The 276,194-nt window shown below is 48.0% G+C and overlaps 13 protein-coding genes across 58 annotated transcripts; 8 read left to right on the forward strand and 5 right to left on the reverse strand.

The window, feature by feature from the left end:
• The first annotated feature begins 9,134 nt into the window (after positions 1 to 9,134).
• On the forward strand, positions 9,135 to 29,475 carry LOC308183137 (omega-hydroxyceramide transacylase-like). 4 transcript variants are annotated; one of them, XM_080568768.1, is made up of 7 exons: positions 9,135 to 20,652; positions 21,226 to 25,001; positions 25,696 to 25,919; positions 27,313 to 27,378; positions 27,864 to 28,073; positions 28,156 to 28,216; positions 28,709 to 29,475. In XM_080568768.1, the coding sequence occupies exons 2-7, from the start codon at positions 24,806 to 24,808 to the stop codon at positions 28,933 to 28,935; spliced, it is 984 nt and encodes a 327-aa protein (XP_080424894.1). In that variant the 5' UTR covers positions 9,135 to 20,652; positions 21,226 to 24,805; the 3' UTR covers positions 28,936 to 29,475. The 4 variants fall into 4 exon arrangements, 3 of the variants coding, with proteins under 3 accessions (XP_080424894.1, XP_080424893.1, XP_080424892.1); XM_080568767.1 differs by having other exon boundaries at positions 9,135 to 12,031; positions 12,149 to 25,001; XM_080568766.1 differs by having other exon boundaries at positions 9,135 to 25,001.
• A 172-nt stretch (positions 29,476 to 29,647) lies between these two features.
• Positions 29,648 to 41,919, reverse strand: PNPLA1 (patatin like domain 1, omega-hydroxyceramide transacylase). The gene is made up of 9 exons (XM_080568765.1): positions 41,228 to 41,919; positions 38,251 to 38,483; positions 37,124 to 37,189; positions 35,581 to 35,793; positions 35,129 to 35,189; positions 34,879 to 35,019; positions 34,476 to 34,581; positions 33,897 to 34,007; positions 29,648 to 33,325 (listed from the first exon to the last, which is right to left on the reverse strand). The coding sequence occupies exons 1-9, from the start codon at positions 41,427 to 41,429 to the stop codon at positions 33,322 to 33,324; spliced, it is 1,137 nt and encodes a 378-aa protein (XP_080424891.1). The 5' UTR covers positions 41,430 to 41,919; the 3' UTR covers positions 29,648 to 33,321.
• Positions 41,920 to 45,419: 3,500 nt separating this feature from the next.
• ETV7 (ETS variant transcription factor 7) lies at positions 45,420 to 62,668 on the reverse strand. Of its 5 annotated transcripts, none has more exons than XM_080569616.1 (13): positions 62,007 to 62,116; positions 61,593 to 61,628; positions 59,947 to 60,058; positions 59,528 to 59,692; positions 59,152 to 59,259; positions 58,286 to 58,477; positions 57,284 to 57,426; positions 56,830 to 56,930; positions 48,721 to 49,442; positions 47,853 to 47,987; positions 47,402 to 47,463; positions 46,874 to 47,137; positions 45,420 to 46,000 (listed from the first exon to the last, which is right to left on the reverse strand). In XM_080569616.1, exons 1-13 carry the CDS (start codon positions 62,010 to 62,012, stop codon positions 45,953 to 45,955), a joined length of 2,094 nt encoding a protein of 697 aa, XP_080425742.1. In that variant the 5' UTR covers positions 62,013 to 62,116; the 3' UTR covers positions 45,420 to 45,952. The 5 variants fall into 5 exon arrangements, with proteins under 5 accessions (XP_080425742.1, XP_080425744.1, XP_080425740.1 ...); XM_080569618.1 differs by lacking the exon at positions 62,007 to 62,116 and adding an exon at positions 62,538 to 62,668 and having other exon boundaries at positions 45,422 to 46,000; positions 47,853 to 47,990; XM_080569614.1 differs by having other exon boundaries at positions 45,422 to 46,000; positions 47,853 to 47,990.
• KCTD20 (potassium channel tetramerization domain containing 20) lies at positions 62,663 to 86,839 on the forward strand. 9 transcript variants are annotated; one of them, XM_080569607.1, is made up of 9 exons: positions 62,761 to 62,787; positions 63,376 to 63,470; positions 80,246 to 80,445; positions 80,869 to 81,148; positions 82,055 to 82,157; positions 82,693 to 82,813; positions 83,783 to 83,980; positions 84,493 to 84,603; positions 85,871 to 86,839. In XM_080569607.1, the coding sequence occupies exons 2-9, from the start codon at positions 63,442 to 63,444 to the stop codon at positions 86,161 to 86,163; spliced, it is 1,335 nt and encodes a 444-aa protein (XP_080425733.1). In that variant the 5' UTR covers positions 62,761 to 62,787; positions 63,376 to 63,441; the 3' UTR covers positions 86,164 to 86,839. The 9 variants fall into 9 exon arrangements, with proteins under 9 accessions (XP_080425731.1, XP_080425733.1, XP_080425735.1 ...); XM_080569605.1 differs by lacking the exon at positions 63,376 to 63,470 and having other exon boundaries at positions 62,663 to 62,787; XM_080569609.1 differs by lacking the exons at positions 62,761 to 62,787; positions 63,376 to 63,470 and adding an exon at positions 62,884 to 63,296.
• Positions 86,840 to 91,721: 4,882 nt separating this feature from the next.
• Positions 91,722 to 107,886, reverse strand: STK38 (serine/threonine kinase 38). Of its 2 annotated transcripts, none has more exons than XM_080569619.1 (14): positions 107,642 to 107,886; positions 106,051 to 106,183; positions 103,770 to 103,821; positions 103,510 to 103,632; positions 102,854 to 102,937; positions 100,842 to 100,965; positions 99,788 to 99,942; positions 98,583 to 98,685; positions 97,830 to 97,891; positions 97,123 to 97,240; positions 96,801 to 96,924; positions 95,987 to 96,082; positions 95,660 to 95,754; positions 91,722 to 95,028 (listed from the first exon to the last, which is right to left on the reverse strand). In XM_080569619.1, the coding sequence occupies exons 1-14, from the start codon at positions 107,859 to 107,861 to the stop codon at positions 94,898 to 94,900; spliced, it is 1,620 nt and encodes a 539-aa protein (XP_080425745.1). In that variant the 5' UTR covers positions 107,862 to 107,886; the 3' UTR covers positions 91,722 to 94,897. The 2 variants fall into 2 exon arrangements, with proteins under 2 accessions (XP_080425745.1, XP_080425746.1); XM_080569620.1 differs by lacking the exon at positions 107,642 to 107,886 and adding an exon at positions 107,017 to 107,415.
• A 147-nt stretch (positions 107,887 to 108,033) lies between these two features.
• On the reverse strand, positions 108,034 to 119,434 carry LOC308183476 (parathyroid hormone 4-like). Its single transcript, XM_080569627.1, has 4 exons — positions 113,837 to 119,434; positions 112,984 to 113,100; positions 111,495 to 111,667; positions 108,034 to 110,366 (listed from the first exon to the last, which is right to left on the reverse strand). Exons 3-4 carry the CDS (start codon positions 111,581 to 111,583, stop codon positions 109,964 to 109,966), a joined length of 492 nt encoding a protein of 163 aa, XP_080425753.1. The 5' UTR covers positions 111,584 to 111,667; positions 112,984 to 113,100; positions 113,837 to 119,434; the 3' UTR covers positions 108,034 to 109,963.
• Positions 119,435 to 119,593: 159 nt separating this feature from the next.
• On the forward strand, positions 119,594 to 125,531 carry SRSF3 (serine and arginine rich splicing factor 3). The gene is made up of 6 exons (XM_080569626.1): positions 119,594 to 119,735; positions 120,542 to 120,749; positions 121,293 to 121,427; positions 123,573 to 123,611; positions 124,350 to 124,436; positions 124,691 to 125,531. Exons 2-6 carry the CDS (start codon positions 120,544 to 120,546, stop codon positions 124,716 to 124,718), a joined length of 495 nt encoding a protein of 164 aa, XP_080425752.1. The 5' UTR covers positions 119,594 to 119,735; positions 120,542 to 120,543; the 3' UTR covers positions 124,719 to 125,531.
• An 11,265-nt stretch (positions 125,532 to 136,796) lies between these two features.
• On the forward strand, positions 136,797 to 141,282 carry CDKN1A (cyclin dependent kinase inhibitor 1A). Of its 5 annotated transcripts, none has more exons than XM_080569622.1 (3): positions 136,797 to 136,948; positions 138,998 to 139,408; positions 139,898 to 141,282. In XM_080569622.1, exons 2-3 carry the CDS (start codon positions 139,006 to 139,008, stop codon positions 139,945 to 139,947), a joined length of 453 nt encoding a protein of 150 aa, XP_080425748.1. In that variant the 5' UTR covers positions 136,797 to 136,948; positions 138,998 to 139,005; the 3' UTR covers positions 139,948 to 141,282. The 5 variants fall into 5 exon arrangements, with proteins under 5 accessions (XP_080425748.1, XP_080425749.1, XP_080425750.1 ...); XM_080569623.1 differs by having other exon boundaries at positions 136,934 to 137,170; XM_080569624.1 differs by lacking the exon at positions 136,797 to 136,948 and adding an exon at positions 137,051 to 137,071.
• Positions 141,283 to 141,420: 138 nt separating this feature from the next.
• On the forward strand, positions 141,421 to 155,141 carry RAB44 (RAB44, member RAS oncogene family). Of its 10 annotated transcripts, XM_080569596.1 has the most exons (17): positions 141,421 to 143,381; positions 144,585 to 144,786; positions 144,853 to 144,967; positions 145,208 to 145,376; positions 145,649 to 145,792; positions 146,131 to 146,221; positions 146,302 to 146,424; positions 146,770 to 146,957; positions 147,383 to 147,431; positions 147,685 to 147,779; positions 148,228 to 148,610; positions 150,852 to 151,442; positions 151,915 to 151,996; positions 152,333 to 152,447; positions 153,213 to 153,314; positions 154,042 to 154,118; positions 154,574 to 155,141. In XM_080569596.1, exons 2-17 carry the CDS (start codon positions 144,601 to 144,603, stop codon positions 154,659 to 154,661), a joined length of 2,598 nt encoding a protein of 865 aa, XP_080425722.1. In that variant the 5' UTR covers positions 141,421 to 143,381; positions 144,585 to 144,600; the 3' UTR covers positions 154,662 to 155,141. The 10 variants fall into 10 exon arrangements, with proteins under 10 accessions (XP_080425722.1, XP_080425721.1, XP_080425723.1 ...); XM_080569595.1 differs by having other exon boundaries at positions 148,228 to 151,442; XM_080569597.1 differs by having other exon boundaries at positions 146,302 to 146,418; positions 148,228 to 151,442.
• Positions 155,142 to 160,671: 5,530 nt separating this feature from the next.
• On the forward strand, positions 160,672 to 181,850 carry LOC308183490 (bombesin receptor-activated protein C6orf89 homolog). 6 transcript variants are annotated; one of them, XM_080569678.1, is made up of 9 exons: positions 160,672 to 160,817; positions 164,490 to 164,697; positions 165,984 to 166,149; positions 168,972 to 169,091; positions 177,425 to 177,579; positions 177,921 to 178,060; positions 179,433 to 179,559; positions 180,206 to 180,329; positions 180,763 to 181,850. In XM_080569678.1, the coding sequence occupies exons 2-9, from the start codon at positions 164,509 to 164,511 to the stop codon at positions 180,846 to 180,848; spliced, it is 1,107 nt and encodes a 368-aa protein (XP_080425804.1). In that variant the 5' UTR covers positions 160,672 to 160,817; positions 164,490 to 164,508; the 3' UTR covers positions 180,849 to 181,850. The 6 variants fall into 6 exon arrangements, with proteins under 6 accessions (XP_080425804.1, XP_080425806.1, XP_080425801.1 ...); XM_080569675.1 differs by lacking the exon at positions 160,672 to 160,817 and adding an exon at positions 160,836 to 161,427; XM_080569676.1 differs by lacking the exon at positions 160,672 to 160,817 and adding an exon at positions 161,450 to 162,112.
• Positions 181,851 to 185,564: 3,714 nt separating this feature from the next.
• Positions 185,565 to 196,745, forward strand: PI16 (peptidase inhibitor 16). Of its 2 annotated transcripts, none has more exons than XM_080569664.1 (6): positions 185,565 to 187,951; positions 190,429 to 190,647; positions 191,293 to 191,402; positions 192,210 to 192,298; positions 193,073 to 194,944; positions 195,331 to 196,745. In XM_080569664.1, the coding sequence occupies exons 1-6, from the start codon at positions 187,796 to 187,798 to the stop codon at positions 195,468 to 195,470; spliced, it is 2,586 nt and encodes an 861-aa protein (XP_080425790.1). In that variant the 5' UTR covers positions 185,565 to 187,795; the 3' UTR covers positions 195,471 to 196,745. The 2 variants fall into 2 exon arrangements, with proteins under 2 accessions (XP_080425790.1, XP_080425791.1); XM_080569665.1 differs by having other exon boundaries at positions 195,334 to 196,745.
• Positions 196,746 to 222,760: 26,015 nt separating this feature from the next.
• MTCH1 (mitochondrial carrier 1) lies at positions 222,761 to 235,544 on the reverse strand. Of its 3 annotated transcripts, none has more exons than XM_080569684.1 (12): positions 235,227 to 235,544; positions 234,051 to 234,135; positions 232,671 to 232,777; positions 232,148 to 232,225; positions 231,776 to 231,833; positions 231,262 to 231,313; positions 230,373 to 230,432; positions 227,067 to 227,160; positions 226,655 to 226,702; positions 226,392 to 226,459; positions 224,761 to 224,836; positions 222,761 to 224,328 (listed from the first exon to the last, which is right to left on the reverse strand). In XM_080569684.1, the coding sequence occupies exons 1-12, from the start codon at positions 235,527 to 235,529 to the stop codon at positions 224,254 to 224,256; spliced, it is 1,104 nt and encodes a 367-aa protein (XP_080425810.1). In that variant the 5' UTR covers positions 235,530 to 235,544; the 3' UTR covers positions 222,761 to 224,253. The 3 variants fall into 3 exon arrangements, with proteins under 3 accessions (XP_080425810.1, XP_080425809.1, XP_080425808.1); XM_080569683.1 differs by lacking the exon at positions 231,262 to 231,313 and adding an exon at positions 227,656 to 227,710 and having other exon boundaries at positions 235,227 to 235,446; XM_080569682.1 differs by having other exon boundaries at positions 231,262 to 231,334; positions 235,227 to 235,445.
• A 96-nt stretch (positions 235,545 to 235,640) lies between these two features.
• Positions 235,641 to 249,640, forward strand: FGD2 (FYVE, RhoGEF and PH domain containing 2). 9 transcript variants are annotated; one of them, XM_080569667.1, is made up of 17 exons: positions 235,641 to 236,269; positions 239,211 to 239,526; positions 240,167 to 240,247; positions 242,791 to 242,939; positions 243,337 to 243,493; positions 243,616 to 243,754; positions 244,272 to 244,330; positions 244,734 to 244,880; positions 245,264 to 245,356; positions 245,693 to 245,772; positions 245,851 to 245,881; positions 246,017 to 246,109; positions 246,346 to 246,471; positions 246,665 to 246,811; positions 246,956 to 247,099; positions 247,184 to 247,379; positions 247,716 to 249,624. In XM_080569667.1, exons 1-17 carry the CDS (start codon positions 236,205 to 236,207, stop codon positions 247,790 to 247,792), a joined length of 2,100 nt encoding a protein of 699 aa, XP_080425793.1. In that variant the 5' UTR covers positions 235,641 to 236,204; the 3' UTR covers positions 247,793 to 249,624. The 9 variants fall into 9 exon arrangements, with proteins under 9 accessions (XP_080425793.1, XP_080425799.1, XP_080425796.1 ...); XM_080569673.1 differs by having other exon boundaries at positions 235,642 to 235,984; XM_080569670.1 differs by lacking the exon at positions 235,641 to 236,269 and having other exon boundaries at positions 238,020 to 239,526; positions 242,890 to 242,939; positions 247,716 to 249,632.
• Positions 249,641 to 276,194: the final 26,554 nt, after the last annotated feature.

The raw sequence follows: 276,194 nt of genomic DNA on the forward strand, positions 1-276,194 counted from the left end.
TTTAGCAAAATTAAGGTTCTTGTTTGCCATTAGGGCAGTTGGATCCATAGGGATCTTTACATCAAATATCCAAATCCAAGTAAGCATCTCCTCATTTGTCCCAAACTATTCCTTTCTTGCTGAAAATTCTCAGGTTTTTTTTTTTTCTTTTTTGGCTAAAGGCAACTTTTCCCCCCTTCTTCTGAAATCTGATACAACTCAAATAAAGGTCTCGAAGATGAGAGACGTTCACTCCAAAAAAATGCATTCATAATAACATTATATAATGTTCATGGGAGTCAAAACCAGAAGGAAACATTCTGATTTCATTAAAGTTTGCACACCCTTATAAATTGATGTGAAAAACCACATTTCACAGGAAATCCCCCCAAAATCTCTAGGAAGACTAGGGAGTTTCAATGGAAAAATGTGAGCTGTTATCCGAGTCAGAGAGGGAGGGAGGTGCGTGTGCATGCACGCATGTTCCCCAAGCAAGATTTCCTCCCCAGGTAACTGGGGCAAGAGGAAGTGTGCACAGTAATTAATTGCTCCGCTGACAGTTCTTTGTTAGCATTTTGTTGTTTCCTGGGGATCTGCCTTCCCCAGCACCGGGGAGCCGGGGCCCTGCGGACATGCACAGCTGATTTCGGGACAGCGATGCCAGCTGGAGGCCGAGGCTGGGCTCTGAGGACGGGTGCCTCTCCCGAGCGCCGCCACATCCCCTCCGGCCAGGCTGTGCCTACGTAGGACGTGTGGCCTCCAGGGAGGCTCCATTGCTGATGCAGCATTCCTCATGGCTGAGGTTTGCAACATGTTTATGGGCAGATGGATTATCTGGGCCAAATCCTGCACACGGGGCTACCCAGCACGTCTCTTGCTGACTTCATTAAGCCTCCTGATCTTGCCGAGTGGCACAAGGTCTGTGTCCCCAGCCAGCTGTCCCTGCACATGATCGTGGAGCACGGCAAGGGGACACAGGGGCAGGGGGACACCGCCACACATAGGGGATATCCCTTTCAGCATGACAAGGAGCATGTGCTCCCCCAGGCAACCAGGAGAGGCGGGAGGGAAAGAAGGACTGCAGGAGCACACATCAGCTCCCCAAAATATAGGGGTTTTGTCTGTTTGTTTGGTTTTTAGTCAAAGAATGAACTGGTCAAGACAAATTTCATCTCCTGCATTTACCTTGAATTGTCCCCAGATCCCAAATCTTGAGAGAAGCCAGGCCCCGGCTGCATAAGCTCAGCCTGTAAGTGCAATGATTACAGACTTTACTGAGGAGAATCTACCTTTCCACCCCCACCACGGCACAGTCGATGTGATCTATCTTGCTGACCTGGTTTCCAGCTGTCACCCCTCTGGAGCAGTGCAGGGAGGTGACACAGTTTGGAGACCCAGCTGTGGCATGCAGTGTATGAGCCAGTAGCCTGGGCATCCTGCAAAAGTCATACTGAAATCTAGGAGGGGTGAAAATTTCAGCACCCATCACTGCAGTGATCGCTTCTAAAAAGCTGACTTGTTATTAAAGCACCCAAAAAGAGCTTCACACTACCAAAACTTCCTGTTCCTGGTCAACAATTGCTCAAAAATACCAATAGCTTAAGTCTGGCTATTTTGGGGAAACTTCCCCCAAGTTGTGTCTCCAAAGCACAGAATAAATCCATTTTTATTTGACAAAGAACTTAAGAACATGATCTGGGCTTCCCCACATCTGCTTTGATGTTAGGACAAAACACAGACTTAAAGGGCAGCAGGAAGGCTTCTCCTTGTGTCTCCCTGATCAACACAGAACCAATTTTTTGCCCTGTAATTCCCAAATCAAGCCTGATTTGCGGAGAAGAGCATTACACCTCATCTCAGTGCAAAACTTCCTGCATGTTTTCCATTCCCTCTTTATTCCACAGCTGAGCTTATTTAGCTACACGCTGCAGGCACTCCCTCAAGGAGGTCCCTAACAACAGCAGAGGACAGTCCCTGAATTGCAGATTTTAAGGCTGCAGCTCAGAATATCATGGAAATGGGCCATCATTTTAAAGTAAAAGAGATGAGGAGGAGTCTCTCTCTGCCAAGTGTTTTAGCACTTGAAGCTAACATATAAAGTGCTGGGCACACAGTTTAGCCCAGCCCTGTACTGATTCTTTTTGAAATGCAGATTTTGAATGAAAGATGCAATTTTGCTTAGGAAGAAGGTTTTATCTCCTCAAGCCAGCCATGGCCCTTGGCATTGCCTTGGAGCCAACGTGGCCCTCAACCACAGCAGTCTGAGGTCGAGTTTGTTTCTTGTCTGTTTTTTTACACCAGCTGGGCCCAGGTGATGGAAAGACAGAACTAATGTAGCTGATCAATGCCATCGATTTAATTTCTTTTTGTCTCCTTCACTTTGGTTTGATGCTGGACCTATTGTTTTGAAACATCCCATGAAGACACTGCAAAGCTGCTGTCAGGAAGTGCTCCTGTGCGTTTTCAAAGCAGAGCAAGCTCAGCAGTGGCTAAATCCTCTCTGGTTCTTGTGTTAATCCCCACTCTCCATTTTCCCTAATAATCTCTGTATTGCTCCATTTATCCTACTCGGCTGACCTCCCGCTGTACAGGCGCTCCTATACTCCCTGTCTAGGAAAGCCAGGGATTAGGTTTGTGAGTTCTTCATCCACGCAGTCAAAGACCAAGTGACGTGCTAAAAATCCTGGCTTCACACTCACAATCTCATATGCCCCCTTTTCTTTTTCCTTGTTTTCACAGGTACCAAGAGTTTGGGGGACGTCCTCGGACACATCCCCACCTGCACCAGGACTTGCTCCCAGCCCTGTCCGCAAGGTGGGCACCCAGGGGTGACAATGGGGACAAAGACCTGAACATCCCCAGGGTTGCCCTCTTATCTCAGATGGACCCAACCATATATGTAGAGAAAATAAGAGGAAAAATGGCTATTTCTAGTAATCACTGCATGGATGGGAAGGTTCACTTTTAGGAAGCATAAAATAGCCAAGCATAATGAGCCCATGCAGAAAGCCTTCTGCCCTGGGTTATTAGCTCTGCTGGAACACAAATGCTGCAGGACACAGCTCTGCTGAGAGTCAGGCAGTCTGCCCCTGGGGGGGCTGTGAAGATACCCAGACACCAGCTTAGTCTCAGAGCCGCGCAGTCAGACACCTCCTGGTGCACACACGCCAGCCCCGTCCCCTTCCCACGGTGGCATGCAGAGCCCGTAATGACTCCAGGTTTCTGCTCATGTGCCTGTCTATGACAAGCATGGAGATGTTTTGCAGAGGGCAGAAAAGATCACTGATTTCACCCAGTCTTCCCCCAGCCACCTCTAGCTCCCAAACAGGACCTTCTAGAGTCATACACGTTAAAATCAGATGCAAATCTCCCTGCCACAAAAATATTCAACTGATACAAGCCTTTGTTCCTTCCTAGGCATAAATGTAATTTGAGGAATGCTCTTCTCTGTGAGAAATGCCCATTTAACCTCTGTGCTATCTAGAGGTGGTTGAACCCCACGTGTCCATCTGCAGAAGCTGATAGTGAAACACTGAAGGAAGCAGATATGATCTTTCATTTCTCGTCGGTAACCCCACAGCCAGCCTGCTGCCAGCCTACTCATTTTGTATTGTGCAAGTCACCAGCTGCATCCTTCCAGGTCCCAACAGCCCCCTTTAATATCCATTCAGAGCCTGTCAATTCTACCAACATCATTAATGAGAAGATTTGGGACAAAATGTTTTTTGCACCTTGGTTTTTGTTCATTTTTTGAGTCACAGCTGGGAGAAGGCAGCTTGTTTGTCACTTTGTAAAGGAAGCTGCTGGAGAATGACGAGTCTTTGTTCTTCCTGGGATGCTCAGAGAATAGGCACCTCCAGCATTCAAGTCCTTAGGAGGCCATTCAAACACAAGGCTGTTAGAAAATGGACTACAGAACCCATTCAGCAAGTCAAGATGAAGCAAAGCTGGCACTGTTGATAGCCAGCCCCGCTGCTCTCCAGCTCCCTAAACCTGAGACACCTAGGCACTGGCTTGGAGAGAAAACCTTTCTGCAAAGTTCAGCAACTCGGCTGGAGAGCCCCAACACAGAGACCCCAAACCAAACCTTAGGTCTGTTCCCAGCGTCTATGATATATCTTTTATTGGGCTTCCTGACTGTGGCAGAGCCTCCACCCAAGCCCATTTACCTCTTTCCAGATTAACAAACCTTCTTGCCAATCCTCTAGCAAGAGATGGATGATGAAGGGCAGCAGACAAGCAAGCCCACCGCCATGTCCTCAGCAGCAAGTCTGTCACTGGGACGAAGACAGAGCATTGAATGGCACAAACTGGCTGCAGTGGCTGCCCCAAGCTCCTGCCAAGGACCCCACCCCAAGGAGAGGCTCTCCCTCCTCCCCATGGGTCCCGTCTGGCCACGAGACATGCCCATAACTCCTGGAGAGCCTTCCACAGTGCAGCATGCTTGGAAAGCACCGCATCACCAGCAGTACTTAACATTGCACCCATCACCATCATGGTAAGGAGGCATCTCTTTACCTTTCAGCAGCCCTGCATGCAATGGGGTGATGTCTTCTCCTGCAGGCTGCTGCTGGTAACCCCCACCACAGTAAGAGCGGAGTGTATCTGTTCTTACTCCATACCTAAAAGTCCTCTGCCAGACTCTGCTGCCCACTGTGTGAGGTCTTGCCCACGGACCTACTGAAATACCATTTTCATTCAAAAAAGTTACAGTTAAAAGTGTTAACCCTATTTAGAGATAGGAAATTGAGGCATAAGGTTTCCTCCATCAGCTTCATCTCAGAAATGAGCAGCAGATCTGACCTCAACATCCCTGCCACCGAACCACAGGCACCTCCCAGCCCAGAGAGGCACACACCTACAGCAGCAGCTGTTGGAGCTGAACAGCAGCTCACTTTGGTTGCCTTTGCCCAAGGATGACTGAATCTCCCCCATTTCCATCACTGGGGCTGCAGCAGGATCTATTTCCAATCCAAGAGCCTGGCCAGCGTCATCTCCCCAGGTGAGATGTGATGGGGGATGTGTGACACACCAGCATGCCTCTATTTTAAGGTGCTGCTGTGCGACTGTTGGAGAGGTGTTTTTCTTTTTCCAAACCTTCAGTGCTGTGAACACGGCAGCAGGGAGAAGGTGGAGACAGCCACCTCATCAGAGCACAGCCAGGTGTTCAGCTGCATCTTTAACCCCTTCTGTCCAGGGGAGCACCATCTTCAACCCCTTCCATCATGGAGACCAGCATCTTCAACCCCTCTTATCCTGAGGATCATCATCTTGAAACCCTTTTTATCCCAGAGACCACCATCTGAAGACCCTTCTGTCCTGGGGATCACCAACCCAAACCTGCAGGAGCAGATCTCAGTGCCTAGCTCAAAGGTGCCCATCCCTATTCCATCACCTCTGTTTGTCTTTCTGCCACCCCAATTCACACCCAGCCCAGGGCTGAGCTCACTCTGGGCAGGTGGTGTCCCCTCAGCCCTGCCATGAGAAGGTACATTGTGCTGAGTTCCCTCCTGTCAGGCAGTTATTTGTCTGCAGGCACTTGGGAAGGTTATAAATGCAGAAGCAAAAATAAGCAGACAATAACCCCACAGTGCTAGAGCTGCAGCACATGTTCTTTCAGGAAACTTAAAAATCCTTCTTCAAAACCATCCTGGGACTACAGCCCAGTCATGGTTAAGCTGGATCTGTTAAACATGGTTGTGTTTATTTTTAATATTAATTCTTCTATTAAACTTGCACTGACTGGTGTTTGGGAAGGCAGGAAAGTAAAAAAGGGGACATTGAGCCTTGGAGACAGGCTCCACTGCTTTCCTTATCCTGATCAAAATAATCCTAAAAACAAGGCAAAGCTTGTCTCCCCAGCATCCCACCCTTTCATTTGCAGTGGGATGCACAAACCCTCTGGCAGACCCAGTACAGCTAAGGAGAACGCCCTATACGCCGTGTCTGATAATGAAGTAAAAGCACATTTATGGGATTAGCTGAGCTAATCTCTGGTAAACGCAGTTTTATTGAACCATGCTTGGAGTCAGAAAACAATCAACCATAAAAAAAACACACAAAAAGTGGAGGTGCGGGTATTCAGATCCAGACAGGGAGAGGCTGGGAGAACAGGCGATGATAAACACTAAAAACTAGCAATCAACCAAAAACTGAGCCTGGAGGAGAATTTGTGGTAGATGGAAGCAACTGAGAGAAGGTTTCAGGGTCTCTTAGGGCCTGGTTGTGCATTCAGTGCTCAACTACGTGGTTCTCATAGAACAAGAAAATTGGGTCATAGGGATTCATTTTGGCTTGGATTGGACTTGAAGCCCACTGGAAATATGTTCAGGTGGGGCCGCACCACAGGTGCGAACAATGAGATGCTTCCCCAGATCTTCACGGCACACTTCAGCGGGGAACGCCAGCAGTGCTCAGTAGCCCTGTGGCAGCACTGCGGCTACTGAGCGGGAAGGCAGGTACCCGGCCCACAGACCAGGCACCAAGGCTGGCCCTGGCTCCCCACAACACCCTGATCTCTGCTGTACCCCAACCTGCGCTCTCCCCTAAGGAAAGCTGCAGCGAGGGATGCTCCTTCCCCATCCCAACGCTGAGGCTCTGGAAGTGAAACAAGGGCGACACTGTCCAGTGCAACCGCGGCTAGACCATGAACACAAACCTCCGCTGCAAGCACTGCTGGATGCATTTCAAGCCCCAGACAGCGCTTTCGTTTCAAGCCTCCAGGAACCTATTCTCTTGCTTTAACATGACTTGACATGATTTTTCCCAGGTACACCGTCTGTCTGCTCCTCTCTCTTTCTGGTTCCTTGAGCGCTGCCAAGCTGTCTGCCTAATCCTGCGCTGCAGCAGGGGCTGACCCAGCTGTTTGGAGAGGGCAGCGATGTACAGGGGCACATGGGGGCTGTAGGAAGAAGACCTATGAGATGATGCTTTCTTCCCTTTAATTGCAAGTAGTGGGTCAGACCATGCTTCCATCCTTCCCTTCATGTGTTGACACAGCACCTTGCAGAGAGATGCCATGAATCGCAGCTAGCTCTCCCCAAAATCCAGTCCTTACTTACTTCAATGCAAAATAGGGTGATGAACAGCAAGAAGAGATCCTACGATACTCTGGTTTTGGCAAAGGGCTGCAGCACGCATGGTGCAGGGCTGCACTGAACAACTCGAAGTGCATGGAGAGCTTGAGACAGATGTTGAAGCCAAATGCCTCTCCCAGTTCCCAGCTCCCATGCCCTTTGCCATGTCCCCTCTCAGCGGCAACAGCCCAGCAAGCCCAGGCTCAGTATGCCAGATGGAGGGCCTCCAGGCAAGCAAGATCTAATGCACTAAGCAATCCCACAGAAATCCCAGGCCCAGATCCTCCATCTGCTCTAGTAGCCCCCCAGTGCCTGCGGTCAGCCTCCATGGGGTTCCCTGCATGCTTGGAATCCCAGCACAACACCAATACCCCAGGTGGCAAGGGAAAACAGGGCTCGGGTGGGGAAATACAGCTCTTCCCAGAAGAGTACCTTGGGGACATACTACGGTAGCCTTGCAGCTGATTTCAGGGAGGCCACCAGCCAGCGCCAAGGCCATAACACAGGGCTAGGCTGCTCTCCCCTGGCAGTGGCTGTGTGTCGGCTGGGACGCAGGTGACACAGCTGGATAGGGATGTCACAGCACCATGCAAGCTACAGACCCCAAACCACACCTGCATGAGATGCCACTGAAGCCTGCACTTTCATGCTCCATGTATACGTTTTCTAGTCCACTGCAGCAGGGCAGAGAAGTCCCAGGCAAGCCAGGTCTGGCATCCTTCCAGCTCGCTAGGAGCCGTCACAGAGGGAGAGCAATGGAGTTCTTGTGGATGCCGAGTGTGGCAGGATCCTTGATGCAAGCCCCAGCATGCTATCTTTAGAAGGAGCACATGCTATGCTCAATTTCTTCTGCTCTATTTCCTCTGTGAAACCCTTCCCTGTGCACGCTCGCAGGGGCACAGACAGATGAGGGGGCTCTCTGTGTCCCACAGCCAGTGCTAACAAGACCAGTCAGTGACTACCAAGCAGGTTGATGTGTGAGCTACGATACCACAATGCATCTCCTCCCACTGAGGACTTTGTCGTTGCTGTACACAAGCCATGGGGACACACCACTCTGGTGGGGCACGGAGCAGAGCCACCCTCTGCACGGCTGCTCTGTGGCCAGCAGCAGGCTGGTGTAAACCCTGGTGCAAAGATTACATAGGATCCATCCCCAAACTCACATCCAGCATACGGACACATCTGTAGTCTGGGAGCTGGTGGCTTCCATCCCTTTATACACTCACAGATGTCAACCTTTTAGTAACAACCATACAAGCATGCTCTATGGAAGTCTACAGTGCCAGTAGGTCTTTGAATGAAAGAACCACCCAGGAAATCACATCATCTCATTTGCCTGTGTGCCGTTACATAGGGTAAGCTTCTCCATCCTCGGCAGAGATGAATTTCAATGCCCTTGGCTGGGGAAAAGTCCTGGAGTCCTACCCCTGCTTCCTGGCATAGGGTTTTCACTGCCAGACTGCTATAAATGGGACCAAAGTGTATTGCCTGTCTTGCAGGCTCTGCCAGAAAAGTGCTGATGGTTTCTGTGGGATATGAGTGTGATCTCAGCCTTCCAGCTCACGGTCCTCCTGAGATTTAGTCATACAGTGACCCAGTTTGCAAACCCCAAAGAGGTCAATGCACTGGAGACGCTCTGAGCTCAGAACAGCTTCTCCATATTCCCTGGATTTTAGAGAATACCAGGCTTTATGGAAATCTGCCCCCAAAACCAATGTCAGGAGTAAATGGCAAGTATTTTCACCACTCAGAAAGGGCTCAGGAGAAGGAAATTAAACGCAAGTGCAAACACAAAGGAATGAAGAGACACACAGAACATCCCTGCACACTCCCACCTCTTAAAGTGTTCCCAGTCTTCCCTCACCTCTGGGGGTTATGATCCAGCCAAACCAGGTGAAGTAGAAAGGAGATGTTTGGAAAGGAGTTGGAGGCTGCTCTTCTGTGGTGGCAAATCCCATCAGAGGTGCCAATGGCCAAAGCAGGGCTCTGCCAGCCCGGTGCAGGTCGCACATGGCCACCCACTGTCCGTAGACCCAAAACAAGACCATTTTCTCTATTGGGAAAAAAATAAAAAAATAAATAGCGAAATGGCTCATCTATTGCCTTCAGTGAATTTAAAGCACGATCAATACCACACTGGTGCATGATTTATTAGGGGGTGACAAGGCTGTCACCTGTACTAACCTTGCTTGTTGTGTGTGACAGTGACCCAAAGCAAGCGTGCAGCCCCATGTAGGCAGGTGACAGCTCCGGCAGCTTCTGAGCTGCCGTGTCGGCAGAGGGACGTGATCACAGGAGCTCGTTGCCGTGAGAGCCATTCAGCAGAGTTTAAATTCCTCTTTTGCAAGATGTTGCTCGCTGCAAGGTGTCAGCTCCTGATTGTTTGCAGAGGTTAAGAGAGGGGGAAAGTGGGAATCCTGCAAAGGGATCCAAACTGCCCCAGATCTGGGGAGGGAGAAGAATCCATCCTTAGCCCTGGCAAAGCGGAAGTTTGCCTCCTGTCCTCCCTGAAGCAGTGCATACAGAAGGGGTGCAAATGGCTCAGCAGTTTGCATTACAGCATCCAGAGCGCAAGTCTGACAGACGCTGTATCTCACTGACCCCAGGAGGGATGGGGAAGAACACAAGGCGCCTTGCAGACATTTATTCCTCCTTTTTAAGAGGAATAGGAACAAAAAAAGCCCCTGCAGTCTTCTACAGAAAGCCGCACAGCAGACCCGCCAGCCAGGCAAGCAATTAACACATTGTCAAGGAAGCAGGAGAACAGGCCTAATGACAGCCTCTAATTTCTTCCTTTTTGTTTGGGAGCCAAAGGGAAACAGAAGATGCTCACCCCGTAGGCCACAGGTCCAACTCGAGGTGGTGGCATCAACACAAAGCAGCCTGGTGTGCCCCAAATCCCAAGCAGAAATGGTGCAGGTGGCTGTGGCCAGGCAGTCAGTGCCGCTGTGACAAGTTTCCTCTGCCTCTGCTAGGGCCCGTACATTAGAAAGGCCACTTTGTTATTCCAAGATGTACAGCTGTGCCTCCAGCCAGCTGGGGCTGCCCTGACTTTTCTTGCAGCTTCCTCCAGGAGCTCCAGAAGCACCGCCAGAACTCCAAAGGAATAGAAACAAAGTCTGGAGGTAGGAGGAGAGGAGTCATTTCTCTAGGCGTTTCTGCTGAAAGTGTCTGAGGGAATTCTGGTTTCAGATCTCCTCCGGCACCAAGGAGGCAGCCAGCAGACCTGTTCTGGGGGACGCACAATGACAGCTGAAACTTCTTACAGAAAGCCACCCCGACCCACCCTGTTACTGGCTTTAATGTCAACATCCTGCTCCATCTGCTACACGGGCTGTGAACAGGACTTCAAACTCATTTTCCATCTCTACAGTGGTAAAGAAACTCGGACAGCCTCACGGGGCATGAGCAGTGTTTGCAAACAGCGCAGCTGCTGCCGGGGAGCAGGACGGGCAGTGCTCACCCCAGGGTACTCTGATCCTTCACGCACCCGCAATAAAAACCAGAAGAATGATGGAGCCACAGAGGAGAATGTTAAACTCCTGAGAGAAGGAAGATCACAACCCAGGGCTGGGTTTTGGGATGACACAGCAATGCTTTTGGCTCCTTCTGCCCAGGAATGCTCTTGAACATGGCTGAAACAAGGAGAAATTAAACTGGGGGAAGAGGGCTGTTTCATTAAATATTCATACAAAAAAAGCACTACTCTCCTTAATAAATAACAGAAGTGTATTCCTCCTCAATTAATATGCATCACTACTTACTTCTCTAAGGAAGCCAAGCTCTATCCCAGGGACTGAACACTAATGCTTTCTGTCAGCAACCCATAGCAGCACTTTGAGATTATTTTTCAGTCTTTTTTTCCACTTGTCCTCACAAGGTGATAGTTCTCAGCCTGATTTTTTTCTGAACAGCACAAGCTAAAGACTCATAGGTACAATATTTAAGAAAGAGCATCATGCTAGGAATACAGAAGCAATTTTGCTGCACCAGGTAGTGCTACCCATCCCTGGTGGGCTGTTTGTTTTTGTGTTTTTTGTTTTTGTTTTTGTTTTCTTATCTGGAAGTATAAGCAATACCTCTTGCTGATCTATATTTGGACTGAGATGTTTAAAACCTTGAAAAGAAGAAGACACAGAAACCCCCCTGTAGAAGGAGGTAGGTATCACAAAAGATGAAGACTGGGGGGAAGCAACACAATTTGTATGCCATATTGCCAGTTTGACAGTTCCCAGGGGATGCTGAGCAGGTGATGATGCTGAGGTCCAAGCCCAGGAGCACTGTAACCTACCCCAAGGCAGAGCCCACACCCAGCTCTCCAGACCCTCACAGATGGGGTCTCAGGATGTTCCTGGGGAAGTCACAGCGGTACCTGAATACGATCGATGATGTGGGTTATGGTTCAGCTGAGACTCGGCTGCACATCTCCCCACAGGTCCTTCAGAAAAGGTCTTTGACCGGTTGCTTGCTTGAGCTTTTTACTTTGTGTCTCCTAGATAAGCTACGCTGGCTCTCTCCAAATCCTCTCTGATTGCCTGGATGTGCCCTTTCACAAAAGGCCAGCATGCTGCTGCCCGCAGCAGCTCTCTGCCCTGACACACATCTGGCAGCTCCGTCTCTCACCTCCCCAGCTGCTGTATGGCACTGCCCAACCTCAGTCACTGCTGTTCACAGCTTATGCTAACGGGGCAGGCTGTAAAATGAAGCAGGGGGTGCAGGCACACGAGCACTAAGCTGGCTCTGCTGTGTGGACAGTCACCCTCAGGCAGCCAGAGAGGTAACTCCTTCCACAGCACCAGCAAGGTTCAGAGTCTTCATGTGCTGGAAATCAGAGCTGCTTCACATTCGCTGATTTCTCCTTAAACCATGCCAAAAGCTCTATGAGTGCAACTTGTAGTGCAGCATCGTTCCTGCTGGTCACAAATCCCCATCGCTTTGGTCGCAGAGAGTTGATTCTGACAAACATCAAGCTGGTAAGCCATGTCCAGCAGCACAGGACCATCACAACAAGGTCATTTGCTTGGAACATTAGGAACAAGGGAACATTACAAATAAACAAAACCAAAATGACTTAAAACCTTCTTGAACAGGTCCTGCTCAGGAGTACCTGGAATTGATGGATCCCAAATTTTCACTTCACTGAGCTGCCAAAACCTTGCATCTACTTGAGAGTCTGCAATATTACAAAGTCAGAGAACCAAGAGCAATTCTTCTAATCCTGCATTAACAAACATGACTCACCCATTTATTTTCACCGGTATGTTCATGGTTATTTTAAGCTTTGTCTAAAGAATGCCAGCTACTATATAATAACTGGAATAAAAGATGGCAGTGTTTTTATTTTGCTTTACAACTAAAGACTTATTTTTTTCCCTATTTAAAAAAAAAAAAAAAGTGAAACTGGCCTGTAAATTATTGTAAATGCTCTGGCACTGATTTGGTAAAGTAGAACCACATGAGGAAGTGCCGCCCCCATGCCAGAGCCACTGATGGGAAAATTGGTGGCCCAGCTGCCACCAGCTCTAAATCTGCCTTTGCACTTCCCCGGGAGTCAGCCTGGCTACTGGAATACCCCAAGCAAATCCCATCTCACAAATGAGGGCTTCCGAGAGAAGGCTTCGGCTTGCAGGATATTTAGTTCACACCCAGCCCCAAACAGCCCTGATGAGCTTCCCCAACCTCACCCTGGCAGGCCACCTGCACAATGCAGAACCTGCTGGTTACACAAATACAGCATCAATTTCAGGGAGGCTTCTGAGTTTAAATATCATATGAGGAATTATCACAGAATCACAGAATGTTAGGGATTGGAAGGGACCTTGAAAGATCATCTAGTCCGATCCCCCTTCCAAAGCAGGAACACCTAGATCAGGTCACCCAGGAACGCGCCCAGCTGGGTTTTGAATGTCTGCAGAGAAGGAGACCCCACAACCCCCCTGGGCAGCCTGTTCTGGTGTTCCGTCACCTTCACTGTGAAAAAGTTTGTCTCATATTTAAGCAGAACCGCCTAGGTTCCAGCTTGCACCCATTGCCCCTTGTCCTATCATTGGGTGTCACCGAGAAGAGCCTGGCTCCGTCCTCCTGACACTCACCCTTTCCATATTTATAAACATTAATGAGGTCACCCCTCAGTCTCCTCCAAGCCAAAGAGACCCAGCTCCGTCAGCCTTTCCTCCTAAGGGAGGTGCTCCACTCCCTTAATCATCCTCGTGGCTCTGCGCTGGGCTCTCTCAAGCAGTTCCCTGTCCTTAATTATACACAGTATCCTTGTCTCTTACAGTATCATTCTGGAGAAAATGACCACAATACCATTAGGTAAAAGCGTAAGATGGGTGAACAATTGGTTGACAGGTTGGACCCAAAGGGTTCTTGTAAATGGGCTTACATCAGGCTGGTGACCTGTCACTAGTGGGGTTCCCCAGGGCTCCATTTTAGGACAAGTCCTCTTCAATATTTTCATAAACGATTTGGATGTAGGACTTGAAGGTTTTCTGAGCAAGTTTGTGGACAATACCAAATTGAGTGGAGCTGTTGAGTCCATCGAGGGTGGTGAGGCCTTGCAGAGAGATCTAGACAAATCAGAGAGCTGGACAATCACCAAAAGTATGTAGTTTAATAAGAGCAAGTGCCAGATTCTGCACCTGGGAAGGGGCAACCCTGGTTATATGTACAGACTGAGGGACAAGATGCTGGGGAGCGGCCCTGCAGAGGGGGATCTGGGTGGGGGTTTTAGTAGATAGCAAGCTGAGTATGAGACAGCTGTGTGCCCTGGCAGCCAGGAGGGCCAACCGTATCCTGGGGTGCATCAAGCACAGCTTGGCTAGTCGGGCGAGGGAAGTGATTGTCCCGCACTGCTCTGCGCTGGTGTGGCCTCACCTCGAGTACCGCACGTGGTTTTGGGCACCACACTATAAGAAAGATATAAACTGTCAGAGTGTCAAAAGGAGGGCAACAAAAATGGTGAAGAGTCTGGAGGGGAAGATGTAGGAGGAGTGGCTGAAGCCACTTGGTTTGTTCAGGCTGGAGAAGAGGAGACTGAGGGGAGACCTCATCGTGGTCTACAGCTTCCTCACGAGGGGACAGGAGGGGCAGGCGCTGATCTCTTCTCTCTGGCAACCAGCGACAGGACCCGAGGGAACAGCCTGAAGCTGCGACAGGGATGGTTCAGGATGGATATCAGGAAAAGGTTCTTCACCAAGAGGGTGGTCGGGCACAGAACAGGCTCCCCAGGGCAGTGGTCAGGGCACAGAGCCTGCCAGAGTTCAAAAAGTGTTTGGACAATGCTCTCAGACACATGGCCTGATTTTTTAGGCTGTTCTTTGGGGACCCAGGATTTGGATTCGATGATCCTCATGGGTTCCTTCCAACTCAGGATATGCTGTGATTCTATGAACAGCATGTGCAGGCTATCTGGGTCCCCATTTCTGTCTGTTCCTAAAAAGAACACAGTGCTGCTCCGCCCTGGGCCACACCAAGCTGCAAAACCCCTTTTGGTACAACGCCTCCTGCTGCAGCACCGCCGCTGATGCTGTCCCCAGGTCCAGCTGATGCCGGTCTCACCAGGCTCCAGGGGGGTAAGATGAATCCTTGGTGCACTGGATCCATCCCTGCTCAGCTTTCCATTGTGCCAGCTTGTGACCTGGAGCTGATACTTTGCACTGGGCTCGTGTCTGGCCCTGCACTTCCCCATCCCCTCCCATGGTGAGTGAGAGGGTGCAACCCGGGGGTACAACAAAATGGGAAGCTCCTCGGGACGCTCTGCCATGTACCCCTGCTGATCAGTGGTGGTTTGAGTGTCCCAGGACTGCAAGGCAGGATATAGCTCTGCTCCCTCTGTCACAGCATTTTCCAGGACAGTGCACTGGTGTGAACCACGGTCCCTGCTTGGGAGCTGCTGGAAGCAGGAGAAGCAGCACGTTCAGGACAAGAGGGGCTGCACTGCAGGCAAGAAAGGGAACAGCTAGCCACACTACTGCGCCCACCCATCACTTCTCCACCATCCCGCAAACCTGAGCAAACATCCTCACATCTTCCACAGCTTTGAGACAGAGAAGATAAAGGATGTTGATTCCTAGGTCTTAGCTAGCACAATTGTATGTTAACGATCCGAAGATAAGGGAGTAAAAGGCTGTATGCATAGATAATGGAACCAGCAAGAACTGGCTTGACTGCTGGAGTCTGTCAAAGACAGGAAAGGTCAGAAGATAAGCAGCGAAGAAGACTTCTGGCTTTCAACAAAAGACCACCAGAGTATCCCGGAGGACCGCCCAAGGACTCCAGTACACATACGAATAGAGGTGGAACCTACTTTAATGATTCTTCGGAGACCTGGTGAATATGCAAGAAACTTACGGGAAATGAAATGAATAGGTGTCTGTCCCACTAATAGAAGCATACTGACAGTAACACTTGGTGCGCAAGTTAGGTGGAGCTATCCCCCTTGCGCCCGGCGTGTGTGCGCAGCGCTGAAAAAACATACCTGCTTTATAACTATTCCGAGGTTATAAAGTCTGATTTCTGCAAATCAGCTTCATTTCTCCTTCCCCTTCTCCCCCTACTTGTGTCTAGACCAAATCCCCTCTTGTGAGTGGGGATGGACCTCGGTGTCCTCCCCAGGAGACGGGGATGAGGGCAGCTGTTCCTCTGCTCACACAAAATGCACTTTTCATACCGGGCTGCTCACAGCGGGGCTGCTTCAGTTGTTTTGTCTTTCTGCTACATGTTTATGCCAACTCTTCTGGTGAATCCACAATACACTTCTGCCTCAGAGCAGACCAGAAGGTCCCCAAGAATTTTCCATCAAAGTCGCTGTCAGGCTCCCAGAGCCACATGCGTTCCTCAGCCATTTTCTGCCCTCTTGTGAAGGTCTGCAGAAATCCAGGGCTACAGCAGCACTTGCAGCTCTTGCAAACCCACGCTCCCACGCTAGCTTGTTTCCAGGGCAGAGAGCTGAAGAGGCTGTGTCAGTTGCTAACTCACATCACTAGAGATTTCCTGAGCATGAATGAAGGGTTTCAAGGACCACTATCTCTCCTAAACAAAGAGCCTGGATACCAGTTCTGCAACAGCCTGCACTGTGCTCAACTCTATTTTATTCCATAATTGATCACTTTTTAAAGCCCTGAGCCAGGAGATTCATTCCCCCTTGCACAGCTGGCCTCGTCTGGCACAGAGCTCTCGCTCTCTCCATCCAGCCTAGCCCAGGGCTTCCCAGATACCCTGTGGGAGGAAAGGCTGATCCACCTATTGGCTATAAAGAGTCCAAATGTAGCCATGTGCTCTTCCTACCAACAGCTCCCTGGGCTCACTGGCCAGCACATTGCAGGGTTCATCCCTCCCACCTCTTTTCATGACCTTATTTTGTGTACTGCCTCCACAAGACCCCGGGATTTGGTGGTTTAACCCCAGGTTTAACCTGGAGATGTGGTCGGGAAAGAACAGGGGTGTAGTAAGCAACCTGGTCTCTGCATGTTCCTGCTTACTGAAGATAAAACACTTTGTCCAGAAGGAGCAGGAAACTTTGGCTCTAATACACGTTTTGTGCCAGGCTGGGCCACACCAGCATGGCCCAAGTTTCCATTTCAATCCCATATCTCTCACCTTGGCTTAGTGTAGGAACAAAATGGATGTGACTCATCCAGGAACCAGACAGACCACGGAGAGAAAGGGAGGTCTGGTGCCCTGCTGCACACCCCCCCCTCCATCTACCTGAAACCTCGCTGCTCCACCATCTGATCTACAAGTGATTTTCTTGTTCAGAGAAAATGCTTTCTTGCACCAACCCTCTGTAAACCTGTATCTGCAACTCCTCCTGCACCTACAGCAGCACTGCCTCTACTTTACAACAGAGGAAACTGAGGCACAGAGAGGGCTGTGACTGGAAAATACCAATCCCCATTAGAGACTACTGCATTAATCCACATGCGCCAGCTACAAAAGCCACCCTGAGGCAAACTCCGCACAGCAACTGGTATTCTCCTTCCCAAATGTGTCAGTGACAGATGCCAACAGCTCCCCAGGGCCCCCTTCATCTTCCCTGATACATTTAATGCTCTCATAGATTGTTACCAGTCCCATCAATTACTCAGCTTTGGCACGATGACGCAATATGAGACACAGCACAACCCATTGGCTTTTAAATGCCACAGACATAAGGAGAACAAACTGTTTGGTCTTCTCCAGTTATTTGTCACAGCCATAGCAATACTGTTGCTTCAAATGAAAGGCTTTATTCTGGACTGCATGATCGTATGCAATGACAATGACAACACCATGCAAAAGACTTTTTCCTTCCAAGAGCCAATTTTATCACTTTTTTTTTTTTTTTTTTATCAGAGCCTTAGGCTCTGAACCACAGGTGCTGCCAAAGAGCTGCTTGTATCAACAGTGGCACCATCCCAAAAGATGACAATCAGCACGATTCAGTGTGACCAGAGCCATGAGCCAGATGGCACGGCCACCCCACTCCGCTCCCCGATGAACACTCATCACCTCACCGCCCAGCCAGCTCTGACAAGCATGGCAGGAGGAAGGTCAGACCATCTGCTTGTTCAGAGCTCAGTGCCATATTTTAGTGCGAAACATTTAGAGACTGGAAAGCGGATCTTAGACTTCCTCATTATGTAATTGCTTTAGTCTTGCTTCTACCCAAATTTCCATGAGCTTACAATCACTTTGAGTGATAAAGCTGAACAGCCAAAACAGGAACAGGAAAGCACCCAACACTCATGAGAAGCAGCAGGGCAGTTGTCCCTCCTGGGCTGATGCTTCCTCGGTAAAACATTACGCTACAAGACAAAGCCAGAACTGACTGTATGCCTGGCACAAGAAAAGTACCTGTTTTTCATTATTTAAGGTTCTGAAACCTCTATTGCTAAAATATTTTGAATTCTTCCTACTGTTGCCATCCCCTCCCAATGCAAAGCAGCTGGTGCCTTTCCTTACAAGCAGCTGTATTTCATAAGACTGCAATTACTGCCAGGGTTTGGGGGAACCCTGAGACACACGGGCCCATCTACTCATGTTTATTAATTCCTCCTGCAAAGCAGGCTTCTTTTTGAAGCCAGCTGTCCCACAGACCTAAGGCTCAGCTTGAGCACGTTATAAATGACTGAGTCCCAAATAGGATTGCAATCAAAGTTTACAATTTATTAAACGAATAGAGGCAAGCAAGCAGCGCTGGGTGCGCCGGGAGTCTCTGCTCCCCCAGGACGCACGCCTGTTACGTAAGGCGGCTGGTTTTTATGCTCCTAGGCTAATACATATTCATTACTACTTCTAGAAGAGGCAGGGTTATTATAATTGGTTTCCCGAATCCAAAGTCCTCCCAGGTGCGCCTGCTTATCAGCCTCTGTTAGTCTCTCGGGGGCCGCTCGGACAGGGAGGCTCATATTCTTCCTCCTTATCTGGTGGTCTCTTGGCCGGCTGTCAGAAGTTACTGCACGTCGGTGCAGAGTCAGTAGTTTTTCTCTGAAGAAATCCCTTTGTTCTCTTCTCACCTAAACCCAGGCCTCAATGTTAACCCTTCACACCCCTTAGTGGCACGAATTGCTGGACCATCCCTTACAAGCACTTGACCTGATCCCATGGCTGATGCTGCTTAGAGCAGCACAACGGGACATGACCTTCCAAGCTCTCCCTCATTCTGAGCTTTCCTGCTGCCTAAGAAGATTGTCATGGCTGAACACGGAACTAGCGATAGGACTACAGGGAGGCCTCGAGTTGTGCCAGGGGAGGTTCAGGTGGGAAATGAGGAGACATTTCTGCTCGGAAAGAGCGGTCAGGCGTTGGGACGGGTTGCCCAGGGAGGTGGGGGAGTCACCGTCCCTGGGGGTGCTCAAGGAGAGGTTGGACGTGGTGCTTGGGGACAGGGTTTAGTGGGTGACACTGGCGGGGGGGGAGGGATGGCTGGAGCAGATGATCTTGGAGGGCTTTTCCAACCTTAACGGTTCTGTGATTAGGTACGATTAACCCTGAGAATCGATCTCAGGCCTGCAAATCTGCTTGTTCCTTTGCCTTCAAGGCAAGCCACTACAAAATCCAGGAAGCATCTACGTGAGAGGCGGCTCCGTTCGCTGCCCAGGCCCCGCAAGCCCCTTGGTGCAGCTGGGAGCCCCCAGGGCCCCGCTAACCCCGAGCCTGCAGCAGGGCACGTCACTGCCTCCGTTTCCACGGCAACGCGCGCACCCGGCGCTGCTCCGGAGCGAGACCCGGCGCGCGGCGCCGAGCGCGTACACGAGGCCCCGCCCCCAGCACAAGCCCCGCCCCCTCCCCGTGACCCCGCAGGTCGCGTCGCTCCCTGACGTTCTTTCGGACGCGCCCGAAGGGGCGGGGCCTTGAGCGCTTCCTTTTGCCCTTTTCCAATATGGCGGGCACGGGCAAAATCCGCCGCACGCATGCGCAGCTCAGGCGTTTTTAAACGCGCGCCGAGCTTCGTCACGGGCGTGCTGCCGGCGGCGGGGCCGGGCCGGGCCGTGGCGTTCCCCCGCCGCCCGCTGTGGCACCGCGGCCCTGCGGGGCCCCGCTGCTTGGTTAAGCTGCCTTGTTTAAAGGTGCTCGGATCCTCCCCCAGGACCTGCAGGCTTCTGCACCTTTGCGCTGGCAGTGCTCTGGAAATTTTAATCGGCGACGTCTGACTTCTGGCTGGGCTTTTCTCTTTCCAGAATACGCTCCGTGGCTGCGTGCCCGCTGCCCCGGCGGCAAGAGCTGTCCCTGCGGCCGTGCAGCGGGCACCTGCGCCAGAGAGGCTGGCTGCCCCCTTTGTGCGACGGGGCCGGGGCTCTGCCCAGGTGTCCGCTCCTGCCCCGGGAAGGGGGGTGATGTAGCTTGACCCTGGCGCTGTGCCGCGCGTAGTGCTAAGCTGGCTCGGTTTTGTAGCAGGGTGGTCTGACAGCCCTGGTAAAGCTAAAGAGTCTCTGCTAGCCTGAAGTGGAGTAGTGTTTGCCCTAGTTCCCCTTAGACTGCAGGTAGCGATCTGCTACAGATATACCTGGGCGCTCTCCTTGAAGTCTTCGGTGAACAGCTGTGAGCAGGAAAGCGTCTACAGCAGAGAAGGCTCCGTATCACCCACGGCAGCGGGCTGTTTTGGCTGCACGCATCACGGCCAGTGCCTGTAGCTGTAGGACATCTGTGGAGTCGGTGGTTTTCATCACGATCAGCACGGTTCATCCGTGCCAGCAGCCCTGGCTGCTGTGGGCAGTGACATCATATCGTGCCTGGATGAGGTGCATGAGCATGAGCAAGGGAAGGGTTTCTGCAGCTGATGCTAAATATAGTATAGGCTGGAGTTTTGTATATGACGTTCCTGTTACAAGAAAAAAAAAAGTATGATGTGGCACCTTCTGGGAGCTGCCAGAGTCACAGAAATAACTGCGGTTTGCAGAGGAATGATTGATCTTTTTTCCTTATAATATAGATTGTCAGTGAACTCTGGCAAAAACGTTGATCAAGTCAACTCAAGTAAAATTATGTTTTTGGAAGGAAGATGAGCAGATTGGAGCGTAGTTTCTGGGGCTGGTGTTGGCCTTTTCTGGTGATTAGGTGGTGTTTCCAGGTCGCCACTGTGTGCTGATACAACACCTGAGCTGGCTGAGAGGTAGGCAAGGTGTATGGGGTGAGCACAGCACACACCAGTGAACTGGGAGAAACAGTATTTCCCCTCCATTGGCTGGTCCAGACCACTGTGAGAGCCATGTCATTCTATCAAGCTCCTGTCGAGTGTGCTTAGCGAGGGAGGTGCCAAGGAAACTCCTTGATTAATCATTTTTACAGACTTTAGACAAAAAAAAAAAAAAAAGAGAAAGAAAAAAGCCTTCCAGAAAGACTGTCAATTGACTTTTGTCCAGATTTATTTGGCTTTTACATGAGAAGATTTCAACCCAAAATAAAGATATTATCTTGAATTTCTACAGTGATTCCACCCCTACCCCCTTTGCTTTTATCTCCCTTGTATCTGTTGGGAATGTCCAGTTTTCATGTTCTGGATTCGGCAGCACCACAGATTGCTTCTGGTCATTCACAGAAGCAGCAGGGCAATGAGGTTAGGCTTGTTGCATGTGGGAAAGCAGGGCATAGACCACAGGCAAGACTAATGAATCCTTTGGTGTTGGGACAGTCTCGCTAATGTAAATGGGAATACAAAGCAAGAATTTGTACCCTTTTTTTCCAGGAACCCTGACCAGAGGATACAGCCTAAACAAATCCCTGCTGACCCCGAGAGAGGAAACATGCTCCAGACAGCAAGGAGCAGTCTGTCTCTGCTCTGGAGATCTCAGAGTAGCTTTGCTTTTCTGGAAAGCCACGTGCCCTCTGCAGCTCAACATCTTGCAGTCTGAGTTCTTTTTTTCAAGTGCCTTTTGCATCAGCAGCTTCAGGGTTCAAAATGCTCCCAGATCCTGCACACTGTTTGTCCCTTCCAGGGGTCTTCCAACTGTCATGGGGGTTTTTAGATCAGTGATGGGCACTGCTGCAAGTATAGGTTGGTTAGGAAATTTTGGGAGGCGATTTGACACAGCTTGTCTGAGCTCAGCCCTTCCTAACCTTTGCCTTTTGCCCTGAACATCCTGACCAGCTAAAAGCTTCATTGTCCAGGATGATGAATTTAAAGTAGCTGGACACTGCTGTCTAAGGAGAGTGAATGTGTCATATATGGCCTACTGAAAAAACACTCAGGATACGGCTTTTCTGTTTTTTCTCAGTGGCAGTCAATGTTTCGGGACATCCAGTGGTCTGTGTGGGAAGCAATGCACCTACAGCTCACAGCTAGTTAAATCCTGCAAGGTACAGCAGTACAGGCTCATCTGCTGTGCATTTAATGTATTTGACAAATCATGTGCTAATGCTTAAAGTCTGACAAACCACACATCCGATGCAAGTGCTTCGCTGGCCCTCAGAAATGTACAGAAATTACTTCCTCAAAATCTCCTTCCTGAAATGACTTGCACATCGGAAACCATGTATGGGTTAGGAACACCACTGGATTCCCAGAACAGTGCAGCCACAAAGTCAGAAGTTTTCATTACAGAAGATCCGTGAAAGAAACATTTTGCTCTGGCTTCAGTTCCGAAACATGCCATCTTTGGGAGCCAAGATAACATCTTGGCAGCCGTCAGCCTGTTCCCTGCTGTGTCCTGACTATAGGTAGGGTGTTGGGTGGGCTTGTAATTAGTTTTAACACCATAGGAAAAAATCGTACTTTGTGTATTGCCACTGTCATTCCTGTCATGAATGCACGTTTATGTCTTCTCCATTTGTCTACCTGAAGAGGAGCTTCAAACTGGCACACCCTGGATGGCTGCTTTGCTCAATGCCAAGCTTGGCTTTGTCCCCAGAGCTGGGATGAAAAGGCAAAGGAGCAAGTTTCCTCTGCTAGGAGCTGTTTCTCACCCCATGCTGAAGACGTGGCATGTGCCAAGCAGCATGAGGGCGTTTGGCCTGGTAAAATACAATGGGCCTAAAACTCAGGAAATCACACAGAGATGTACACAGTCTGCACCCTGTCCTGTTGCCGGGCAAAGAGTGGCCATGAAGTACCTTCTGCAGTTCCACAGCAGGACTTCTCAATTGCCATCAGTCATGTAACAGTAATTCTATCTGGGTCGCAGCTATTTATAGGTTACCTGGATTTCGCCTACATTGACAGCCCCGCTGATGAGGTCTGGGTACCTTGCACTCTGACACCCAGGGCTGCGTAAACAGTCTCGATTTTTATTTTTTTTTTTACTAATTCTTGCTCTTTTCAAAAGCCACCAATGACAGTCTGAGGTTCTGAAAGACAAGGAGAGGTGGCGGTACCTGCTATTGATGGAGTAAAAAGGTGGAGACTTGACTTTCCTCTACTTTTCCATTGTAAACACTGTTTACTTTGTTCTACAAGACTGGATAAGAAGTTAAAACAAATGGATCTACAAGATTTCTCAATAATGCAGAAATGCAATTGAGTAAAATGTGGTCTGTGTGGCCTGATTTGTGCATTTGGCTTGTGATTTGAGCAATATACTTGTCTAGCTGTGTTTGTAAAGTAGTGTGATAATCTGTCACATTTCTAGCTCCCTATCCATGCTGCTGACTTAGGGGAGGAGGGCTTGTACCCAGGTCTGGAAGCAATGGCAATGTTAGTGCTTTTGCAAGGCTGGAGCTATTCCCCCACCCTCCACCCTGTCCTAAAGTTGTAAGTCACTTTTTCTTAATCTCAGAAGCTTTCTTCACATGGCTCACCAGTGGATTTCAAACTCCAAATCCCTCTTGCATGTGATAAACAGCACCGTCTGGAACTGACTCTTCTCGTAGAGGTTACACTAAAGGGTAGACAGACAATTATTTCCCATACTTTTGTTTCTCTTTGACGAGGCGTAGAATATATTCCTGTCATCCTGAATTTTCCATTTTTCTTCTCTCTTTCCCCTTTGCAGTTCAACACTGGGATCTGCAATGCTCATAAAGGTGTGTACAAGGAGCTTAGTGGCTTGGCTGCTGGGTGGAGCTGGGTGGTGACACACACAGCTCCCATGTGGAATTGAGGCTGGATTAACGCTGTGTCAATGGTGCTCAGACAGGAGTTAAGGGTTTAGTGGCGACAACAGCCCTGTTAGCACCAGCATGACCAGCACAGCTGCTATGCTGACACGAGGGTTGCTTTGCAGTCCCCTTACATAGATCAGGTTTGCACCCAGACACAAAACTAAAAGTACTACATCAACACACAGCAAAAGGAAAATAAACCTCTCCTAGGTGGTTTTGGAAGCTTTTGCACAAAGACATTGGATAGATCTTCATGCATCTTGCGGAGAAACATGTCCAAATTTTGTTATTTGTTGGACAGCTGCCTCTGCTCTTGCCCAGCTTTCGGTGCTGCTTTTCCACACGGTAGTTTCCCAACATGTCACCAAGCTGCAAGACTAAGAAGGCCTTGGTGGATTATTCCTGGGTGGATAATCAATAGATCACCATGTTTGTTGGACTTTTTCACCCTTTTTACTTTCTTATTGACTTACTGCTCTACTGAAACCTCAGCCATTTAGGAGGCAGATTAAGCCAGGACTTGTTACGTGTACTCTGAATTTTTACCATTTGTGAGCAAACTCAAACCCTAAAATTGTGGAACTAGGAAAACAACTTGAATTGTAATTTATTTCATAATCCAATCACCTTCTGCAAGTTCTCTACTCCATAGGACAGGGTTTGGTAACCTGTGACAAATGGGACGAGACAGTTTTGAGTAGCATCTTGCAAGACACTTGTATACCAGGGAATATTTGCTGCTTCCTACCTACCAATAGTCTGGAAACTTAGGCCAGGACCCCATGGTACCACTCACGCCATTCACCATTTTAGGGAGTCAGCTTTTCTCTCTGGAGAGCTCAGAAATGAGCCCCTGTTGACCCCCAGGCTGCTTCGCTGGAGACATGTGGCCCTCCACACTGCCTGGGGCTTTTACCCAGCAGCTCAGTGCACACCTTTCTTAGAAACATATTGCAACACAGTTCATTTATTTTAATGAGTGGCCTTAGGTATTAAAAGACACCATCACGTCACACGTTTCTGCCCACTTTTGTTGTTTCAATAGACATTTGTCTGTGAGATCTCTGTCATATAGAGAGATAAAAAGACACCAAGAGTGTGGCCAGAAACAGCCAGAAACGGCAGCAGGCTGGGACCAGCCAAGCATTGTCTGGCTTTAGGAGAGACTTGTGAGCCTATCCTGTGCAGCTGCTCTCTTGTGACTTGAGCATTTTGTGTCAGAAGAGGTAATGAAGATAAAGAGAAACGAGAGAAGATCTTTCTCTTTACTGCTGAGAGGCTGCAGTTTCATGCAAGTGTATGAAGCTGGAGTGTTAAAGGCTTTGCAGGAATTGTCACCTGAGATACTGAAATCTGCATCCAAGATCTATGGGGCATCTTCAGGATCGATTTTAGCTGCATTGGTATTGTGCGAGTGTGATATGGGTAAGGGCTATGCACTTCTATTTATTCTCTGTGTAGAGAGATCAAATGTCTAGATAAGCTGGAGCTGCAAAAGATCTTTTTAAATTGTTATCCTTAATCATCAATTAATTCCTCAGACTTTTACAGTAGTTAATTCCTCAGAATTTTACTTTGTTTACATCTTTAAGATTGAAAGACATGGAAAAATTAACCAGCACAGAGAAAATAAGCAAGGTATAGTTATCAAATAAGTCGTTGAGTCTTATTAATTTGAATTAATGATAAGTCTACCTAATATAAGAAATAAAAATGCCCTGCGTAATGTTTGGGGGTTTTGGTAGATTCATAAAACAGAAGGGAAAGAAAATATTGAATGTGGAGAGGATCAGTATTACTGTCCCATGAATTAAAAAGAAATTTATAGTCACATAGCTCAGAAATACACTAAGACATAGAGCAAACAAGATTTTCTTCCATATCTCCAAATTTTATTTTAAGATGGAGGAAATAGAGAGATGGGGTTAGAAAACAAAATACTTCTGCTTTTTGCAATGTTGAAGTTATTGGAAAATCTGGGTCCACACATGAGAGCTTCAGCCCTACTGAAGACAATGGCTCTTTATCAGTATTTAACAGCATGGTGAAATGCCCTTTTTCCAGGTGGAAATACATCTGAGAAAGTACATAACTAATAATTGCTTTGTCTTGGCTTTAGATGAGTTGCAGAAGCAGTTCATCAGTGGTGATAAATACCGTTTCAAAGGGCTTTTATCCAGACCAGGGAAAATCCTTCACATCCTAAAGGATACCTTAAATAAACTTCTGCCTGTGAATGCCCACCAGCTGGTATCTGGGAAACTGCATGTTATCCTCACCCGCGTACACGACTGGAGAAGCGTGACGGTTTCGGAGTTTGCCACAAAGGAGGACCTCATTCAGGTGAGAGCCTCCCAGGTCCCCCAGGGGAGAGAGGAGGCTGAGTGCGATTTATCTTTGCCCCACGGGCATCCACGAGGGAAGCCTGGCTCCTTGCTGTGATTTGTCCTCACTGGCCTCTGAAGCTGTGGTGATTTTGCTCAGCTGGGCAGCTGAGCTCCACCACAACCGCTGTCTCATTTCCCCTCCTCAAAGAGAAAGGGGGAGAAAATGCAACGAAAAGGGCTCAAGGATTGAGATAAGGACAGGGAGATGACTCAGCAATTATCATTATGGGCAAAACAGACTCATCATAGGGAGATTAATGTAATTTATTACCTACTACTAACAAGCTAGAGCAGTGATAAACTAAAAACAAACTAAAAACACCTTCCCCCCATCCACTGTCTTTTATATGCTCCCCCTGAGCAGCATAGGGGAACGGGGAATGGGGCTGCGGTCAGTCCCTAGCACTTCGTCTCTGCCTCTCCTTCTTGGCCCCCCTGCTCCCCGTGGGGTCCCTCCCACGGGATGCCATCCTTCCTGAACTGAGCCTGCGGGGGCTGCCCTCAGACAGCAACTCTTCAAGAACTGCTCCCATATGGGTCCGTATCATGGGGTCCATCCCCCAGGAGCAAACTGCTCCAGCACGGGTCCAGCATAGGTGGCCGCTCCCTCCACGGGCTGCAGCGTGGAGATCTGCTCCGTGTGGGACCCGTGGGTGCAGGGGGACAGCCTGCTCCACCAGGGGCCTCTCCCCAGGCCGCAGGGGAACTGCTGCTGTGAGCCTGGAGCACCTCCTGCCTCCTGCTGCACTGACCTGGGGGCTGCGGGGCTGCTTCTCGCTCCTCTTTCTCCCAGCTGCTGCGGTGCGGCAGGTTGGTTTTTTGTTTGGTTGGTTTTGTTTTTGTGTGTGTGGTTTTTTTTCCCCTTCCTTAAATCTGCTCTCACAAAGGCACAAACAACATCGCTTATTGGCCTGGCTCTGGCCTGCGGCAGGTCCCTTTGGAGCTGGCTGGAGCAGGCCCTTATCTAACATGAGACAACTTCTGGATTCTTCTCACAGAGGCCACCCCTGCAGCCCCCCCACTACCAAAACCTTGCCGCATAAACCCAATACAGAAACCAGACAGGGCGGCAAGCTGAAAAAAATCAAAAATGATCCCTTTTGATTCCTGGCTGAATTATCTACAGGCCTGCGTACATGGGGAGCATAATAAGGTGTTTCACAGGTTACCTTCCTCCTTCTCTGCCCCTGGCTGTGGCTATCCTCTGTGGTCTGGTTTGCAACAGTCAGTGGTGCCCAGTGACCAAGCAATGGGTCCCATTTCAGTATACACAGATGAGCCACTGTCTCCAAAGGCAAGACATTTTCATGGCTCTTTGCACACCAATGCACTTGTTTTCTCTCCCGTAGGCCCTGTTATGCAGCTGCTTCGTCCCTTTGTGTTTTGGCTTTCTCCCTCCTCTGTACCATGGGGTGGTGAGTACTCCAGTGGTCCTGAGATCATGTCCTAGGTCAGGCCAAGGGCCCATCTCGCCTGTGTCCTTCCTCCTTTGGTGGCATTAGGTGTGTTTGTACCCGTGTTTGCCACCAAAGTTGCTGAGTGCTGTGCAGAGGGAAGAGCTGAACCCAGATGCCCCACTGCCTGACTACAGTACAGACCCAAGTGACCTCCTCACGAAAGCAGCTACCCTTAGTCTTTGGGGTTTGTGGTGTCTTTCTGCTACATTTTCCCACTAATCTGTTAAAGAATAAATGTTCAACAGGGAGACAGGATGTGGTGGTTGTAGACCTGGAGCACGTGAAAAGGACAGTGCTCAGGGCTGCTCCCTGGGAGACCTCCACAGCCCCCATCCCTCAGGCCTATTTGTGACTGGGTGGGGAAGAAATGCAATATGCACGTATGTGACACAGCTCTCCCCTCTTGGAGAAGGTGGCTCAGGGTTCCTTCTTTTCTCTCCTAGCGTTACGTTGATGGGGAACTCGGCATGTGGAAGGCCAACTTCAGATCCCAGACCATGATCACCGTGTCTGCTTTCGCTGGCGAATATGACATCTGTCCCAAAGATTGCCCAGCTGCCTTCTTCAATTTCCAAATCTCTGATTGTATTTTACAGATATCAAAAAAAAACATCTACCGTTTCCTGTGTATTTTCCAGTGTCCCACAAAGCAAGTGAGCTACTTCTACAGGTACCCAGAGCCATGAGGTCCCTATAGCTAGCTCATCTGTCCTGACTGCTACCTCCCTCCTACAGGTTTGTGACCAGTTTTATGACGACGGCTACCGGGACGCAGTGAGCTTCTTAAAAAACCTGAGTAAGTGGTTGGGAATGAGGAGCAGGTAGGTCAGGTGATTCTCTTACAGTGCTGGTTTTCTGACAGAGGGTAAGGGATATGCTGCTGGCACATATAAAGTGACCGGAGGAGAGACTCCGGCATCTCTGACATTGACAGGATTACCTGAGTCTCATCCTTCTTGTGTCCAATGCTGAAGCTCCCTGTTTACTCCTTCCCCTCTGAACGTGTTAGGTCACCTCTCTTCTTATGCCATGCTGGGAATGGTAGTTTTCCAGGGAACAGACATGAGAAGCATGGGCTCTGGTGCCTTGTGTGATGTTAGACTTATCATCCACTGATGCACAAAGCTGATGCAAACAAAAATGTTTGGTGGTCCCTAACCCAGAAACCCAACTCAGATTAGCTATGCACTGTGGTCACCAGTCCTCTTGTTTTCCAGTTGCCTGTGGTCATGCCTCGCATTGCTGAAGTTGACCCATAACCTGTGAGAACTGTCTTCTCTTCCTCCAGGTTTATTTGGTATAAATTATCTTACTGAGGACTTTACGCTTCCATTGGACAAGGAATTGTGTCAGAAAGGTGAAGGGACCCTGCACAGGAAGCCAGAAGCAAGAATACTTCACTCCAGGGCCACAGACCCTGAGGACATCACCAAAGAGAACATACTAAGCATCCAGACAGCACATGAAGTGGAGGAGGAAGACCCACACCACCCTTTGCAACCATCAGGAAGGTAGAGGACCAACCCTTTTTTTATCCCATCAATTTTCATTAGCTATGTGACACTTGCCCTGGCCTGAAAGGTTATTTGGGTTTTTACAGGCTCCACGAGCTGAAAACATCTGGAAGGGGAGAGATTCCCCTCAGTGGTTATTAGTGAAGCCTTGTGCTGAGCTTGTTTTGGGTGAAGTTTGAGGGCAGGTACATTTCCCCTGCTTCTCCCTGGCAGACTTCTGACAAATAGCACCTGAACTCCCAGCTGCCCACATTATCATTTCCCCCACAGATGAAGTACAGATCTTAGTCCGTGGCTAGCTCAGAAAGACCCTTTTGGAGGAGTAGCTCTTTCTTATCAGAAGGTGACTTACACTGTGAGGTAATAACTGGTTCTGCCTACACATCATTTAATTAAGGGTAAGGGAAGGAGCAGTATGTCTCAATAGTTAGGGCTGGCTTTGCTATGCCAGTCAAACCAAAATTTCTACTTAGTTATTCCAGCGTGCGACCATATGCAAGAAAAGATTTTTAGAGCTGCAGATAAACCTCTGCCTGAGTAGGTTTTAAGCAAAATAAGCCAAGTTTAAACCCAGAACTTCTAGTTTTCTGAAATCCTGTGCAAAAATAATGCTCAATCCCACTTCAGTTTTGACAGGGAAAACTGTTGAACTCTAAACATCTGAAATTCCAGTTTGTATTTTTGTTACTAGCAGAATACAATGAACTACATGCTAGGGTGCATCATTGCTTTTCCCTTTATTATTTCTTTTGTTTTTCAGAGTCTTCCAGCATTTCCAAGTTTGTCAGTTTAGGGGAAATTACACAGCTTTTCCAACATGGTGATGATTTAAAATGTTACCACATACATTGAAGAAAAAAATGAAAAAATATACAAATATAGTGGCTTCTACACCTAGGAGGACCATACCAGATGAGAAATAGAGAAGGGGGAAACAGGACCCTCACCATTCCATATCTAAAAATAAAACCTTGGAAAATGAATGCAAAACCTTAAATGAAAGCAAAAAAGACATTTCATTTGAAAACCAGTGTAAAGTACTGACAACTCAACCTGTGGAAAGAGACCTACTGTGAAAATGCATAATAGTTTGCATGCTTGCTTGTTTATCTCAATCAGTCTGATCTACATGTAGCTTTTGAAAGCAGCAGAGTAGGAAACAGGCTTATTTGGATGTTGGACAGGGTCTGGACAATCAGGGGTTCCTTTGTCTCTAGTTTTGAGGGTAGGAATTAAAATGAGCTTTCCCTAAGCCAGCAGCTGGGCTGTAACAGTTTTCACTAACCTAAGATCACCTGTGGTAGGAATCAAGACTTATTTGTTAGGCCAGATAACAACCAAGACATTAGTAAGGGCTCAGTCTCCTGGGGAGAAGTGCCTCAGATTTTTCATGGCTGGGAAGGAAAAGCCCTGATTTAGGTCAGAAAAAGGCTATTTCATTGTCTACGTGTACAACGCTGTAAGGTCATTGGTGTAACTAAATAAGCAAGGGTATAAACCTGCACACAGCTCTCAACTGTGCTCCTGAATAAGCCAGAATAGCTCCAAAACGACTATTGTTTGTGTAAGGCTTGCACAGGAGCAAAGTTCAGGCTAGGTTAGTGAGTTAATGACAAACATTTGCCTCTTTATCCATCTGCCCAGCAGGACATTTTGCAAGCCCTTAGTATCTAACATAGAAACAGAGTCAGTCCAGCATAAAACATCTGCAGCAAAAACCCTGAGACACAGGATAGGACACATTTGTTTTGTTTTCGCTCAGTTGCATGGATCAGGCCCCAAGACTCCCCTCCCACTGGATCTAGGGTGGGATCTAGCCTCAGGGAAAGTACCTACTGCTTGGATTGCGTCCAAACCTTCATCACAGCTACCTTGGGCTTCATATCTCTACGGGATTCAGTGTAGACTAATCCAAGCAGCAGAACAGGAATATGGGGACATGATTTTAAGGATTTCAAAACATGCTTATCCTATTACATTGGAGATAACAGGAGGGAGGGAAGCAGCCCTATCAGGTATTTGAATCCAGTTTGTCACAGAAGGGTCAGAAGAGTCAGTCAAATTGACCAATGTTGTTTTACTCCCTTTAGGGCTTTGCCAGCTACAGAAGATTGTTCCTAATGCATCTGCTGCCTTTGACCCCAGTTTATGTTTTAAAGAGAAGCGCGCAACTTGCAACCCAGCCTGCTGACACACACCACGATGCATCGAAGAGCACACTGGCAACGATGTCACCAGCACAGGCTGGGCCACAGCACTCCTCCTATCCCCCCGGGCCTCATTACCCTACCCTAACAGAGCTGTGTGAGGAGAAATACAGAATCTACTGCATGGTTTGAAGGGGGTGCATCTGGCTTTCCCAGCTTGTATTGCCAGGGGTGAAACAAGCTCCTGCATGAGATGATTCAAAGAAATGTCAAACTTTGCCTCTGCCCCTTGCAAAGACTCCTTTGTGCCATTAGCCCCAAGCTTGTGCAGAGCAGACAGCACCAGATGTGCTTGCTTGAAAAGATGAAGGCTTAATAAAGCATAAAGCAGCTGATATGTATGATGAGTCACTAAATACCTAGGTCCTAACACACCTCTGCAGGCTTGTGGTATGGGAGTTCTGTTTTAGGTGTTCCCTGTAGGCTGTTTTTTGTTAAAATTCCTGAAGTTTTGCTAGCTTTGATCAAGCATCATACCACGTAACTGGGGCAGGTGAGATGCACTTGGTAGTTCAAGCTATGCTCCTGTTTTGTGGCTGAGATTTGCAGACAAACTTAGTGGATTTGGATATCCAGTTCTTATATGACAGCTTTCTTTGGGGGATTTTAATTCCCATTTGAGTGAGAGATACTGTAACTGTCTGAGGCTGACTGAAATGGCCCTATCCTGCTAAAGGGTGGTACTTGCTAGAGAGACCAGGAGCCTGGTAGAAAGGCTGTTGCACAGTGGGGCTGTCTGCCTGGAAGGGAAGGCAGAAGTGCAGTATAAGGTAAAGCAGATGACAGGCTGACCAGCTCTGCTCCTGCCTGGGAGTGGTGGGTGTCTCTGTCCCACCTCCACTTTGACCTGTGGCGGGGTAGATGGTCATAGTTCACGAGCTGGTTTTGAGCATCCCAGCTTTAGCTGAGGGGCTTGAGTTATATAAATCTGTCCAGTATGGAAGGGAGGTAGGAACAGGTTTTGATGGATCCAACGAAAACAAGCACCCAGGTTTCTTTTAGCAAGCTCAAAGGTGCACATTGCAGAGATAGTATTTCCAGGTCATTGATTTCAAGCAGAGATAGCAGAATGTAATTATATTGATCTTTGACTGCGCAGTCATAGTTAGCTTTGAATCTGTTTATATCAGTGCAGCTTTCAGCTATCCCACACTCAAGCCTGCAGTCCCCAGAGCTATTTGTATGAAACTTCCATCTGTACTATTTCCCTTTGTGCAATTAAACAAGCTGTTTATTCAAATAAACAGCTTGTGCTGTTGTGCTGTTTACTGCCCATCGGGAACCAACAAATGCGGGAGACTTGGTTGGGGATACAGCCAGTCCGTCAGCATCTGATGAGCAAAAGCTGTTTGGAATAAGAGTGCTGCCATTTTTTTCTACTTACAGATCAGCAACAAGAGGTGTGTTTGCCTAGATTGTACACTGCTTGTATCAGCAAATGACAGAACGATAGAAAGAACTAATGTATTTGTGAAATGTCAGCTCTCCCTGTGTAATAGATACAGTCTCCAGGACTGCAATGCTTTGAAGAAGGAGAAGGGTTAATCTTTAGGCTTCTCCATCCTTCCTTCTTAATCGATGCAAATTCAGTGTGGTCCAAAGGTGACCCTACATCCACAGGCACGAAAAGCAGGCCTCCAAGTGCATTTGGAGCTAAAGAATAGGTAGTTGGTAAAATAATTTCAGGAAGCTAGATAAAAATGAATTCATGCCCAGTGCTATGCTCCCTAATGCCTTCCCATCTGTGTTTCACTTTGAAAGTTTTTGACACATTTAAAATGTAACATTTCCTGGCAAATGCCTGTCCTGCAATCTGGATTAAAGAAGGGAGAGGGATGCTTCTGGTGGTCAGTGGCTAGGTAAAACTGGCTGGGTCATACATGCATGCAAGTAAAGATGCTGGATCCCTCCTGTGCAGCCTGTGGTTTGGCTGCAGGTGCAGCACTGCAGTGCTTTTCCTTGGCCATCATGTTAAAGCTGGTCAGGCCTGGATGGGGAGACTGCAGCAATAACTCTAGAAACAAAATCAGCCCATTTCCCCAAGTGAAAAAGCCATCCCTGTAAAACTCCACAAAGACAGCAGCCACACAGCCATGTGAAATGATCTCTGGTGTCACCCACTGCTTCCTGGGATGGAAAACTACTTGGCGTTGGAGAACCCCAGGGCCCATCCGGGATGGTTACCTATGGGAACAAGTGGGTGGTTAATTGAGCCAGGGTCAGTTAACCAGTATGGACAAAAAAAATAAAATAAAAAAATAAAAAACAGGGATATCTGACCCTGAAGGACTGTTTCTTGGATGAGGAATTGCACAGCGATAGCTGCCTGCAGGATAAAATCTTTCTGTGTCAGTCCCTTTCCAGCTGCCTGCAGAGTAACTTGAAAGCAGACTTTAGGTAGGCACGGCTAAAAAGTCTTTGGCAAGTTAACTGCCTTGAATACTTGAGAGTTCAGTACCAAAATGCCACTTGGGATTTTGGTGGACATGCCTCACGTGTCCTCCTAGGACAGAGCCCAGCATGTAAATGTTCTGGAATACGTTGTCATAGGGAAGTGGCGCTAGGCTGTTTTGTAGCTTTTTTCAGATGTTACTGAATAAATAGCACAACATCCCAGGGTAAAAAATAGTTACTTTAAAGATGAAGTACCCCAGATTGGAATTTTTAGCCAAACTCAGCTTCAGTGACCCATGGGTGAGCTCCCCTGGGGTTTCCCTGCTCTGCACCCTGCCCTCCCTCTGCCCAGGCATCTCACCCCCTGGCCATGGCTCTCTTAGGCAAGCCAGGCACCACAGTTTGGAGGAGCTTCTGGAACCGTTTTGCCAGGGAGACGATGTCTTCCAGCAGCTTCCACAGCTGCTTCAGCCTGCAAAAGCAAAATAAGCAGGTGGAGTTTAAGGTCTGGTAAGAGTCAACAGCAAATGCACGTGGTGATGCTCTTTTCCATACCCAAGTAATCCTATGCTTGCTGCACCCACTCTCTCAGGGCTTGGCGTCAGAGAATACCAAATCTTCCTGCAGAGGAAGGAGCTGCTGCTAAGTTTACCTTGCAAAGGCAGTGGGTGTGCATCAGCTTGCCCTGGTTCATAGTAAAACAGGGACTTACTGCCAGCGTGCACTGCCCCAGAGGCTGCTCTTGGTGTTTCCTGTAGAGCTGCCACCTGAAGGATACTACAGCCTGTTACACACCCCAGCACCAGGCTTGCAGGGGTGCCTGTCTGCCCAGAGCTAACCTGGCACTATGTCCCTTCAGCCTCTCTTGCCACTGCTGAAGGCACAACCAGTTGTTTCTCTATCAGTCTCAGCTTTGATGCCTTTTTCAAGATGGTCTTACCCCTTCTTGACAAAAGCCGGCAGCTTGTACGGCTGCAACAGGACCTTTGACAGTGGATCCTGCAGTCTGAACATCTCCTGCTTCTTCCACTGAGCCAGGCCTGCTCCTATGGGTGACAACACCGAAGTAAATAAAGACCAGTCATTAGAAATAACCCAATAAAGGCAACAACTCCTCCTGTCCAGCCACTCTTGCTGCAGCTCAGCCCATATGTACCGAGCCCATGCCAGGATCCAGCTTGAGCCACTCTTACAAAGCCTCTTTGCAATGGCTACTGCAGCTATAGACATATTTACCCTAATAAAAATCTCAGTAATGCCTTAAATATAATATTGAACCCCTTAAAGCATTTAGTGGCCTCAGCTACCCCCAAAACCCAAGGTCAGCACCCTGAATGCTCTACCTGGAAGGGAGTGTGGCACCAGGTACTGTGGCACCCATTTGCCCAGGCTGTTCAACATCCCACTGGGCTGCGGAAAGTCGCTCTTCCCACACATGCTGGCAAAGCGGAAATTGCCGTCAAAGTAGTTAAAGCCAAAGGCATCTGTGAACCATGAAAAGAAAGGGCTGATGTTTGGCCAGCCGCATTGGCTATGCGCTGCTGAGCAGGTCGTGCTTCTAGGCTGCGCTTCGGGTCCTGGGGTAATACTTACTGTTCCTGCACAGGAAAAGGGCCGTGTCCTGGTACCCTTGGGAAAAAATGTCGTTCAAGATCTGCAAAGAGAAACACAAGAGGTCACTAAAGAGCTCTCCATTCCGGAGAGAGAGGCAGAATGTATGCAAAGCTCTTTTGCTGTGGAGGGTTGGGAGTGACAATTTGGGACAGAATTTGGGTGGTTTCCAGCCACCAACACACTGGTCCTCTGCAGGCTGTCAAACAAGGCGGGACCCTGTCCCAGGCTGGTCACCCACCAGCAGCGTCCACTAAAAATACACTGCAAAAGGAGTGGGGACTGCCCCAAGGCAGTCAGGGTCCGACTCCTTCCCATGAAATCCAATTAATTAATGATGGAGACTGATGTGAACCCTAAAGCTTGGGAAGGTAGATCCAGCACTAATTTGTTTTAACCAAATCAAAGGTAGGACGAGGGCCTGGTGTGCTTACCATGGTGCTAGGTGGAAAGAGGGCATAGCTGATCCTGCACAGGTTTTCTACCGAGATCTGAATGCTGCCATTAAAGATCTGGAAACAGTAGAAGATGGCGGGACAGTCCCGTGGACAGATATCGAGCTCTCCCGTGAATGGCGACACAGTGATCACGGCTTCCTCCAAGCTGGAGACAGGCTGCAGACCTGTGAATCCTCCATCAACGTATCGCTGAAGGGGAAGAGCAGAGGCAGGATTTGCTCCAAGGGTTGCTACAAAGCACGTGTGAGGGCAGCGTCACCTCGCCTAGATGCCAGCATCTGCCGGCTCCTTCTGCTGGGTGCCCTGCCCGCAGCACCCAGATGGCTCCCCAGCCAGGTGCTGTATAATCCACAGCACTTCTTAAAATGGAAAAATTATTATTTTAGTTCATAAAGCTTTATAAAGTTGCTAAGAAGTCATACAGGGTCATATAAATTTAAAGTCTTGAATCTCAGGTTTGGTCTTTTTCTGTCGTTACTGTGAGCCCAATCAGTAGGGTGCCCACATTTAATAAGTGTCTGCAAATCCCTGGAGAATTACTCGCTGGGCAAGGAAAATGTTATTCACTGTATTCCAACAGGAACTGGAATTTAATGCTCAGCTTGGTGGGATTTGAGGTTACAAGGACTGCAGCATATCAGATTACAGGCTAGTGAAATACCAGTTCAGAGGAGTCTCATGGAATCATAGAAACACAAGGTTGGAAAGGACCTACAAGATCATCTAGTCCAACCGCCAAGTAGCAGCATCACCAGGCTCTGGGCTCTGCACACACTGTACGCTTTGTGTAAAAGCTCTGCAGCCTGCGTCAGCTCTGGAGGCCTGGCCACAGGCAGCCATGGACACCCGCGGACTGAGCAGGGCCCAGCAGTGCAGATCGACAAGAGCTGAGGAAAGGCCCTGGCTTAAAACCAACTGCAAACCAAGTATCATGGCTTCGTGGGCTTTGACACACAAATGGGTCGTGATGCATTAACTGCTCTGTGGTCCGCTGCCACGCTGCGTGGAGAACGCGCGGTGCTGTGCTCCTCCTTCACTGAGGCTTAGCAGGAAGTCAGACCAAATCTGTTGACTTCACTGCAGCGTTTCATAGCAAATGAGTGCGCACATGGTTGAGGGAGGATCCTCCCACAAACATCTGATGTTTCATCCATGCAAGTCTGCACTTGAGTGAATGGAGACATCTGTGCTGCAGACAGATCCTGCCTGGGGTGACCGGATTGCGTGTCAACGTCCCGAGTGTGGGCGTCCTCTCATCCCACTCTGGAGACCTGTGAGGCAAGATGTAGTTATCCAGGCTCTGTCCGTAGGCAAAGCATCAGGGGGCTCTCCAGATGGCCATTCACCCTAGCTAATCATGGGACGGTACAAAGAGCATGCTAAAAGGCTTTATCATCTTCCATTAACAAAGGAAGATGCCTGGACAGGTACTAGACAGCCTCCCTGCTGAAGGGAACACGCGGTTTAAACCCAGGAACATACTGCTCCAAGCATATGTTTTCTTGAAAATATCACTCACCACACCTCGGTAGGATGGAGGGATGAACCCACAGTAGATAGGAAGAAAGCAGCTGCAGATGAGAGCCTGGGGGAGGAGATGAATTGCAGAAGTAAATTTCTTATCTAAGTTGCCCTGAACAAAGGCTGCTCAGCTGGGTGCCTGCAAATTCAGGCTTGACAAATCATCTGGAGCCGGGCTGTCAGCACCACCTGGGCTTTGCATGTGACTGTGCCCAGAAGAAATGTTTCAAGAAGGCCAAAACATCTAATTTCAACACAGCTTCTCCGGATAAGGGCATACCACTTCACTTCTTATTTTGTAGCTGCCAGCAACATTAAAGTTGTATATCCATATATCACTGTCCAAATGCTGCTACTAGCAGTGGCAAGGCGAAACTTTGGGGTCATTTTTCAGACTTGAGGTTTTTGGACAAAACCAAAACATCCTCACAATGCATTTTCATTCTGCTGGGTGTATAACCATTTTTTACCAATCTCATCAGCTGGGAATGAGTATCTCAGGCTCCTGGGTTCCTCTGGGACATGCACCACAGGGTGAACACCAGCAGTTCTGCTGTCCTCTACTGGGACAAGCAAGTCCATGATCTCATGGTCAGCTTCATTAAGGTTTTACCCTGGGATTCTTTCCCTGGCAGCCAATTTGCTAGCTAATTAGCTATTTGTGGTTCGGCAACAGAGGCACTTTGTCCAGATATTTCCTCCCAGGAAAGTGCTGAGGAAGTTAGAAAAATTACTGCCAACAGGACTTGGCCAAGAAGAGACCTGTTCAGGAAGCCGAGAGGTCTTGTTAGCATTAACAGCACTCTTTGCAAAAGGTCATTAGCACTTAAAGCTGGCCAACATGCCAGCATCAGTTTTTTGAGGCTGGAAATAAACCTTCTTCTCTATAAGAGCATGATTTATTCCTGGCTGGCTTTGGACCTAACAGCATCCTTCTCCCTCCCCTCCCTCCCTCCAAGCCTGTAGGAGCTGATGGTGATGGGACCATGGCTTTGGCAGAGCTTCCTGACACTCTTCCTATCTTGGGTAGAAAATAGTGCAGTTAACAGCACCGATGTTTAGGTACTTCCACCCTAAGAGGTGGGTAGAAGTCTTCCTATGGGCATCAGAGGAGGGTCCCGTTACCTGAATGAGCTCCTCCTTGGAGCTGAACTCAGAGACCATGACGTTTTGGCCGTCCACTACCCGCGTGAGTGAGATGTGCAGCCGCCCCGAAGCCACCTGGTAGGAGTCCTCTGGCAGCCTCCGCTGCAAAACAGCCCTGATATTTGCCAGCAAGCTGCACTTGGGAGAGAGGGGGCCCAGGATGGTTTTCCTGGCTTCCTTGGCAGTTGCAAAGAAAAATTCCTTTAGGTCATCTGATACGGGGCGTGGGGGGCGGAGGAGAGAAAGACAGAGAAACAGTCAATATTGCCTCTGCCCCTAGAGTTATATTTTCAATCCTATTTTTAACACTGCACACAGTTAAAGTATTTTATGGATCTGAGCACTATACCCTGGGATGACACTGCTGCTCTAACTGGGGACACGGTGATGAGGTGGAAAGAGGAACTTCACCCCATGGTGTCCTCAAAGGACAACATGCTACTGAGCACAACCCCATTGCTGACTTCCTCATGAGTGCTGAAGAGTGCCTGTCACGGGCTAGGGACAGGATCCAAAGTGCCCCAGAAGGGGGGAGGCAGTGCAGATGTGGGGTTGTCAGTGCCAGTGTGACTTGCACAACATACCCCTGCTCTGTGCAGGGCTTTCCTGCAAGCTGGGCATCCTGTCTGCAGTGTGCTGGGCCTCCCCACCCACCTGAGCCCTGGCGACATCCCAGCTGGTGTTAAAAGCCGTTGCAGACATTTGCACATACCAGAAGCTGGATTAAAGGAGGAGAACTGCAGAGCCCCAGATGAGGGGGCAGCAGCCAGAGGTTTTGGAAGTAGTGGGAGGAAGAGAGTTTCAGTAAACCCCGTGGTCAGCACTGCTGGACTGATCCTTGGTCTGTTTGATGAAATGGAGAGGTTACCTGGCGGAATACCCCACCTCAGGCAGCTAAGTTGTGGCCTTGTAAAGCTTTTCCAGCTCCACAATCCTGCGAAGAATGAGCCTTATGCCTGGGCAGGCTCACCAGGACTCTGCACGAGCTTTTGTAGGGGCAGAGGTGCTGTCTTGTGAGATCGCTTTAAAAGCACAGACAGACAGACGGTGTCCTGAAGGCAACTGGAGCAACACAGGTATTAAGAGGTGTTATAACTGTTTGAGCGGATGTTTAGGCCATGTGGTGCAATGATTAACTCTCAGTGGGTTCATGTAGGGTCCTCAGGGACAATGAAAGAGCTGGAGACACCCCAGGCATTGCCTGGCTGCTCTGCTCCCTGGCAACGGGGAAAACCTGAACAACCAACCTGTGAGCTGCTGGGCAGGCAGTGATAGCTGGCTGCAGCTCCGGAGGCTCTGGCCAAGGGCATGAGGTTGCTTGGGCTGACCCCTGATGCAGTGCCATCGCTGTCCTGCTGCATCAGCTTGCTGGTGATAGCCACGTGTCCAAGAGGTGAGTGGTGGGATGGCAGGGGACAGCCTGGCTTGGGGAGCGCTGAGCTCCTCACCCAGCCCAGGCATGCAACTGCATCCACCCCATGAGACACCCCTCCAGGGGCTGAGCACGCCCTTAACCCTCATTCTGCACCTCTTCTTGGCTAGAAACTTGGCTAGGTTTGGGCCTCATTGCATTTCCCTTATTAGAAACCCAACCGGATACATCACTACTCAAAAGATCTTTTCTTCTCCTGGAGAAGGTGCTTCGGATACAAGATCATCTGAGCATCTCCACTAAGGGGCCAGTGCCCAGCCAGCCCAGTGCCGCAGCCCCCTGTTCCAATGCTGATGCCACTGGTGAGAGCAGCTGGACCGACCTGCACTTGTGGGAGCCCCAGCTCCATCCCATTGCACCAGAGAGGAGAGCACTAGGGCCCTTGCTGATTTGTAGGGAAGTTCATCCCCACATGGGCAGAAAGGTTTCTGACAGAACATAGCCCGTTGTTTTGTCTAAATTTATTTGCCAAGTTCTGAATTATTTTTAGCTCCAGCTGAGTGACTCTAGTGCCCATCAGAGGTTATAAGTGTTTTACATTTCCTCCTTGCTTTCTCTTTTATTATTTTGACCCTAAGAAGAGTGCCTGGACCCTGATCCTCCTGAACATCCATATCGCTTGATGCAGAGGCTGGATCAGCATTCAAAGGCACGTCTTGCATACGCTAGTTTACATACAGACTGCAATTAGAAACATGGTAGGATGTGATTATTTAAGTGGATTAACTGCTCTGAATTAATTCTACATGCAGATTTATTGCTAAGGGGGCCTATTTCCACATTGTCTAAAGTGGTTCAGAGTAAAAACCTCTTCTGCAGCAATAAGAGCTCCAGCCAGGAGTGGGGACCGCCGTTCCCCTGGCACATCCTGTCCCACAGATGAGCCCTGGTGCTTCTGCCAGCAGGAAAGTTTCTCTGCTATCTAGAAACAAGCATTGAGCGACATCTTCCCTTGTGCTGGATCAGTTGGTTGGGCTGACCCAAGCAGCACGCAAGTGGGGCTGTTAACCCTATAGACACCCATGTGGCTGCCACTCGCATCCCTAAGGACGCTAAGGGGTCTGACCCATAGGGCAAAGTGGGGGTATTATGTGGGCATAAGCACATTATATGTGCATATTATAATATGGCATAAGCTCAGCTGAACTTGCCTTGGGACACTTCTCGGCACTCCCTGGAACTGGCAGCAGAAGGGAAGGAGTTCTGCTCCTTCAGCAGAAGCAGGTGGATGAGCCAATGCAATATACAGGTATGTCCAGATTTGCCCATGTGGTATCTACCCAACCACCTGAGACAACATTCAGACAGCACTAACTGGCTTTTTCAGCTGACACCACCCAAAATTGCTTCAGGGTGACTGCCAAAAGTGACATCGCCTGAGGATTTCTTTTATGCCTTATAAGTGATATGAGTTGCACCAGTAACACATCCCGCCTCCCAGCAGTGCTTAAGACATTATCACCTCCCGTTCCATTCTGAAATAAAAATTCTGTAGCAAAGAAACCCAGGCGGTCATTGCCTTACCGAGGCTGATGCCACACACCACGGCGGCAGCGATGAGTGAGCCGGCGGATGAGCCATAGACCTTGCAGGCGGATTTGAGCAGCTCGGGAGCCAGCTCCAGGAGGGACTGCACCACCCCAACCTGGTACAGGGCAAGAAAGCCACTGCCTGAAAAGGATAGCGAGAAAGGGGTGCCCGAAGCCCGCAGATCCTCCACAGTCATCTTGAGGTCAAATTTCTAGTTCAGTGTCACAAGCCGTCCTTCACCATGTAAACGTCAAGCTCTTATCTCCTCTGCTTTCCTCAGGCTCCTCTCTGGCTGCAGCGGAGTTCAGAAAATGGATTTTTTGCCTTTTTTAATGATCCCAAGGTGTTTACATTCACAAGCTACTTCAGTTGCCTCCTGTGCTAAAACCAGATTTCCCCTGGTCTAAACAGCTCCTGCAATCCTCAAGGACGGCCAACTCCACTGCTCAGGGCTGAGTCAAGACTTCCCCTTTATAACGAGTGATCCTACGGCCCGTCAGCGGCCACCTGGAGACGGTCCCCACACTGCTGTGCCACCACGCCTCAGAGCAGCCACGCAAATTTTCCTCTTTGCTTCATGCTTTGTTCATCAAGGGTGTTTTTCTAAATTGGATTCACCTTCAATCCTGGCTTAGGCACAGCTCAGTACTGAGTGAGTAAGGGCTTGTATAAGACACTTAAAGCCAGAGGGTGTTACACAAGGAGTGGATGTGGGGTGTTACACAGAGTGCTGTGATAGGTTTGGAAATAGCTCTTGTAATTGCTCCGTTGGAAACTGTTTGTCTTTGCCTGACTTCTGGATGTTCTTTGGCAAGAAACCCAAGGAGCTGGATTTTCTTTCCTCTTCCCCCTGGCTCTGTGCTTTGTAAGGCCCCAGGAGGATCCCTGCAGCAGCGCTGTGCTCCCCAGAGCCTGGGATACCGACCCAAAGTGCAACTGCCTTCAGGCTGCCTCCATTAAAAATTAAAAACAGGGAAAAAATTAATAGATTTCTAGTGCCTTTTTTTGCCTTAATAACCTAATGCTGCTGTCAACATGCAGAATAAAAATTGTCATTTTAAATAGATTTATTAAATATTACTAAATAATGCGTCACTTATGTTGTCGAAACACATATGCATAGTGTTTAACGAATAGTACATACGTTACCTTCAAGGTTGTGTGTCTATTATACCCATATGCATAATATGGACACGTACATAACAGGCATGCTTCAGGAGAGACTTCTCATTCCCTGGGCTGGTGTGAAAGCCTGGCCAAAACACTGCAAGGAAACAGGACTGTCCCAGCACCCAGAGGAAACCTTCGCAATGCTGTTCCCCCCTGAATCTCAAGAACTTTCCTTGTCCTCTCCAGCCACGGCTGAGTCCCCTCTGTCCCGCTGGGGGCTGTATGCTGTGTGGTGGGAGCAGAAGCTCTGACCTCAATGTGTAAAATACTTCTGGATTGGAGTTTTGTTGGTAGCTGCCATCAGCAGATGAGCATCAATTGCAAGTACCCCTGGATCAGTGTCACTGCACGGCCAGGGATGCCCTGGGCCACAGGACGAGAAGCAGCAAGCCGCCAGCTCATAAACCCATTGCAACATGATCTGGCCTGTCCCAGCAGTGAACAACTGCTTTGCAAGAGGGTGTTTGCACGTGACCACTTCCTACTGCAGATATACAGTCTTACCGGATTCAGTCTTCTACATCCATTCATTGTCTTTTCTGTGCTTGATTTTTAGCTCCTCGACAAGTGAGTGTCCCACCCGCATGCCCCGTCCCATCCTTCCTGCCAGCTCATTCAGCCGTACCATGGCTTTGATCTGTGTGATTCATGCCTCCGGATCTTGGGAAAGGCAATTTGTTCACTAAAAGGCACTGGCAAATATCTGCCAATAGAAGAAAGGTAAAAAGCATCAGCTCTCACTGCAACTGATCTGAGCACACAAGTGCATCAGAAGTACATAAGCGTTTGCACACTGAAAGAAATTGTTTCCGTATGCTCTGTGAATTAAATCAGCAGTGAGTGTGAGAAGGTCCCCAGCAAAGAAAAGGAGTACAGCCCCACACCGAGCCAGGGCCAGTCCAGGAGAGGGGCAGAGGACATGGGGCAGGATGGAAAAGAGGATGAGGGTCCGCGCACAGGGAGGACAGGAGACACCCAGCCTGGCAGGGCAAAGGCAGCCCTTGAAAGCTGATGGCTCAGCCCTGCAAGGACTTCATGCCCAAATGCCCTGGGCTCCCTTTGGCTCAGGAGGAGACAGGCTTTGGGGGCGCACCTTGGGGTCTGCAGCCAAGGGGTGCACAGCCACATCCCAGCATTTCCCACCCTCCCCCAAGCCTGCAATGAATTGTAAGGAAGATCCTCAGGGGGATGGGGGGGAGGCAGGGAGGCATGCAAAATCTGCCCTTACCCATTGCAAATGCTGCGGCCCCAGAAAGCATCCTGGTGGACAGAAGCCTACTTGGCTGGCTGCCATGCTCCCGTGAGATGAAGCCTTGTCATCATCCTCTTAGTGACAGCGAATTTTGTATTAATTGCCTCCTTAAGTGCTAGGCTGATTTTCTAAACCACCCTCCCCCTCCCGGCACCTGGCAAAGCAGGATTAGCAGGGCCTAACTACTTGGGACAGCGGGGTTCGGGCGTGCTTTCAGGAGAACCCTGTGTGCGTGGAGCACCAAAGCCAGCATTTGCCTGGGCAGGATCAGTGCCCAGATGGCCAATGCCCATGATCCCAGGGATTTTCAGGAGAAGCGAATGCCTTAGCTTTTTGAGACCATAGCAGGGAGTTTAGGGTAGGATGAACGTAATACCCAGAGCTGGAAACTGTTCAAAACTCCAGGGGTAATAACTTGTCCTGCTCTAATACCTTCTTTAATATCTTCAGTGGCCACAGGCAAGCAGCGTCCGTAATTTTTAACCAAGAGATTAAGCAAAGATGCCGAAGTCACTTGGGAGAAGAGACATGGGCTACACAAGCCACTCCTGTCTTCATTCTGCCTTGTCCTTGATTGGGATTTGGTTATTTGGGACCACAAGCCTGTTGTGCTTGGGGCTGAGAAGGTTTCACTCCTTGTTTCCCTGGCACCACAGCCCCAGCAATTCCAGGAGGAGGAGATTTGGTTCATCTGACATCAGGAAAAGCACAGGAAAAGTGAACGGGAGAGGGAATTCATTTTTCTTGACGGCATTTTGCCTGCTGGGCACACCCCACATGCTGAGGTGATGTCGTCTGGGAAGCCAGAGTGGATACGAAACCCACTCCTGCTCCACGCAAATACAAACCACGCCCGGCCGCGGGTGCAAAGCAAACAGGGGCACTGCGGCTCCTCCCGCCAGCCCCGCTGCGTCCCTGGTACCAGCTCACCCCAGGCACAGCCTCGGCACCGCCCCAGGCGCTGGGTGCCAGGCAGGTGACAGTCTGCAAACAGGCGAGAGCAGTTTCGGTTTCTCCGGCAGTAAATGTCACCCCAGGCTGGTTCCTGGCCAAAAGGAAACACGGCGCTGGCAACACTGGGCAGCGGGATTTGGCTGTTCTTTGAAATGTTTCCTTCGAGGCTTTGCAAGCAGGGGAATGGGACACGCAAGGCGGAGGGCTGCTTCCCTCTTGCAAGGACTCTGCTTCCCCAGATAGTTCTAGCTGGGGTTTTACAAGGACGGAGAAGAGCAGCTACCCCAGGAGAGGAGGGTAAGTGGGGGGTGCTGGTGGGAGCCCATGCAGGACCATCCCCCAGCATGGCACTGACCCCAACCACGGCTACCACCTTCAACCCACCAGTGTCCCACCGCTTGCACACTGCCAGCCCCCGGATTTTGTCCCCTTCACCCCAGGATGGGTCTGAGCCTAGCATGGAGATGCTGCTGCCATTCCCACCACCCAGAGCACCAGCACTCCCGGCTCCAAGCCAAGTGCACTGCCTTAATCCAGGTCCCTGCTTAGGGGTCTGGGCAAAGATTAACTGGGAACATTCCCCCTGATTAGGGTTTAATCTCTTAGACATTTCACATCTTCTTAGACATCATAGGTGAGACCCCAGCAGCTGTAAATCCCTTAGTCCTCAAGGGAGCTACAACAAGTGCAGTTTCTGGGCCACTTGGAACAAGCTTTACCCAGGTCCTGGTGTCAGATCAATCTGCTTTTGTAATTAAATCTCCTTTTTCTGGAAAGGGAATGGCCATAAATAGACAAAAGGGGAGGAGCGCACCATGTATCTGCTGTAAAACTCGAATTATGTCACTCTGAGTGGCTTGAAAGAAGCAGCTCACAACAGCTATAGCAAAGCAAACTTTATTTCATGTATAGCACATCTCCCACAGCCTTTAGACAAGCCTGGCCGTCACATGGGGACCAAATTATTTGCATTTTATGTTTTTGTTTTCTGAACAGGACCCATGGCAGAAACTATAGAAATTATATTGTACATTCACAGATAAGTATAGAAAAGTAGGTAAATAAATACACATACACACACATGAACAAACCCTGAGGTTCAACACGTGAATTTATGAGGGCCAAAATGGAAATATAGGGCAATCTCAGACATTTGGGCTTGACAGACTAGGTTGCCCTCAGATCTGCTGGTTTAATCACTTCATGCTACGGTGGCAATTGCTGTGGTTTTCCTTCGCAGATTTTAATTTCATGGCCCATGAAATCATACCACATCCAGGCCACCCACAGGGACTGCCCCCCGTCGTTACTGTGCACCCTTCAGTTCACAGGCACAGCCGGTGTCAGTCCGGGCTCTCACAATTGTCTGTGCTGAACTTCGTTCTGTCCTGCTGAGACAGAAGGAAACATCTGTGAGGTCCCATCCCAAACCAAGCCCATGCTACTGTTCTCCTCTGTGGGTCAAGGAGGAATTTTCCCTGCACAGTCAAGGAGGAAAGTTGTGGTTATACCAGATCACAGCAATGTGGTGCGCTATAGGCACCCCCTGGCTGCAGAGGTGCAGCAGGCAGAGAGCAAATCGCAGCCTCATAGACCAGCCCAGGTTGGAAGGGACCTCAAAAGATCACTGGATCCAACCTTCTGTGGGGAAAGGAAGCCTCGATGAGATTATCCAGCACCCTGTCCAACAGCACCTTGAAACCCGCCAATGACGAGGCCTCCGCTACGTCCCTGTGGAGGCTGTGCCGCTGACTGGTTGTTCTCACTGAAAAATTACTTTCGTATAAAAATACAAAACTTCTCCCACTGCAACTTATACTCATCACCCCTTGTCTTCTCCATGTGACTCCTTGTCAAAAGAGAGCCATCCTACAAAGGTAGCTACATTTCAAGTATTGGCATACAGGGATGAGCCCCCCTCACGAGCCTTCTCTTCTCTGGGGTGAAAAGACCCAACTCCTTCATGCCTTCCTCTCAGGGCAGGTTCTCCAGCCCTTTGATCCTCTCCATGGGCCACATTGAAGAAGGACTGTCCTGCAGGACTTCCAGCCTCCAGGAGCCTGTCCCAAAGCCCCTCCACCCCTGCGTGGGGCACACGCTGTCCCCACACCCACACTAGCAGCACAGGGCAAAAACCAGCACCCTGTCACCCCCAGCAAAATCCATTTTGCCTGCCACCCACTTGCTTTGTCCATCACATTCAAATCCCAGCCCTTGCCCTAACTTGTTGCTGGCAGTTCAACCCCAGCCTCGCTTCTCCTTACCTGGAGGATCTTGCTGTAGGACAGGGGTGCAAATGAGTCTTCCAGATAGCGGGTGCCAAAGCCCATGATCCTGTTCACTGCCTGGTTACAGATGCCGGCCACCTTGGCGGTGAGGTGTACTGCAAAGGCAAACTGGATTTCTTGGGGGTTGACGTTGGGCCTGGTGGCTGTCATCTCCTTGCGGACGTAGGCATCAGCCAGGTTCTTGAAGGAGCTGTAGGACATGTCTCTGAAGAACATCTGCAGCCGTGCATCTTCCTTTACCTGTTTAAGAAGCAAACAAATGCACACATTAAGAACAAATAACCTGGTGTGTCATTAGGTTGATGCCTTCACATCTCACTAAGACTGCAGATGAGAGAGGACAGACGGGCAGACATGATCACACCCAGTCGGGGAATTAAGAGGTGCCATTTCCTTGATTTTGCTGAGCATTTCCCTGCACCAGGGAAACGTTGCACCATTTTAGAGCAGTGATCAGCCCAAATTCTCCCAGCTCTATCCAGCTGACTGCAGTTCCCTTCTCACCTTTCTGTCCAGCTCATCTCCGGCACTCTGGAGCAGGGCCACGATTTTCCTGATGGCTTCATCTGTAGAGAGAACACAGTCACTCCCTTGTTACCTCCAGCCCTGTGGCTGATCACCACGCCTGGATGTTCTCAGGGCAGTGCAGCTTTTTAGCCCGTCTGAAAAAACTTCCCAAGCAAAGCGTATCATCCTCCAGCCCTGGAAAACCCATTTCAGCCTACAGCTGAATGCCTTGCTTTCCTCAGTCAGGAAAAACACCCCTCTGCCTTTGAATCTTTCCCTCCCCAGATCAAGCCCTGCTGCTGACAATCCCCACAGTGGGTTCATACGACTCTTTGGGTTGTATTAACTGCTGAGGCGAGACTGAAGCGGGGCTTGGGTCCCATTCAGGCTCCTCACGGGGACAAATCCCATGTTAGTGTTTTCTGTACATGCAAGGGGCAGCACTCACCAACCCCGTCGGCACTGCCCGACCTCGGCAGCTGCTCGCCCCCGCACTCCCTGCTGCTCTGGCTCTCGCTGCCTTGCACAATCAGCCCAATCTCCTCTGAGACGCGCGTGTAGTAACCATCCGGCTGCTCTGCCTCTGCTGGAAGAAGAACACATGTTCAGAATCACGGATTTTTCTTGGCCAAGTCACTAACTGATGGAAAGGGGAACACAGACGCTGCTGGCGCGGTGCCTGTGTCCACGCCAGGTCAGCACACGCTACTGTGAACCACGCGCTGTGTTCCCTGAACCGTAGCCGAGCTTCTGCAACGGCCCCAAACCAACCAGGCTTTCACAAAGATCCCCTGGCCAGCTTTTTGGGAAGGGCTCAGCATGGGGATGAGGGTGTCACTGCCACAGCAGCTCCCACCCTTCCCTGCAGCAAAGCAAAAGCAACAGGTGATAGCCCTTAGGTGATTTCAGGTTCGATCTCTGGTTTCAAATGCAGATTTAAACTAAATCACGATATCCCTCATTCGCTACAGGGGGAAAACCTGCGCACAGATAAAAACTGTGTATGGATAAAACCTGCATACAGATAATCACTATGGAGCAGGTTGCAGTAGCTGGCTGCACTCATGAGTCCCAGTAATGATGCAAGCTGGTGCACCTCACCCAGGGTCATCTTCAACATGGGCAAATTTGACCTGTTCCTGAGGCAGCACGTCAAGAGTGGAGCCCTGCAAATCCAGCCCCAATGCCCCATAAAGCAACATGTGGGCAATGCTTAGTAAGGATTAGGAACTAGCACTCCACACTCACTGTTGCTTTCCCCCCCCCAAAAGAAACAGCTGAGGTCCCATTGGTGAGGGCAAGGGTGGGGGTCCCACCTGGGGGGGCTGGTCCCTGGACATGCCGCAGGGGCAGGCAGCTGGGGCGCTTGGCCCTCGCCCCTGCTTCGCCCCGCTCCTCCTCTGCGTGCTTCTTGAAGGAGAAAACCCTCTTGAGGCTGGGTCTCCTCCTGGGGGCTTTGCCCAGTGGTGGGGACATGCTTGAGTCGGCTCTGGGTCTCCTGGCTCCTTCTGTTTTACTGCTGTAAGGAGTTTTGGCATCTTTTTCCTTTGCTTTCTGTCCTGCATTTTCCTTCTGGTCCTCAGGGCTCTTCTTAAAGAGGAAATTTAAGAAGCTTTTGAACCAGGTGCGCTGGGTTTTGCCCTGGGAGGAGATTTTTGTGCTTTTCTTCTTGGTCTCCAGTTCCTCCTTAGAAGCCTCCCCAGGTGCTGACGCTTCGCTCTCCTCAAACAGAGCCTGTTCCAGCTCCAGCACCTTGGGTGCCTCTTCCTGGCCCTTCTTCAGGCTGAGCTTGGCACATGAATACTTGCAGAAGTCGCTCTCTGACCTTTGCAGCCCGACTGCCTTCCTCCCTCGCCCTCTGGCTCCCTCTTGAAGCCTTTCCTTTGCCGCCTGTGAGTTCTCGCAGCAGCTCAACGAGCGCCTGACATAAATCTCCAGCACCTTCTTGGCCCCTTGCCTGTCCAGTGAGAGGATGGTCCTTGACGGCTGTCGCCCTGCGTCCCATGGCTGCTGCTCTGCAGCCAGAGCCTGCACCTTGCTGTGAAGGAAAACAACATTTTCAGCCTGGTTTTGCGGTCAGGTTGAACATGATGGAAATCATCACTGTTTTGGCTACGACTGCAATCCAAGAATGCTTTGGGTGTCCAAGGGTTCTTCTGTTCCAGCTAAATGATCAACCCCTTTTACAGTTGTTATCTAAGTGCTGTTTATGTAGACTGCACACTTGAGGTTTTATGATGGGCTTATAGACACTGCTAATCAAGGAAGTGAAACTGCATGGAAGGAAGGATAAGCTTAGCAGGTCCCAGAGGGGCTGCCAGGTTTGCACGGGTGTAATCCAGATACCATGCTGCTGCATCTTCCCATTGCAACATATCACCATACTATAACAAAAAAATTAAACAACCTCTAAGCCCAGATCTTTGAGCATCTCCCTTTGAAGCAAGGGCTGCTAAAAAAATAAAACAGGACCAGCCACTCCTGTGCTTTGCGCTGGTTCTGCACCCTTCAGAGAACCAGACTCAAACCAGACTTTCCCCTGCTGAGTGGCACACAGAAATCCCACATGCACAGCCCTACAAACCACCCAGAGCTGCTCAGTGCAGATGAGCACACGTAATTCACAAGCACACCTGCCCACCGCAGGTTGGCCATTTTTTTGGATCAAGAAGACAATTTTCATTAATCCAAGGCAACACCAGAGCCAACCAACCACCCAAGCTAGCACCAGTAATAAATCATTCGAATAGATTTAATCACAGCAGAGCAACAACCCTGTTCTGCTTCGACTGATTCCAGCCCCTTGGCCACATCATTCTTTACTTGCTCTTTTGGTATTTACCTTTCCATCAGTATTTCTGTCCTTCTAGACATATGTCAAGACAAGCTCCGCAGCAGTGGGCACTAAGGGTGTTCAGGCTCCCTCGGGAGCTGCCTGTTTTATAGCCAGGCTGGTGACCGGCTGACTCAACCCTATTTTTAGCAGCCACTCAGGAGTGCGGCCGGCACTTCCAGGTGCGTGAGTTTCACCGGAGAGGAAAACAATTTCCTTCTGATAACCAGCAGCAAAACAGCATAAAACATTCATGTCACCTGGCATAAGCACTGGCCTTTGAAACCAGCTATCTGAGCCAGCCGTTTGCTGGATTTCACTTGTTTATTGCTTTTATTTTTCTTGTGTGTGATGGCCTATAAGGGCTTTTCCAGGTTGTTTCTGTAAGGAGAAGCCACGACTTTTTCAGGGAAATGGAGGCTTAATACAGCAACCAGATCTCCCCACTCACACCCCAGGGAAGCGGACGTCACGGGCTCATGCATGAGTGCAGACACACTGGAGCACAATGCTAACAGGATGTCTCCAAATGCCAACCACGACCAGGCTGCAGTGTCCTTGAAACCCACCCTGGGGTTCTTCAGACAGCCTGCTTGCCTACCCTAAAAAATGAAACAGGACCTGCTTTGTGATCCAAACACTTCACACCCACCTCACTCCCTGTCAGCCTTGTCCAGGGACAGAGCATCTCCCGGAGTGAAGCTGCAAGGCACAGCTCTGCACCGCCAGTATCCACCAGCCCCCAGGACAAAAAAAATCTTCAGTCTTGGTTGCACCAGATCCGCCTGTGCCCGTTGCTCCCTCCTGCAGGCTGCTGCCTGCCATCCTCACTGCTGTTTTGCCATCTGATGGCAATATTTCGCACTGCAGCTTACAGCAATGGTGCCGCACGTGGATGCATTTGCTGGGAGGTGGCAGTGACCTGCGTGACTGCTAGCACTTTGACTTTGGAAAATCCCACGGCGAGATTTCCGTGTGAGCAATGCTTTGTTTTCTCCAACTTTCAGCTAGAGTAATATGCTGTCCTGGTCTGACAGTCTCAATGGTCTTTTTGATAACTGATTCAGCTTGAAATTCAGTGGGTCCAGGATTATTCTCCTTGGTTTTCTTTCTACAAACTTTCTGGGCCATAATTTCTTATTGCTTGAAGAGACGCAGCCACTTCCCTCCTTTTCTCCTTAGCCTACACTGATGATTCAGCCTGGCATTCATTAGGAAATACCCAGCTCTGTTTTTCAGCATCAACATCTACTGCTGATAAATAATTAATCAGCCCACCAGGAACCCCATGGCGTATGACCACAATGGCTGAGAAGGACTTTCACAACCAATTTAGTTTGCTTTTTCTGCAACATCCCCATAACAAACAGCCACATCTACTCTGGCAATGGAGCACAGTTTGGCCATCTTCTTTTTGGAGCTGCCGGAGATCACCCTAGGCTGAATCTAAATGCTGGCCCCACCAGAAGTCCTGGTCAGGACTTCTCCTGACTAAATGGGGAATCATCACTGACTTACGACCTCTTACAAGCTTTTCGTCTTTGTACCTGCATTCCTGAACACATCCTGGAGATGGGCCACCCAAAGCAACTTTAGGGAAAATATGGACCTGAACTGTGATTCAGGAACCAGACCTTTATGCAAGTTCAGGCCCCTTCTGAGACTTAGGACATGCTCAAAACAAATGGGACGGAGGCATATGAAAGAGATGTTTGCAAGAAATGTGAGACAAATCAAAAGCCCATTCCCAGAATTGACAGGAAAAATCTTAATGTCTGGATCCAAATTTGTCCACTTTTCTCACCAAAACCAGGAGAGAATTATGAATGGTCACATCATGGAGGGAGTGTGCAATGCTGGGGTTGGTATGGAGATACAGCAGGAAGGAAACTGGATCATTTACTAGAATAGAATAGAATAGAATAGAATAGAATAGAATAGAATAGAATAGAATAAAACAGAACAGAACAGAACAGAACAGAACAGAACAGAACAGAACAGAACAGAACAGTATAGTTCAGCTGGAAGGGACCTACGAAGATCATCTGGTCCAACTGCCTGACCTCTTCAGGGCTAACCAAAAGTTAAAGCATGTTATTAAGGGCATTACCAAAATGCCTCTCAAACACTGTCTGGCATGGGGCATCAACTGCCTTGCCAAGAAGCCTGCTCCAGTGTTCGACTGCCCTCACGGTAAAGAAATTTCTCCCAATGTCCAGTTTGAACCTCTCCCGGCGCAGCTCTGTGCTGTTCCCCTGCATCCCGCCAGCGCCGACCAGGGAGCAGGGACCAGCGCCTCGCTGTGCGCCTCCCCTCCCCAGGGAGAGGCAGAGAGCACTGAGACCGCCTCTTGGCCTCCTTTTCTCCAGACCAGACAACCCGAACGCCCCCAGCCTCTCCTCACAGCACATGCCTTCCAGCCCTTGTACCAGCCTCATTGCTCTCCCCTGGACACTTTCAAGGACCTTAACATCCTTTTTACACTGTGCACCTCAAAACTGCACCCAATATTCAAGGTGAGGCTGAACCAACATTAAAACGAAGGAAACGTATTCCTGAGGTGAAACTGCAGGGTGCTGAGGGTTACAATGTGCTCAGGAAATAAACCCCCCGAATTTCTTGGCAACAAGACAAACAGAGGCCACAGCTGGGGAGGCTGAGGCTGGACATCAGAAAGAGCCTCCTCTGCAAGAGCTGTCCCACCTTCACACGGGTACCCCTGAGGCGTGGGGGATCACCGACCTTGGAGGTCTTCAACATTTGGATAGACAAAAGCATGGGTGACCCAACCAGGTGTTGGTGGCAGCTGTGTTTTAAGCGTGAGGACGGCCCATAGACCACAAAGGGCCCTCTGAGCCACAACTAACCGCCTGGGCACAGAGACATCTGCAGCTTCGGACCTGAACCAAGAAGTGAGTGCTGAAGGCAGCCACCTCTCCCCACACAGGCCATAGCTGGAAAAAGGACACAGCCAGCGCGTGGCACCCTCGTGGCCTCAGTGGAAGCCTCTCAGCCCAGTTGTGCAGTGCCTCTAGCCCAAGAGGTTGGTGGGCACCAAAGCTGGTGTGGGACACCCACCTGTGTGTCACCACCCCTGAACTACAGCCACAGCTGAAGTCTCCGACTCGTGCACTCTCCCTCCCCACACGCCCACATCGAACAGCCCCAGCACAAGCAGCAGTTACAGGGCTGTTAACCAAAAGGGATGGGTCCTGTTCCAGGAAAGCAGTGTGCTTACAGTCATCCCACCTCTGCTTACCGCAGGAAGAAGAGCAGCGGCCACATGCTCTAGGATGGACGGACACAAGCAATTCCTGGAAGCTGAGAAGGAGCTTGTCATTGCAAAAGTGCCCTTTGCTTTTTGCTTTCCAAGATCACTCCAGCATGTTGTGTGCATTTGGCAGCTTCCCAGGTTTTAGAGGAAATCCCCGTCCAAGTCCAACACGATCCTTAGTCATCACTGGAGGAACAGGTGAAAAGCAGCAACACGCATGCTCCCTGTGAGCACAGCACAAGCACTGGGGTCACCACCAGTTCCACCAAAGCCACCCACACAAGCTTGAGAAGCAATGGGCTGCTCGGGAGTCGTCAGGTCTGTTTTCATAGCAAGAAAGTGGGTGGGATGTCATGTCAGGAGAAAAATCAGGAAAAATGCACCCAGGAGTGACACATAGCTAGGATGGGACGGTTTCCAGGGAACGAAGTCTGCTCTCCTACAAAAGCTGTCCCTCATAGGTGGGCAGACCTTACACTGACTCTCTGCTGGGTTTTACGCCAAGACCTGGTTTTAGGCTTCACTGAGACAAAACACCGCCTCTGTGCAAGGATGTGTGAGCTTCGGGTGCTTCACTACACCTTCCTGGGGTGGCGCACCCCCAGGCAGCAGCTTGGCTGGTGCTGGATGATCTCCAGCCCTTGCTCCTAGCAGAGATTTTGGCATCACTTCCTAGCTAGCACCTCCCAAAGGCAGTGAGGCTAACACTTCTTTACCCCAACAGAGCTCCTCATTTCCTCCTCTGCCATTGTTTGACTTGTGTTTTGCTGACAAGACACTGAATTTTCCGGAAGTGAAACTTTGCAGGCAGTGTATCTGGAGGTGTGTTGTGCTGGAGCAGGGATGTTTTGCCAACCAGCCGCTGCATGTCCCACCACCGTCTCCTGCTGGATGCAACCCACCAGCATCTTCAGGTTTCAGTTAATGGAGATACTTAGGAGGAGTACCACCAATTTACAGCAAAAAGGGCTGTGGTTTCAGGATGGCAACAAATACCTTTGGTGGAAAACTCAGTCACAAAGCTGCTAGTTCCCAGACCCACTGACAAGCACTCCTGCCCCAAAAATGGTACCAATGCAGCTCCGAGACGGCAGCCTAGACGTGGCAGCCAGAGGAATGATGCAAGGCAGCAGGATTATTTCTGCACTGGTGCAAGACAGGTGTTGGAAGGAACTCACCTTTTCCTAGCATTGTGTTCTGTGGCTGATACTTCACAGTGTGTCTCTGTGCTTGTCCACACAGCTATAAAACACCATGTGTTGGTGCAGTGTTCACCCAAGAGCTGCTGCACCCCATGCTGGGGGCTGCCAAGCTCAGGGACAAACCCAGGTGTCCACAGGAGTCAGTTACTTGCAGTCTGCTCATAGAGCTGGTTTTCTGGGTAAATGGGGGAGGCCTGCATTTCTCAGTTTCAGAACTTCAACCAGAAAGATGCAGTATTTTCAACCATGCAGAGTCACAGGATTGTATCTCCTCAACTGAAAGCAATCTGAAACTATCACTGGATAATTTCAGATTTAAAAATGCATGCACGTTGCTCCTTCCAGCACTCAGCAACAGTACCTGGGGTTGCAGGTATTCCTGCTTCATTCTCAAAGTAAATAACGTCTGACAATAAATGTGATCATGTACATTACTGGCCTGTTTCTTGTCACATTATTTAGTCAGCTAATTACAAAAAGCATTATTAAATGGAGGGAAAGAGTTAAAGGGAGTTAAAACAAGACACAGTGCACAGCCTGAAGTTCCAACCAGGCCGGATCCAGACAGATGCTTCAGCACATTCCCACCCTTAATCACAGGAGTGGCTCCACAGGAGGCAGATTACAACGTACAGCATATCTGCAAGGTAAGTCTGATCTCAAATCAAGGGAACATCTCAGATTCAGAGCAGCACGTCCACATTCAGGGCCACCACTTGCTTTGGCAGATGTTCAACCCAGAGCGCATGCTCTGGTGCTCTCTGTTTGGCACATCTTGCTGCAACAACCAAGCAGTCTTTAGCAGCAAGTTTGGACCTTAAAGACGACCATCAAGATTTACAGAACAAAAATATCATGGTCCCTGCTAGAGGAGGAAGAAGCAGTGAGCAGAAGACCAGCACACACATTCACCTGTGCTTTCTGGGCTTGGGGATACTTTTTGGGTGTGTTTTGCTGGTGAAGCTCCAAAGATATCACAGCTATGGCTCAGGGCAGGTTTTGAAATCCAGGACCACCTCTGTGGCCTTCTGTCCAGGAGGGCAGGAGATGCTGGTTCTCCCCAGCAGAGAACAAGTCCCTCTGCAAAGCACTGCAAATGCAACCTTCAAAGACTTCCTATGATGAAACCTCCAGTGGGTCTTCTTTGAGATCCTCATGGTCCTCATTCTCCAGCTGCTCCAGTTTGCTGGATTTCTCATGGACAATCTCCCCAGGAGTCTTCAGAAATCTGAAATCCATTTTAGTTGTTTTAAGTGCATGTCCAAACCAGGCTGTAAATGTTGGAGTCCTTGCCCTCACCAGCTGAGCTCTGGAGCTTACTGGAGGGTGTCTGACATCCCCAAGACAGCTCTTGCTTTGCCCTCAGGACGCATGGAGCCCACAGAGGCAAAGCGCAGCACACATCAGCCTAGCACTGGCATTTTAAGCTCAGGATAGTCCCAGAGAAGCAGCCAGCACTGAAAACGGGAGGCTCCTGACTTATTTCCACCTCTTCTGTTCAGAGGTGAACTTCAGACCCGATGTCAATGGGGAACAGGAGGGACATGTCCAGCTCAGATGGGCTCAGGGACATTTCCACCAGCACTAACTGGACCCCACTGAGGACAGCAGATGGAGCTCATCCCTGGGCAGATCGCTGGCCCACAGGGAGCAGATCAGATGGGATCCGGATCACAAGCATCCCAGCTCCCCACTTGTACAGGACACAGCCTGGATGCAAACCTGCCAGGGTGTTGCATTTGCAGGGGAGGATATAAAGAAAGAAATCAAAAAGTAACCACTGAGGTTTTACAAAATCAAAACCAGCCCAAGCTTTTTATCTCAACATGAAGGCCATTTCCAGTTCTCAGATAGATGCACACAGCTGCTGTTGGATGCCTGCATGCACAGCAGCATGAGGCTGTGCTGGGACCAGCCCTGATTTCCCCTCCAGCACCATAAACCCAGAGGACAGCCCACATTCCCATGCTTTTCCCCAAACATACAGCAAAGATGCTTCAACTTCAGCTCAGCTCTGGACCGTCAAGAATCCAGAGAGATGAAGCAGCTGCCAACATCTGGAGCCCTGCACCTTCCTATGCCCCATTTACACTGTTTCTCTGATCTGTTTTCTCACCTGAACAGCAGCTTCTGCCCCGGCTCCTTTCTGATGATGTTAAGTTTGTAGTAATGCCTGAGTGCTCGCGACATCTTTTCATACGTCATGTTCATCCGATTCTGGAAGGAGAAAGAACTGGGGAGGTTGAGTAAAAGCAAGCACCAACACCTGCCTTGAATCTGTCTGCAGGAGGAACAAGTGTGGGACATTCAAGGTGGTTTCTTGCGCATTGCAAGCATTAGCATGGGTCTCTAACCCAAGTTTGCTTCCAGCCCTGCAGCTACCATGATTTGCTTTTCAGAGGATGATAACATCTCCCCCTTTAATGACCAGGAGGTTGGTGTCCCTCTGTAGCCCTGTGCCTGCTCTCTGTCTCATCCTCCCCAGTCCCTATGCCATTGGCTGGGAAGACCAGGTCAGGAAGGTGACAAGAAATTCCAGAAATGACAAGTTTGTTCTCAACTGCATTTACCTTGTGGTTCCCCCAGAGCTGGGCAAGTCCATTTGGGTTAACAATGCGGAAGACCTTGGCTTCCTTGTCTTCCCACTTGATGTAGGGCATATAGCGGCTGTCAGAGAGGAGCTGGTATACGTAATCCCACAGTAACCTGCAATCTGAGAGGTGGCACACAAGAAACAGTCACAAAGCTCACACTAAGGCACCTGTGCTCCAGTGGAGGTCGGTCAGCAACAGGACATTAGCAATAATAGTAAATTATGTATAAACATGTTAGCAATGATAGTAATTACAAGAAGAGCCCAGAGCTCATGTACAGCACTTTTATTGCTTTTCAGGTACTGAGGTACTGAGAGATGCACACTGTACTCAGCTTCGGTGAGGCTGCACCTTGAGCACTGTGTTCAGTTTCAGGTCCCTCACTAAAAGAAGGACATCGAGGCCTTGGAACGTGTCCAGAGAAGGGCAACAAAACTGATGAGGGGTCTGGAGCACAAGTCTTATGGAGAGCGGCTGAGAGAGCTGGGCTTGTTTAGTCTGGAGAAGAGGAGGCCCAGGGGAGACCTCATTGCGCTCTACAACTTCCTGCAGGGAGGTTGTGATGAGGAGGGGGTTGGCCTCTTCTCTCAGATAACTAATGATAGGACTGCAGGAAATGGCCACAAGTTGTGCCTGGGGAGATTTAGACTAGCTATCAGGAAAAACTTTTTCTCTCAAAGAGTGGTCAGGCTCTGGAATGGCCTGCCCAGGGAGGTGGTGGATTCACCATCCCTCGTGGCGTTCAGGAAGTGCCTGGACAAGGTGCTACGAGATATGATTTAATAGCTTAGTGGGCAGTATTGGTGATAGGAGGACGGTTGGACTATATGATCTTATAGGTCCTTTCCAACCTCATGTTTCTATGATTCTACGATTCACACACTGACACATGGAATAAATAGAAGGGAGACAGATGGGCAGACAGGATGAAGCACAGTCTCATTTTCCCAAGGAACGAGGCAAAAAAATCATATTCACCTGCAATTTTCCCATCCACTGGTGCTGACAGGGCTGTAGGAAATGAGCAGATAGAATCTGCCCTGCAGCTGCCCTCAGAGTTGTGATGGGAGAGGTTCAGGGGCTCCTCACAGCTGCGGGATGAGGACAGCTCTGTGTGGCCCAGGCAGGATGAAAGAGCAGCCGGGGCAGCCTCCACACCACAGTCCATCCCTTCAAGAGAAAAACCCATGCTACATTATGGCGGGTTCCAGAAAGTCTTTCAAAGCCCTGAAACAGGCAGGGAGGGCAAGCCCGGGGATGACCTGGGTCAGCTGTCAGCCCAGGCACCAGCCCAGCTGGATAAGGCAGGCGCTAACGGAAGACCAATGCTTTTCCAAGGCAGAAGCAATAGCAGAATGAGCAGAAGCTCCAGTGAGATTAGAGGAGGTGCCAGGTGCAATGAAGGCAGGACGTACATTCCTTAAAGGAGAAGAAAAGCTAAAATAAAGGAGTACACTGGAGGACAAGTATATGGCTCTCTTTGAAACTGACCCCACCTAGCTACTGACCCCACCAAACCAGACCCTAACCTGCTGACAGACTCCCTACCCTGGCCATGGCCTTATGTGGTCACCACAGACTCACCTAGTGACCACCAAACCTAGTTCTGACCTGTAAATTGATCTCAGGCCCACTTGTTCACTGTGAATTTTCTTGATGACCTGGATTTTGTCGGAGCTAGCTGCTATCATCACGTATGTCCTACTTGCCTTGCTTAGGTACAGTGGGATGGGTTCAGCTGGCTGAGCTTCAAACCCCAGATGTGTGCTGATGTGACACCCAAAACGTTCCTGGTAGCTGAGGGAAGGCATTGCTTCATAGACAGCCACCATTCTCCATCATACCTTCCTCTGTGATCCTGGCATCTTGGAAAGGTGAGTTCAGCAAAGGGCTGCACACCAGAGCTCTTCTTTGAGTCTTAATGTACTGGAGTAATTCATATAACACATCACCTGCAGGGAAGGAAAGTAAGCTCAGATGATCTTATTTTATAGTAGGGACTCTCTCATGTAATATTGTTGCTTATATTTCTGCAGTACTTGCAGAGTAAGATGTTATTCCCCATCCCAAAGAATTTGCAGTCTATCTAGTTAAAGGAAAGAGCTTTGTCTCCAGCACCCAACTGGCCACACAGAGCTAACACCAGCTCTGCCAGCAACCATTCAGCCCACCTCAGCCTGTGCTGTACTCAGTCCTCATTCACACCCTTCTTCATCTGACCTGAGCTAGGAGCTCGGTATCTGAAGTCGTCTTTGGTAAGGATGCACAGGGCTTTGCCATTCATTTCAAACTTGCTTTCTTCGGTTTGTCGAAGGGAATACTCTTTCTCTGCCCATCTGAGCCAGTGGATGACATCGTCCTTGCTCCACAGTGAGGGCTGGATTCCTGAAACAAGGGGCAGTCCCATCCTCAAAACCGGTGAGGGGCAGTGTGGAACACACATCTTCTCCATCACCAAACATCCCCTCTAACATGGACCAAAATACCCCAAAGGAAATGAACCTGGAGGGCTGGCCCATCTTATATCCCAGCCTAGACAGCAGGGATATAGACAGTGGGATGCCACGGCTGCGCCCTCCGTGTCCCACCCTGTGGGAGCTCCCTTGTAAGCAGGGTCGACTTGCCCAAGAGCTACTCACTCAGCCTGCCTGGTAGCCTGAAGATTTCCCCTTCGCTGATGGGTGTGTGTCTGGCCTGGGGTGGTAATGAAGCTGTAACAACCGAGCTGGAAGAACCAACTGTCACCTTACCCTGGGGAAAAGAGATTAAACACATCACTGGGTGGAAATTCCCAGCTGTCCTGCTTTTGCTTTGGAAAGACCTCCACCACGGCAAACACTGCTCAGATTCATCAACCAGGATGAATCTCTGGTTGCCCAAGACAGTGTTAGAAGCCAGAGACCCCCTTCCTCTTTCTCCCCTTCCTTTCTTTTTTTAGCAGAAAGACCTGTCCTCATCCAGGCTGCAAGTGTGGGCTCCCAGCCACCCTCTGACCCGTGGCTGCAGGGAAGCAGATGAAGCCACGACTGGCAGACCTTCCTCTGATGCTCACCGGATGCCCGCAGTTTTAGGACAGTACTTCAGTCCTTTAGAGTCGCAAAAATAAAGCTTAGGTTTTTGTCTTGAAAATGCCTTATGAACAGATCTCTTATTTTTTTCCCTAGTTGTCATGCGGACATCAGTGGAAATAGCCACCTCATCGGGAGACAACCGTTCATCTTGCTCTCCTGCTGTCAAGTTCCAGCCCTCTCAGCTGCTCATCAGGGAGCCCCCCAGCCTCTCTGAGAGCTGAGACGCTCCCGGAGCCCTCAGAAATAGTCAGCACTGAAGGGAAAGGCAGCCCCAGCACCTCTGCAGGGCTGGGGAGGTGGCATTGCCCCCACGCTGCCCTCACACTTCCATCCGGGAAACTCCGGTCCTGCTTTCAGCTCTGTCTGCATCTTGAAATATTAGTGGCAGCCAAGCAGATAATGTTTCCCCTTAAAAGTCTATTAACATGAATCCCAGCAATTGCTCAGCATCATTCTCTGGAAAATTAACAATTTTGCTTGCAAATGTAATTTTCTGAAGCGGTTGCCTACTCTGGGCGCTTCAGTACACCCTCAGGCAGATTTTCAGAGGTGCATAAAGCAGCTGCTTTGTAAAGGAGCTGAGCCCCCCGGAAAACCAGGGGTGGAGAAAATCCCAGTGCGTACTGAAAGTAGGCAGTGGTGCTTGGGCACATCTTAACTGCGAAGCTAACCGCAAAGCAGAAGCACGGGGGACAGGAGCCGAGCGCCCTGTCCCTCCCAGGGCAATGGTGCCTGGGTCACACCAAGGTGCCTGGAACAGCTGGAGATTCCCCAGGTTCTTTCTACTGACAGAGTGCTTCGTATTTCGGCATTGTCAACAGATGACTATGAGGAACTATGTTAACTGCTCAGTCTTTTTATGAGAAAGATGAAAAAGAGCTGAATCACTCCAAAACTTGATCTCAGAGGGCGATGGTGTTTTCCTCACCAGGACAAGCGTTAATTTTTCTGATAGTGGTGAAATAAATCGCCGCTAGCTGTTGGTCTTAGCAAAGCAAGAAGTTGTATGATATTATATGAGGAAACCAGAGAAAAAACAGCGAAGACTCTGAAGAAGCTTTATAGCAATGCAAACCGTTTCGGATTCATTATAAGCAATAAGCTACAAAAAAAATAAAAGCGAAAGAAATTAGCCATGCATTTTGTCTAGAGCTGCCTGAAAAAGCTATTTTAGTTTTCTCCCATTGGCATCGTTCTATTACAACGAAATTTACCGGAAAAAAATCACGTGCTTGATACTTCTCTTGCTCCTAAAGATATCGAGGGCAGAAGAGACACATTCTTATATTTTATGACTTTGCACCGATTCTTTAATATTGCTGGTTTGGCGGTATTTTTTTCCTGCTTAGCTGTTTTCAAGCGTATTTCTGAGATGGTGTTTGTGTGCTTCGAGAGGAAATATCGTTCTCGGAGGTTTCAAAGCGGGAACCCAGGAGAAGAGTGGTGCAAAGCAGCCCCAGGCGCGCAGGAGCAGCACCCAGAGCGGTGCCGGCCGGCAGCGACCGAGTGGCTCCGCCGCTCCGGCCTCTGCCCGGTGCCGGGGGGAGAGGGGGGGTCTCCGCCGGGCCTTCAGGTGCCCCTCAGCCCCAGCGGCGAGCTCGGGGGGAGCGGGGGCTGCGGGCTCTTACCTGCATCCCCGCTGCCGCCGGCTCGCCGCTCCCCGTGGCGGTGCCGGGCGCTGCCCCGGTGCCCCCGCGGCTCGGCGCTGCCCCGGCCCCGACGCCCCCCGGTGCCCGGCGCGGGCGGGTCGCGCTGCTGCGGCCGCTGCGGCTTCGGCGCGATCTTTCCGGGAAACGAAATCGAAACGAGCCGGAGCGCCGGGAGGCCGGAGAGCGGCGGGGGCAGCGCCCAGGGCCGCGTTCCCCTCCCGCCCCCCCGGGCCATGTCCCCGCCACACCCGGGGGCTCCCACTCCGCCCCGGGAGAAAGTTCGGCTCCGGCCGCTGCCCCTGGGCCGGGCCAGTCCGTGCCGGCCCGTTAACGGCACTGAGCAGCGCCGCAGGCAGCAACCGAGTCCCCAGGCTCCCCGTGTCCCTGGGGGCTCCCCGTGTCCCTGGGGGCTCCCCGTGTCCCTGGGGGGTCCCCGTGTCCCTGGGGGCTCCCCGTGTCCCTGGGGGCTCCCCGTGTCCCCGTGCCCCCCCCCGTGTCCCCGCTCTCGACCCGCAGCACGGCTCCGGGGAGGTCCGGAGGAGGCTTCCGGGGCGCCGGGCCGGGGGCAGCCCTCGTGCCCGCTTTTCCTTCCCTCCCCTCGGGGACCGCCTCCGACCTCGGCCGGGCCGGGCCGCGGTGGGGAGGGGAGGGCCGAGGGGCGCGCACCGCCCCGCGTGCACCGGCGGCGGCGGGGGCCCGCAGGCGGCCAGGCCCCGCCTCCAGGCGGCGGAGGGGAGGGAGCGGCCTCGGCGGGGACGCGGTGAGCGGGGCTGGGGGGCGGCGGGTCGGGGGGCTGCGGGGGGCCTTCCCGGGGCCCTGCGGGCGGCGGAGGGTCCCTCCCGCCCCTCTCGGGGCTTTTGGGGCCGGCTCGCGGGCCCGGGGGAGCCCGGCGCACGGTGGCGGCCTGCGCGTGCCCAGCGGGGCGCTGCTCGCTGGGGGCCGGGGGAGCAGCGGGGCTCCGCTCGCTGGGGCTGCGCCTGGGGCCTGCGGCGGGGGCGGCCGCCGGGGGGCTGAGGGTGCCGGCCCGGCCCTGCCGAGCTGGGGGCCCGCGAGGCCTCCCCCGCGCAGCGCCTCACCGGGCCGGGGCCGCTCCCCGGGGGTGGCGCTGCGTCCCGGCCTCCGCCACGCGCTAGCCCGTTGCCCAGCGCTCCGCGGGGGCCTCGGGCCGTGCCCGGTGCCCGCTGGTGAAGCCGCTGCCCGTGCTCCCCCTGCGCTCCGGTGCCGGCTGGGCGCGGGGCCGTTGCCCGCGGGTCCCGGGGCTGTAGGCCGGTGCGTTATTATTGTTCTTGAGGCGTGCTTTTAGGCTTGAGTCTGCCTTCCCTTTCCTCTCTCCTTTTTGGCCCCGCAGTGCTCTGAAAGGGAACAGGAGTTTCTGAGGAATGTGATTGATTTTCCCTGATTGATTACCATGTGAATGATTTTCCCCTGGAAGAGGAGCAGTGGGTGAGACGTTAGCCTGGCTCTGCTTGCAGGCACCTTTTCGTTGCTGTGACTCCCTCCCCTTTAATCCCACTCGCTCTCTCTGTGCTGCCTTCTCAGCGACCTTAAGCTGTTCAGGAAAGGAGTAGCAATAATAATACTGAAATGTTGGACTGGGGGTCTGAGAACACGCATCTGTAGAAAGAGCACTTTGAATTGCTTTGCTAGGGTTGCTGCAAACCCAAATCCCATTCCGGCTGTAGGTTATGCCTTTAAAGAAGAAAATCCCCCTGTGTTCCACGTGTCCTTTTATCCTCACCGCAAAGTCACAATCCTTCCTGCTGGCATTGCCAGCAATCACAAACCATTAGTAGCAAGGAGGTTGTACCTGGGGAATTAACAGAAAGATATGGCTCTCCCTTTCGAGGTGTGTCCTTGTTTACCCCCGTCCCTGAACTGAGAGTCACTGAGACTTTGTGGGTTATAAATACTTATATCCTCAGTTCATAGGAATGTTTTTATTCATGTGAGCATCAAGATAGTGAGTTATCGGGCAAAAAGCTGCAGGTTAGTGTGTAAGCAAAACTCCTTGTAGGTGTCATTAGTTATTCTTCAGACTGGATTTATTCCTGTTTAGGAAAGCAATCACAGTTCAGTGAAATAAATGGAGTGATGCTGTTTACAACTTGTGTGTATTTACATCACTTTTACAAAGCAACCTGTGTGTCGATTACTTCTACTGGTGCAAATATTTTATGTAATAATATCTACACTAGAGGGTCTTCTGTGGTTCTTAGGGTTCAGATGGACCAGTTTATGTAGACTAATCGTAAGTGAATCCTGTGTATAAGACTTATGTCCAGAATTATTTGAGCTTATCTTAATGAAGTTAAAAGCAGGTTGAAGTAAGTTATGCTTTAACGGAAATAAGCGTGTGCCGAGTTAGCTAAATTGGTGTTTGTTTCAGGGTATACTTACCTTATTTGCAGCATGTGAAATGTTTCATGATCTTTTTCAGTGCCGTTTTTTGTGCTGCTTGTGTTGAAGGAGATGAGTTTTATGTTTTGGTCTGAAAAAGAATGTCCTTTCAGATAGGAGTTTATGGAGGAACCCTCTTATTTTAGCTCATTTAATCCTAAATCTGATCCTCTCTTGGTCTTTTTGTGGTGCCTTCGTGTCTTGGCATGTTCAGTCTTGCCTCCTCAGAATCCAGAGGTGTCGTAACCATCTGCTTTGAGTTTTCTGTTAAGCATGTTGTAAACGTTTTTCACGTGGCTCTTCAGTCTGTCTTTACAGGTCATGAGAAGTAACAGTAATGCCTGGTTTTATTACTTGATGCTTTCAGCACGAAGTTTGGGGCATGTTAGGATGTGTTTGTTGCTTGAACTCATCTTGAGCTCATACCATGTGCCCATGATGGGCAGCCAAGTGTTTGGTTCACAGTATAAGAGCATAATCAAAGGAAGCAGACTATAATATTGTTTAAAAGTGATGATATTAACTCCATTTTAAAAACCTGAGAAACTCCAAGTAGAAAACTTGGGTGTTGAGAAAGGTAAATAATATTTCAACCATTGTGACGAATTTGCTATAAGACCGCAGTGCTGTATAGCAGTTAACAACACGTTAGTCCCCTTTTGGCAAAAGATGTTATCACATAGAAATATTGGTCAAGAAAGGGGTAGCCATAGTACGGTATTAATAATGACATCACAAAGTTGCAGTCCTGTTACGAAGGTCCCTGCATGATGATAGGCCAAGTCGGCAGCCAAATAGCTTGTGAAAGGAGACTTGCAGAGCTACCTGAAATAGCATCTTCCCATGCGGTCTACTGTAGCTATGTATCATTGCTAAAAACAGTCTCAGAAACTCTTCCTTTTAGTAGAAAATAAACTACTGTTTAATGAATGCAGAGTGGACCTCCCTAAAACGTTAGCTTGGGAACAGACTCAGGGACTGCTGTGTTCTTCTTACAGATCCCAGAAGAGCATGTAGAGGGTAGACAGGTAATGAACTCTTTCCAGGAAAAGACGATTGAAAGCCATTGATTTGGATGTTGCACTAGTGAAGAAAAATGTTGGTCACACAAATTCCTTGGGCATGCATTAGCAGCAGGTGGTAGAGGACCTTTCACATTACCACCTCCCAGAATAGTCCTCGTTTCAGATCCAGTGATGGGGACTGGGAATATGTCTACCCCTGTCTCTGCAACAGCATGTCCATTTTCAAATGGATGTGTAAGGCTGTGGTCAGACATGCTGTTCTGGCTGCTCTTGAGTGAAAAGGTTACCGTGACTCAGCTCTGCGTCATGGCTCCCAGCCTACTGCAGATGGTAGTCCCCTCACAGGACCATACGACGTGGCTCAGTCAAAAATGCACAAATTAATGTATTGGACAGCAAGGAAATGAGTTGAGGTGCAGTTTTGCTGTCATACTTGAGAAGCAGTGATAAACAGATGATTTTGGGATGGTTCACTTCCAATGTACTGTGTAAGGTATTGAAACAAGAGCAGGCTAATTATGCCTGTTAGCTAGTACTGGATGAGCAAGGGGGAAACTGGATTTCTGTTTACTGTCAATTATAAAGCTGTAGAGAGCTTAGTGCATTAGGGCTGTGCTATATATAAGTATATCCCGTCTGTCTGTCCCTATTACAAAATGTTCTTTGATAAGATCATGGAATGAGCTTCTCTCTCCTCTTAAAAGCTGGTTTTGAAACTCTCAGTTGTCTTCAGAAAATTGTTTAATATGCCATGGCATCTGTATCTGTCTTCGCTTTGCTCTGTTAAGTCGTTCCGATATCGTTTTGAAGGTGTTATGAAGATCTATGGGAAATGCCATTTCACCAGTTGTAGAGTGGAGTTAGTGCGCTTCAGAAAGATGAAACTGTTATTAATGCAGCAAATAGAATCTTGAGTCTCTCACCACATTTGTTTCAGCCAGCGTTATCTTCAATTAGGAGACTGTCACAACAGGATTAAAAACAATTCAAAACAAAACCTCTTGTGAACTCAGGCCAGCCAGTTTGACAGCCATGAGACTTAAAGGCTTTGCTTATCCCTGGAGCAGTTGGAGCAGTGACAGCGAGCGTTCTGGCACCCTCGTGCTGCCCTGGCTGTGTCCCGTGGATGGGGCTGGAAGAAGCGTTCACCTGCTGCTGGTGAGTGTGCTGAGACTTCTGCCCGTAACTCTGGAGTTTTGCACCAGGCTTACCACCAAGAGGGCCACTTAATGATGGTGGTTTCTAGTAAGTGTCTTGCTTAGTTGACGGCCACCTTGAAAACAGGGAACTCCTTTCATGTAGTCCGCATTAAGAGCTCTAAAACGTCAAGGTTTTGGTCACTTCTGATCTGGATTGAGTTGAAATCTTTGGGTGAGAGAGATCTTTTTTGTACATTAATAGACCCTTTAATTACCAGGCTCTGCAGTGAGTCCTATCTTCATCTTAAAGATAAAATCATGCGTAAGCTCTACTATTGGAATAAGATTTATTTTTGAGTCTTTTGGATTATTCAGGAGAAGAGTAGAATATTCCTCACAGGGACAGACTTTGAAGATTTTCCTTAAAACAAATAATAATAAAAAATTCCTAGCCTTTCTTTTGCTTGTTGTCTTTGAGATAAACACTCTGAAAGCCAGTTGTAATTTTGGTTACAGCATTGATGGGTGGTTTGCTTGTCAAATTAAAAATGGGCAGGAGTGGACTGTTCTGGAATACATTTCAATTTTAGAACTTTTCACTTTCAAGAGCAGCCTTATTCAGTGCCCAAATGGATACCTTTTCTCTGCACAAACACCTCATTATGTGTGTTGAAATAGGCATCGTCTCTGCTTTTTCAATTTTGTATTTTCTGTGGTTATTTTCCTTTTTAAACCTCCACAAAATATGTCTATGGTTCCTGGCTAATTTTGCTGAAACATAATACTAGCCAAATATTTTTGTGAAAGTCTTATTAGTCACATAAGAAAGAATGTAATGGAATATTCTTAGAAAGTGTTTTGACTATGCTTGGTGTGTAAGATATGTATCCAGACGTGTAAACAAAGCAAGAGGTGTCTTGCCAACATCCCATCCTAAACCTCAGTTATTTTGAAATCTTGAGCAAGATGTTTTTCAGCTCTTGGAAACGGGGTATGAAGTCCTCTGCTGACACAAATTGACTGAGTACTAATGGTTGGCTTTACCCAGCTGAAATCATGGCCCCCCACTCTTGCATCCCAAAAATAACTCAGGGATGAGCTTTCCTGAAGAGCTGCAATTGTGCTAAATAAAACTCTTCTGTTTGTTTTGGTGTAGGATTGCTTTAGTGTTACTTGCAGTTTACTAATGCAGCCACTCTCTAAAATGTAGGCTTATGTAGATCTGTTTTGCTTTCTGTTGTTGTCTGTGGCTTAATGTGTATTAAACAACTTGCTTGATTCAGTGAACTCAGTTACTTCCACAGACAGCACAGCTGCCCTTTGTTTCGCTTGTACCGCTGCTTGCAGGGAGTGTCCTGGCCCTGCAGCTCCATGGTGCGGCAGCAGCTTCAGTGGCTTTATCTGAACTGGTGGTTTCCAGCTGCGTGTCCTGCTGACTGTTGTGGTGAGATACGGCAGCGCCCGGTGGGGTTGCCAGATAAGTACCCCAACAGGGATCCCACACCAGCCTGCCTCTTACCAAAGTTAGGTAGAGGATCTGCTGTGCTGGGTTACAGTGCTTTGAGTTTTGCCTCATTTCTCGGTGCTGCCCTTGTAGCCTGGTCCTGCTCTTCTCCACTGGATGCAAGCTGTCCCTGGACCTCCAGTCACGGGCCGCGGACCCTGGTGTGGAGCACCAGGAGCGCCCCGGGTGCTTGTGCCGTGGGCAGTGGAGCTGGCTGGCTGGGCCGGCTCCCGTTCCCGTCTGCATTGTGCAGCCTGATGTCAGGCCTGGAAACACGCAGGGCTGTGCGTAGATCAGAGCTCATTTGGATATGTCAGTAACCACCCATTTCCTCCAGCTTCGGTACAGACTAACTACTTTTTCAAGGCAGGACGCTTTGAAATTTAATTGCATTTCATTACTCAGTATTTACTTTTGTTGTTGTTGTTGTTGTTTTTATGCTGTGTTCTCTGTCTTTCTGGAATCTCCTTAGTTAATAGCTACTGTAACTGCATTCAACTTTCAAAAATCTGCTGTCTTATTAGTTTCCTCAAGCTGCTGCCATCCAAGTGGTTAAAAAGGAATGGCAGTTGGAGCTGTGGCAGATGAGCTAGGAATGAGTTAGCAGTCACTTGTTGGGATCTTTTCCAGAGCAGGAAGGTGGAGTTTTAAGCTGCTCACAGCATTTCCAAAATAAGAGCCATAGCAGGTAGGTGTTTTGTGTTACGGGTGACATAGCGAGTAACTTTCTGTAGGAAAGGGACAGAAAGCTCAGGAGTGAGGGGAGGAATTTTTCTTTATTCTGGGTATTCTCTCTAGCAATAAAGCAATCCACTTACATTAAAACTGTTACGTATTTCAAAATATACTGACTGACACGCAGGCCAAAAGCAGATAGGGTAATTTAAGCTTCATGGTGCTGCAGGCTGGATGTTGGGCTGCAATATAGGGTCCTAACACCAAAACTGCAGGTGGTGGCAGCAGCTCCAGGTTATGTGCTTCAGGTGCTGCCTGCGGTTCCTGACGCTGCTACAGGCACTGTGCTAAAGGAGAGCAGAGGGGGTGATGGTTCAGCCCCTCGGGTATGAGCTGAAGTGTTTGTACCCTGCTGTGTGTCCTCCTTGCTGAGTTTGGGGGTGAATGCTCTAGTACTCATTGCGTTGCTCTCAAGCACTGTGGGCTCTATGTGGAGTTTCCACAGTGCTGAATTATGACCACGCATCTCACCTTGTGCGGTACAACGTGCCTTAGGGTCTCGAGGCTGCTGCTCTTTCTTTTAATGTCCCCCAGCCTCCTTAATAGAGTACAGGTACTCTATTGCCCTTCTACCTAGATAACTAGATAATTTGATTATAAAGAATTAAATGCTTGCCCCCGAACTAAAAATAATACTGAGTGCATGCAATACATTGTGTGTGTATGTACTGTGTAAACATGAGTTACATGGCGAATTAGTGATAAATTACTTTTATTGTGGTGGGTGTTTTTTTTGTGTGTAAAATATCTCTTAAGACGTTTTTCATTAATCAGGTGCCATGTAATGTTCAGACTTGAAAGCTTGTTAGTACGTACACATTGCCTTATCACTGGCATGAGTCAGGATAAAAACAGTTTTGTACTTCATGTTCTATTTCCATTAAAGGTGATATATTATTGATGATGTATACTACAGCTAATTCTGATCTGTGTAATTGCATTTGGAGCAATTTCTGGGCAATCCAGATAAATCAGTAATACGTTCTGTTGCTCTTAATGTTAAGATCTAACCTGGTAGAGGGTAACGTTTCTAGACCACGTAAATGTCTAATGCTTCTGCAATGCTGTGCATAGACACCAGAGCTCTGAAGGCAGAAGGCACTTGTTTATGGGCGCTCATTAGCAGTAAATATTGAAATGACTTGTTCCCAGTTATTGCAAACTTTATCAGGCCCAAATCTAAGGTCTGCTAAACTGCGGAGTCTTTGTGCACATGGTTACGTGCGCATTCAGAAGTTCAGGTAGATGATTCCTTTCTGTCTGTCTCAGAGATGTGTGGCAGATGATTGGCAAGAGAATGTTTAACCATACAGCATCAAGAGTTTAATGAAACTGTACCTTTTCTACCAAATGATTCTTGCAAAAAACAGGCAGAACTGGGAATCCGGAGAGAGAGATTCAAGGTGGGGAGGAGAGTGGGTCCTGAAAGTAGGAGGCATAAAATAAAGCTATTTGTGACCATTTGGATTTTTATATTCAAAGTTTTCATGGATCAGCTGGGGAGGACTTTTAAACTGAAATATTTACGTGAATCAGACATCTGGGCTTTGGGGGAGTGACCGTAGCAGTGCAAACTGTTTAAACTCTGAAGCTTTGCGGTGACTTGGTGCTTCCCTCTATTAAAGAAGGATTTCGGGATATTGGTGCTGGTAGCACTGAGAACGTATGAGCCGCCAGTAAGTAAGGAGCTGTGTTGTTTGGGTATTGTCAGAGGGTTTGCTCCGGAATTACAGTAGGAAATGTGGGATGTTGTCCGTTCAGCAGTTCTGACTGTTGCAGGTATGTCGGACTTGGGGTTATAGACTTCAGAAATGCTGTTGTCTTTATGCTTTTTTATATAGCTTATAATTCAGAAGACTTGACTTCTGTGGTGTAGATGTAGGAATTCATGTGAATTTGGGACAAAGTTAGATTTAGCTGCTGAAGAAGAAAAAATGAGAAAGAAAATAGCATTTTAAAATCTTAATGGATAAGGGAGGTCTTGCTTATATACTTTGTTGAAACATGTTTTCTTTTCTTTTTTTGAAACCTTTCTAAGTAACCCTGCCGAAAATTGCGGAACAGAGAATACAGGGTAAAACTGTTGGCTGCTGTTGTTGCTCCTGTTGAAGATTTTTGTCATGTATTTGTAGCTTTATCTAACACAAGCGAAAACAAAATGTAACTCTGGTGTCATTTGGCCTAAAAACTTACTTAGCACAGTATTATATATGTTAAAAAGGAAACATTTATTTATTATCCTGCTTACGACCTGTTACAAACATCTTTCACCAGGTTTTTCCCCCTACGCTGGTCAGATCTTCTGCCTAGAAAGGAAGTCTCTGTTGGCATGTCCAGCTTTATTTAAATTGCTGACGGAATTCAGTTGGACAGCACTAGCAAAGCTGTCATTACCATAGTGTTAAGATGTTCTTTATGAGGATCAGCTATCATTTTTCATATAACTATTTTTAACCGAATAGTGAAAATGGCTTTTATAGGTCACCTGGCCATGCTCTCTAATGCTTGTACCCTTGCACCTCTTGGGGAGGGAAATAGCCCTAGCAAAACATTAACCGGTTGCCTTGTTCAGAAACTGTTTCCTTTTGAGACACCCAGTGGTAGGACACTATTAGATGCTCTTCGTCATTCCAGTTAAGTCTGCTATAGTATAACTTTCCTATTTTGGAAAAGTCTGTAATAGGGTGCTACTGCAAGTTAATAAATCGCAGTGAGGTTTCTGCATATTTGAGTCCTGCTGCTGATAGTTTGGCAAAAGATATGATGCTGTCTGTGTTGGGCACTGGTGTGGCTCAGTGCCATCAGCAATGATGTGAGCTTTCAGCAAGTAAACCAGTCGCTTTCGGTTATGGAAGAATATGGCAAACCATGGATATTATATCAAGGTGTGGACGTGCAGTGTTAAGCCATTAAAACCATACTGCAGACTGCAGCTTTGAATTGCAATTGTAGAAACAGTAGATTTTTGTGAAGACTCAAGTAAACGGGTAAGACTGTAAACTTTGCTCACAGTGAAGCACTATGCACAGAATAGGAGAAAACAATCGAGCATTTCATCAGCCTTCTTGCTGTCTCTTGCCAGAATTTGCAGGCTGGCCTGCGTTGCATCAGTCCTGCTGGACGTTATTTTCCATCTATAATTCAAAACCAGATGGAAAATGAGTCCACTATATATTGATAGAGCTATTTCATAACAAGGGAAAAGCCTTTTGTAATGTGTTTGTGCTAGTTCAACCTATAAATCACTCATTTATTGTCTGGTTATGTTTGTACCTACAGCAGAAAATGAAGTGAAGATCATTAGTAGGAATGAGAAAAGCACGTTAAAGGCTCCAGGTTGTTTTTCTTTCTGATGCAATTTGGTCGAATGCACTTTTATGTTGTTTTCATATAGTACAGGCATATCTACAGGTGCAAGCGAGTGGGCAACATCAGACCTGCCAAATCTCACGTTGCCTTGAGCATTCGTGTATGAGTCAGCCTGGGCAGCGATGGGGGCTCAAGACGATTGTGGCAGCAGAGTCGGTGTCTTTCCTGCTCTGTAATCCAGCGTGCCAGATGCAGCTTGCTGACGGACCTTGGCTCTGACCAGTGAAAGGTGTCAGAGGCTACAGGAGCGCTGGCATTGTGCTGTGGTGGAGAGTCCATGTGGCAGGGTGCGTTCCTCAGGTCTGTGCACTAAGGTACCCTTGCCCCGGGCAGCCAGGTGACCCTGGCTTCCTCGCTTATGTGACACCTTCCCGTGGCACTTTCTGAAAGAGAACTGATCTCGTAAACAAGTCTTATACTCAAAAGAGAGGTAGGAAGCGAGGAACCAGGTTTATGCTTGACAACTGAAAAAAAGCTTTTGGGGGAAGAAAAAAAAAAACAACAAAAAAACAGTCACTGAGAGACCTTCAGAATCTGCAGATGTTTAAAGACTATAGAATTTGGGCAAAAGCAGGGAGGACAGATTAAAAGCAGGGGCCAAAAGGGTTGTATGTCAGGGCATAAAAGAGAATTAATTTTTGTAATTCATTGGAATTGATTACAAACCCTTATGTTAGTTGTCCAGAGTTGAAGTGAGGTGTTAGAGAAAATCTTGTCAATTTGGAACCATGCGATGTCTAGAACAAATGGGAAAAAAACAGAGTTACAATGCACGGCATGTGAGAGAAGATAAACATAGAAATAATAGGACTTTTTTCTTGGAAGAAAAAACACTGGATACTAATTTGAAAAGCTTTATTTAAATTGGAAATTGGCAAGCTAAAACAATACTAAATTGGAAAATCTGTTCCTGCGTGTGCACATGATATAGATGCTTCAATAGCAGTAGCTTCAGGCCTGTTGCAAAGTTCATTTTTGCCAAATTTTTAAGAAGTAACTGATGCTTTTCTTGTCATGTAAATTGTGCAATACTGACAATGTGGGTTCATCAACCCCTTCTTTATTTTTGAGTAGGTAAAGAGTTAATAGGATTGTGTTTATTTTCAATGAACTTGTAAAAGGAAAAGCAGCTTCTTGCAATTTAAACTCTAGATGGGTGTTATACAAATTACATTAAGGATGTTTTAATAGTTTTCATAGTTACTTTGTCTATTCCAATTTGTTAAAGGTGCTGTGATTCCCTCTTACTGGGAATATAGAAGGGAACAAAGCAGAGCATGAGAATCATAGAATATCCAAGTTGGAAGGTACCCACAAGGGTCATTGAGTCCAGCTCCTCGGTCCCCGAAGGACCACACAAAAAATCAGACCATGTGTCTGAGAGCATTGTCCAAACACTTTTTGAACTCTGGCAGGCTCTGTGCCGTGACCGCTGCCCTGGGGAGCCTGTTCTGTGCCCGACCACCCTCTCGGTGAAGAACCTTTTCCCGATATCCATCCTGAACCACCCCTGTCACAGCTTCAAGTCGTTCTCTCAGGTCCTGTTGCTGTCCCCAGAGAGCAGAGATCAGTGCCTGCCCCTCCACTTCTCCTTGTAGACCGTGATGAGGCCTTCCCTCAGTCTCTTCTTCTCCAGGCTGAATATACCAGGTGACTTCAGCTGCTCCTCATACGTCTTCCTCTCCGGACCCTTCACCATCTTTGTCACCCTTCTTTGGACACTCTTACAGCTTTATGTCTTTCTTATACTGTGGTGCCCAAAACTGCACACAGTAGTCAGGGTGAGGCCACGCCAGTGCAGGGCAGCACAGTCCCTTCCCTCGCCCGGCCGGCGGTGCTGTGCCTGGTGCACCCCGGGGGACGGCTGGCCCTCCTGGCCGCCGAGGCTCTCTGCTGGCTCCTGTGCGAGAAGGGAAGCTCCGTGAAGGATAGAGCAGGCACAGGCTAGCAGTTTGTCTTTTTTCCTGTGCCTTTTTGTACAGTTTTCTTTCCATATTTTCTCCATTCTATTTTTTAAAAATCTTTAGAGATTCCCAAGTTAAACATGTGGAAATGAACAGGAGCTAGAGCCAAATTTATTAGGGTGTGACTCTGATCGTGCATGAATGATCATGCAATTTCAAGCCCACTGTTTTCAGGGATATATGAGGGATAACCCTCATATTTACAGAATGAGACCCCAGATGTGATCTCAATCTTTAAGAGAGCAGAAACTTACTTTCAGCCTTTCTTAATGACTGGATTATTCTCTCCTGCACGGTCCTCTGGCATGGTTTCTTGCAACTGGGGAATTTTTATTGCCACTGAACTGAGCTGATGAGCAGTACACCTTTTTCTTCCTCATTCTCTCAGGGGAAGTATGCATGTGGTGATCAAAGGCAAACGTAACTGTTTTAATGAAAATTAGAAACTTGGACTGCTGCCTCCTTACCAATATGAATTTTTTTTCATACCAAGTGTGATTTTTTGGAATTTGGTTAAGTAAAAAAATAAAAATGCATAGGGGACACAAGAGCAGATCCATCGGAGTGAAGGCGAACGCGAGTTGCGAGTACTACATGAGAGAGGCCGGGTTTGCCAGCTCAGCCGTGGTGCAGGGCTGACAGCATCTGGCCTCCAGCTGCGGGCTCTCCCCGTTGTGTACGGCACGATGAGGCCTTGGCCCGTGGGTCTGTCCCAACGCGAGTATCCCTGTGCTCTGCTACCTCATGGCTGAGGCCTACCCGATGCTGACTCGCCAATCTTTACGTTCAGGAAATGCTTCTCATTATTTATCCTAATTATGCCAGTGAGGTTTCCTCTTCTTTTTCTCCAGAAGAGGAATTCGGTCATTGCTAACTTGTTTTTCTGCTTTTATGTTTTAAGAAACGTTTTGCATGTTGCAAGGATATGTTTTAAGAAATTGAAGCGAGGCTAAATTTTTCTGAAAAGTATGCCATTATATTAGAAATACATCTTGTTCTAAACTCGTAGACTGTAGAATTAGGTCAGGCACACCCTGAATGCGTGTGTTTCCTGCTTGCTCATGTTTCTGAGAATTGTACGTGGGAATGTTTTTGTAGATTTAAAGGAGTGTTGTCACCTTAAAAATGAGTTGTTTGGAGTTTTATTTCAGTCATAGTGGTTACGCTGTGGTTTAGTAAGAGTGGAAGACTGCTAACCATCTGATTCACTTGTTCAGTATGGTGGTCATTCTTCTCCATTTTCAAACCATGTGATGAATTAAGGTTACTTGCTTCTACTATTTCTACTGTCTTCTGACTTCTTGTCATGCTAGACAATAGTGAAGCAGTGCTTAAACTGTCAGTAGTTACAGTAAATGGTTTTGCTCTTGAACAGAATTTGGCAGCTCAGCTTTTCATGATTTTTTTTTATTTGAAGTTTCTGTGAAGTTCCCAAACTATTTTATAATTGCTCTTAAAATAAAATAAAAAAATTAATTAAAAATAAATAAGTAAAAAACAGGGGTAAGGATGAGGAACAACTCATACAATAAGAGGTTACAATCCAGCAAGTATGTACTGCTGGTTTTATCTTTTGCTTAATGAAATGGTCTGCAACTAAATCTTTTTTTTTTTTCTTTTCTGGGAATGTTCCTGTATTTGCATTCTTCCTTTGCTCACATCACCTGCATGCAGTTTATGTTGGTCTGAACAAGTTAGGCCGTTTAGAGTATTTCACTCCTAATAGCTGGGTGAGAACTACACCTTGGGAAGTTTGGATGTCTGTTTGATTCATTAGGGTGGGGAAGGATAATCTTTTGAAGACTTTCCCAGCCTTTTTACGTTTTGGTATGCTTACTTCTTTCTTAAGGATTAAGTAGAACAAGGATCAGTCTCTTTATCTCTGCAAAAGGCTTATAGCATGAGTTGTGTTTGCCACAGATGCTATGTCAAATAAAACTTTGTTTCTAATTCCTTTGAAAGAAAAATAAATATCCCTGCCATATTTTTCTCCTGACAAAATTGTTAGCTTTAAACAAGCCCTAATAAAGATGACTTCACTCTGACACTCAGCATGTGGTTTGGAGAACAGAGGTGCTTCTTGGGTTGCACAGCTCATTCTTAACATGGTCTTGTTCTGGAGGGAGGAGAGACCTATGTGCTCCAAGCTAAGCAAAACCGGCACTGGGAGTCAGATGTGAATTTTGATTTTTCATTGTGACGCTGATTTGCTTTCCTAAAAATAAAAATCACAGCCTGTTTAGATCTGATCTTCAGTGCTGAACGTGATGCTAGGCTTTTGATGTTTGTGAGTTCCCAGCTTCTAAATCCAGCTGTCTGTGAGTCCTCAGCTCTTCTGCAAAGTGGGCCCTACCTGGCCACTCAAGGTCTGAGCATACAATTGAGTTATTGAGAAATGAGCTAAGGCAGTAAGGGTATTTGTTTACTGCTTATCATCGGTTCTGTGGTACCAGCCTGTTCACACTTAACATGTGGTAGAAAGGTGCGTGGAAACAGACCTCAAAAGAAGATGGCACCCTGCAAGTATCTGTCCTGCTAACTGGGAGTTAGCTGCCTGGGCACAGCCAGGGAGCAAGGGCAGCGTCTTAAAAGTCAGAGTAGCGCCTGGTTAGCGGGCCTGATGCTCTGGTTGCTCCTGCAGATTGTCTCTTCTTTGTCCTTGTTTTCTCTCATAAAAGACTTCCCTGCAGTGCTTCCCAGGGCTGGTAGGAGGAATAAGCAGATAATATATGTAAAAAGCTTTGAAGATGAATAGTGCTAATAATTTTGTATAGGTATTCATTCTCACCCTGGGTAGTTCACCTTGATCGTAGGCATGAAGGGAAACCAGGATATTTGTAAGCTGGTCAGGTTTGAGTATGGCCTTTTGAAGTCTATGTACCAGTTTCCCTTCTGGGTTATGAGCATGACTGCAATGTATTTGTCATGCTAAACAACTAGTTTGGGTATTTATTTTATCAGCCAGATCCAAGGCATTAAGGAATGCTTCCTTGTTTGCCATAATTCTTCTGACATGTAACATAGGATTCGGACATGCTGAGAGGGGACAGAAGACAGGAAAACAGCATTAGCCGGGCCCAAGTGTGATTATCAGCATGGCTGAACATTCATCTCTCTGTAGATCAATGATGAAAATCAGGCTTGATGCTGATGAGAACCACCACAGTTGTGAAGAGCATTTGTTTCCGAATCTTCTCTTAGCTTGTGCATCTTTCACTGGTGCTAAAAATAGTGTAGTGGAAAAGAATGAGGAGAAGGGTGTTAACCAGCGGAGGCTTTTTTTTTCCTAAAATCCTGTTAGGCAGATTAAGCAAAAAAGGGGGAAAACTAAAGTAACGTAGTGTCTACATATCTAATAATACTTGTGTTCAGGTGCCTTAGGGGGGGCTTTTTGGCCGAGCTGCATTGACAAAGTTGTCTTGACAGAAAGAGGCATAAGTACATTTTATGCTTATCGAGGTTGCTTCATAGAGTTCTCACTTCGCAGAGCAAAGTCTGTTCCCAGGCGAGCATGGTGGCACCTCAGTTGTACCGGGGAGCTTGTTTCTGTATGGAAAAGGTGGGGGAAGGGGGACCCAGGGTGCTGTTTGCCTTCCGCTGTGTGAGTAGCTAATCTCAGGCACTGATCACGTGAAGGGCTTTCCCAAGAAGATCCCTTATCTGTGCTACAAAGACCTTGCATTTCCCCCATCTCAAAACACCTTTGCCTAAGTAAATCAAACTGCAGCTTTTAGAAATATGTTTAAGCTTGCAGTACCAGATTTTAAAACATTTTGGTCAAAAAATAGAGCATAACTATGATGTATGCCATTCAGTGAATGTTTCAAACCACAAAACCCACAACATTAGTTGTATAAATAGGTTAATATCTGCAGTCTGGACAGCTCTGCTTCCTCGCAGTAATTACAATAGGCTGTATAAAATAGAGGAACGGTTTATTTTTTCTGTTGCTTTTGAAATTGTCAGTTCTGAAATTGATTTAAAGTCTTTTTTTTCCTGAGGTTTTGTACAATTGTTTGTTTTAAATTGGGGGTAGAGGGCTATTCCAAACTTTTTTCTGCATATTCTCTGTTTATTCATTTACGCAGATTGTTCCTCGGACGGTTGGTTTATCCTGTAGTTGTATGAGTGGGACAGTTTGTGCGACGTGCATGCAATTCTTACGGTAGTGTGTTCTGCTTAGATAGTGGGGACTTTATCCTTGTGGGTCCCTTCCATCTCAGGATATTCCATGATTCTGTGACTCCCCAAACCCATGGCCCACAAGAGGGCTGCTGGCCTTTCTTACTACCTCTTTGCCGCTCTGACACGAGAGAAGAGGGCAAAAGATCGCAGGGGCTTATTCTCAGCAGGGTTGTGGTGCCCTTTGCTCAGGCAACAGGAGATGGGTTTGTGCATGCGTGAATGCAGGCAAGGCAGCCTTGAGGTTTCTGATGAGACTGCTGAGGGGGCTCCCTGGGGTGCACACAACCACAGCTCGGAAAGTAGTGGGAGAGGTTTTTTTCGGGATGTGATGACAGCCCCGGTCAGTGCTTGGTAATTGGTGAGAGTGGGATAGCGATGTCATGCAAGCTGTTAAGTTTGCTGGAGCTAACATGAGCCTTGTAGGCTTCTCTTGTTGCTGTTCTTACCAGCCAGGGCCTTTTTTTTAAAAAAAAAAAAAAAAAAAAAAAGCTTTTCATGTGGTTTTGCTGTTGCCTGAAGTCTTCCTTCTGATGAATATCACATGATGTGTAAGCAACAGATTTTCTAAAAATATACGGATAATAATGCTGACGACTTAGTATTTGCTTTAGGCAACAAGAGGAAGGAATGCTATCCCTTTTAAAATTCCTAATTAAGAATGAAATGCTTTCACAGACTGCAACTAACAGTGGGCTTGAAACTGACCACTGAACTGCTCATACAGTCTTTATCGCCAGTATGTTTTGACCATAAAGCTTGCCAACTCTTATTTATCATTTTGTTTTATTAGACCTGTTTTTCGTCTGGTTTATGTTGAGCCATGTCAGTGCTCTGCCATGCTTTTTAGCTGGCACCTGTGAGCACAGGAGTCTTCAAGCAGCCAAGAAAAAAAACACATGGGAGTTGGGAGAGTGTTACTGGGTAAATTCATTATGAAGAAAATCGGTGTTTTGTGTTTGAGAGAGTGAAAAGAAAACACTCGGAGCCAAGGAAGGAGAGCTATTTCTTGTCCAAGTCAATAGCAGGGGGAAAAAACGTGCAAGGGAGAGAATGAGGGAAAGAGACAGCAGAAGCAATCTGTTGGGAGATACAAAGTAATGGAGTGAAGTGAGAACAGAGCGGAAGAGAGTCTTAAAAACGGGAACAAGAAAGATGAATTTAACTGAAGGGACCAAAACAGTAAAAAGGAAGACGTCTAAGAGCATATTCTGGAGTGATATTTAAGATTTGAATAGCAATGGTTAAAGTGCTGTGTATATCAGGCAAAGCCAAGGTGTGATATGTATAAGGCTGCTGCAGTCATGGCTGTTCTGCCTGATGTTTTATTGTAGGTCTGTATTGGGTTCAGCAGTGGGGGTGAGCCCTATGTGACAGGAGGGGGATAAATCGAGGAAGAGGAAGACGAGGTGTCTGGGAGTAGGGAACCTTCTAGCCAAACCTGAATGCCTGAACTTTTATCTGGGCAACTGTTACAGTCCACGCTACAGCAAAGTTACAGAGCTCTCTTTTGCTAGTCCTGGGAATTGAGAGATTCAGAAATATTTTGAAGAGCTGTAGTTGGCTGGAGTTCAGGCAATGGCTAGTAAGTTACTTGCAGGAACGCGTGTGATCTGAAGACATCAGTGGTTTTAGACTTAAAATAAATAAATAAATAAATAAAAATATCAAAGGGCTATAGGTGAAATAGACCCTTGGTTACTTTAACCCCCTCCTCCTTTTTTCCCTCTCTAGGTTAGTGTACAGGCATGAATAGCATCACAAGCCTCTCCAAAGCTCCGTTAAGACAGTAGAAGTGCCTTTTGACCCTGAGGACTTTGCTCGCAGTACCAGATACAGGGATTTGAGCTTTGCTGCTTGAGAGCTCCTTCCAAAACTAACAACCTGATATTTTCTCTCCTAGCTCTTCTCTTAGGAAACGCAGTCAACACCTAACATCACGGAGGCCCAGCATGAACGTTAACTGTGCTGGTGGGACAGACTGGTCAAGAAGTCTGGAGTCCAGCTGCTCTGTGGAAGACGTAACTGCAGCAGACCACGAGTCAGGAAAAAGTAATGTGGTGCTAGGAGGTCATAGCCCATCTGCAGGTCCTAGGACTGAGGGTGAGGATAATTCTTTACCTTATGCTAATCTTCAAGGGAGGTGTGTTGGGTTTTTTTGTTGTTTTTGGTTTTTTGTGGGGTGTTCAATTTTTAGCTATGTGTTAGTTGTCAGTATCAGGCATACTGTGTTCATGTATTCCTGGCCTTCTTTAATTCCTGTGCTCCTGCTCTTTAGCAATGGAATCCATCTCGATTTTATAAGTAGCATTAAGCATGGGGTAATTCTTTATCCACAAGGCAACTCCTGACTCAGTTTGAAAATACAGCCTAGCCTTATGTCATATAACATCATTCTGACAGTTAGTATATTGACATCCTTTGTTACTGTATAATTCGGTTTTCTCATTGCAGTAAGAAGCATTACTATTAAATGAAGTTCTTCAGTAAACTATGTTTTACCTCTACAGTATTTGTCTCTATCAGGCTTAGATTCTGAATGCCGACATACTGCTTGTCCAGTGAGTCCCCAGATCAGCAACATGTTGTCTGCTTCTGAAGATACACACAACTGCCATTTTCAAGATGGAAGTAAAAGACAGACTGAATATTTTAATACCCAGGAACGCCATGGATGCAGCGCTTTGTCTTCAAGCATCAACTCACAGACAGTGACTCCAGAGAAAGTGACACTTGTGGTAGATGGCACTCGATTTGCAGTGAACCCACAGATTTTCACTGCTCACCCTGATACTATGCTGGGAAGGTAGATGATTTCCACCATTTTCAAGACACCTCAAGAGGGTCAAATGTTTGCTGAAGTGTAATAAACCTGTAATGTTTGTGTTATGATCTCATCTGTATGCACAAGTGGAGCAAGTTTGACTTCATTCAGAACCTGCCTGTTAGTAAGGCCTTGAAGACGTGACCAGATGTAGAGAGAGCGAGCGCCTTGGTAGTTCTCTAGATAATGTTTGTGTCTTCAGTCATTTTCCTTCAAATTGAGCACTTCTAGCTAGACACGGTTTGCTTTTGCCTTCTCCCCAAGTGTTTGCCTTGCTCATAAGTAGTACACCTGTTGACAACTGGTAACTTAATTCCTTCCGTAATAGGGAAAAAGATCACGCTTCATCTCCTTCTCCTGCTGTTATCTTTTAGTACTCTCCCACGGAAGAAGTCATTCAGCTCCCTGTAAGACGCATTACAGATTGGACTCTGTTAATGTAAAAAGAAGCATTTATTTTCTGTATAGCCAGCACCTTCACCCCTGTCCCTTGACAGAGAGTCTGATTCTGTTGGGCTGATGACTCTTGCAGGTTGTAATGTAAAGCAAGCGATCAAAAGGCATGTGAGCGTTATCTTGCATATCTCCAGTGAAAGGGCTTTATCCACAGGGAGTTTTCTGACCCAGGGTTGAATGGTCTGTTTCTTTGAGCTATGACTTGTTCCATGCAATACAGTAGCTATAGCAACAGAGTCCAGCTGTAGCAAGATTTAGCTGAGACAGCTCTTTTGTTTATTTACTATGTAAGAGATTCGAGTATTGGTTTCAAGTTACTGTGTATAGGTGTCACTCCTGGTTTTGTTTAAACTCATTGCACCTATTGGTCTTTAGAAAGAATGAATTTAAATTTACTTGTGCACTTATGTAAACTTATGTATATCTGTTCAGAATGTTCGGACCAGGAAGAGAATATAATTTCACCAGGCCAAATGAAAAAGGAGAATATGAAATTGCAGAAGGAATTAGCTCAGCTGTGTTCCGGACTGTGCTGGTAAGATGATTTTTGCAGAATAGAGGGGAGGAAAAAAAAAAAAAGATTGATTTGTCACATGTGCAAAGCTGAGCTATCTCCCAGGCAGCTGCATACCCCCAGGACATATTCTTTTATTACTGTTTTGCATTGTGATGATGAACAAGAAAAAGTAGTCAGTTTTGGTGTGAGTCAACATCACAGATATTTGCTCATGTTGCCTTTTACTTTTCCCATGTCATGCCGTTGTAGTTCCTGGGCTCTGTTCTGCCTTTGTAGTACTTATAAGTGCATATTGCATATGAGATGTTATGAAACTCTACGTCATGGGAAGTTTTAACTGGAGCTCACAGTTTATCAGACCCTAGAGGATCTGTGAAGAGATGTAGGTATGTTTTCAGACAGGCAGGGCTGTTTCTACTGTTTACAGAGCTATTTACAGTCCCTGAAACTCCACAAACAAAAAGTGTTCATCAACAAAACAAAAAGCTAATTAAAAATGATCAGTTCACACTATTTTTATTTTTCTCACCCATAACTGGCCTTTTATTTGCAGGATTATTACAAAACCGGAATCATTAACTGTCCTGATGGAATTTCCATCCCAGACCTTAGAGACACATGCGATTATCTCTGCATAAACTTTGACTTCAACACAATCAAATGTCAAGATTTAAGTAAGTATAAAGATAAAATCAGCTCTTATGAGATTATCTGCATGGTGTTGAGCACTATCATACTGATTCAGTGTGGTTCTTACATGCTTTAGTCTAAACATGAGGGTGTGGACTCCACTAGTGTGTGTTGCATTTAAACAGCTTCCTTTTTTTTGTTGTTTCATCAACCAAAAGTGAACTGATTTAATCTTACAGAACAGACATTTTGCTCAGAAAAGCAAACTGAAATTGTAAAAATTCTTCCCAGCCTCTGTTATGAGAGGAGAGTAGAAGAGCTTGCTGTTACAGCCAAGTAAAATGAAGGCTAAAAGCAGGTTTATAATCCCCATCTAAAACATACCAGAAAATTGAGAATAATTTAAGCAGAAAGATGAATGGGCAGAGTAGGTGTGAAAAACACTGAGGTAGGAAAGCAGTAGAGAGTTCCTAGTTGTGAAGGAATCTGATTGGGAGAAGCTTTTTGGAGGGTATGCTTGGGGGGAAAAAAAAAAAAGTACTTCTAATGTAGGCAAATCAGTAAAAGGCCCTATGCTGGAATGGGACATGATAACATAGCACAGGCCTTGGAATTTCCTACTGTTCTGATGAACAATCACAGACAAGGCAGAAAATGTGCTTTCAAGGTCAGAGATGGTTGCTGGAAATTCAAGTTAAGTATAAAAACTAACTTGTCTCTTGTTTCACTTTATTGATTGGACCTTGGTGTTTTTTTATGGTAGTGTAATGGTTCTACAGTATAATTTGCATCCCATTCAAAATGCAGTCTCATATTTGATTTTTTTCCAGTTCTGGAGACTATTGATGCATCTGAACATATGTTGAGGAGTTTCTGTAATGAAGAATGAGGGCTATGCTCTTGAATGTATTAGGAAACTGTAGGTCTGGAACATATTTTCGTACTGTATGCATATGTATACATGCATGTGTAAAAAAAAGAAAAAGCTCATCATGTGATGTACGTCTTATTAGGTGCTCTGTTACATGAGCTCTCCAATGATGGTGCTCACAAGCAGTTTGACAGCTACCTGGAGGAGCTAATTCTGCCTATAATGGTGGATAGTGCCAGGAAAGGGGAACGTGAATGCCATATCGTCGTGCTGACAGATGAAGACACTGTGGACTGGGATGAAGATCATCCACCTCCAATGGGCGAGGAGTACTCACAAAGTAAGGACTCTACATTGGAGCTGCTGGCTGCTTGTTCAGTTCACACACAGACATATGGCCACTAGGACCCATTGTCTAAACAGTAGTCTTTCTCCAGGAGGAGAGGCTGGCATATGATGTCCTGTTTTGTACATTCCTTCTGAATTGGCTGCTGCTAGAGTCAGGATACCAATCTGTCTAGTTACAGCTTTGGTTTGAGTGCCTGCAGTTGTAACAGACAGCGCTCACTGCATCTTTTGCATTTGTTTACTGCCTCCCCTCCAGCCTTTTGCTGGCTCCCTGGTGACTCTTTTCTTTATACACCCATCACCACCCGTCTATCCAGAATGTAATGTGTATCACTACACTGCCACCAAGGAATCATAGCTAAACCTAGTGATGAGAACAGATACCTAGTGATGAGAAGCAGTTACTGGAAATCAGACCTGCTTTTTTGTCACCCCCACAGCCGAGTGTGTAACAGGGTGAAGGTCCTTCCTTGCAGGTTCTAATTACCCTCTTTATTTCTCAAGTCCTTTACAGTTCCAAACTGTACAGATTCTTCAAGTACATTGAGAACCGTGATGTTGCAAAAGCCGTGTTAAAGGAACGGGGCCTCAAAAATATACGCATTGGAATTGAAGGTAAAGTATTTCATCAGCAAGGGAAACTGTAAAACTGGTGACTGTAGTGTGTAAAGCCTATTTTCCTCCAGGTTTGTGTCAGGGGAGGGCTCCCATGGGGGTTCTGTGGTGTACTGCAGACTGTAATGCGTGGAGGGGTACCAAAAGCTCTCTTTTACTAAGCATTATTTTTGTAAAATTACTAAAAACTGAGCATCTTCCTTCACCTCTATCATGTTACACAGAAATTGGCCAGGAGGCTTAAAAGCTAAGGGAAAATATCCTGTACCAGTAAGCCTTCTCTCTTTAGGAAGATAATAAAACTAAAACCTTGCATCCAGCATTCCTGCTGATCCCTTAGAGAGCTTTGAGAACGTTGTGCTACATCCTGGGAGACTGTTGTACTTTCATGCTGTCACCCAGCACTACAAAGGACAGGCAGGTTCTTCTAGGGATCCTTGGCAGAATGAGTACTGGTTACAGGGTTGCAGTTACAGTTAAGAGATTTAGTATTAGATAAAATGTTAGCAAGCAGCGTAGCTTATTATTAGTGTAGCGCAGAATTTCTAAAATTCATAGTTACACAGACATTTCAGTTACCTGGACCAGATCAGGTCAAAATATTATTAACCAGTGTGTGAAACAGTAATTGAAACCTAGACCTAGATTTTACCTAAAAGAACATAAATTACTCAGTCCTCAGATGAAGCTGGAGGTATCCCTGGTCACAGGGGGATCATAGATTGTGCTGTCCAGTAGCAGTTTAGGTCTAAGTCCCACGTGCTTGATGCTTCATGATTTTATAGGCCCTATCTCATGAGCTTTTATGCCTTGGTTCCATGACAGGCGTCACCACTTTCTGACAACCCAGCACCTGGGCTTTGATTACGCTAATAGCTTAATTACCCTGTTAATGGGTGTCCCCATACCCTGGCAGCAGAAAGGGAAAGAGAAAGCAGGGAGGATGATGCATGATCAGCCTGCTTACATGTTATGAATGTTTGTCTTATCATTGGTTATGCTAACTGTATTACCAGGGGTCAGAAGCAGGGGATACAGGTCACATATGCCCACAAAATGGCTAATGCTGTGCAGCCATTGATTTTATGATTAATCACAGTGCTACATCATCTTTTCAGGGGAAAAGAAAGCAGTCTTGTAAGTCACTAATGGTAAATGTGGAATGTGAGCATTTGTCTACTCAGTTCACCATGCCCCTGTAATCGCTCCTACGTGGCCGTTCTTATGTGATCCTTTAGTGCAACTGACTGGCTGTCTGTGTTTTCAGGATATCCCACCTGTAAAGAGAAGGTGAAAAGGAGGCCTGGCGGTCGGTCGGAAGTGATATACAACTATGTTCAACGGCCGTTCATTCAGATGTCCTGGGAAAAGGAAGAGGGCAAAAGCCGTCATGTTGATTTCCAATGTGTTCGGAGCAAATCTCTAACAAACTTAGTCACTGTGGGTGATGACGTTTCAGAGGACCATGAGGTTATAATGCATCACCCCCCACAGGTAGATGAACTCGATAGGCTAAATGCACCATTCTCCCAAATGGCTGTTAATGATCTACCAGATTAGTCATGGCTCAGGGTGCATAGCACTGCTTGATGTGGGAATATCTCAGCATAGTTTCATCCCAGGAGACGGAACACAGACTTCTTGCAAGGTGCTTTATTCTCGTTCATCCTCTTACTGTGTTGTCGTATTTCATTTAAAGCATGTTAATAAACATCCACACTCCCTAATATATTTGTGCAATCAAAAGGAACATCTCATCAAACAAAGAAATTGTCATTTGTTTCCACTTAAAAAGCTTCGAGACTGGTAGGTGCTGAATATTTTGCCTAAACTTCTAAAAGAAGAGCAGAAGTATTTAGAAATGACATGAGAGAGGAAATTCTGGGCCCCTCAAGACAAAGCTTTCCTTTACCAATAGGCACTTATGTTTGCTCTTGTGATAATCAGCACCAAACATCAAAGCAAAGTAGATGATACTCTTTCATCAACCAACAGAAATGTTGCGTGTTTATGGCAACAAAATACTGAGTGTGGGGGAATCTGTTTACACTGACACCTGGCTTTGCATCCAGCATATACTACTGTTTTAGGGAAGGATGGAACTAGTTTAATAGGAATATATGCCTGCTCACAGGAATTTCCTGTATATACTTCTGCATAAGATGGAATCACTGTTTTCTGAGAAATTGTGAAATTGATTAAAACAATGAGACTATACTGAAGGAAAAAGCCAAAATGAAGACTAGTTGATTTTTAGCAACAAAGTCTGTTTAGTAGCCTAAAGGATGTAAGAAGCTTTTGAGAGGTGGCTGTGCATATTAAAGATTTTCAGTTGTATCCCATCCTTGCTAAGACAAAAAAAAAAAAATCCAGTGGAGCTGAGTAAAATCCCTGACAGCATAAACCTTAGTCAAAATTTCCATGGGCTCTCTAAGAAACACTCTACTCACAGGACCTGTTGCACCTTTAAAAGGCCAGCTACTTTCTTCCCAGTTTGGAACTGATCGGACCCTTTTGCAGTCACGCAGGTAAGAAATATCAGTAGTAAATGAGACTTCAGTAGAAAAAAATGCTGGGAACAACTCTACTCTGCTTCTCCAAATGTGTTATAAGAGTCTGTATTTAAGGCTCTGTTCATTTTAGATTTGAGGCCAATGAAGCTGTGACTGTAAGGATAAACACAATCCAGGATTCTCTGAATCATAGAATGGTTTGGGTTGGAAGGGACCTTAAATATCATCTAGTTCCAGCCCTCTTGCCATGGGCACAATACCTCCCACCAGACCAGGTTGCTCAAAGCCCCATCCAACCTGGCCTTGAACACTTCCAGGGATGGGGCATCCACAGCTTCTCTGGGCAACCTGTTCCAGTGCCTCACCAGCCTCATAGTAAAGAATTTCCTCCCTACACCCAATCTAAACGTACTCTCTTTTAGCTTTAAGCCATTAGCCCTTGTCCTATCCTTACACCCCCTGACAAAGAGTCCCTCCCCAGCTTTCTTGCAGCCCACTGTAGGCACTGGAAGGCTGCTGTAAGGTCTCCCCAGAGCCTCCCCCTCTCCAAGCAGAACAACCCAAACTCCCTCAGCCTTTGTTGGAGAGGTGCTCCAGCACCTTCATCATCTTGGTGGCCCTCCTCTGGACTTGTTCTAATAGGTCCATGTCCTCCTTATGCTGGGGGCCCCAGAGCTGAAAGCAGGACTCCAGGTGAGGTCTCATGAGAGCAGAGCAGAGGGGGACAATCCCCTCCATCACCCTGCTGGCCACGCTGCTTTTGGTGCAGCCCAGGGTACGGTTGGTTTTCTGGGCTGCAAGCGCACATTGCTGGCTCGTGTTCAGTTTTTCATCCACCAGTACCCACAGGGCCTTCTCTTCAAGGATGCTCTCTTTCCACTCATCGCCCAGCCTGTGTTTGTGCTTGGGATTGCCCCGACCCAGGTGCAGGCCCTTGCACTTGGCCTTGTTGAACCTCATGAGGTTTGCCCAGGCCCACCTCTCAGTCCTGTCCAGGTCTCTCTGGATGGCAGCCCTTCCCTCCAGTGTGTTGACCACACCAAGCAGCTTGGTCTCATCAGCAAACTTGCCGAGGGTGCACTCAATCCCACTGTCCATGTCACTGACAAAGATGTTAAACAGTGCTGGTCCCAGCACTGACCACTGAGGAACACAGTTCTTCACTGGTCTCCACCTGGACATCGAGCTGTTGACCGCAACTCTGAGTGCGACCACCCAGCCAGTTCCTTACCCACTGAGTGGTCCAGCCATCAAGTCCATATTTCTCGACTTTAGAGACAATGATATTACGGGGGACAGTGTCAAGTGCTTTGCACAAGTCCAGGTAGGTGATGTCAGTTCCTCTTCCCCTATCCACCAGTGCTGTAACCCCATCGTAGAATGCCACCAGATTTGTAAGGCATGATCTGCCCGTAGTGGAGCCACGTTGGCCATCACCAGTCACCTCCTTACTTTCCATGTGCCTTAGCAGAGTTTCCAGGAGGATCTGCTCCATGATCTTGCCAGGCACAGAGGTGAGAATGAGTGGCCTGTCTTTTCCTGGGTTTTCCTTTTTTCCCTTTTTAAAAATGGGTGTTATGTTTCCCCTCTTCCAGTCAATGGGAAGTTCACTGGACTACCACAGCTTCTCAAATGTGATGGACAGTGGCTTAGCAACTTCCACCAGTTCCCTCAGGACCTGTGGTTGTATCGCATCGGGTCCCATGGATTTGTGTACTTTCAGGTTCCTTAGGTGGTCTTGAACCTGATCTACACGGGGCAGTTCATCATTCTTTCAGTTCCTGCCTTTGCCTTCTGGGGCCCAGACAATGTGGCTGGAGCTCTTGTTGGTGAAGACTGAGGCAAAATAGTCTTTAGGCCTCAGCCTTCTTCATATTCCAGGTGACCAGGTATCCTGTTTCCTTCAGGAGAGGGCCCACAATTTCCCTAGTCTTCCTTTTATGAGTGATGTACCGGTAGAACCCTTTCTTGTTGCCCTTGAAGTCCCTGGCCAAATTTAATTCTAAATGGGTTTGGGCTTTCCTAACCTGATCCCTGGCTGTTTGGCAATGTTTCAGTAGGCTGGTTTAGCTCAGTTATGCTAAGGCCTAGCTGGTCCTGTTCCTGCAGTATGGAGTTATCTCTGGGCTTGTTTAACTCCCTGCAGAGTGCATGGTGTTCAGCACAACCAGAGCCAAGCTGTCAGGCAAGCAAGCACAGGCCTGTGCTATGCAGCCACCATTTCTGGAGAGATTTTTGCATACCCAAGGCAGATTTGTAGCCAACTTTGGCAGAGTGCTGGTGCAAAGAAAAATTGAAACCGATTCAAAAAGATCAAGAGGAAGACAGCTCCCATATGTTCAGCACAAATGACTGGTGTTGAAACCTGTGCCGCTTATGCACCCAGTCATAACCTGATCATAATTAGCAAAATGGAGGTAGCTATCAGTCTGCCCCTAGAAGTTTAATTTTTTGTTGTTGTTGTCAGGGTTACATCAAGCAAATTTTTCATTATTTGCCACCCGTACAAACTGTAATACTTAGTATTGAAGTTTGTTGTTACTGTTTTGCTTCTACAGCTGTTTTATTTGTTTATTTTCCTCAGTGTAAGAAATGTGAACACATTGTGGTTAAGAGTAACAAAATGATCTCTGCCAAGGCATGTACTTGCTGATACATTTAGTTCCCATTTGTATGGATATAGGTTCCATTATTTGCAGTGTTTCTGTTGTTAGCTTCTTTCCTAAGTGCAGCAAATAGATTTCTTATTTTCATAAGTGCCTATGGGAAGATTTCCAAAAGTGCTTCAGGCCCTCCTGGGAATCCCAGGGGTTTTGATGCCTGGGTCCACATGACTACTTTTGAAAAGTCCTGCCCATGTGTTATTGGAGAAGTGTCCTTCAGTGTCTGCACAGAGGTGGTTTAAGTTGTGTGCAATCACTTTCCATTATTGCTGTAGATTAATTTGTATTCCTATAGTAGAGAAAGGAAGATGTGGCACACTAATCATCTAGCTAAGGGCCAGACCAAACCCACTACTTCCTTTAGTAAGTGAGATGTTCCACAAGTTGAGTAAAGGCAGTGCTGTGAGATTGTCGCTCCAACAGTGATGGAGCTTAGCTCCAGGCCCTATGGATTTTTTTTATTTATTTTTTGTGTGTTTATTTATTTTTACAGCAGTGTAAGTTTTAAGTAAATGTGTAGTGGTATTTACTTGGAGTTTACATTTGTTCTTCTCTAAGGACCTGAATGTGCTCGTTGTCGAGCACTACCCTATACTTCCAGGACTGTGTCAAGGAATCAGAAGCTGATCATCAGACAGCTTAGTGCTGTATTCTGCCAAAACAAATTTCACTGTTGTCTGTCCTTGATTCCAGTGTTAGCTAGGCCTGAAGGATTCAGACAGTTTGTTAGAAACAGTGACCCCAGCCACTTAAGTGAAACAAGCCCTTGCCTAAGGGCTAAAGGGTCAGTGTCTTGTAGGAACTTTCTGGTACTGTGTAATCAATTGCACTTATAGTAGGGGATGGAGTGATCTGTCTTCTGTGCAGTGTTTTGCAGACACTCCAAAAATCCTGTGTTCTTTATTGGCTTTTCCAAGTAATTAGAGATGCATTTTAGTTAGTTTGTTTAGTAGAGTGAATTCCATTGGAACACTGCGTCAAGTTGAGGAAATAAGCATTTGCTTTTTGTCCTTTTTTTCAGTTACACACCATTCAGGTACAACATCATTTGGTCTTATTCTAGATATGCTGAAACATTTGGTCTTATTCTAGATATACTGAAATGTTGACCATGGCATTTATGAACTCCTACAGATGTATGGTTTCTTCTGTGTATTAAAATATAAATTATACATGGCTTTTTAGGCTCTTTTATATGTTGTTTTAAATGTGGAGAATGGGTGTGGGGTAGATCACTAGGTGGTCGTGTTTCCTTGCTTCATAAAGTAAATGTGGTTTGTGACCCAGTCTTTGCTGTATATTGAATCATACAGAGCAGGGCTGGTTTGGCAGTGACCTCATCCAGCAGCTGCACAGAAGTATTGCTACCCCTTGTACTGAGAGGGCCTCGAGAAAGTTTGCCAACTTGATGTAGTGATGTCTTAAAAGCAGCACATAGCACAGGTACGAGACAGGGGTACTTAACCCACAAACTATGCAGCACATATGAAAGTGCTATTTTGGGTTAATATGCTGTGAAAGGAGCTTTCCAATTCTACCTTGTTCAGGAAAGCAGGAACAGGCCTGCCTTTTATTCCCTTCTTTAGTGTTAGATGTGTTTCAAGAGTTTTTTCAGTGGAGCTTGAGAAAGGAGGTGGAGTTTGTGAATAAGGTAGCATTTGTGAATAAGGCTGTAGGAAGCCCAGGGGGCATTTCATGGAGTTACTGAGGTAGATAGTAACAAGATCAGCACTTCCCTCTTTAATAGGGTGTTCCCTTATGTCAGCTCTGCATCTTTTAGAAATGCAATCTGCAAACATGGTCTACTATTGTAGTCTTATGCCCCAACAGCTGAGCCTAAAACCACTTTCAAGTCTGCCAGATAATCAAAAAGAAAGATTCCTTCCCTCAGGATTCCAGTTTGTAAAAAACAAACAAAACAAAACAAAACACGCTAGCAAAATTGTGTTTGCTCAGAGGATTTTATTTACACACTACAATGTAGAGATTGTTCCATAAAAAATTGGCTCCTCCAGCATCACACAATACATCTGCCAAGTTTTACAGTGCAATTTGGTAACAGTTTTTAAATATTTACAGAACACTTTTTCAAATTATAGGGTTAAGGCAGAATCAGGGCACAGTGATAAGAAACACTTAGTGCAGTTTTGTGTTAGGCATAATACAAAGGTGAACTGGCATCAAAACTCAAGTTCTGATTCATTGGAAATCCAGATTAGAATTATTCCTAGAAGTCCAGCTAAAAAAAAAAAGGGCAAAAATAAACCAAATAAACCCTGCTTGCAGCTTGAAAAAGAACTAAATACATAAGACAATATGCATCAATACGTAAGCCAGCAGCTAATAAAAATGTTTGGCTAACACACTGGTGAGGGAAGAGGTATACAAAAATCTTAGTCTGTTAGCAGTGAAATAAGGATCCTGGAAACAACAGGTTGTTGGTAAATGCCTGTAATAGGAAGCAGGCTTATGATGCAACTGAGATACAACACCTACCACTGGAAAGTGATGTCCAAGGCTTTCACAGGATTATATGCAGACATCCAACTCCTACTGAAAGACACAGGAATGAGGTACCCAACTGTTGCTTGCACTTCTGAAAAACTTCACCTTTTTACCTCAAAAAAAGTGAACAATCTGAGGTTTCAGAAGACCTTAAAACGTGTACACTAAAAATGCAAAATACATATTACTATGAAGGCTTTCACAGCACATTATCACAGCTTATAATTGTATAGTTTCTCTTATCTTTGGTATTTATAAATAAAAATTCCAGTCCCTTTACTAAAGGGCTATAATGCAGCTACTGTCTCAAAATCATTTACTCCTAATCCACAGCAATTTTAAAAGATTTTGCTTTGTTAAGTTTTCAGGCAGTAACTAAGCTGTTGTTTTGTTTTGTTTTTTAAGCATTTCAGTATTAATACCTCTCAATTTTCCAGTGGTTTATAAAGCAACATTTTCCAATGGTTAAAAGAAACTGCAGGATAAGGAGAGAGAACAGTTCGAGAAGTAGCTATCAGCCCTCCATGAAAGATAAAGAGGGTAGAGTAGGGTATTACTGACTAGCTGATAAAAAGCCTGATCCTATAAATCATTACCCCAGTTAGCCCTTATTCATATGAGTAATTGCTACTGACTACAGTATTCCTCGTACTTCTATTAAGGCTACTCTTGCAGTTCAGGTTTTTAGGATCCATGTGGTATCTATCATCTAATTACGGCAATTCATTTAACTCCTAGGACACACAATAAGCACAAGGAGATGGTTAGGGAGATGATGCTAATGAGTTATCACCCTGTCTTAGCTATATACAGTGCTTTCTGTCCCCCCGAGTCAGTCCTTCATGATGGCACTCAATTCAAAAGACATCTAGGTGAAAATTCCCTAAAAGCACCAAAAAAAAATTCATAACAAACCCTATTTTCTTCAATTTCCTAATCTAGAAAGTTAGGACTAAACATAACTGAAAGCCTTCCTATTACTATGAAACACTGCTCCAGCTTTGTTTTGTTTCTAAACAGCTTTTCTGTCTGTGCTATGCCTTTAGTGTTCAGCACCAATAAAAGTTATCAAGAATCTTAGTTCAAATTGATAAATGCTTTTAGAAACCTCAAAGTTTTAAAAACTTCTAATTGCAAATTACAGGCTAGTACCAGGCAGGCCCAAAGGTTAATGCCACCTGCCACTGGAACTGCAGAGTTAACTACACGACGGATGCTCATGATTATAAATTATTATAAAAATTAATCAACATTATAAAAAGCTCAGCTGAGGCAGAATCCTCCTTCCCAAAATGCAGCGATGTTCTCAGAGATGTTTAGGCAAGGAAAGGCACCTTGGGGCTCTCCTGGAGAGCATCCTGACCATAACTGAATGTACTTTTATAAGTTGCATTAGACAAAATTCCAAGAAGAACATAGTGGGTCCCACCACTCCAAAGCTGACCCCATGAAGCACTGTCTCAGAGGACTACAAGGACAGCTGGTTCAGTCACGACAGCAAGAGGAGTTCTAAAGGAAATCAAGGAGGCCTTGGTCAGCAAGACTTATGGAATAATTTAATACTGTTTTGCTCAAAACGAAGAGCAAAAAGGCCACAGAAGACAGTTTTGTCTAAAAAAGATGAAGATGCCAATCTTAAAAGTGGCCAAAAGTTGGCAGCATCAGGATCCAAAAACCTCATGGCTGACCCAGCTGTACCCAGCATGCCTACTACCAACGATCAGGTTAAATGAGTTCTCCTCCCTTTTCGCTGCCCTTATTCCAGATCCACTTGTGTTATTAGCTGTAGTCTTCATTATCTGCATTGCTTATAGATCCATCTTTTCACACAGCAACTGAAAACTGCTGGTGCTTGGTGGAGGAAGTGGCCCGTTTCTCTTATTACTGTATAGGAAAAAAAAAAGTGTTGCGCAATTTTTTTAATTTAGAAAAATATTAAATGGCTTGAGGGTCACTTTTAGTACCAAAAGTAAAGTGCACTGCAACTTGAGGCCACTGCAACAAAATTAAGAAAGGCTATTGAAGAGGATTCCACGTAGCATTATAAAAAAAACACTATTACAAACTAAAGTTAAGGCAATACATGTTGTATCTTTCCACTAGATAGTTTACCGGAGAATTGTCTGCCTCAAGCTGTAATTATTGCTTTATTGCCATTATACTGAAGTCCACCTGGAAAACAGTGCTGGTAGAACTGGCAGACTGAATATGTTACTTAATGCAGGACTGGCAAAATCATCCATATAAACATCACATGCTTTGCAATGTCAAAGTGAAGGCCTTCTCAGATCTCCTGATGGATTGTACAGTCTGGCAAAGAATTTAAAAGGAAAACTCAAAACTCTTGCTCCTGAAGCAGCAAAACATGCTTGCAGCAGAGATGACATTTTGTGGAAGTTTTCAATGGTGCAGAAAGAACAAATCCTTAGTAACAGCCAGAGTGTGTAACAAAAGAGGGTCTTGAAGTCGTCTCCAAGAGGCGATAGCCCTCAAGTTTTCTTTAAGAAAATGATAATAATAAAAAAGATAAAAAGTTCTTTTATGGGTTAAAAAAAACCCCAAGGTACAGAAACAAAATTCCATGGTTCAGAAGTTGTCCTAGGTAAAGGTTAATTACTTTCCTGTTTTCATATAGGATGGTATTGCTCCTCGGGCTGTCAGGCCCTCAAAACGCTTGTATGTATAATTGATAAAAACCCAGTCTTTGTTCTTGTAGTCAGTATCTGGATGGTTACTTGTTGCCACTGAAAGACATAGGAAAAACAAATTACTATTTGGAGACTGCAGTTTATTTTCACACAAAACACTGGATGGAGAGCAGGGAAGAATGCTTCTAAAGAAAAAAAAGTATCATAGAGGTAGGCACTCAGTTTCATTCTACAACACCAATCAAAAACTGCAATAATGTGTGTTTTTTAAACACTTGGACAAATGTTTGAATATGCTTGGATGTGCAATACAAGGATCCTTAAAGATTTACACCAGAACATATTGTCCCCATCTGTCCCACCCTCTTCCCACCCATATTAACTGTTAGACCTACTAGCAAGAATTAGCCAGTGCAAGGAGGTACTTGCAGCACTGGGCTCAAAGGTCCTGCTGAAATCTGAATTTGCTGGGAGCTTTGTTGCTTCTTAGAGATGCCCATTCTCAAATGGCTTCCAATTCCCTCACAAGTCTGCATCCCAACTCCCAGTACCCAAATTAATAGCCTGCACACCCCTACATCAAAGACTACCAGCTAACAATTTAATCATGCTTAAAAAAATAAAAACAAAACACCCTAGGATCTCACTGGTAGGATTGTGTGATTCTCAGAATAACAGGAATGTCACATTATTCTACTGGAGAAGAGGAAAAATCAAAAGCATTTACCTGTTGGTTTAAGGATATCAGATTCTGGAAATTCATCGAAGTTTGAGGTATCATCAATGCTTTTAATCTCTATCGAAATCGCAGCAGGTCTTTCCCTGCCAATAAGAGCAGATTCAGCATCAAAATTTCAAAGGCAGGAGAAAGCAGGATTCATATGCTTCCCACTTCTTAACAGACTCAAAGACAGAAGGCGCCTAGACCTCCAGCAAGCTTCAGATAAGGCCAAAAATATTCTCAGCCACATCTAGATATGATAAACATCAGTCAAGTTGTTCATTCCTGCTGAACAGGAGGACCAGCAGCTAGTTTTTCTGCAAAGCATCTTACCTTATATGCTCCCAGTCAACCCCTTCAAAGAATGGGTTACTCTTTATTTCCTCCACACCAGATGCACCAATTCTGTGCTCCCATTCACAGCAAAATCTGGGATGGAAGGAAGAATGAAAATGAAGGAAAAATGAAAGCATTCCATCCAGAAATGGAATGGCTTTCCAAACTGATACTACTGTGGTTTCCTAACATATACATGGAAAAGGCTAAGAACTGCCACTTCAGAAACAACACATGAAGTGTGCTTAGCAACATCATGCCAAATGCTGCAATTAAGATGCAGTATTCCTTCAAAACTGGATAATGTGCCCTTTCTGTTTCAGGACAAGCATAGATTAGGAGAACACACAAAGTCTGAAAAGCTAGACATTTATATTTTTGTCCTGAGAATGGATAAGTGATTGAAAATACTGGATGTAGAAATAAAAATGAAAGAGTCAGCATGCATTAGAATGTGCGTATGCTCCAGTACACGCAATGCCAAAACTCTTGCTATGTTAAAAAGCTGGCTCTGGCAAAAAGAGTAAGTCACTTCCAAGAGAAGCTTGTAGACAAAATAAAAAGCAGAAATGTTCACATTTTGCCAGACTAGCAGCACTTACATGGGTGCTCCTTTTTTAGCATAGTTCAGTCAAGAGTTCCACTGAGAGACAAATGTATTTGATTAGGGAGTTCAGCATTTGATTAATGTGCTTAACTAAATATGTAGCTGTCAATCATTTTTCCCATGTGAAGCAGGCTATTGAAGCTATAGAACAGTTTGCAAGACAAAATTAGTATTGTATTAACTGGCAAACCATATGAATGGCACCTTAAAATAAGATCCTTTGCTTTATCAGATATTGGAACCTCTGGAGGAAATGTGAGTGTCTCTTTCCAATTCATTACTTTCTTGTACGTTTCCTGAGGAGTCTCAGAACAGAAAGGTGGATAACCTGAAAATAAAAATGCAATCTTGTAAAAAGCAAAAATAATTCTTTTAGTTACTGAAGTCTACGCTGCAACAGTCAGAAGACTTCTCATAAACTATGCAAGCAGCAGATGCTTTGAGATCCTGATCCCAAACACATAAATACAACTGATATCCTGCACCACGATTCCTCCTAAGAACTTAGGCATTGCCTGTTTCTTACCGATCAACATCTCATACATGATGACCCCAAGTGACCACCAGTCGCAAAGCTTGTTGTAGCCTGTCTGCATGAAAACTTCAGGAGCAATGTAATCTGGAGTTCCCACAGTAGAAAAAGCCTGAAACAAATAACATCAGTTACATATCTTTAGAGAAAACTTACTGCTATGGAAGTGGAACTTGAGCAACAATGGTTATTTTGAGAAAGACATCAGATTGTCTGTAAGATCCCTATAAAATAAGATCTGTAAGACCTTATGTCTGTAAGATCACTATAAGATAGTCAAAGTTGATTAAAGGCTTTCTTTCAAAATATGTAAAGAAAAAAAATACAACATGCTTACCTCAAGGAGTCTTAAAATACCACCAGGGAAATAGGTAAAGGTACCTTTGTCTATATATATACACACACCTCAAAATGGATCACTAGCTCATTGTTATCTTGCAAATGGCAAAAAACATTAGTTTCAGCTAGGAGGCATCAGCTATTAATGTAACAATTACAGCAGCACTATCTCAGGCACAGCTGTTCAGCAGCTGGATGAAGGACAAACAAGAGTTACTCCTCTTTTAAAAAGAAAGAGGTGAGTTTTTACTCCAGCCTTGTTCAAAATTCTGACATGGATTAATGCCTGTTGTTTAACTGTATGTACTGTTTGAAAGCAATTAGCTCAGAGATCATTTCAAAACAGGTAAATTGTCACTTACCAACTGCCGTCTATTTCTCTTCCATGTTTCTGCTTTCCGTTTGGAATTCATGTTCTGGAAAGCTAAAGGAGATTGGAATATGGATGAATGAATCCTACCAGTCATCCAACACACATATATTTTTTTACTCCAAATCCATCGCACTACTTAAGAAAATCGCCCTTCCAAGATCAAAAAGTTTGCTGGGGCCCGGACAAACAGCTCATTTTGTATTCAGCTGTGCCAGTAAGGGGTTACAGTCCCGACATGCTCATCAGCATAGACCAACACGCTAACCTGCCTCAGCCTTGCCTTGCTCAGTTTACCTGGCACAAGTTAAAGGTGCATGCAGAGGCAGACCAGAGTGGTCAGCAGCCTCTAGGAGGCAATTGCTAAACTCCAAGTTATTCCTCTTGAAAAAATGACTGAATATTCATAGACTACATGCACATTTCTTAATTCAAGTCACACGTGTGATACAACTAGCATCTACGAGTTGCACCAAATTTTCGTTTGAGGTTTACTATGCATGTTAAGAAGGGCTACCTCAGAATCCATCTGAAAAACAAACTTTTGGAAATGAAGCTATGTGTGTACAATAAAGTAACTGAGATTATTTTTATAAAAGAAGTCTTACAGAAAATCAAAGCTATACTTCAAGAGGCAATGTTACGATTACACTCAAACTGCAGTCTTCTATCTTCACATTGAAATGTGTTTTATCAGGCACCAAGAGCAGGTATGCAAATACCCTTCCAAAGCCAAATAACTTACTGAAGTCACTAGGAAGACTATGGTTCAAGTTTCTATAAAACTCTGTTCTGTGGGCTTTCTTTAGTCCAGTGCACAGACCAAAATCTGAAAGTTTCACGTGGCCCTAGAAACAAAAACGCCCAAAATACAAAAACAGTATGAGAATTATCATAGCAAGTAGTTTCATACTTCTTTCCAGTCCCTTTACTTTTCTGTAATAAATAGATGCACTCTTTTTCGTTACTCGTTTTAGCATAAGACTGGATACATACACGCAGAATCAAGCTATTAGTATTTTCTTCACTACTGTCCAGAGAAAGACTATTTATTAGCACCAATTTACTTCAAGAAGCCTCTGCTCGGGCAAACTGACTGCTTCAGAGTGAAAGCAAATGTCTCCAGAGGGAGCTGTAGTCCCTGGATTGTGCAATGACTGCTAGATAGAAGAAACAGCTTGGATCTGTCCCAGGGCATATTGTCACCACACTGATTAGGTGTGATATTTTTTTCCTGTAACCGAAATGTCCATCCTTTCTGAAGTCTTGAATTTATCTGTGCCTAGATGTAGACATACTGAATTACAGCAGTAATTCCAACAGCGCTGGCTGGTCTGCTGGCTAGCAGAATATAATTATTTATTGTTGGCACTGTTCCAAACAAGCTAATTTTAAGCAAACTTGTAGTGAGCAATAGGACAGCAGAACAATCAAGCTTTCTGTAAACTACCTCCAGTAACCATCTAGAAGCAATCAGGTAACCTGATGAAATAAGTCTTCAGAAATACATCCTGATTCAGAGGAAGATATCTCTGCGTCTCACTAATGCAGCACTCAGATCCTTCATATTTGATACTATCGTGTACCCAGTAACTGGCAAGGGTGAGCATAACAGATGGGAGACCAAAAGGAAACATCTTTGACTAAGAGGGGAGAACTGAAACTGTGTATTTCAAATTGCAGCTGAAATAACCAACAATAGTTTAAACAACTGTCACAAGAGAACTCAGAAGTGTGGTATGAATACAACAGGACGCAGAGGTGGTCTTTACTGGCTCTTCCCCACCACCCCCAGCAATATGGCAAATACGCCTTCAAAGACGAGGAGAAACAGGGCTATGAAAACAGTACTGTTTTCTTTCACAGTTCTCAACACTAGTTTAGGTCAATATTAAAAATTACAAGACCTATTTACTACTACCAAGCCGTTGGCCAGTGGTTAGTGCATACCTTGCTATCCAGAAGAAGGTTGTCTGGTTTGATATCTCGATGGATAAAACCTAACTGATGAATAGAATCAATGGCTAGCACAGTCTCGGCTATATAGAACTGCGTCTCTTCTTCTGTTAGTGTGTCCTTTTTCATCAACAACGTCATCATATCACCTAGAAGCATCAACCCCACCCCAACAGCAAAGGTAAATACAAATGACTTTGTATACAGACACACAAACTCCAATTTCACTGATTTTGAAGGCATTTACAAAGAAAAGAACTAAGCTTTGAAATCCTTGGGAAATCTAAATTGATTTAATATAAAGAAATACATCCAATTTCCCAGCACTTCCAAGAGTTAAACTTGTATTTTCCTTCATATCACTGTATGTGAAAGGCTTGTATTGTAGTTGCATTACGTTTATTGAAACAGCTAAACAGCACAGAGATGAGATAACGGCATAGAAACATCCCTTAAACAAGAGTCAGCTGTGGACAGCCACTCTTGACTATACATCCGAATCACTGATTAAAATACATACTTTCAGCTACAGAGCTGTTACAAAAAAAACAGACTGCGTTTGTGCAGCGTCATTTCAGAAAGCATTCTTGTTTGTATTCACATACATGTATTACAGGCTTTCAGTACAGCTTAAGTGTTACAGCAGTGTTAGCATTCAAGGACAAACATTCATCCTCTGAAAAAGGACCTTAATTGTTTCTGCTGCAGGCCAGCTAAAAGCAAAGGGTTAGGAAATCAAAAGCTGATGATGGTTCTACAGATAGCTAGCGAAGAGTAAGAATAAGAACTAGCAGACTATTAAGGCTGCATCTCAAACATCTGCAGCTAGTACACACAAGCAGATAAGCTAAAGCCTGACCTGAAGACCTTAGTACTCTTAACTCTTAAAAAGAGAAATTTTTAGGAATGTCTTGTATCCTCACAAATGTGCAGTACAAACAGCAGTGTACAGTAACCACACATACTCTAGTCCCAGCCCGCATCTGTAATTAAGAGATTACAAATTCAAAAAGAAAAGAAAAGCAGCCTTTTCATTTCATGTGATTACCTCCAGGCAGGAACTCCATGATAAGGTAGAGGTTTAGCTTATCCTGAAAGCTATAGAACATTTTCACAACCCACAAACTGTCTGCCTCCACTAGAATGTCTCGCTCTGCACGAATATGGCCAACCTGTAGATATACATATGCATTTGATTAATTACAAGCCTGTCTTTTTATAAGATGTGTTTACTTCACAGACAATTCAAGTATTATATTAAAAAGCATCAAATATTGAAAAGACAGCAGCCAAACTTCTGCATGAAGGCAGAAACACCATCTAAGTTTCAACAGTTTCACCCCTAGATATTTTCAGGTAGTAAAATACGGTAACATTGAAGAACAAATCCAAAAAATATTCTTTTGACAGAAAAAAAGATGAGCTTTCAATAAACTGCTATATTTTTCTGGACTGTTTCTTCTTCCCTCCCCCGTCCAAATCTGATAAATCCCAATGAGCACCAACTCGACATTAGCCTTGATCAAGATCCAAAAGACCCTTTTACGCTCTGAAGCTTCCACTGGAAAGTTTACAGGGGCTTTTGCCTTCATTCACACTTGAATAACTTCTATATTTCTTGTTAGACTTCTGCTGCCATACGTTAACGTATATAGAAGGGCAAGAATGCACAAACCTCATTTTTTAAAGCAAGAAATCAAGCTAGAGAAATTTAAACTACCAGCCTGAACAACAAGATTCTATACAGAAAGATAACCTACATTTACATTTTTATTCTTTCAACTCTTACAGCATCTAAGTTGTCTTCAAGTCAGAAGTGTACATGTGATACTATGAAAACATTTGTCTTAAAATTAGTTAAATAACAGACCACTCCAAACACAATTTATTACCATGGGAAGATCCAGAAAGAGAAACATATGGTTTATTATATAAGCAGCTTAATCCTATACGAAGAAAATTTAAATTTTTGTGAAAATTTCTAACAATTAGATCTCTCAAGAACTAGCTCTATTCTAAAAAGTTAACTCATCCTTCAAGATAGAGCTTCAGCTTATTCCAACAGATTTAGACTCAAGCACTAATTTAGCAGCGCTGCGTAAAGTTCCTGTGCGAGAACACTGCTGTTTGTTTTTTTGAATGAGTACTTCCCGAAATGGAAACCAGTTCCTAATTTTTTGAAACACACAGAGTGCTTCCCAGATTCATCCCAGCGCTGAACAAGAAATGATTGTGTCAGACAATATTCCCACAAGTACTAGCAAAGATAAGCCTTAAAAACAGAAAATGCCATTACTTTATGTACATCAGTTGAGTCGGAATTCTAGTTGCCATACCACTTTGATATTTATATCTGATTGCATAAATCAGAAACACAGTAAACCACCTATTTGATGTCTGTATTGAATCATCTACACGTAATGGTAAAAGCATATGTAACATACTGTTACATATATAGGTATCATCAGATGTATCATCGCAAACTGATGAGGAGGAACATACAACCATCTTTATGTATCTGATTTCATTTGAGGACTGACCTAGTTTTCGGAAGACTCCTCTGCTTCCCCATGCTTTCAAGTAGAAACTGGGTTCAGTCCTACCTTGCTTCAGTATGAAGAGTCTCTTGGAAGAGAGTTACAATTGCAACTTCCATGAGGACTAAGCACAGCATTAGAGGTTGTTTTTAAAACGCTATTCCAACCATTCAGCAACATACAACAGTATTTATTTATAGCCTGTCACCACTACTATAATCCCATTTATTGGAAAACTATATATTCAAACTTTAGCATTGTTACATGGAAAGGCGTAATAAAATAAATAAGCAAACAGAAAAGGCTTGACCAAACCCACTAGAAGACAGTCCTTATGAGTTCATACAACAATTTTCTGTCCAATTTCCTCCACACAAAATGGGGAAAAAATCCATGTAATTTTTTAGATAGTAAACCTAGACACCTAGATGCCCATTACTCCTCTCTACACATACATCACAATTACCTCCCAAAGTCACTTAAATCACAGACAGTAGCACCACTAGTTAAGGTGGCTATTCACCTGCTCTTTTTCAAGCATATCAGCTTTACGGAGTATTTTCATTGCATAAACATGCCCCGTATCTTTCTTCTGGACAAGTCGCACCTAGAAAGTATGTAAAAATTTGAGTCAAACCAAGTATTATCACCACACATCTTCACGGTTTTGGGTAGGAAGCCCTTGGCCTCTGTTTCATGAAATCTTATCAGACTATAAGAACAAAAAAGCGTTACATAGTATATGGTAATGGCAAACAAGTTCTCTTAACTGGAAGAGATTAAATCATCGTAACAGAGATGACATTCAGCAACCACGCACCTAAATTAGATGGTCCAAAGCCACTTTCTCCAAAAAAGGCCACTAGAACAGAGCATTGCAAGTGACCCTCCAGCCCCCTCTGTTCTCGAAGACCAGCCCCAGGAGATCAGAATGAAAGTACACTGCCAAATTTGTATTTAGGTTGCCCATCAAGTTCTTTTCAACTGCATTAATGTTCCTTTAAAGCATGTAATGTTTTTAAACCAGTATTTTGTAGGCATAAAGACGTTACCACATCTTAAGCTAAAACTACTCTGCAGTTCCTACAACATTTATCTTTCACTTGTGTGAACTACATAAGATTTTGGCAAATACCAGCGTTATTTGAAAATACTTGTAGTCATCTTTTCTACACTTACCTCTCCAAATGCTCCTCTGCCTATTACTTTTAAAGATTCAAAGTCTTCCAAACCAAGCCTTGTTCTCTTAAGGCGAAGAAATTCTGTTTCTTTTTGTGCGTGTGCTGACCTCCTGATTCTCTTCTAAAGTTTATGGAAAAGATAACAAGGCTGCAGTTAGACTCCATGCAGATCAAAGCAATTCCAAGTAAAAATGCTAGGTGTATAAGCAAATCACTTGTACTACTAAACCATTAAAATAATTTTCCCATATTAATTACCTCTTCATCTTTTAAGCCTTCTTCTTCCATCATTTGTTCTAGCTTCTTTTGTCTAAAAGAGACAAATTAGAAGAAAGTTGAATCTTTTAACATTTTTTTTAAAATCACATGCACATATCCAACACCTTTGGGCTGTGCTTGCTGTGAAAGGAGGATGTAATGCCAGCAAGTAACAGTATATCTGATTCTCCTTTATATATCATTTACAAGACTAATCTTGAATAATCTAGTGTTACTGTTTTACCATTCTAGCCAATTTACCATTCTAATTTCAATAATCTAAATCTCCCTTGAGCTTCACGTCTTAATCAAGTATGTATTCTCATTGTATAGGAACATAGATCCAGTTCCTGTCTCTCTGAGAGCTGGATAAGTCACTTAAGGCCAAAGCCGTAATAAATATTGAATCACCAAGGTCTCACTTATTCCAGGGACAATTAGCTATCTAAACAGCTTTGTGGAGCTGTACTGAATTTCTCAGCACCTCAGACGCATTACATGCAAAATGTTACTCTCTATTTCATAATACCTGAGATATTCGAAATATTTGGGAAAAGGACACATCAATACATATTCTCCCACCTAGAAGATCAGAAATTATTTGGGAGCAAAGAAAGAAAGGAAATAAAACTTCATGGGGGGAAGAGAGGGAAATGCCTTAAGGGATCATACGTTATTATTACCCTGTGGGAACTTTTTCCCAACAGTGATGATCACATTAATAGCTCTGAAACTCCAGAACAATTGGGGTTGTGGTTTTGGTTTTTTCTTTGCTCCCCCCACTCCTCTCCTGCTCATATTGTTTTGCACAACATTGCAAGTGTACTAAAATATTCCCTGTCTTTATGCAAGTCATCCATTGCAAGATCCTCTTCCGGTCTCCTGCCACTACACAGCTGCTGTGATGTGATAATATTTTGAGCTATTGCTTCAACAATCAGGCACATTTAAATTGCTCTGCCTTTATTTAAGTATCCAGTCATCCAATTTCATACTCAAAACAGTGATTCCAGTAGCAAAAAAAGACTGCTGCTGCAACACCCATAATTAAGTAGCTCAGCATGACTGAGTGATGCTGAAATTCCCCTAAACATCCTTAATAGGCCCTATCTGTGCTTCAGTGAAAATTTTATCAATAGCATTTAAACTCCAAATTGCAGAGCCACAGATACATCAATCTTTTTTTTTATTTTTTAAAAGAAGTATACCTTAGTACGTTTGTTCAAATTTTTAGAAGAAAACTGTCATTGAGGTTTTTGAAGTACACACTAACACTCATAATAAAAAAGCAAGAACTATGCAAAGACAAAGCAAGGAATTAAATCAGTAACATCTTCTGTTTTGATTAGGCCTCAAGCTCTCATTAATTTGAAATTTTGGAGAAAATATGTACACAAGATAGTATTTATTTCTAAATTGCTTCCTCATTTCTGCAGTTATTGTAGTTAGCAGGCAATCCTCTTGGAACAAGTTGGATTTTTGGCAGCAAGTCTGCAGTCAAATAAACACTGAACCTTTTTGAAAATTCTGATTATAGACTACATGGCAAGCTGGGAGCATGCCAGAAGTCCCAGTGCTACAGCTTGAGGGTATTCAGCAAATCAGAGGGTTCCAGCCAAAAGAAAACAAAAATAATATTTCTCAGATAAATTACTTGGCATATTTTGACCAATATATTTAGAGAGATGTGATAGGTTCTGTTAACTCAGACAAGAAGTAAGCCTTAGGTGACAGCTCTTACAGCAATCTTTCATTGCCTTTCAGATTACCTTCCCTTATCAGGCAACTCAGTGACAGTTTATAACCCAAGCTGAAACTGATGCTATAAAATTGATTTTAAATATTACAACCAGGTACGTAAAATGAGAACAGGCAACAGAACAGACACAGGCGGGACAAACACTTGTAAATGTTGGCTTTCAGCTTCAGAATTGTATTTGAATGATGCCAAGCATATCTTAGGGTTAGTTTCTACTTAGTCAAATAATCAAACACACTTTAAATAATAAAATAAAAATTGATAACAGTCCTATCACTTTTGCATTTGCAAGCACATTTCAATTTATTTCAGAAGAAACTCCAGCCTAAATTACCGTGGGATTCAGAAATCCAGCAGTTGCCTCTGGATGCTCATGCCAAGCCACAGCCAGGTACCCATCTCAGGAGCTTAGGTACATGCTCAGCATAGATTTTCTATTTTTGCTCCAGATCCAGACAACTAAACGCAGTTAGTATGTGTGTCTGGCTCATATCCAGGAATGGAAGCAAGAAAGATTTTTACCTCATCTCCCGTTCTTCATGCTGTGCAATGAGATTGCTATAGAAGTTTTCTAATGTCACCTTTGTCATTGTGACCCGCTCCTTGGTGTGGTTGCTCATGGATGAGCACGGTGTTGGGCCTGTCATTGCCATGGCTATTAGGAAAGAAAAACGGAGGAAACATTTGACATAGTAAATGACAAATAACCTTCAAACAAGAGATACAATCAGTTAAGAGATGCTTATTCACAGAGACCAGAATTACGATTTTAACAAAATGCTGGCAGCCCAGTTGCCCAAACGAGGACTAAACAGGGAAAAGTCTTGCAAAAAAAAAAGGTACAAGTCAAGCTTCCTGTTTTGAACATTTTTGATCTGAGAGTAAGAGGGAAGGAAGCTTAAGAAACGCGATGCCTCAAAAACCACAATTTCAGGCACCACTGAAAATGTTTATTTCTCCCAATATTTTCTCTCTTTCAGCATTTCTCCAATGAACGCTGAAAGCTCAGAACATCACACCAATCTACGCAATCCAGAAGCTCCCTTTGACCCTTGCAGAAATAAATCCAGCAGTTGCCTGCCAACTCCTTGGCTATGAAATTCTGATTCAAAATCCTGAAATTCTGATTCAAAGCCCTGAAAGCCATCCTGCTAACAGAACAACTGAGGAAGGAGAAAAAGGTATTCAGCAGATTTTAAGCACTCTCCCTTTTACTGAATGACTTCACACAGAAACCCAGTAAAACACAGTCGCTGCCTTTGAGCAAGCTGGAGTCAAACAATCCACACTCACCGAAGACCTAGTTTAAGTTCCCTACATTTACAAACCGGATTCTCTCAAGAAATGTGTCAGTGTGCCCCTCGCAACTGGCAGCACAGCTTCAGGGCATATTTGACAACCTAACTCTGCTTTCTAAAACGCAACTGCGGTTCAAAGATTCGAAGCGTAAATCTGCATCTCAGCCCAGTTTCCCCGGCGGCAGCGTACCTGCCGGGGAGGTGACCGAGCTGTGTCACCGTTACCCGGCAGGTTGGACGCCTCCCGTTTTGCCAGGACCGTTTCACGAGCCACCCTTTGCCGCTTACTTTCCGCAGCTCCTTGTAAGGCGCCGCCGCGCCGCTGCGAGCCCCCCCCGCCTCCGAGCCCCTTCGGCCACGTTGCCCGGGGCGGCGCCGGGCCCGGCCGAGGGGGAGCCGCTGCCGCCGGCGGACAGAGCGCGGAGGCGACCTGACAGGAGGGGGCTGCGGGGGCCTCACCCGCGGACGGGGAAGACGAGCGAGAGCGAGAGGCTGCAGCGCCGAGCCGAGACAGGTGCCGCGGGCTCGGCGGCACCCGCGGAGAGCGGCGGGGCCGGGCGCTCCCGGACGGCGGCTCGGCACCGGGGAGCGGACGAGGCGGCCGCCGCCGGCCCGGGACGCGGAGGGCACCCGGGCCCCCGGCCCGCAGCTCGCCCGCCCCCAGCCCCATCGGAGGCGGAAGCCCGGGGGGGGAGGACGGGGGCGGGGTGCGGCCGCCCTGCTGCCCACCGCCGCCGCGGCAAAGGGCCCCGGGGGGGGGGTGGACACGGAGCACCGGCATGGCAGCAGTGGGCCGACGAGGCGGCGGCGCTTACCGGAGCCCCCCGGGAAGGGGGTGGCGAGGCGCTGAACGCGGCGGCAGGATGCCGTCGGCACAGCGACGGCGGGGCGGGGCGGGGCGGGGCCGGCGGGCGGGGCCGGGGCCAAACGGACCGCGCGCCCCCGGGGAGCAGCGCCCCAGCTCCGCCGCCGCCCCCCCACCCTGACGGCGACGCGGACGGGCCGAGCTCCGGGGACCCCTAGCGCAGCGCGCATGCGCCACCATCCTCCCGGCCCCGCCCCCCCGCCCCGCCCGCTGCCCAAGGGCGGGGGCTGCCGCCAGCCCCACGCTCCCCGCCCACGACGCAGGCGCGCGGCGGTTTCGGGGGGGGGGGGGGGGGGGGGGGCGGAGCTCCCCGGCGCTTGCGCGTTGCGCTGTGGGGGCGGGGAGGTGCTGTCGCCTGAGCGGCGCCGGCGGGGCCGTGGCCGGGGGCTGTCTTTTACCAGCTCCGGGCGGCGATAAAATCCGCGTATTCTGGTTCAAGTCGTTCTTTGAGCCCGCCTAGAGGAAAGGCTGCTTCAAGCCATAAGGTGGTGGCCTGCCTGCAGTGCTCATGCAGGCACGGGAGGCCCCGTCCTCCCGCCTCTGCCAAAAGGCACCGTAACCTGCAGCTTCTCTGCGGTGGAGGGAAGGTTGCTGTGTCCTTGCCCCCCAGGGGTGCCATACGTTCCGTCACCATGTGGTGACCGCAGCGGTGAGGCATAACCAGGTATAGGTGCTGGCATCCCAGGGCCTCGGCGTCCTGTAGCTCAGGCGCAGAAAGTGGCCGTGGGGGCTGAGGGAAGCACATCCGTGAGGGCAGGTCGACTGACCTGCAGAGTATGGCAGGCAGGACAGGGCCTTTTCCCAGAAGTTATGAGCTTTTCAAAGTCAAGTCGTCTCGGTGTCATTGCCTGACTGAAGTCTCCAACAGTCTGGAGATTTGTTCAGGGGAAAAAGGGCTGCCACGGCCCAGCTCAACAAAACTGTTATTTGGGCAGTACAGTCTGTTTTTCTCTGAGCCTGCTTCTGCTCCCAACCCTTGCTTTATCATTAACATCTGAAATTACCCATTTTAGTAATGGTTTGATTGGCCTTGGGGAATCTAATGGGGACAGCTCTGTGAAACAGCACAATGAAAGAAAGGTGATTCCGTATTCATCCCAAATGTGTGGAGATTAACAAAAGATTATTTCATTTTATTTACATTTCTACCAAAAAAAAAAAAAAGCAGAGGGTGAAAAGGTTTTTATTATTGACAACATCAAGGAGTTCTTGGGGTTCGAATCTATCACTGAGAAATACCCTCTGCACGTGCAGTTGAAGTCCATCAGCAGCAGAGGAATTTCAAGATTTAAAATGGTGTGTATAGTCCCTATGTAATGGAAATGCAGGTATATTTGTAACACAATTGACAGATTTCATTTCTGAAAGACTGATTTTGCGGTTAAACTGGTCCTTGCTTTGCTTAGGCAGAGCTGGTCACTTTGACATTAAAGGTGAATAGCAAAATAGAATCATGTGCTATCTGTTTCTCCTTCAGGTAATGCAGGTCGCATCAAAAAGTTGTTTTTCTGCCCAGAAAATGTAATACGCTGTGGGAGCTCTTAGAGGGGTTTTCACAACGACAGGGAAAAGGTAGAAAGTCTTCAAATTAAAGGCTCAAATATGGAATCTGGAAGCTGATTCTCATCTCTTTCACCAGCAGAAGAAGGTGAATGTCTAGTGCTTAGGCTGGGAATGGTGGGATGAGCTGCCTCTGTGGCCTGGCAAAAGTTTGCCCCCCTGAAGGAAAACATGAAAGATAAGAGAATTCTTAGAACACTCTAAACAATGGAGAAGCAGGAAAAAAATAAACATTTAGACCTAAAGTGTGAGGAGAGTCTTACTACTGCAGAGCAGGGGCAGAACTTCAGGCAGGTGTGAAATAGAAGACAATCTTACTAGGAGATAACTGCTTTCTTAGAAGTCAAAACAGTGAACTGCAAATGAGCCTGTGAACATGCAGATTAATGAATCAGACTTCCTGCTATGCCTGGGCTGTAGCTTTGGGTCTACAAAGAGCTGCCACAGCCCTAACATACTGGTAACAGACGGACAGGACCCTGGTATAGAAAGGAAGATTTCTGGCCTGTTAAAAATCACCGCATCTCACAATCACAGTACTCAAACTGCCTGCTAGGGAGGGAACCCAGTTCCTTAAAAGGCTCTCTGTTCAACACTTAGGAATAATTAATGGAACAAACGGGCAACATTTTTCTTTTGCAGTTCACATTTGCACTAGAGTTTTTCCTTACAATATCACATGTCTAAAGCGATAGACTGAGTTGGACTGAGGCTAGTGGGAAAAGTTCTGTGGCTGGATAATAGGATTTCCCTTTCTGACCAGCTCTTTGATTTGAAGGAGGTCAAAAATGTCTTGTGGGTTCCAATTACCCTTTGGGGTCTTCAGATACTGCAGCAAATCCATCTTCTTCAACAGGGGGAAGCCTTGCTCATTTGCTATCAGTTCAAGCAGTTGCTTCATCAGGCTTGAAGCCTCATCTCTGCCGATGCTGTCGTAGAGATCTGAAGTATCTTGGCTCTTCTGTGAATCCCACATGGCATCTGAAAGTGAAATATCCCTGCTGCTGGCTGTGTGCACACTACCTAGAGCATTGTGGAGCCACATCAGGCGCTTCAGCCCTTGAAATGCCCTCCCTTTGTCATGCATGAGCTGATGCTCGGTCACTGCTCTTTTACTGCAAAGAAAGGAAAAGTTCAGTTAGCAAACAAGCACAGCTGGGTCTAAGCTTCTATTTCAAAGTCACAGCTTTGCATCCATCAATCTTAGATTCTTCCCTAAGCTGAGGAAGGAGCACTGGTGGTGCCTACACAGGATATGGAGGACAGCCTTAAGGCCACATTCACTGCTAGACTGGTCGTGCTGGTGCCCAGAGCCAGCCTGACCCATGCAAAGCCCGCAGAGTGAGCACACCTCCAGGGGCTGGCTCGGACAGCCTGCAAGGCAGCCAGGTAGTTCCTGAAGATGGGAAGCTGAAACGATGTGCATACAGCCATTCCCAAAAGGTATACTTTGAATCGCCTTTAATATATACATATATACAATATATATTATATACATATATACACACATAATATATATTATATATATACACAATATATATATATATATACAATATATACATATATATATATCTCGAAACTGAGGAGACAGTGACAAAATGACCTTAGCAGGCTTAGAGGGCTCCTTGATCTTTCCCAGATTTGAGTTCTTTTCAGAGGTCTAAATACCAGAATAAACTTCCCTTTTCATAGCTGTAATGTTCTAGGATTGTTGAATTTGTCTCTTTCCTTTAGAGCTATAAGTCAGGAGCAATTTAATTGAAATCAGTGGTGTCCATGAAATTAAAACAAATCCTTATTTTCTTAAGACATACCAAAATTTTTGAGCCAGGGAAGGCAGGCTAATTCTAGGGTGCAAATATTTCTGGATTTCAGACTGTTTAGATGGAGCTCGCTGCAGCTATAGGCTTCCACTGTAGATTTGGATCTGAGTGGGGACCTAATTAGGAGATTTTAGTATGTGCCATTTCCATGGCTTGCCTTGAACATCCTTGCATGGTTTGTTGCACCATGTTTAAAAACATCACCAGAAATGTACTTAACATGGTATAACTGATGAATCTAAAAATGTAATTGTTATAAATCTGTACTGTATAAAAGGTAGTAAAATGTTGCAGTATCAAATGCATAGAACTGTTCTTCCGCTATGCCTGGAGTAAATGACAGCAGTGAAGAATACAACCTGTTAAATCAAAGGCAAGCAGTCTGCTAATGATACTAAGTAAAAGGATGATATTGCTTACTTTTCAGTGTCTTGAGATGTCGCAAAACAGGCAAAAAAAATAATTGCCAAAAATGTAACCATCTGCAGAGATCTCTGGGGCAGGAACATTTTCTCTCTTCTTCAAATCTGATCAACAGGACAAGAAGTTGATAGTATGACCAAAAATCTTTCTTTCTCTTGTCATTCGTTCACCTGGCAACATGAATTTCAGCCTTTAAGCACTAGTAAAAGTGGAGCAATATACTATGTTACATCATCCCAGGACCGCCCAGAACATCACAGGTGGACTTGTAACATATACCAGTAAACAACGAACAGATTTCCTGGTAAATTTCTACATTTCTTTGCTGAGAATCCTAAATATCCTTTCCCCATTTGCAGGCATAAGAGATTATTTCATTTGGAACTGGCAGGAGATCTTCATGATAAAACTTAGCAGAAAAGTAACAAAAAGATCAGGATTGCTGCATAAGAAATTTGTCATAAAACAAAAAGAATTAGAGACTGGACCATGCTGATCAAGTTAAAAGCAGTCCTGGGGATTCGGACATTTAATAATGCAACCTTTTCCATGAGCAATGCAAGTATACAAGTGCCGTTACTGACATACAAATCAGCCATTGGGCATGAGGATCATAATAGACTGAAACTTGATTTTTTATTTTTTTTTCCATAAAGAAATGGATTTCTAGCTCAGGAGGCACAACTGCAAAATGTAGAAAGATTATTCTCATCTAAATTAAAACTGTATTAAATTATATATCTGCCTCTGCTGTTGGTATGCCTGTATTTACCCATCTTTTCAACCCTGCTGCTCCTTTAGCATCAGGTCTATCACTAAAATTTTGACACCCTTTACACTAAGGACTGTACCCTGCTTTTAGGATTGGCTTCAGCTTGTCCCTTTAGTTATTTAATAGCATATACTGTATTAATTTCTGTATCAAAACCTAGATGGACAATAAAACAAAAATTGCAGCATATAAATGTTATGTAAGAATAGTACAGATATCTTCCCATATAATAAGGCTACTAATTTTTTGAAGAAATACATTTTTTTTTATAGAAGCAGTTTGTGTTAATAAAAAACTCCATCAGCATCTTCCCAAATGAATTTTCTTTATACAAATTTGGATATTAAAATATCAATAACTGGATAAAAAAGCCAATTATGTCATACATTTGGTTGGAAAAATTAAGCTTGTTCTTTGTAAGTCTACTCCACTCCTTTCTGTGTAATTTCCTTGGACAATATCAACTTAAACTAGACATTAAAGAAAAATGCATACTAGGTCTAATTAAAATATGTATTAAATACAGATATATACACTTACATACACAAACAGATACATACACGCTTACATGCTGTATGATATTTTAGTCTATGTAAATGTAGAACTCCTGCTCACACACAGTGGTTAAACTATGGTAAAACATTGTGATGAACAGTAAACTATGTAATAACTAAAACGCATCTTCAACTTAAAAAGGTAACATCATCTACTTACTGTTGATCTTGTAGAGATTGTGGTGAAGTCCTGATCTGCACAGATGTGTCTACTTGCCAGTCTTCTTGTGATGTTCCAGTTGCTATTACAGCAAGTGCCTTTCATCTTCTTTTATACCTGCCCAGAAACCACAGAAACAATAGAAATGATCACTACAGCACTTTGTGACTAAGACTTTTCCTCTCATGTCAGTGAAATGAGACAGCTCCCTGTTTCCAACGATAATAAATCTTGGATTCTAAAATGTTCAGCTGTGACTAAGGAAAAGATCACAAGCTTGTGGAAAGTATCTTACACTTTTGCTGGCTCTCCTGATTTTGTTTGTTTTTATTGTTGTTGTTGGTTGGCTGGTTGGTTTTGTTTCTTGAGAACTTTTCATTCTAACACAGTGTTACTGTACCCCAAGGTGATGGTAAAGCAATATTCAAACTCGTTCCACTATTGATCAAGAAAAAGATCTCTGGTATGCAAAAGAGATGACCCTCCTTTGCTGTCCTCTTGGACCCATGTATAGGACGCTAATATTGCACAGGAGGAATCTGAATCAACAATACTGATGAATTCTGTAATGCAAGTCATCATACAGTTAGCATGACAGGACAATTACTAGCAAAAAATCTGAGGAATTTGTAAATAACATCCCACTAGATTTTAATGCTCAGTACAAATTTCATTTAAATCAACAGTTTGTGCAGTAAAACATTTGTTTTAAAACTCAGAAAATGAGGAGATAGGGAGAAGACTTATCATCTCATTAAACAATAAAAATGCAAGTAGTAGCTCAGGCAAAAAGCCAAATTTTGATATGATTTGAAACCATGCAACTTAATGAAATGTAAACTTTGATACTCACTTTATAATCTCTAACCAGATAATTTTAATAGAATTTGGATGCTCAGGATGTGGATGGACCAGGCCATTAGGCTGAACCACTAGTCTGTTTAGGAGGACCAGCCCCTATTTCTCAAAGTGAATGCATTTGTCATCTCTGAGGAAAGAATCCCTGGAAAGACTGAAGAGAAAAGATAATTTGCTTAGTGTTGTTGTAAGCTACCCATTCATTTCACACAGGCACAACCTTACCTTCCTGTTAAACTCGGTCTCAGGTGAATGCAAATGCATTGTCTAACAGAGACAGGCCCTGTTAGCAGTGCTCTTGCCACCTCATACTTTCTTGCAGCTTCTGTGGACATTAACTTGCTTTTTATAATATTCCTCATGACAGCATATTTTGAGCCCCACTATTTCACAGCAATCAAATAACCATTCCCGATTACACGAGTCTGAATTGTTAGAGTGTCACTCATTAAAGAATACAGAGTGTATCACCAATTAAAAATGACATTTGTTAAATGTTGCTGAAGCAGAGGTCTGCTTCTTATCTGCTTCTTAGTTTCCAGGGTAGCTTGCAGTTACACTGAATTATCTGTCCGTGAAGCCAAAGCTTTAGTTACATCTTCAAGGAGTAATAATAAGCATTGATCAAAGCCATGTCCAAAACATCTGGTCTAATTTATCCCTGAACTTTTCAAGTCTCCATTACATAATGGGCTTTTATTGAATGCATTTACTGACGTCTCAACTAGAAGAACTAATATTGCATTAATCCAAGCGACTGCAGGTAGATCAGAGAAACTGTCATGGGATCAGTAAATGGGCACTTGAAGCATTCTATAATGGCCAAAGTGCATTGCCGTGGCTACATGCTTCCACTGGATGTTTCTTTGCACCCAACGTCTTACAAGGAGTTAAAGTAACTTTCCAAAGAGGTGTACATGAGGACAGACTGTACTGAAGTAATGACACATCTTTGAGAATCACCTAGTGCAAGGACTTATTGGCACTTACAACACAGAGGGAACAGATGCTTGCAGGGATTAATTTCCATGGTTTGCAGTATTTCTAAAGAAAACATAGGATGTCTTGATTGCACAGCTTATACCACAGCCACACACATACTTAACATTTCTGACTATGATGGAAACATTGCTAATTTCACAAGGAGAAATTGTACAAAGAGCAGCATTACTAGGTGAAATATCCAGATGGTATAGATAATTCTCTCCAAGAGCCCTGAGAAGTCTAGTGCAGAAGAGTCCATTTTTACCTGGGAAGCAATCAACAAAGCCATCTGATTGGAATTTGTTTACTTTGGGCCTCCCTCAGAGCCATCAAAGGTTTTAGTCCTGGCTTCACAGGCCTTTGCTCCCACCGTCTAGCTTTTCCTGGGCTCAAGGCCTGCTTCACATTCACACTCTGCTGTTTTGTCACCTTTTTCAGTAGGAGCATCTGAGTGAGGAGAGCTGTGCAAATTACGGTTTCCTCATGAGCGATTCTTTTGTTTTGCTTTCCAGTCCTTTCCCCAGGGAGCCAGGTGGGGGAGGAAGGGAATATGGCTTGCTGCTCAGCATGAAAGAAAAGGGAAAGAGAAAGCCTGGAGGCCCAGCTGAGGGGGAAGAAAGAATGGGGGGAAGGAACAAAAAGCAAAGAAAACATGCAAATAACTTTGTTAGGGCAAGGGGGATCCTCATGCCTGGAATTTTAAAACTTAACGAAACAAAATTGTACTGCCTCAAGAGAGATCCTCTGTAGGGAGATGGACAGAGGAATCTGGTGCATCTTTTCCTTTTGCTATTTTCTATTATTCACCAGCAAAAGAAGACTTCGTGCTTCTCTCATATAAAAATCCACCTTGTTTGCCACCGTCCCCCTCAACTGCTCTTAGCCTACCAGACTAAAATTCGTATGAGCTGTTCACTGTGGTGTGTGGAAAGAAAGACACCACCCTGTTGAGAGGAAACTGTTTGACCACACTTGGATGGTAAATATAGTTCCCCTGAGCTGCTGGTGAAACAGCTGCTAATGAATGGCTGCTCTCCCTTCCTGGCCTCTTTAGTTGAGAGATGAGAGGAAATAACACCTCACAGCAAACCCAGAGGCCACAGAGATTTTTGCACTTCCACACCCTCATCACTACTGCTGTCACCATTCCTTTGCCCCCGGCAGGAAGGAGCCAGCAGCAGCATCACCTTGGTAACCATTTAAGGGAGATGAAATCCAGTTTCTTGAAACAGCAGGCTCCATCCAAGCCTCCCTTCTTCTCTGGTGGAGGGAAAGGGGAATTTTGTGCAAGCCAGAGAGGTGTAAATAATTGCATTTGCAGGGGGGTAGGCTCCAGAGTCAGCAGGTAGACTATGTGAGCAGTTGTAAATCTCAGCCCCTAACCCACTACGTACTGCATCATCACAGAAAGAGCTCCCATCTTCTAGGGGATTAAAATTAGAGTTGAGCAGCAGTGAGTCAGGCTTACAGATCTAATTTTCCATTTACTGATTTCAAGTCAGACTTACAGAAGTGCCAGAGACTCACAGCTCTATCTGAACATAATATCGAAGGCAATGATATTGTCCTGTAAAATCTGCCCTGGAGCCATGCCTGGGTCTGATTCTTTTTCCTTCTCCCAAAAAAGTCTCCAATATGGAATGTTTTCTGCGTGCAACAAATTCAGGTGAAGCTGAGGCAAAGCCTCCAGTCCCTTGTGCCACTTCTGTAAGACCCGCTGCGCTCTGTGAGCTTAGCCCTGTCTCAGAAGGGTTGCAGCACACCTGGAGAAGTGCTGGGAACCTCGACAAAGCAAAAACAAAACAAGAGGAGGGGTATCTCCCGGTGCCAAGGGGCCTGCCTCCCATGGTGGGATCTGCCCCTGCCAGCCCCTACAGATGGGAATGCCGCCATCTGGTGCCCTAGTCCTGGTTCAGCTGGGCCAGGTGAGGAGCTGGGCAGGCAGGTGCTGACCCCATGTCAGTGAAGGGCTGTGGCTTAGGGGCAGCCCTAACTCTGCCAGAGAAGTGAGGGAGCCCTGAGTTTACCTGAGAATCAGCTATCTTGTCTCAAGACCAAACGGACCGATGCTAGAGGGGGTGCGCAGTCATTAATGCCTGTAGGACCAAGAAGGTGTTTCTTAATGGACCAAACGGGCCAAGAGCTGGTCAAGGTTTCTTATTTCTTTATAGTGGCAGCAAATGGTGTACTGGCCCGGAGGGAGTGGTGTGTCAGTTGTCACATGCAAAGGTCATAGGGCTCCCCGCGGCAGGTTCTGGGGTCATAATCAAAATCTTGCCCCCAGATGTAAAATATGCAGAAGGAGATGGGATCTCAGCAATGGCAGAAAGTTCACACCTGGAAAGACAGGGATGAAGACTGACCTAAGAGTCTCCAAATAATTGAGACATGTCAATCAAGTAAATACAATTCTCACCGATTAATTCACAATTGCTGAGTCTAGTGGGCATGCTCTGCCTTTGCACTGGATGATGAGTATGTCTAAGTTTAGGTCTATGGTGTATAAATTAAATTGTGGCCTGTTTTTTCACTCTCCCTTTAATAGAGGTCTGACATGCAACTAAAAGCTTTTACAGGAGTATTAATGTGTAAAATTTTATGTTTCAAAAGTGAGGGAATAAGGAACAGGAACGTTTACTCTGTAAACAGAAGAGCAGCTGAGGCAAGAATATGCCCAAGAATATGCAAGCTGGTTTTAATATATCTATAGACCAGACCAGTGTAAGTCACTTATTTTTATTTTTTTTTTTAAGAAAATAGCCTTTATCAAAATTAATCTATTGGCAGCATATGAAAATGGGTTGAATTCCACAGGAACTTCACAACAAGCTAGCTCAGACATGACTGTGTGAGGCTTTATGGCTGAAGTGAAGGCTTATCCCCTCAGGCCAGTTCTCGTTGTGTACATGTAATGACATTTTCTAGCAAAAGACCTTTCTGTAGATACAACCAAACCAGTAAATATGTATTTTTGTTAATGTTATCTAGCTTCACATGAGGAGGAGCTGTAAGATCCTACTGCTGATAGACGTATTCTGCTGTAAATACTGTTTGTCTTCCTAAAAATCCCTTCCATTTATCTCACATTGGTGAAGTTTCTTCCAAACCCTAACGGCAAGAATATGTTAATTTTCTTATGTGAGATTTAAATCTCAGAAACAATGATAGCACCTCAGATGTAACACCTTACTTCATGTTGGTCTGGTCTTAGATTTTAGTCTGGCCACATTTTAAAATGGAAGACTGTTTCACAGTAATCGTGCAGGTGTTAGGTGCCTTCTTTTGGATCCTGTCTTGGCCTGACTGTTTAACGTAGAGCTGATTAAATACTGATATTGACTGATAAAGTCAATGATCTCTCCTTCCTTTTATAGAAGATCTGATGAATGTAAAAGTTAACACGTATCCTACAACTATTGCACGTGAATCGTACCTTCTTACTGCAAAACCAAGAGAATTGCAATGCAACATGATTTTTCATATACATATGATCTTGGAGTAGGGAAGAAAGTCATGGAAGACAATGTTGCTTTCACAGATGTGTGTATGTGCACTAATATAGTGACACAGAGCGGATTCAGGATTCAGTGGATTTAATCTTTTTTGGGAACAATGAAAATGCTGACTTTGTGCTTTTGAATAACTAAAATGTCGTGCAGCTGTGTTCAAGCATCCTAAAACTGTCTGTGGAAATAGGTTTCTTTTTTTGGCAGAATACGATTGCCTCTGTTCTGACCTCTATCTTTTGTCATAGATATGTCACATAATTTCTTTATAAAGCCAAAAGCAAACTGAAAATGGCAAAGTTATTATGTTGGGATGACATGCTTCTTACGGTTTGTGATTTTATAAAGCATAGTGGTGGGCCAAAGCCCATGTAATAAGTGCCTTGAATAGAACAGGTAGTGTGTCCGAGACAAGTGCTGAATACCATGTTTACTTTGCAGGAGGTGAACCTATTCTTGAATAAATCCTTTATTGCCTTTATTGCAGAAACAGTTCCGGTTGGGTTCCTCGTATTATCTGATAGCCCAAAATCAGAGGTGTGTTATCCAAGGAAAGCCCCTGTGGAGCAAGTTATTTTTTAACTCATGTTAAAACTCATGTGGTATGTCTTAGCTACATGCATGAATTCGATAAAGCACATCAACACCACTGAGACCCTCTGTAACCAGAATTCCTTGGTTCAAATCCTCTAAGTTTCTGCTGAGTGCCAAGTAAGTCACTTCTCTCTTTTGTGCTTCAGTAGACAGAATAAGGTTTACCAAAAAGTATGGCTCAACACTGGTTTGCCCAATGCATTTATTTAAAGCCTCTTCCCTTGGGGAGAAAGGGCTATTAGTGAATTGAACCTTTTCTAAGCATAAAACCCTAATGATTAGGGGAAGATGCTAAAAAACATGACTTAAACATTGAGCAAATCCCACCTGGGTCTGAGAGAGCAATCAGGAAAAATACCTTTTTCCTTTTAGCCAACAAAATAGCCTGAGTCTGTTGCCGTTTCCTTATTTCTCAGGTAAAGATAAGTCTTCCCTCGATAGTCAGTTTCTAAATAGAAATTTGGGGGCGAGAGGAGAGGAAGGCCTCAACAGGAGGGGCGGCCACCGGCCTGCGAGCTCCCGGAGCTGAGGAGCAGCCCGCGGGCGGCCGTACGGGCCCGGTCGGCAGCGGGAAGAGGTGTGCTGGGCGAGGGTGGGACAAGGCGAGCTGTCAATCAGCGTAACTGCGCCTTCTGATTTGCCTCTGGGCGGCGCCGTGCGGAAGTGACTGCCTGTATAAAAGGGCGGGCGGGGCGGCTGCCAGCCGCCATTTTGTCCAGTGAGGAAAAGCGGAGCGGGAGTGTCGTTGAGGGTCGAGTCGGCTACGAGTTTAGCGCGGGCTCCTTTCGCGCGCCCTCCCTCTTAGTATCGGTGAGGACCTTCACCTCGGAGGGCGGGGTGGGAGCGGACCCGCGGTCCCGTCTCCGGCGGGGCGGATGGAAGCTGCGGGGCCTGGTGGCGGCAAACAAAGAGCCGCCGCCATTTTGTAAAGCTGGGCCGCGGGCGGTGGCTACCGCCGCGCTGAGGGCGGCCGGGCGGGGAGGAGGCGGGTAGGCTACGGATCGCCTCGGAGAGCCCGCTCGCCGCCCTTTCTCCGCGGCTGTGGCCGGCGAGGCGCGGTGTGGCTAGGCGGGAAGCGCCGCGGGGTGGTGTGGTGCCGTCCCGCCCGCTCCGGCGGAGCGCTGCTTCCCCACGCCGCACACGCGGCGCCGAGGAGACGCTGTAGCGGCGTCCGGCGAGGCCTCTCGGCGTGGCCTCCGCCGCGAATGGCGCTGCTTCTCGCCCCGGCGTATGCAGCTTGCCCCGGCTCCTGCTCGGAGAACAATGGAGCGCTGCTCCAGCGCAGCGCTCCCCCTGCAGGCCCTGCCCTCGGGGCTGAGGAAGGGGGCTCAGAGAAACATTTCTTTTCGCAGTAGGTGACCGTAGACTTAAACTGAAATCCCCGAAATAGTAAGCTTCACTCACGATGATGATATGCAGGCTACCTTCTTTACTTGCTTTTAAACATGCCTTTGCCCATCACGTTCACAGAGGCTAATGTTTCTATCCTATCGGATTGTCATTGTTGAAACTTTTAGGAAAAGCAACTCACTGTGTTATTTCTCCTGCAGATGAATAAATGCTTCCTGGTTGTTAAGTATATGTGAGCTTTTTTCTTTTTTCTTTTTTTTTCTTAGCAATGCATCGTGACTCTTGTCCGCTGGACTGCAAGGTTTATGTGGGTAACCTTGGAAACAATGGCAACAAAACCGAGCTAGAGCGAGCTTTTGGCTACTATGGACCACTGCGCAGTGTATGGGTGGCAAGAAATCCTCCTGGTTTTGCCTTTGTGGAATTTGAAGATCCACGAGATGCAGCTGATGCAGTAAGGGAACTAGATGGAAGGTAAAATGTGCTTCTTGTGAGTTTGGTTTGCCTAATGAAAATAAGAGAAATTGTGGCTTACGGTAGTTTAAAATGGGGAAGCTTCAACTGGCAACCAAGTGCTTGACGCATCTGTTATGCAGTATTTATTTGTGGAGTGCTGCAAGAGTAGTTTTATTTGATAGTGCAGAAATAGCATTGGGACAGTTAATTTTACATTTTAGAAAGGAACTCTTAAGTTAGATGTGACTTGTACTTAGTGGTCTGCATTAGTTAAATTCAAGATTGTTGTCCAGTAAAGAGGCAAAACTGATCAGACACTTCCTAGTTCCTTCTCTGCCTGCCTTAATAGCACAGTGAGCTTTCAGAGTTGGACAGACTTTCTGTCTCTTATGCCGTAGCTACTTTTGTAGACTTTGTATCCTGCATACTTGGCTAATGTGTATATAGAGTGCTTTTAACCCTTGTTGTCTATTTGTTTTTTCCCCTCTGACTTTCTAGGTGTGTTTTTTTTAAGATAGAGCTGTCCCTGGAAAGGTAACCAATGTCAACCTCTTTTCCCAGAACCCTCTGTGGGTGTCGTGTCAGAGTTGAGCTCTCCAATGGTGAAAAACGGAGTCGGAACCGTGGTCCACCTCCATCCTGGGGCAGACGTCCTCGAGATGACTATCGCAGAAGAAGTCCTCCTCCTCGTCGCAGGTACCCTAGGTCAAAGTACACTCATAGAGCTGTTGGCATTGTTACCACTTAGCATCATAGAAGCAGGCATTTTAAAAGCATGTTGATGGATAACTTTCATCTATCTGATCACAATTTGGAGATGCCGAATGCTTTAAAAAAAAAAAAGGGGAGGGCACAAAATCAAGGTGAACATAAGTTGTGTTGAATGTTGGCTTTTGTCCTTAGGTTCACTATGCAAGTTGATAGTCAGCGCCCTCTGTCCTGGATTTGTCCTCATTCCTTCTAAAATCTGCTCATCTTCTAGTCACACTTTCCCTTTCTTCCCCATACTTCAACTTAGGTTGTTCCTTTCCTTTATTCCATAATGGCAAAACATGACATACAGCAGCTAAGCATTTTCATGCAGATGTTTCTCCACTTTGTTTGCACAGTTTAAATACTTTAGAAGTAGGCAGCTGTTTAATAATAGATCAAGTAACAGTTGCTCTAAACATCTAGAATCTTTACACTTTTGCATCAGTTTGAAATTAAAGCATCATGTGACAATTCTGTCACTTGAGGTTTGCAAATTCAGCTCTAAAATATAGCAGGATTTCTGGTAACTGACGCATTCTTGGACCCAGACTAGCTTGTCTGGTGGTTAAGTCTGCAACGTGGTTTTTACAGGACTGAATTTACCTGTTGCAGGTGAGTGAAGTCCTCACAAGTCAGAGTTTCAAGCTTACCCTTTTGCTGTTGAAAAATAACACATTAGGAATATTTGTTAGCTAATAGATGGTTGTACTGATGGCTTGTTTTTCATTTTTTTATGCTTTTTGGTCCATCTATTAATAAAAATGAACCCGTTACAGAGTCACCATCATGTCTCTTCTCACCACCCTCTGAGTCTGCATTAGCCAGCCAACTAGCCCTTTCAGCGTCATGTGACCAGCGCGCCCCATTCAGCTTGGCTGGTGTCGTTTCACATGACCCAGGCATGGCCAGTCGTCAGGTTGCACCGCCCTTTGGTTCCCGAGCATGCTGTTTTCTCTCAGCCTTCTCTCCAACCTTAACCAAATCGGCAGCAGCCACCTCGACCGCCCACACATTCCCGGCCAATCAGCTCAGCTGTTTATTTACCAAATGTCTTCACAACAACTACAGCAGCAGCCTTCGGCTAACAAAAAAGCAGGAAAAATCCACAACACCCCCTTCGCCAACCAACTAAATACAACGCAACATCTGGCAAAACCTTTTCAGCAAATTCTTCTTGGCAGTCAGTCCGGCAGCCTCACCTCACCATTTCTAGCTTGTTGAAACCAAAAACTAGTAAGTTTTTCCTGCTTATACAGTTTACTGCTGGTTAAAATAAGGAGTAAGCGGCTTATAAGTAATTACTTTTCTCAATCAAAGGCTGGCTGTGCATAATTGAATGGTAACGTACATATGTTGCTTGAGAAAACTTTTAAGGGTGATATGGAAACTCTTACACCGTGAATAATGTAAAACCCAGTATATTTGCATGTGAGATGCCAAACTAAATTTTAATAAAGCTCTAACAAACTTAGCTTTTCCTTGCCAAAAAAATCCTATCACCTTTAAATGGTTTTACTAACAGTTTTCAGAACTTAAAACAATTACTTTTTGGGATGAACTGGGCCAAGCTAAGTTTCTTTTTAAAAAAAAATAGTCTAAACACACTATGGCATTAAAAATGACAATCACAAATATGCAGTTCTAATGTAGCACTTAATGGCGTTTATCAATATTTACACTGAGCGCATTTTCACTTTTTTCCACTTGGTATCTCTTATGTCTTGTCATGGACCTTTTTGGCTTGCATGGGTTCCAAAACATTTGGTCTGTGCTATTTTTTGGAACCACTTGTGGGACTTTGGTGTGGTGTTCTGGGCAGTGTATTTAGTTGAAATGGAAGTGTTGCATTGGACAACTCTGCTATGAAGCATTCTTAGTTAAAGTGAAATCGTGGTTGGAAATGTGCTGTTCACACTGAGCTTTGTTTTACTGCTTAATCTTTCCATGCCTTTTACTGGATGATGGATGCCAGTTATTCTTGGCACGTTCCCAGGGCCCAACAGTGAGTTTGACAAGTTGGGAAATGCCTCACCCTATTAATGCTAAAAGAATTGATAAAAAGCCTCACATTTCTTTTTACGGTTCTAGATCACCACGAAGGAGAAGCTTTTCTCGTAGCCGCAGCAGGTATGCATAGCATCAATTACTAAGTATTGGACCACTTTGTCCAAGGGATTTAAAAAGAAACAGATCAATGTTTGGATTGTATTAATTAATAGATTTCAAGATAGACATTCACTCAATATATGGGAGAAATTAATTTTGGTACTGCCATTGCTTGCCTAGTTAATATGATTACATAGCTATGTGAGATTCCAGGGTTATCAATTAAAGTCTATTAAGAATGGCAGTAGTAAGTTTTTATGTTATGCAGTTGTCCAGCATCCCTTCTGTTTTTTTATGAAGTTTCCATGTTGATAACATTGTTCTCTGGATGCTGTGAGCCACAAGTACAGGTGATAAGCAAGAGACTGGCTAGTGACTGCGTTCTGCTGTCATGTACTGCAAAGTGTTAGGTGGTAATGACGCAGTTTGTGCAATTTTTTTCTGTAGTGTGGGATAGTGCATTAGGGTAAAGGATGTTTAAGTACATATTGGTACCATGTCAGTTATGCTGTGGCGGTGTAACTTGACATCTGACTGAACAGGCTTAAACTGCTGCAAAGGAATAACTTGTAAACAACAGCTTCATCTGTATTTTATGGCACAAGACGATTATTCTTACCATAACCCTTGAAAGGTTTTCCCTGGATGAATAGTTGAAAACTGTAACTTCCTGAAGGGAATGTCTTTGGGTAGCCGTGTAACTACCTAGTTCAGCTTTGTTTTGATGCTACAATCATCTTGCGTTGTAATCTCCAACAGGTCCCTCTCCAGAGACAGAAGAAGAGAGAGATCTCTCTCACGGGAGAGGAATCACAAGCCTTCTCGTTCCTTTTCCAGGTCTCGCAGGTAGGATGAGTTGTATAGTAGGCTTTTTGGGTAGATCAGTAAAAACGGATCAGTTTCCCTGTCTTAGTAATACTAAGATAAGTTGTGGTGGAGTGAGTTAGCCTGAGGGTTTTTACCTTGAATTAAATGCTATGTTTTAATAAATGGAACAGTATTTTAAAATGCTTATCTGTAATGTACTGAATTGGGCTGGGAGGTTTGGAACAAAATATGCTGCCCTTGGCACTCAGTAACTAATGTATTTTTTTCTTCAGTCGCTCTAGGTCAAATGAGAGGAAATAGGACTTAAAGGAGGAGCTGTGTACAGGAAGTCATTAGATCTGAGGACAGGAGTATGTACAGAACATTGTTTTGTTTTGAAACTTCATAAAGCTTGGTGCATTTTTAAAATGTTTTAGCTGTTGAGCTTTGTTCATTGTATCTTGTAACAGGTGGCAAATGTAAAGATGTGAATCTGTATATGGTTCTAAGCAGATCATATGATTTGTATTATTAATCACTTTTTACAATGTACCCTTATACATAAGTTTTTGTTTGTGTTGAATGGTAATCAGTCCTGCATAGATAGAAGAATGTTTCTGGTCTTGACATTTTGCGGTGTATTTTGCTGGGGTTCAGCTTGTGGAAGGAAGCATGCAATGAAGATGTTTGCAGAATGATGGCTGTGATTGGTGTATGTGTAGAACAAGGTGTAGATGCTTCATAGTACAGTTCTCAGAAGTAATAATGTTGAGCCAGTGGCATGTAAAGAGAATGTCTGAGCTGCAGTTTTATCCAGAGCTTTAGTTCCAACTTCCATTATCTGGAACTGAGCTACTTTATAATATGACATATAAACTTTTAGCTGTAGGGTCAGTTAATTTTGTACTTAATATGACTAGAGTACTTCTTAAATAGATGATAGTGTGACTATCTGTTCCAGAATCTCTGAATAGACCAAATGTACCACAGAACTGACACCTGGAGTGGATGTTGAATGTGTAATGGTACATTGTAAAAGTTATGAATTAAACATTTCTTTACTGTACAAGAATTTTCATGTCACTTGTAAAATGTCTTTTTGTGAGATCCTTGGGATTAAAGTTTTGGTTACAACTTGTTGTTCAGTATTTAACTCAAGTACCTGCTATACCTTTGCACTACAGAACATGCACTTGGTTCTTAGAGTTGGATCCTGGTTCCAGTTAAAAGCACTTTGCAGTATGGAGAAAGCCTATATTCACCACATCTTGTAACACACCTGTAACAGTAAGCTGTTAAAAATGCTGTTCAGGTTGTAAGGTGCAGGTCACTGTCTCCATTTAATTTGAAACTGTGACTTTGTTCTATACCATCTCACATCTCGGGTGGGCGGGGCCTATTTTCCTATCCCTTGCATATAATTCCAGCCTAGGTGAGCTTAGAAAATGGCAGCTTGACTTCTTGCCTAATGGTGAGTTCTGTAATGCTTACTCAGAAAACTAACTGGAGCTTGAAAAGTTCATAACATTTTTTTCTTGCATCCTATATGTGGATTGGTAATAACTTGAGACGCGAATATCAGTTTTGAAACTGTTGGTCTATTAACAAGCTTTGCATGAAGAGTCTACTCTGTAAAAACCATAGCATGGCTCAAATGTAATGAGAGCTCCCAAACTGCCTAATAGCTCCTGTTTTCTGTATCCAAGAGATGAGCTACATCAGTTCTGATCATGTGCATTTAGATTAAATCCATCCTACCCAACCAACCCTGTGTTTAATTTCCTTCGCTTGTATCCACTTGGGGGTAAGATGATGGCAGCAGCTTTGGACTCAAAGCTGCTAGAAGGAAGTTGTGTTGCTTTGCAGGCTGCCTAGAAAGGACATAGGTGAAAGGGGATTATATGCAATAAGCAGTTTGTTGTCAGTGGCACCAGATGTGTTGCAAGCTTGGCTCCTGGTGTATGGTGTCTATCCTTTTTATTTTTCTGCAACTACTTAGTATTCTTGTCTAAGAGTTTAATGGAACCACTGGCCCAAACTCATGTGAGCATAAGCAACCTTGTGTTCACAGAAAAGCAGGAAAGGTGTGGGTTGTGCAGAAGGCATACACAGGCCTAAAATCACTTTACACATGGAGGGCAGGAAGCTTAAAAATTACAGATGTATGAGCTCTGCTAATTTTACGGTGTGATTATTCCTATGTGGGGGAGTGCTGCTAGCAGAAAACAACTGCTGTTGATGAAGGTGGAAGTTTAAATGTGACCTGTAATTCTTGATGCAGCGCTTTAAGGGATGGGTGAAGGGATGGGTGGTACGGCCTGTTCTGTTCTCTTCCAGGTAAAGTGGAGCATGTGTATCAGCTGGAGCTCACGGAAAGTGTCAGGCTCCAAGCTGAAGTGGAGCTTTGAACCTCGAAGAGGCAGGCTGGAGCGGGGTGCTGCCATGCACTGTTGTGATCCCCCGGCAGAGGTCAGGGTGGCCTCGTGCCTGGGTGGCGCTCGTGCCCTGCAGACTGACAGCTACTGATTCAGAATCAAGTTCGTTAGTAAAATGTTGTCAGACCATCTCCTCTGGGGATGTTTGTGTTAGATGAAAGATAGCCAAGGGCTGAGACGATATCATGTGCCACACACAGCTGTGTTCCCTTTTTCAATATGTGCTTCTACCAGGGCTTGATTTGTGGAAGGGTTGCACCTCTTGTTGCCTGGGAGCCAGTCTCTGCTGGCATCATGCTTCCTCTTGTGGTTAAGCTGGGGGAGGGAACAGTAGGGGACAAGTAGTCTTCAGTAGTTTTAGCTGATGATGAGGAAGGAGGGTAAAAAATCTGAAGCCCTGGAGATAGTGTGTGCTATGGAGAAGCAGATTGTGGTTGTCATGCGCAAGGGACTGCAGAACTGGGAATAGTTGTCAGTCTCAGGTTGATGACTTCATATTTTACTCATTTGAATGAGGAAGGTGGATCAGGACTGTTTGATATCATACTACTGTTTTTATCTAATTAGGTGTTTTTTTGACAGGGAACAAAATCAGCAGCTTTTAGAGAAAAATGGGAAACCTATAAAGGCTAAGCTGTGTACAGCCCTTCTCCTAGGGTATAATTAGCACTTATTTTTAATTCAAGAACGCATTCTTGAATTTAAGTCTTTCAGTTTGCTTCAGTAAGAGGGTAGCCAGACTGGGAACACTATTTACAGGTAGAGAGCATTGTGGCTTGTGTTTAAAAAGTTTGCTTTGAAAATAAATTCACAAGGAAATATTTCCATTCACTTTCTAGTGCCAGGAACATCCCTTGCCTCTCCACAAAGATTACTAAAACCAGGAAGAGCCACTTAAGCAATCTGCCATGGTGTGAACAGGACAAGCACGCTGTCCAGTGATTCCTAGGTAGAATGGGGTGGCTTGTACCTGGAACCTCAAGAGACGATGCCACTCCAAAGCTCCAGGATGATGAGGGAATCTGCTACTCTGACCTGTTACAGGGTTGGTTTCATGGTACTCGTGCTAATGTGTAAAGCTGTGTTTCTAATTTGGGGAGAGGTTTACAACTCCCTCTTTTGCCTGTCAGAAACATCCTGAGGTTAGTATTATCTGAGTTCCTCAGATGTACATCAGTGCAATATCTAAGCACATCTGGAGGCATTTTAAACTATGTAACCACCCTGTGTTCATGTGTGGTTTGTTCTTTTCTCTCACTGTCCCTATGGAGAGTAGTGTTTACAAATGGTTTTGTTAAGAAAGGGATGTTTTTTTCTTTTTATGTACATGCTGCTTTTTGCTTATGGCAGAGAAGATAATTTTAAGAATGTCTTGCACTAAGGAAATGGAGAGGTTAAACACACACTTTATTTCAGTGGGATCTGTTCTGCCAGCCTTCAGATAACGTTCTGCTAGCCAGGTTCATGCTTGGGTGAGCAATTGCAGCCTTCTAAAATAGTAACAGGGATTCTAGTTAGCAAAACTCTGTTGCAGCTACATTTGGGGAGCTGCTGCAGTTCTCCAAAATGAACGTGTTTCTAGAGCTGTGCTACTCTGTACTTCAGCCCCACCAAGAACTAAAATATATTCCTGAGAGAAATCACTTGCATGTTTGTACTCTCTGTTCTTGTGTTTCTTGTCGTTTGGAGTCAAAGAAAACATCAGAAAAAATGCGCAGTGCTGTTGGGTCCTCCTACAGCAGCCCACATTGCCTTGACTGGCAGGTGAAGCATTTCATCTCAGTGTCTGCACTTTGGGGACCTGTCAGCAGAATTCACCAATGGAAGTGAAGAGTACCTAGCAGTTCTGCACTGTTTCTTTTGCTATTAATATGATTTCTTTTCAGACAGATTTCCAATATTACTCTTTGACTTACAGTCCCATCACCAGAGGATGTCACGATGTCCTGTCATCATGTGACATGAATTTCCACAAAGCATCTGAACATTTGACCAACTTTCTCCCATTTCTGCTGGTCTTAATCAGTGTTCCCATACCCATGTTCAAAATATGTCCCAAAACCTGGGGTCACAGTCACCATCATGAAATGTCCTACTTTGGTGCTGATGTAGCACAGTGTCACTTAAATAGAAAAAGGAAAAAAAAAAGGGAGTGCCAACCCCTTATGCAAACAATGCCAAAGGGCAATTCCAGTAGCTCAGGTTTGACCTTAGATCCCATGGGGAGAGTACCTGGCATATGAGAGAGACCTACCGTAGAGGGTCTGTTTCCCTGTCACAGCAATGCAGCTAGCTCCAGTTTCACAACTCAACCTGCCAAAAACAGACAAACTACAGTTTTCACTTGAAAACTATTAAAGTTATTTCATAAAACAATAGCTGAGGTTGAAGCAGAATCCCAACCTGCTGGCCTTTGCAGAAAGCAGTCTGAGTTCCTAGAAATGCTGTTACTGTATCAGTTTTCTGTTTCATTTCTGAAATCTCAAGCTGTTCCGGGTTGCTGAGGTACTACCATTATATATATCCCGTTATTGCTGGTCAAACGAATGTGGGCTAAAACAGCAGATCCAGACAAATATAAAATTGACTGTGCAACAAGAACGCTGCGTTCCCAAGTGATTCATACATCTATTATTTAACAGTTTTAGTAGCTGACATAGCTATTAGTTCAACAAATCTTCACACTGACTCAAGAGGTGTGTTTCTACTTGGTCCTTAAAGTAGGATTGTAGGACTGTAGCTGTTTTTCTTTTTTTTTTTTTTTTTGGGAGTAAATCCAAAAAGGGAAGTGTCCATCCTCAGCCACATTCTGCCGCCACTTTGAGTGGTGTTACTCCACAGCTTCCCTGTGTTATCCTAGGATTAATCCTTGTACAATCAGATTAAGACTGTTCTCCACCTGCCTTGGGCATGCCCATGGTCAACACGCCAATGTGCTGCTGAGTTGTGAAGCAGATGCAGTGCCATAGCAGTGCCCGGCGCAAGCAGCCAAGCTGCCAGCCATTGTCGCAGCTCTGTCATCGTGCAGCGCCCTGCGATGTGTGCCTTTGTGGGAAAGGCCCTTGGAGAGCTGCAGCTCCTGCGTCTGGAGCAGCAGTATCAGGGTGGAGCGGCAGTATCAGGGTGGGGCACCCTGTCACCCTGGGTGTCACTTTTTAGCCGGCTGTAAGATCGCTGCTGCCAGCTGTGAGAGAGGAGCATTATCTCGGCCTTTTGCATAGGCTGCTTTGCTCATGAATATTCAGGAAACTACGTGAGCATGTTGACAGCAGTGTCTGCGAGGAAGCTCCGCTGCTCCACCCAGCGTTTTCCCCACTTCTGGAGACAGATTTGGAGTTCTTGTTTGCTCTAAAATATTTGCAGTCGCTCATTTCTGACTAATACTGACATTATTTGCTGTCACATTAAGGCACAGTAGGTTGCTGCAGAACGCCATCCAGCTGGACGCAGTGCTTCCTGGTGCTAGCAAGCGGTGAATTGATAGTCTTTTCATGCATTACTATTATAAGCTTTTTGGGAGGAGGTTTCCACAGCAAGAGATAGGGTTCAGGTGTGGTATGCTGGTGCTCCTGCCAATATTAATTCTTCTAGTTGCCTGGTTAACATGTCCTGCACAGCAACTCACAGTTGAATGTTCACCAGCTTTGGTATCAGGAGTTCCCCTGCAGCGTGTCGGTTTGATAGGGACCAGTGAGGTGTTTTTTGACCAATTGCATGGACATTGTCAGGTTTTCATGTTTCCTGTTTCATAGCCTCTCTTTGTCTCCCTCCTGCTGTCTTTTAGGAATATTACGGTTGTCTATAGATCTTTTGGTCTTCTACAAAGCCCAGGTTTATTACAGCAGGACAGGAAGGGCTCTGGCACAGGGTCACTGCTAGCAGGTAAGTATGGAATGTTTTTAACATCTCTGTTGCATTACTGACAGCAGCTCCAAGATTCAGCAAATTTCCTTTCCCTGGTTCAATATAAATTCTCACAGACAAGGCAGAGAAACTAGTGAGGGAGGCTGAAACAAAAAGGAAAAAGGTTTATATCAGCGCCAGGAAAACCCTCCTTTGCTGGAGATGGGCAGAACTCTGCCATCCCCACCGCCAAGCTCAGGCACAGCTTTGTGTGCCCATGCTCAGTATCAAGGCCATCAGAGGCTCAATCTGGGGTGTATTGCTGCTGTATATGATGGACACGTAAAAAGGAAAGTGTAACCAAGCCTTTCCCTGGCGCCAAGGTGGCGGTTGTCATGTCATTGCCGATAGCTTTATTGGAAGCTGTAAATGCACAGCCGTCCCCTCCCGTAACCTCTGCTCCATACAGGACTGTGCAGCTGAGTCCCTGTGCAAGACAGCAAGACAGCCATCTGTCTGCCTGTCCATGGTGGCTTCCTGAAAGGTGTGACACAAGGGGAGAGATGCTGACACGTGGTGAGATACTACTGAAGAGGATGAGAAAGCTGACACACATCCTCCAGAGCTGTGGCTTGGGGTTCCTGCATGGGCAAGCTCAGGTTGGGGTGTCGAGAGCTATCGAGAGTGGAGCCACTTCTCTCACAGGCGCCGTTCTGTTTGACTGGTTTGGGTGGAGAGTGCTCCACCAAATCAGGGATTGCTTTTAAAGCACACATTGTGAGCAAGCGTTAGTCAACAGCTCTCCATAGTAACATCCTTCTCATGCATGGCTATAAAGGGCCAGATTGTGCTCCTGGTGGATTTCAAGCAAATCCACGCTTTGCACAGAAACGCACCCTCCATTAGCAGCTCTGTGGTACACGTGTTGTCTGGTGGGAGGAGGTTGCACGGATCACCAGCTTCCCACATCCATGGGCCTGCAGCGGGAGATGCCGAAGGGCTGGAGTGGTCCCGGTCATCCTCCCACCCACTGCCACCTTGACGGAAAGCCGTGCTTGTGTGCAAGGAGAAGCTGGCTTGAGACTGGGAATCGGTGAACATTCTGGATTGACCTTTTTCCCTGCAATGATTTTTTCAAAAAGGTAAGTGTTGAAGAGCCAAAAGCTGGGCTCTGTCCTGGTATATCTGGGTATAAGCACTCTTGGCAGAGCAAGGCTCTGCTGTTAGCTGTGGCCCCAGTCTTTGGAGTCCTCTTCATCTAATGGGAACTTCAGACTCTGGAAGCAGCAAGCAGATAACAACTCAAACAAGCCCGAGGTTTGAAGCCAGGTACTCCCTGCTGCCCTTGCAGAATGATGAACAATGAGGCCCTTTGCAGCCAGTTGAAAAAAAACAAAACAAAACAAAACAACAAACGAAACAACAACAACAAAAAACCAACAAAAAGTTTCCAAGCTGCTCATGGAAAGTCAATGAAGCAATTACGTTAATGACTATGAATGAGGCTAAAATCATTCTTGGATGAAAATGGGTGAGGGGCTAAATGAAATGAACAATTCATAGCCTAGCTCCCAGCATATTTCCAGTATGCAAAAGCCTTGTTTTAGGAACTGTCTCATCCCTCATTTGTGCTTGCTGGGACTCTATTTCCACTCTGCTGGGTCTGGTGTCTCATCAAAATGCCCTCATAAATGGAGCAAACAAGAGCTGTATATGGCAGGAAAACACTCAATTAACACGATCCAAGTTCTTTTAGGGGCAGAGTTAATCAAGCATTCAGCATTTTGTCATTCTTGTCTTTCTTTCCTGGGAAAATCCTATTAGTATGAAATCACTTAATTGGGCACTTCAAAGAGCTGATGGGAAAACAGCCTTCACCAGGATATAAATGCCATTCAGCTGAACACTGGGTCCATTTAGACTTTTGCTGGAGCATGAGTGTTTCATTAAGAGCCTTCATATTTCATACTTAAAAGAAAAAAGCTTGTTAGTAGAGATAATAATAATAATTAATAATAATAATAATGATAAAATCTTGGAGATTTGAATCTTGTTGAAGCAGGTTTTTAGTGCCTGCATATTCATGGCTTCGTTTACAGCTGAGCATCTTACACCTATACTAAGTGCATATCAAACACTGCTTTTCTGAGCTGGGTGATTTCACACCTGCTTTGGGTATTCTTATGAGTAAAGGATGTTTCATACCCCATGGGAGGTGGGTGACAGCCCCAGCTGATCTTTGGGGTGTTATGCAGTGCATTTTGCAGGACCGCACACCCAAGCCCAGGAGCTTGTCCTCGCTCTCCATGTCACAACCCCTGGCAGAGGGAAGAGGGCTCTTTGGGGCATGCAGGGCTCTTCATGGGGAGATTTGATCAAGGGGCTTTCTTTTAGGTCATGGAGAAATTGCGAAAGAACAGTTGAGGTGGTCTCAGCTTCCCCATTATCAGGTTGTTTCTGTGGGCAGGAATTTAGGCTTTTGTAGAGCTTGAGTTTATCCTGCCTTGAAGAGTAGCACAGTGTGCCCTAACCTGTCATTGCAAAATTCATCCCAAAAGACCTGAAGGAGGCTCATCTGCCTGGGACTTTTCTGTTTCTTCCAGCTAATTTGGTTGTTCTAACAGGAATATTAAATTTTCTGACAAACCTTGTTGCACTTGCACCTTCAACCATCAGATTTCCAAACCAGCCTCCCAGCTACTGCTGCTGGGGACGGCTGGGTGAAAAACTCTGGATCACTTGGTTCCTATGATCACCTCTGGGTAAATGTTTCCAGGTCAATCACATGCTGATATATTAATGACATTTTGTATTCAGCCTTTATAACATTCCCCCTTGTAGGTCTCTAAGTGCATTTAAAGCAGTTAAGAGCATGGGTTGGACTTGAGCATCTCACCCACAAAGAGGTCCTTTCTTGGCACAATGTTTTGCCAGCTTCGTTCTTCAGTTTGGGGTCAGGATTACTTTAGGCAGATCAGATGCCTGTGGCTCAGCAATTCCCAACTTACCCCATTCTCAGTGTTTGAAAGCCCAATTTCTTCCACCACCTCAGGTCATTCCCCCCTTCCCTCTGCATCCCCCCAGCACCAGGGTGCTGCTCACCACGTCCCTGGAGAGGACAAAACTCAGTCTCAGAGGAAATGTGCCTGGGCATGCTCCCCTGTCACTGCCTTGGCCATCCCAGCACTGAGCACAGGCTGACTCATGCACCTCTGCCTACTGTGAATAATTTATTTGCATATGTCTGAAGCAGCTTCTTCTCCCCTTGACATCTGCTGGGACCTACCTGCAGAGAGCTGTGTGGAGAGGAAAAGCTCCCAAGGATTTCCCATCCCAGATGGCAACAGCCTTTCTGTATTTAAGTGCATTCAGTGGCTTGGAAGAAGGATACTTTGAAGGTTATGAAATATGCATTAATTTAATATATCAATGTTGCCTTCAGCCCTTAGGATCTGTTTTGCAAGCAAATTGCAAGAAAGGATTCTCCCGTGATCACACCATGGGGGTTTGGGACAAGTGGGTGAGGCTGGGAGAGGAGAGGTGACAGCTCTGATGCTGTGGCTGTAAAAGGACGGTGAGAAGGAAACGCTCTGCCTGTCCTCACACCACTCCTGGTCCCCAGTGCTGTGCCTCTGACCTCCTCCTCCTCCGTGTTGTTGGGATTGAACATCATGAGTCACCTTTGGGGTTTTCTTTAGTTCCTGTACTGCCTTCTGCATTAATCACACTTTTTTTTCCTTTTTTTCTGATGATGCCACTGCAGACTTGACCATGGACTGTCTGACCCAGACCCTGACGCCGTTTCTCTCCCCACTTCCCATTTCCAACAACCCACTATGCGTAGGTCTCTACAGCTGCTGTTTTGCTGCCTCCCTTGGGGTGCTGGCTCCACACGGCCAGAGCTTGCGGGTGTAGCTCAGCCACTGATCCCAGCACTGGGACCTGAGGGAGCGAGCCACCCTCATCCTGGGGACCCTAAGCCCATCCCAGCAAAACTTCCTGGCCATCATTACAGAGCCATTTGCTAGGTTGGTCCTGGAACATGCCCCTCCGACTGTAACTGGGGGTATTCACATCAGCCAAGCATGTTGGTTGGTTGTCTCACATCACTTTATTTCTCTAATCCCTCTCTGCAGCATCACTCACTCTTGCATCAGCAGTTGCTGGCGTTTGCTGCAGATCACAAAAGCAAGCCCACTCCTTCATCTGTCAATCAGGTGCTGCTTTAAAAAGCTGCCAGCTTTGACAGCCTCATTCTCTTTTTTTTTTTTTCCTTTTTTTTTTCTTTGTATTTTTTTCCTTGTATTTGGGAATCTTTTATGAAAAAGAGCTCACTTAAGTGAGTGTCCTCTTGGTAAGTGCTTCTCCAGCTAAGAGCCCCAAGTGGCAACTGGAGACTGCAGTACTGTGGGAGGATGCGCACTGCGCCACTGCTGTGGTTGGGCCGGCGCTGGGCTTCCCTTTGGTGCTGAGCACATCTTCAGCACATCCAGAGGAAGCAAACCAGTGAACTTCAGCTTGAGCAGCACCGGCAGCTGGCAAGGAAATGAGGTGCTGATGCACAGTGAAACGCAGTGTGGGGCTGGAAGCTGCTCCTGCAACCAGGAGCAAAAATCTCATGGGAAAACAATGGGAACGGCTTCCCTGCAAGGAAAGGCTTTTCCAGTTTGCCAGTTGTCTCTGTGTATTACAAACAGGAGGACAGGTTGAATTTGTTGTTCTTGTTTTCAGCCTGAGGGGGAGGCTCGAAAAACAGCACTGGAGCCTGTTAATTTGTGTGTGTGCTGGACAGCAAGCTTCCAGCGGCTTCCACTGAGCCCCAACAACATTAACAGTGGATCAAACTCCGGTGATTTGGCAGCATTTGGGTCCAGCCCCCAGCTATGTCAGGATGGATTTTCTGCAATGTGCAATATTAATTTAGGATGCTTTCACATTCCCAAGAGGCTTGCAGGGACCTTTCCTCCCCATCCCATCCCTGTCCAGAGGGAGCCAACCTGAATACAAATGTCTTGGCCAGGCCCAGTGCTGCAGTGGGGACCAGCAATGGAAAATACTGCTGCAGTGCGTGGCTGCCTCCAGCCAAACATGCCCAAACATAATCTCTGGCTGCTTGGGCTGGGGGGAAGCTGCTGGTCCAGACAGGAAATGCGTGGGGTTTTTGCATGCTGAGGGTCCTGCTGCTGGGAAGGCTCAGCCCCCAGCAGCCACCAGTCACGGGGTGCCTGGTGCCCTTGAGGAGTGCCTGCAAATGAGAGCTTGAATCTGGCCTTGTATGCCACTTGAAATCGTGCTGTCATCTTACTGTACCCCAAAGGAGAGTACTATGTTTGCACCCTTGCTGCCCAAGTCATCATGTCCAAGGTGCCCGGGCAGCTTATGTCATGCTGACGGGGTGCTGCAGAGCCCATCCCCATGCATCACAGGCAAGCTGACCCTGAGGGCATCGGCTCTGGTGCTGTGGGGCAGAGGTGGCCCTGGCGCAGCACAGGGGTGGGTGCTCTCTGCTTTAACCCCAATGGAAGCTGCCCTTGTTTTGGACCTTTCGTGTGCGTGAACTTGGATGCATTTTCCAGATAAGCCACACATCCCTCCAGATAGTTCCCACAGTTTCCTGCAGGACATGCACAGACTTGTTCCTCCTCCTCGCCCTTGTCTGGGAAGCCGCAGGACTCAGACCACCGGATGCTTCCCCAAAACTATTCGCTGGTGCAGCCCGGTGCAGGGGCTCCGCTGGCGGAGCAGAGCCCGGCCCTCTGGGCGAAAATCCCGCAGGAGAGGCCAGGGGCAGGCCTGCAGCCCAGGACAGGGCTGGGCAGTGCCTGGGGACCAGGGGAGCATCACCCCCGAGCCGGACACCCGAGGAGCAGCGAGAGCCGTCCCGCGTTACTCCATCATTCCCCTTCCCATTTGAATTCCACCCTCCAGCGGCCCAGGAAAGACCGGGGTGGGATGCGGAGCCCCCTCCATCCAGCAAAAACGCCGTTGGCGAAGATCCCCGCGTCTCCCGCTTGGCAAGGGGGCGGCCCCGCGGCCCCCGGTTCCTGCATCCGCTGATGGGGGGGGTCCCGCATCGCCCCGCGGCCCCTGCCCGGTCGTCCCCGCATCCCCCCGGACGCCCCGGGCCGGGGCCGGGGTGGGGCCGAGACGCGGGGGCGGGGGGGAAATCCCGGGAGACGCCGTGAGCGGCGGGAGGCGCCGCCCCGGCCCGCCCCGCCCCGCTATAAAGGGCGGCGAGGGGCACCGGGCAGCGACGGCAGCGGCGACGCGAGGGTGAGGGCGGCGGCGGCGGCGCTCGGTGCGGGCCGCATCGCCCCGCGGGCACCGGTGCTCGCCGGGGTTGGGCGGCAGGAGGCGGCGGCGGCGGCGGCGGCAGCAGCAGCGGTAGCAGCGGTAGTAGCAGCAGCGGTAGCAGCGGTAGCAGCGGCAGCAGCGGTAGTAGAAGCTCGCTGCTGCAGCTGCTGCTGCTGCCCGGAGGGCGGTGGCTCCGCGCCGGTAACGGGGGAGCGGGGGGGTGGCGGCCGGGTTCAGGGGGGCCCGACGCCGGGTGGCGCTCGCCCCCCGGTGGCGGCGGGCCGCAGCGCATCCCTCGTCCCAGCCGGGCCGGGGGCGGCGGAGCGGGAGCCCCTTCCCCGCTGCGGGCCGTCGGTGCCGTGAGCGCGGCGTCCTTTGCCCCGTCCCCGGGTTCAGCGTCGCGTCCGCTGCCGGGTGCGGGATCGCCCCGCAGCGAGCGGGTGGAACCGGGAGCGGGCAGGTCCCGGTGCCGCAGGTGCCTGCGGGGCCGGGAGGGGGCCGAGGGGGCTGTCGCTCGCCGCGCCCGGGAGCGCCTCGGCCTCGCAGCCTCGCCGGGCGAGGTCCGGCCGCGCGCCCGCATCACCTGCCCGCCCGGCCCGGCCCGGCCCGGCCCGCGGGGCCGCGGAGGCCGCGGAGCGGGGCCACCCCCGTGGGAGGGGGCGGCGACCTGGCCCCGGCCTTCCCGCGTTCGGTCGCCCGCGGCCGTGCCTCAGGCCGAAGCTGCGTGGCGGCGGCCGGAGGACGGGGACCTCGGGGCGTGGCGGAGGCGGGCAGGGCCGGGGGCGGCCGGGCAGGGTGTCGGAACGCGTCCCCTGCCCGGTACCTGCCGGGGCTTGCCTGGACATGCTGGGGCTTGCCTCGCGGTGAGGTCACCCCGCTCGCGCTCCGGCTGCCGGCGGGTGGGAAGCTGCGCTTCTGCTTTTCCTCGGGGATGTCCTCTGCGGAGCGGGAGCGGGGCAGGGGGTCGAGGCGGCCCCGTCTGGGGGCCCTGCAGCGGCTCCTGGGTGCGCTGAGCCGGCTGTGCGGGTGGCGATGTGTGGTGGGGAGCTGGGCGGGGACAGGTCTTCCCCAGACCTTGCCAGCTGCTGGGGCTGGGGGCAGGAGGCTCACCCCCTGTCCGGGGGGAAGGCTGGAAGGGTGCGCGTCGGGGGGTCTGTTGGGGTCCTGGCTTTGGGGATCCCAGGTTGGGTGAGAAATGGCAAAGCTGTCTTGCATGCAGGGATTTTTTTTTGTGTGTGTGTGAATCCTTTTTTAACCAAATTTAGCGAGCACAGCTACCAAAGTGGGATTGAGTTCCAAAAGCCATTAATCCCGGAGTGGTGTTGGTTTTGCTATGATAGCAAAGCTTCTCCCACAATGGTGGGTGGTGCAGGGGATCCGTTAGCCCCACACCTATGTCAGGGGAAGGTTGCTTGGAAAGGAAGCCTTTGCCACTTACCATGAAGGCCAAGGCTGTTGGCATTAATTTGGAAAAAACAAACGGGGTCTTGCCCCTGGTTACCCAACAGCTTCTTGCAGTTGACAAATTGGTTAAAAGTGGTCAAACTTGTGGCATGTTCTTGCAGCTGCTTAAAAGGCTTCCTTGCCACTGAGCCTGGGTTTTTGAGATGAAGAAACTAGCCAGAAAACATCCGGTTGCTTCATTTGCACGTGTGCCAGCCTGAGTCTTTGTGCCTGCATGGAAATGGGAATGTGGTGGGGTTTTAGACTGAGGTGCTGGATTCTCTGCCATGGCAGGGCGTCACCTGCTGGAAGAGGTATGGGGAATGACAACACTTGCACATTTCCCCATCTCTCTGAATCACTACAGGCTGTGTTTGACTTCAGTTGTGTTTGAGCTTATGCCCAAGACACCACTAAAAGACCAAAACGAGTGTTAGCAGATAGAGGCTCCACTCTGGGCTGTTTCACTGCCCAGCAAGTCCCACCCTGGCTGCAGGCTGCTTTGCCCTGGCAGTAGATGTGTCAGCCCTTGGGCTTGCTCATGGCTTACCCAACACCCTCTAACCTGCTCTGCTTTCCTCCCAGCTGCCACGATGCCCCTCTCGCAGAGCAGGGCTGGGCAGGTGCCGTGCAGTAGCAAGGTGTGCAGGAACCTCTTTGGCCCTGTGGACCACGACCAGCTCCAGAATGACTTTGAAGACCTGTTGAGGCAACACCTGGAAGAAGCTCAGCACCGCTGGAACTTCAACTTTGAGACAGAGACACCATTGGAAGGACACTTCAAGTGGGAGAGAGTACTCCTGGCTGAGCAGCCTTCCCAGGAGGTCCTCAGTCTTGGCAAGGCCACCAGCAGTGAGAGCAGGAGCTCCTTGGCCCACAAGGTCCCATCTAAGGACCGTCTTGGTGGGTCTCATGCCGAGGCGTCTCAGCAGAGCTCAGAGGTTGGCAGGGCTGGTTCTCCACAGCACTTGAAACGTGGGCAGACCTCCATTAAAGGTGAGTTTTGGTGTCCCCCTGCGCACTCAGTGTCATTGCTGGTGTTGTGACCATCCTGGTAGGGACAGGTGGAGGGGATTAGGTGCAAGAGCCTTGTCTGACTCCTGGCCATGGGACCACCCTTCATGCATCTTTCCTGGGGAAGTGGAGCTTGTCTTCCAAGGAGAAAGGCTGCAGACTAGGGTTCCTTTTGGTTGCTGAGGGGTGGGCAGTGAGTTCACACCAGGGTTGGAGGTCTTGTAACTAAAAATGACGCAGGACAGTTCATTGGCTTCAGTTCCCATGACCTGAGCCTGTCCTCAGGATCAGGGGTGGAAATACAGGAAATACAAGAGGTGGTGGAGGCCTATGGGCTCTTCTCTCCTGGAACTCATGGCTTTGGTAGGTGGCTCTAAGATGGAGCAACCCTGGGCTGGGTTTTGGGGTGCTGCCATGGGAAGCTTCTGATGGGCTGGAGGCACTTTTCAACCCTCTCTTCCTGCCCTCCAGACTTCTACAGCTCCAAGCGGAGGGTTGTCCATGACAAGCCCAGGCTGTGACTGCTGCCATCTGGGACAGATGATGTGCCCTGGGGGTATCTCTGGCTCTTTCCCCCACCCTGTGCTGTGTAAGTTCTGTGTATCAAGCAATGTTGAGTCTGTAGTTCCCTATTTATGAGTAGCTCTGGGGTCCTGAGGGACCTTCACTGTGTGCAATGTATAAAGAAGAGTAGGAGCCCCATGTTGAAGATTGCAGCCCTGCCAAAGGGATTGAAGAGGACTGAAAGGGGGCACGTGGGACCGCCCAAGTCTATCCTCTGTCCTGTGTTGGTAGGACCAAGCACTGTCCTTGCACCATTTTTGCACTATCCTGCTGTCCAACCATGGTTCTTCCCTGCCTGATGGCCAGCTATGGAGCATGTGTCAGCTCTGTGGCACCAGAATTCATCAAGGTCACCAATATGGATTGTAGAGCAGTGGGACAGCCTGGCACAGAGTACACAGCATCACTGGCGTGTGGTGCTGGCACAGCAGGATGGACATGTCTTGGTGAGCCTTCCCCCACATGGGGAAGCACAGCAATGCTGGGGGCTGCTCCTTCCCCCAGGAAGGAAGTGCTGGTACCTGGACAGCCCTTCCTCTGAGTGGCCCCATGATGCTATCGATGGACACCAGAAGGGTGATGTGCCGGAGGTTCCCAGCACAGCCCCTGTGGGGCCAGCAGTGCCTGGAAGACTTTGGGTTGCTCTGAACTCTGACCCAAACTCCCATTTCCTCCTCGTGGTGTTGGCTTGAGTGGTGCTGTTTGTCCTCCTGTTGTGCCTCATTCAGTGCTGACACTAGGCTGCAGAGCTGCTGCTCTGGCGCTGCAGGACTGCTTGAGGGGTGGAGTCTTGCTTGTCTGCGAGGATGAAGCTGAGAGAAGTTGTAGCCTTTTCCTGGACTTTTTCCTATTAAGGAGCTGGGGGAGAGGACCCTTGCCTGGCTCTGCGGAGTGAGCAGCATCTGTCTCTGGGATGTGGGGATGTCCTGGCAGTGCCACATGGTGCTGCAGGACATGTCCCTGCTCTTGAGGGACTCAGTGCTGCCAGGTCTCAGCACTTTTCACTGGGTTCGTCTCCTGCCCTGCTGCATTTGGACTCTGGAAACTGGCGCAAGATGGTCCCAGGTGGAGTAGGGATGGGGTCCACCTCCCACCTTGTACCATGATGCACTTTGCTGTCAATGAAGCTGGCAAGCTCCCAGCACTAAATGTTTATTTATAAAAATACTATTAAGGCTGCCTGGGAGAGGGGAAATAACCTGTCTACACCAGGTCTACCTGGTAATACCAGTCTATAAATGTAACTGAATAAACACCTGTAACTGAATAAACACCTGTCTTGTGTAAGGGAATCAGTGGCTGTGGATTAATGGAAATAACTGCTGTGTGGTGAGCTGGGAGCAGGGTCTGTGGGGGGAGGTGACTAGGTACCTGCCTGGTAGGATGGGCTGGGGACTACTTTAGGGATGCAACCCTGCGTTGGGGGCCGTGCCTGCCTTTGGTCTGTCTGGGAGCAGGGATGGAAGCTGCAGCAACCATGGAGCTGTGCTTTATGTGGAGCCAGGTGGGGAGGGGCTGTCATAGCACTAGATGATGTCTTGGCTTGAAACATCAAAGCCATGCAAAGCCATGAGATGGGAATTGTTCAAGGGTGGTGGTGGGACAAAACATCACCCCAGCCCATCCACTTAACCCTGTTCAATTGTGGAATTGGGAAATTAGAATTTAGTGTGGAATCCAGTGTCCCCAGCAGAAGCTGCTGCCACATGTGCGGGGACCTCTGCTATCTGTGCCATGCCTCTGCTTCCACATACCCAGAAGCCCCCTTGAAATACTTGTGGAGTGCTATCATTGTGTGGTCTTTTAGGTGTTGCTGACTCAAGGCCTTTTGATTTTTTCCCCTTATATCAGTCCTTCCAGCCCCCTTGGCTGTTGCCAGCTGCTCCCCTCTGCTGTCACCTCACCTTTGCCAACAGCAGTGATGGTTGAAGAAGGGAGAAGTAAATCTGCAGCTGAACATCCCCCAGCACTGTTCATGGGGCTCTGACGACAGCCAGGACCTGGCTTCTGTGGTCCTGTGTATGATGTTTGTGCTGCCCTGGGAGACCCCAGCCCTGACTGGGGGGTGGCTCAGGCACTTCCCCTCCTGTCCCTGCTATGGTGTTAAATCCTCTTTGACCAGCCCCTTCCTGGTGTCTTCTCAAGGCCAAAGAGTGCTGTGGCTGCTGCAGGTTTGTGCTGTCCTAGAGCTGCTGAAGGCTGCTGGAAGGATTCTGCAGCTGGAGGTGATGCCAGGGTCAGCTCCACCTTCCCCTCCCTGCCCTGCAAGCCATTCCATTGTAAGTGTTGCTGGTTGGAGATATTTAGGGTTCTCCCCAAAAAAGCATCCCCAAGGAAAGCAAAGCTGAAATGCAGCCTTCTCTGTGCAGTGGCAAATGGCCCCAGGGGCTGCAAGAATTAGAGATGAATGTGAGATCGAGGTGATCTCCAAACGATCCAGCCTGGCTGTGTCTGGAGGGAGGCTGTGTTAATGCAATCTGGGGTTACAGGCACAGGCTTTGCCTTTGGAAAGCAAAACCAGAGCAGCCACAGCCTTTGCCCATGTAATGAAGCAGGCCTCTGTGGGGCCAGTAGCTGGATGTAAATTCTAGTTATAATCTAAAGATAATAATTGGCATTTCCCTTTGTTGTTCTTTAAGATTTTTCTTGGGATCTCTTCCCATTTTGCAGTTAAAGCTGAGCAAAAATGAGTGCAACCCGTTTATTCCCCCATCCTGCTGCAAACCAGAGTGGTTGCAGGCAGCTGAGCCGGCAAGTACTTTCTCGGTACCGGCTGTACATGGTGTCAGTAATTCCAGCAGCATCCCATGGAAAAGACTGGTGCAAGCAGCATAGAGGTGATTTCTCCAAATCCTGGGGCCAAAGCCAAACCCTACAAGGGGATTTTGCAGGTTTGCTCCTTCTTCACTGGAATGTTATAATCCTGTAGTCTTTTACGTAGACTTGTAGATTGAGTTATTTGGCCTTTTGCTGTTTCTCTGATGCATTTCCCCTGCCTTGCCCCAGACACGTTCCATCCCTGGCCAGATGCTGCAAATGAGGAGAGGACAGGGACTTCTGCTGTGCTTACCAGCGGTGCTGGAGATGCTGCTGCAGGGCTATTGTGGGTTCAGGACAGTTTTAGGGGGTCCGGCGACCCCCTCAGGCAGGCCCTTCACATACTTGCTTGCAGCACAGCAAACAGGAAATGCGTGTGCACCGGTAGTTGAGTGCAACCCAAAAACGGAAAGCTGCCTTGAGTAAGAGAAAACGACAGCTTGGGTGCGGGGCTGGTGGGTGCGCGGCAGCAACGCCCTCAGCTCAGGGCTGATAGCCCCCTGACCTCGGGGAACCGCACAGCACAGCCAGACAGCGCCCTGAAGCTCAGGGTACCTTTCGGCACGCAGAAAAGGTAAGTTTTGCTCAAGAGGTGGCTCATGCATCACCTTAAATAATAGAAAAGCAAGGAAAAAATATTTTTGCTAGTGTTAGTGACTTACAGTTTAGATTTCGGCCCTCTGTTATTCCTGGCCATGCAGCTGCCAAATTTTGGCAGTGATGACCCTATGGATGCCCGTCAGCAGGAAATACCTCAGACAGGCTTCAGTGTTTAAATCCCTTAGGTATTCTTTTCATCTTTTCCTCGTTCTGTGTCCTCGCTTCATGGTGTGCAACAGACTCAGTTGTCTGTGGTGCTGGGGCAGGTACCTAGGGATTTTTCCACCACCTTCAGTTGTCTCCCCCCAAAAATGTTGCTTCTGCTGTCTTAGAGGCTGGGACCACAAAACAAGGTACCCAGATTCTGCCCTCACCTTGCTGGGTGCCCTGTGGGACTCTGGTGACTTTGCAGGACCCTCTTATGTCTTCATGATGCTGTGGGACGGTGTTTGTGGGTGCTGCACAAGAGTTGAAGAGGATGGGGACATTTTGGGGGCCTATTCCTGCATTTCCGGTGCACCTTAGGACTTAGCAAAATTGCTGTTTCACATTGCAAAAGGAAAGAAGCCAAGGGGTGGAGCAGCAGGGGGTTTCCCCAGGCAGAGCACAAAGACAGGCTCCTACCCCTGGCCACCTTTTGGTCAGAATTTGGTGATGTTGCGAGGCACCAAGGATGGGAGGGTTGAACCAGGGGAGAATGTATGGGCACAAGTGGAAACCTCCCCAAGGTTGCATGCGACTCTGCTCAGGGATGACTCACGGCTGTGAAAGCTGGGGGAGGAATTTTAAAAGATGCTGATGAGCTCCCACAAAACAGGCGAAGCCACTCAACTTTGCCCAGTCTGAGCATCACCCCAGCTGGTCCCCTGCTGAGGGCTATGCCACCTCCCAGCTGGCCTTCAGCCCTGGTGGTGATGCTGCCCTGCATGTCCCCTGTAGCCCGGGCAGCCTGGGCAGGGCAGAAGCTGTGTGCCTGCTGGGTGCTGGGCTCAAAGCCTGGCTGGTGGCTGTTGCTGTTGGCCAAGGCCACATTTTCTCTGTGCAACCAGAGATAAGTGCATCTCTTCCTGTTGCCAAACCTGCCAGCCACTCAGGGCCCTTTCCACCAGTTAAAATGAATTTCTGAGGCTCAGCACTCACTGGTGAGGCTCAGCAATCACCGGTTCCCCCTCTGCAGTACCCAGCTGTGAGCTATGGCTGAACACCGGGCAGGTGCCAAGGGCCGGCGCATGGGCTCCAGCCGCCGCAGGCAGCTCTGCAAGGATCCTGGCCCCAGCGAGGAGCCACCATGGGCATCTAAAGTCATGCAAAGGGTGCAGGACTTCATCCAGGGGCACCATAAGGACCAGACAGGGTTCATCACCCGCTCAGACATGCAGGTAAAGGATGGGACCACTGGGATCCTGGTGACTGGATGTTTTTTTCCTAATTTCCTTTGTTCTTAGAAGTTGCAGGAGAAGGATTTCCCATGCAGCACAGAGGAGCTGGAGCTCCTCTTTGATGGGCTGGATGCTGCTGGCACCGGGCGCTTGAACACTGAGGAGTTTGTTGCCGGCCTCTGTAAGTACCCACACAGTGCCTCCAAGCATCCCGGTCCCATCCCAGCGCCCCCTTTCCAAGGGGGATCTGCGACACTCCCTGTTCTGGGTGGCACACAGTGGCCCAAAAGCAGCCCTGCAGCAGGGCTCTGAGCCCATGGCTCACTGGGTCCAAGTGCACTGGAGCAGCTTGGAGAAGTGCTGGGATGGGGAATGCCAGGATTCGGGTTGGGCACTGAGGGTTCGGGCTGTGTTTCGACAGGGCAGTTCCTGAGCTCCCAAAAGGCCAGCAGGGACCATCGCCAGCGGAAAACAGCATCCCGGAGGAACTCAGTCCTTGCCAGCCCATTGTTGGAGGGGGTGGACAGTGAGGAGCAGAAACACTTTGCAGCCTTCATGGACCAGCTGGGCACAGATGACATCTCTGAAGAGTGAGCAGCCTGGCTTAGCACCCATGGGTGTCCTGTAGGATGGGGCAGAGCTGCCTGAGGTTGGAACAGGGCAGGATTTTCCCCCAGTTTGGTCCCCATACAGGCTGCAAGCAGAGTTGGAGTTGCCTTTTTCCCAGGTGCAGGAGCAGGGGATAGGATCATGGCCACTGTCAGGACCACATGTTCCCAGCAGCATAGGCTAAATGATATGAGATGCCAGAGCTGGCAGGGTATTGGGGGATGCTTGCTGCCAAATGCCTCTCTCTCAGCAGGCAGGAGATCTGGCAGCTCTGGGCCAAGCTCCGGAAGGATGAGCCCCAGCTCCTGGGCAACCTGGAGGACTTCCTGGCCAAGATGAGGCACCGCATCCAAGAAGCCAGGAGCAAGAAGGAGGCCTTGGAGGTGACCCTGAACAAGTGAGTCACCCCATGACATCAGAGTGGTACAAGGAGGGGGACAGGGACAGGAAGGATGGGGCTCCTGCTCACCCCAGCCACAGAGATGTACCCAAGGAGGCATCCAGCAGTGAATGGAGCTGAGGTTTCTCTTGGTTCCAGTGTATGGGATTGGGCTCCCTCTACAGTCACTCACAGGACGGCAAAAGTGTCAGACTCCTGGACACATCCTTGCTGGGTGAATGCCTCCGGGCAGCCATGGCTGCAGTCTGCGGGTTGCATGGGCAACACGGGGTCCCCAGACCTGCACCCTTTTTGACAAGGTCTGAACCCCCCCCCAACCCTGCTGTCCCTACCAGGTGCGTGGCTGAGCACAACCTGGAGGTGCAGCGGCTCTGTGCAGCCATGGAGCAACAGATCCAGCAGGAGAAGCAGCGGCTGGAGCAGGAGGTGGGGTTATTAGCTGCTCATCCCCTCCAGCCATCCACGCTGGGGGGACCTAGCACCCCCAAACCTAGATGGGTGGGCAGGTGCCGGTTTTGCTGTTGCCACTCCAGAGCATGGCCCGAAGCCACTTGCATGGCATGGAGCTGCAGCGAGTGCTGGATGCCAGCGAAAGGGAGGTGCAGCGTTTGGTCGCAGAACAGGTAGAGGTGAGATGACCCCAAATCCTGGCCCCCATTGCTATGCAGAACTTTGAGCTGTGCCTTTACCTTTGGCATGGTGTTGTACATCTGATCCTGGACAGTCCCTGCCAGCCCTTGATGCAAGTTATCACATAGGACCTCCATCACCTCCCCTCTGCCACCCTCAATCCTGTGCTCCCCTCCTTCCCTGGGAGCATCCAAATTGAGTTTTCCACCTGACACCCTGGGGGAAATCCAGCCCCAGGTCTAGAGGATATGGTGAGCCATCATTTAGAGATGGTGATCCATCATTTTTCATGTTGGGCCAAGGGGTCCCGGTTGGATGTGAGTGTCATGGTTGTCATCCTGCAGCTGGAGACACGGTGCCACAGCCTCCGCAGCATGCAGCAAGTTGCCAGCACCGAAAAGCAGCAGCTGGAAGAGAGCAACCGGGTGCTGGAGGAGCAGCTGCAGCACATCAACCTGCAGCTGCAGCAGACCCATGGGTGCCTGCGGACCACATGGGCCGCGGTGGCTCAGGAGCACACGGAGGAGCTGCAGTGAGTAGCTGAGGGACCAGCATCTCCTTCTGCTCGTACCTAGTTTCCTCCTAGGGGTTGAAGCAGATGGGAAATGAGTTGTGATGGGTCTCAGTCATCATTTTGCTTCAGTGGGGAGGCAGTGGTCTCCTTGGTGTGGATGAATAGTGGCTTGGTGTGAAAAGTATTGGGAAAAAAAAACCCAGGACTATCAGCATCACGCACTTAACGCCCTTTGAAGGCAGTCCCAGGAGATGGAGGCAACCTTCACCCAGGAGGACCCCAACCAGCACTGGTGCAAGGGCCAGTGGTGGGTTTTGTTGACCTCCTCCTGGCTAGACCAAAGCCCATCGCTACTTCTGGAGCTAGTGATGACCTGGGGGCAGGGACGGAGGCAGTGAAGAGGATGCATTTCCCATTGTGACCCCTGTGCTCTGTGCTTACAGGGACAGAGCGGTGGCAGAGCTGCCTGGTGAGACGCCGCCATCCCTGCAGGTACTGCAGCCATGCATGGTAGGGACATGACAGGGTGTCCCTGCTCCAGAGCCTGGCTTTCACACAGGGGGTTGGCACCACGTCCCACATGGTTGGAGAGGGATGGGGCAGCAGCATATTAGGGTTGGTACCTCCAAATTTTGTGTGGGAATGTCTGTAAACCTAAGCTGGAAAGCTAAACATCATATGACATTGATACACTCCCTTGTCAAGCCTTATATTTTTCCCTTCTCCTTCTCTCCGTTCACCACAGATGAGTCCAGAGCAGAGTGAGAAGTACTGCTCAGAGATGCAGATCAGGCTGGGGTCCCGAGCTGGCAAGCCACAACGCAAAAACACCCACCAAGTGTAAGGGATCCTGGGCCCAGGATCCACCCTCCCCAGGCTAAACAGCACATTTCTTCCTTTTAGTGCTCCTTTCTTACCCATCCATCTCTCATCTCGGAGATCACATACCATGGTTCTTTGCTCTGCATTGCTCCTGTTGGAGCAGGCACTCACTCTATCTGACCGAGATTTTTCTTTTCGTCTCTGATAACGTGAATGCGGAGCTTGGGAAGAAGTACGCTCACTTTCTGGGCTGTGATGTGATCCTGGCTCTGTTTCTCTGCTGCCCTCTGAATTTGGCAGCTCCAGCCCAGATTGGACAATTTGAGCATGGCACCATCTGTAATACAGAGGGGTTTGGAGAGGGATTGGCAAAGTGGCAGAGGAGGCATCCTCCAAGGTGGAGGTGGATGGGACGGAGCTGCTGCCAGACCCAGCACTGTGCTCACACCATTTTCTGCTCTTCCAGGGTTTGGGAAAAGCTGCCAGCAGAAACAAGCATTTCAGGACTGCCAAGAGCACTCTCTGTAGAAGAGGACCCTTTCCCTGAATTTCTGAAAGAGGAACAGTTTTCTGACCAAGGTTCTTTGCTAAGAGAGATGAATGATGCAATAGCAGCTCTGAGCGTGCAGCTGATGCCACAGGCACCAGCTGCACCCACTGCACTGGCAGAAGCTGCCTGTTGCCTGCAAGATGATGCTGAGCACCAAACAGGACCAGAGGCAGCAGCACTGCACGGCTCAGCCATTGGGGCCCCACAGGATACCCACGTCGGTAACAAGCTGTTCAAAGTAGACCTGAGAGAGGGACGAACTGCAGCTGAGCTTCCTGCTCGGGACATGACACAGGCCGGTGCGTCCACTGAGGAGCTGGGGGCAGAGCAGGGAAACAGCTTGGAGGGAGCAGGGCAGGGCCTGGAGGAGGTGCAAGGGACTTTACTTGGGAAGGGAAAGGGTGCTGATGAGAAGGAGCAGATGCTAAAGGAGGCTGAGCGTCCACAAGGTGCACCTAGAGAGAGCACAGAGATAGCTGAGCAGGCATGGGTGGAGGTGGAGGGAGCAGAATGGGTGCACAAAAAGACAGAGCAGGAAAAGGCACAGCCACCAGAAGATGCTGAAGAAGCAGTGTTAAGCCAGGGAGAAAATTTGGAGGCAACCCCTGAGGGTTGGGAACTGGAGCTTGCACCAGGTTGGGGCTTTGCCAGAGATGTGCTTGGGGTGCCGGGAGGGAGCCTGGAGCCGGAGCTGACATGCAGGGGTGAGGTGCAAATGGCAGCTAAGCAGGAAGACGGTGTCCTCCCAGGGGTGACAACAGTTCCCAACCCTGAAAATGTAGATGGGGAAGGTGATGGTGCAGAGGTGCAGTCATGGGGACAGGACAAAGGAACAGCCCAGGTAGATGCAGACCCAGCTCAGGTGCATGGAGCAAAGCATGGCAGGAGTCATGGAGCAGCCTGCGAGCTCCCATCTGAGGCTGCAGAGGAGGAGAGGGGTGCAGGAGAGGCAATGCAGGGAGGGCAAGGTGATGCTGGGCTACAGCCCAGTGGGGAAGATTTTGGGGACATGAAGGAAGGGACCGCACATGCACACGTGCTACAGCTAGAGGCAGTGCCACAAGCTGAAACACAGGAAGGGGCAGTGGAGGCAGATGTGCAACAGCTGGAGGCCCTGAGCAGTGCTGCCTGTGTGCAGCTGCCTGCAGAGATGGGGGAGCTTCAGGCAAGCTCAGGAGGGAGCCCGGCGGCAGAGCTGCAGCACCGAAGTGTGGCTGGTGCCCCAGGTACAGAGCAGGCAGGGAGCGTGGGGCCAGAGGTACAACCCCTGGAGGAGGATGGTAGAGCAGAGCCAGGGCTGGAGGAGAGAACCAGTGCTGCTGCAGCGCTTGGTGAGGGCCTTGCCCCAGCAGAAACCCCAATAGGGAGCCTAGGTCTGGCTAGGCTGGTCCTGATTAATGCTCAGACACTGGGAATGGAGGAGGCAGAAGGCTCTCCAGCAGAGACTCTGCTCCATGGGGGTCCTATCCCAGAAGCCTCAAGGGATGTGGGGCACCACATGGACATGCATCTCAGGGAGGAGGCTGAGGATGGGGGACAAGGGCCAAGCAAGCCTGGGCTGCCAAATCAGCCTCTGCTTGATCCCCAGGGAGCAGAAGCTGGGCTGGCAGAGGGGGCTGCTTCAGAGGTGCCACCACAGGAGAAGGCTGGAAGCATGGAGGTGCTGGAGGTCCTGAGCAGTACTGCCAGCGTGCAGCTGCTTGCAGAGCTGGGGGAGCTTGAGGCAAGCTCAAGAGGGAGCACAGCAGCAGAGCTGCAGCACCGAAGTGTTGCTGGTGCCCCAGGTACAGAGCAGGCAGGGAGTGTGTGGCCAGATGTACAACCCCTGGAGGAGGATGGTAGAGCAGAGCCAGGGCTGGAGGAGAGAACCAGTGCTGCTGCAGCGCTTGGTGAGGGCCTTTCCCCAGCAGAAACCCCTGCGGGGAGCCCAGTCCCTGATGGACTGGTCCAAGATAATGCTCAGGAATTGAAATTGAAGGAAGCAGAGTCACTTGTGCAGGTGGAGGAACTCTTACCAACCCCTGGAGGGAGCACATGGGCTGACCTGCAGCCCCTGTTTGCAGCAGGGACTGGGGAAGTGACACAGAGCCAGGCTGTGGCTTTGGAAGCAGGGCTGTGCACGGTTCACAACAGAGATGCGTGGGATGGGGATGCTGATGCACTTGTGCCCCTTCCAGCTGTGGCTGCTTTGCGTCATGAGTATGCTTCTGCCACTGCACATCCTTATCCAGATGTAATACTGGTAGCACTTAATGATCCAGATGAGCAGGTCCTGGAAGAAAACCAAGCTCTGGAAATTTTCCAGGAAGAGAGTGGTGATGCAGAGGGGAGGCCTCTGGATGGAGCTCAAGGTCTGGAAGTTGTGCAGGGAGCTAGACTAGAGGCAGAGACAAGGATCTTAGCTGAAGTTCAGCATTTAGAACTAAAACAGGGTCATGATACCAATGCAGCCACGCTGGCGTCCCCTGTTTCTGAGGTGCCTCTACCAATTAGCACTCTAAATTGGGATACAGTGATGCAAGAGGATGTTCTCATTCCAGATGTGCAATGGCTAGGTGGTTCGGGACAGGCAGCCCAAAGTGAGCTCCTGGAGCAGGTCTCATCACAGGCAGACAAGGTGAGGCTTCATGCTGCTCCCCAGCAGCCACAGGAGAAGCCACCATGTGTGACAGAAACCGAGCGAGTAGCTGCTGGACCTGCCGAGCCTCCAAAACAAGAGGTACCACCAGTGTCAGCCTTTTGCACAAGGGTCCAAGAGGAGGAAGATACTGGGAATGATCTGCTGGGGATGAATCTCAGAGACAGCACACTGGTGGATGCAGCCAACGGCAGGGTGCAGCCTCAAAGGCATCTCTCAGAAGAGTGGAGGGAAGACCTTGATGTTGGCCAACCAGAGAAGAAAAAAGAGATTGGGCAGAAAATGAGCCAGGAAGGTGAGCCCAGCCCAGGAGAGCCAGGAGCTATGACTGTGAATGGAGCAGGAGCTTCCCCAAGGGGCCCTTCTGAAGTCTCCCTGGACCCAGACTACTTGTACAATGTGCTGTTTGTTGGTGATTCCCATGTGGGCAAAACATCCTTTCTGTACCGGTTGCATGCCAACACCTTCAACCCGCACCTCACTGCCACAGTAGGTAGGTTTCCTCTGACTGCACTCTTCAGGGCTCTGCACCCACTTGTGTGACCATCACAGTTCCCTTTCCTTTGCCCCATAAGCTGCTGGAAGTCATTACGTGTGCATTACTGCTCACTCAAACCTGTCACCAAGGACCAAGTAGGACCACCAACTACACATACCTGGGTGCTCACAAGCAGGCAATGGTGGTCCGCCTTGCCCTCTCTGGGGCAATACTGATGGCCCCAGTGGTTCTTCTCTCTGGTCTGCCTTTTGGCTCTATTCTCTTCTCTGAACCAAGCTGGTCTTACTCATTGTGAAATTTGAGACCTTTCCAAAAATTCAGCCACCAAAGATCATGGGCTCCTCTGGAACCATCCTGCTTGAGCTGTGGCCCCACACCATGCCTACACAGCATGGCTTCTACATCCATTATATATCACAGTGGTCAACTCTATGATATCAAAACATCCCCTTTCTGTGTATCCTAGGACTGGATTATCAGGTCAAAAGCCTCATCGTGGACAACAAGCACTTTGCTCTCCGCCTATGGGACTCAGCTGGGCAGGAAAGGTGAGGTGCTGTGCTGTGTGACTGGGAAGAGCAAAAAAAGCTTTTCATTTTTTTCGTAGCTTAGTGGAATCAAATGTTTTGCCTACGCTAAGCAAAGGCGATTGTTTAGGGATGGTCTCTGATTAGCGTGTGATCTGATAAAAATAATAGAGAAAGTAATTAAGATAAAAATAAACACTCAGGCTGTCTGTTTGGCCTCTTTGATCAGGATCGGAGCAAATTTTTTTTTTTTCCTTTTTGATCAACCCACATTTCCAGTTTTCCCTCTGGGATTTTAGGTTGGTTCTAGGTGAAACCTCCATACTCCAGCCTGGTGATGGTTTGAAATGTCCACAGGTACCACAGCATCACCAAGCAGTTCTTCCGGAAAGCAGACGGGGTGGTGCTGATGTACGACATCACGTCGCCGTACTCCTTCGCAGACGTGCGCTACTGGCTCAGCTGCATCCAGGTGAGCAAGGCAGGAAAACCTTGTTCTGCTTCATGGCCTGGGGTATCATGATGACTGGCATCAGCATTTCACCATTTGACTTCTGCCACTGGTCGTAGCTGGGCAGCCGGAGACTGCTAAGCACTTTGCAAAGGGCATTCTGCCTTGCTTTGGTTATAAACTGATTTTTCTGGAAGGATTTAAAAAATTTAGGTGCTCACATTTTTCACATTTTTGCAGTGAAGGTTGTTAATAACTTTGTTGTGATTGCTATCAACTTTATAAAATTAAAAACTACTGCAGAAGAATTGATAATGTTGAAAGTGATTTTGGTAACACTTTTAAATAAAACGTAGTCCTCTTTTGAGTACTGAGAAATAGGAGGTAACTCATGCCTTCTTAAAAACTTCCTGCCAGAGATTTTTCAATCAAGTATGAAATGTTTAAAAAAACCGGAACAAAATAGTCTGTCACTACGCTCAGTGCCCATAAATCACAGTCAGAGCATCTTCTGAAGGGTTGCTGAAGTCAAACACAAAGCAAGTTCGCTACAGGATTAACTTGCCCCATTCTCTGCCCTATTAATAGACCAGGACAGATGATTTAACAACAAACAAACATTTTCTTAAATGCTGTTAAGTGAGTTTAAGAATTTAAAGTTTTGTTATCAGACCAAATCCATGCACATCCTTCATGATGTTCCAGGATGTCTTTGGGCAGTGTGTCTGGCTGTGATTCTAGGAGGATGTAGGTGTACTCCTGATTCTTCCCTGTTTCATTGTCCAGGAGGGAGCAGAAGATGGAGTCACTATTCTGCTTCTTGGGAACAAAACGGACTGCGCTACAGAGAGACAGGTCCCTACTCAAGAGGCGGAACGCTTGGCTGAGGTAGGTGCATGGCCCTGCTGCAGCATGCTGCCCACACAGATTCAGTAGGGACACCCAAGGATGGAAGCCACTGGCTCCTGCCTGCCTGAGGACCTGGAGGAAATCCAAAATGCACCTTTAGTGCATCCGTGGGCAGCAAAACGATCTCTGAACCCATCTTATCATTGCTGGGAAATGCCATGCATCTTCCCAGCATAATACAAATAATAAAAACACAGAACTCTATCATGTTTTAAAGATACTGAACACCAAAAATATGATCAATCTCTTAAAATGTAGGTGGCTAATAAAAATTAAGTAAGAAGAAATCCACCTTTACCCATTTAATTTCAAAGTTTTTGAGGTTTGGGCCAGTATCCCCTGACTGATTCTGCCAATGGAAGCAGCAGGACAAGGGATTAGATGCTTTTTTCTCATAAACCAGTCACTGGTAGGTACAAAAACCCAGTAACACCTCATTGCTCTCTCTGCATTTGCTCTACTAACCAGGCTGCATTGCATTGTTCTCTGCAGTAGTAGCCTTCGTCTTGACACTAAATGTTGGTGTTGCAGCTACCGGAAAAGCTGGATTTCACCCTCACATTGCAGTAAATCAGTTATTGAGTTACCTGTTCCTTTGAGTCCTTCTGTTTTCACTTGACCGTGACGTTTCTTGGCTATTTGCTCCCATATGAAGCTATTCCAATGCAAGGAAAGCACATTTCTCTGTGGACTCTGTGTCTTCCAGGAGTATCAGCTCATATTTTATGAATGCAGCGCTGCCTCGGGCCACAACGTTGCTGAGTCCATGGTCAGCCTAATCAGGTGAGGCCTGTGCCTGGATTTTGCCAGCTGTCCTGAATTTCATGGACTTCCTCCTGCTTTTTTTCACTAGGAAATGCTGGCATCTCACTGTCACCACAGCCTCCATGTCCCCAAGTGCCATGGAGAGCTCCCAGAGCAGCACATGCATGGCCAGGATGAGCTGGGGAGGTGCTGTGAGATGTCACCTGGATGTACAGCATTGCAAGGGGATGAAGGAAACTCATCTCAGGATGCTGCTAATTTCTTCCTGAGTTGCTTGAAATCAGTTCTGTCTGTGATTGGATTTAGGTTGGCATTTTCAGCAGAGTCTGCAGTTCTCACAGCGTGCTGAGCTGGAAGGCTCCCAACTTCTTTCACTGCACTGAGTCCCCTCACCAGTGCTTGTCCTAAAAAATATAATAGCAATGCAAAATATGGGGGAAAACACCTGACTAATTTACTTCCTTATTGCCCAGGTCACTCAAAGTTCGAGAAGATCAATTGAGAAATAAGGCAGAAGAGGTATCAAAGCTGCCTCAGAAGAAAAAGGGCTGCTGCTGGTGATGAACAGAGTCCCTGCTGTGGTCTGAAACTGCTGTGGCAGAAAAGCAAAAAAACAGTTCTTGACCACCAGCCCTGCTCCCTGTGTGCTTGTCTTGCCTAAGCTCCCTTGATGCTGAGGGCAAAAAATGCTACAGAGGTGAGGGCTGTTGTCTGTCCTGCTCCCTGCTCATCTCTGCTATTGCCAGTCGCCAGAGAGCACAGACCCTCCAGGAGACTTATTGGGAAACTGGACTGCCTTCACATGAAGACCAAAACCAGGCTAATGAAGGAGGCAGAAAGGAACCCATCTGGATCCAAGATACTGGAACCATCCTGGAAGCAGCAGGCAGCAAAACCCAGTCTCAGGATAAAAGAAATGAGTACAGGGAGTCAGCAGAAGGCTGGAGGCCATTTGTGCTGCTGTGCAGTGGGGACTTTGGCTCTGTCTTTACAACCTGGTCAGATTTGGTCTGGACCGATGAAACATGCTGTATATCCTAAGTGCACTGTGTAAGTCTCTCCAACTTGGCAAGGCAAAGCTGTTTTCCCCTCTTTTGCAGTTTACAATGCCAGTGATCAACAATGGGTCCTGACTGAAAAAGATTGAAAACTTTGATCAAAATACATTGAAAAGCCCCACGAGCAAGTCCGGGATAACAGAAAGGGCACTGAAGTGATGAGGTGGTGAGGTAGATACACAGAGAAACGCTCATGAGTCCTTGTTTCACTGCAGTGCACCCAGAGCATTGTCTTGCACTGTCACAGCAAGCCCTCAGTATGGGCAGGGAAAAGTGAGCTTCTGCACCCTGCCCTTTAAAAGTGATACTTCTGATGAAGTACTGAATCTCAGTGTGACATCTAAAAAAGGTACATATCACAATTTCTTTTTTTTTTTTTAACAGCTTGATGTTAACTATTTTTGCAGAGAAAGGCATACAGACTAAATAGATAAGAATACAAGTGTTACATTTTCATGTTTTTATATATTACAAAAAAAAAAAAAAGTGTGTTTCTGAATCTGTTCTAGCTCAGCTTTCCAATGAAACAAGGCTCCAGAGCTCCTCATGTATGTACCTAGTTTCTCTTTCCCTGCTTCTAACAGTGGCTGTTTTTAACCGTATGTGATAGGTAGTGATATCAAAGCTCTGAGAAATTGCCACTTCTGTATTAATAAAGGCAGAAGTGACTGAGAGTAATTCATGTCCCCATTGTTGAAAAGTTGCTATTTAAGTTTAGTCTTTATTAGGCAATGGAAAATGTGTGTGGTGAAAACTTGCAGTGCACAGTGCCAGGCAAGGATAGACTGCCATGGCCCTGCTCACAGAATTACCCATTTAAACAGAGCACATGTGCTGCTCACAGCCCTGTCTGAGAAACACAGAGAGGTTTCCCTGCTGTCCCCGAAACCATGTGACATCCAAAACCAGTCTGGGGCTTTATTCCCATACTCTCAGGAAAAGTCAACTCTGTATGATCCACAAAAAGTGTTCAGAATTGCTAATGATTTGCAGATGGAGATGAACGGAGACCAAAGAATGACCATGCTCTGAAAAATCAGGGTAACGAGCTCCACCAGGGAGGGTGGTAGGTACTGTCACTTTGCAGTGACAATAGCTGAAGCAGCAGCATCAGTACTGACAGCTCTCTTAGACATGCCATCCCCTTTGCAGTGCCCCAACACCTCTGTATCATCAAAGCCCCCATCCCCTAAGAGTCCTTCCCAAGCCCATCCTTTTGCCAGTGGCCATCCTCCACTGGCCCTAATCTTTAAAGAACTTTATTTGCTTAATGCAACATATGACATCACTCCATGGTGATCCCCTTCTACCATATTTCATTATAGAATGGTTTTATTACTTGTTGCATTGTGGGACCAGCCTGAAAAATGCAACTACTCAGGAAGAGTTTACTTGGCTCAGCTCAGGGCCGTGGCTGGATTCAGGATATCCATAACAGGATTTGTTTGTGCCCATCTTCACTGTTCCTGCTGTTTTATCTTAAAACAACATAAAGCACACTTTGCAAGTCTGATCTGTGATGAGAGAAGCACCATTTCAGCCTGATCAACCCAAGTGGGCTCCTTTCACCGGCTCTGTAACGGTTCCTGGCTGCATGGCCACTGTGTAAAGCTGCCCATGTGCTGAAGTTTGACGACAGATCCCCCTTTCCCTTTGCTCGGATTGCATGCAGCTATTGCTGCTTTTCCTGCACAATCTTGCTACTACACAAACATTTTTATCTGCCACATAAATGTGAGGAGTTGAGGCCGTCGAGGCTAAATCATCCCATTAGATGGCAGCAAATGCAGCAATACCTTCAAACCGTGCAACTTTGCTGCTCCAGGGAAAGAACAGAGGGCTTGACCAGCGCCCAAAACAGTGATTTGCAAAAGAAAAAGCTTCACAGAGCAGCAAATAGAAAGAAATGTCTGTTCTATTTCACTGGAAATATGTCTATAAAAGAGGATTGACTTTGTGCCCAAAGGTGTTGCATAAAGCAAATGTTACAGCTCTCAAATCCTCCTCTTCAAACTTTGAAATGAATTTCTCATTGAGAGAAATACTAGAAAGGCATGAAATATTAATTTTGTTATCCCAGCAACATTTGATACTGTTTCCCACAGCATTCCCCTGAAGAAACTGTCTGCTCATGGCTTGGACAGATGTACTGCTTGCTGGGTAAAAACCTGGCTGGGTGGCCAGGCCCAAAGGGTCACTGTGAATGGAGTTCCATCCGCTTGGTGGCCCATCACCAGTGGTGTTCCCCAGGTCTCTGGACTGGGACCAGTTTTGTTTAGCATTTTTATCAACACTTCTGATGAGGGGATCAAGTGCACCCTCAGTCCATTTGCAGACAACACCAGGGCAGGAGTGTTGATCTGCCTGAGGGTAGGAAGGCTCTGTAGAGGGACCTATCCAGCTGCATAGATGGGCTGAGGCTAAACGCCAGTTCTGCACTTAGGTCACAACAACTTCATGCAGCAACACAGACTTGGTTAAGAGCACCTGGAAAGTTGCCCAGCAGAAAAGGAGCTGGGGGTACTGGTCAGCAGCTGGCTGAGCAAGAGACAACAGTGTGCTCAGGTGTCCAAGAAGGCCAAGGGCTTCCTGGCCGGCATCAGAAATAGTGTGGCCATCAGGACTAGGACTCCCCTTGTCCTTGCCCCCTTGTACACAGCACTGGTGAGACCGCACCTCGAGTACTGTGTTCAGTTTTGGGCACTCACTGCAAGAAAGTTATTGAGTTGCTGGAACACATTCAGAGAAGACCAACATCTGGGAAGGAATTAGAAGATGAGTTACGAGGAGTGTCTGAGGGGGCTGGGGTTGTTTAGTCTGGAGGCTGAGGGAAGACCTCATTGCTCTCTACAACTACGTAAAAGGAGATTGCAGCAAGGTCTCTTTTCTCAGGTGACAAGTGGTACAACACAAGACAATGGCCTCACATTGCACTGGGGAGGTTTAGATTGAATATCAGGAAGAATTTTTTTGTGGAAAGTGTGTTTCAACATTGGAACAAGCTGCCCAGGGAAGTGGTGGAGTTTTAAATACCTGTAGGTATTTAAGAAATGTGTGGGTGTGATGCTTAGGGAGATGGTTTAGTGGTGGACTTGTAATGTTAGATGGATGGTTGGACTTGATCTTAAGGGTCTTTTCCAACCTAAATGATTCTATTCTATGATTTTCATGCCTGAATCAAAAGGATGGCTCATTTGCTAACACGTGCATGAGTATTTGGAGGAGGATCAAAGTCTAAAAAATTAATAGCAACAGGGAAATATACATTTGTTTGAACCACAGGAATATTTTTAAATCAGGTTGTTTCCCTTTGAGCATAATTCCCATAATTCCTCAAGGCACCTCACCAGAAATAGAGGAGCCACCCAAGTTAAATTAATAATGCAGATCTCATTCACCAGCCCCAAGTCATCAGGCATCTACCGCAATGTCGCTTTGTTGTGTGCACCTTGAAAGCAGAGAAACATGATGGGATCCTGACAAGTTGGGACAAATTGGCATAAACTTTTGGTGCACCAGTTGCCAGGTTTAGCTGGCCCCTTGCCAAATTATCTGTTTGCCATTGTTTTGTGTTGACAAGTTGTTTTATTCTGGTTTGCAGATAAAAACTACAGACCAAAACAGGAAAAGTGGCAAACTCAAAATAGCAGCTTCGTTTCGCTCCTCTCCTCTCCTCTCCTCTCCTCTCCTCTCCTCTCCTCTCCTCTCCTCTCCTCTCCTCTCCTCTCCTCTCCTCTCCTCTCCTCTCCTCTCCTCTCCTCTCCTCTCCTCTCCTCTCCTCTCCCCTCCCCTCCCCTCCCCTCCCCTCCCCTCCCCTCCCCTCCCCTCCCCTCCCCTCCCCTCCCCTCCCCTCCCCTCCCCTCCCCTCCCCTCCCCTCCCCTCCCCTCCCCTCCCCTCCCCTCCCCTCCCCTCCCCTCCCCTCCCCTCCCCTCCCCTCCCCTCCCCTCCCCTCCCCTCCCCTCCCCTCCCCTCCCCTCCCCTCCCCTCCCCTCCCCTCCCCTCCCCTCCCCTCCCCTCCCCTCCCCTCCCCTCCCCTCCCCTCCCCTCCCCTCCCCTCCCCTCCCCTCCCCTCCCCTCCCCTCCCCTCCCCTCCCCTCCCCTCCCCTCCCCTCCCCTCCCCTCCCCTCCCCTCCCCTCCCCTCCCCTCCCCTCCCCTCCCCTCCCCTCCCCTCCCCTCCCCTCCCCTCCCCTCCCCTCCCCTCCCCTCCCCTCCCCTCCCCTCCCCTCCCCTCCCCTCCCCTCCCCTCCCCTCCCCTCCCCTCCCCTCCCCTCCCCTCCCCTCCCCTCCCCTCCCCTCCCCTCCCCTCCCCTCCCCTCCCCTCCCCTCCCCTCCCTTCATGGCTGAAAGCCTCAAAGCTCTTTCTAAAAGAGGTTCACAACTTCACTCTTGTGGATGGGGAAACTGAGGCAAGCAAAAACAGCATTTGCTTGCCCATGCCCGGCAGCATCCCCAAGAATTTCACTCCAGTCCTTTTGAAATCTGGATGTGGAGACCTTCCCACTTTACAAGCTGGGACTAGAAAGGCAGGAAATTCAAACCTGATAAGAGGATGTCCTTCTTCTCACAATGTTTAATTAAACTGCAGAATTCATCACTGCAGGAAGTTGTTGAGGCCAAGAACTTAAACAAGACTGAAAAGGGACCAGAGAGCTACAGAGATACCAAAATCACTTGTCACAGCCACATCCAGGAGATGGTTCTGAAACTGCATTCAGTCACGGTTGAGGACTGAAGCTTGCACCTGTGAAGCTCACAGGGTGAGGCTGAAATCCCTTTCTCCCACTTTTTTCCAAGCTTTTGATGCTGGGGATGGCACTGGGGACCTCTGCTTGCTCCGTGTCCCAGCCCTTTACTCCTTGAAGCCTTTCGCACAAATATTAGGGCAATAGCATCATTCTGCCCCCCATCTGGGGTTAACACCCCTTGCTTTAGCTGCAGGAATGGACAAGGCTACGCAGCCCCTAACACGCACGGTATTTGCCATCCAACAAGAGGACACCACGGGCATCTGTGTCCCTATAGGGGTAGGTGGGGCACACGGGGGCACTGGATGCATCCCCACGGGAAGCACGGAAGCAGCCCAGCAGGAGGAGGAGGCGAACGGGGACTGACGGGACTAATTTCAGCAGGGCCTGGTGCTGCTGGGGAAGTGTTTTGGGTGGCTGTGAGGACGACGTCGCAGTGGGTGCTGAGAAGGCAGCGTTTAAAGCAGGGATCGGAGATGCTTGGGGTTGGAGGAGGGCCTCGGGAGTGCTGCGACATCAGGCGAAGGAACGCAAAGGGGGTGATTGGGATGTCCAGGGGAGGTTGTTGGCGGTGGCGTGTCTTGGGGTGCTGCAGACTCCAGTGGGTGCTGGCAGAGTCTTTGGATCGTTGGGGGTTCTCAGCGTGCTGGGGGGGCCTCAGGATGGTTTTGGTCTCAAGTAGGCGCTGGGTGGGCGGTCTCAGGGGGTGCTGGGGACTGTACCGAGGCGCCTGGGGGCTCCCGGCGCGCCGCGGGCTCTGACCGGCGCCGGGGGCTGGGGGCAGCCAGAGCGGCTCCCCCTGGCGGCGCGGGGCCGAGCCGGAAGCAGGAAGCAGCGGCCCGGCCCCTCGGCCCGCCCCCACCGCGGGCGGGAGGAGCCCGGAGCCGGGCGGCGGAGCGGGACAGCCGCCGGGTGAGGCAGGGGGCGGCAGGCGGGGTGGGCAGCGGGGTGCCAGGAGCTCTGCGGTAAGGGCCCTGCGCTGGGCGAGCGGGCCCTCAGCCCCCTCCGGTGGTCGTGGCCCGGGCGGGCTGGAGGGGGCTCCCCTGGGCCTGAGGGGCTAGCCTGAGGCGCGAAGGCGCCCCCCCGCCCCCCGGCTCCCGGTTGTGGGGATTGGGGTGATTTCTGCTTCTGTTTGTTTATTTGTTAGAACCTGGACGGAGGTTCTTATAAATAAATAAGGGCGATAACGTGTTACCGTGGCGGCGGGATGCAGGCTCCTTCCCGGAGAGGGCGGGGAGCTTGTAGGCCAGGGCTCCCCACCGCCCCCTCCCCTTCCCCCCTGTACAGGGGGCAGCAGAAATGGTGTTAAAGCAGATTAAAATTTTTCTCGGATATTGCTGTTTCAGGTTTACCAGATGGCATTAGCAATGCAAACAGCTGTTCCCGTTTAAAGACTTCTCTAATAGCATTTCTTTCTAAATATTTATCTTTTTAAAGCCTCAGTCCAAACGCTCCGGTGTATGCCATGGAGGCAGAGCATATTCTCTGCAAAGCCCTGCATAGAGTTTGCTGCTCAGACCAGGTGCATGAATGGAAACCTTTCAGGCCAAGATCTGCTGCTAATTCTGTTAGAGTATTGGCCAGCGGAGAGGGGCTGCTTATTCCTCTTGGGTTGGTGGAGTTCATAAAAAATAGCACTAACCGTATGGGTTCTCTAGCTTAAAATGCCTGCCTCTGAGAGGTTGCTGTGTGGAAGGACTCATTGTGTAACATCTAAGTGGATACAGTAGTCTCTTGTTATTATTTTGTTAGTCTTATTGTGCTGATGGGAAGGAATATAATGTATTGTTATTATTATTATTATTATTGAAGCCATCTGTTCTCAAAGCAATGTCTTAGGATAATGCCTTATTTCCTAGCTGAGAACTTGTATTACTGTTGAATCTGTCAACAAACTATACAGGATTTTTAAATGACTGCCTGTGACTTGCAGGCACTGTCCTCAAACATACTTGCTCAGAGCTGAATACATCTTAGTTCTCCCCACCCCTATATTTGTGTCTCAGCATTTTAGTATAGTAGGATGCTTCTGCTATTTGGAAAGGGGGAAACCGTCATGTTTGACAGCATTTCTGTAGGTAATAGTTTTAAGTGGCTCAAGAGAGATTCTGCACACAGAGGAAGCTCATTGGATCTGCTGGAATTCAGCATGGGAAAGCTTCACATGCAAAAAAGCTTTGGCACATGGGAGTGAAAGAGGAAGCTAGGTAACCTTTCAGACCATTTAGCACACCAATTGTAGTGTCAAGGCAACCAGTGTAATTCTAAAAGCTGGAAAAAAAAAGGGGTTTAATATCATGCAGATGTGCTGGCTCTTGCTTCTTCTATGAATTGGGGTATTACATAAATGAAAGAGTTAGTAAAGCAATGTATTGTTTTTATAGAACCAAGTGCATGCCAGGTGCTTTACAGACCAGAAGAAAAGGTCCCTGCCTTGGAGAGCTTATGTTCCATAATGAGATATTAATCAAACCTGCCTTGGGATAGCTTTGCCAGCCCATGAAGCTGCTCAGGTAGTAAAATCTGGGACAAATATTTGCATAGAATGCTAGGAAAGGTGGCAGAACAGGGCCAAGAACTAATTAACCCGGCAGTGTAGTGCAACGTGTTCTCCTTGCATGCTTGGTGTTTGGTTTCAAATTGACATTTTATGCTTTTGTTGTTTCTAGGGCTGAAATCAGATATATGACACTAATGTTAAAGTAACATCTGACATTAACTACTTGAGTTGGATGATTAGGCAGTTGCTGACTAAACAAATATGGGTTGTTTTTCAGCCAGATAATTTTCCTGATTCACCATGTGACCACATAAATGCACAAAGAGCAGAACAGGGACTTGATCTTGGGAGAGAGAAGTAGTTGCTGAAGCTGGTAGTAATATCGAAATATTTTTTTCTTCCCCCCCCCCCCCCCCCCCCATACTACACCTTACCATTGCAGAAAATCATTAGAAATGTCATTGCTTGAGTTCTGACTTTTAGAAACCCAGGGTTTAGGGGGAGAACTGTCAGCCAATTCTTGAAAGGCAAATCAGATTTCAAGTTTGGTTGCCAACAAGATGATCTTACTTCATGGTATATACATACATACATTTACGGTTGATTTGTCCTGTGGGTGCAGCCAGGATGGGTTACAGCAGAGCCAATCTAAGTTTAAATAACATGTTCCTCACCGCTTGTCAGCTTGTTCTCAAGTGAGCAAAATGGACCCGTGTTTTTAAAATGCAGGAAGTACTGTGAGGCACATGCAGAGAAAACCTGTGTGAAGTTAGGTGATTATTGCAGCACAGCAACAGACTTAGCAGGGCAAGGTGATGCACTGGGTGAAGCAGCACACTGGATTTGTGAGCTGTTCCTGATGTCAGGTAGCACATAAAGCAAAAGGGGGTTGGGGGCCTGATTTCCATTTTCAGCTGTGAGCTGGATATATTGGTCGAGCTCCTTGAGTTTCTCTGTGATGGTTCTCAGCCTGTGCTTTCAGGGCAATGCCCTAAACTGTGACTCTCGAGGAGAAGTGTTGGTTTGATCCAGGTTAGAGTTTTCCCATCTCAGAAACAAGAGGCAAAGCAAGACCTCACAGATACTCTCTTTCCCTCAGCAGTGTTTTGTCAAGGCTAAATGTCTGGAACAATGGGATTCTCACACTGCCTGCTATTTCCTTGTTCTGCTGTTTCTTTGTATCTTTTCTTCCGCACGATCTGCTGCTCTTGATATCGTAAGGCTTGTCCTTTGTGGCGGGCAGGGGGAGTGGTAGAAGAACCACTTTTTTGGTGTTTTAATGTTGAGTGCTCATAGGTGTGTTCTTACAGGCTTCCCTGTTGAAACTTCAGGATGGAAAGTAATTTGCTATCAAATGCCATTTTGTCTCTGTCCAGAGTTCGCAATGCAGTTCTTACTGCAGTTTTAGTTACATTGCATTTAAGTATAAGAATGACCTGAAGGCAACCTTTCAGAGGAATGCAAGAGTTTTCTTTTTGCCTGCAGACCATGCTGCTATCTTGTAACTGTTACTCAATAATCAGTTGGCCTGGACATTAGGTTGCAAAAATTTAAACAAATTGTAAACTGTCGAACTTTGCCCTGCACATACTGCTCATTTCCCTGTGCTGTACTTAGTTGCTGACAGGGGATTTAATGAAAAGAAATCTACATTAAAATAAGTGACTACAATTACAGTGCAGGAGAGCTTTGCTTGGCTACTCTGTGTGATGATCAACTTTGTCTTGCTGGCTTTCATACTTGGTGAACAACGCTTTATGGGACAGATTCATTTGGAACAGATGAATAAATGAACTTTCAGTGATTTCTGGGAAGTTTTGTTCATTTACATAATGTGAATCTCTACTGTTTTTTCTGTTGTCAGGAAATTTTACATATTCTTTTGTTCCTCTGGAGATACTGCACTACCAGAGACTGTTAGGATTGCAGTTAATGTTGTGTGTTTGTCAGTGAATGGGCGTGCTCCAGAGAAGCCTGCCTTCTTGTCTAGACATTCTGGTGTTCCTGGGATCTCTTCGCACATGCTGGTGTTGAGCTGAATGACTGGGGTATGTTTTCTGTTAATATATCGAATCTTTCCACAGGGATTTTTCATCAGAGGCCATGGAGCTTTCAGCCACTGACCTCAGCATCTATGACAAGCTATCAGAGACAATTGATCTAGTGAGACAGACTGGCCACCAGTGTGGGATGTCAGAAAAAGCCATTGAGAAATTCATCAAGCAGCTCTTGGAAAGAAATGAACCACAAAGGGGACCTCCACGCTACCCTATCTTAGTGGCTGTCTACAAGGTAAGGTGTCTTTTGTGCGTGCACAGGCTATTTGAGCATCTGAATTTCTCTTTTGGCACCTGAGCCTTTTGTTTCCCATTGCGTTTTCCTGATTAATTTTTCAGAGTCCTTTATTCAAAAAACTGTTAAGTTTAGCTTCCTTCCTTCCTCCCAGAATTTGATTTGAAAAAAAGAAGACGGCTGACCAAGATTTGGAATTGCTCATATGAATTGAAAGTTGAATATGTCAACACCTCCCTTTCCTTAGATTATTGAAGGACAAAGCCTTTGGATTTTTTTTTTCAGGCATTGATTCCAAGTGTCAGCACACACAGTGGAAATGTGAGGAAGGAAGGAGATTCTTAAAGTTCAGGGTTGACTAATGAAGACATCCAAGTTCTGTTTCTGACCCTGTCATGAGCTTCCACCTATCTTTATTCTCCTTCTAGTCTATAAAATGAATCAACTGCCATGGTGCTTGATGACAGAAAAATATTTTGAGGACCATAGCTAGAAGACGTTGTAAAAAGTGTTACAGAGTGGGTAAAAGGATTCCATTCTTTTAGGTAGCTTGGACATATTACAAGTATGTAAACCTTCCTACTGACATAATATTCCAGAGTGTTTTAGTGTTGTCTTTGCAAAATCATCACAATGGTTTCTATTTACAAAAAAAATCCGTCCCTTCTGTCTTCCCTCCATCATATAAAAGATGTAAAAATGAGTCAGGAGAACAAGAAACTGGAAGTTTGAACTTTCAGCTTCTGTTCTTGTTTTTGCTGTTGATTCACTTTGACTTTGGCCTAGGGGGAGAAATGCATAATGTCATCTCCTTAAGGCTTATCTGGGGTTCTGTTATAGGGGAGGGAGCTGGCACCAGCGCTGCTGAAGTGTTCCAAGGCTTGGCGGATGTTTGCAAAAGGCTTTGAAAACCTTGTGTAAGAGGCATGGTGGAAGTGCAAGCTTTTATTTGGTTAGGTGGGAGGATTCAAAGCCATCTGTAGATCATTCTTGCACTGGTGCTGGATTATTCACAGTGCTAAAATAAATGAATGGAGCTGCATGGGTCTGATTTGAAGGCTGCTTTACTTCGTCTTTGGAACTGCCCTAACAATGAAACTGGGTGACAACCCTCTGTGTATGTAAATAGAATTGCAGTTGAGTGAGGAGCCACAGTGAAAAATTTGAGTGTTCATCTTACAGTGCACAGCCACAGCTCTTTGATAACAGCCAGAAGGTGTGTCCTGTTCTGAAAACACATCAGGTCACTGCAATATAATTAATTACACGGCTATTTTCTCTCACAGGGCCTGCTCATGCTGGGATTGGTCTTGCTAACCGTTTACTTCGTGATCCAGCCGTACAGCCTGCTGCCACCTGAAGCTCCACTCTCCAGAGCCCATTCATGGGGCTCCCTCATCAGTCACCTCCGACTGCTCTCTCTACCTATTGCTAAGAAGTACATGCCTGAGAGTAAGGAAATGATTTTTCTGCCGTAACATAACCCTAGAAAGAAATACCAAGTTAAATACCAGCCATGCAAATCACTTGAGTGTCTCCTTAGACACCAAATAACAAATGTGGTATTGGCATGGCACCATGGTTTTCTCTTCCCCTACCACTGTACTTAAAAACAGCATCCTGAATTCTAGCTAGGGTACTTTCCCTTCTATTCACTGGTGCCGAGGCATATTTTCTCTTAAATTCATCATTTTCTTCTTTCACCCTCTTCCTTGCTTTAACACGTTTTTATCTTCCACAAGAGTTCTCTTTTCTCTAAAAATCTTTGCAGTTCTGGGAACTGTAGCGTGGTAGCTATGCTGGATAAATGTCACCTTTCTTTCTGAGTAAGCAGGCAAAAACAGTTTGTCTTCATATTTGTGAACAGGGTGTAGAAACCTCAACATGTGACCTAGGTTTAAGGAAAAGTGTTTTTTAAAAAGTGGCGTACTAGGAAAGAACTGTGGGCTTGAGAGCCTACAGTGTTTATAGCAGTTGAAGTAATGTTAAGCGTAATGTGTGTGAGGAAGCTAGATAACTTCATAATGAGATGGTCCCATCATGGGAAAGGAACATGACAGATGTTACTAGTCAGGCATAATAGAAATGGAAAGTTTGAATGTTTCTCATTCTCAGTTAATCATTTCCATTGACTTAGGCTGGCAAGTGGCATAAGCATGGGCTCTGCCTCTCTGATAAAATACAAAGACTGTCAGTAATGACAAAGCTGTGAATTATTTTGAGCAGGGATGTGGCACAATGTTGATCATCTGTTGGCTCACTGTAAAAACAAACTCTAGTGTCCATGCCATATGTCCATTGTATTTAACTTCTGCAGCTCATTGTGTTGTGGAGTTCTGTTATAGCTCTGACCTTCCTGCTGTCGCTAAAAAGGGCTCCCTGAAATGTCAGCACCATTCTGCATTTTCTGCATGTCCCTCTCTCTTCTGCTGACGTGTGATTTCTGTTGATTTGAGTTTGCATGGGTTGGTCAGGGTATCCCCCATTGTTCATTTTCTTCCTTATTCATTGGAATCTCTCACAGGGAGGAAAAAACGAAGGTGAAGGGGGTGGCTCTTATAGCCACTTGACATGAGTAGCCTGCTTATCTAATACATGCATTTCAGTGTTGGCATGAGTTTGTGAACCCTCCTATACGTCTATACTATGGAGTTTGTGAACCCTCCTATACTATGGAGAAGGAAACCAACAGAAACTTCTGTTGTATTTGTTCAGTGCAATTTTGTTCAGAAAGATGTCAGATTCTTTTTTTCAGATGCTGCAGGGTCACCTTGGATGAGGAGAGCCCAATTAGTTTCCTCAGGATAGCAGGAAGTTTTAGGATGGGGCTTTTGGAAGTCTTGAGCATGTTGCTGTGAAGATAAGAGCAGGAGCAGGCCTGGGCTGATGTGAAAAACATCTGACTGGAGAGGAGATAGGGAAACATCCAAAGGGAACAAGGGAAAATGAGGGGTTCTGGGTAGGCAGGATTTGAGGTGTTGGTTTAAAACCATGTAAAACCATGTAAAATCCCTCATGCCTCCATAAGTCCTGGAAATCTTTTGAAGTGATTAGCAATACGGTAGGCAGTGAGCCAGCTCCAGGAAAGGAGGGGAGGTACAGAGGGGATGACGCAGTTGCCTCTCTGTTTCTGCAATGTGTTAGGTGGTGGTGGAAACCATGGCACATCCCAATTAACAAAATCGCTAGGGATGGCTCAGGTAACTTTGATCTAGCCTCAGAGAAAGAAACTGAGTTAGTCTGGCTATTTGAATGAGAGTATGTAGCACCCAGGCTGAACCTCGTCTGGATTCCTGTGGAGATCCCTCATGTGCTGGCTTCTCAGAGAGCAGCTGTGGCTACCAGGCCTTTCCCAGTGCTGGCCCAGCAGTGCTTGTGTCACACTGCTTGCTGCTGGATGGAGCATGGTAAAATCATTCATGAGGGATAGATAAAGGGAATGGCATGGGACTGGGCTGGGTGGTCTCTATCTCTCTCTCACTACTTCTTTTGCAGAATGTAATGTTTTTCCCTTCCTTTTGGCCTTATGGTCTCCTGAAGGGAGTGGGTAATGCTACCATTTGTCATCCTGTTCGTTGACAAGAATGTGAGGATAGGAGGTCTTGTAAGCAGGTCTAGCATTTTTTATTTGCAAATAAGACACCATGCAAAGAGTCTGTGCAGCAGAAGAAAAACACTGGCCAAGGGACTCAACGTACGTACTCTTCTTCCGTTCTTGTGTATATACCTGCTGGATTAATTTTTTGAGGGGGCTGAGGATGAAACTTGAAGCTTTCTGGGCTCAGACACCAGTTCAAATCCAGCCTGGGCTATTCATGTTGAAAGCCACCTGTTAGCAGTTTGGAGGCTATATTGGCCCACCAGCAGTGCTGGCAGAATTCCCCTGTCCACATTGCTTTGATGAAGCCTGGCCACAGTGTGTGTGGGTGGCTCATTTTACTTCCTCTGGGGCAGGCAGGGGCAGCCTGCCTGTGTGGGGCTGCAGTCTGGGGTTGTGCTGTCCCTGCTGGGCCTGTTCTGGAAGCATAGATTTTGGGTAAGTTTTCTTGTCTACAGGATTGCAGGTTGCAGCATCTTCCATGGCTAGATGTGGGCTGAGCAATCAGGTTTATGGGCAGGTTTGGACACCTAGTTTTGCCAAGTGACAGAGCCCCAAACTAGGGTGGTGGAGGGGCTTTGAGACAAGCAGGGATACAGAATGCTGCTCTTCTCTCCCTCCAACTCAGGGTGACCTGCTTTGCTCCTAACCTTCATCCTGGTCCCTTCTACCCCAGGAACTGTGCTGTGGATGAGAAAGGCTGCCTGTCTGCCTTTGGATGTGGGAGGACCTTTGAGCTGTTACAACAAAGACAAGGTGAAGAGCAGTGCACACAAAGCTGCAACTATTGCATTAGGTTTGTAGGATTAGGTCCAAAGTAAATTTCCTCTTTGCCTGTCTTTCTGTTCTGTTGCTTGCTTGCTTTCTCCTCTGTATCAATTCCCATATTAAAAGTAATGTTCCCAGTCTTTGTATCTTCAAAGGTGACTCTTAGATTCTTGGATTTGGTCTCTGTGCCTCTTTTTCAGCTGTTTTCCCAGGGCTGGGAACCAAGGTCCCTTTGGATGGGGAAAAAGTCTACGGAAATGTGGTTTGCATTTGCTCTTCCTGAGCTTGTGTTTACGCAGAGCTTGTGAAAACCCCAGTGCTGGGTCATGCTGCCTGCTCTGGAAAGGGTGAACGCCTCTCATCATGTGAGCATGTTTCTTTTAGCTGGATAACTTGGCACTTCACGTTGCACTGCTCCCCATGGAGGCTGTAGATTTGCAGACCTTTGGGCTCAACCTGTTGCATGCAACACAGAGAATTTTGATTGGGCCTGTGGGTTAGCACAAAACTTCCTAGGAGAGAAAGTAGAGCCTGTGTAATCTGGATTCATTTCTCTTTTCTGAATAGGTTGGGATGGACAAGTCAATCCCTCTGTGTTTCTGTTCTGCGCCTGCAAAATAAGGCTACAAGTACTTCCTTCTCTCCTGCAAATGTTAGGAGGAAAGATAATGAGAGTGGAGCTTTTGGAGCATATAGTAATATGAGCCAAATGAAAAGGGATTTTCTTTCTTTAACAGAAGTTTTCAAACCATAACGGGGAACACTCTACATATTTATTAGTGGTTCTTCCTTTTGTGACAGTATGACATCTTTATAGCTTTGTTGATATCTAAATATTAATTTTGATGTCATGTTGGTAACTGTTCCCTGCCAACCGCACAGAGCATTGATGAGGATTTATGTTGCTCTTACATTAAGTCATATGTCTGCCCATGATAAGTACAGTAAGTCCTTGCAGCTCAAAAACCTCCACAAAGCATGTTGGTCAATGATGAATGAACTGGCTCTCATCCAACAGCTTGACAATTCATGTGCTGATAATAACCCCTGTAATGACCTAAAGGAAAATCTACTTTGCTTCAATAATGAGACCCAACCCTTACCAAATACACAGCTTAAAATCAACTGGATCAGTAGCTGCTCAGCACCCCAAAAATCAGTTGCAAGCACACACACCTATAAAAGTGATCCTGTACAAGTTACCCCCAGTTCGGAGAAGAGTTATGTTAAAAGCTTCCCTTCTGTATAGACCAGAATGGCTAAAAAACATGTTTATTGGTTTTTATACAGAACCTATTTTAGAGAAATGAACCCTGCTGGAGGAATTGTGTTTAAGCAACACCTTGTAAATGGCATGTGACTGATATCCTGGGGCTGTCATGTGCCTCTGAGAGCTATTTGTGGGGATGGGTCACAGCAGGCTGGGTTACTGGAGCTGCTCAGCTGGGAGAAGACAGCAGCCTCTGCCTCTTGGCTGGCCACCTTCAATTTAGCTTGAGGCTTGCCTTGGTGCCTGGCTAGGCTCTGTCTTCTTTTTGCAGTTAACCTTTTGCAGGCAGCCTGTGATGGGCCGGCTGCTGCCAGATTTCTTACTGTTTCATGTTCATTGCCACCCCTCTTATTGTAGCCCTGAAGTATGTTTATCCTTGGCTCAGCTCTGTGCAGAAAGGGAGCATCCAGTGTGCCTTTTTTTTTTTTTTCCACCTGAGGGGGGATGTTCTGCTTCCTGAACTCCCTGTGGGCTAAGCATCTTAGTATTCAGACTGCTTTTCCCGGCAGGTTTTGCAGCACATGCTGCATCTGACCTGCTGTGTTCACTGAAGTATGAGCCCAAGGAACGTGGGTCTTCTCTGAATTAAAGGTTTGAACAAGAAAGCTGCTTGGGGCATAACTCAAGGTCTGATTTCCAACTTCTTGCTCATTTTAGTGGTCTAATCACTAACCTGACCTTTTTTCCTGCCTCCAGCATAGCCTTCCCCTCTTGCTTACAATGGATCTTGCTTTTTTTCCTAAACCAAATGCATTTTGGCCAATTCAAGCTGTTTTGCTCTTGTGTTTTTACATACTCTCATGTTTCCACTTCAGGGGCTTGAGCATTTTGAGGCGTGACATGGGTTGCAGACAGGGCTCCCTCCCATCCCCATGCAGCTACTAATTTATCTGATTTGTGTGTGTGTGTAAACAACCCGTAATAATGTAACGTGAGACTGACCGACAGACACCTGTGTCGGCTCATTCAAAGGGGGAAAAAAAAAAAAGGCTGATATTGTTGTGTAGGGTGGTGCCAAACCGTTTTCAAATACTGCTTTACTTTGGTCTTCTTTCAGCCAGTGGACTGTTTATTTGGATTTGCTAACAGTAAACTAGCTCAAAATAATTGCGGTACTCCAGAACCTTAAAAACTCTTCCTTTTATATTTGGATGTCTCCAGAATTTCTTGTTTACTCATTAGCAGAGCAAGTGAATTCTCATTTTGGTTTGCTTCCCTGGAAAGAGTGATTGTGCCATATGTGACCTCTTGCAGAGGCAGAGCTGTGCAGACTAGCAGAACTCTGTTTGCACTAGTGATATGGGCATGTCAGACCTCTTGCAGACTCAAGTCACTGTCAGGCAAGTGAAAGAAACTGAGAGGGATTTGCTTCAAATGCATGCTGTTCCTCCAAGCCACATTGCTCACGTAGACACTGCCAGAGCAGCACAGGCTGCCTTCTAGGGCACGTAACCAGAGGTGCAGGCTGGAGTGGACTTCGGAGGATTTCCTGACAGCTTAATGCCTGCCTTCAGTTGTGCAGATTTCTCCTGGAAGTAATCCTCTTTTGTCCCAGTGGTCTGAGAGTTTCTCTTGGGCTAGGCTGAGCAGACTTGATTTCACAATGTCTTGTTGGATCAAAGTCATTTTTGTGCTTTGCTAGAGATTGACTAATCATCCTTTGGTTGTTTGACCAGCCGTTACCCATTAGTGAAATGAGCGAGTAGTTATTTGAGCTGTTGACTTTTTACCCAGAACAAAAATAAGTGTTTATTGATGGGCTTACTTGTAGCTGTTATTTTGTTGCTAGCTTTTCCTACAAATGCTCTGAAGCCAACTGGGAGGTACTTTTACAGGCATAAATACGTTAAGAAAAGTCAGAGCTACAAACATGTTCAATATGAAAAAGAGGTGAGGGTCTTGTGCGGAACAGAAACTCTCTGTGTGGTATATTATTAATAACCCACTGTGCTGCTTTCCTTAATCGGGACTTCCACACTGTAATTAATAAGCACTCCTGATTGTTGCTTTCTGACTTACTGAGGAACCTGTTGGTTTAGCCTGAATTTGACTTGACATGTAATCAAGAATTGATATCTGTAAATGGCTTTGAGTTTTTAAAACACAGTTTTATCTTTCCATAAAGTCCGGGAAAGGAGGCACAATGGTAAGTTTATAGTATATCTGCTACAATGACATAGCTCAACAACATGCAAGCTATTTACCTGAGGAGTATACTATCTGTAAGCCTGCAGTGGTCCCAAAGCAACAAGAGGCTAGTCGTATCTCAGGAGCAAGGATGACCTGGTCTGTAATATTCTTTGGCTGCCAAAGCAATAACAGTACATTATGAGCTGCAACTTCACTTTAAGGTTAAGGGCTAGACCTTGCAAATCCCTGTCCTAAAAATAATGGAAAGCAGCATTGTAAAATCCAGCATCTGGAAGCTAGATATTTCCAAATGGAGGAAGAGCTGCAGCTTTTCTGTGGTGGTAGTAATTGGAAATCAGAGCACTGAGGATCTCATGGGCCCTACATCACTTGGAATTTTACAACTGGGATTGAATGTCTTTTAAAAAGCTCTACCCTGCGTCAGCCATAAGAACTAACTTGTGGTTGGGCCTTAGCTACAAAAATGAATGGAGGAAGTATCTTACTGTCTGCCAGGTGCATATCCATAAAGGGACTTTTTAGCCAAGGGCAAAAGTATGGTCACAGCAGAGGGTAGACTGAGGTCTTAACCTCTTCCTTTTTAAGGGTCTTTTCAGATCCGCATTGAAAATCCCTTGATTTTGACAAATGTGAGGAAATATGGCAAATGCGGAGATCAGCATCTTCTCATTGTTGCATCTAGCACATAGGAACAAGACTGTGGCTGAAGTGCAGCATCATCAATGAGGCAGTGGGCCAGGCCCAGGTGAGTCCACCCCCATCCTGAGCCTACCTTTCAATTCTCCAATGTTAGTCATGCTTTTTCTGAACCCTTGGGTTTGCCTGCTCACCCACCCTGCTTACAGGTGTAGTTCTTGATGGTGTGTTGGATCCTGTGAGGGGTGGTCTGAAATAGTTGTGGGTGTTAATGGAATATTCGCAGCCATACAGTACAGCCAAGCCGTACAGTAGACCTACAATAAAGAATAGAGAAATGTCTTGTGACAGTTCAATGTATAGACCCGTGTATAGTCTTTTCTTGAGAGTCCTGAATTCATTCTAGGCTTGTTAAAGTTGTTCGTATATTCCTGGAACTGGTCTCCAGCGAATTATGTTGGAGGTCTAGGGAAGCGTGTCAGGCTCAGAAAGATGAATTGAGAATTGGGAACCAACCTTTGCAAGTTGTGGAGCTGCTTAGTGCATTAGACAGTCCTCTGGGAAGCTTTCTTTTGTAGGTGATGGTGGCAGAAGATCTAGGGTGGCTGCGAATTCTTGGGAGAGGCCCCCATCCCCTGGAACAGATTTTCCTGTGCAAATTTAGCTGTCACTTGCCTAGTAGAGATTTCTTCAGCCTGAGTGCTGCGAAGCAAACCAGCTTGTTGGAGAGCCAGCAAGCTGCTTCCGCACCTGCAATTCTGCAATTTTATGTTTGCAGCACTTTGTTGGGGTCAGGAAGAGCCCTTGACTTCCTGTGTCATGCTGGAGCAAAAGGTTTCCTTGCTAGATGGCTTCCCTCTGAACTTGTTGCACTGGCATCAGACTGATACTTAGCCCTCTATATGGTCCGTTAAGAGACCTGGCCCTTCTCCTGGTCTCACGTCAACGTGGGCAAGTTTCTGTAAGTTTTACTGCTTCACTGCAGCGGGTAAAAGCAGGGCCGGGTCTTCTCAGTAACCTCTTAGCCTCCCATCTGATTGTACACGCCCAGCATCTCCGGGGCTGTGTGCACACACCCCTCTGTAGATCTGGGGACAGCCAAGAAGCTTGGGAGATCCTCTGTGAAAATGGCCAAATAGGGTGGGGTACTCATTTTAAACTAATTGTAAATTGAAAATTATTTCCCTACACAACGGAAAGTACAGCTATAAACTCCTGCCAGCATTACTCAGAGATGCATTTTAAGGAAAGTTTTCATCTCTTTGTTTCTGCTACATTAGAAGCTGGAAGTCCCCAGCCCTGGTTCTGCTAGGAGCTATCCAAACACAAGGGAGAAGACATCTCTTGTTCCGTAGAGCTGATAACGTATAAAAGCAAGCGTTAGGTGAGTGTGATCAACGGAGAACAGATTCTGTGTAACGAAGTGAAGGCTGCTCCTCAAAGAGGGGTGAGAAAGCACAGGCGTGTAGGAGAGGTTCATTGGGTCTGGCCCACACTTCTGTCACGTAATGAATAGTTGTACGTGTCAGTACTACAGCTGCTTTCCTGCAGTCAAACTCCACAGGGATAATTGCACACGCCCAACAATTTAACATTTGAATGTGAGTGGATAGAACCATCGTGTGACAGTTGCACGTGATAGTTGCACTGAGATGAAGAGTGCATCTTTCTTTTCAATATCCAAGCAAACTGTGCATGCGCACAGTGTGCATGACTTAAACCAAAATAATCCCCCAGGGTGTCTGGGCAGGGTGGTAATGTAAAAGGAATGCAGGGAGTGTAATCAAAAGAGAGAATAAGCATCCTTGGTAAAACTCCGGCTCTGGTCCCCAGTGTGCGGTTGCATGCCCTCTGCTCTGTGTGCAGTCTCACCTCCCTCCCTCCCTGGTAAGGGCAGGCCCTTCTCACTGCCTGTACTTGTCATGCCAGTCACACACATGCTGGTGCACAGACTAACACCCTCAACAATAAATCTAAAAGATTAATTACAAAAAAAAAATAAAATCCCACAGTCTCGCTTGCGGCATTTGAAATGCATCTCAACTGTGCTCTGCTTGGGTTATTCATAGGGAAAAGAAATAACCTCCTGAATCAAGCAATTGAGAATGCAAATATACCAGCCTAGCTCAAAAGAGAAATCAAGCTCTATACTGTCAAAGCTGATTAGCATCCAGTTATGGGGTACTGCCCTGAGCCCAGAGAGAAAATGTAGGGACAACTGGGCTTAACACTGTGGGATGAACTTTCTAAATTTTGCACAGAAAGAAATTATAGTAATGTTGCTCTCTGTATCACGACAGACCATAAGATATTTTTTCTTGTTCTCTTCATGGTGACTGCCCCTCCTCTGGAGAGATCTTTCAGCCTTTTGTTTCCTGTTGCTGACCAGCTGTTTTTTGTGAGTTGAGTTTTTTTGTTGTAAAATTGAAGCTTTCTGCAGCCAGTGGAACAAAGATTTTCTTTTTTCTCTTGTGAACAGGGAGGGAAAGTGCGTTGGAGCAGTTTCTCATGGGAGTGGGACTTCTGCTTGCAATAAGGATTTTCCACTTTGTTTTTCCTTTTTACCCCTTTCCTCAAAAACAGGGATGCTTTTTCCAGAAAGACTAGGAATTATGTCCTGATCCCTTTCACTCCATATCCCAGCAGTAGGGTGGGAAATGCAGCATTTGTGAGTTGATTGGATATATTCAGAGGAAAAAAAGCAAAACAAATCCCTATCTGCTCTCTGTTGTTATGTCCTGATGAACCTAAAACCCTCTATAATGTTACTCTTTGTATGTTGCAGATGTCAGATGGGAAAAATGAAGCAAATGCTTTCCTGTTAAGTGGTGTTCATCAATTATGACCCATGAGCAGGAGCGTCAGTGTGGCTGGAAACCATGATCGTAGTAACACAAAGGCTGCATGCCTGAAGAGCTGCTCTGTATCATGGTTTCCCAACTATTTTTCATACAGGCATCACTGTCCCTTCTTTCTCTTCTTTCCCATTCACTCTTATTTCCCAAATGGGTGGCCTGCACAAATGCCCAGGAGACCTGAGCTGTTTTGACATTTGCTGGCTCTGCTGGCTCTGGACAGGACGGGTGAGCCTGTTATGAGGGAAGGTTTCTGGATGTCTCATGTGAGGTGTGGCCAGGGCCTTGGGTTCCTAACCCACTCTGACAGATCAGGTGTTTGGGTGGGTTTGTTGCCACTGCCCAAGTTAAACATCTTCCCATAGGATTAAGGCTGTTACTGCCACTAAATCACAGCCAAGTCCTTTTAGTCTGGTGGCTGCAGGTGCCTTAACATAGAAATACATGGGATATTCAGCATTGTCTTCTCTTGTCCTGTTTGTTCAGTGCAGGAACAAGTCAATTCTGTTACTGTTTGCTTACTCTTCTGTGCTGGGAGAACGGCAAATTGGAGGGGGGAGGCAGGATATAGGCATCAATTAATTGTGTCATGTAAAACTCATATTTTTGAAGTAGTAGATGTATGCAATGTTCACTGTAGTCCGGTTTAGCTGATGGCGGTGTAACAATGATTTCTGGAACTTAAGAAAGATATAGGTGTGGTTCAGGAGGAAGGTGGGGGGACTGTGTATCAAGTTAATAAGCTACATATATTGCAAAGTTTTTCCTCATGTTGGGACTTTTCTTCCCAGTTTATCTTCAAGTCAATGCATGAGATGAAGGAATAATATATCAGCACCACATCTTGGTGAAAACCCACATTTCCCAGCATCCTCTGCACATCAGGGACTGGGCAAACTTTGCCCAGGACAGAGTCTTTCTAAGTTAATGCAGGTAGAAAAGGGAGGGTAGTGATTTCAGGGATGTCTTAGCAGGGCTCATGGCACCAGTACTAACCACATTAGAGTTACTATTTTCGACTTGGAGATACTTTTTTTTTCTTAAAGTAATTTTGTCTTCTGGATGTCTCAGTCATAAATGCTCTTCGAATTGCTCTATTGCTTGTGGAGTTGTTTCAACTTAATTGCACTGTATATGGTGGTTGCCTTCCTCATATTGATAGTGAAAGGGTAACTTGGCCTGTATGCCTTATATATACAGAGAAGTGGAGTTTATATACAGCTCTCCCATTTCTCCGAACCATGAGCCAATTCTCCAACATCTTCAGCCTGTGCTGGAAATGTTCCTTACCCCAGTGAAGCTTGCTTTTTTTTGAGTAACTTACAGCCATTGGAAGCTATAAGTAATTTCAGTGTTTCATGTTGGGGATAGTGAATTTATGTTTGAGTCTGTCTCCTTTCCATTTCGTTTTTGGTCTTATTAAACACATTTCTCTTGTTTCCTCCCAAGAATGCCAGGAATGGTGGGCAGCAGGTTGTAGACAAAACGCTTCTACACTGCCTGCAAGTTGCACAGCATGTTCTTCTGTGAAAAGCCTTCAGATTGTGACAGACTTTGGAGATCTATCAGAAGAACTCCAGAGGTCTCAGCCTTTTCTAATCAAGGTAATGTCTGGATTCATAAGGCTGGATGCTTAGTCCAAGCTCTTGAATAACACCAGCTGAAGAGTGCTGCCATGTGTTTTCAACCACAAACTCGGATTGTTTATACAGGTGGAACATATATCTAAGAATACATTTAGCCCCATTTTAAAGATATCGGGGGTGGAGAGCTCTCTGCAACCTTAGCAAGTTGTTCCTCTGAGTAATTATCATTGTGGTTGAAAACTTAGCAGTCTAGATGGCTGTCACTCTTGGATGTTTTTCAGTTGGATGGAAATGGGAGAGGAGAGAAACCCTAGGTGCACAGCTTTTTTTTGTTTTGTTGTTGTTCTGTGCTGTTTAAGACAGGACAGCATCTCTCTTATGAAGAACTAAAGCACTTTCAGTCCCAGGATCCAGAACTGGCAGAGGTTGTAATAGAAGAAAATTCATCTGAACTGTGGAGCTGCCTCCCGAGACAGAGCTTCCCATTTTTCTTTCCCTGGTGAGTCAAAGATAAAGGATGTGATGGATGTATATATCCTGTCTTCAGGGGTACCCAGGCTTTGCCTGTGTGTGTTAGCAGGAGCTTGCAAGTTGCACGTTTACTGAAGTGAAGGGGAAAAGGTGTGGGTTACAGGTGCTGTCCACCTGCTGACACTGACTGGATCTGAGCAGAATACTTGTGCACTAAAAATGGAATGTTATGCACTGGGACTTCATGTGTTGCTCCCCTTTCAAGACAAAAATATCCCAGTGACTGCTCGGTCCTATTCTTTAGGCCATATATTAATCATCTGGGCTGTGGTCTGATCACCTGTGGCAACTGGTTTACATTTCTAGTAACCTCTGGAAGATTTTCCACCCTTAATATCAACTGAGAAAAGGTACCATGAGTTTTGCGAAACACTGAGAAGTAGCAGAACACTAACGGATCCTGCAATTTGTATTTGGTCTTATTCAGGAAAAACAGCCTGGCCTAATCCTGGACCTCTGTTAACTGTGGCACAGCTTTTAGAGTGACTACAAGACATCTGAACAATTCAGAACTCTCTAAGGTTGTGGAGCAACCCGGCATGTTAGCAAAGTCTTTTCATGTGGATAAGAAGTAACATGGGAAGGTGCCACATGTAGTGGAGCAGACTGCTCCTTTGCTGATACGAATGTGCCAGGTAGCGTCCCGTTTGGTTTGTGCAGACAGACTTGGAGAAGGGCATGATGGATTTTGCGTTTTTGAAATGCTTAGGTGGGATCTACCCACCGGACTTCTTGATCACAGCAATGGTAGTCAGACAATCAAAGTATAGCAGTATTAATCATGTCAAGCCACTTGACAGAACAGTAAAAATAACAGACCCCACCCTGCCTTTTCCAGCTACATTGCCTGGCCTAGAGAATATGCTTGGACATGCCACCTCCACCGTCACCCCCACTGCCTTGCCATGTGGTCTCAGTTATGGTTGCATACAATGCCACCTCTCTGCATTTTTGTAATTATTGGAGCTGATTGACAATTTGAATCATTTTGAGGGAAGGAGAGGAGGAAAATTCTTAGGTATCCAAGGCAATGTGTTTGTTCCTTGTTTATATGGCCCTGCTGCAGGTACTAAAAGGAAGATATGAAGGAGCACAGGTTCATCGGCTGAAAAGTCCAATATTGCTCTTAGGAGTGATGTTTGTGCTCTTTTAGCTTCTCTAGTCTCTGCCTCAGTCTCCCCCTCCAAAAAGGGACTAGTGTATCGGCATTCATGTTTATCAAGCATAAATGTTTGTGAACAATTTTGATCTTGGATGTAGACTTAAATATAAGCATTGTCATAACGTGATCTTTCTCTAATACGAGTTGTTTTATTCTTGTTGGATTTTTTATTTTTTAGGAGCAAATCTGTAAACAGAACTCAGATTCTGCAGGAATTTTTCCCTACTTCCTCTTCATTGTCTTTCCACAAGACAGTGTCCCTAGAGAGTTGCCTCCTCATACGCCATCCAGATTTGGGGAATAAGGTGAGAAATTCATCCCTATCACATTATTTCCCTGTCTGTGAGTTGTCATCCATAAGCTTCACACCTCTAGGGGTTTTGCAGGACATGTTCAGTGGATACAGAGTTGTAGCGGTTCTTCCCATCCCTGTGTAATATGGCATCTCAGAGTTGCTGTACCATCCAGAAGGAGGGAGGAGGTGTGTTGTGTATGGTTTTGTGCTGCTAGTATACTGCGTCCATCTTCCTTGGCAGTTAGAAATACCCATGGGATGTCCCAGCTCCACTCATATTTATGTCCTGGCCTTGCTCTGTAGTGGTGAAGGGATGGAATTTGTATGTGCAATGGGGCACAATTCACTTGAGAAGTGCTTTTTTGGAGCAGTTCCTAGCAGTAAGTTCCATCCATTCTGAGATACCTGCCATGGAGACACATCACTGAAATGGGTGCTTCTAGCCTGATCTCCTTTGTTTTCATGTGAGTTTTGTGGGTGTGGAGGGCCTGCATTGCCTTGGAGAGTTTTGCCATGATCTACTGGTAGCTGGAGGGAGCAGCAAACCTGTGATTTGTGCTGTCTCGCCTTGTTTCAGGGCAGTGATTTGCTCTCGATTAGACAGACTCAAGAAAAGGGTCTGGCAAGGCTTCTGAAATATTCTGCTCTCATCCTAGAGCTACAGCTTGCATGGCCTCTTTGCTGTTGGAAGCGGACAGCTCACCCTGACTGTTGTACCTCTGGACAAGTGCAGAGGACACTGTGAGATGTTCAAGGTGGAGCTGGAAGCTGGAGATTTGGGTGAGTATCTGCACTGTAGTATGCAGGGTATGGGAGATCCGTTAAAGCCAGGAGACTTCCTCCAGCTGGGTCTTTCGTAGCTGACACCTGAGAAGGTGGTGTGTGCCATTGCCCCCTCTGAACTAATGTGTGCCTTCAGTGTTTGCAGCAAGATATAAATGTGATTATTCTGAATGTGGGAATTCATGGTCTGGAACACAAACAACTGGATACTGTGAGATGCTGAATGGGTAGTTGGGGTTACTCAGAGATGCCAAGCACTGGGCAGTTGGGGTTAAACAACACGGTGCTCTGCGAGGTATTACAAACCCAGTGTGGCACAGAGGGCAGGCTCTTCACAAAGAGCATCTGCATACCCCCACCACTTCATGGGAAATGTGAGCAGTGATTAGGCATTGATTCATCTAATGTGTTTTCATTGCTTCTCCCAAAGGTTATGCCAGCACAGATTACTGGATGATGAGCTTCATGGCCAAAGGGACAGAGCCGGTGGTTGTTTGTTATGGAGCTGCTAGCTAAGGACAGTGGGTGGGAAAACAGAACTACTTCCAGGACAAGAAGATTTCCAGCTTTGAAGCCAAGGCAACATCTTGAAAGCGATAGACCTGGGGCAACTGTGGCAGGCAGCTTTGCCACCTTGCATGTTTACAGTGTTAAAAAATGACTCTTTTCCTGACCCTTTGCCCTTCCTCAGATGTATTTTGGGAGAAGCTCAAGCTATTCATGACCTTCCCTGTCCCCTCAGGTAAGCCTTGGGCTGGCAGCAAAGGCTTTTTCCAGGAGCACCAGAGGGGTTTCTCAGGATGAGATTGACCTTTGTGGATTATGGCACTTCTGAATCTTCGTGGGAGGAGGTTGGGAGTGGAGGGGTGCGTGTGACATTTCTGTATACGTTCCTCCTGGGGAGGAGGCCTGAAGCCTGTGTTGGCAGGCCAGCTCTATAAAGGGAATTGATATGTCCCACCTCCGCTCCATCTCTCCATCACGTTCGTGGCTGTGTGCCTCAACAGTGTGCCCTGCAAAGCCAGCCTCAGCTCTGTGCTTCAGGGCTGACACGAGCCTCCCAGCCTAGTGGCAGGGGCACTCACCCACAGCATTGTTCTTGTACCAAATTAATCTGTTCAGGCCTCTTTGTGTCTTGTGATCGCTCTTCTACTGTTTTCTATCAGCAGATTGTAGTTGAGTCAAATAGTAACTGTGCTTTTCTTCCCCTACTTCCTTTCCTATAAAAACACCGATGCAAGTTTTTGTAGTCATGGTGCCAAGAGTGCAGTAGTTCTGGATGGAGGTGGAGCTGGGTGCAAAGTAGCTTTCTATAAGTTCATGTTCTGATTGTGCACCTAAGATACTGGGGTTGCATGACTGTTTTCATATATATTCATTGCTTTGAGAAGTACTGCCTGTGTTCCTGGCTCGGGGTACCTGCAAGAGCACCAGAAAATCTCCTTGTCGCTGGCTTTTTTGCACCAACTTCTTCGAGATCTGATACATTGTATTCAGAATGAATTTTGATTTTTTCCTGAGTTCCTTCCAAGCTGCCTTCGCATGCTTCCTGTTGCTTGAGCACTGCATTATCCAGTGTCCTGAGAGAGACTTGGTTTCAGTATTTGCAGGCTGTGGATGCTGCAGTCCCTTCCAAGTTTGATCCTTTGGGTCTGTTCCTGCTGTTGAAGATCATTTACAGATGTGTAAAGCTGAACTCATAGGCCAGGGCTGGGGTTCAGGACATACTCTCACACTTGTTACTGTGAAATTGGAATGGGTTTTGTTGGAAAGCAAGTTAACTCTGTTCTCAGGAGCAAGAACCTTTTTCTCTGTAAATATTTTAGGTACACTTAAAATGACTGATTGGAAAAATGTCTACCTTGCCTTTGCTTTCGAGCAAAAGCAGGCGAATGGGAGCAAAAGTCTTACTAATCATATTAAGGACTGACAAAAGTTGCCAAGTTGGATGACCATGTCTGGCTCCTGCAGAAGGATAAGGCAGAGGACAGTTCTTGCTCCAAAGAATTTAGCCTGAGAGAGTTTAGTCTGCGTTACAAACATTTCTATGCATAATGCTTGTTTTTCTCCTGTAAGCTAATGAGAACAACCTCAGCACCTGTCTCAGAGTGTTTGGCCCTTGACACTGAACCAACATACATCAGATATAGTAGAACCAAAGAGGGAGAGACTGAATCAGAACAGAAGAAGATATTTAATTTGTAGCAAAGCTGTTAAAGGGAATTGGATTAATAAGAGTTATGTTAGTATTGTTAATGCTTGGGGTGTGTTTTAGACTTGTGACACTACACACAGTCCTGTACATGCCAAGACACATGCACCACCCCTCTCGCTCTTCTTAAAGCCTTGGTCTTAGTTAATGGAAATCTGGGAGTTCAGTGATGGCAGAATCATCAGAGGGCCCACATTAGTGACTGTTGCTATTTACGCTTTGGCAGCTTCTCAAGTCAAAAAGTCAAAGACTGACAAGGTTGCTTCACCTCTTACTGTTTTTGTACCTGATCCATTTCGTTTGGTTGGAGATGTATACGGAAAGAACCTGCTTGGACCCTTTGTTGCTGAGATTATAGGTGGTTTGGTGATGCTGTTACTTCTAAGTGTCCTTGAATGAAACTTGTAAAAGAGATGCAGAGACAATTCTCAAGTGTCTGTGAAATGCCTGCTTTTTGTGAGTCATACTTAAGCCATTGTGGCTGTCTGGCTCCTTTGGGAAATAGCAGAGGAAATGGATCTATTTACGGCTGCTGTTTAGGTTGGGGGTGGGGGGGCACTAGAGCAAGTTTGTGCCTGATTAGCAAAAGTGCTTTTAGATATTGCTTCTCCCCTCCTCAGAGTGTTACAGCTGGTTGGACAGATGACGGTGAATCTGCACTGTTTGTACATCAGCTTTCCAAGTGCACTTTATGGTGTCTTCATAAGTTTCCAGATCTGTGTCTAGGTGATATATTGCATATGTCCCAACCTTACTCCCTATGGAGTTTACATCATTTGTTTTTAAACTTCCAGTATATTTTCTCTTCTTCTTCTAAGGCCTGTAAGGAATTGGATGCTACACTGAAACAGGAGGGCAATTATTTGCTGATAAAGAGCTGATTTTGGCCATAGCTGCTGCTGTCAAGTGTGGAGCCTCAATCTGTAGTGCAGCATGTTGAGTAGCTCCTGTGATCAGCTGCCAGAAAGGTAATGCTAATGCCTTCTGCATTGTGACATGGGTAAGGAACTGGGTATGGACAACTCAGAGGTGAGGCCAAAGTGGGAAAACTAAGATTAAAAAAAAGAGGTTTTGACATCTTGGTCAAGTGGCTGCAAGTGAGTCCTGGCCATCTTCCTCATCAGGGGCTTCAGCTTCACACAAACTTACCAAAGGCTGTGACCTCCCTAGAGAACTAGGCAACTCCTAATGAGCTGCTCAGTCAGTAGAGCTGGAGGGAATGTGTCTATTTTCTCAGCTATCAAGGCATTGTGGCAACAAACATGATCTTGATGAGTCACAGAGGGTGTGTGTCCCATCACAGTCTCCCTTGCCACTAGCTTCACTTTGGCACTTGTGTATCCAAGTGTGTGTGCTGTTTTGCATAATACCCCCCTTTACGTGCTGGCCAGCTCAGAGGGGTGCCCAGTAAATGCGTGCATCCTCATTTTAAAACTCTATTTAAATGCTTCAGAGCGCTTTACCTCTAAGCTGGGAGAGGGATGTCTGCACACCTGACATCTCACAGACTGCAAAGCTGCTCTGAAATCACACTAGTGAGACCCTGAAACTGGTGCTACCCAAGAACCTAGTGGGTGGAGATGTGGAGGGGTCATTCTTCTGCTTGTCAAGCTAGAGAGATGGGCTGCCACCTGTGATCTGGACCTCAGGAGGATCGTGTTTTAAAGCTAGTTTCCAAAAGCAGGGGTCATTGACCATTGCTCTTAGTCAGTCCTGAACTCAGGGTAACTGAAAGGAGGAGAAAGGAGTATTGTTTTCTTCAGTACCAGGAAATCAGCATCCCCTGTGGGGGGCAAGCTGCCAGTTTCTGTTGATTCTTTTCTGTCTTTATTCCTCTCCCCATTGCCATTGTGCACACACATTCCTCTGAGGCAGCTCTGCAGATCCCAGCCCCAAACTCCCTTTGCAGTGCTCTGGAGAGCTTTCTAGGGTCAAGTTTCCTGTGTATCCTGGGCTGTTAACTTCCCCTGCTAGTCTTCTTGTTGTAATAGTCTGTCAGGGAAGCCGGTTTTACTGCAAGGAACAGGGCTGGATCAAAGCACCTCCCTTCTCTTCTGGCTTGGCCTCCCTGACTTTCCAGCAGCAAGCCTTGCACGCCTTTCTCAGCAGTCCTGCTCACAGCGTGGGAACTCCCTGAGTGAGATGAGGTGGAGAGCGGCAAAGCACATTCCTAGAGGTGTGAATGCCAGCATCTCAGCAAGGTGATGCTCCTGCTCACACCGGTAATGCTGCTCTGGAGTGTGAAGTCTGCAGGATCTGTCCAATCCTGGGCTCAGTGGTCCAGGTTCTCTGGCTCCCACTTGGTTCCCTTGTGAGCCACAGAGCTGAGCACTTTCTGGGGCCAGATCATTTTGGTGGGCCTTGCGGTGGGTGTACAGAGAACTTTTACTTCTGGGAAACCAAACTTTCTCCTCTTCCTAAATTTTATACGTAGAGTTATATATTCTCGTCTTCAGGAAACTACTTCTCATAAAGGATATATTTAATGTCCTGCTGAGTTAAACAAGGGAGATGCTGGTCTTCCCCTTTCCTTTGAAGATTCAGACAAATGACAGGTGATTTATTTTTAGCATTCTCTTTGTCTATGGGGAGAGGAGGCATATTATAAAGGCTCAGGGGTGCTAGGAAGTAAAGCTATATATGCATAAAGACTGTTTCAATGCTGTACACTATAAATTCAGTGGTGGATTAAAAAAAAAGAATGTAAATATGCAATTAATGCAGAATTTTATGGATGGTCGTAATTTAATATATTGCAAACTTTGTAAATACTTGGGAAAAGCCTGTAAAGTGTGTAAATAAATGAGATTTGTATGTAGGGAAGAAGAATAAAAAGTTTTTACTTTTTGCAATTAAATGCAAGTGTTAATGCACCTTTTCCCTCTTCTGATTTTTGTCATGTTGTGTGTCAGCTGTTGAGGGGTTATTTAACCTCTTTTTAGGGCACTTTGTGGAAATGTCATTTTAACTTAAAAGTTGGAACAATTTTGTTTGGAAGATGTCAAAAGAAATGCTTTAAAAACAATTTGCCAGTTTTAACCTGATTCCCTAAGCAAAGGTGATGCAACAGCTACGTCTGTCCTTCCTTTCTTCTAGCTAACAGCCTCTGTCACTCCTTCACAATTCAGCTTATTTCAGCCAAACCTTGACAGAGAGTTAGAAGAAGATGATAATCTCTTCCAGATCTGATAAAAGCAGGCAAGTAGAAGAGAAAGATCCCACTTCTACCAGGATAATATGCTAGCTTTGTTAGACACCCAAGAAGCCATGCTGAAGACCCTCAGGATGTGAATCAGTAGGAAACCAGGCTTCATTTCTTCTGCAGTGCCTTTTTGGAGTCCACCAGTGTTGAGCTGAGCCCTTTACACTCCATCAGGTATCAGCGCATAGCTCCTGTCTTGTGCTGAGGCTGTTGGCTCCCGGGGGTGCAGTGGACTGGCTGTTCCTTGAGTGAGCAGTAGGAAATCTGCATTCTTCCTGCACTTACCTAATGCTGTCTGGACGCGAGCTTGTCAGCTCCAGGGTGGGGCTTGGACCATTTGTTGTTAATCTCCATGTTTCAGATGCTGGCTTCAAAAAGAGCCATTGGGGCAGATTGGGAAGTTGGGAATTGTCTCCCCATAAGCCACATGCCCTGGTTGTGACTCTTCCAGGCCTGCTTTCTTGGAGAGCACTGTGTCCCCTGATTTTTTTTATTCCTTGTTGCTATGCTATATTCTGTAAGGCCTAGTCAGGGTGCTATAGTGCCAGGGACTACTTGCTGCTTGGCCCTTCCATCTCTGCATCACTTGGAGACAATAGCAAGTTCACTGGTGTCTTAGCACTGCCTTGTTCCTCACAGACAGGTCATAGTGAGCTCGCTGGTAGGAGAGGGGATCCAGTGTTTTTCCTTTCTAGCTGTTTCTCCAGCAGCAGAGCTGCAGCAGCAGAGCTGCTGAGATGTCTTGTGATGGAGACAGGTTTGCCTTTTTGCCTTGACCCAGACTCCAGGCCTGTAGTTGACCTTAGCAATAAATGTGAACCTCTCATTTGAACAAATGAGTTGAAGCCTCAGACCCTTCTTGCAGAAATTGTTGGGCTACTTGAGAGCATGGTAAACCCTGGACCTAATGAAGGAGAAGGTAATGCACAGAGGTAAGAGATCGGGGCGGGCAGTAGGGAGAGCAATTGTGGCAAGAGAGGTGATCAGAGCGGTGCAAAGCAGGATGGGGGGGAGAGGCAGAGCAGACTGCGTGATTAACTTGGCTCTGCTAGCTAGGGCTGCCCACTCGCTGATCCTTTCTAATAGCCTGTGATCCCCAAAGACAGATCCAGGAGCAGAGCTGGAGTGATTGCACAATCGCAGATGGGGAGGAAGAGGTGGCAGGCGTGTGGGATGGTCTCTGCCAGACAGTCTCCAAGGCAGGTGGTGTGGCATGCAGTTTTGCAGTTTGAGACACCTCAGCTTGAGCCCTCCACGTGTCTGGCTAGGGATGGAGCAGTCTGTCCCTGCAGAGAAAATGGTCTGGTATTCCAGCCAGACCTGGAGCCTGCTAACTCCCCTTTTGGGGGGCAATTTCAGCTCCACATCCTGTTCTTCCTTCCCTCATCTTCCTGATGGCATGGGGAAGGGGCAAAGGGGCATCAGCTCTCTGCTACCCCCTGCCTTCCTAATGGGCTGGGAGAGCCTAGGGGCTGTTTTCCAGCTGCCTGCTGCTTTCCCGTGGCATGATCAGTATACAGATGCAGGGACTGGATAAGGTGGGGTCTGACTCCCAGCCTGGGGGTTACAGTGCTGCAAACCGTTCTCAGCAGTTGCATCTCGTTGCCTTCTTTTCTAGAAATGGCTGTGTCCCAGTGACAGGGGAAGACCCTTGTGTAAAATGGAGCTTTGCATTTATTTGCTAGTTGCTTGGGAATTACTGCAGTTTAGGAGAAAACGTGGAAAAGGAACCCTATAACTGATGGTTAAGGCAGCGTCTGAGATTTGGAGTAGCAGGGGCTTGGATGAAAACGCCAGTGCAGGGAATTACGATTCATGCACAGGGTCTGTCTCAGGGAGTGGACCCTGCGAGCTCATTGGCACTAGACATTGCTGCTTCTCTATCAAGTTTGATATGTGAGATGGGTGTGTTCCATGTGGCTCTGAAATCCTCCTCTAATAAATACATTTCCTCCCCAGTCTTCAAGCTGTTGGGTGTTCCTTGCTTTTGGGAGGTGCTTTAAATCTGACTGCCAGAGCCGTGGGCTGCTAAGAGCAGAAGCTGGCTGCATGATGCTGAGCACAGGTTTTTCTCCTGTTTTCCTGTTGCTCACTGCACTGGAGCTAAGCTGGTCCCTGACTGATGAAGAAAAGAGAATAATCTTGGATGGGCATAATAAATACCGCTCCCAGGTCTCTCCTCCTGCTATGGATATGCTGAAGATGGTAAGTGGCTTTTATTGTGGGGGGGATTTCAGAGGGAGTTTGTGTAGTGCAAGCTTCAATCTTAATGCTAGCAGGGATTTGGGAGGCAGAGCAATTATTGTGTAGGGTTGCAACTTGGTATCAATGGAGAGGTTCCCTAAACTGCCTCTAAAGAGTTGAGTTTCCTTTCACTTACAGAGTTGACTTTGATGATTTTTGGAAGCTCCCGAGTGTGATCTGAGTCCCCTGATGCTCTGTGAGAGCAATGCAGCTTTCACAAGGAGCTGGAGCTCCTTGTGATGGATAGGAAAGGCAAGTGCTTGCACTGAGACCTTGCAATGAGTGGGGCCCTGCAGCTGGAGGAGGAATCCTGCTCCACCACCTGTGTGAAGCATCACCTAGTGTGCTTTATTTGCCTTTGCAGGTGATTGGGTTTTAATTTATGAGAGGGAATATCAAATTCAAGCATGACTACCAGGTCAGTTTGGGCTCTCCATCACGCTCCTACTTCCTACCATGACCTGTGCGTGATGACATGGAGGTGAAGAATCTCCCATTTTTCTGTAAGAAACTGAGTCAGGTGCCCACCAATAATTGTGGCTGCAGTGGAAGCAAAAATGACCTCTTGAGCCGGTGCTGGTTTTTGTCTTATTTGGTCCCTTTATCCTGTACCCGGTTATTTTCCTTGCTGTTTACAACACATGCAGAGGACCAAGAGAGCTGTTCATCACAGCTATTTGGAGTGTTGTGCTCTTTTGGTCACAGTGTAGTCAGAGGAGACCTTCTTGTCTGGCCTTGAAGTTGCACCACTTGAATTAAACGTTCGTGGGCTGGTAAGTGGGTGCTTGCTGAGCAAATGAAGAAAGAAGCGATGTTAAGGCATAATGGGGGGGCTAACCAGAGACTTTAGGTTCAGAGGGAATAGTGTGAAGACCCTAAGCACCATAATTTCCATGGACGCCCGCCACAGCAAGGCACAGAAAAATCAGGAAATACGGGCTTTGGAGCCAAACTCTTAGGGAAAGCATGAGGGAAACAATCTCTCAGGTGCCTAAAATGTGGGTCAAGGTCCTTAAGTCGGTGGCAATTCTGATCTGGTGAGTGCTGCTGCCGGCTGTAGGAGTGATGGCAGATCACATGCTTCGAGATGCTCCCCTCTGCAAGGCTGTGTTGTCTCTTAGTTTAATACGATTTGCTTAAACACAAGACCTACAGACACTGCAGAGCAGAAGGCTTTCTTTGAAGCACATTAAATGTTTATCATAAAGCAGCCCTAACAATTTCTTATTAGAGGCTTTCTACATAAGAGCCGTTCTTGCCTTCCTCCCTGGGACCTTGCTTGTGCTGTGTTTGTCTCTGAGGTCGCCTGCTGCTGCGGCACCATGCCTGGCTGATGTCACCCTGTGTTTCTGTTTGGGACATGGGTCTTGTTGCTGTGGAAATAGTTAGGCATTGGGGGGGATTCATAGCCTAAATACACTTTTTTTTAAAAAAATGAGGCAAATCCTGCAGGTGCGAGCCTGCTGTTTATGGAGCCCAGCTCTGTGCCAGAGGAAGATGGGTGAGCATTTCCCCAGCAGGGTTTCCAGCCATCACTCTCAGCCTGGCTTGGGGCCATGATGCAAGGTCAACTAGCTGTCTGTGCCCCCACCCAGATATTTCAGTGTTTCCTTCACCTACAGTGCTACTGCTTGGGGGCCAGTCCATGTCCCCTTGACACCCCAGTGGCAATGCCCTGTAACAGAGCTGTGCTCTGTCCCACTCCAGATCCAGCTCTGGCTCCAGCCAGGAAGGTCCCATTGAGGACCTGTTGTTTGCTGGGCTGCCTTCCAACCTGCTGCAGAAGCAAAGCTGCTGTCTCCATCAAATAGTGTTAGAATAGTCCAAGCAGCTGTGGTGCAGGGTTCCTCATATGTCTCCTTGCAAGGCATAGCAGCATGGTCACTAGGGCCTGGGGGCTCAGCTGGCAGTGGGGCTCTTGGGAGGCAGGCAGCTGCTGCGTTTCGGGTCCAGGGGAACAGATTATGTCTTTTAGGAGCATGTGCTTCCAGGACCTGTGCAGCTGCCAGGGGAGACGTGTCCTGCTCTCTTCCCATCCCCACCCTGGTCAGAGGGATATCCCCTGCTTTCTTCCTGTGCGACCCAGTGTGAGCGTCCTCCCTTCCTCCATCTTCACTGCTTCTTCATTGCTTTTCCATACTGAGTTGAGGATGCTGATGTTATGGGTGCTCCAGGCAAGGTTGTGAGAGTTATGCTCCAGCACTGACCTACAAGTTTGATCTGTAAGTTGAGGTTTGTTTTGTGCTGAGATAGACTGAGGAGCTCCTGTCTCCTGAGGACTTCTCAGAGTGCACTCAGGGATACCCGTGTATTGACTAGCAATTTTAGTTTTACTCATCAATGGGGGATTGCAACTAGGGAGCCCAGGGGCACATGTCCTTGTGCATGTTGGAGAGCCCAGTGTCCCTCTCTGTATGCTGACACTGAGGTCCTTTCAGAGTTGGGACACAGAGCTGGAGGCCTTTGCCCAAGCCTACGCGGAGAAATGCATCTGGGACCACAACAAGGAGAGGGGCCGACGGGGAGAAAACCTCTTTGCTATGGCTCCGACACTGGATCTGGAATTTGCCGTGGAGGACTGGAACGGGGAAGAGAAATACTATAACCTGACGACTTCCATGTGTGTCCCTGGGCAGATGTGTGGTCACTACACCCAGGTACTGGCCTGCTGGGGCAGAGGGAGAGGGTTGTCAGGAAAGGAGCAGTACCAGAGTCCTGGGTCCTCTCAGAGTCGTTGCAAAGAGATGGGGAACCAATGCTGGGCACCAGGTAGGAATCACTGATACAGGGGAATCTGGGCACGGTGCCAAACATAACCAGCATTTTAGATAAGACCTCTCTTAAAAAAATGCTCTGCACCGCTTTTTGGCTACACAGCAGAGCCAGGTGCTGGCTTGTCTTAGGCAGACATGAGATGCGTGTGTGTCTTTGCAGCTTGGGTGGATGGGTGAGAGTGGAGTAGAGCATAGATGGTGGTGGTAAATATCAGGATGGATCTGTGGAGGTCCCCAGGACCAAAACAGAGGTAGTGATGCTCTACTTGGGTGAAGTATAGGGTAGAAAAGCTGTGGCACTTGAGTATGTGGGCTGTGGCTCTACGTTGGGAAGGTGGTCCAGACAGAGGCAAGTAGCGGGATTCTGAATGTGAAAGCAACATGGGCATGTGGTCTCTGGGGCACACACTGAGACAAGGGGGGTGTTGGTGTGATGACGGAGCAGCCTTCAAGGCTAGGGGAAGGGTTGCCAACAGGGCGTCTGCCTTCATCCAATCACCTCACCTTCACCCCTGGTTTTTGTCTTAGGTGGTGTGGGCAAGCACACATCGTATTGGCTGTGGGGCAAAGTTTTGTGAGAAGATTGATGGAATCGAAACAGAGGACATGTACCTGCTTGTTTGCAACTATTATCCTCCGTAAGTCCTATGCCTTGCATGACTTGGTTCATTTTGATGGGGCTTCTGCAATGGAAATGCCCTTCCTTCAATCCCTATAACACAGCAGCAAAAGCTTTTGGCGTTGCTCAGAAATAAAAGCAAGGCAATTTCAAGAAAGGCCTTTATTATCTTGGTTTGGTCACGAAGGAAGGAAGGGTTGTCTGTCGATCCTTGCCCATGAGGATTCCTGAGGTCTGGTTCAGCTCCTGCCACAGACCAGGGAGGGAACTCCCCCAGAGTGCTGCCCAAGGTTGATGTCGCAGTAACTAAGGGTACAAACATCACCTACCTGCTCTGTGCCTTGTTTTTCCCCAATAGCAGCAGTGATGGCCTGGGAAGGGGTCAGGAAGCATGTATTGTACCAGCAGGATGGGTTACACATGGGAGGAGAGGTGGGTGCCTGCTTGTGAAACCCTGGGGCTAGCCTTGGGGACCACTCACTTGGAGATGGAGAGCAACAGCAGACCTTCTTAGGGTTGTTTAGTAGAGGGGAGACAAAAATCATGTGTCCAAATGTCCACCAACTGCTCTTTTCTAGGAGGTAGTGAAGGACCTGGTCCATGGAACTTTCTTCCCTGGTTTTAGCCACCTTAGTGTCAGGCCACTGAGTAAATGGCATTGAAAGTGTGTGGCAGGAGACCAAGACCTGTGTTTTTTTTTTTTTTATATTAATTTTGAGTTTTGTCTTGGCTGGGATATTCCAGTTGAATCAAACCCCCCCTCTTTGGGGTTGGCATTTCCCCTCTTTCCTTACACTTTCTTTTTCTTGGTGTCTTCTGCTTCCAGGGGTAATGTGAAAGGCCGAAAGCCATACAAAGAAGGACCCTCTTGCTCACAGTGTCCCGAAGGCAGAGTGTGTGTCAAGTCCTTGTGCGGTAAGTGAAGCAAAGCAGTGTATGTGCCTTGACAGGCTATTGGGACAGAGACCCCTGGGTTGGGGTCCAAACTCTGAACCTGGACCAGCAGCTCCAGGCCTGGACTGTGAGGCATCACGTGGGATGGAAGCCCTTGAGACTGGTCAGCTGCCACTAGATGAGGATTGGACACAGACCTCATAACCCCCTTAGCCAGCAGTTGTTGCCTCATCCCCAAGGGGCAGGAGGTTGTGTGAGGGAGATGAGATGTCTCCAGGTTGGGAACCCAAGAGTGGGAGATGGCCCAGAGTGACCTAAGTTTGCAGCTAACACCAAGCTGGGGGGAAGTGTTGATCAGCCGGAGGGTAGGAAGGCCCTGCAGAGGGACCTGGACAGGATGGGTAGATGGGCAAAGGCCAGTGGGGTGAGGTTCAATATGGCTAAGTGCCAGGTCCTGCACTTTGGCCACAACAACCTCATGCAGCACTACAGGCTTGGGGCAGAGTGGCTCGAAAGCTGTGCAGAGGAAAATGACCTGGGGGTATTGATTGACACTTGCCTGAACATGAGCCAGCAGTGTGCCCAGGTGGCCAAGAAGGCCAATGGCATCCTGGCTTGTATCAGGAATAGTGCAGCCAGCAGGACCAGGGAGGTGATCATCCCCTTGTATTCTGCTCTGGTGAGGCCGCTCCTTGAGTACTGTGTTTAGTTTTGGCCCCTCAGTACAAGAGGCCTGGACAGCAATGGGTAAGTTGACCCCAGTGCTAACCCATGGTGTTTTTCATCTATTACCAGAATCCACTGTAGAAGAGACCACTCCAACCTCTCTGACAACAAAGAAAAGCCCATCCACCACAACCACACTAGAACCTACTACAACATCACCCACCATGGCCACAGCGAAGCCAGAACTCACAACCATACCCCCAACCCAGACACAAGTACCCACCACATCCATGGCAAAGCCAAAACCTACTGTGCCAGAACCCACTGTAGCTACAGCCAAGCCAAAGCCCATCACACTAACAACTGCCATGCCAAGACCTAACACAACCACTATGGCCAAGCCAGCACCCACCACGCCAAAACCCACAACCTCTACAGCCAAGCCAGCATCCACCAAGCCAAAACCCCCCACCACTACTGTTAAGCCAGCACCTACCACGCCAAAACCCATCACAAACACCACTACGGCTAAGCCATCACCCACCATGCCACAACCCACCACAACTACCACTACAGCCAAATCAGCACCCACCACGCCAAAACCCACCACAAACACCACTACAGCTAAGCCAGCACCCCCCACCACGCCACAACCCACCACAACCACTACTATGGCTAAGCCAGCACCCACCACAACTACCATTCTCGCCAAGACATCTAAACCCACAATGACTGCAGCCAAGACAGTACCCACCACACCAAGGCCCACCACCACTATGGCTAAGCCAGCACCCACCATGCCAAAACCCACCACAAACACCACTACAGCTAAGCCAGCACCCACTACCACACCACAACCCACCACAACCACCACTACGGCTAAGCCAGCACCAACCATGCTACAACCCACCACAACTGCCACTATGGCCAAGGCAGCACCCACCAGGTCAAAACCCACAATGACTACAGCCAAGACAGTACCCACCACGCCAAGGCCCACCACCGCTATGGCTAAGCCAGCACCCACCACGCCAAAACCCCCCACAAACACTACTATGGTTAAGCCAGCACCCAACACCATGCCACAACCCATCACAACCACCACTGCAGCTAAGCCAGCACCAACCATGCCACAACCCACCACAACTACCACAATGACCAAGACAGCACCCACCATGTCAAAACCAACAACCACTACAGCCAAGACAGCACCCACCATGCCAAAACCCACCATAAACACCACTATGGCTAAGCCAGCACCTGCCACCATACCACAACCCATCACAACCACCACTGTGGCTAAGCCATCACCAACCACACCACAACCCACCACAACTATCACTATGGCTAAGACAGTACCTACCATGCCAAAATCCACCACCACTATGGCCAAGCCAGCACCCACCACAACTATGGCCAAGACAAAACCTTCTACAGCCAAGCCAGCAGCCACCTCACCAACATTTACCACCATTTTAACCAAGCCAACACACACTTATACAACTTCAACAAAGCCAAATCTCACCACCTCAACAGCAAAGATGATAACAAAACCTACCACAACCACAAAGCCAGAACACACTGAAACAGAAAGACCCAATCCAACTGAGGCAACTGGGCTCACGCTTTCCTTTGAGCCCACATTAGACATGGATTATAAAATATTTCCAGATGTAGAGTTAGCCACTGGAGAGCCCATTGGCTTAACTACAGAGGATCCTACCTTATTAGAAAGTATTGGCACAGCCTTCAGCCCCAAATCAGTCCCAGAAACAAATAAAGGTGTGAAAGAGGATGGGGGAGAGAAATCATTCTTCTTTTCCAGACCACCTCCATCCTTCAGCAAAGTTATTCCAGAGATCAAGTTAGGTTTCAATAAAACTGAGCGCCTAACCTCCTCAAAGTCAGTGGTCTTCAGTCCTGAAGAACCCACCTTCTTGCGTTTAACATCATCTTCCAAAGAAAAGGGTCAGAGCCCTGCTTTCCAGTCCTCCCTCTCAGGTAAGGTAATTGTGGAGTCTGTCCTGGCATGGACGTGTAGATGTTGAATGATCCCCAAGCAGCTTGGGGCATGGTTTGGGAGGAACTAGTATCAGACTGGTCCTCTGGATCCTCATTTCATGTGTGGCACCAACCCTTTTCCTCACTCTTTCCCCTAACACTGAAAGGGGCAGATTGGATGTCTGGTTCATGAAGCATGGTTTTGTTTACAGCCTGCTCCTCACTAACACCCACCAGCTGTGCCATGTCTTTGCTGGATCTGTGCACTGCTGTCCCTTGCACCTCGGGGTGTCTTGGTGCACATCACTGAAGGACCTGCATGAATTGGAGTTTCTCTTTTGCTCAGATCTTTCCCTCTAACTCCTGGTTTTCTGTTGTTCTGCCAGCAGATACTCTGGCCATTGAAGAACGGGAGGCAAACTCAGACCAGAAAAGCATGGATCAGCCCACAGCTGGAGCCCCCCGTACCTGCTGGGGCCTTTCACTCTTCCTACCCAGTGTCATCTTGATGGGCCTTCTGCTTTGAACAGTCTTTCTCAGCTGTCCCTGCACCAGTCACCAAGCCTTTCTTCAGCACTGGTTGTCCCACAACCCTGGTAGACTTGGGAGACGCTGTGGACAGTTCAGGTTGACACACTCTCTTCTTACACTGACTGGTTCTGATGTACCAAGGGCAACTGTCCATCCCATGTCCCTCAGTCCCCTTCTGAGGAGGCCCAAGGGCAGGAGGGTGTCTGCCATAACGCCTGTGAACTTGGACACCAATGCTTCTCCTTTCTTCCCAGAAAGCCTGGGCTTCTGGTCTGTTTCCAAACAGGAAATGATAAGGTGTCTCATCCCCCTGTGCAGCTGGCAGGTCCTGCCGCACTGTGTCTCCAGGGAAAGCAGAATGCCTTGGAAACCAGAATGGCAATGAGACATGGTTGTTGGCTTTGGTGTTTAGGCTGTAGACAACACATGGTTGATGGTGTCTGCCTACCAGAAAGAGTTTCTAACAAAAATGCTCTTTTCTCCTCTCGATGTGCCTGTTTGTCTCAATTTTGGACTTAATCACCTCTTCCTTCCTTTTCCAAAAGAGTGGCATTTTTTTTTTTCTACAGAAGAGGATTTATATTTCCTTTCTGCTTCTGGTATAGTTATGGCCAGTACCTATATGTACTCCTTTCTCCTTCTCACATCTGCAACCTTTGCTTTCTTCCTCACTTCATGTACCCATTCCACAGTTACTCCATTGGCATGGCTTTATTTTACGCATGTGCCTGCACAGAAGACAAACCTTCAGCTCTAGAGAGGAGTTATTGGCTTCTTCATACAGCTTTCTTCTGCATGGCTTCCTTCTTTGCATAACTTAAGTGTACGATGTATTTGAAAATAGATACAGATCCCAGCTAACATATATTTTGTGGGTGGTGGAACCTGGTCCAGAAGAAAAAAAAATAATCAGGTGTGCTGGTACAATTTCAGCTTGAGAGAGCCAATTGGATGATGTTAGAGGTCCAATGGTTCCAGGCCTTGTTGCAGGATGGTATTCATTCTCCGGAGCACTGTGTGTTTTAGCCCTCCATGTTTCTGCTCTGTTCACCTGAAGATTCCCAGTAAGGTGGGTTAAATAAGTGACAAGTTTTGCAGACCAGCAGAAGGGACTAGAAGATCCAGTCCCTTCTCTGGTTGTTGCATCATTTGGTTTCGTAAATAGATGAGGTGGAGAAAGACCTTAAGTCCAATATTTGTCTATCCCCCCAGGATGCTGTGTCCTGTGCATCCCCAGAGCATGCACTGAATAAATCTTGTTCTGAAAGTCTGCACTGTCTTTCTGGGGTATCCAAGACCAGCTTATATCTATAAAACAATCTTGCTTGTGTGTTTAAGTAGAATTGCTAAAAGACAGTGTAGCTCCTGTGGAGTGCTGAACATTTTCTTGACTTTCCTAAAGCATCTGGGTGCTGGTGTCTGTAAAGTTGCAATTTTATGTTTTTAAGCCTTGGTAAAAGCAGCAGAAGGAGGAGATTTAGCATGATGTAGGAAATATTCCCCTAGCTCCCAGATGAGTGCAGAGAAAAAAAATTTGTCCCCAAATTTTTGAGCAAGGAAAAAAAGAGGAAGAGCGCTCAGAGAAAAACAAACAAACAAACAAATAAAAACCAAAAGCCTAGGGCTAGAGTGCTTCTGGTTCTGCATTTAGAGAGGCCCAACAGTCAGCTTCTTCCCACCCACACACACACTGTTTCATCTTTGCAGTAAAGAAAAAAGTTAAATGCAAGTGTCCTCCCCTGCTTTTTCCCCAGACTCTGCATTTCTGCAGTGTTTTCACTGCAGAACATCACCCAGCCACAAAGAGCGTGCGAAGAATGGAGTTCTTATTGTGAGGAGTAAACCTGCTGCACAGGAGCAATGGTGGCACTGGACCTTTGCTTTTTGCTTTCCCCTATTCTTGCACCCCTGCCTTGCCTGGCAAGGCTGCCCTGCGGTTCTGTGTTTCACCTCTTCCTGCAGTCCTGGTTCAGGAGCCCAGCAGCACCAGATCCCTTACAGGATACCAGCTGCCTGTGGGCTGTTTTTAGATCATGGTCACCATTAGCCCTGCTGAACGGTGGCCAGCAGATGGCAGTGGGAGAGTCACAACGGACAACTGAGCAGTTTCAACTTCACTGCACAGCCCTCTGGAGAGTCTAGTGCTCAATTTAATCAGAAGCATCAGATATAGTTAAGAATCAGATTAAAAATAGCCTCCTGCTCAGGTGCCATGGTTTTCACATAGTCTTGTTGCAGGCTGAGCTTTTGCAAGCTGCTGTGGAGCTGCTTCTGGGAGAAAAAAAATCCAGCCTGGGTCTGGATGGTCACTAGACCAATGATAGAACTACAGCCAGAGCAGCTGCTGTTCACCTGCTGTAAGGGGCTGCAGCCTCACAAAGGGTAAGGCAGAGACAGAGCATTTCAGGCCTGTAACTGTTTTTCCATTTGGGTAAAGGACAGTGCAGCATTAATTCCCAACAAACAATTAAAAGAGCAGAAAAGCATTCCTCTTTCCAGCAAAAATCAAGATATTGGGTCAACACCTGTGTTTTTTTGCAAAGCTGGGTACTTCACCATCCCCAGCCTTGGGATCCATTATGGAACTGGACATAATAGTGCTGCTGGCAATAGCACTGGCATGAGCCTATGTAAATAATTCTACAATTTAAGTATTTTTATCATGGTTTTGAGGCTGCTGATTTCTGTAAACTGTTTCGTTTTCGTTAAGGTTTTGACTTCTGTAATCATGCAATTGTGCAAAGACCTATTTACAGAGTTATTTCTAACAGAAAATTCAAAAAACAGAAGAAAATTCCCTTTCTTTTTCCCCATGTTCCCTGACTGAGACCTGCCAGCAAGGGGATTTGGAGTGGTTTGGTTTAATCCCAAATTAGGAGGATTTAGGGAAGGAGAGAAGGTGTCTATATGGTAAAGGTGGGCCAGGGTTATGGTGGGGTATACCAGAAAGATGCAAAACATTCAAGGGAGACTTTTGCCACATTTCCACCCCATTTCTGGGGTTGATATGAAGGATGCTCTGGCATTGAGGTGAATTGGTGGGAGATTCCAGGGTAGGGGGGGAAGGAGCCAAGCACCTGTCAAAGATACTGCCGGTGCTTGGCAGTCCCACAGTTGTGTGTGGCAGAAGTGGCAGGTTTGTATATGGCGATCCTTTCAGTGGTGAAGAGGACCATGCTAGAAAAGGACTGTGCTTCATGTTCTTGCTGTCTGGCCTCCCCATGTGACCAAAGTCCTTGGGGAAAAATGTAGGTATTTTAGGGTAGCAGATGGCATTTGCCATGACAACTGAAGGAAAACAGCAGCTACCAGGCCATAGTGGAGCCTGCTGAGGGTGGCCAGGCCCTGTTTATGGACAATTTGCCATCATCCCCTCACAACACCCCTGAAGGATGCCCCATGACACTGGGTTGATGGTTTTGATGTTTGTCTGAGCATGGGCTACATGGCAGCAGGCTATGAGGTGGCAGGAAACAAATTCCTGTGCCATGGGGGCCCATCACCATGGCAACACAGCACCACAATTTTCCATCCCACAGGCTCTGAGCTCACTGACATAGCGTCTCAGCACGCTTTAAGGCATTTAACCATCAGTTTTGGCCAGTTGGGTTGAAATCAGGGGATTCGTGGTGTTTACAAGACCTGGCTGCTGCATGAACCCCACCTGCACATTTCCCTGAAGCCCCAGGACCTGTGTTCCAGTGGGGAGGTGGATGTGCTCACTGCAGGCTGGGGGAGAGAAGGTCATCTGGATTTAGCTCCTGAAGCTCCCCTGAAGATGGTGAATCGGAAGGGTGGGCGGCAGCATATGTGCTGTCCTCGGGAATTTACAGTATGGGCCATGACACCAGCTATGAAATGGCCACTGCCCTGCTAGCGTGGTGGGGACCTCAGTTTATGGATAATTGGTATATCTGGAAATCTGTATCAGATTTACAAATGTGCTTATAACAATGGCTGTCCAAAGCAGAGAGGAGCCGAGCTACAGCCCCGGAGCTTTGCAGTGGGATTCAGCTAGAGAGCACTGACAGAAAGACCTACGGTCTCAGCTGCATGGCCAATCCCATCTGCCCCACACCCTTATAATGTCCTGGCTGTGGTTTCCCCTTCCTGCTCAGGGGTTCAGTCACATGGAGAATTTGGTTGGGAACACACAGTCAGGAGCGCTGGCCAGCCCTAGTCACAGTTCATCAGCTGTGCTCATTTCAAGGCGGTAAAAAGACAGTATTTTTTTTTTTTTTTTAAAAAAAGTCAAAACAAGTTTATTTTTACAAGAGAGTATCCCTAGTAATAATATTTTATTCTTGGCTTCCACCTTAAGAAGGTGGCTTCCACCTTGCTGCTTAAGATTCTCCACATTAACATCAATGCAATGGATGGAGCTGAACTGATTCAATTTGGGACACAAAGGATTAATTCTTCTCTAGGGGATACCTCTTAAATATTTAAGTTGATGTGCTGCTCTATTCTTCTTTGGTACCTTCTGAGCAATCTTGGGGGTAGAAAAGGCCTGCCCCTTAGCAAGCAGCTAGAGGATAATAATGTGTAGAAGAGGAGCAAGCTGTAGTTTTGTGTGGCAGGTCCCCAGGACAGCTGAAAAGCCAGATTTATGGAGAGAGGGCTGCATTCCTCTGATGCTAGACACTGCAGCATCCCCACCCACCAGCTGTTGCCCAGCCTGCAAAAATCACATCTCAGCCTTACTGCAGCTACACCCCATCCCAAGAAGCAGAAGAGCCTTAAACAAACTGCTTCACTTCTGGGAGTCCCATAGCCCAAGCAGACAGGTCTCATTCTCCCTATCTCTCGCTTCCAGGCTGAAATTTGAGGGCTCTAACGTCTTTTTGCATCTCTCATTCTCCCACTTCATCTGCAAAGGTGTCCTCAGTTTGCCCTTGCTCCCCAGTGTCTCAGATCTCACATTTCCCTGACAGCGTGTTGCCCGTGATAATCTCCTGGGACATCCCTCAGTCTTGAAGAACTGGTGTAGCCCTGATCATATTACAGTCCCACTCATGATCTTGGTCCTATTTACTTTGGAATATGGCAGAGGGATAGTTCCAACTGCTTCTTGGAAAGGGAAAAACCTCTTCTCTGTCTGTTGTCAAGTGCTAGAGCTCTGTAGTGTGCTGTCTTCTCATTTGTCTAGTGTCAGATGTCAGTGCTTCCTACCTGGGAGAACCCAGAAGTGTTAGACTTGCTGCCTTCGCCTCACATCTCTTCTTCACCTGTCTCCCATCTAGGACAGGGTGTTAGTATAAATTGCTGGCTTATTCTAGGTAAATACACGAGCCCTAATCTCCTCGCTAGGGTTTGCATATCAGTGAGTTCAGCTGATATAGATTATCGAATTCGAAAGAAATACCCTCTAACTTTACAACAGGGTAGAGCTGGGAACTTGTCCAAAACCTGAATGCACTTACTGAGCAGAGGCCAACCAGCCAAAATCTATCAGCTCGCGGGGCTTTGAGTCCACAGGCTAAACTTACTCTTGGCTCTAGTTCTTAATCCAAACTTCAGAACTGAGTTCAACAAACTTAAATCACAAGTACAGATCTATCCTCTTTGTACCAAAAAGTACAAATACACTTCCCTCCACACTTGAGAATAGACCGGAAAGAACAACACACTTAAACCCTTCACAACTTGAGCTCATCTCCAGAAAAATAAAAGGGGGTGGGGGTGGGGAGGGATAGAACCGAACACCAGGAGCTGAGGCACCAGCTCATTCCTTGTTTGTCTTGCACCCATTAAACAGAGGGACACATTTTTTTTTTTAAATATATAGTGGCTCCCTGTTCATATGATTTAAGCATGGAGCAGTCCCTGGAATAATGCAATCCTGGATGCTGTAAGAAAAAACCCCTTGAGTTGGTCAGCAATGCCCTGCTCTGGGTTTGGATCCTCAACGGAAAGAAATGATGCCTCTGGACCTCTGTGGCTGAGCCAGTTCTCCAATGGTTTTGCTGCTCTTTAAGGAAGGCAATAGACTGTATAGTTATCACCTGAAATGGGATAAAATCCCTCCCACCAAACTATACAACCTACTACCTCACCTCCACAGAGCAGTACAGAGGTCTTGTGTGATTCACAGCCACATTACTGGCTTTCTGTAAGAACAGGATTACTTGCACCATCCGTCTCCATGCTTGGTGTTGAAGTAGATGATGAGAACTGAAGACCTGACTGTCTCCTTAGGAAAGACAGTAGATTGTATAGTTAGCTCAAAGGGAGGATAGGACTCCACAACTATTCAATCTACTACCTCAGCCTCAAGGACAGCTTGGGACCATGGTGATCTAAGGCAATGAGATGACCATTATCCAGGAATTGGCTGCTCTGTGGCTCCTGTAAAGAGAAATGCATGAAAATTCATCAGACTTTATGATGTTAGGGGAACTGAGTCTCATACCCAACTTTGCCCTGTAGCTCTCTTTCCTCCTTTAAACCCCTTTCTGTCCACTTTGACTATAACGTATCCTTGGCAATCACGCTGGCTGCAAATTTTATGCACCCATGTCCTTATGGAAGCAGCAGCCCTACCCTTTGAACCCAGGGCCATGCATGTAGTTAGTAAAGCCTCCTGAAACTGCAGTAATGCCAAATAACATGCAGGCAGGCTGACCTCACCTCTTGAACACAAAGCATATCTAGAACAAACCTGACAGACCATATAAAATAATTCATTAATTTAGCTGCTGTACACTCCAGGGAACTGAGCAGATCAGAAATAAATGAGTACAAGGAAGCTTTTAGGCTGCAAATGTAATGGTATTGAGTAGATTAAGGCAGATCTCATTTCCTAAACAAACGAGTACAGCAGGCTTGGTGTCCCTTTAATGCTATAGCACAGCCAGTCAATATTAGCATGGATCTGAGACAGACTGGCTTCTCCCCAAGCCCTTGTCTCACCTTCTGAGAATTTTTCATTCTTTGTACACCTAAACACAGATGCAAGGTATTAAGTTGGCCACTTAAAAGAATCATTTGAGGTTCCTCTTGAAATGAGAAAGAGTTCCCCTAAAATATTAAAGAACGATATAACAAAAAGGAAGCCATCAGTAGCACAATAAAGGGGTTGCATGTGCAGCACAGCAGAGACCCAAAGGAGGACTTCCCATGGGAACTCAGCACCTTGAGGCAAGAGGGGTCCCCAGCCTCCCTGAACATCTGCTAACTGCTGCGGTGGGATATGCTGGGGCTAAGGCAGAAGTTTTTAAAAGGACGAAGGCTGTGCTTTGTGCTTCCACAGCTAACAGGCAATAGCCCAAATGAGTGAGATTCTGAAAGGTCTGTTTTAGACGGAATTCTTAAGGTGAGAGTTTAGGATGAGTAGGTACAAGGATATTTCTGCAGTGATGCTTGTAAAGTGCCCCTGTTCCTTTGCAGAGATGTCCAGAAGTCATTCTCACTGGCAGTCAACACAGTCCAGGTACTTCCCTTAATTTCTTTTGACAAATTCAGCCTTGCCAGGCCTCTCCTAGTATGATTAGATATAAGTAATGTCAGAAAACCAGTGTTGCAGGACTGATTCGTATAGCATTTAAGTACCCAGCCCATCCACAGTGCCAAGTACTTTGAATCCCAAATAGCCTTCTGATGGGAAATATTATTCTTCCAGTTTTATTGGCATAGCAAGCGATGCACCAAGGTTAAATAAGCCTCTTTAGTGCATGCAACACCAGTCAGAGCTTCATAGCAGTTACAATCAGGAACAGGGGTATTAGTTTAGATTAAAGTCAGAAGTTTAGCAGTTGGACTTGATCCTTGCGGGTATCCTTCCAAATTGAGATTTTTCTATTCTAAAGTGTTTCAGCTTCTCAAAGATTAAGCTAGTGCCACAGACAGCAACCAGAGGGATTGTGGTGGCAAGAAAGCCATAAGTTGTTGCAGTGGTTGAGTACTGAAGAGGTGAATGGCCCCAGATGATCACATCAGGTAATGCCCATTGCAAAGGATGCTCACCTTCTCCCATGAGGCCCTTAACAAGTGAATTAGAGAAACAATCATTTCCTGATTCCCATTCTGGTGTTTTGTATTATTTTAAACATATAAACTTGTTGTATAGGCCATGCATTTAAAAGGTCACTTTTGGTACCATTGCAGGGAATAGGAGTTCGGGCCAATATCAAACTGTGGATGGGAAATTACATTAAGTAAGTAACTCCTAGTTTACATAGATCTAATTATACATAGAGAGGAAAAAAAAATCCCTTCTGACTTATACAAGCAATCCTGAAAACAGGAGATTTAATTATGATAATTGTCTTAATGAGTACAGGTTTTGGGAATACTGAGCTGCTGACACTACAATCCTGATCTTGCCAGGACTCATGAGGAAAGCAGTCAAACAGGAAGATTTAGAAGTGCTGTGGTCAGTAGGGATCAGTATGACTATCCCAGCCTTTGTATCGCTGTCACACTTGATTGTTCAAGCTGCTATACAAGTTGCAAGGCTAGCTAGCCCCTCTCCTGGATTACTTATGGTTTAAATCATGAAGTCCAAAGATGGGGAAAGAAGAAACAGAGAGGTGACCAAATTTGCCAAAGATCACACAGCAAGTCCATACGAAAGCTGATACTGGAACCGTCATTGTCAAGTCCTGCTCTAGTCTCTGGTCACACTGCCACAGAGATGGCTTGCCTGGGCTGGCCTAACCAGGACAGGATAGGTTGATATCCACCTCTACCAACAGTATTTCACAGAGATAGAAAAAGTCGTGCTCCATTCTAATATTTGCAGGAGAATCACAGATCCTGGGAGAGAGAATACTACACACATACTGGAAAAAAGCTCAGTAAAATAGAAATGAATGCTCACAAGCTTTGTGAGACCTGCTGGGATTTCACAAAGAGGCATATCAATATATGCATATGCATATATGCATACAGCCATAAGATTTGTGCAAACTCTTTCTGCTGAGATTCTCAGCAAAATCCCAGGGCAGTCACCAAAGTGAACTGTGTTCAAGTTCTGCCCTGGTTTCCAGACATGAAGACTTCCCTTCCAGCACACTGCTGCATTAGATGTACAAGTGCCTAAATGTGATGCAGCTATGTAAAATTCTGCATAGAATAGCCAAAAGGGTCTGTAAGAGTCAGGGGCCCATAACCCTAAGCCACTCACTAAGTTCTTAGTTATTTAAGCCCAGAGTTTCTGAAGATTTTTAGATACTTTACTGTGAAGAGCTGGGCCACTTTGAAAAATACCATTTTCTGTGCACAAAGTTTAAGGGAGTGGTACCACTGTTTTCCCCTTCCAGATCCACATGAGTTCTTAAAAATTAGCCAAATTCTTTTTTTTTTTTTTTTGGAAAAAGCTCAGTCAGCTTCTGAGAAAGACTGCAAGAACATCCCCATGCTCAGAGTATGCCACGGCATGGTCCTGCTGTCTAGGTGTCTTTGGAGGGGTGAGGGGAAATTGGCAGGTAAAGGATTAATATATTTCTTCACAGCAAGATCCTTTACGCTGGAAAAAAAATTGGCATCTCCCGTCCAGCTTTCCTACTAATTTCTGGGAGGGAGAGGCGACCTAAACCACTGCTTTTCAGTTACCTGGGCTCATGATGAACTAGCTGATCAGACCCCCAGGAGACAACTCATGCTGGCATCCCCCAGCTTTTGGTCCATCTGCAGAAAAACGATGCCTGAGCAGGGCCAACTCTGCCTTTAAAATACTGATAGCATGGATAGGAATGGAGCTTGCCTCAGAGCCTCGGAAAGTAGCTGGAACAGCTCTGAAGCGTTGAGGTGCTGATCTGGCTTATTAAGGAGAACTGAATAAAATGGAGGAAGGGGGAGGAAACCATGAAAGAACAAAGTCACTCCTTTAAAAGCAGACGCTGCTTTCAGCCTTTGTATAGATGCAGTCCAGTACTTTGGTGCCAAAATGTGCCGGGGACAGGCAGGACTTCCCAGTGGGAAATCATGGCCCTGAAGCTCTGAAAGCCTTTTCAGCCTCTTGGAGTCACAGATGAACTGGGGCAGAACCAGCCCTGATGAACACAAAACCTACATTAAGCCAGCTGCCTGCACTGACACAAAATGGCTGACTGTCAGCCATTTTCTTTCCGTAGCTTTGCCAGTGGGGAAGCCTGTAGTAACTTCATGTCCTTGCCTTGCCACCTTGCCAGGGTGGGAAAATGAAAAGCAAGTGGACAAAAAGAAAAAGAAAAAAAAAAAGAAAAAAGAAAAAAAAAAAAGAAGCTGGGGAAAGTTTTCACTAGCTCCCTAATGTTGCTGGAATGCAGCAATGCTGTGTGCCTGCACCAGTTCTTTTGCCTTGTTCGCTTGCTTTAGACACAGTATTGCTGTAAATGTATTTGGATTTGCTCTGGGCTGGATGGAAACACTGCCCTGGAGCATGCACCCACACTGCCAGCAGCAAGGAATAGGCAAAGCAGCAGTGGTCCAGAAAAATCTCTTGAAGCACTCAGTGCCACCAGAAGGCAAAAAATACACTTGCTGAACTAGCCATACTGACAAGTTTATTTTAACATCACACAAACCATGTGGACCTGTCAGAAAAGCAAGACAATCCAACTGCTCAGACACCTGACCCTGGAGTTGATTGTAAAACACCACTCTGCAGAAGAGTTAATCAAAGGTGCTATAAATAAGCACAGTGGAAAAGGGAAATGGAAGCAAAAATATTTAAAATTCTTTCAGCAACCCCATGTTTCAGTAATGCTTTTTCTCCGTGCTGTTTTAATGATGTAGATAGCATTTCATATCAATGTTGCAGCGTTTGTTTATAAAGAATTATTAAACAATTAACAATTAATGAATACCTACTCGTGCTGGGGCTTGTCTCAATTCCTATCAGATGATTATAAATTTCTGGATCATCATTAATCAATGCAGTATTGTTATCTACAATATATGCATCTGTAACATGCTTGTTACACTATTTATGTTTTATTAACCCTTTATAAATCCATTATTAGAGTTGGCCACAAAGGTAATACTTTTTCTAAACGTAAATATATTTTCATTGTCAATTAGCCTATAAGCAATACTTTCCTGAAAGAAAAAAAAAAAACACATTTTTTGTCATAAAATTAAAAACAAATGTTATTGATGTTTCATGATTTCTTAAAAATAATTAAAATCAAGAGATATAAGAGAAAAAAATGTTTATTTTTTAACTGCTCTGTATTCAAGTCTATAGGAAAACCCAAAAATCTAAACAAAGAAGATAATGTAATATCTTCCTGTAATATTCTATAAACTCTTCCATCCATACTGCTTTCCTTCATGATTTTCACTTCAAAAACTGCTCACAAAAGGTACAAAGGTAATGTCCACCCCTAACATATATTTTGACCAAAATATTTAATTTGCTACACAAACCACCTGCCCAGTGTCCACACACACAGCACCAGCTCTGAGACCACTGTTTCCAGTGCAACTGCCTGCACTGTCCTTTTGTAAAAAAAAAGCCAAGCAGATATGGCGACAAATACCTTTTCTATCTAAGAACAGCAATTCCCAACTTTCTGTTCTCTTTCCCAGCTTCTCTCTGCATTTCTCCAGATGTCTGAGCAGTCCCTCCAGGAAAAGTGAGACTATCACCCCACTGACACATTATCAAAGCCCAATCCCCCTATGCCACCGGACAGAAAGCTGTTTTTCCAAGTGTCCGGGAACAAAGAGTCATGACTACTAACTGAGAAGATATCCTAGCTACTGAGGGTAATGCAGAATCACTTAAAGTAAAAAACAAACAAACAAACAAAAAAACTTTTCTTTGGCACATGTTCTGATATTTTTGCCATGTTTCTGTGCAACATTGTATGGTAATGCCACCAAGTTCCCTTAAACTTTCAAGGCACCTTACTGTTCATCGTGTATCTGATGTGTACCACACCTTAATGCGTGCAGACAGTGGTGCAGTAAACAGCTTGTTATCATAGCATTGCATGATCCAGGCAAGAAAAGCAAGTGCTTAAAAAGCCAGGAGCATCTATTTCTTTTAATATTTAAATTAATATTTTTATTCCCAAGATGAAAGCTTTTAAGGCAGGAAACAAAACAAAAATACCTAGAAAAATCCTCCAGATCCCGTTAGCTAAATTCAGGCACTGCCAGATCAATGGTCAAACCCTGTATTCACCAAAAACAAGAGGACACACAACAGGTTAAAATGCTACTGTCCGGCAATGACTGGCTCTAATCATACCAAGCCGATGTGTAAAACCATCCGCCCGTCCAAAAACAAATTAGACAACAGTGCTCACTGGTACTTTATAAATACACAAGAAAGGAGGGCTGTTTTATTGAATATAGTGAACAAACCTTTCCATCCAGCTATACCGTGCAGCCCCACGACTCTGCATGCACCGAGTAGCCTTACTCTGCTAGTACAAAAGCTCAATTTGGCAATTCCAGGCATTTTCAGTGCTCAACATATGCCAAAACTACCCACTCTCTGTCTCTGACTTTGGTCTCATTCCAGAAGGTCCTTTTTTTCCCCCGCTACAGCCGGTGCCACGTCGAGAAGGGAGAGTTGGGTTCTAACATGGCTGCAGCCTCCAAAAAAGAGCCAAGTCCCAGTGTTCTTGCTTCCCCCTTCCAGGCAGAAAACAAAATGGCCCTGCAGCAGCCATTTTGTTTGCTGGGAATGGGAGGGAGAAGGGAAGGGAGGGGAGACGCAGGCCGGGAAGGACGGGGAGGGGAGAGGGAGGGAAAGGGGAGGGTGTGGATTCAACAGGAACTGCAACACTTGGCAAGGATGCCTGGTTGCGTCCTGCCTGCCTCCTGCTGCAGACTGAGCGGCCCTGTCCAGCCCTGTAGCAAGACCAACGTGGCAGGACAGACGTGGGTTGGGACTTTGAGCTCACCCAAGCCACTTGAGGTCAAATTGCCTGTCCTGAAAGGATTTACGCAAAGTTCCTAGGCCTGGTGGGCACCTCCTTTCCAGCAGGCTCCAGTCCCACCATAGCCAGCGCCATGGGGCTTGTTCTCTGATAAAGCTCCCAAAGGGAACAGGGCAGGAGAACAGAAACCAACGCAATAATGTCAAACTCCTGAACTTCCCTGGACAGTAAATAGTGTAAATAATGTGATGTGCTCCTTTCCCAATAACAAGGCTAGATCTGCTATGCAGCACCCTCCTGGTGGTCCAGAGCTGGAGAGAGTGGATTATAGACATGCTATGGGACTGGGATTATTGAAGACATTTATAGCCTCCAAAAAACTGCGCATAACTCTTCAGCACTTGTTGCTTATTCAATATAACTTAGTCAAATGGGTGTACAAGGAGTGAGAGATGGGAATAAGAAATTAAGAGTAAACAAGAGGGTGTGCTCACTTGGTTTTTGGAGGCTTATTAGCATGGGGAAAGAGGAGGGTAATCTGACCATGTAAGCAAGGGAAGGAGATCATGAATGCATAGGTTTTGTGGATGTGAGCTACTGAGAGAATTGGGACGTTGTTTTCTATTAGGAGAGGGGGGGGCGTGAATGCCATTAACATGCTTGACATTGCTGTTCATTCTTTCAGTGTTATTAAGGGTTTACTACCTGGGCAAAGGCTGGTCAAAAACCAGGAGCACATCACTGGTAAGTCATGTGGGACCACACTCAGGCCCCAGGAGACTCTCTTCCTCAGGAAAATAATCACTGAATGCAGGAGATGGTGCTCATTCTTCAATGCATGTTTACTTGCTTCCCAGGAGGGTCATTGGGTGGTAGACAGACCAAAGAATGCTGTCTGTCTTTGGATCAGACCTGGGTAGGGAGAAAAAGACTGCCAATTTCTGTTTGTAACTGGGGCTCTTGAGACAGGAACTGTGATACTGCCATGGGTCTTGCAATCCAAAGAACTCTATCTTTGTACTTTAGCTCTGTTTTGTTGTTGTTGTTTTGTTTTGTTTTTCCTTTTTTCCCTACCATGTTGTAAAGCTGTGGAAGTCAGCTGCTCGTCATTATCTCTATGTAGAGAGCTTATTGCTCTCTACAACTACCTGAAAGGAAGTTGTGGGGAGCTGGGGGTTGACCTCTTCTCAGATGTAACTAGCAATAGGACTAGAGGGAATGGTCTCAAGTTGCACCAGGGGAGGTTCAGTTTGGAATTTAGAAGGCATTTCTTCTCAGAAAGAGTAGTCAGGCATTGGAATGGGTTGCTCAGGGAGGTGGAGGAATCACTGTCCCTGGGGGCGTTCAAGGAAAGGTTGGACCTGGTGCACGGTTTAGTGGGTGACATTGGTAGTAGGGTGATAGTTGGACCAGATGATCTTGAAGGTCTTTTCCAACCTTAATGATTCTATGATTTCTGTGATCCCACAAACCAAACCATTTAGTATGTTGGCCAGTCCTGAGCTCATCCAAAGACCATTTTAAGTATCTTCAAGCACCTTCTGTGTCTGTTGAGGCAACTGAACATTGAAGTTGAATCCCACAACAGAGGCTGTAACCTAGTTTGGAAAGTTCCTAACAAAGATGTAACCACTGGTGCTGATGGAGGTTGTTTGCCTTCCTTAGATATGAACACAGCAATCCATTTAGACTCTGCACTTCATCAGGATGCCAAAAGTTACCCATTTTGAGTGAGACTCCCTCCAGGCCATCCTGTGTGGGCTGGATGGAAAAGAAATTGTGACAGTTTTGATTGCTCAAGGAACTGAGGTCAAGTTTGATTTGCAAATCTGAGATTAAGTTCTTTCCACATCATTCTGCAAGCTCTGAAACTTTGTAAGTTTAGCTGTGTTCCTTTCCATCTGGCAAAGAGAACACAAGGCAGTGTCACACACAGCCTTGAGGGCTGAGTTTTCAGAGCTGCATTTTCAGAAATGAACTGTTGCTGAAAGCTGGCCCTCTAAAATAAGGAGTATTAGCAAATGTTCCCACCTCCAGCAGTTCTGACAATGACACCAACAGACAGATCTTCAGCACCCATTTGGCAGAGCCCTTCTGGAACCATGGACATATTTTCTATAGAGTTCTTTACAGAACTCCCCTTTTCCAACACAGAAACTATACAGATTCCTAATTGCAGCCAAGTTTGACCACAGATACTGTAACACAAATCCATTTCTCTTTCCTCTTTATTGATGCAAAAATGCCTTGGAGAAATAATATCAGTATGCCTTTGCTAATTGATGGTGTTGTGTTGGCTTTGACCCATCAGTTGATTGGCCATCCTCAATTGCTATTTCCTAGAAGCAGTATTTTTCTGGTTGTTTATCTTCCCTGGCCTTGTTTTTACTCAGCCACCACCCCAAACCCCCTCTCTGTCCAGGGAGTAGGATTTATTGTTTCTGTTTGAGTAGCAGCACAACACAGAACAATTTAGGGCCTATGCAAACAAGTGCTGCTGTTTTCTTTTGCTTTTCCATTATTCCTTATTGGTAAATCAGTACATTGGAAAACAAATAAAAATCAGAAGATTTAGGACCCAAATTGCAATCCTGGACAATATAATAGAGGATGACAATAGGTTGCATTTAGAAGTTAAGCAACAAGTGCCCCTTGAAAGCAAATTAGATGTTTAATCCTGTGATGCATACTTCAGATTGTTTCTGGCTGGTAAAGATGTTTTGTCTCTCTGTGCAAGTGGCAGAAGTTTAGGTGCCTGTATCACTTAATACACGGGAGAGATGTGAGCTGACTGTGTAAGCTGCTTCAGGTTGGGACCATCTTTATTTTCTGTGTGGACAGCACTTAGTACAGTGGATTGATCCCTCAAGACACTCTGATGACAAAATGCGACAGAAGCAAGAGCTAATGTAAGTTCAAGTTCATACAGTTTGAGTATACAGGACACCGGAACCACGGACACCTGAACCAGTACTCAGGATCCCATGTGATGAACACAACTTTACAAGCTCAGTGTGGCACCTGAACATAATCTACCGTTACCTGCTTACAATAAGGTTGAGCTCAGGGGAGTAGGCAGTGTCTGGAAAACTGAAGTTATCAGTACATTACAAAGATCACTCCAGAAAGTGTAAAGCACTTTGGAGAAGACACCCACCCACCATCCTCTTGGAGAGCCTTCTCCTGTGCTTGATCCTCCCATTTGCAGTGATCGCAGCTGGTTTGTTGTCCACAGCTCTCCCAGAGCTCCTGCTGAGCCTGGAGGGCAGAGGGAACAGGTGCAGTTGTTGGATCCATGGCTCAGAGTGAGCCTTGTCCTTGGGCTACCTGGAGCATCCATGGCAAATGCAGATAACAACAGTGCCTGGGAGGCATCTGCCTGCAGTGGGGTGTGCACTGCTGATGCACAGGGATAGACAGATGGGTTGATTACACAGGGAGAAATGGACACTAATTGTATCCAGATTGACCCGCTGCAGGATTTCCTCTTCAGCCCTGAAGGACAGAAAGCTTTTACCTGCTTCTTTAACATATCTCTGTTCATTAGCCCTTTTCCTCTGCTCTGGAAACCACATCTCAGCTAATCCCCTAGGCCCAGACTGCAAAGCTGACATCCAGATGGGAACTCCCACAGTGCTCCTGTGGCTGGATCCAGGCCCAAGCCAGGGGCTGATCCTGGCTGTCAGCACCGGCATAGCCAGCCTTACGTTTCTCTACTTGGGGAGCTCATTGCAGGACTCTTCCTCCACTGCCTCTTTGAAGAGCAGGGAAGAATTCAGGTCAAACAAGAGCAAGCTGTGCAACAAAGATTGTGTTGGGGATCAGTACATTATATGCCACCATGTCCTCCACTGAGATGCAGCCACTTCTGAGGTGATGTCCAGTGTGTGAATGGCACATATCCAGTGAAGCCAGGGAATAAAGGTGTTTTAGTAGACTTAAAACATCAGAAGTAATCCCCTAGCAGGCTGTCTGATGACTTGTCAGACTGAACTGGGTGATGATGTTGGAGAATTTAACTGCAATCTTATTTCTGTGGGATTGAAGCATCTTGAGTGGTCAGGTTTCATAGCCTGCTTAGCTTAGCAGCACCACCTTGAAGAAAGGAGTAAAAACCTCCTTGACCCCTTTATCTTTGTCCCTCTGCATCCATCCCAGCTCTCTTCAACCACACTGGCATGCTCCCACGGCAGCACAGCTGCAGGGATGGTCTCAGGTGTCCTCCCTGTGGGTCAGTCAGGTCTCAGGGCCTCAACTCAATCCTTCTCCCACAAACAGGAACCCTGGGAGCAGAGGCTCAGATATTCAAGCTGTTGATCATGTTGTTATCAGCACCTGACTTCATTTTTGGTGGTGTGCATGAGGAGTGTAGCCTGCTTGAAAAATGTTACAACCCAAGCTGTTGCTCTGAGTGGGGCTTTTGGGGACCCTCTATCCTTGCATGCTGTGGGTGACTCCACTCTTAGCCCTCAGACTTCTGTTGACAAACTCAGTACAAGCAAATCAGCCTGGCATTGTTCACAGGTATGCCACACAGTTCTCCTGTGACCTCTTCTCAGCAGAGCTGGTGCACAGTGCTGAGCAAGCCAAGACTGAAGGAAAGGAGAACCACTCCATGCATTCTTGGTGTAGATCCCAGAACCTCCCTGCCCATGCGGAGCTGCTTCGGGTCACCATACCTGGCACAAAAACATCAGCACAGGCCATCCTGCAAGTTTAAATTATAACCTACAAATGCTGGCTGAGCAGTCAACCAAGCTGAATGTGGCCACAGCTGCTGCACAGACCCCTTCAGCCAGGAGGAGGAGGAAGGAGGAAGCACAACAGGTGCTTGCAGGTGAGGAGAAACCTCCTGCCCTGTCTCCCATGGGCAGGGGTCGCCCTGCAGGGTATGGACAGCTCTCTTGAGCTATTCCTCTGTCCCTCTGCCCAGCAGCATGGTGACTCTGATGTGCTGGCAGCAGCCACAGTACACAACAGCACGGTTGGGCGTGACTGGGGGAGATGCTCGTGAAGCTGCCACCCTGCTGCCTGGTACAGACCTCACCAAACCATGGGGTGTTACATACGGGGTGACTTTTCATTGTTATCATCACAATAATGTAATACTTACCTCTTAGTCTCCACAAACCTCACTTTATGCGGCATGCTGGTCATATCCTTTGCTGGACTGCCTCTTCTCTTACATGTTCTGCAGCCGGCAGTAACTCATGAGTGATCTTACGGTGCCAAACCCTGCCTATCTCACTATCTTTCCAACTGCAGACCCAGACAACACAACTTGTAAGCAGCCCTACAAAAACAACCATATGCCTCTTTTTGTCCTCCTAGACCTCACCTTTCACAGCAGCCAAGTAACATCAAAGAGAAACAGAAGCCATGAGCAACACCACAGTAACAACCCAGAACTACAGAAAAAGTGGAGGGAAAATAGGGAATGAAAGAGGTGACAGAGAGTAAAAACTGCAGCAAGGAAGATAAATGACATTGATTCTTCAAAGGACCAGATGTGGGGTGGTACAGGGGTGAATCAGCATCGAGTACCTCTGGGTAGTCCGTGTTCCCCCATGGTGCATGAAGCATCTTTCCCTTGGGTGTGTTTTTACCGGGATCCCATTAGGCTTGTGCCCCACAGACCCATTGGAACAAGCTGGCAATTAGTGGAAAGGCTGAGGATGAAGTCCACAAAGACTTAATTCAGTCTCCCTGCCTTTTACACCCTTTTTCTTCATCAGAAGTGGTCACTGGAGGGGTGAAGCGGGTTGCATGGATGGTGCAAACTGGGGGATGATAGTCCCCACAGGGCCGGCCTGTGCACAAACAGAGCACAGCACTGTCTGCAACTGCAGATCAGGCAATTTTCACCTGTGCAAGTTTTGCTCCAAGTTAAGAAAAATAATTAAAAAAAAAAAAAAAAAAGAGGAGGGGAAGAAGAAGAAGAAGAAAAGGAAAACACAGTCCAAACTCTGCTTTGGCCAAACCTAGCCCTTTTAAGGAAAGAAAATTTCCCAGAGCCACACTTGACAAACCTGGAGGCCTGATCCTGCTCTCAGGAATGTCAATGAAAATCCAGAGCAGCTCTAATGGCTGCTGGGGGGGTGTTTATAGAAGCTAAGAGAGGCTTGAGCTTTGCAGAAAAGTTCCTGGTCTCCCCCCTGAGATGGCACAGAGCTCAAGCCAGAAGAGCTAGAGAGCAAGCTCCAGATTCAAAGGCAATAGTGGCAGAAAGATCCACCTCCCAGTTTCAAGAATTTGTCCTTTTTGCTGAGCCATGTTCTGGAAGCTTGAGCCCTATTTTTCTGCAAGCCATGTGGAACAAAACAGCTGCGTCTGTTGGCTGGATGGCTCTTACAGAGGTGCCAGATGTTTTGCTTAGGACACATCAGAAGTGTCCTTCCTGAGTTCAGACTTTCTCTGCTTTAAGGCTGCCCACTGCAGTCACTGGAGTCACATCATCGGCTTTGGCAATTTTCTTTCTTTTTTTTTTTTTTTTTTTGGTAGCAGCCCTCTGCCAGCAACTCCCACTGAAGCAATAGAGATTGTGAACAAAGAGAAGAGAAGGAAAGAAAGGTCTGCCTCTACCCCGGCCCCTATTTATGTAAATAATATGCAAGGAGAAAGCTGTACTGATGAGCAAAAAAGTGTTCCTGTCTCATTAGCATTAAAGGTCTGGATGTAAACTGTTGTGTAAGTGAGCTCCACTGCAGTCGGCATCCTGAAACATTTTGGGGCCAGATCCCAAGAATGACTGACTGCCCTGAGCTTCTGCTAATGGCAATGTGGGCATTTCAACTCCCAAACCAACTGCTGTGCATCATGAGAGCCACGGACACATAAGAAGTGGCCTCACAAATGAGATCTGCAGGCAAGGGCCGCAACACTGGTCTGCAACTCGCAGAGGCGTTGTGGGGCTGCACTCACCCCAAAAGGTGTTCAGTAACTGCTTTCAAAACCCCTGTCAGCATCTTCCTACATCTGCTCTGGCCCATTGCATGCTTTACCTTAGAGCCACACTATGGCTGTGCCAAATGGCAAGTGAATGGGAAGTTTCAGAACTGCACCCAAGCATCCCAACATCCAAACCCCAGTGCACAGGGCCACAAAGATTGCTGCTAGGCCCACAAGACACCCAACACCCAGCGGTGTTGGGCGGTAACTGAGACAATCTTGGGGATGTCCCCTGGAGCATGGCTGAAACAGCAGCTCATGGAGGCAAAGCTGAGTTCAAAGGCTTTGCTGTAGAGCTGCGTGTCACTTACTGAAAGAGAGCTTTTTTTTTTTTTTTTTTTTGACAAGGGAGGAGAAGGAGGAAACCAGGAGCAAGGAAGGAGGAGGAAAAATTTGGTGAAAGAGGAGGGATGGTTTCCATGGCTCCCAAGCACCTGTGTAGTGTGTAGCAGCTGTGGAGGAGGCAGGGGAACTCTGACCTGCAAACAAGCTGCTTTTGTTGCATCCCAAATAGGCCTAAATTAAGTTTGACAGAAAGAGGGCAGATTCACAGTCACTATGCACAAGCCCCCAAGCTCAGGCAGACCTGGAGAGCTTTGCTGCAGCGGTGCAGAACCTTTCTGGGCAACCAAGGAGAGGTATGAAGCCCTGTGAGGGTGCATGTGGTCAAGCAAATTGCCCTCTCCAACCACCCCGTGCCTTTGCCAAGCAGCTCCTTCCCAAGGGTGCCCAGCTGAAGCAATCTCCAAAGCCTGAAGGCCACCATCACTGCATGACAAACAGCCTCCCTGCAGAGGACACTGGAGCACTACTTCATCCATCTTTACCCGCTGGAGCCAGTGGAGCCTCACACCCCACTCCTGGGTTTGCCCTGGCCGTGCGCCCAGACCAGTGCACTGTGCCAGTGGAAAAAAAATGAGCTGGCTGCTAAACGGTTAACACTGACAAAACCAAATTGCAGGGGTTCCCTCATTCCCAGATCACTCCTGGTTTAATTCACCACCCACAAGAAAAAAATAAAAAAATCTTCTCCTCCACCCCAGCCTGGGCACCCACCCGGCTCTTTCTTCCTGTGCCAATTGCCTGCCTGGTGTGGCCAGCACAAAACACCCATGCCTGCTGGGGCTCAGTGCACAGGCTCCTACCACGTTTGCTGCGGCTGCCATGTTGAATTGCAAATCCGACATGATTCAACATATTTTTCCCCCCCTCAGTGGTTTGGAAGCACAAAGCATTCGCGTGACACACACCCAGCTCTGAGTGGCTCTTGGGGATGCCAGTGTCCCAGGCAGTAGGGTTAGGGTGGCAGGAAAAAACACCTCGAGTCCTGCTCCAAGCACTGCCCATAGGTGGATGCATGTCTGCTATACATCCCTCTTTCTAGATTGATTTAATAGTCAGATGTTTTAGCACCAAGGGCTGGGGGACTCAAAGGAAAGGGGTTTCGGGGAGAAGACAGGTTAACAGCAACAACAAAACGACTGAGTGACTGGAGGAATTAAATATTATTTCAAATCAAAGGCAAAAGAACCCCAACCAACCAACCAACCCACCAACCAAAAAAAAAAACAAAAGCAAACCAAACCAAACCAAAAACAAATCAAAAGTGAGGTTCGATTTCGTACCAAGGCAGCAAGAGAGACGCACCGTGGAAGAGAGTGGTTTTGTTGTGGAGTGGCTGCTGGATTTAGCTCTGCTTATCCGGACAATCATCGGGGAAGGATCCTTTTCCGAGAAAGGCCAGTTTGAGTGAGACAGCTTTTTTTTTTTTTTTTTCTCTCTTCTCTTGCTCGCTCTCTCCCCTTTCCTTCTCCTCTCAGCTCAACGCCAAGAAATGGGCGGTGCCTGGATGCCAGGCTCCATCCGAACAAGACACCAAAGGCCAGGCTGGCACAAAGGCAAACTGGCAGGAATTCCTGCACTTGGCGCCGCACACCCACTTGCCTGCCACTCCGAAAAATTGCTGCCGACACTGCCCACCCTGAAAAGTTGCCCTGTTTGGTTTCAAAATGCCCCAAGGGGCACAAGGATGAAAAAAAAAGCTAAGACCTTCCTTCATGTAGATGCAGGTTAAACAAAAGGCCTGGGGATGTGGATATAATTCCTCCCCCCCCCCCCCCCCCGCCGACCCAATCCTCCTGCCTCATGCTCTCCGTCGCCAGCTCCCTTACCCGCCGACCCACATCCACACAGGTTACGCCCTAGGCGCCCTTCTGCCCAGATTTGGCATGATGGGAGGCAATGGGTGCTTGAACAGGGACTCGAACACCCAACGTGAGAGAGACCCAGAGCAGGAGAAAAAAATAAAATAGCAAAAAAAAGAAAATAGAAAACAACCCACCCACTACAGAGGAAGCTTGGGAGCAGTTGCCTTCAGGGGGGCAGACTGTGGGTAGTTTGGGTTGCAGGGGATATTTTGTGCCTTTTTTTGCTGCTTTGAGCACATGGGTTGTGCTGATTACAAAAAGGGAGTCACAGTGGGTCGGGTAAGGCAGTGGGGAGGGGGGACAGATGGGTTGGTAGCACTACTGGGGAGATGCCAAAAACACAAAACAAAACACGTTTTCATTTTGCCTGCATCAGCCTGGCGGGAGAGGGGCAAGCGGCAGATGCACACTGCTGAGCAGCCACTGTGCTCCCCAGTGGGCCTGCAGCCCCAGCCCTCTGCGGCTGCCTCGGCTGCGTCCCCGCGCCCTCCTGGCTGGGCACGCCTGCCAAGTCCGTCTTGGCACGGCTCCCCCGGCTGCTCCGAACAAAGCCGTCACCCATCCCTGAGCAGGCACTGACAGTAAGCAAAGTGACAGGCACATCTTCTGCATGTTAATCCAAACGGCAAGAAGGCAAGTGAGCAGCGCCAGCCCCCCCCCACAACCACCCCCGGCCTGTACACCCCACCCTTGGCACCCATCGGCCTTGCGCAGAGCTGGTGAGGCCCCCGGGTGTGCCAAAGCCTCCCTTCAGCATGTTTAAATCAAAACAAACGGCTGAGCCACCCCAGTCGGCGGGCAAACAAGGCCACTCAGCTTCCGCGGTACCTGTTCCCGCTGTCTTCATCTTGCCTTGGACGTGTGACAAGAGCCAACTCGCCTCTGGTGGGCTCTCCGAGCTGCGGGTCTGTAACCCTTTGCAGGAAGTTGGCACCGATCCCAGGTAGGACTCGACTCCCACATTGCTTCCCCTGCTGCTGCTGCCGCCACTCCCGTCCCTCCCTCTACTCCCCCACCCATCCTGCCCCCAAGGCCCAGCGCGCCCCCAGACCCGTGCGCCCCACTCGCCTCTTCCGCGTCGTGCCGGGTGCCCACGGGGCCGCTGGCCAAGACACGCATGCACGCCCGCTCTTGCACACATACCCTTTAAGGATGACCTGGGCAACACTGAGAACAACAACTTCCTGCTCCGGCTCCCTAAAATGCCTGTTTCCATGCAGTGCGCTGAGACGGGGGGGAGCTGGGAGGAGGTTTGGGGGTTTGTCGTCATGGAATCATGCTTTTTTTTGTGACCATGTATTTTTTTGCCCAGCAGCCTGGACCCAACATGAGGGGAAGGGGGGCAAGAAATCAAATGGGAAGAGAATAGCTTCACATCGGCAGGACAATGCATGGGAAACGGGGAGATTAGCGTAGCTCTCAAAATCCATCTTGCCCGCCCTGTTTCTGAACCATTCGCCCCTGCGCCTCATCTTTTTAATACTCCCAGCTCCTGAATTATTCCAGTCCATGAACGGGAGGGAGCACACAGTCCAGAGTCCCTCAGAGCTGCCAAGAGCATTGCAACAGAAAAGAAAGAAAGCGCGAGGGGGAGAGCAAGGCAGAATCCTCACAATTGAGCAGCGAGAAGAGCAAAGAGAAATTAACATCCAATTACTGCCATGTTTAACAAGGGAGACAGAGGCGGCTGTTGTTTTATTGCCCTTTTCTTTTCAAGCACATCTGACAGGCAGCAGGAAAGGCACCCCTGCTCGAAGTGACGTCATCATATATATGTATTTTTCCTTTTCCCCTGTCTTTCCTCTTCCAAGTTTCACGGCAAGGTCTTTGCAACTTGGCCAGGGCAATTTGGGACTTTCTCACATTGGAGCTGCTGGCTCCCCCCTCTACCTCTGGCCTCCTTTCCCCCTCCCCAGCACCGGCTCTGGAAAACAAACACACCAACCGAGCCCAAAGTCTTTGTTCTTCCAAAAAAAGAAAAAAAAAAACACAAAACATTCAGATAAACCCGGAGGGAGCCCAGAGGAGGTTTCTCGGCATGCACGGCTGAGCGTGAGTGTATGTCCGTCTCTCTCGCGTTCCTCTTCCGAGACAGCTCGCTTGGCTTGTAAAACTTTGCGGCATGTGACGCTGCTCCCAGCCTCCTTTGGCAGCGTGACAAGAACCACGCTGCTGGATCGGAGAGCGCAGGCGGCTTTTAAGGAAGAAACTCAATTCACCAAGATTAGAGAATTAGGACGTTTTAATCAAGGGACTACAAGGGGCTGCCAGTGGGTGGCTGGGAGGGACAGTGCCCGTGCAAGTGGCTGCATGGACGGCGGTGCCATCACCACACTGTGGGGCCATACTGGGGGGAGAGGAGCTGAATCAAAATCGGGAAAGACTTTAACAATCTCAGCTCACCAAGTGCCCCTCCTCCCCCTGGGGCGGGGGGGCCACGGCACCATATAAGCAGGGTGGGAGGAAGGCACGTGGATCCAGGCAGCTGCGGAAAAAGGCATCTTGTCTGCCCAGGCAAGCCTCTGCCACTGCTGCCAGCTCCAGGCCTCTTCCTCTGAGACCCAGGTTCTCCTCACAGGGGATGAAACACAGCTGCAGACCTTGCATACAGGAGGGAATGGGGTGGTTTGGCTGGCCCAGTCCATGGATTTTCTCTAAAAAGGCTCTGCACAAAGCAAGAGGAAGTGTGGAAGGCAGCTCCACACCTGCTCAGGACAGCCAAGGTTCCGCATGCAGTTCTCCTCCTCTTCAAAGCTTCCAGCCATGGATGGAGACACCGTGACCAGCCTGGCAGGCCAGGCCACAGCTCCAGAGATTACCTGCTCTCTTGCCTAGGACTCCATCTGTGCTGTTTGTGGTCTCTTCTCCTCACTGCCTGCTGGGATTGCCCCTGTTACAACCTTTGCCTGCTCCACCTGCACCCTGAGCAGGACCTGGCTCCATGTTCTCTGTAACCTCCTGCTTTGGGCGAAAGCCCTGCCAGTGCTACCCTGCTCCTCCCCGTCCATGTGCCAACCAGAGCTGAGCTAAGACAGTGGACAAGTCAGGGGCCACCATGCCACTTGCACCTGGGCTAGGTCTGAGTCCCCATAGTGAGCCTTTCCTGGCAGGACTGAGAAGCACCAGCTGGCTCTGCTGGGGTTATTATTATTATTTTTAAACAATTATTTGCCTATATGGAGCTGGCAGCCACTTTACTGACACAGGGGTGAAGGGCACTGTACAGCCATTAGGAGAGGCGTGCCTGGCTGCTCTCTTCCTGGCTCCACAGTGGGAAGAGCAAACACTGGGGTGGGAGCTTTGTCTTAACTGAAGGGTCTTTAGGAGAGCAGGAGAGCTCTGGAGGGGGCAAGGGAAGAAGGAAGGTAAAATCATTGCAGCTGGTCTGAACTGAGCTGCGCCATCCCTGGCTTAACTAGCACCTCACTGCTTCACAAAGCCTGCAAGACCCACACATCCAGGCCACAAGGAGAGTTAGGGCAGCTTTGATCTGAGTTTCTCTCTCCCAGCTGTGATCCCTGCTTCCCTTCTCCCCTTGACACCTGGGAGCAGATGAGGGCAAAGTCCCGTCAATCTCTGCTTTCCACTGTTGGCTGATAAACTGCAAAGGCACAGAGAGGATGCAACCTCCACCCATCCCCTTTCTGTGTCAATATTTAAATGCAGGTTTGTTTCCTGGCTAGATAGGGGAGTGCCAGGACCATGCATGGGCAAGTGCCTGACTCCATCCTGGGTGCTGGACCCAAGCTTCTTTCCATGCCAGTTCATTTATTCTCCTGACTGCAGGTTTCACCCCTGAGCCCCTCTCCTGTAGAAGCAAGGCCCCAGTTCCTGTGAGCTGTGCTGCAGTGGCAATGGCTGCAGGGCTGGGTACCCACCAACAGGGCAGCAGTTAAAGGTGGGTGTGAGTGCCAAGCCAGAGCTTTCTCATTGCCTGCTCCTGGTACACGCACTGTCCCTGTGGTGGGACACCTCAAACGAAGCAAAGGACAAGAAAAACTAGGGTTAGAAAGAGGAAGTAAGGAAACATTTAATCATTGTATGAATGACAGCCCTTGCTCCAAGGTAAGCCTGAGGATCTGCATTACCTTGTATGTGCTACCTTGGGCCTTTGAAACCTGGTTTTCATTTAATTGACCAAAAGCTTACCAAGTAAGAATTGTGTGTCCTGCAAAGGTTGTGGGGCTCAGTGAACTGAGCAGGAATAGCAGGCTGGCTCTAATGCAGATTTAGGTGAACTGGTTAATGGAAATTGTACTTTTCAGTGCAGTGACTGCAACCAGGCTGTGTAGAAGGTGTAGGAGGCTTTTACAGGTTTTAGAGGTATATCATCAGCAGATGGTGGCCTTAAGTTTGAGGATAAAGGATAAAGTTCCTGAGCAGGTGTTGTGTGATCTAGGAGATGCAGTGCCTAATGGTGCAATAGGCAAGAAACCAACTAACGCATTAAGACAGGAGGGTGAGGCCCCTGTAAACAACACAGGGGAGGATAGAGGGGCTGAGCCCACCTGACAAGCTCAGACCAGGAGCAAAGGGTTTCTGTACCTTCCAGAAATGCTCCAGGACAGTTTTAACTACAAACACCTGCTTTATCACGTTTCAAGTAGCCATGACAGCTAAACAGTGCAGAGCCACAAAGATGATTAACTGAGTGGAGCATCTCCCTTAGGAGGAAAGGCTGGGGGAGTTGGGTCTCTTTAGCTTGGAGGAGACTGAGGGGTGACCTCATTAATGTTTATAAATATGGAAAGGGTGAGTGTCAGGAGGACGGAGCCAGGCTCTTTTCGGTGACACCCAATGATAGGACAAGGGGCAATGGATGCAAGCTGGAACACAGGAGGTTCCGCTTAAATTTGAGACAAAACTTTTTCACAGTGAGGGTGACAGAACACTGGAACAGGCTGCCCCCGGGGGTTGTGGAGTCTCCTTCGCTGGAGACATTCAAAACCCAACTGGACGCATTCCCGTGTAACCTAATCTAGGTGTTCCTGCTTTGGAAGGGGGATCGCACTAGATGATCTTTCAAGGTCCCTTCCAATCCCTAACATTCTGTCATTCTGGGAAGACCACTGCTGTCTCCACCCTTGGTCCAGGTGCACCCAATGCGGTTTGCTCAGCCTAAAATTGCTGACCTTCCATGGAGCTGAGAAATATCAGTGGCAATCTGAGTTAGCAACAGCTGTTTCAGCCCCTACTTATGGGGGGAGGGGAGGGGAGAGGATTGCTTATCTTAACTGGAAGCCTTTCCCAAGTGAGGGATCCTACTGTACAGAAGAAATCAACACTTCTAAAAAAAGAATCAATCAAGAAGAGATGTTTTATAGCTGTATTTTGGAGTATAGTTAAATACTCTTTGAGATAATCTCTGGTGTTAGGAGATAGGGCCATGCACTGAGTATTGTTAACGTAACACAAACTGTACATGAGGAAGGGAGGACAGACAGGACTGAATCCACAACACCAAAGGGAGCTAGTTTGGGGACTGCAGGTCCCACATGCACTGGTGCTGGCCCTTCCTCCTGCAGGCCTCAGCTTCGAGGTACAGATCAAGCCCCTCTGATAGAGGAAAATGCCCATGCAACAGCAGGTTGACATCCCGAAGGGACCAGGATAGGCTGCAATGCCCCAGCTGCAGCAGCAGCACATGGGAGCTTGCTCAGGGCCCCAAAAACCTCTTCCCAGGGAGTGCAGTAACACACTGAACTGTGCAAAAGACTGCTTCATGGGGAGCTGGAGTTGGGGAAATCTGCCTGGCCGTGGTAGCAGCACAGACTGGTTAAAAAGCAACCCCTCCCCCCCCCAACAAAACCTCTGAAAGGGGAGCTGAGAATGAATGTTGCGCTGCTGTCACAGGTAAACTCTGATATGCAAAGGCAAGCCCTGCATGTGAGGAGTCCATGACCCCTGACTCCTTGCAAACCTTTGTCCAGCCTGAGGTTTACTCCTTCACTCCACAGTGAAAAAAAGGCAAACCCTTACATTTGCAGCACCAGGCCAATGCCACACAGCAACCCAGTGCTATCACATGGCTCTGTGTCCACCAGAGACATGGTGATGCTCAGGTTCGGCAGGAGTCCTGCCAGCTGGGAGATGTATCCTGAATGTGCCCTACCCAAAGTAGTCAGCATGTACAGTGAACATCCCTCCCCCAGTGCCTTCTCCGTGTTCAAGTTCTGCCACTGTCCTTGAGATAAGTCATACCTGTCTCTTAAGGACTGCATTGCTCTTTGTAGTGGGGCTGTTTCTCTCTTCTGTTTTGATATTACTTCCCTTCCAGGGGTACTCCCTAGTGTTCAGATACCCTCTAAACCTTAAGTATGGGTTTCAGGGTTGACCTTGCCCAGCATAAGCTACCTGCCAAACAAATAATTGCCCTCTCCAGAAGAGATGAGACAGGAGGTTGGCTGTGCTGTTGTTGCTTTCTCAGCAAGGCAGCCTTTGATCTCTTGCTGCTTCTCAGCTCACACAGAACAAAGCAGTCTTTTGTCCCAGCATCTCAGGCTCATTTAGTACCTGGGCATTTTCTGGTTTCCCAGACTTCCTCAGTGACTCCAGACTCACAGCCCAGACCAAAGAACCAACTCTTCTATGCGCCCTGGTCAAGGCAGCCATGAGGATGGGACTTTGATCAAGCTGGAGCCTGAAACCAGATCTCTGCAGGTCAACTTGTTGCAGGCCTTGCTGAAGAGTGTCTTGTTCTGGCACCACAGCCTTTGGATCAAAAAGAACAAATATATATATATATGGAAAAATCTTAGGGTCTTTTGAGGAATCCAGGTTCATCGCCTCTCCCTGCAAGCTGGGGTCAGTCGATGGGGAAGCAGGCTGCTTGCACAGGCGCTCTGCGGAATAGCAGGCTGGAGCCACGGAACAGCTGCCCCTGAGGAGGAGAGCACTGGGGTTAGGGCAGCCACGCCGCAGTGTCGCCTCACTGCTAGACTAGCAGGGACGGAGTTGTGCCTGCTGCATGGCTGCAAACCCTTAGCACCCCTGGTTGCTAAGAAGGAGAAAGTGGGCCTTCAGCCTCATGAGCACTGAGGTCAGGTACTTCCAGCAAGGATGGCTGATGGAGAGGGGCAGAGCCATGGGGCTTTGCTGTGTGCAATGCCTTTGCTAAAAGATTGCAGGCTGCAAGCTCAGGTAACACAGGCACACTAAGCACTGTCACGCCTGGTACCAGAGCCATAACTGGAGGGATGGAGATAGTTACCGAGCACATAAAGGGTGCAGCACAGGTACTCATTGGGCAGTGCCAGAGCCCTCAGGAAAGAGCAGAGGGAATCCAAAGCCTGTGAGTACCCCACTCCCTCACCTGGGCACTGAGATACCTCCAGCAATGGATCCAGGACGTGAACACAGGAGCGTAGGGAGGGAGGCCAGCACGCAACCTGCATGGCAAAGAGAAATAGCCAAGATGGTCTGTGCAGATGTCATGTTATCCAGACAGAGATAAAACAAGCAGCGATGAGTGTAAATGAGTACACAGTGTCTGCACTGGGCTGAAGGCCAGATCACCAGCTTGTTACTTATACTGCAGCAGATCATGTCATTTATGGTCCCCCTGCCATCCAGCAGGACCTAGACTGGCTGGAGAGTTGGGCAGGGAGAAATTTAATAAAATATAATGAGGGCAAGTGTAGAGTCCTGCATCTGGGCAAGAACAACTCCAGACACCAGTATAATATAAGTTGGGGACTGCCCTGCTGGGGAGCACTGTAGGGGAAAGGGACCTGGGGGTCTTGGCAGACAGCGGGACGACCATGAGCCAGCACTCTGCCCTTATGGCCAAGAAGGCCAGTGGCATCCTGCGGTGTATCAGAAGGGGTGTGGTTAGTAGGTCAAGAGAGGTTCTCCTCCCCCTCTACTCTGCCCTGGTGAGACCACATCTGGAATATTGTGTCCAGTTCTGGGCCCCTCAGTTCAAAAAGGACAGGGAACTGCTTGAGAGAGCCCAGCGCAGAGCCACAAAGATGATTAAGGGAGTGGAGCACCTCCCTTAGGAGGAAAGCCTGGGGGAGTTGGGTCTCTTTAGCTTGGAGGAGACTGACGGGTGACCTCATTAATGTTTATAAATATGGAAAGGGTGAGTGTCAGGAGGACAAAGCCAGGCTCTTCTCAGTGACATCTAATGACAGGACAAGGGGCAATGGGTGCAAGCTGGAACACAGGAGGTTCCGCTTAAATTTGAGATGAAGCTTTTTCATAGTGAGGGTGACACTGGAACAGGCTGTCCCTGGGGGTTGTGGAGTCTCCTTCGCTGGAGACATTCAAAACCCACCTGGACGCATTCCTGTGTGACCTGATGTAGGTGTTCCTGCTCCACCAGGGGGATCGGACTAGATGATCTTTCAAGGTCCCTTCCAATCCCTAACATTTTGTGATTCTTTAATTTAATTACCCCTGGAGTGTACAAACAAGGTGCATTACCTGGATACATTAAGAGTGCAGGACTATGGGCTGTATCTATACCTTCAAGAAGGAGCAGATATCAAGACTGCATTATTCCAGTGGGTCGGATCCAGTCCGATTCCCATAAGCACATACACAGGAAGACACAAGCAGCAGTGGAATTGGGAAAGCAAGTTGGGTGAAGGAGGTATTACTGTCTGGTCCTGCCCCACCTGTGCCTGTCTCCCCTTGCTGCATTAAGAGTTTTGTTTTTCCTCATGCTGCTCCCTGGAGTCAGCATCCTCTCTTTGATCCCTTCTGCCTCTGGTCTAGTTTAGATCAGGCTGCCCCACCAGAACTCTCCCTATTCCTCTCCATTTGTGCTTTTATCCTGCTCTTGTCTGTGCCCTCTGATCTAAAATTTTAAGTAATCTGAGACAGGAAACCATATAGTTTATGGTTCTGCATGAAAGCTTTACAATCATTAGCAAAGGCTTCAGACAACAAGGGGCTGAAAGGAAGGGATAGAGTTAGATCTCAGTGTGACAGACATACCCACAGTTGTTCACTGCCATGAGGTCTCCCACGAGAAGGAATGGGTATGTCAGCATGCTCATAGCAATCTGAAAGCACAAAAAAACTGGTAACATCTCTACATGTTCATGCCAAAAACAGTAGTTCTACATTTTGTGTGTTAGCAAAGTTATCCTGGATACAAAGTACAGACTTCAAACGCACCTGCCTTTGTCCTCAGACCATGAGCTCTCACCCCATAGATAACAGGAAGCAAAGCAATGACATGGCAGTTGCCTACATACCCCCATCACAAATTTAGTGTAGCTCCGGATCACCGATGCCTGGCTGAACTGGAAAGAGAAACAAAAGCATTGTGGAGGAGGCAGATGCCACCAAGCTGTCCCTGTAGCTATGAGACATTTCTGTGAGCCTGAGATGATGGGCCTGGGGCACAGAAACAAGACAGAAAGCAATGGCTTAACCACACTACATCCCTGATGAGACTCAGGGAAGACATTTGCTATCAAACCTGAACCTCAAACTGCAGCTAGAACAGTGCCCTGATTAGACATGGTATATATAGCACTTTTACAGGACTTTATCCTAAACCCACTGTCTGTTTGTATTAAATTAGTCTCCCCTCCCCATTAACTCCTTACAACTCCGAGCGCTCTGTACGGACCCCCAAGCCCTCCATTGGGCACTTCCACTCACATTATCGTCCACTGCATAGGTGTTGATGAAGTGAGCCAAGAGATTGCAGCACCAGAGGAAGATGACATCCCCCAGGATGTGAGGGACTACACCACTGCAATGGCAAAAACATGGGCATGAGGTGCAGAAGGGTCCAAGTGCTGCCTTTGAGCCCTCCTTTCCTCTACCAGCATGAAGGAACCCTGCTCCCCAAAATGCATTTTTATTTAGGGAGAAGGGGAGACTTCAGGGAAGAGCTCTCCTGGCCTTCAGAAGCGGTTGTTTGTGCTGCTAGCTGCTCCAGCCAGGGGATGCTATGACTAGGAAGTTTTGGAGCTCTTGTTGGAGTATGACTCAGCCAAGTCCCCTTGTTCTACCCCAAATACCTTCTCAGCCCAGCTCCTGCTCTGAAACCCAGGCAAAACACAGATGGAGCAGGTTCCTGTTAAGCTTATTTTGCAGATGCTCTTCTGGATAAAGAATTAGAAGGTCATCTCTGATGACCACCTCCCTCTCCTTTTAGAAATTAAAATGGGGGGGGTAGGGGGGAGGGGAGGGGCTTCCTACCAAGTCTGCTCTAGTGCAAAGTGGGATTAACTGGCGGCAGCACCTTAGCCCCTCTGATCTTCCTAGTCTCCAAGTCCAGGCTGGGTCCCTGCTGCCACCTGGGAGCACAGAGACAGGGGTTGACTTGCTGCTTTGGCTTATCCCTCTCAAAACCCACTACTGAGATCCCAGCAGCATGAGCACCCCAGCTTCTGGCACTAAAACATTAATGAAGCATTTCTGAGCATTTGTCAGAGCCTCAGCAGCATCTGCTCTGCCAGCATATTCACCAAACCTCAGGCCTCCTACTTTGGCTTTGCAGTTGTTACACTGCAAAAGGATCCAGGTGTGTTTTAAACCTGTGTTTCACCAGATATATTAAGACAGTTCTTCTCAAAATAAGTCTAATAGGGGCTTATTAGAGACTTTGGGGCAGGGGATTAATTTTGTTTCCTGCCCTGATTGCTGCAGCAGCAGAACAGCAATTGGGACAGCATGCTCTGAACCAGCCTGCTCCGCCTGCTTGGTTTTTAGTTTTTGGAGACAACCTGTGTATTGCCAAGGCCCAGGCAGCTCTAGAGATGCAGCCAAGGTCTTGGGGCCAGGCACAGCACACATGTTCAACAGATCTGCTGATTTAAGTCAGACTTGATACATGACAGTAAAAGGCAGGACAAAGAAATCAAAGCTGTCTGGTCCCAGGGATTGTCTGCTTTGCATTCAGCCTGTGTAACAACAACAAAAAATAATAAAAATCCCTCATCTAACTCAAAGTAAAGTCTTAAGAAGATTCCTGAACTACCACTGATACAACAGAGACTTAAGCAACTCCAGAAACAGAGGGGTGGTCCAGGATTGTGCCATGCCAGGCTTGTAAGTAAAGCCTCACCCATCTGTTGATACAGAATCAGACCACTTGTTCCATTTGCAATAAGGATCATACCCGTCTCTATCCCCAGTCATCCAAGTAATGATGAATGTTGGGTTTGTGCTTAAAGGATGGCTGGAGAACAGGGGTCTGAGAGCTGCAAAAGGGGACCAAGAAGAAATTAACTTGCACTACAGCTCTCACACCTGATGAGATGTCCAAGGACATTTGGATGAGGAACAAATTCTTAGAAGACAACAAGTCATTAAAAAGCTCAGAGCAGAAGACCAATGAGGAAGCCTGTATGACGTACAGCGACGTGACCTACTTGCTTCATGCAACCCAGCAGGAGAAACTCCAGTGTGGGGCGGGGTAGAACAAGCCATCTTTGAACTGACCATGTGCAGCAATTTCAGTGCCCATTTCAGAGTCCATAGAACATCATTCTGGTCTGCTGGCTGCAGGAGACTGCTAAGATATCAGGGGAATTAAGAAGTCCACTCATTGAAATGTCTTTCTCCAGCTGGTCAAGCACCCAGAATGAGAATGTGCCAATATTATACTATGGCTGTGTAGAGGTTGTCAGACCATGAGAAATAAGTGCTCCTCAATGATTTTAGGGGAATGGACGTGTTTGGATTTAATTAGAAGTGCTGAGAGCAGAACAGCAACAGTTTGGTCTTACAAATGTAGTTTGTGTTCCTCTTACTGTAGTGTGATTACCTAGCTGAGTTGTAGAGCATGTATAAATTCAGAGCCCTCCTGAGACATTCTGGGTTATGTTAAAGCCTTTCTTGTTAACTGTTAAGTTTAATTAGGCTACCAAGTGTTTATTGTATACGGAGGAAGAGAACACAGCTGGCTCTTTTCACAGACTGTTTTCTAGGGAGTTGGAGGAAAGAGGAGCTCAGCAAGAGCACATGGAACATCCTGGAGGAAGCTGTATTTAATGGAGATCTGGGGCTGCAGATCCTGAAGAATAGCTGTAAACCACAAAAGATACGGTGACACTTGATTGACAAGGTCTCTACAGACCTCTGGCCCTTTCCCCTTGGGGAAGAACAGAGTGAGACCCCCTGTGACTGCTCATCCTTTCCTGATGCATTTATATTTAATCTGGAAGCCCAGATTTTGTGATTCCAAAGCCAAATATTTCAGGCCTGAAAGCCCCTCCTGAAATTTTGGAGCTGCCTTTACTATTATTGACATAATAAAGCAAGTTACCTCTCCACTGGGAACAGAGGCAGCAGGTAGTTCTGTTTATATAGATGTGAGAAAAAGTCAAGAAGTGTTAATAAAGGGTTTAAAAAAAGGTGTCTGCTAGGCTTTCACTTTAGTGATGCTGTCAATTCACCACGCTTTGTAAGTGCAGTCTGAGCTCCTTCAGGCAAGCTGGTCCAGGCAGTAATGCTGCCGCACTATGCAGTGTCCTGCTCCTGCTGTACAGACAAACCTGTTGCCAGAGCAAAGCACCTACTCATTACAAGCACCCATGGTGCTCTGCTGAGGAATGTACTTCTTATCCAGGGCCTGGCTTTTATTTCAACAAAGGGCCTCATTGTTGCACTTGATCTTGGTGCCTGTTGCACAAACAAATGCTTTAAACGCTCCTTCACTGAAACACATAGAAGTACAAGGGAAAAAGAAAGGTAAGAAAAAATACAGTTTTCCCTGGGCTCTGAAAAGTTGATTGAAGATAAGGTCTGAGGCAAACTTAATGGTCCAACTGCAGCTCTGTCAAAGCCACAGATTTAATCTGTGCTCATGGGAGTGATGTGAGAGTCCTACAGTCAGACAAGGTTTCAGGGAGGAGGGAGCTCAGCACAACTCCTTTCAGTGAAGTTGGAATCATAGCCAGGAGAGCCATTGGCATCTTCTGACTACAGGAGACGGTATTTAAACAACTCACGTACACGAAGAATCCCAGAATCCCTTCTTCCTTAAATATCCTGACGATGGCACTGAACACACCGCTGCCAAGAAAGGAAAAGAACAAGCTTGCAGAGGTTGCTCCGTCTCTGTCCTGCACAGCTTCATGTGGCCATAGTAAAGTCCCCCCCACAAGTCACCCTGCCATCAATGTAGCAGGCAGCATCATTCTGATCCTCAACTCATGAAGAAGAGTAGTGTCTGTGCTCTGCCAATCTGCAATAACTCCAGGACTCAACTTGCCGACATCTATGTTTAAATGCTGAAGCTAGAAGAGCTCTGATTGGCTTTGTGTGAGTGGGTAAGTGTGCCACAACCATGGCATGTAAAGTGCTTTGATTAGGCTGATTCTTCTGCTGTGCCCCTGGGAGCTGGTGAGAGCTGGTGACGTGTTAGCTGCAGTTATGCCCAGTACACTTTCAGGTGGCTGCATGTATGGTTCTGCCCTGCAGAGGGGCAGGTACTACTGAAAAAGGCTTGGAAAAATCATGCGGACTACAGGAGGGCTGCAGCAATGCTTTGTATTATGTATTCCACCCTATTCTGTTTTTTTGATGGCTTCCCCTTCTATTAACATATGAAGTAAAAAGGCAGAAAGCTCACTAAGTAATCAGCAAGGTGCACTGCAGCCACCAAAACACCCATTGGCACAAGGCTGAACTGAGAGGCGTGTGAAGGGACAAAGTCCAGCCTTCCCACATCCCTTCACCCCATGCTCATCCAACCTCTATCCACAGCTCAGATTTACTTTTCAGTCTCCCAAACCTCCTGGGTCACCATATCCCCCACTGTGTGGGAACATCAGGCATGCCTGACTCCGGGACTCGTGCTTCTGTGTGCCCACACTCTTCATTCAGAGCTGCAGCCATTCACCTGTATTTGACTTCCCGGCCTATGAACTGGACCATGCAGCGCATAGAGATCACTAGGAGAACAGAAACATAAGCTGACAAACAAATCGAGTTTGAGTTGTGATGGAGGTGAAGGAAAATGCAACCCGATCCTTCTGCCACCCCTTTTCTCCTCTCAAATCAGCTCCTCTCAGTGGTCCTCATCACTGCAAGGCTCATTAGAAAACAGTGCTTTCCCTTAGTTTCTAAGTGGAGGGAGGGATTTCTGGCCCCAACCCCAATGGGACCTCTATGACAAACTCTAAGATGAGTGAGAAGAGACCACCTCACTGCTCATTTGGGTTAGTCCCTGAAGGCCAGTCTGAGTATCAGCCTTCCCAAGAGACCACTTGGGACCCACATCTATTCTGTGGTTTCATACAAAGCCACTTCTGATAGAAAACCACATCAAGTACACAGGATTTTGGAAGTGATCCTCAGCCAGGGAAGGATTCCTCAATCTGGAGAGGACAGCCAGGCAGAGGGACAGGACTCACCATGCAGTGGATGTGACACGACCCGAGACACACACTGCATCATCATCTCGTGAGATGTCTGGGAAAGGGAGAAAACGCCACAGCTGTGTGAAAAGCTCCACCTGCACAGATCAGGCCCTTTCCTTTAGTGTAGGAAAGCCCACTTCAGGTCCCAGACCTGTTTTTAAATCTGTTTTTCATGGTAAACCTCTATTTCTATGAAATATTCCACATCCGGACCCAATGGCTACTAAATACTTCAGTGTTTTTACCCAGAGTTTCCCTCCAAGTAATTTCACCCACAAGCCACAGTTTAAGCTTCCTTTGCTCTCTGGGCACATTCCCAGTGTGATCTCCCTAATCACTCATTAACATGCAATATCCATTTCTCACCTCTTTCACCACTTTCCTAAGGGAAGTCTTCATATCATCCTTGTTAGAAACATGCTCCATGTCCTCCAGTGGAAAGGCCTGAGCAGGAGAGAAGAAACATATGGCCAAAACTGATAGAGATGCTGACCCACAAGCCCTTGATTTCTGAGGACTGGAAGGAAACCATGAGCAGTTGTGCTCTAAACTACAGGAGAAAAACAGGCAAGGAGGAAGACAGCAGAAGGAAGGATGGAAAGTAAAACCGAGGAAAACTACCATGAGACTGCTTGTAAAAGATAAAAGGCAAGTGACTGGTCAAATTCAAGTAAGATTCTTTAGAAAGTAAGTTCTGGGGATATGGACACTGTTTTCCTTCTGTCCTGGAGGACTATTTAGAGCCATCAGGTGGTGGAGTGGAATGGGTACTTTAATCCTCCATGTTCGGTCACGGCTGGGTGCAAGCACATGCAGGCTCTGTTGCTCTTCTCCAGTAGCACTGTCTGCCCCAGCAAGATGATTTATGGAGAGAGAAGCCGACCTTTACCTTCTTCACACTTCCCCTGGTGATGGTCGATAAAGTGCTTGAGATGAGGCGAGGAGTAAGACCGCGGAAGAGGCCTCTTCTCCCATCCACTTTCACAATGTGTCTGGCTGGGTAAGAAAAGACCAGGCTGCTGTCAGCTGGGATACAGCCGACCTGTGGAGAGCACCCTGCCCCACTTCAGTATTCAGCTGAAACCACGCCGGACCTCTGGAAGTCACAGCAACTGCTCTGCGGTCCTGCCATAACTGTTTTATTATAAAAGCTCTAAATAAATTTCTTATAGGTTGCAAAGAAACCTTAACTATTCTTTGTCACATCTGTCTAAACTGGAAGGATGAGTGCATCCTTTGACTGTTTTTGCTTACCTGAAAGGGCTACACGGCAGTCTGGACTGAACTAAGGTAGGGTGGGATAATCTCTTGTGCTGTGTGTTGTAACCTTCTCCCTCTGCCCTGAAGGGTCAGAGTCAGGGTAAATACAGACCTTGCAAAGCAAGGTTCTGCTCCTGCCCTGCCACCTTCTCCCAGACAGGTTTCCAGACAAAAAAAAGCCAAAGAAGCCGATCTGTCCCTGGTATAACAGGGTGGAATACAACCCACTGTGAGCTTGCAGGTACTGACTGTTCCTGCTCCCCATCTTCTGCTTTCCCGAGTGAAGGCAGTGCCCATCTCCCTCACCCAGTGCTGTAAATCTATTTGGAAAATGCATCATCTTCCAAAGCACAGCACTGGAGACTTTCTAGCTCTGGTTGTCCCAGCTTGCAGTGTTTTTGTACTGCTCCTGCTCTTGGCTCCTCACCCTCAAGTACTGCTGTCTGATTTTGGGATTGGCCCCATTTGACTCTCAGGGCTCACCTTCCCCAAAGCTCCGCACACCTGTGAAAGTAGGCCCTACTTTCAGGCAGTATTCACCTGCCTCTCCCATGCTGCAGCCACAAAGAGAGAAATATATTACCTTCCCCTTTCATGGTATTTTTGTCCCTTTAGGGCTCCACCTACAATACAAATGAGCTGGGCAGGAGGCCAAGTTATTGCAGTGCTGTTTTGTAGAAAAGAAACACAATGCACTATCTCTAATACATGCAAAACCCTCCACCAACAAACCCACACCACACAAACCCCCACTGCACCCTCAGCTATGGAAACAAGCCAGTGCAACATGCCACAGGAGGGGGATGCAGTCTGGGCCACCACCTCCTTGTCCCTGCCTCATAACAACAGGTACATAAATCTGATGGCTGTGCAACTGGTGGTAGCATATAATGTCTCACTGCAGCCTCAGAATGAGACCAAGAGTGCAGCTGGGAAGGTGGAAGAGCAGCTGGAGGCTGGGTCCAGCATTGCACTCAGCGTGTGTGGGCTGGCCTGGAGGAACACTCACCGTAGGTGAAGAAGCCAGGCAGGTACAGTACTTTCTTTCCCAGCACGTTTCTTCCAATGGTTGGAGGTAGTGGCTCATGCCCAACCTGCAGGAGAAACCCCATGAGCAGGTTCCCAAAGCAGTTCCGGCATTCCTGAACCTAACAGACCACATGGCCTTGATTCCGCCTTCCTGAGATGCTGAAGGGCCATGTCCCACTCAGTTACCATATGATAGATGGGGGTCCCATGACATGGGCAGTCCCCTTCCCATTAAACAGGGTCTCTGGAGAACGGGGGTCCTCATCCCTCTCATTTTATAGTAGTTCCCATTACAGAGAGGTTCTCAGGATACTGTGGATCCTCAACCCCCCATTATAAAGGAATGTCTCATCTTTTATTATATAGGAGTCCCCACTGCATGGGTATCCTCACCTGTGCCATTTTATATGGGTCCCCACCTGCTGTCATATAAAGAGGTCTCAATTCCTCTCTTTTAAAGAAGTCCCCACTGCACATTTGGGTCTTTGTCCCTCCATTCTATATGATTTTCTATTCCCTGTCCTACAGAGAGTCCCTGTCACTGAAAGTATTCTCATCCTCCTAACATATAAGGCTCCCTATGTTATAGGTACCTTCATCCTCCCAATTATGTGTAGGTCCCCCACTCTAACATAGGGATCCCCCTTAGAGAGGGTGCCATCCTCTGTTATACAGGTGGACCCTGGGCGATGGGGACCCCTCCTTACCCCATTATACAGGTGCCGCTTTCCCCCATTATCTAGGTTAACTATACACACAAGATGCCCTTATCCCCTCAGTCAAACAGCGGTCCCCCTCCCCTGTCATACAGAGGTCCCGTTATAACCCTGGTACCCGCGGGGTTTGCCCTCCCGCGGCACCCGCTGAGCGCCCTGCCATGACACGGGTACTGCCCAGCGCCCCGCTCCCGTTCACACCGCGGTCCCCGTCGCCCGGAGGCCTCCGCTGGGTCAGTACAGCGCCGTCCCTCCTTACACGGGGTGTCCTCATCCCCCCGTGTCGGGGGTCCCTCCTGCCCCGTTACCGGGGGTCCCGGTGCACGGGGCACCCCCTGCCCCGCCACACAGGGGGCCCGGCACCCCCCCCTCACACAGGCCCCCCTCGGACCCCTCCACGCGGGGGTTCGCCCCTCACCGCCCCGCCGCCAGCCCCGGACCTGGACAAGCAGCTTGACGTAGAGCAGCGGGTGGCTGGCAGCGGCGAGCCCGGCGCCCAGCACCACGAACAGGCCCTCGGCGCCCTCGGCGCCCTCGGCCCGGCCCGGCCCCGGCCCCGGCCCCGGCCCCGGCCCGGGGCCGCCGGCAGGGGGCGTCCGCCCCTCCGGGGGCAGCGGCGCCGCGTCCGCCATGGCCCCGCCGCCACCGCGCGTGCGCCGCGCGGACGTGTGCGGGGAGGGGGGAGGGGGAGCGCGCGGGCGGGACCATGGCAGGAGAGGCGGAGGGGTCGCGGGCGGGACCATGGGGGAGTGGGGGGGGCAACGCGGCGGAGGCTCGGCAGCGGCCCGACAGCGCCGCGGGGGGGCTGGCGCCGTAGGTGCGGCCTCGGGGAGGCCGTGACGGGGCCGGGCAGGGGCGGCTGCGGCGGGCCGAGGGCACGGTGCCTCTCCGCAAGAGGCTGGCCCCAGCGCGCCGTCCTCCCACGGGCTCGTGTGCCCCCGCGCCAGGGCAGCCCTGCAGGGCCAGGGAGCCTCCGCTCCTCTCCCTCGCAGCCCGGTCGCGGCCCCTCGCAGTGCCGGGCCCCGCGGGGGCCGCCTCGGCACAGCCCCGCCGCCGCCGGCTTGCCGCGGGCCGGCACGGGAAGCGGGCTCGTGGCGTTGCAGCCGCCCTGCTGCTGCCCTGCCTTTGGTGCCGCGGCCAGGTTGGAGCCGGGCTGAACAAATTCCCAGTGTTTCTGAGAGCTTCTCCTCGCAACCTGGTGCGCTTCCTCTTTCCTTTTCCTTTCTGAGGCCACCCCAGATAAAAGCTCATCTGCTGCAGAAGCGACAGGAGCTGGTCCGTGCTGTGGGTCCCAGGGACACCTCGAAGCGGAGTAAGGGAGGGAAGGGCTCAGGGCTGTGGCAGGGAGCCACAGTCACCTGCCCCAGCAGCTCCATCGTTACACCCGGGCTCTGCTCCCAGCTGACACAGCCTGTGCCATGGAGGGGGAGGCGGGCAGTCAGCGGAGCGTGCTGAACCTGGTGGCTGTGTTTGAAGACTGTGGGTAAGGAGCACACGTCAGGGGCGCTGCAGGTGCATTAGGGCTCCACGTGCTGTGGGTTTTGGAAAGAAGACCCGTGGTGGAGGTGGTTTGGAGGCTGTGGGGAAAGGCGATTGGGTAATCTGTTTTTCTTTAGCACTCAGATTTGCCCTGCAGCTTTCCTCGTGCTGCAGGTCATGGAGAAAAGTCTGAAAACCTCAGCTAGGAGGTGACTGACTTTGCTGGAGGTTTCTGTGCCAGGATCAGGTTTAGGCTCAGTACCTTTGCAGTTAGCCTGCCTGCTGAATGTTGTTTTTCTGCTGCTTCTGGAGAAGAGGATTTTGGTTTGCAAACATGCAGACAGTTCTCACCCAGTGGCAAGTACGGCTTGGGGCGGTAGGTGTGCACGCTTCCTGCCATAGCTCCACCAGTACACCTCCAGCTTCCTCTGCAACTCTTCTGACCAGAGCAGCCGCATGAGCTCTGGGCCAGAAGGTAGACAGCTGGGCACTTCACAGTCCTTGGAAATCGGCTGCTTGAGTGTCCAGGAGGGCCTGAGCCTCAGACACCAGCTTCAGACATCCAGTTGTTTGCAGCAGTATGACTCCTAGGAAAGGGAACAGAAAGCATCTTGCAAGGGAGTGTGTGTGGGGGGGGGGAGTGAATGCCTTTCAGGCTGTGTGGCTGCTCTGTAAAACAGCATCTTCACTTGAAGCATGAGCTGGGACCTGCAGATCACACGGGATGACAAACAGCATAGGCCACAGTCAGGGCTGGTGATGTGCCTTGCCCCAGTGAAGTGGTTCTGAGGCTTGGGGTGGGTCGTGTTTGTTGTCAGTGCCTCGGTTTTCCTATCTGCTAAATAGGGATACCAAATATTGCCTTTTCTTATATCTGTGAGGTGCTGTCAGTGAGCCTTGGTTTTGCAGCCCTTCATAAAGATGGCGAGACATAAGATTTCCTTCTGCTCCAGGTGCTTTGCCTGCATTATGTGCTTTGCTTGACCTTTGTGCTCTGAATGGCTTCAGATTAGCATGGTTGTTCCCATGGTCCTACAGTCACAATTTGTCTTGTGATGTTGTGTTGGAACCACTTGTGGTCTTTGATCTATCCCCGTTTTGCTGCTGCAGTGTGTTTGTTGTTTGCATATGTTTGAGTTAGGGAAAATAAAAGTAACTTTTATCGCTTTTGGAGGAAGCTGTAGAACCTGGAAACAAGTTTTCTGGAACAGAAAACAGCTTAGCCGAAGTCAGCACAAGTCATACTGCAAATAGAAAGAGAGAAGTTCCCTGTTGGATCTCAGCAGCGGATTTAGGCCGACACAGGTCTGGGAGGCACTCGGAGTGATGGATAAAGCATCTCTATCACATGAAGGACTATGACTGCCTCCAAGGACAGGTGTGCGTGGCTGTGGATGCACTCACAAGCTCACAGACACATGCTGGTCCATGTGGGGATAGATCTGTCCTCCTCTTCAGATGAGTGTCTGCTATTGAGTCACTTCCTGTCTGCAACTTCATGGTTTTATATCCAGTTTCATCCTGCTTTTCTCCTCCTCATTCCATTCCTGTCTGCAGGCCACCACTGGATGTCTTACTGGTTTCTGCCTGGAGGAATTTACTAAACAACCAGCTCTCAGGTGACAGACAGCTCACTGCTGTCATCTTCAAGGTGCTGCTCTGGACTTGTCTTCCTTGTCTTTGCCAGAAAAGAGAGAAAGTCACTAAAAGATCACCATTCTGCAAAACCACAAACCTTCCTCAGGGCTGAAACCTCTTGGCTATTTGGCTTTTAAAGCCTCGTGCCCAGGACAGCTGGTTCCCTGCTTTGGCTCCATGGCAGCAGTAGACAGAAAGCCAGAGCTGTTCCAGTGCTGCAAAGGACAGGTCTTCACTTTGGGCATTAAACAGCTGGGAGCAAGCAAAGATCCAGATGTGCCATTTGCTAGCACCAAAGCTAAATGGCGTGGACTTGAAGTGGAAGAGGATCCTGCTGGGAACAGGGATGATTCCCTTCCATGGATAAACAGTACAGTCAAGCTTTGTCTGACATGAATCCGAAGTGGTGGTGTGAGCCCAGAGATGGAAGTGGTCTTCATGGGGGATTTGTCATGTCCCTGGGGAGGAAGGTTGAAAGGATAAGGTCTGGGATGATCAAGGACTGGCATTGCCTTGAAAGTTGTTGTGTTGGTGAGAGGCATTCAGAGGCTGTCAGGTTTCCCAAGTCAGGTCCTAGCACAATTAGTAAAATGAGTTTTAAACTAGAGATCCAGACTGGAAGTGGCTTGAAGAGCATCATGCCAAGTCGAGCATATGGAGACATGGGGAACAAGTTGGCAGAGACACATCTCTGGGAAGAAACACTGAAGTGGGAGGGGAAAACCTCCAGGTGGTCTGTTGCATCCCAGAATTTTGGCTGGAAACCTTCAGCAAAACACGGTGACGTGTTTGTGTGCTATTGCAAGGAGACATCAGGAGTGGGGAGGAGAAGAGCCTGGGGCAGGGCAGGAAACCCAGCAAAGCCTCAGATTTTAGATTGCTCCCACCTAGTGATGCCTGAGAGGAAGTGATGGGCTGTGCCAAGGAGACGTGTGGCTTGTGCAAGTCTGGAAGGCTAAGATGGCTCATGCTGCCTGTGGATGGGATAAATGGCTGAGCTGTGCTCTTGCAGAGCAGGATGGGGATTAACCACACCAGCAGGAGGAGCCAGGAGAGGAGAGACTGGATCATGTCACCCTCAGACTACGTATAGGCTTTCAGACACTGGATTGTATCAGCAGGGTTGTGGCAGAGCAAGGTAGCATCAGCACTGAGGTGCTGCCGTTTCCTGCCACCTTGCTTGAGGATGGTAGCCTGATCCTAGGCCAGCTCAGGGCAGTGCTGTGGGAAAGCCAGCCTATGGGTTGGCAGCCGGGAGGCCTGCACTGTGCTGGGGCAGCTGATCATGCTGGTTCCCCCCCTTGCAGGGCTGGCAAATTCCCCTGGAGGGACCAACACTCTCTGCATGGCCAGACTTGTCCTGTGACCAGCCAGCCCCAACAGCTTCCAGCATCGTCAGCCAGCCAGGGCCAGAACTTCTCCCATATGGCTGCCAGGCACCAAGCAGAGCAAGAGAGTGAGGAGGAGGAGGAACAGCAGCAGAGGAAGGCCTCAGCAGCAGGGCAGAAAGAGCAGCAAGGTCAGAAGGGGCTTAGCTTCAAATGCCTTCGTTCTTTCCGACACAAGATCAGCGGGGACAACTGGAGGAAGCTGCAGGATCCAGGCCTCGAAGCTGGCAGCAAGGTGAGCTCCGGAGGTGGTTCCTGGTAAGCTGGTGGGTGCCCGCACCCAGTTGTGTGTGCTGGATCAGAGCTGAGGTCTCTGCTGAGCAAATCACTGCCCCGTCAAGGTCTGGTGCAGGGGGTGACTGAGAAGTGGCCCTGTTCCTGGTGCTTTGGGCACAAATTCCCTGTAGTCAGATAGATTCAGGCAGAGCTTGTGTCTTCTAGCTCTGATATAACTATAGCATGCGGGTCAGATGCTCAGGTGGGCCCTGCTGGGTTGGTCCCACAGCGTCACCTGTGCCAACTGCAGATGCATTTCTGCAGGTCTCATTCAGAAGCCTTGGTGGAACTGCAGACCATGGGGTTAACCCTCCCCACGCTGCCCTACTGTATGAGATCACTAGGCCTGTATTGCCCTAGGAGAAACGGGCATGGAGGAAGGAGTGACCTGTGAGAATGTGAGCCAAGCTTCCCCACAGCCCGCAAACAGCTTTGTTTTCACACTGTGTTGAAGCCCTTCCTTTGCCCTGACCCAGAGCAAGGTCCACTTCCAGTTGGACTGTGGGCTCTGAACCCTGCGGAACAGAGCTGGATCCCCTCAGGCTGTTAGGGACAGCCCACATCACTGCCCATGAGACTGAGCTCTTCTCCTTATGTAGGAGCCAGAGGAAAAGAAAATCGCTCTGGAGCTGCTGGAGACAGAGCAGGCTTATGTCAACCGCCTCCACCTTCTCGACCAGGTGAGCTGGGGAGCAGAAAGGCACATGCAAGCCTGGGAAGTGATAGCCCTGCTGCAACCAGCCCCCACTAGCACAGCCTGGGCAGCCCATGCTGACAAACCAGGCAGGACCAAGGCACAGGCCACACTTAGCAGTTGTCATGTGCTCCTTGACAGGGCTGGGATATTGTGGCAGTGCCTGGGCTCAGCTCAGTGTGTGCACAGGCCAGGAACTGTTTCCTGGAGGTTATGGAAAGAATGAATCTGTGCAGATGTGAGCCTTGCTGGGTTGCTGGTTGTCACAGCCAGAGAATCACAAAATCATAGAGTCATAGAATCACAGAATTGTTTGAGTTGGGAGGGACTTCAAAGACCACCGAGTTCCAACTCACCTGCCGCGGGCATGAACACCTTCCACCAGACCAGGCTGCCCAAAGCCCCATCCAGCCTGGCCTTGAACACTACCAGGGATGGGGCATCCACAGCTTTTCTGGACAGCCTGTTCCAGTGCCTCACCACCCTCATAGTAAAGAATTTCTTCCTAACGTCTAATCTAAATCTACCCTCTTTTACCTTAAAGCCATTACTCCTTGTCTATTCCCGTGCTCCCTGATAGAGTCTCTCTCCAGCTTTCTTGTAGGCCCCCTTTAAGTACTGGAATACTGCTATAAGGCCTCCCTGGATCCTTCTCTTCTCCAGGCTGAACTCAACTCCAACTCTCTCAGTCTGTCCTCATAGCAGAAGTGCTCCAGCTTCTGATCATCGTTATCACAGTATCACACAGATTTCTAGGTTGGAAGAGACCTCAAGATCATCGAGTCCAACCTCCGACCTAACACTAAGTACTCCACTAAACCATATCGCTAAGCTCTACATCTAAACGTCTTTTAAAGACCTCCAGGGATGGTGACTCCACCACCTCCCTGGGCAGCCCGTTCCAATGCTTAATAACCCTTTCGGTAAAGAAGTACTTCCTAACATCCAACCTAAAACTCCCCTGTCGCAACTTTCGCCCATTCCCCCTCGTCCTGTCACCATGCACGTGGGAGAACAGACCGACCCCCACCTCTCTACAGCCTCCTTTAAGGTAACTGTAGAGAGCGATAAGGTCGCCCCTGAGCCTCCTCTTCTCCAGGCTGAACAAGCCCAGCTCCCTCAGCCGCTCCTCGTAAGACTTGTTCTCCAGACCCCTCACCAGCTTGGTCGCCCTTCTCTGGACTCGCTCGAGCACGTCCATGTCCTTCCTGTAGCGAGGGGCCCAAAACTGAACACAGTACTCGAGGTGCGGCCTCACCAGAGCCGAGTACAGGGGCACAATCACTTCCCTAGACCTGCTGGCCACACTGCTTCTTATACAGGCCAGGATGCTGTTGGCCTTCTTGGCCACCTGAGCGCACTGAGCCTCCTCTGGACAGGTCCAGCTCTAACAGGTCCATGTCTTTCTTATGCTGGGGGCTCCAGAGCTGAATGCAGCACTGCGGATGATAGAGTCTCCTGCAGAGCAGAGCAGGGTGGGAGAATCACCTCCCTTGACCTGCTGGCCATACTTCTTCTCATGCAGCTCAAGATACAATTGGCTTTTGGGGCTGCAAGCGCACATTGCTGGCTCATGTTCAGTTTTTCATCCACCAGTACCCTCAAGGCCTTCTCCACAGGGCTGGTCTCTTTTCACTTCATCGCCCAGCCTGTGTTTGTGCTTGGGATTGCCCCGACCCAGGTGCAGGCCCTTGCACTTGGCCTTGTTGAACCTCATGAGGTTTGCCCAGGCCCACCTCTCAGTCCTGTCCAGGTCTCTCTGGATGGCAGCCCTTCCCTCCAGTGTGTTGACCACACCAAGCAGCTTGGTCTCATCAGCAAACTTGCCGAGGGTGCACTCAATACCACTGTCCTTGTCACTGACAAAGATGTTAAACAGTGCCGGTCCCAATACCGACCCCCTGTGGGACACCGCTCGTCACTGGTCTCCACCTGGACATCGAGCTGTTGACTGCAACTCTAAGTGCGACCATCCAATCAATTCCTTACCCACCGAGTGGTCCATCCATCAAATCCATGTCTCTCCAGTTTGGAGAAAAGAATGTTGTGCAGTGCAGTGTCAGGTGCTTTGCATGTGTCCAGGTAGATGATATCAGTTGCTCTTCCCTTATCCACCAATGCTTTAACTCTGTTGTAGAAAGCCACTAAATTTTGTCCGGCACGATCTGCTTTTAGTGAAGCCATGCTGGCTGTCACAAATCACCTCTCTGTTCTCTGTGTGCCTTAGCGTAGTTTCCAGGAGGATCTGCTCCATGATCTTGCCAAGCACAGAGGTGAGACTGACTGGCCTGCCAGGTCTGTTCCCTGGGTCTTCCTTTTTTCCCTTTTTAAAGATGGGGTTTAAGTTTGTCCTTTTCCATTCACTGAGAACTTCACCAGACTGCCACAGCTTCTCAAATAGTGGCTTAGCAACTTCATCCACCAGTTCCATCAGGCCCTGTGGATGCATTTTGTCAGGTCCCTTGGACTTGTGCATATTCAGGTTCCTTGGATGATCTCAAATGTGATCTTCTCCTACCTTTCTTCCAGGTATTCTATACAGAGCTGATGAAAGAAGCCAAAAATGGGAAGACAGTCCCAGAGGAGGTGGTAAAAATGATCTTCTCCAACATTTCCTCCATCTACCAGTTCCATGCCAAGTTCTTCCTGCCAGAGCTGCAGAAGCGTATGGAGGATTGGTGAGCTGTGGGAGGGGAGGGCGCAGGATGTCTGGGTTAATTTCCCAGAATAAGGGAGTAGTGGTGAATTTGGCCTCCCAATAGGACTAGAGAGTTCAAGCCTGTTTTGCTCCAGACGTCTTTGTGCTGGAGAGCACTTCCTTAAAACAGTCCAGCCCAGATTAAGCTATTTCTGAAAAGGGGAGTGACATCTCATGTGGCTTAGGAGTTTTCCCAGGAATGAATGCCAAGGCTGGCTGGCCATGTACTTGTTCTAGAGAGTGGGGAGTTGTATGGGGATGTAGCAGGCCTCAGCCATAAACCTCTGTCCTCTGTCATGCACAAACTGCCCCCCTTTTTTTATCTCTTGCTGTCCATCTTCCCTATGGTCTGAGGAAGCTGCGATTCCCTACTGCAGGAGCTCCCACCCGAGGATCGGGGATGTGATCCAGAAGCTTGCACCATTCCTGAAAATGTACGGTGAATATGTGAAGAACTTCAACAAGGCTATGGAGCTCATAACTGTCTGGACAGAGAAGTCACTGCCCTTTCAGGAGCTCATTGCTGACATCCAGGTGATAGGCCATGGCAGTGTGGGGGGACCACAGCAATGCTTCCCAAAATCTCCCACCAGGGAGGAAGCAGAGGAGAGTAGGAACTGCTGTGTTTACTGTTTCTTTCTCTGTGCATGGGTCAGAAGAGGAAGGTCTGCGCTAACCTAACACTGCAGCACCATATGCTGGAACCAGTACAGAGGATCCCACGCTATGAACTCCTCCTGAAAGACTATGTCCAAAAACTGCCGCCTGAGTCCCCAGATTGGCATGATGCAGAGAGTAAGAGCTCCCTGCTGTAGTAAGCAGCAGGGTGGGTTGGTAGGGGAATTGACAGCTCCTGGTGTTGTACATGGGCATCAGGCTACCTGGGTCCTCTTAACAGATGCTCTCGGATAAACCTCTCAGTCTGACCCTTTTCTGACCCCTTTAGGGTTTGTGAAAGTTGTTGGGAAAGGTGGGTGATGGTTCAGGACAAGATGCCCTGCTGCAGAGCATTTCCCTGCAGGGAGATCTGCGATAACCAGGGGAGGTATCACAACCATGTGGATAACAGCAGTTCCCAGTCCAGCTGGGATGGAGGATAAATTAGCACCCTGTGTGTCCCCCCACGACTGTCTCTGCTGCACAGTCTAGCTGGACCCAGGCACCTGTGTGGTGCTCAGGGCCATTCAGATGGTGTCCAGGGTAGGACAGCAGCCACTGCATGTGTGGTTCCTGGTGAGGACAGATGCAGGAGTTTTCTCCTGCCTCTCCACAGCAGGCATTTAACCCTTCTTCCTTTCTCTTTTCCTTGCAGAGGCCCTGGAGATGATTTTCATGGTGGCCAAGCATTCAAATTCAGCTATTGCCGAGATGGTGAGTGCCTGTCCCAGCTGGCAGTGCTTTGCAAGTCATCGCATGGTGATTTGCTGGCTCTCTGCCAGATTTCCTTATTGCCTCATTGCTGTGCAACTCAGAATAGAGCAAAACCGTGCCCAGAATGGGGCAGGGTTCAGCAGGGGAGGTATGCTTTTTGGTATCTGCTTTTGGTATCTGACCCCCATCTCCCCGAGCTTGGGGAAGTAATGCCTGTAGCATCAGCTGTGTTGTGACAGGCTGTTTCCAGTCTGGAAGCTGCTTGTGAAGGTCAGTCTGGGGTGAGTGAGATGTGCCATCTCCCCCAGTACTCAGTAGCTGGGCTGGGGCTGGAGGGGACCCAGGTGTGACAAGGTGGTGGCTGTACAGCTCCCTCCCAGACAGGTCCCCCTGCCTCCCCCAGGAGCGGCTGCAGAACCTCTGGGAGGTCTACCAGAGACTGGGCCTTGAGGATGACATTGTGGATCCCTCCAACGAGCTGATCAAGGAGGGGCCAGTCCAAAAAATCTCAACCCGCAACAACAGCACATCGGAGAAGTACCTGTTCCTGGTGGGAGCCAGGATGCCAGGGGGAAGGGGCAGGGAGCAGGTGGGATAGGGATGGCGAGAGGGGCAGACAGCTCGGCCAGGGGTGTTGGTGGCTCATCTCTGTGTAGAAGGGATTATTTCAGATCTGGGGGGTTTGAACACCCTGGTTCAGGGCTCCATGTGTTTGGGAACCTCTGATTCCCTGGGGGATGCCAGAATCCTGGAGTGCTTTGCCTTTGCAGGGTGGGAGAGGGCTGGGGCAGAAGTAGGCACTTTTTAGTCCAAATCCTTCCCAGGGACCAGCTCAGCTCCTAGGGTCTGAGGGACCCTTGATCCTAGGGAACCCCCCAGCCCTGAGCAGATAGGTTGCTGGGCACAGACCCACACTCTCCTTCTCCTACACAGTTCAACAACATGCTGCTGTACTGCGTGCCTAAGGTCATTCAGGTGGGCGCTGAGTTCCAGGTCCGCCTCCGCATTGACATGGATGGCATGAAGGTCAGACAAGCCTTTTGTCTTTGTGCTTTCTCCAAGGCCCTGGGGAACAGTTTCAGAGGCTTCCTCCAAATGTAGCCCTCTCTGGGGTGTAGTGTGGCTGCTACCTTGTACTTCCTGGGAAGGGAGGAAGAATTTGGAGCTGGCGATGACTTTGTGGGGGAGGGGGACTGGTTGCAGTCTGATCCTGTGGGATTGCATTGCAATGTCATGCATGGATTTGAGGGGCTGAAGGGCTTCTGCCTGAGGGAACTCCCTGTTCCTCACTTCACAGATGGAGGTCCCTTTGAGCTGGACATTTGTTCAGCTGCTCCCCATGTTCTCTTCGGTGTCTCTCAGGTGCGGGAGCTGAATGACATGCAATTCCCTCACACCTTCCTGGTCTCGGGAAAGCAGCGGACGCTGGAGCTGCAGGCCAGGTAAGGGAAAGTGTGATGGCCCCATGTCTCCTCAGGGAGGAGGGATGCCAGCTCATCCATCTCCCTTTTTACACTTAGGTCTGGGGAGGAAATGAATGCCTGGATCAAGGTACTGCTGAGTGCTGTGAGAGGTGGCACATCTCACACCAGCTGGATGCCTGGGTCCCCAAGGGTGCTGATCCCCTACCTGTCAGTGTTTGGATAGCCCCCCTATCTGTCCTTCCAGCCCTGCCTTCCCTTCTAGGCTTTCCAGGATGCCATTGACAGGAAGGAGAAGAGGAGTGAGAGCTTTAAGATGGTTGTGCGTGGACTGGAGACAGGAAACCCCACGCTCAAGGTAACCCTCCTGCCCTTCCCATGTCCTGTCTGTCTTCAGCATCCCCCTACGCTGAAGCTCAGGGAGATCACACTTTGCTGTGCCTCAGTTTCCTAAGCTAAACCCTACAGGACTAGTGGGGGCAGACTGGGGAGGGACGAGTAAGTGCAGAGGGCCTGGGGAGGCTGAAAGGAGTGTGAGCAGGACCACCCTGACCATGGCTAGCCAGCCCCAGCAATGCCATTTCCCACCCTCAGACAGAAGAGCTGGGCCGCCGAGCCCCACAGTGGGTGCGGGACAACTTGGTGACCATGTGCATGCGCTGCAAGGAGCCCTTCAATGCCATCATGCGCCGCAGACACCACTGTAGAGCTTGTGGATACGTGGGTTACCCTGTCCCCCAACTCCTCCCTTCCCTTCTGGCCTGAGCAATTGGGCCAGGAATGCAGCCTTTGTACACTCTGCACCCCTTTACCTGGGCTTGGGGCTGTTTCCTGGCCCTCAGCTCCTCATGGAGTCACAGGGATGTCCCAGTCCTACCCTAACCCTATCAGTGTCCATGTCTGATGGTTGTAGGTGGTGTGCGCTCGCTGCTCAGAACACAAGGTGAAGCTGCAGTATGATGGGAACCGCCTAAACCGTGTATGTCAGGAATGCTATGTCTTCCTGATGGGCCATGTAGTGCTGGAAGACCAGGAGTGGAAGCACAAAGGCATCCTGGAGGTCAGTTGTACCCCTCTCTGCCCATCCTCCCTGTGCCCTGCTCCTCCAAGCTCTGCTGCCATGCCCAGTCCTTTGATCAGTGCTCTTTCTGCCTCCACTAACACTGGGTGTTTAGAGATTTGTTGGCTGGTTTTTTTTTGGCAGAAAGGAGCCGCAGAGATATCAGGCAGGAGTCTTTTGTGCAGTTCCCTGCAGCTGCTGGACAGGAATGGCAAGGGAGGCATGAGGGGCTGGTTTGTTATCCCATGGGATGATCCCCTTGTGCTGTACATTTATGCAGCCCCCCAGGTAAGGCTGGGCTCAGCTCGATCTGCAAGGGACAGCCCAGTGCTTAGATTCCCTGCCTTTCATTGCTGTGTTCTCTCTTGGCAGGATGTCCGAGCCCACACCTCCATTCCGCTGCTGGGCTACCAGGTGAGGGACCTGCCACAGGGCAACGCCCAACACCTCTTCCAGCTGGAACAGTCCCAGCAGGTCTACACCTTCCTGGCCGACACGGAGGAGCTGAAACAGCGCTGGATGAGGACCATGGCACGCTGTGCTGCAGGAATCATACACCCAGGGGAGGGTGAGGATGTGGACTCATGCAGTGACGCAGAATGAAGCCAGGCCTAACTCCTGGGCTGCCTGGTGGGTCACACCTACCCACCAACACCTGCTCATAGCCAGCCTTAGGCAGATCCCCCACCTCTCTGCACTTTAATTTTTCACTGCAAAAAGGGCAAGGTGGGGGTATGTTTGCCACCATATGGACAAGCCAATTCCCCCTCCCCTCCCCTCCCCTCCCCTCCCCTCCCCTCCCCCCCCTCCCCTCCCCTCCCCTCCCCTCCCCTCCCCTCCCCTCCCCTCCCCTCCCCTCCCCTCCCCTCCCCTCCCCTCCCCTCCCCTCCCCTCCCCTCCATAGAGGACGGAGGCACCCAGGATGTGAAGTGCGGGGAAAGCCAGGGCATTCTGGGGATCCCACAGCCTGCCCGGCATTGATCTGCTGCGTCGTGCTGCCGCCTGAGGGCAGCAATGCCTCAGCTTTCCTCCGAGCCTGGTGGTGGATGTTGGAGGGGCTATGCCTGTGTTTGTGAAAGCATCTATGGAAGTGGAACCGCTGCCATAAATCCTTCCTCTTACCCCAGTGCACAGTCTAAGGAGCCTTTATGGAGGGTGTATTTTCTGGAGTGCCCTGCAGGATTGTCAACACAGGCTGTTCCCTAGCATCATCTTACCCATAACCAGTCCCAGTCTTGCACCCTGCAGAGACCAAGCTGGTAGCTTGCCTTCACCCAGCTTGGGGACCCTAGTTCAGGATTTAGGATGCTGCTTTCCCAGCCTGTCACAACTCCTGACCTCACAGTGCTGCAGTCCCATGGTGTGGGGGTACCCTGTAAAGATGGACACCCCCATCTGCGTCCCTGTGCTGGCTTGCACTCTGCCCATCCCAGACTTTTCCTGGACCTCATTCTGCTCACAAATGCTTTTCACCTTCGTACCTCTCTTGGTCACCCGGTTCCTGCAATGCAGTGCTCTGGGACAAGTCTGGGTGCACACCCATGGTACTGCCACACTAAAGCAGAGTAGCAATGCTGGGGAGATGGGGGAATTCCCCTCTACACCATCAGCATAACCCCCCTCCGCAGCATTTTGCCCAGCATTGCAGGCTGCAGCCTCTCTTCCTATCCTTTTTAGCTCCCCAGAAATGTTGCCCAGGCAGAAGTTGCCACTTTGAGCCTGACAGGGGCTCAAAGGGGATGCGGAGAGTCTCCAGGGGCCGCAGCAGCCTTGCATCATATAGGGAGCTGGGGGTGCCCACTTACCCATCAGACAGGGACAGCTACTTGCACAAGGGCCCTGCAGCAGCACCAGCCCCAGCCAGAAGCACAGTGGCCTCAGCCAGGGCCCAGGGGTGTCACAGGTCAAAGGAATCTGAAGAGGGTATGAGACACAGCAGGTCAAAGCCCCGTATTGCAAATGGGGACAACACTCAGGGAAAGGATCAGGGTCAAAGACGAGCCACAGCCATCGCCATTCTGGGGGTCTTTGGGGAGCCATGAGAAGTCTGTAAGTTTTGTCTGCCCTCCCCAGCCTAATCATTTCAGCACATCCCAGGAAAGGGCAAGCCGTGGTGGCTTTATCTCCTCTGAAGTAAAGAGATACCATCAAGGCATTGCAGAATCAAAATATCCTGAATTGGAAGGGACCCACAAGAATCATTGGATTTGACTCCTGGCTCCATAGGGGACCACCTCAATATTAAACCACGTGTCTGAGAGCATTGTCCAAACACTTCTTGAACTCTGGCAGTCTTGGTGCTGTGACCACTGCCCTGGGGAGCGTGTTCCAGTGCCTGACCACCCTCTTGGTAAAGAACCTTTTCGTAATGTCCAACGTGAACCTCCTCTGACACATCTTCATGTCATTCTCTCAGTTCCTATCACTGCTCCCAGAGAGCAGAGCTCAGCGCCTGCCCCTCCACTCCCCCTTGTGAGGAAGCTGCAGGCCGCTATGAGGCCTCACCTCATTCCCCTCTCTCTAGGCTCAACAAAACAAGGACCTCAGCTGCTTCTTCACATATCTTCAACTCTAGACCCTTCACTACCTTTGTTGCTCTCCTTTGGGCACTCTAGTAGTTTTTTCTGATATTGTAGTAGTTTTTTTCTGATATTGTGGCACCCAAAACTGCGTGCAATACCTGAGGTGAGGCCATGCAGAGCAGAGCAGGACAATCCCTTCCCTCGACCGGCTAACTGTTGTGCTTGATGCACCCTAGGACACGACTGGCCCTTCTGGTTGCCAGCACACACTGATGATTTGTATTCAACTTGCTGCTGAACGGGAGCCCTAGCTCCTTTTCCGTGGGGCTGCTCTCCAGCCTCTCATCCCCCAGACTGTGTGTTTATCCAGTGCTGCCCTGTCCTAGGTGCAGACTCTGGCACTTGCTGTTGTTAAACTTCATGCAGATGGTGAATTCCCAGCTCTCTAATTTGTCAAGATCTCTCAGCAAGGCCTCTCCAGCCTCAAGGGAGGGGTAAGGGGGACAGGAGCTCAGATGTTGGGGCAGAGCTCTGCCAAGGCACTTACCCCCAGGGTACCCCCAAGTTAGGGTTAGGGGTAAGGGTTAGGGTTAGGGTTCGGGTTTGGGTTATTGTCCACCATTAGGGTTAGGGTTCGTGTTAGGTTTAGGGTTCGGGTTAGGGTTCGGGTTAGTCTTAGAATTAGGGTTAGGGTTAGTCTTAGCATTAGGGTTAGGGTTATTGTCCGCTGTTAGGGTTCGGGTTAGGTTTAGGATTTGGGTTAGGGTTAGGATTGGGATAGGGTCAGGGTTAGGTTTAGGGTTAGTGTTAGGGTTGGGTTGGGGTTAGGGTTTGGGTTAGGGCTTAGGGTTAGTGTTTAGTGTTAGGGTTTAGCTTTAGGGTTTAGTGTTAGGGTTAGGTTTAGGGTCAGTGTTTAGGGTTAGTGTAAGGGTTAGGGTTAGGGGTTAGTGTTAATAGGGTTTAGAGGTTAGGCCTAACATTAGGGGGGAAGGCCAAAATATGAGGGTGGGGGACACCAAATTTTGGGGGGGACCCCTAAAATTGTGAGGGCGAAGTCCCAAATTAGGGGAAAGGAACCCCAAAGTTGTGGGGGGAACCCCAAAATTGGGCGGAAGAACCCTAATATTAGGGGAGAAACCCAAAAAAGTATGGTGGGGGACCCCAAAATTGGAGGGGATCCCCAAAACTGGGTGGGCAAAGCCCCAAATTAGGGGGAAGGAACCCCAAAATTGTGGGAGGCATCCCTAAATTTGGGCAGAAGAACCCTTAAATGGAAGGGTGAAACTCCAGAATTGAGGGGGAGACCCCCAAAACTGAGGGAGAAGACCCAAAATTGGGGGGACCCCCAAAATTGGGGTGGAAGCCCCAAATTAGGGGAAGGAACCCCAAAAATGTGGTGAGACCCCAACATTGGGGTAAAGAACCTTATTATTAGGGTGGAAGGCCAAAAAAGGATGGCGGGGATGCCAAAATTGTGGGGGGAACCTCTGGAACTGGGGGGGAATCCCCAAAATTGGGGGGAACCCCAAAACTGGATGGGGCAAAGCCCCAAATCAGGAGAAGGAAACCCAAAATTGTGGGGAAGAACCCTGAAATGGAGAGGTGAAAACCCAAAATTGAGGGGAAACCCCCCAAAACTGGGGGGGGAAACCCCCATAAACGCAAAACAGAAGGGGGAACGTTGGAGGGCAAATAATGGCGTCCTCCGGCAAGCAGCGAGGCTCAATTTTCCAGGGAGTGCTGGGAAATGTAGTTCTCAGGCACAGGACGTCCGGGAGGCCATGTTGGGTGCCCAGAGCATGCCGGGAGATGTAGTTCTCGGTCACTGGACATCCGTGAGGCCATGTTGAGTGCCCAGAGCATGCCGGGAGCTGTAGTTCTCGGGCACTAAACTTCCGGGAGGCCATTTTGGGTTCACAGCGCATGCCGGGAGTTCTTGGGTTAGGGTTAGAGGGTTAGGGTTAGGGCTTAGGGGTTAAGGGTTAGGGGTTGGGGTTGTGGTTAGGGTTGGGTTTAGGGGTTAGGGGTTAGTGTTAGGGGTTAGGGTTAGGGCTAGTGGTCAGGGGTCACAGGGGTTGGGGTTAGGCATTAGGGTTAGGGTTAGGGTTAGGATTGTTAGGCCTAGGGTTAGGCCTAGGGTTAGGCCTAGGCTTCGGGTTAGGCCTAGGACTAGGGTTAGGCCTAGGGTTAAGCAAAGGGTTAGGGTCAGGGTCAGAGTCAGGGTCAGGGGTTAGTGGTTAGGGTTAGGGTTAGGGTTTAGGGTAAGGGTTAGGGTTAGGGTTTACGGTAAGGGTTAGGGTTTAGGGTTAGGAGTTAGGATTAGGGTTAGGGTTAGGGGTTAGGGTTAGGTTTAGGGTTAGGGGTTAGGGTTAGGGCTTATGGTTAGGGGTCTTGGTTAGCATTACAGTTAGGGTTAGTAGGGTTAGGGTTAGTGTTAGGGTTAGGGTTAGGGTTAGGTGTAGGTTTAGGGTTAGGTTTAGTAGGGTTTGGTTTTAGTGTTAGCATTAATGTTAGGGTTAGGAGTTAGGGTAAGGGCTTATGATTAGGGGTTAGGGTTAGGGTTAGGTTTAGGGTTTAGGGTTAGGGTTAGGGTTGGGTTAGGGTTAGGGTTAGGCTTGGGTTTAGGTTTAGGATTTAGGGTTAGGCTTTGGCGTTAGGGTTTAGGGTTTAGGGTTTAGGGTTAGGGTTAGGGTTAGTGTTAGGGTTAGGGTTGGCATTAGGTTTAGGGTTAGGGTTTAGGGTTATTGTTAGGGTTAGGGTTAGGCTTAGGCTTAGGGTTATGTTTAGGGTTGTTTGGAAAGAGGGAAGGCGCAGTGTCCTGTTGAGTGTGGGGTTCTGTAAAGGCTCCCCCAGGGAGTTCAGGTGTACCCAAAGGCTTCCGCTGAGAGCACTTTTCGATGGCAGAAAGTGGCACCGTACGTATTTTTTAGGGTCTAACTCGGGTTCAGCTTCTTGTTGCGGTTAGGGTTATGTTTAGGGTTGTTAGGAAAGAGTGAAGGCGCAGAGTCCTGTTGAGTGTGGGGTTGCGTAAAGGCTCCCCCAGGGAGTTCAGGTGTACCCAAAGGCTTCCACTGAGAGCACTTTTTGATGGCAGAAAGTGGCACCGTACATGTTTTTTCGGGTCTAACTTGGGTTCAGCTTCTTGTTGCGGTTAGGGTTATGTTTAGTGTTGTTAGGAAAGAGTGAAGACGCAGAGTCCTGTTGAGTGTGGCGTTCCGTAAAGGCTCCCCCAGGGAGTTCAGGTGTACCCAAAGGCTTCCGCTGAGAGCACTTTTTGATGGCAGAAAGTGGCACCGTACGTGTTTTTTCGGGTGTAACTCGGGTTCAGCTTCTTGTTCCGGTTAGGGTTATGTTTAGTGTTGTTAGGAAAGAGTGAAGGCGTAGAGTCCTGTTGAGTGTGGCGTTCCGTAAAGGCTCCCGCAGGGAGTTCAGGTGTACCCAAAGGCTTCCGCTAAGAGCACTTTTTGATGGCAGAAAGTGGCACCGTACGTGTTTTTTCGGATCTAACTCGGGTTCAGCTTCTTGTTGCGGTTAGGGTTATGTTTAGGGTTGTTAGGAAAGAGTGAAGGCGCAGAGTCCTGTTGAGTGTGGGGTTGCGTAAAGTCTCCCCCAGGGAGTTCAGGTGTACCCAAAGGCTTCCGTTGAGAGCACTTTTTTATGGCAGAAAGTGACACTGTCCGTGTTTTTTCGGGTCTAACTCGGGTTCAGCTTCTTGTTCCGGTTAGGGTTATGTTTAGGGTTGTTAGGAAAGAGTGAAGGCGCAGAGTCCTGTTGAGTGTGGGGTTGCGTAAAGGCTCCCCCAGGGAGTTCAGGTGTACCCAAAGGCTTCCGCTGAGAGCACTTTTTGATGGCAGAAAGTGGCACCGTCCGTGTTTTTTCGGGTCTAACTCGGGTTCAGCTTCTTGTTGCGGTTAGGGTTATGTTTAGGGTTGTTAGGAAAGAGTGAAGACGCAGAGTCCTGTTGAGTGTGGGGTTGCGTAAAGGCTCCCCCAGGGAGTTCAGGTGTAGCCAAAGGCTTCCGCTGAGAGCACTTTTTGATGGCAGAAAGTGGCACCGTACGTGTTTTTTCGGGTCTAACCCAGGTTCAGCTTCTTGTTGCGGTTAGGGTTATGTTTAGGGTTGTTAGGAAAGAGTGAAGACGCAGAGTCCTGTTGAGTGTGGGGTTGCGTAAAGGCTCCCCCAGGGAGTTCAGGTGTACCCAAAGGCTTCCGCTGAGAGCACTTTTTGATGGCAGAAAGTGGCACCGTACGTGTTTTTTCGGGTCTAACTCGGGTTCAGCTTCTTGTTGCGGTTAGGGTTATGTTTAGGGTTGTTAGGAAAGAGTGAAGACGCAGAGTCCTGTTGAGTGTGGGGTTGCGTAAAGGCTCCCCCAGGGAGTTCAGGTGTACCCAAAGGCTTCCGCTGAGAGCACTTTTTGATGGCAGAAAGTGGCACCGTCCGTGTTTTTTCGGGTCTAACTCGGGTTCAGCTTCTTGTTGCGGTTAGGGTTATGTTTAGGGTTGTTAGGAAAGAGTGAAGACGCAGAGTCCTGTTGAGTGTGGGGTTGCGTAAAGGCTCCCCCAGGGAGTTCAGGTGTACCCAAAGGCTTCTGCTGAGAGCACTTTTTGATGGCAGAAAGTGGCACCGTACGTTTTTTTTCGGGTCTAACTCGGGTTCAGCTTCTTGTTGCGGTTAGGGTTATGTTTAGGGTTGTTAGGAAAGAGTGAAGACACAGAGTCCTGTTGAGTGTGGGGTTGCGTAAAGGCTCCCCCAGGGAGTTCAGGTGTACCCAAAGGCTTCCGCTGAGAGCACTTTTTGATGGCAGAAAGTGGCACCGTACGTGTTTTTTCGGGTCTAACTCGGGTTCAGCTTCTTGTTGCGGTTAGGGTTATGTTTAGGGTTGTTAGGAAAGAGTGAAGACGCAGAGTCCTGTTGAGTGTGGGGTTGCGTAAAGGCTCCCCCAGGGAGTTCAGGTGTACCCAAAGGCTTCCGCTGAGAGCACTTTTTGATGGCAGAAAGTGGCACCGTACGTGTTTTTTCGGGTCTAACTCGGGTTCAGCTTCTTGTTGCGGTTAGGGTTATGTTTAGGGTTGTTAGGAAAGAGTGAAGACGCAGAGTCCTGTTGAGTGTGGGGTTGCGTAAAGGCTCCCCCAGGGAGTTCAGGTGTACCCAAAGGCTTCTGCTGAGAGCACTTTTTGATGGCAGAAAGTGGCACCGTACGTTTTTTTTCGGGTCTAACTCGGGTTCAGCTTCTTTTTCCGGTTAGGGTTATGTTTAGGGTTGTTAGGAAAGAGTGAAGACACAGAGTCCTGTTGAGTGTGGGGTTGCGTAAAGGCTCCCCCAGGGAGTTCAGGTGTACCCAAAGGCTTCCGCTGAGAGCACTTTTTGATGGCAGAAAGTGGCACCGTACGTGTTTTTTCGGGTCTAACTCGGGTTCAGCTTCTTGTTGCGGTTAGGGTTATGTTTAGGGTTGTTAGGAAAGAGTGAAGACGCAGAGTCCTGTTGAGTGTGGGGTTGCATAAAGGCTCCCCCAGGGAGTTCAGGTGTACCCAAAGGCTTCCGCTGAGAGCACTTTTTGATGGCAGAAAGTGGCACCGTACGTGTTTTTTCGGGTCTAACTCGGGTTCAGCTTCTTGTTGCGGTTAGGGTTATGTTTAGGGTTGTTAGGAAAGAGTGAAGGCGCAGAGTCCTGTTGAGTGTGGGGTTGCGTAAAGGCTCCCCCAGGGAGTTCAGGTGTACCCAAAGGCTTCCGCTGAGAGCACTTTTTGATGGCAGAAAGTGGCACCGTCCGTGTTTTTTCGGGTCTAACTCGGGTTCAGCTTCTTGTTGCGGTTAGGGTTATGTTTAGGGTTGTTAGGAAAGAGTGAAGACGCAGAGTCCTGTTGAGTGTGGGGTTGCGTAAAGGCTCCCCCAGGGAGTTCAGGTGTACCCAAAGGCTTCCGCTGAGAGCACTTTTTGATGGCAGAAAATGGCACCGTACGTGTTTTTTCGGGTCTAACTCGGGTTCAGCTTCTTGTTGCGGTTAGGGTTATGTTTAGGGTTGTTAGGAAAGAGTGAAGACGCAGAGTCCTGTTGAGTGTGGCGTTCCGTAAAGGCTCGCCCAGGGAGTTCAGGTGTACCCAAAGGCTTCCGTTGAGAGCACTTTTTGATGGCAGAAAGTGGCACCGTACGTGTTTTTTCGGGTCTAACTCGGGTTCAGCTTCTTGTTGCGGTTAGGGTTATGTTTAGGGTTGTTAGGAAAGAGTGAAGACGCAGAGTCCTGTTGAGTGTGGGGTTGCGTAAAGGCTCCCCCAGGGAGTTCAGGTGTTCCCAAAGGGTTCCGCTGAGAGCACTTTTTGATGGCAGAAAGTGGCACCGTCCGTGTTTTTTCGGGTCTAACTCGGGTTCAGCTTCTTGTTGCGGTTAGGGTTATGTTTAGGGTTGTTAGGAAAGAGTGAAGACGCAGAGTCCTGTTGAGTGTGGGGTTGCGTAAAGGCTCCCCCAGGGAGTTCAGGTGTACCCAAAGGCTTCCGCTGAGAGCACTTTTTGATGGCAGAAAGTGGCACCGTACGTGTTTTTTCGGGTCTAACTCGGGTTCAGCTTCTTGTTGCGGTTAGGGTTATGTTTAGGGTTGTTAGGAAAGAGTGAAGACGCAGAGTCCTGTTGAGTGTGGGGTTGCGTAAAGGCTCCCCCAGGGAGTTCAGGTGTACCCAAAGGCTTCCGCTGAGAGCACTTTTTGATGGCAGAAAGTGGCACCGTACGTGTTTTTTCGGGTCTAACTCGGGTTCAGCTTCTTTTTCCGGTTAGGGTTATGTTTAGGGTTGTTAGGAAAGAGTGAAGACGCAGAGTCCTGTTGAGTGTGGGGTTGCGTAAAGGCTCCCCCAGGGAGTTCAGGTGTACCCAAAGGCTTCCGCTGAGAGCACTTTTTGATGGCAGAAAGTGGCACCGTCCGTGTTTTTTCGGGTCTAACTCGGGTTCAGCTTCTTGTTGCGGTTAGGGTTATGTTTAGGGTTGTTAGGAAAGAGTGAAGACGCAGAGTCCTGTTGAGTGTGGGGTTGCGTAAAGGCTCCCCCAGGGAGTTCAGGTGTAGCCAAAGGCTTCCGCTGAGAGCACTTTTTGATGGCAGAAAGTGGCACCGTACGTTTTTTTTCGGGTCTAACTCGGATTCAGCTTCTTTTTCCGGTTAGGGTTATGTTTAGGGTTGTTAGGAAAGAGTGAAGACACAGAGTCCTGTTGAGTGTGGGGTTGCGTAAAGGCTCCCCCAGGGAGTTCAGGTGTACCCAAAGGCTTCCGCTGAGAGCACTTTTTGATGGCAGAAAGTGGCACCGTACGTGTTTTTTCGGGTCTAACTCGGGTTCAGCTTCTTGTTGCGGTTAGGGTTATGTTTAGGGTTGTTAGGAAAGAGTGAAGACGCAGAGTCCTGTTGAGTGTGGGGTTGCGTAAAGGCTCCCCCAGGGAGTTCAGGTGTACCCAAAGGCTTCCGCTGAGAGCACTTTTTGATGGCAGAAAGTGGCACCGTACGTGTTTTTTCGGGTCTAACTCGGGTTCAGCTTCTTGTTGCGGTTAGGGTTATGTTTAGGGTTGTTAGGAAAGAGTGAAGACGCAGAGTCCTGTTGAGTGTGGGGTTGCGTAAAGGCTCCCCCAGGGAGTTCAGGTGTACCCAAAGGCTTCCGCTGAGAGCACTTTTTGATGGCAGAAAGTGGCACCGTACGTGTTTTTTCGGGTCTAACTCGGGTTCAGCTTCTTGTTGCGGTTAGGGTTATGTTTAGGGTTGTTAGGAAAGAGTGAAGACGCAGAGTCCTGTTGAGTGTGGGGTTGCGTAAAGGCTCCCCCAGGGAGTTCAGGTGTACCCAAAGGCTTCCGCTGAGAGCACTTTTTGATGGCAGAAAGTGGCACCGTACGTTTTTTTTTGGGTCTAACTCGGGTTCAGCTTCTTTTTCCGGTTAGGGTTATGTTTAGGGTTGTTAGGAAAGAGTGAAGACGCAGAGTCCTGTTGAGTGTGGGGTTGCGTAAAGGCTCCCCCAGGGAGTTCAGGTGTACCCAAAGGCTTCCGCTGAGAGCACTTTTTGATGGCAGAAAGTGGCACCGTCCGTGTTTTTTCGGGTCTAACTCGGGTTCAGCTTCTTGTTGCGGTTAGGGTTATGTTTAGGGTTGTTAGGAAAGAGTGAAGACGCAGAGTCCTGTTGAGTGTGGGGTTGCGTAAAGGCTCCCCCAGGGAGTTCAGGTGTACCCAAAGGCTTCCGCTGAGAGCACTTTTTGATGGCATAAAGTGGCACCGTACGTGTTTTTTCGGGTCTAACTCGGGTTCAGCTTCTTGTTCCGGTTAGGGTTATGTTTAGGGTTGTTAGGAAAGAGTGAAGACGCAGAGTCCTGTTGAGTGTGGGGTTGCGTAAAGGCTCCCCCAGGGAGTTCAGGTGTACCCAAAGGCTTCCGCTGAGAGCACTTTTTGATGGCAGAAAGTGGCACCGTACGTGTTTTTTCGGGTCTAACTCGGGTTCAGCTTCTTGTTGCGGTTAGGGTTATGTTTAGGGTTGTTAGGAAAGAGTGAAGACGCAGAGTCCTGTTGAGTGTGGGGTTGCGTAAAGGCTCCCCCAGGGAGTTCAGGTGTACCCAAAGGCTTCCGCTGAGAGCACTTTTTGATGGCAGAAAGTGGCACCGTACGTGTTTTTTCGGGTCTAACTCGGGTTCAGCTTCTGTTGCGGTTAGGGTTCTGTTTAGGGTTGTTAGGAAAGAGTGAAGACGCAGAGTCCTGTTGAGTGTGGGGTTGCGTAAAGGCTCCCCCAGGGAGTTCAGGTGTACCCAAAGGCTTCCGCTGAGAGCACTTTTTGATGGCAGAAAGTGGCACCGTACGTGTTTTTTCGGGTCTAACTCGGGTTCAGCTTCTTGTTGCGGTTAGGGTTATGTTTAGGGTTGTTAGGAAAGAGTGAAGACACAGAGTCCTGTTGAGTGTGGGGTTGCGTAAAGGCTCCCCCAGGGAGTTCAGGTGTACCCAAAGGCTTCCGCTGAGAGCACTTTTTGATGGCAGAAAGTGGCACCGTACGTGTTTTTTCGGGTCTAACTCGGGTTCAGCTTCTTGTTCCGGTTAGGGTTATGTTTAGGGTTGTTAGGAAAGAGTGAAGACGCAGAGTCCTGTTGAGTGTGGGGTTGCATAAAGGCTCCCCCAGGGAGTTCAGGTGTACCCAAAGGCTTCCGCTGAGAGCACTTTTTGATGGCAGAAAGTGGCACCGTACGTGTTTTTTCGGGTCTAACTCGGGTTCAGCTTCTTGTTGCGGTTAGGGTTATGTTTAGGGTTGTTAGGAAAGAGTGAAGGCGCAGAGTCCTGTTGAGTGTGGGGTTGCGTAAAGGCTCCCCCAGGGAGTTCAGGTGTACCCAAAGGCTTCCGCTGAGAGCACTTTTTGATGGCAGAAAGTGGCACCGTCCGTGTTTTTTCGGGTCTAACTCGGGTTCAGCTTCTTGTTGCGGTTAGGGTTATGTTTAGGGTTGTTAGGAAAGAGTGAAGACGCAGAGTCCTGTTGAGTGTGGGGTTGCGTAAAGGCTCCCCCAGGGAGTTCAGGTGTACCCAAAGGCTTCCGCTGAGAGCACTTTTTGATGGCAGAAAATGGCACCGTACGTGTTTTTTCGGGTCTAACTCGGGTTCAGCTTCTTGTTGCGGTTAGGGTTATGTTTAGGGTTGTTAGGAAAGAGTGAAGACGCAGAGTCCTGTTGAGTGTGGCGTTCCGTAAAGGCTCGCCCAGGGAGTTCAGGTGTACCCAAAGGCTTCCGTTGAGAGCACTTTTTGATGGCAGAAAGTGGCACCGTACGTGTTTTTTCGGGTCTAACTCGGGTTCAGCTTCTTGTTGCGGTTAGGGTTATGTTTAGGGTTGTTAGGAAAGAGTGAAGGCGCAGAGTCCTGTTGAGTGTGGGGTTGGGTAAAGTCTCCCCCAGGGAGTTCAGGTGTACCCAAAGGCTTCCGTTGAGAGCACTTTTTGATGGCAGAAAGTGACACTGTCCGTGTTTTTTCGGGTCTAACTCGGGTTCAGCTTCTTGTTGCGGTTAGGGTTATGTTTAGGGTTGTTAGGAAAGAGTGAAGGCGCAGAGTCCTGTTGAGTGTGGGGTTGCGTAAAGGCTCCCCCAGGGAGTTCAGGTGTACCCAAAGGCTTCCGCTGAGAGCACTTTTTGATGGCATAAAGTGGCACCGTACGTGTTTTTTCGGGTCTAACTCGGGTTCAGCTTCTTGTTGCGGTTAGGGTTATGTTTAGGGTTGTTAGGAAAGAGTGAAGACGCAGAGTCCTGTTGAGTGTGGGGTTGCGTAAAGGCTCCCCCAGGGAGTTCAGGTGTTCCCAAAGGGTTCCGCTGAGAGCACTTTTTGATGGCAGAAAGTGGCACCGTCCGTGTTTTTTCGGGTCTAACTCGGGTTCAGCTTCTTGTTGCGGTTAGGGTTATGTTTAGGGTTGTTAGGAAAGAGTGAAGACGCAGAGTCCTGTTGAGTGTGGGGTTGCGTAAAGGCTCCCCCAGGGAGTTCAGGTGTACCCAAAGGCTTCCGCTGAGAGCACTTTTTGATGGCAGAAAGTGGCACCGTACGTGTTTTTTCGGGTCTAACTCGGGTTCAGCTTCTTGTTGCGGTTAGGGTTATGTTTAGGGTTGTTAGGAAAGAGTGAAGACGCAGAGTCCTGTTGAGTGTGGGGTTGCGTAAAGGCTCCCCCAGGGAGTTCAGGTGTAGCCAAAGGCTTCCGCTGAGAGCACTTTTTGATGGCAGAAAGTGGCACCGTACGTGTTTTTTCGGGTCTAACTCGGGTTCAGCTTCTTTTTCCGGTTAGGGTTATGTTTAGGGTTGTTAGGAAAGAGTGAAGACGCAGAGTCCTGTTGAGTGTGGGGTTGCGTAAAGGCTCCCCCAGGGAGTTCAGGTGTACCCAAAGGCTTCCGCTGAGAGCACTTTTTGATGGCAGAAAGTGGCACCGTCCGTGTTTTTTCGGGTCTAACTCGGGTTCAGCTTCTTGTTGCGGTTAGGGTTATGTTTAGGGTTGTTAGGAAAGAGTGAAGACGCAGAGTCCTGTTGAGTGTGGGGTTGCGTAAAGGCTCCCCCAGGGAGTTCAGGTGTAGCCAAAGGCTTCCGCTGAGAGCACTTTTTGATGGCAGAAAGTGGCACCGTACGTTTTTTTTCGGGTCTAACTCGGATTCAGCTTCTTTTTCCGGTTAGGGTTATGTTTAGGGTTGTTAGGAAAGAGTGAAGACACAGAGTCCTGTTGAGTGTGGGGTTGCGTAAAGGCTCCCCCAGGGAGTTCAGGTGTACCCAAAGGCTTCCGCTGAGAGCACTTTTTGATGGCAGAAAGTGGCACCGTACGTGTTTTTTCGGGTCTAACTCGGGTTCAGCTTCTTGTTGCGGTTAGGGTTATGTTTAGGGTTGTTAGGAAAGAGTGAAGACGCAGAGTCCTGTTGAGTGTGGGGTTGCATAAAGGCTCCCCCAGGGAGTTCAGGTGTACCCAAAGGCTTCCGCTGAGAGCACTTTTTGATGGCAGAAAGTGGCACCGTACGTGTTTTTTCGGGTCTAACTCGGGTTCAGCTTCTTGTTGCGGTTAGGGTTATGTTTAGGGTTGTTAGGAAAGAGTGAAGGCACAGAGTCCTGTTGAGTGTGGGGTTGCGTAAAGGCTCCCCCAGGGAGTTCAGGTGTACCCAAAGGCTTCCGCTGAGAGCACTTTTTGATGGCAGAAAGTGGCACCGTCCGTGTTTTTTCGGGTCTAACTCGGGTTCAGCTTCTTGTTGCGGTTAGGGTTATGTTTAGGGTTGTTAGGAAAGAGTGAAGACGCAGAGTCCTGTTGAGTGTGGGGTTGCGTAAAGGCTCCCCCAGGGAGTTCAGGTGTACCCAAAGGCTTCCGCTGAGAGCACTTTTTGATGGCAGAAAATGGCACCGTACGTGTTTTTTCGGGTCTAACTCGGGTTCAGCTTCTTGTTGCGGTTAGGGTTATGTTTAGGGTTGTTAGGAAAGAGTGAAGACGCAGAGTCCTGTTGAGTGTGGCGTTCCGTAAAGGCTCGCCCAGGGAGTTCAGGTGTACCCAAAGGCTTCCGTTGAGAGCACTTTTTGATGGCAGAAAGTGGCACCGTACGTGTTTTTTCGGGTCTAACTCGGGTTCAGCTTCTTGTTGCGGTTAGGGTTATGTTTAGGGTTGTTAGGAAAGAGTGAAGGCGCAGAGTCCTGTTGAGTGTGGGGTTGCGTAAAGTCTCCCCCAGGGAGTTCAGGTGTACCCAAAGGCTTCCGTTGAGAGCACTTTTTGATGGCAGAAAGTGACACTGTCCGTGTTTTTTCGGGTCTAACTCGGGTTCAGCTTCTTGTTGCGGTTAGGGTTATGTTTAGGGTTGTTAGGAAAGAGTGAAGGCGCAGAGTCCTGTTGAGTGTGGGGTTGCGTAAAGGCTCCCCCAGGGAGTTCAGGTGTACCCAAAGGCTTCCGCTGAGAGCACTTTTTGATGGCATAAAGTGGCACCGTACGTGTTTTTTCGGGTCTAACTCGGGTTCAGCTTCTTGTTGCGGTTAGGGTTATGTTTAGGGTTGTTAGGAAAGAGTGAAGACGCAGAGTCCTGTTGAGTGTGGGGTTGCGTAAAGGCTCCCCCAGGGAGTTCAGGTGTTCCCAAAGGGTTCCGCTGAGAGCACTTTTTGATGGCAGAAAGTGGCACCGTCCGTGTTTTTTCGGGTCTAACTCGGGTTCAGCTTCTTGTTGCGGTTAGGGTTATGTTTAGGGTTGTTAGGAAAGAGTGAAGACGCAGAGTCCTGTTGAGTGTGGGGTTGCGTAAAGGCTCCCCCAGGGAGTTCAGGTGTACCCAAAGGCTTCCGCTGAGAGCACTTTTTGATGGCAGAAAGTGGCACCGTACGTGTTTTTTCGGGTCTAACTCGGGTTCAGCTTCTTGTTGCGGTTAGGGTTATGTTTAGGGTTGTTAGGAAAGAGTGAAGACGCAGAGTCCTGTTGAGTGTGGGGTTGCGTAAAGGCTCCCCCAGGGAGTTCAGGTGTAGCCAAAGGCTTCCGCTGAGAGCACTTTTTGATGGCAGAAAGTGGCACCGTACGTGTTTTTTCGGGTCTAACTCGGGTTCAGCTTCTTTTTCCGGTTAGGGTTATGTTTAGGGTTGTTAGGAAAGAGTGAAGACGCAGAGTCCTGTTGAGTGTGGGGTTGCGTAAAGGCTCCCCCAGGGAGTTCAGGTGTACCCAAAGGCTTCCGCTGAGAGCACTTTTTGATGGCAGAAAGTGGCACCGTCCGTGTTTTTTCGGGTCTAACTCGGGTTCAGCTTCTTGTTGCGGTTAGGGTTATGTTTAGGGTTGTTAGGAAAGAGTGAAGACGCAGAGTCCTGTTGAGTGTGGGGTTGCGTAAAGGCTCCCCCAGGGAGTTCAGGTGTAGCCAAAGGCTTCCGCTGAGAGCACTTTTTGATGGCAGAAAGTGGCACCGTACGTTTTTTTTCGGGTCTAACTCGGATTCAGCTTCTTTTTCCGGTTAGGGTTATGTTTAGGGTTGTTAGGAAAGAGTGAAGACACAGAGTCCTGTTGAGTGTGGGGTTGCGTAAAGGCTCCCCCAGGGAGTTCAGGTGTACCCAAAGGCTTCCGCTGAGAGCACTTTTTGATGGCAGAAAGTGGCACCGTACGTGTTTTTTCGGGTCTAACTCGGGTTCAGCTTCTTGTTGCGGTTAGGGTTATGTTTAGGGTTGTTAGGAAAGAGTGAAGACGCAGAGTCCTGTTGAGTGTGGGGTTGCATAAAGGCTCCCCCAGGGAGTTCAGGTGTACCCAAAGGCTTCCGCTGAGAGCACTTTTTGATGGCAGAAAGTGGCACCGTACGTGTTTTTTCGGGTCTAACTCGGGTTCAGCTTCTTGTTGCGGTTAGGGTTATGTTTAGGGTTGTTAGGAAAGAGTGAAGACGCAGAGTCCTGTTGAGTGTGGGGTTGCGTAAAGGCTCCCCCAGGGAGTTCAGGTGTACCCAAAGGCTTCCGCTGAGAGCACTTTTTGATGGCAGAAAGTGGCACCGTACGTGTTTTTTCGGGTCTAACTCGGGTTCAGCTTCTTGTTGCGGTTAGGGTTATGTTTAGGGTTGTTAGGAAAGAGTGAAGACGCAGAGTCCTGTTGAGTGTGGGGTTGCGTAAAGGCTCCCCCAGGGAGTTCAGGTGTACCCAAAGGCTTCCGCTGAGAGCACTTTTTGATGGCAGAAAGTGGCACCGTACGTTTTTTTTTGGGTCTAACTCGGGTTCAGCTTCTTTTTCCGGTTAGGGTTATGTTTAGGGTTGTTAGGAAAGAGTGAAGACGCAGAGTCCTGTTGAGTGTGGGGTTGCGTAAAGGCTCCCCCAGGGAGTTCAGGTGTACCCAAAGGCTTCCGCTGAGAGCACTTTTTGATGGCAGAAAGTGGCACCGTCCGTGTTTTTTCGGGTCTAACTCGGGTTCAGCTTCTTGTTGCGGTTAGGGTTATGTTTAGGGTTGTTAGGAAAGAGTGAAGACGCAGAGTCCTGTTGAGTGTGGGGTTGCGTAAAGGCTCCCCCAGGGAGTTCAGGTGTACCCAAAGGCTTCCGCTGAGAGCACTTTTTGATGGCATAAAGTGGCACCGTACGTGTTTTTTCGGGTCTAACTCGGGTTCAGCTTCTTGTTCCGGTTAGGGTTATGTTTAGGGTTGTTAGGAAAGAGTGAAGACGCAGAGTCCTGTTGAGTGTGGGGTTGCGTAAAGGCTCCCCCAGGGAGTTCAGGTGTACCCAAAGGCTTCCGCTGAGAGCACTTTTTGATGGCAGAAAGTGGCACCGTACGTGTTTTTTCGGGTCTAACTCGGGTTCAGCTTCTTGTTGCGGTTAGGGTTATGTTTAGGGTTGTTAGGAAAGAGTGAAGACGCAGAGTCCTGTTGAGTGTGGGGTTGCGTAAAGGCTCCCCCAGGGAGTTCAGGTGTACCCAAAGGCTTCCGCTGAGAGCACTTTTTGATGGCAGAAAGTGGCACCGTACGTGTTTTTTCGGGTCTAACTCGGGTTCAGCTTCTGTTGCGGTTAGGGTTATGTTTAGGGTTGTTAGGAAAGAGTGAAGACGCAGAGTCCTGTTGAGTGTGGGGTTGCGTAAAGGCTCCCCCAGGGAGTTCAGGTGTACCCAAAGGCTTCCGCTGAGAGCACTTTTTGATGGCAGAAAGTGGCACCGTACGTGTTTTTTCGGGTCTAACTCGGGTTCAGCTTCTTGTTGCGGTTAGGGTTATGTTTAGGGTTGTTAGGAAAGAGTGAAGACACAGAGTCCTGTTGAGTGTGGGGTTGCGTAAAGGCTCCCCCAGGGAGTTCAGGTGTACCCAAAGGCTTCCGCTGAGAGCACTTTTTGATGGCAGAAAGTGGCACCGTACGTGTTTTTTCGGGTCTAACTCGGGTTCAGCTTCTTGTTCCGGTTAGGGTTATGTTTAGGGTTGTTAGGAAAGAGTGAAGATGCAGAGTCCTGTTGAGTGTGGGGTTGCGTAAAGGCTCCCCCAGGGAGTTCAGGTGTACCCAAAAGCTTCCGCTGAGAGCACTTTTTGATGGCAGAAAGTGGCACCGTCCGTGTTTTTTCGGGTTAACTCGGGTTCAGCTTCTTGTTGCGGTTAGGGTTATGTTTAGGGTTGTTTGGAAAGAGTGAAGACGCAGAGTCCTGTTGAGTGTGGGGTTGCGTAAAGGCTCCCCCAGGGAGTTCAGGTGTACCCAAAGGCTTCCGCTGAGAGCACTTTTTGATGGCAGAAAGTGGCACCGTACGTGTTTTTTCGGGTCTAACTCGGGTTCAGCTTCTTGTTGCGGTTAGGGTTATGTTTAGGGTTGTTAGGAAAGAGTGAAGACGCAGAGTCCTGTTGAGTGTGGCGTTCCGTAAAGGCTCGCCCAGGGAGTTCAGGTGTACCCAAAGGCTTCCGTTGAGAGCACTTTTTGATGGCAGAAAGTGGCACCGTACGTGTTTTTTCGGGTCTAACTCGGGTTCAGCTTCTTGTTGCGGTTAGGGTTATGTTTAGGGTTGTTAGGAAAGAGTGAAGGCGCAGAGTCCTGTTGAGTGTGGGGTTGCGTAAAGTCTCCCCCAGGGAGTTCAGGTGTACCCAAAGGCTTCCGTTGAGAGCACTTTTTGATGGCAGAAAGTGACACTGTCCCTGTTTTTTCGGGTCTAACTCGGGTTCAGCTTCTTGTTGCGGTTAGGGTTATGTTTAGGGTTGTTAGGAAAGAGTGAAGACACAGAGTCCTGTTGAGTGTGGGGTTGCGTAAAGGCTCCCCCAGGGAGTTCAGGTGTACCCAAAGGCTTCCGCTGAGAGCACTTTTTGATGGCAGAAAGTGGCACCGTACGTGTTTTTTCGGGTCTAACTCGGGTTCAGCTTCTTGTTGCGGTTAGGGTTATGTTTAGGGTTGTTAGGAAAGAGTGAAGACGCAGAGTCCTGTTGAGTGTGGCGTTCCGTAAAGGCTCGCCCAGGGAGTTCAGGTGTACCCAAAGGCTTCCGCTGAGAGCACTTTTTGATGGCAGAAAGTGGCACCGTACGTGTTTTTTCGGGTCTAACTCGGGTTCAGCTTCTTGTTGCGGTTAGGGTTATGTTTAGGGTTGTTAGGAAAGAGTGAAGGCGCAGAGTCCTGTTGAGTGTGGGGTTGCGTAAAGGCTCCCCCAGGGAGTTCAGGTGTACCCAAAGGCTTCCGCTGAGAGCACTTTTTGATGGCAGAAAGTGGCACCGTACGTGTTTTTTCGGGTCTAACTCGGGTTCAGCTTCTTGTTGCGGTTAGGGTTATGTTTAGGGTTGTTAGGAAAGAGTGAAGACGCAGAGTCCTGTTGAGTGTGGCGTTCCGTAAAGGCTCGCCCAGGGAGTTCAGGTGTACCCAAAGGCTTCCGCTGAGAGCACTTTTTGATGGCAGAAAGTGGCACCGTACGTGTTTTTTCGGGTCTAACTCGGGTTCAGCTTCTTGTTGCGGTTAGGGTTATGTTTAGGGTTGTTAGGAAAGAGTGAAGGCGCAGAGTCCTGTTGAGTGTGGGGTTGCGTAAAGGCTCCCCCAGGGAGTTCAGGTGTACCCAAAGGCTTCCGCTGAGAGCACTTTTTGATGGCAGAAAGTGGCACCGTACGTGTTTTTTCGGGTCTAACTCGGGTTCAGCTTCTTTTTCCGGTTAGGGTTATGTTTAGGGTTGTTAGGAAAGAGTGAAGACGCAGAGTCCTGTTGAGTGTGGGGTTGCGTAAAGGCTCCCCCAGGGAGTTCAGGTGTACCCAAAGGCTTCCGCTGAGAGCACTTTTTGATGGCAGAAAGTGGCACCGTACGTTTTTTTTTGGGTCTAACTCGGGTTCAGCTTCTTTTTCCGGTTAGGGTTATGTTTAGGGTTGTTAGGAAAGAGTGAAGACGCAGAGTCCTGTTGAGTGTGGGGTTGCGTAAAGGCTCCCCCAGGGAGTTCAGGTGTACCCAAAGGCTTCCGCTGAGAGCACTTTTTGATGGCAGAAAGTGGCACCGTCCGTGTTTTTTCGGGTCTAACTCGGGTTCAGCTTCTTGTTGCGGTTAGGGTTATGTTTAGGGTTGTTAGGAAAGAGTGAAGACGCAGAGTCCTGTTGAGTGTGGGGTTGCGTAAAGGCTCCCCCAGGGAGTTCAGGTGTACCCAAAGGCTTCCGCTGAGAGCACTTTTTGATGGCAGAAAATGGCACCGTACGTGTTTTTTCGGGTCTAACTCGGGTTCAGCTTCTTGTTGCGGTTAGGGTTATGTTTAGGGTTGTTAGGAAAGAGTGAAGACGCAGAGTCCTGTTGAGTGTGGCGTTCCGTAAAGGCTCGCCCAGGGAGTTCAGGTGTACCCAAAGGCTTCCGTTGAGAGCACTTTTTGATGGCAGAAAGTGGCACCGTCCGTGTTTTTTCGGGTCTAACTCGGGTTCAGCTTCTTGTTGCGGTTAGGGTTATGTTTAGGGTTGTTAGGAAAGAGTGAAGGCGCAGAGTCCTGTTGAGTGTGGGGTTGCGTAAAGTCTCCCCCAGGGAGTTCAGGTGTACCCAAAGGCTTCCGTTGAGAGCACTTTTTGATGGCAGAAAGTGACACTGTCCGTGTTTTTTCGGGTCTAACTCGGGTTCAGCTTCTTGTTGCGGTTAGGGTTATGTTTAGGGTTGTTAGGAAAGAGTGAAGGCGCAGAGTCCTGTTGAGTGTGGGGTTGCGTAAAGGCTCCCCCAGGGAGTTCAGGTGTACCCAAAGGCTTCCGCTGAGAGCACTTTTTGATGGCATAAAGTGGCACCGTACGTGTTTTTTCGGGTCTAACTCGGGTTCAGCTTCTTGTTGCGGTTAGGGTTATGTTTAGGGTTGTTAGGAAAGAGTGAAGACGCAGAGTCCTGTTGAGTGTGGGGTTGCGTAAAGGCTCCCCCAGGGAGTTCAGGTGTTCCCAAAGGGTTCCGCTGAGAGCACTTTTTGATGGCAGAAAGTGGCACCGTACGTGTTTTTTCGGGTCTAACTCGGGTTCAGCTTCTTGTTGCGGTTAGGGTTATGTTTAGGGTTGTTAGGAAAGAGTGAAGACGCAGAGTCCTGTTGAGTGTGGGGTTGCGTAAAGGCTCCCCCAGGGAGTTCAGGTGTACCCAAAGGCTTCCGCTGAGAGCACTTTTTGATGGCAGAAAGTGGCACCGTACGTGTTTTTTCGGGTCTAACTCGGGTTCAGCTTCTTGTTGCGGTTAGGGTTATGTTTAGGGTTGTTAGGAAAGAGTGAAGACGCAGAGTCCTGTTGAGTGTGGGGTTGCGTAAAGGCTCCCCCAGGGAGTTCAGGTGTACCCAAAGGCTTCCGCTGAGAGCACTTTTTGATGGCAGAAAGTGGCACCGTACGTGTTTTTTCGGGTCTAACTCGGGTTCAGCTTCTTGTTGCGGTTAGGGTTATGTTTAGGGTTGTTAGGAAAGAGTGAAGACGCAGAGTCCTGTTGAGTGTGGGGTTGCGTAAAGGCTCCCCCAGGGAGTTCAGGTGTACCCAAAGGCTTCCGCTGAGAGCACTTTTTGATGGCAGAAAGTGGCACCGTCCGTGTTTTTTCGGGTCTAACTCGGGTTCAGCTTCTTGTTGCGGTTAGGGTTATGTTTAGGGTTGTTAGGAAAGAGTGAAGACGCAGAGTCCTGTTGAGTGTGGGGTTGCGTAAAGGCTCCCCCAGGGAGTTCAGGTGTACCCAAAGGCTTCCGCTGAGAGCACTTTTTGATGGCAGAAAGTGGCACCGTACGTTTTTTTTCGGGTCTAACTCGGATTCAGCTTCTTTTTCCGGTTAGGGTTATGTTTAGGGTTGTTAGGAAAGAGTGAAGACACAGAGTCCTGTTGAGTGTGGGGTTGCGTAAAGGCTCCCCCAGGGAGTTCAGGTGTACCCAAAGGCTTCCGCTGAGAGCACTTTTTGATGGCAGAAAGTGGCACCGTACGTGTTTTTTCGGGTCTAACTCGGGTTCAGCTTCTTGTTGCGGTTAGGGTTATGTTTAGGGTTGTTAGGAAAGAGTGAAGACGCAGAGTCCTGTTGAGTGTGGGGTTGCATAAAGGCTCCCCCAGGGAGTTCAGGTGTACCCAAAGGCTTCCGCTGAGAGCACTTTTTGATGGCAGAAAGTGGCACCGTACGTGTTTTTTCGGGTCTAACTCGGGTTCAGCTTCTTGTTGCGGTTAGGGTTATGTTTAGGGTTGTTAGGAAAGAGTGAAGACGCAGAGTCCTGTTGAGTGTGGGGTTGCGTAAAGGCTCCCCCAGGGAGTTCAGGTGTACCCAAAGGCTTCCGCTGAGAGCACTTTTTGATGGCAGAAAGTGGCACCGTACGTGTTTTTTCGGGTCTAACTCGGGTTCAGCTTCTTGTTGCGGTTAGGGTTATGTTTAGGGTTGTTAGGAAAGAGTGAAGACGCAGAGTCCTGTTGAGTGTGGGGTTGCGTAAAGGCTCCCCCAGGGAGTTCAGGTGTACCCAAAGGCTTCCGCTGAGAGCACTTTTTGATGGCAGAAAGTGGCACCGTACGTTTTTTTTTGGGTCTAACTCGGGTTCAGCTTCTTGTTGCGGTTAGGGTTATGTTTAGGGTTGTTAGGAAAGAGTGAAGACGCAGAGTCCTGTTGAGTGTGGGGTTGCGTAAAGGCTCCCCCAGGGAGTTCAGGTGTACCCAAAGGCTTCCGCTGAGAGCACTTTTTGATGGCAGAAAGTGGCACCGTCCGTGTTTTTTCGGGTCTAACTCGGGTTCAGCTTCTTGTTGCGGTTAGGGTTATGTTTAGGGTTGTTAGGAAAGAGTGAAGACGCAGAGTCCTGTTGAGTGTGGGGTTGCGTAAAGGCTCCCCCAGGGAGTTCAGGTGTACCCAAAGGCTTCCGCTGAGAGCACTTTTTGATGGCATAAAGTGGCACCGTACGTGTTTTTTCGGGTCTAACTCGGGTTCAGCTTCTTGTTCCGGTTAGGGTTATGTTTAGGGTTGTTAGGAAAGAGTGAAGACGCAGAGTCCTGTTGAGTGTGGGGTTGCGTAAAGGCTCCCCCAGGGAGTTCAGGTGTACCCAAAGGCTTCCGCTGAGAGCACTTTTTGATGGCAGAAAGTGGCACCGTACGTGTTTTTTCGGGTCTAACTCGGGTTCAGCTTCTTGTTGCGGTTAGGGTTATGTTTAGGGTTGTTAGGAAAGAGTGAAGACGCAGAGTCCTGTTGAGTGTGGGGTTGCGTAAAGGCTCCCCCAGGGAGTTCAGGTGTACCCAAAGGCTTCCGCTGAGAGCACTTTTTGATGGCAGAAAGTGGCACCGTACGTGTTTTTTCGGGTCTAACTCGGGTTCAGCTTCTGTTGCGGTTAGGGTTATGTTTAGGGTTGTTAGGAAAGAGTGAAGACGCAGAGTCCTGTTGAGTGTGGGGTTGCGTAAAGGCTCCCCCAGGGAGTTCAGGTGTACCCAAAGGCTTCCGCTGAGAGCACTTTTTGATGGCAGAAAGTGGCACCGTACGTGTTTTTTCGGGTCTAACTCGGGTTCAGCTTCTTGTTGCGGTTAGGGTTATGTTTAGGGTTGTTAGGAAAGAGTGAAGACACAGAGTCCTGTTGAGTGTGGGGTTGCGTAAAGGCTCCCCCAGGGAGTTCAGGTGTACCCAAAGGCTTCCGCTGAGAGCACTTTTTGATGGCAGAAAGTGGCACCGTACGTGTTTTTTCGGGTCTAACTCGGGTTCAGCTTCTTGTTCCGGTTAGGGTTATGTTTAGGGTTGTTAGGAAAGAGTGAAGATGCAGAGTCCTGTTGAGTGTGGGGTTGCGTAAAGGCTCCCCCAGGGAGTTCAGGTGTACCCAAAAGCTTCCGCTGAGAGCACTTTTTGATGGCAGAAAGTGGCACCGTCCGTGTTTTTTCGGGTTAACTCGGGTTCAGCTTCTTGTTGCGGTTAGGGTTATGTTTAGGGTTGTTTGGAAAGAGTGAAGACGCAGAGTCCTGTTGAGTGTGGGGTTGCGTAAAGGCTCCCCCAGGGAGTTCAGGTGTACCCAAAGGCTTCCGCTGAGAGCACTTTTTGATGGCAGAAAGTGGCACCGTACGTGTTTTTTCGGGTCTAACTCGGGTTCAGCTTCTTGTTGCGGTTAGGGTTATGTTTAGGGTTGTTAGGAAAGAGTGAAGACGCAGAGTCCTGTTGAGTGTGGCGTTCCGTAAAGGCTCGCCCAGGGAGTTCAGGTGTACCCAAAGGCTTCCGTTGAGAGCACTTTTTGATGGCAGAAAGTGGCACCGTACGTGTTTTTTCGGGTCTAACTCGGGTTCAGCTTCTTGTTGCGGTTAGGGTTATGTTTAGGGTTGTTAGGAAAGAGTGAAGGCGCAGAGTCCTGTTGAGTGTGGGGTTGCGTAAAGTCTCCCCCAGGGAGTTCAGGTGTACCCAAAGGCTTCCGTTGAGAGCACTTTTTGATGGCAGAAAGTGACACTGTCCCTGTTTTTTCGGGTCTAACTCGGGTTCAGCTTCTTGTTGCGGTTAGGGTTATGTTTAGGGTTGTTAGGAAAGAGTGAAGACACAGAGTCCTGTTGAGTGTGGGGTTGCGTAAAGGCTCCCCCAGGGAGTTCAGGTGTACCCAAAGGCTTCCGCTGAGAGCACTTTTTGATGGCAGAAAGTGGCACCGTACGTGTTTTTTCGGGTCTAACTCGGGTTCAGCTTCTTGTTGCGGTTAGGGTTATGTTTAGGGTTGTTAGGAAAGAGTGAAGACGCAGAGTCCTGTTGAGTGTGGCGTTCCGTAAAGGCTCGCCCAGGGAGTTCAGGTGTACCCAAAGGCTTCCGTTGAGAGCACTTTTTGATGGCAGAAAGTGGCACCGTACGTTTTTTTTCGGGTCTAACTCGGGTTCAGCTTCTTGTTGCGGTTAGGGTTATGTTTAGGGTTGTTAGGAAAGAGTGAAGGCGCAGAGTCCTGTTGAGTGTGGGGTTGCGTAAAGTCTCCCCCAGGGAGTTCAGGTGTACCCAAAGGCTTCCGTTGAGAGCACTTTTTGATGGCAGAAAGTGACACTGTCCGTGTTTTTTCGGGTCTAACTCGGGTTCAGCTTCTTGTTGCGGTTAGGGTTATGTTTAGGGTTGTTAGCAAAAAGTGAAGACACCAGAGTCCTGTTGAGTGTGGGGTTGCGTAAAGGCTCCCCCAGGGAGTTCAGGTGTACCCAAAGGCTTCCGCTGAGAGCACTTTTTGATGGCATAAAGTGGCACCGTACGTGTTTTTTCGGGTCTAACTCGGGTTCAGCTTCTTGTTGCGGTTAGGGTTATGTTTAGGGTTGTTAGGAAAGAGTGAAGACGCAGAGTCCTGTTGAGTGTGGGGTTGCGTAAAGGCTCCCCCAGGGAGTTCAGGTGTTCCCAAAGGGTTCCGCTGAGAGCACTTTTTGATGGCAGAAAGTGGCACCGTACGTGTTTTTTCGGGTCTAACCCGGGTTCAGCTTCTTGTTCCGGTTAGGGTTATGTTTAGGGTTGTTAGGAAAGAGTGAAGACGCAGAGTCCTGTTGAGTGTGGGGTTGCGTAAAGGCTCCCCCAGGGAGTTCAGGTGTACCCAAAGGCTTCCGCTGAGAGCACTTTTTGATGGCAGAAAGTGGCACCGTACGTGTTTTTTCGGGTCTAACTCGGGTTCAGCTTCTTGTTGCGGTTAGGGTTATGTTTAGGGTTGTTAGGAAAGAGTGAAGACGCAGAGTCCTGTTGAGTGTGGGGTTGCGTAAAGGCTCCCCCAGGGAGTTCAGGTGTACCCAAAGGCTTCCGCTGAGAGCACTTTTTGATGGCATAAAGTGGCACCGTCCGTGTTTTTTCGGGTCTAACTCGGGTTCAGCTTCTTGTTGCGGTTAGGGTTATGTTTAGGGTTGTTAGGAAAGAGTGAAGACGCAGAGTCCTGTTGAGTGTGGGGTTGCGTAAAGGCTCCCCCAGGGAGTTCAGGTGTACCCAAAGGCTTCCGCTGAGAGCACTTTTTGATGGCAGAAAGTGGCACCGTACGTGTTTTTTCGGGTCTAACTCGGGTTCAGCTTCTGTTGCGGTTAGGGTTATGTTTAGGGTTGTTAGGAAAGAGTGAAGACGCAGAGTCCTGTTGAGTGTGGGGTTGCGTAAAGGCTCCCCCAGGGAGTTCAGGTGTACCCAAAGGCTTCCGCTGAGAGCACTTTTTGATGGCAGAAAGTGGCACCGTACGTGTTTTTTCGGGTCTAACTCGGGTTCAGCTTCTTGTTGCGGTTAGGGTTATGTTTAGGGTTGTTAGGAAAGAGTGAAGACACAGAGTCCTGTTGAGTGTGGGGTTGCGTAAAGGCTCCCCCAGGGAGTTCAGGTGTACCCAAAGGCTTCCGCTGAGAGCACTTTTTGATGGCAGAAAGTGGCACCGTACGTGTTTTTTCGGGTCTAACTCGGGTTCAGCTTCTTGTTCCGGTTAGGGTTATGTTTAGGGTTGTTAGGAAAGAGTGAAGATGCAGAGTCCTGTTGAGTGTGGGGTTGCGTAAAGGCTCCCCCAGGGAGTTCAGGTGTACCCAAAAGCTTCCGCTGAGAGCACTTTTTGATGGCAGAAAGTGGCACCGTCCGTGTTTTTTCGGGTTAACTCGGGTTCAGCTTCTTGTTGCGGTTAGGGTTATGTTTAGGGTTGTTTGGAAAGAGTGAAGACGCAGAGTCCTGTTGAGTGTGGGGTTGCGTAAAGGCTCCCCCAGGGAGTTCAGGTGTACCCAAAGGCTTCCGCTGAGAGCACTTTTTGATGGCAGAAAGTGGCACCGTACGTGTTTTTTCGGGTCTAACTCGGGTTCAGCTTCTTGTTGCGGTTAGGGTTATGTTTAGGGTTGTTAGGAAAGAGTGAAGACGCAGAGTCCTGTTGAGTGTGGCGTTCCGTAAAGGCTCGCCCAGGGAGTTCAGGTGTACCCAAAGGCTTCCGTTGAGAGCACTTTTTGATGGCAGAAAGTGGCACCGTACGTGTTTTTTCGGGTCTAACTCGGGTTCAGCTTCTTGTTGCGGTTAGGGTTATGTTTAGGGTTGTTAGGAAAGAGTGAAGGCGCAGAGTCCTGTTGAGTGTGGGGTTGCGTAAAGTCTCCCCCAGGGAGTTCAGGTGTACCCAAAGGCTTCCGTTGAGAGCACTTTTTGATGGCAGAAAGTGACACTGTCCCTGTTTTTTCGGGTCTAACTCGGGTTCAGCTTCTTGTTGCGGTTAGGGTTATGTTTAGGGTTGTTAGGAAAGAGTGAAGACACAGAGTCCTGTTGAGTGTGGGGTTGCGTAAAGGCTCCCCCAGGGAGTTCAGGTGTACCCAAAGGCTTCCGCTGAGAGCACTTTTTGATGGCAGAAAGTGGCACCGTACGTGTTTTTTCGGGTCTAACTCGGGTTCAGCTTCTTGTTGCGGTTAGGGTTATGTTTAGGGTTGTTAGGAAAGAGTGAAGACGCAGAGTCCTGTTGAGTGTGGCGTTCCGTAAAGGCTCGCCCAGGGAGTTCAGGTGTACCCAAAGGCTTCCGTTGAGAGCACTTTTTGATGGCAGAAAGTGGCACCGTACGTTTTTTTTCGGGTCTAACTCGGGTTCAGCTTCTTGTTGCGGTTAGGGTTATGTTTAGGGTTGTTAGGAAAGAGTGAAGGCGCAGAGTCCTGTTGAGTGTGGGGTTGCGTAAAGTCTCCCCCAGGGAGTTCAGGTGTACCCAAAGGCTTCCGTTGAGAGCACTTTTTGATGGCAGAAAGTGACACTGTCCGTGTTTTTTCGGGTCTAACTCGGGTTCAGCTTCTTGTTGCGGTTAGGGTTATGTTTAGGGTTGTTAGCAAAAAGTGAAGACACCAGAGTCCTGTTGAGTGTGGGGTTGCGTAAAGGCTCCCCCAGGGAGTTCAGGTGTACCCAAAGGCTTCCGCTGAGAGCACTTTTTGATGGCATAAAGTGGCACCGTACGTGTTTTTTCGGGTCTAACTCGGGTTCAGCTTCTTGTTGCGGTTAGGGTTATGTTTAGGGTTGTTAGGAAAGAGTGAAGACGCAGAGTCCTGTTGAGTGTGGGGTTGCGTAAAGGCTCCCCCAGGGAGTTCAGGTGTTCCCAAAGGGTTCCGCTGAGAGCACTTTTTGATGGCAGAAAGTGGCACCGTACGTGTTTTTTCGGGTCTAACCCGGGTTCAGCTTCTTGTTCCGGTTAGGGTTATGTTTAGGGTTGTTAGGAAAGAGTGAAGACGCAGAGTCCTGTTGAGTGTGGGGTTGCGTAAAGGCTCCCCCAGGGAGTTCAGGTGTACCCAAAGGCTTCCGCTGAGAGCACTTTTTGATGGCAGAAAGTGGCACCGTACGTGTTTTTTCGGGTCTAACTCGGGTTCAGCTTCTTGTTGCGGTTAGGGTTATGTTTAGGGTTGTTAGGAAAGAGTGAAGACGCAGAGTCCTGTTGAGTGTGGGGTTGCGTAAAGGCTCCCCCAGGGAGTTCAGGTGTACCCAAAGGCTTCCGCTGAGAGCACTTTTTGATGGCATAAAGTGGCACCGTCCGTGTTTTTTCGGGTCTAACTCGGGTTCAGCTTCTTGTTGCGGTTAGGGTTATGTTTAGGGTTGTTAGGAAAGAGTGAAGACGCAGAGTCCTGTTGAGTGTGGGGTTGCGTAAAGGCTCCCCCAGGGAGTTCAGGTGTACCCAAAGGCTTCCGCTGAGAGCACTTTTTGATGGCAGAAAGTGGCACCGTACGTGTTTTTTCGGGTCTAACTCGGGTTCAGCTTCTTGTTGCGGTTAGGGTTATGTTTAGGGTTGTTAGGAAAGAGTGAAGACGCAGAGTCCTGTTGAGTGTGGGGTTGCATAAAGGCTCCCCCAGGGAGTTCAGGTGTACCCAAAGGCTTCCGCTGAGAGCACTTTTTGATGGCATAAAGTGGCACCGTCCGTGTTTTTTCGGGTCTAACTCGGGTTCAGCTTCTTGTTGCGGTTAGGGTTATGTTTAGGGTTGTTAGGAAAGAGTGAAGACGCAGAGTCCTGTTGAGTGTGGGGTTGCGTAAAGGCTCCCCCAGGGAGTTCAGGTGTACCCAAAGGCTTCCGCTGAGAGCACTTTTTGATGGCAGAAAGTGGCACCGTACGTGTTTTTTCGGGTCTAACTCGGGTTCAGCTTCTTGTTGCGGTTAGGGTTATGTTTAGGGTTGTTAGGAAAGAGTGAAGACGCAGAGTCCTGTTGAGTGTGGGGTTGCGTAAAGGCTCCCTCAGGGAGTTCAGGTGTACCCAAAGGCTTCCGCTGAGAGCACTTTTTGATGGCATAAAGTGGCACCGTCCGTGTTTTTTCGGGTCTAACTCGGGTTCAGCTTCTGTTGCGGTTAGGGTTATGTTTAGGGTTGTTAGGAAAGAGTGAAGACGCAGAGTCCTGTTGAGTGTGGGGTTGCGTAAAGGCTCCCCCAGGGAGTTCAGGTGTACCCAAAGGCTTCCACTGAGAGCACTTTTTGATGGCAGAAAGTGGCACCGTACGTGTTTTTTCGGGTCTAACTCGGGTTCAGCTTCTTGTTGCGGTTAGGGTTATGTTTAGGGTTGTTAGGAAAGAGTGAAGACACAGAGTCCTGTTGAGTGTGGGGTTGCGTAAAGGCTCCCCCAGGGAGTTCAGGTGTACCCAAAGGCTTCCGCTGAGAGCACTTTTTGATGGCAGAAAGTGGCACCGTACGTGTTTTT

Source organism: Anser brachyrhynchus (assembly GCF_964034855.1).
Source record: "Anser brachyrhynchus genome assembly, chromosome: 27".
NCBI classification, from domain to species: Eukaryota; Metazoa; Chordata; class Aves; order Anseriformes; family Anatidae; genus Anser; species Anser brachyrhynchus.

Excerpts from the sequence above, each read along its gene's own strand:
- LOC308183137 (XM_080568766.1), top strand. The coding sequence starts at position 24,806 with ATGAAGATAAAGAGAAACGAGAGAAGATCTTTCTCTTTACTGCTGAGA. Across the intron at positions 25,002-25,695 it reads ATTGTGCGAGTGTGATATGG|ATGAGTTGCAGAAGCAGTTC; the intron begins GTAAGGGCTATG and ends TCTTGGCTTTAG. Across the intron at positions 28,217-28,708 it reads GAGCTTCTTAAAAAACCTGA|GTTTATTTGGTATAAATTAT; the intron begins GTAAGTGGTTGG and ends CTCTTCCTCCAG.
- PNPLA1 (XM_080568765.1), bottom strand. The coding sequence starts at position 41,429 with ATGACTGTGGAGGATCTGCGGGCTTCGGGCACCCCTTTCTCGCTATCC. Across the intron at positions 37,190-38,250 it reads CCAAGGAGGAGCTCATTCAG|GCTCTCATCTGCAGCTGCTT; the intron begins GTAACGGGACCC and ends CTCCTCCCCCAG. Across the intron at positions 34,008-34,475 it reads CCGGCTTTTGTCAAGAAGGG|GCTGAAGCAGCTGTGGAAGC; the intron begins GTAAGACCATCT and ends TTGCTTTTGCAG.
- ETV7 (XM_080569614.1), bottom strand. Across the intron at positions 59,693-59,946 it reads CAGGCTACCAGGCAGGCTGA|GAATCCAGCCCTCACTGTGG; the intron begins GTGAGTAGCTCT and ends CCCTTGTTTCAG. Across the intron at positions 47,464-47,852 it reads GGGCAGTGCCGACGGGGTTG|ATGAAGCCATCAGGAAAATC; the intron begins GTGAGTGCTGCC and ends TTCTCTCTACAG.
- KCTD20 (XM_080569613.1), top strand. The coding sequence starts at position 66,482 with ATGAGACTTAAAGGCTTTGCTTATCCCTGGAGCAGTTGGAGCAGTGAC. Across the intron at positions 80,446-80,868 it reads TGCAGGTCCTAGGACTGAGG|GCTTAGATTCTGAATGCCGA; the intron begins GTGAGGATAATT and ends TGTCTCTATCAG. Across the intron at positions 81,149-82,054 it reads CCTGATACTATGCTGGGAAG|AATGTTCGGACCAGGAAGAG; the intron begins GTAGATGATTTC and ends ATATCTGTTCAG.
- STK38 (XM_080569619.1), bottom strand. The coding sequence starts at position 107,861 with ATGCGCGCTGCGCTAGGGGTCCCCGGAGCTCGGCCCGTCCGCGTCGCC. Across the intron at positions 100,966-102,853 it reads ATATGCTTGAAAAAGAGCAG|GTTGGCCATATTCGTGCAGA; the intron begins GTGAATAGCCAC and ends GTATATCTACAG. Across the intron at positions 98,686-99,787 it reads ACCTTCTTCTGGATAGCAAG|GGCCACGTGAAACTTTCAGA; the intron begins GTATGCACTAAC and ends TTTTGTTTCTAG.
- LOC308183476 (XM_080569627.1), bottom strand. The coding sequence starts at position 111,583 with ATGTTCCTGCCCCAGAGATCTCTGCAGATGGTTACATTTTTGGCAATT. Across the intron at positions 110,367-111,494 it reads ACATCTCAAGACACTGAAAA|TAAAAGAGCAGTGACCGAGC; the intron begins GTAAGCAATATC and ends CTTTCTTTGCAG.
- SRSF3 (XM_080569626.1), top strand. The coding sequence starts at position 120,544 with ATGCATCGTGACTCTTGTCCGCTGGACTGCAAGGTTTATGTGGGTAAC. Across the intron at positions 121,428-123,572 it reads AGTCCTCCTCCTCGTCGCAG|ATCACCACGAAGGAGAAGCT; the intron begins GTACCCTAGGTC and ends TTACGGTTCTAG. Across the intron at positions 124,437-124,690 it reads TCCTTTTCCAGGTCTCGCAG|TCGCTCTAGGTCAAATGAGA; the intron begins GTAGGATGAGTT and ends TTTTTTCTTCAG.
- CDKN1A (XM_080569621.1), top strand. The coding sequence starts at position 137,901 with ATGTCCTCTGCGGAGCGGGAGCGGGGCAGGGGGTCGAGGCGGCCCCGT. Across the intron at positions 137,974-138,997 it reads GGCCCTGCAGCGGCTCCTGG|CTGCCACGATGCCCCTCTCG; the intron begins GTGCGCTGAGCC and ends CTTTCCTCCCAG. Across the intron at positions 139,409-139,897 it reads TGGGCAGACCTCCATTAAAG|ACTTCTACAGCTCCAAGCGG; the intron begins GTGAGTTTTGGT and ends CCTGCCCTCCAG.
- RAB44 (XM_080569595.1), top strand. The coding sequence starts at position 144,601 with ATGGCTGAACACCGGGCAGGTGCCAAGGGCCGGCGCATGGGCTCCAGC. Across the intron at positions 146,222-146,301 it reads AGCAGCGGCTGGAGCAGGAG|GTGCCGGTTTTGCTGTTGCC; the intron begins GTGGGGTTATTA and ends ATGGGTGGGCAG. Across the intron at positions 153,315-154,041 it reads AGGCGGAACGCTTGGCTGAG|GAGTATCAGCTCATATTTTA; the intron begins GTAGGTGCATGG and ends TGTGTCTTCCAG.
- LOC308183490 (XM_080569675.1), top strand. The coding sequence starts at position 161,366 with ATGCCATGGAGGCAGAGCATATTCTCTGCAAAGCCCTGCATAGAGTTT. Across the intron at positions 169,092-177,424 it reads AGCTGCAACTATTGCATTAG|AATGCCAGGAATGGTGGGCA; the intron begins GTTTGTAGGATT and ends TTTCCTCCCAAG. Across the intron at positions 179,560-180,205 it reads ATCCAGATTTGGGGAATAAG|AGCTACAGCTTGCATGGCCT; the intron begins GTGAGAAATTCA and ends CTCTCATCCTAG.
- PI16 (XM_080569664.1), top strand. The coding sequence starts at position 187,796 with ATGATGCTGAGCACAGGTTTTTCTCCTGTTTTCCTGTTGCTCACTGCA. Across the intron at positions 190,648-191,292 it reads TGTGTGGTCACTACACCCAG|GTGGTGTGGGCAAGCACACA; the intron begins GTACTGGCCTGC and ends TTTTTGTCTTAG. Across the intron at positions 192,299-193,072 it reads GTGTGTCAAGTCCTTGTGCG|AATCCACTGTAGAAGAGACC; the intron begins GTAAGTGAAGCA and ends ATCTATTACCAG.
- MTCH1 (XM_080569684.1), bottom strand. The coding sequence starts at position 235,529 with ATGGTCCCGCCCGCGACCCCTCCGCCTCTCCTGCCATGGTCCCGCCCG. Across the intron at positions 226,460-226,654 it reads ACACTAAATTTGTGATGGGG|ATTGCTATGAGCATGCTGAC; the intron begins GTATGTAGGCAA and ends TTGTGCTTTCAG. Across the intron at positions 224,837-226,391 it reads ATGGCAGTGAACAACTGTGG|GTTGCGTGCTGGCCTCCCTC; the intron begins GTATGTCTGTCA and ends TTTGCCATGCAG.
- FGD2 (XM_080569666.1), top strand. The coding sequence starts at position 239,143 with ATGGGTTGGCAGCCGGGAGGCCTGCACTGTGCTGGGGCAGCTGATCAT. Across the intron at positions 244,331-244,733 it reads ATTCAGCTATTGCCGAGATG|GAGCGGCTGCAGAACCTCTG; the intron begins GTGAGTGCCTGT and ends TGCCTCCCCCAG. Across the intron at positions 245,882-246,016 it reads AAATGAATGCCTGGATCAAG|GCTTTCCAGGATGCCATTGA; the intron begins GTACTGCTGAGT and ends CTTCCCTTCTAG.